The sequence below is a fragment of the Paramisgurnus dabryanus genome, chromosome 15 (genome assembly GCF_030506205.2).
Source record: "Paramisgurnus dabryanus chromosome 15, PD_genome_1.1, whole genome shotgun sequence".
NCBI classification, from domain to species: Eukaryota; Metazoa; Chordata; class Actinopteri; order Cypriniformes; family Cobitidae; genus Paramisgurnus; species Paramisgurnus dabryanus.
In genome coordinates, this window is record NC_133351.1 from 1,114,413 (window position 1) to 1,402,770 (window position 288,358).

Consider the following 288,358-nt stretch of genomic DNA (forward strand, 5'->3'; position numbering starts at 1 on the left):
GAATTAAATTTCAAAGCAATAACACAGACCATTAATCGCCATAACCGTCAAAGCCCTAAACAGGCAATTAATCGTCATAGTCGCAAAAATTTATTAGGCAATTAATCGTCAATCAAATTTCATAATCATGACAGCCCTACTGTCATCATTTACTCACTCTTATGTTGTAAGAAACCTGTATACATTTCTTTGTTCTGATGAACAAAAAGGAAGATATTTTGAGAAATGTTTGTAACAAAACAGTTTGTGGACCCCATTTACTTCCATAGAAGGAAAAAGAATCCCATGTAAGTAAATGAGATCCACAAACTGTTTTGTTTACAAACATTTCTCAAAATATCTTCCTTTTTGTTCATCAGAATAAAGAAATGTATACAAGTTTGTAACAACATGAGATTGAGTAAATGACAGAATTTTCATTTTTGGGTGAACTATCCCTTTAAATAAACACTTGGCATTTCCTTTATTTGATTTTAAATGGTCCTGCAAATGTCATTTTGGCTGGCCAAACATCTTATACACAAGTTTGTAATCATTTAAACCCACAGAAATCTATCATTCAGATATATCTATAATAGCACTGCTCTCTGGTTCACATAGTGATAAAGAAAAGCTGAATCTACGCATGTGGTTCAACACAAAATGAAGGAATGAGAGGAAAAAATGGACTCACTGTTTCACTCAGCTGCCGGGTGTCATGTGCTAATCTGCCTGCCCTACAGATCACATGCAATAGTGACCATTAGAATTCAGTTAACATGCAGATCAGCCTGTTTAACCAGTACAAAACAAACTAAATACGCAACACTACACACACACACACACACGCACAGACGGGGGAAACTTGAATGAAATAACACAAGTCTACGAGAGGAGGGCAGGACAAACCTAATAAATGTATGTACGAGTATACATGTGTTTCAATATCTCAACAATATCACTCATTCTCTCCACCTTTAAAGTTACATCGTGTAACTCTTAGAAGGATCTCTTGACAGAAATGCAATCTAATCTACATAACTATATATTATCAGTGGTGTATAAAGACCTTACATAATGAACTGTATTGTTTTTATTACCTTAAAGTATCTACATACACCTCGGGTCCCCTTACACAGAAGTCGCCATTTTGTACCACCATGTTTCTACCATAGCGCTAAACAGACGAACTGCTCTACAAACCGCATTTTCTCACTACTGTATTTTGTCTTAGACAACAACATGTTTGTCCTGCGACGGCTACCATAGCTTCTCTATGCGTTTTGGTGAACGGTGGACGGTTGGTTGCAATTCACAATCTCCCTGCTAGATGCCGCTAAAATCTACAAACTGCACCTTTAATGCCAAACAAGTGAATAGGAAAAAATACACTTATTTCTATTTGAAAGAAGATCCTTTCTATTTATTTACGCTGCTTTAGATAAAAATTAAATAAAAATTCATTACAGTTATGGTTTGACTGATATCTGCCCTTTTCTTTTCCTCCATTATTTTATATCAGGTCTACCAATACATACCACAATTAATATTAAAGTTATGAAAATGTTAATATGTTTCTATTGGTATAGTCTCAGAAGAATGTATGATAGGAGAAATTTAATAAAAATTAACAATCTGTTCTTCATCTGACATGTCAGGCACTTCAACCATCGATGTCAAAAGTAAACATTGGTCGATAGATAAATAAATATATATATATATATATAAATATAAGTTATGCTAAGAGACCAGTCATTGAAATCAATGACAATTATAAACACATCCATATTGGATTAACGTTACAGTAATGGACTGCTAATATGTCATAAAATAAAAAATGTATGGTCCTAAAACAGCTTTGATATTATTTATACACAAACATTTCAGGGTGAGATATGGCACGCTTTCATTACACCGACCGAATTGATTTATTTACAAGCAAAGATGCTTTAACGAATCAAACAAACACGTCGATTGAAAAACAAAATATAGATAAAAAACAAACGTGAGTGAAACACAAGACTGAGACTGAATGTAAATGAATCATAGATGTATACAATGTGTGTTATACATATAGCTAACTTTAGCTTTAACACGCTTCATCTGAGCTCGTGCACTTAAACTCTCACCTGCAGCTGCTTTCGACAAATCACACGTCAATAATCACACATCCGCATTTCATAAAAACAACAAAATGAAGAAATTAAGTGGAATAATAACGAATAGTTGAGAGCTCTTCCTCTGCCCTGCTGATGGTGCCACACTCAACCAATCCTATTGGCCGTTGTGTGTCATGTGACCTGCTGGCTCATCGTCGATCACGTGATGTGCTGACGTCAGCGCTGTGTAAACACGTTTCACTTCTGGCTGCTATGAGATGTGTTTGACTTCAGGGGGCGCTGCGGAGTCCGATCGGTTCATGACGTAAAGTAACGCGAGCACAGCTTCTAACTCGCAGCTTTCGCATCAATATCGCGGTACTTTGATGTCATAGACCAAACGGTGTACGCAGCGTATTTGTTTGTTTTGTCTGGTCTGTGTACTTATGATTTTGAAAGAATTTCGCTACATTTCATATAGACATACATAAATATATATAAAATGTATTTTCTTTAGATATCTCAATAAGGGCAAACTCCAGTCAGGGTACAATAAAAGCTAGATTTACCTGTAAAAACAATTGTGTTATTACACATAAAATGTGATTATGTGATTAAATCGTCCCTATACGGCAAAAATTAATATCTCTGGCCAAAAATATTTTTATGCTAAAAACATTTAGTAGAAAGTAAACTTTATTAAATATATTTTTGTAAAAATATTTAGTTTGAACCTTCATATATTAACATATATTCAGAATGTATTTTAGGGGCAACAAATATATTTCTAATTTTACAACCCATATGGAAAAAAAAATATTTTTCCTGGCCAAAGTATAAAAGTTTGTATAAAATGTAAATATAAGTATAAAATGTAAGTATGTATAAAATATACAATTATAAGTATATTTTTGCAGTTGTAAATATGTTTCATTTTAATATTTTCAAATATGTTATGTTTACCGGTTTGTAACATACAACGTTTTTCTTTTAATGTGCATTGAATAGAAATGCTTTAAAATATATTTACCGGTATTTAAAAAATATATTTTAATATATAAAATATGGCCAAAAAATATATTGTTAAAAATTAATTTTTGAAAACATATTAAAAAATATTTTGAAATGAGTGCATATATTTTACATATTATATGTAAAAATATATTTTTTGTTGTATGGATCTTGAGTATATCACAATTAATTTTTTTTTACTTAATATGACTGAAATATGACAAGGACGTGTTTTTATAAGAGTAAAATAAACACATTTCAGTGTTTAAATGTAACTGGTAGTTCTCATTATGTCCTCAAAGAGTTCTTTACAACATGACACAATGTGTAAAAGAATGGAAAATTTGTGGAAGGGAAGTTTGTGGTTTAAGGATTATTAAGGATTATTATTAACTAATAATTAATAATAATCCTCAATAAAACGAATAACCGTCAAACAGACATAGGCCTACAAAAATGGTAAATCACTTAAAAATAGTTTAATGTAATGCCACTTTAAAGCCAAATGTACAGCTGTTATAATGTTACAATGTTTATATAATAATCATACAAATAGTGAAAGGAATCCATCAGAAAACCTCAGAACATAATATCCATAACACATATAAAATGTCTTTTAACAGAGTCAGAAAACTCTTATTTACTGTATGTAAAGGTTATCACCTGTTAACCTGTTAGCAACTTTTTTGTTGCTGTAAAGGTTATTAGGAACACACACATTCGCACGCACGCACGCACGCACGCAAGCACACACACACACACACACACACACACACACACACACACACACACACACACACACACACACACACACACACACACATGATGTCATCGGTTATGTCATTAAAAGATGACAGTTTCATCATCTGAACAGGGTCCTGAGATCAGAACCACATTATCCAGCCCAATTTCACCAGTTACTGATCTCCCACGCTCAGCTTCAAAGATGATCTGAGAAAACAAAATAAAATGTCTAAAATCATTTCATTCAATATTTGTTGCCATGATTAATCCATCCACATGATTCTAATATATTTCAAAACGTTGCTATTATGTTACAAATACATCACCTTTAAAGTAACCGAGTCACTTTATTTTAATAGAAATGTTCTCCTGCAAACGCAGGATTGTTCTTACCGTCTCTGGTGCTGTTTCTGTCCATGTTATTGTGATATTCACTGACTGCCAATCCTGTTTGAGACTTTGCCTTCTCTCCCACATGGCATAAGCACTGCTGTCCGACAGCACCCGTAAGATGCCCATATGCTGCCCCAGAATACGGTAATCAAATTTAAGACAAAAACTGCTCTGACGCATGTAATCATCCAGAAGAAGCTTCATTCTGGCCTTCTCTTTCCTGTTGCCAACAAGGCCATAGAGAGCCATGTGGTAGTCCAATCCTAAAACAACAACACAAACAACATATTGATGGTGTTAAATAAAGTTTTCTTTGAGAGAAAGGTTACTATAGTACAATGCACACTAAAACAAACATTATAAGCCATTTATCCTGGGCGTGATCATAAAGATAAATTGTGGACTGATATGGATATTTCAATGGCAGACAGTAATAAACCATTGCCATTATACATGTTTTATTTTGTTGTTCACTTTGTTATTGTATATGTCATTATTAAGTGGATTGTTTCATTTGAATGAATGTTACATGATTGTTGGTCTTATTTATTTGTTTCCTGCCTAGGGACTCCAGATGAAAAGTAGTAGTTGTAACTATTTGTGACATATTTACATGGTGTATTTTATACAACAATGTTCATGAATATGCATGGTCAAACAACAAATATATTATTGTGGTCTTTTCTACCCAATGTCAAAGCGACATAATTAAATTCAAATGCGAGTTAATGTACCGTTTTCATTATACTTAATCATCCAATCCAAATCGTCCTCAATATCCTGAACCCATTCACAAGCCCCGTGATCAAAGTTACAGTCTGTCAGAAACCCTGCACAAACAAACATATTCATATAAACAAAACAGAATCAGCATCATCTTTTCCAAAGACAAAAGCAGGATAAACAGAAGTCTTCTTACTTTCCTTCAATGGAGCTGCTTGGATCTCCTTCGGCTCTTCTGGACTGAATTCAGGTCCAAACTCATCTGGAATGATAAAAGGAAACACACAGCACATTAAAAGCATTTTCAGTCTCTGTCAAAGCAAAGAAACAGGCAGACAGAGATGAGACAGAGTGAAAGTTTCAGGTATGTTGCAGGTTCTGTAGATCAGATCAGCCGTGCTGTGACACGACACTTGAGCGTTTAGTTTCTTTAAGTGTTTAGATAACTATAATAGCATAATGTTTGATAGTGAAGTATCTGCACATTTGGAGAAACAAGAAGGTTTTTAGATCGGCGTGTGGCCACTAGCCTGAAGTTTTATGTCTCTGATGTTGGTTTCTGAAGAGCAGATGTGTTCTCAGGCTAACTGAAGGAGGCGATGGGAGTTTCCAAAAGATTACCTGACTGATGAAAGACATTGGGTCTCGGACCGTCAAACAGCTGTTCTCCAGCACGCTAATAAAAGGCTTTAGGTCTTTCCTGCCTCATAATCTCAACACAACTGTGGAATTTTCTCCTCAGAGCTCATGTGTGTCTCGGGCTTGTCTACTCCTGCCTTATCTCTATCAATTTCAAACATGAAGGGAAGATGCTCTTTGTGTCTTGTTGAGAGATTTAGAGCATCAAAAACCGCCTAAAAAATGTTCCTTCTATACTGAGAAGAGCAGAATGGCATTCAGGTTTCGAATATTTCACAGTTTGTCATTTTTGTGTACTTTTATGTTTCAAGTTGATGTTCAGAATAACGTGTTTGTCCTGAAGATATTTGAGGGTGAGGATTGAAGGAGAAGAGTTTTTCTTCTACAGGTCACAGAGGTTCAGAAGATTCATCTTCTCTGACAGCTTGACTGATCTCTTGCCTTTCAGTATGAGATCAGCTTTTGTTAGCACGACCCCCACAATACAAAACACTGCTTTAAGTGAATATAAATAGAAGATATTGTCTTATGCTGAACGCATGTATGTTAAAGACAGCTTTCCTTTTGCATAAGATTTTATTCCTATTTTATATTATTGCCTCCCTACGCTGGGTTGTTTTCCTCACTTTTGTAAGTTGCATTACTGCTATATGGCTAAATGTTATGAGGAGTTATTTTATGAGCTTTTATTTCCCCCGACACTCCAGAATGTTTCCTGTAAGCACCATTAAAGCTTCTTTCCGCTCATGGAAAAGCTGAAATGTAGTGATGACATGGGTAAGAAATGAAGCCTCTTTGTCTGTACTACATGTACTATACATCTCCATACTGTACAGCTGTATATCTGATGCCATTGCAGTAGATTAAAGGGCAACTATTATGCAAAATCCACTTTTACAAGATATTATGTGTATTGGCAGTGTGTGAACAAAACCATCCTACGATGAAAAAAATCCACCCGCTCCTTGTTTTTTTAATCCCCATTAAACCAAAGCAGTCCCATTAGACATGCCGTTTTGATTCTCTTATCAATGTGAGGTCACATAGATAAAGCCCCGCCCACTTACAGTCCTGCATTATCCTAGTTTCCACCCTCAGCGAGTTGTACTCTAGATACTAACGTCTCAGACTGTATTGATCAGATCTATTTAAACTGAAAGCGCTCACTGTCTGTGTATAAAGAAAGTGAGGAGTTGTAGCTCATTTGCATTTAAAGGTACAGACATTAAAACAGCATATTTTTGCTACCACCCAAAAAGGGTCATTTTGGACATGCTATAATAAATCATCTGTGGGGTATTTTGAGCTGAAAGTTCACAGACACATTCTTGACACACCTGATACTTATATTACATCTTGTAAAAAGGCAATAATAAGAGCCCTTTAAGGTAGTGGGAATGTTGAGTTTTCCTTTGTTTTTGTTTTTCTTTGTCTTTGTAAAAGTACTTTTTAATATTTTTATTTATTGTGACCATTTATGTTATAGCCTACAGAAGCATTTGAATGAACTGGTATATAAAACAGGAAATTGTCTTTTGGTAGCACAGCTGTCTCTAGATCAGTTGACCTCAACCATTTAAAGCTTGCATTGTCCTCAACAATATCTGAAGCCCCACCTCACAGTTTATAACCAACAAAATATACAACTTGGCATAAATAGAAAGATGTGTTTTCATTATAAAACCCACTTAAAATATCTTGATCTTTTAGTTTATTTCATCTTGTTTTGTCTTATTTTAAATAATTTTAAGCCATCTTGAGGCCTCATTTTGTTGAGAAATGTTCATTTAGATTAGTTTAGTTCCAACCCTAATTAAACACACCTGAAAAATCTTCAGGATTACTTAGAATTGAAATGAAGGTGTGTTTGGTTAGGGTTGGAACTAAACTCTGCAGGACAGTGGCCCTCCAGGACCCAGGGTTCCCCACTCCTGATCTAGTTGATCTTCAGTCTACATCACACAACCATTCTTCAAATGAGGACTTCTAAAAGTTAAAAATAATAAAATAATATATCCCTTACACTGCAAAAAACAACTTTCTTTTTTTGTTTTGTTTTAAGTACAAATATCTAAAAAATCATAAATCAAGATGCATTTTCTTGATGAGCGAAAATGACCTAAGAAAGTAAGAAAAAATTTATTTTAAGTGCATTTGTGCTTAAAACAAGAAAAAAAACTGCTAATGTGGTAAGCAAAAAAAAAAACTAAATTTTAAAAACCTACACTGCAAAAAATAATTTTCAAGAAAAAAGTTCTTAGTATATTTGTCTTGTTTTCTGTAAAAGTATCTAAAAATTCTTAAATTAAGATGGTTTTTTTTGATGAGCGAAGCAACCCAAGAAAATAAGTCTAGTTTTTAGACCAAAAATATCAAATTTAAGTGATTTTGGGCATAAAACAAGAAAAAAATCTGCCAATGGGGTAAGCAAAAAAATCTTTACATTTTTTCTTAAACACTAAATTCAAGAAAAATTCAAGAAAAATGTGCTTACCCCATTGCTTGTTTTATGCACAAAATCACTTAAATTGTATATTTTTGGTCTAAAAACTAGACTTAAATTCTTAGGTCATTTTGCTCATCAAGAAAATGCATCTTGGTTTAAGAATTTGTAGATATTTGTGCTGAAAACAAGACAAAAATACTAAGTGAGAAACTAATTTTTTTCAGTGTATTCTCAAAAACGAGTCTAAATTAGCTGCTCGAGTTGCTCGGGTGATTTTCTAACTAATTTAAATGTTTATAATATTAAAGAGTTTTAATGTGTGTGTGTGTGTGTGTTGGCAGCTTAACAAAGCTGCTGTCGGTGGTAGGAAACTTGGCTAATATTTAAAAGATTGAAGGTTTGAGTCTCTGTTGCTTATAAAGCTCTTACTGTATCTGGCACTGTAATTGTTGCCTGCTGATGTATTTTAAAATGCATTTCTGCTTCAATAAGTTCAGCCAAAAAGTATTTTCCGGTGCATATAAACTATATTATACTCCGGTATGTCCAGCGTCAGCACATTCTTAAGGATCAGTAAATATGCACTTTAAATAGCAGCAGCCTTGTCGACAGTACTGTATGAAGAGGACGGATTATTTTTGGGTGAGAGTCACTCACAGAACACATCGCCTCTGGGGTTCAACTCCTCACCCTCCAGCTGGTTTTCAGTGTCGTCCTCTTCCTCCTCTTCCTCCTCCTCCTCAGGAATTCTTGGGGTTTCCTCTGGAGCACCGATGTACACCTCTCCTTCATAATCGAAGGGTTGCAGGTGAAGTCTCGGAGCTTCTGTTACCACAGATTCTGGGATGGTGTTGTCAGATTTGCCCCCCAGAATATGGGGCTTTGCATGCACATCAGGAATAGCTGTGAAACCATGATGAAATTTAAAGTAAGTTTATACCAGAAGATCAGAAGAAGCAAATCCTGAAGCATAACTGGATTGAAGAGCGAGTTTAGTCTAAAGCCATGAACAAATTTACACTCGAAAACTTACCAGCGTTGATATGATTCATGCAAATACAGCACTGCATTAAAGCCACATCGTGCATTATGTGGCTTCATGTACTGGCATTAAGGAAGCTGTTTCATGCGAGTCAAAGGTTATTGGGTCACATTAGCAATGCATTAAGATCAGAGAAATGATATAGATCTCTGTCAATAATGTCATTTATAAAGGTCAGCAGAGACAGCCATTAAACATTTAGCCTGCATTTCAGTCGCTCTCACCATTGAGAAACCCATCAGCACTGCCTTTATCATCAGCCCACGATCTGTGATAAAACGGCTTGACTATAAACACACAGAGGAATTCATTTTATTGCTCAGAGGTTGTAGTTCACTTCATTTGCTCTTGAAATAACTTCATGAGAAATGTTTTTAGTTCAGGTTAAATTTAGGCTTTGGGGCAATCTGAGTCCATTCTGACACAATGAGATCTCTTCAAAGGACACACTACTGGGGTCTTTTTACAAAATATATCTTAGCAGAAATCTCACTTCTGTCTAAGGGAAACAACTAAACAATATTTGATTCATTTGATTTCCAAAATGACATTATATTGATTTATAAAGAAGAGATCTCCAGTGATTCGACTGCGTTCACTTTGGCTGTCTTCATAAAGCAGATATTTACACAGGTGGAAATTCAATCTCAGGTTTTCCCAGAGTAACATCTGTGACATTCAGAAGCTCTTTAGAGGAAATGACTTTTGGATCTGCTGATCATTTCACATTCTTTCAGAGCTCTTTTTTAATAATGTCAGATGCAAACCACTTTATTACCACAACCAAGTCAGATCATATTCATGTACAACACAAACAGTACACCTGTCAAATGTTTAGACACACTTACTTATTTTATATTTGTACTATTCAAATAAAACTGAAGTTGTCACAAGACGTTTAGTGAAATGTGAAACAATTTTAGAAGATCTTAGATTTTTGCTTTCTCTAGATCACAGATCTCATACAGGCCCATGCTGTGATATGGCAAAAATTATATATTTTCAAATACAATTTTAAATAAATTGAAAATATATACATAATATTTTAACCAATAAATTGTTTGTATATTTTAAAAATAAACATGTTTTAAAGTATTTGATATTCACGTTGCATTAGAAGAAAAACTTTGTTTATGTTATAATCTGTAAACATAACAGGTTTAAAAAAGTTAAAATGAAATATATTTTCAACTGCAAAAATATACTTTATAAACTTTTATATTTTGGCCAGAAAAATATATTTTTTTGCTGTGTGGGTTGTAGAAATGTATTTGTTGCCCCTGAAATACATTTTGCAATATATGTTGATATATGAAGGTTAAAACTAAAAATGTAAAAAAAAATATATATTTAATTAAGCTTAACTTTCTACAAAATGTATTTAGCATATATTTAAAACATATTTTGCCCAGAGTAATGAATTTTTTGCCATATGGGACAGTATAAAGGATCACTACTGTATATAAACCAATAAGCCACAAATTTATGATCATGAGAAATATAAATTCAGTCAAGTATCCAAACATTTGCAGTAATGTCCTGCAGATTGAGTTTGAATCTCTCACCTGAGCAATCGAAGCCGCTGCCGCGGAAGCCCGGTCTGCATTTACATCTGTAAGATCCCTGAGTATTGATGCACTCAGCATGAGGACTACACTTGTGATTCTCTGTCAAACACTCATTCACATCTGACAATACAAAACAGAGATGTCATTTCAAAGCAGAAATGATTTTAAAGAATTTTATTGAAAAAGACTGGGAGTTAAACACCTTGTAAGAGCAAACTTGACCTGACCTATTATTGATTACATTCATCACTTTAAATAATGAATGCTTTATCATTCTACCTAAAGTAAGCTTTATTATCAGTCATATAAAAGCACTTTCTTACCAACACAGTCGTATTTTCCATTGACATATTTGAGGTCATGACCACCCTGACATTTGCAGTAATAGCTGCCAAACGTATTGGTGCACTGTCGGTTTAAAGGACATTGATGCTTCCCAGTCTCACATTCATCGATGTCTAAAGAGAAACACAAGAGATCCAACAAGAGATGTCATTATCACACCTCATGACTTTATTAAACAGTTTCAAGCTGAGTAAAACTAGAAAAACATGGTCTAAGATTAATTTCTATATTCTGGCTGCATCGTGCGGTGCTGTTAATGATGATGACGATGATGATTATTATTGTACTATAGAGACGGTTTGGGATGAGAGATTTTGTCATGTTCTTACCCACACACGTTTTTCCATCAGGACCCAGCTGAAGACCGGCAGATGGGCAGAGACATCGTATCTCACCCTGAACTTCTTCACAACCGTACTGACAGTGAGCCAGCGTGCATGTTCTCGAATCTAAAGGACACATAACAGTTTAGTGCTTTTAAAGACAGATACAATATATTCATCTTATAAAGATTCTCCCTCATCGCTCTGACATACACTTCAGTTTATTTCTTACACAAATCTGTTGTATGACCCATGTGCTCCTGTATAGCTCAGTAAGAACTTCATGAGATTTATTGACTGATATTTATAATATTTTACTTTAAATGGTTGTAGTATGAATAAGATCTTTTATCTCTACTAAACTGAGGACAGTAATGCAATGACATAAAGGTGAGACGACAGAGGAATCACTCACTGGTGCAGGAGCCGTCAGGCATCAACATGAAGCCGTTTAAACAGTAACACATGTAACTACCAAATGTGTTCATACAGCGATGCTCACAGGGCCGTGGCTTTACACCGCACTCATTCAGATCTGACAGAGAAGACGACAACATTCAGAAAACTAAAGTCAATGATCATGCAGAATAATATACTATTGACCTCATCTGATTTTGATATAAAGTCATATGTGTAAATATTTGAAAAAATCTGTTTGAAATAAAACACTTAGTAAGACTTCTTCAGTAATTTGAATAAATCATCTCAGGGTGAAACATGGAGATGCTGCTTAATAAAATGACAAGAGGAGATCTCTGCAAAATTCTGAAGATGATGAAATATCATTAAAACAAACATCATTTATTTTGTATGACAACACAAGTTCCATTTTTGTGCTATTTTACAGTTTGGTAAATTACTATTAATCTGAAATGTGGAAAAATACAGGTTAAGAATGAAGAGACCCTAAACTTTTGTTAGTTGTGCACTAAAAAAATAATGCTTGGTTACTTTCAACCAAGCTGTTGGGTTAAATTAATCCAGAAAATGTTTATCTTTGACCCAAGAATAGGTTGAAACAACCCAGCATAGGTTCAATTTAAATGCAGTGGGTTGGGTTTCTAACCTTTTGGTCAAATGCTTTTTTAGTGTGTAGCTTACTGTTAAATGAAAATGCATTTTCCAAAAGATGACTTTCTTACCTAGTATTTTTGATAAGCAAAATGACCTAGGAAAATAAGTCTAGTTTTTAGACAAAAAATATAAACTTTAAGTAAATTAGTGCTTAAAACAAGCAAAAAAATCTGCCATTGGAATAAGAAACATTTTCTTGAAATAAGTTTACTTTTTCATAAACACTTAATTCAATACATTTATTCTTATTCCATTGGCAGATTTTTTTTGCTTGTTTTAAGCACAAATGGTGACATTGGAGTAACATGTGAAACCTTCATGTTTTAAAGTTTAGTTTCATGTGCGCACGCGAAACTAAACTTTATTTAATTTTTGCTCCATGTCCCCTTAGGGGCTCTGTACTAAAAATGCACTTAAATTTGATATTTTTTGTTTAAAAACTAGACTTGTTTTCCTTGGTCATTTTGTTCATCAAAGAAAATACATCTTGATTTAAGAATTTTTAGATATTTTTACTGAAAATAAGACAAAAGTACTAAGTAAGAAAGTCATTTTTTGCAGTGTATTTCACTTCCAAAATTTTCAAATAATATCTGGCAGTATGTGCAGACCAATACAAAGATTATAAATATAAATCATGCTGATGTTCAGCCGTACAGACCTTGACTGCATGTTTTTCCAGTGTATCCAGGGAAACACTTGCATTTATTTGGACCGACACACTCGCCGTGTTTGCATGCCGGGTCACACTGGGCTGGTAAAACATTTAACAGTAGTGATATATTAGTAAAGGAAACCGTATAGAGTTGAGTTCAGAGACACACCACAAAAACTCTACATGTCTGGAAAACCAGAGCCGACATCCGTGTCTCCCAGACTTCCCCTGTACTTCTGTGTGGCTTTCAAGAAACATACAGAAAGAATCAAGATATCACATTTGTTTCTGGTGATGTTTATAGAATGATTAATAAATCTCAATAGAAACATAAGTCAGGAATTCTGTTAAAAAAGTTAAAAACTGAAATATATCAAGTATATCTCTTAGACATATAAAGAGGTTCTGTAGTTAACACAGACCTTGGTGTGCCTTATACAGCAGGCTATGTATGTTGGATGTGGATTTTAAAATAGCTGGTGGTCGTGTCATATTGACTACTTATATTGGCCTTTACAGAGTAATGAATCCGAAAAAAAAGTCTCATCATTTACCTTCACAATGACCTTTACTGTTTCTCTTCCATCCATAACAACACTCCAGCTTGCTGCCATAGCGACACACACCTGCCAGACTCCGAGATGGGATTTCTCTTCTTTGCCTTTGGGTAGAAATTTATAGGATGAGGTGAGATGTATTTATTTAGCATGTAGATATCAACTAGACTGTTTATAATATAGCATTCACTACACAATCCAATTCCCTTTCAAGGGAACTCCACGCTGCGTCAGAGAGCTACAGCGTGACGGCATCTGAAAAAAATCTAATTCGACGAATGGTTGGATGTGTCTTCATAGACGGAAGCCAGAGAGTTTAAAATGATGAAAAGAAATACCCACTTTCTCTGGCATGCCAAATTGAGTGTACAGGTATGCCGGAAGTATAGCAAAGGAGACGCAGCGTCTCGTTCCCTTCTCAGGAAACAAAGGTTACATACGTGAGACGTTTTTTAATTCAGTGGTGATTTGTGTAGATGTAACTGAGCAAGTGTAAAAATATAGCACACTATGGAATTAAGCTGATAATGTTTTTTCTTTAAGATTTGACAGTAGAATGGGTTTTAATCAGATGTTAACCTCTTTGATCTGGTTTCATTATTTAAAAAAAAAAATCATTTTAAACTTTATTGACCCTTCAGATGTGATTTAATGTAATCTCTGGTGTGAAACAATCGCTCACAATTGAAACAAAGACTTTCTCAATCAACATCTTTTCTCTAATGGTTTCAAATTGGCACCAGATGTTTATAATTCTGCATGCTTGTCATGTTGATACCTAAATCTGGACAGGGCACCAGAGAGACCGAGTCAGGGTGTGAACTGACAGAAATAAACTCTCCTTACAGAATCTTCAGCTTAAACAGGTGGCCAATGCTTATTAACACTTCGCCAAAAGTAGCTGCTAACTTTCCCATCACACGTCCAACTGTGTTAAAACGGTAACAAAAAACAACTGTTGAGATGTAAATACTGACCGTAACCTGTTCAGATATTAAAAATAAGACATTAAAACTGTGTGTTTTATACGCTTAGGGTTAAGGAACAGAATCAGTTTTTGTGAAGGACATTGCAATCTCTGTTGTAATATGTGTGCTATATATAAAAAGCCAAGGTGCAAATATTTCCTCCAGTAAAAACACTGCTATAGTCACAAATGTTTTGCACATTGCACAGTGTAGCAGTCATTATATGGAAATATTTGACTTCATTTGAATCATATAACAAATACAGTTTATTTGGTAATGCTCATTGCAGAACTACAGAAATAACCATTTGAGGAGCATTCATAGGATACAACATCTGATTGTTTCAGGTTTTTAATATTAAATATGTTTTTTAATCCTAAACTGCTATGCAATCAAAGACTTCTGCTTTTCAGATGCTTTTCCTAAAAAACACACCTCAACAAATGACATGACAGTAACAATATACAACCACAGTCATACTTATAATAAGACCACAATCGAAACACAATCACATGGCAATCACATCTTCACAAAAGATCTGAAGAACTGTCATCAGATTGTAAGTCTGCACTCATCAGATTTTTTAGTGCTATCATAACTCTGTGTCAAATGAAATAGAAATGAGAATTCATTGGAGCCGTGAAAGAGCAAACTGTTGGGTGTTATGACAGAAGACAGAAGTGTTCATAAGAACAGAGGCTCATTTTAGCATGAAAATAAAGACATACCTGAATTCTGTAGATCCCAGAGAAAAACATAACAGCAATGACAGAGCACTGATCCAGGTGAAATATTTCATGTTTGAGATCAAGCTTTCAGTCTCTAGACCTCTATTGGGTTATTTTATAATCTCTCCGGTCTGCTTTTCCTGTGCTTATGCATCCAGCAAAGAGTCCAAGCCAAACTTCTGCAGCACGTCTCTCTCTCTCTCTCTCTCTCTCTCTCTCTCTCTCTCTCTCTCTCTCTCTCTCTCTCTTTCTCTCTCTCTCTCGTCTCGTGTCTCTTCTCTCACAACTAAAATCCCACATGTGGTTGGTTGGTTGGTTGGTTGGGTTAAGTGAGTGAAGTTCTTCTGTGGGGGCTATCGTGGACCACATCTCACTGAAACTCAATCCATGATGTCTTGATTGATGCCTTCACGTCTCACTTCATTTCACTTCACACTGGGGGAGAAGAAAAACAGGGATTTTAACAATTGGCTTCTTTTCAATAGAGCGTGGATATGAATTGAATCCCTCACCACCACATGATGTTGCATTGAAATAGGAAGCTGAACACACATTTTGTGACAAACTCATTTCATGATTCATTTAAACTAATTATACCAATGTGTCATTTGACATGTAGAAATATATCTCTTAAAACTTAATTTAATAATGTCAAAAACAGTTTATTAAAGGTGCAGTGTGTAATTTTTAGAAGGACCTCTTGAAATGCAAAATGATATACAAAACTATATGATCAGGGGTGTATAAAGACCTTTTTATAATAAACCATAATGTGTTTATTACCTTAGAATGAAACGTTTTTTATCTACAGAGGGTCCCCTTACGTGGAAGTCGCCATTTTGTGCCGCCATTTTTCTACAGAAGCTCTTAACAGACAAACTTTTTTTACTAAGTTGTCTCCGTCAATGACATGTTTTTCCGTTGGCGGCTACCGTAGCTTCTCTATGCGTTTCAAAAGCGAGGGGTGAGCAGTGGGCTGAGCCGTTTGTTGCAATTCGCAACTTCACCACTGGATGCCGCTAAAATTTACACACTGCACCTTTAAAATAAAGACTTTTGGTCATTTGATCTATTGATTATGAAACTGATGTGTGACTCCGTTTGAAAGACAGTTTTCTTTTACCATACTCCATAAAATTTCATTTAATTCATTAAACATTACATCAAAATGATCGATTTGATGCTAAATACATTTCATTGTTCCTTGAAAGAGCCTGTTTTGTGTCTGATATGTTTATGGGTTATGCACAGTTGAAAGCAGTCATTCTTCACCTTTTTCACAACCTCAATGAGACATTCATTCATTCATTCATTCGTTCAGTTGACAGATGTTTTTATCTAAAGTGACCCAAACCTCTGTGACCTGACTGTCTTCTATAGGAACTCTATTCAGGGATTTAAAAGTCATTTGAAATTCATTTCTAAACAATGCCCAGCCCCAAAGAAACCCACCCTGTGATCAAATAGAGCTTGTTTCTACGATTTCATCTAACCAACTGTTATCAAATTCAAGTTAAAATCATTGTCATTGTGTGTTTTACATTCCAGCAGTCCTCATATTGTCCTCAGTTCTTCTCTTCAGGATCTCTGTTTGGACTTGTCATTAACAGCTGTGATGCTCTTTGTCATGAGAACCTCTCGTCCTCGTCTGCATCTTCAGATTAACATCTCATCAGGCCTCGCAGAATTATTAACATGATGAAAATAATCATGAGGATCTTACGAAGCCTATCAGATCAAATCTGTAAAGAGGTTGAATTTACACAGCGTGATGCTGCTAAAAATAAAACACAAACCAAAATGATGACGAACATCAAACTGTTGTGTTTACATTGTCAGCAGTTAAATCACATGAGCTCTATGTTCACTCGGGTAAAACAGACGTTACAACACAAGTTTTTACAAACATGACCTTAAAGCAGATGTTTGCAGAAGATTGTCGGTGCATGACTTCAATTCCATTCAGACTATTTATACCCTACAGTACTTGTTGGTTCCCTACTCTCGACAGTTTCTCTATTTGTCTTTCTACACAGAAGAAAGGAAATCATATGGATTTGGATAGACGCAGTAAAGTAATAATTTTCATTTTTCCAATTCTCCATACATTTCCATATTGTGAGGCGTATCTGGAGGGCAAAGGCGCATGTAGCTGCAGGTTCTGTGCTTTACTTGTAATGTTTTTCAGACAGGAGGTTTCTGAAGGCCTGAAGGCAAAGGCAGATCATCTGACAGGAGATCACCAAACAAGCTTGAATTTGTCCTACAGACTGAAATGTAATTAGCCTGCAGAAAGATGCAGGTACACACGAGAACAAAACATTTCATCTATTTTAGTAAACTTACGCTACAATCAAACTGTTAATGAAACAGAATCTCAATGCAAACTGTAAAAAAGTTTTATGCTTCATTTTCTTTGTGCATAATATAATTTGTGATCCATGAACCATCATGCATCTTAAAATCCTCACATCAGAAACACACTTATTTTTTAGTCTCTATAGCTGATTTTAATGAAGAATGATTCAGTGAAATGTATTAATTATGTATAAACTTATAGACAAACCAGATACTTTCTCCAACATGTAACATCTTAAGCCTGAGATTATGATCTTGTATTTTTATGTCAATTAAAATTCAATTACTAGCAAAAAATATATATATATTGTCAAATATAGAAAAAATGTTTACAAAAATGTTTTTGTATATTTTGCAATATATTTAAAAGCATTTATATCCACGTCACATTAAAAATACAACTTTGTATGTTACAAAACATAACAGGTTTGAAAAGTTTTAAATAAAATTTTGCAAAAATATACTTCAATATTTTATGCATACTTATACATTCTATACTTTATACATTTGATACAAACTTTTATACTTTGGCCAGGAATATATATATATATATATATATATATATATATATATATTTTGCCCTATGGGTTGTAAAATTAGAAATGTATTTGTTGCCCCTGAAATACATTCTGAAATAAATGTTAATATATGAAGGTTAAAACTAAATATATTTACAAATTTATAAATATATTTAATTAAGATTTACTTTCTACAAATGTTTTTAGCAACTATTTAAAACACATGTTTTGGCCAGAGAAATGTATTTGTTTGCTGTATGGGTTAATCTAAGTCTGTACATGTAATTCCTAAAATAAAATCAAGAGAAATGTGTAATGAAGAATGTGTAGATTTAAGGAGATCTGTTTGTAAAGAAACACCCTATTGTAAATGAACATGCCTGCACAAGTGTGTTTGTGAGAAAACTATTTCAAGTATGCACAACATTTCTCTTCAGTGTAATTCACTTTAATCCAGCAGGGGGCATCAGAAACAAAGTGTTTTTTATTATTGCACATTCTTGAATTTCTTCTAGCATTGTTCCTGTTTTCACTACATGACAAACACACTGTTATCTATTTGACCTCTGACCTTCATTACTGCAGGTTTATAAAACTTTACTTCCTGCTATTGCTGGTCCTTCCGCTCAGATAAAATACAAAGTATAGAAACTGTGTCCGGACAAGAGCACTGAAATTAAAAATATTTCCAACACTCTGATGTTCTTGCCATCAAGAGTGGAATTTTACCAGGGTTTGATCTACTGGAGATACGCTTGATTTCCAGCAGAGGTCTCTCTCTCTCTCTCTCTCTCTCTCTCTCTCTCTCTGGTGTGCTGTGTTTGCTATGAGGAAGTAACTGTGAGGGGGAGGACGTTGACTATCAGACCCTTATCAGAGTTCAAGAGAAACAGGGAAGGAGTCCGACAGAAATGAAAATGTTTATCCATTAACCATTGTGTGTTTTCAGGAAGCAGTAGTAGGTGCTTACGAAGAAAAAGGTTTAGTTGTCTTTTCTTCACATATATGTGACGTTTCAGACGAGCACCTTTAAATCCATGCTAATGAGTCTCTCGAGGATCATTATAATAATCATCTGAAAACAAATCAACCCACAGGAGAGCGAAGTCACAAAAGAGATCTCTTTAATATCTCAGTGGTTTCCTCAAGGGTAGAATTCACAAAGAATGGATTACGCCCACTGATAGCATTCATTAACATATGGCGGGTGGTTTTAGTATTTGATTTACTAAAGGACTTTAGCACCTGAGGTAACGCCCCAAAACACACTTACAACGAGTGCCAATGCAATATGCATGGCACAATTTTCCATCTTGATGGATGTTTTTTAAATGTGGCAAATTACTGCAATCTGTGATGCTTTACTGGGCCTGCACAGCATCACTCACGACATCTCCATTAAAGTGCTTGTAGACGCATGCAGTCACAATGCTATTTATAAGTTTGGTGAATTCAACAGTTTAGTGAAATGACTTATAAAATAAGATCAGTGCGTCGATCTCCAGATCTGCCAAGCTCTTACTGTATATGTGCATCATCTTTCTTGCTTCTCCATTACTGTAAGTCTGCTGAGCGATCAGATGTTCCTCATGTGTCTGTATGTCTTAAACACAAGCAATGTTCTGTCATTAAAATCTGATGACACATATCGAACGACTGACAGCAAAACAAACGTTTGTTCGTGCCAGACAGGATTCACAATGCTTCTCGCTGTCTTTGCCTATATAAGGAGCTGAGAGAGAAGAGAGGTAGAGAGTTATTTCGAAAGTTTGACACAACCACATCCTGCTGTATGTGGGGTGATGACAGAGATCTGAGGCGCTGTAGTTCCTCTGTCATACTGACCCAACGCTATTAAACAGAGATAACAGAGGGGGCGATGTAATAATGTATCATGTCAGGAGATTAAAGCTATGTAGCATTAGTATGCAATATAACTCCTTTCCCAGAGGAAATGCTTAATGCTTAGCGAGTTTCCTTTCTGCCACGAGAGGCTTAATGGAGATCTGAGTTGTTTCTGTAAAGTACAGTAGGAGCACATAGTGGAGAGCTAAAATTTGATGAGAAAACTTCTTGAAGTCGCTGTATCAGATTGAAGCTGTCTACTGAAGTGTAGAAAGTCACACGTACGTCATCCTGCTCACTTCACTAACACACAATAATCAGATGCAAACCTGACAGATTTCAGTCACAGTAAAACAACTGTTAGGTCAATTACATCAATCCTTTTATTGGTAAACAATCGTACTACACTGCTACAATTGCATGCACGTATCAGATTATTAATTATATTGCCATATACTGAAAAATCCAGCAAAGACCAGGATAAGCTAGCAGTATTAAAGTGGCAGTAGCTGGTCTAAGATAGTCCTCCCAGCCTGGCAAAGCTGGTAGGTCAGCTGGTCTTCCGGCCTGACGAGCAAAGTCCAGCTTTAAAAGTGACCAAAACACAGCTAGAGCAGCTTGCTACACCAGCAATACCAGCTAAAACCAAGCTTGGAGACCAGATAAAAGCAGCTTACGCTGGTTTTATAATCTGTATATCATATTGCTAAATGAAAGACTATTAGATTGACAAGTAGGGTTTATATGGATCTTGTCCCTGCTGAAAAAAAAAACAATAAAACCATTACAGAAAATTGTTTCTAATGGTTTCCATTAAAATACAAATAGGAACCATAAGCTTTTACCATTAAAACCACTACACTGTAGTGTATTTTGGGCCATATTCCAATAAAACCATTATAATTTTCTGTTATGGTTTTATTGTTTTTTTTTCAGTCCTTCAGCAGAAATCCTGCAGTTGTATCATAACTCAAGTTGAGTTTCTTGCAAAAGGCCTACAAAATACTGTGCGAACTGCTTGTGCGTAATTGCGCGAACGCGAGTAAGATGAGCGTTTGCGCAAGTTTCTTTTTCAGCCAACTTTAAAATACGTCTGACAGTTTTATCAGAACATTGCTGCAGGTTACGATATTTAACTGCCTTACAAGCGCCCTCACTACTGCGGTTCGTGATCTCAACGGTAACGCAAAATGACGCCCCTGTTCGTGAAATAACATGTATTACATATATTTGTGTGAGTATTTGCTTGTTGACCTCTTCAGGGCAGGCAGCATTGAGAACAGCGCATGCGCAGTTCCAGCTGTTCCTTGAGGATGCGTGCGCAGACGCGCGAACAGTTGGTACCGAGCCCCTCCCTGCGTTAGCTTGTTGCGTAACACCAATCATGGATTTTTAATGAGAAATGATTAATGAAAGACATATTTAACACATACTGACGATTTATAGACTAAAGCTATCAGATAAAGACATTTCATAACAAGACAAGGAAAATAAAATACACTAATGTTGATTTAAATTTCAAAGGATTTTAAATGAAGGCGCCTGAAGCTACCCAAAGACTCACAGATGATGAATCTCAGGATATATTACTGTAATACTTCTTACTTGAAACGTGTGTGCGCGCGCGCACCAATGACCTCAAGAGAACTGATCCAGCATCAGTGCGTTCCTTTGGGATTGTTAAAACTCAAGCTTTTATGGTTGGTGAGTGGTGTTATTGTCACATTACAGAGACGCTGAAACATTGTCTTGTATTTGAAACAGATTTAACTTACTAACTAAGTCTGATGCTATCTGAGCACTCAACAGTAAGAGAGATTGTGTGTTTTGGTGTGGGTTGTAGGCTAATAAAAGATTAAATAAGATCATCCTCACACCCTGCTGAAAAAAAGCATACCAGCAAGAAATATGTTGTGTTTTGGTGCTGGCATGCTGGTGACCACCAGCATCAAACCAGCAAAGACCAGCATAATACCCATGCTGGTTTGAAGCTGTTTTTTTCAGCAGGGCAAAAAAAAACATATCGCTCTGACAGATTAAAATCATAATGATAATCGGCTCTTAATCTATAACGCAGAATTCAAACAGTGTTTTACTGCTAATACAGGCCAATGTTGATGATGAAGATCTTTATTTGTTAAATGTTGGGTCACACAATGTAAGTTATAGATAAACACTGTGGTGTGGTGTTATACAATGGGTATATAGAGGCCTTTAATCTATAGGGGACCGAGTGAAAATAACTGAGGAAGAACTGACATCACATATTTTACACGAGATCCATTTCACATTCAATAAAACCTTTTTAAGGCTGACTTACTGGACACAAAAGAAGAGCAGCGTTCCCAGAGAAAGCTTTTGCTATTGGACTTAGGGAGTGTCTCGTCTAACCACAATCATTCAATGCACAACAAACCCGCCTTACCATTATCCTGACGCTTAGTATTCAGCAGAATTTTTCTCATGGTTTTAGATTGGGATGTTTACAGATCGATTAAGTGCATCTTTAAATACTTTCACACTAAATATACAGATCCGTGTAAGGTCTATTGTTTGATCATCTTGTATATTGAAGCTTATACCACTGGGTGTTAAATGCTTTATTCTGATTGGTTGAGAAATGTTTCACTGGTATGCATTATTTTTCATAAATGCACACATAATCTGTCAAATGTCTTAAAATAACCACCAGAGCAATGTCTGTGGTAAGTGTGGTATAAGCGGACCTCCGGCCCTTTTGAATTATTTGAAAATAATCGCATCGTGTCATGCCACACGCTGCAAAAAATGTCTTTCTTACTTAGTATTTTTGTCTTGTTTTCAGTAAAAAAACAAAATCCTAAATCATATGATGAGCAAAATGACCTAAGAAAATAAGTCTAGTTTTTAGACCAAAAAATATAAAATTTTAGTAAATTAGTGCTTAAAACAAGCAAAATCTGCCAATGGGGTTAGAAAAAATAAATAAATAAGTAAAATAACTTTTTCTTAAACACTTTTACCCCATTGGCAGATATTGCTGTTAAGCATGAATCCACTTAAATTGTATATTTTTGGTCTAAAAACTACTTATTTTCTTAGCACATTTTTGCTCATCAAGAAATTGCATCTTGATTTAAGAAATTTTAGATATTTGTAATAAAAACAAAACAAAAATACTAAGTAAGAACGTTTTCAGTGCATTACCACTGTGGGTGTGCGTTATTTTTAAATAATCCAACAGTCCGTTGTCAATCATTCCTTACTTATTCACCTTATTTTTCACGACAACAAGGGCGGCGCCATTTCGCTAATTTTGTCAAAGTTCTTCCGGCCGCATAGACGATGAGCAGCTGAGGCAGTGACTGAAGGCGACGTGTTAAGCTTAAAAAGCTCACTCGAGCGCCTTTATGTTTCTTTCTTACCAATTTTAAGCCAACTGAGGAACACCCTTATCCCAAGTAATGGTTCGACTACGATGTTCCGGTAACTTTAAACCACGCCTGGTGTTGAAAAGGTGGCCAGTTTCAGGTAAGCTATCTTAGCTAACTTTGTGCTCGTTCGCCTAAAGTTAGATTTGTGATGTCCGTTCTACAAATACACTTAAGATCAGTAACGTTAGTTTATAAAATGCAACTATTTGAATGGTTTTAATTGTCCACCTATATTTTTATATTTACGATAGTACAACAGTATATTATAGTACATTGCATTCTTACAGTAGCTCACGTGATTCCTACAAGTTACTGAGATTTCAGATGCTAGAATGTCAGTTCATTTCTCATTCAGATATGGACAATAACCTATTAAACAACGTATTATTTAACACTGAAGTTAAAGGTTGTGTGTATAATGTTTCTGTCTCTTTTTAATGCATCTCTCTCTTACACACTGTTCTGTTTAAGTATGGGTGCCATTTATATATTAATTCTCATGATGCAAGTTTATTTTAAATACTAACATAAAACTGTTTATGGTTATATTGTTTTCACAGATGCATTGATGTGTATTGATGCAGTGGACAACTGTGAGGATGATATACAATCAACATGTTCCTAAACTGTGATGCAGAAACACAATGGGAGGATCCATCCGTCTCTGAACACAACTACACTTTAAAATCACAACTCAACCTGAAGCAACCTACATCTGATATGGGAAAACAATGGTGCGGTTTCCCGGACAGGGCTTATCCTGGTCCCAGGCTAAAATGCATATTTGAGCTACAATAATTTAAAAACACCTTTTACTGACATACCTCAACATATATGAGTGCCATTGTTTTGTCACAAGATGCGCACCAGTCTTGTTTTTTGTAGGATTTGTTTGTAAAAACTAAAATGTCCTAATATAATTAAGGCCTAGTCCTGTAAACCCTGTCCGAGAAACTGCTTCAATTTGTTGAGCTGGCACAAATGTACATATCTCTACTGAGAAACAACCATCTTTGGTTCAGCTTTACACAGGGTTGATATTGCATCCATTACACAGTCGCTAAGCACATCACCAGTACATACACCAACAGCTTCCAGATAAACACTTGGGATCAGCTCCTGATGACTCCGATAAAGCTGTGTCTTAATTTATTGCAGGGTGGTCTTGCTTTACCTGTTGTAAAGTTACATTAAACCTTCATATGTGATCAGATGTCATGCAGTGATATTAAACATTTACAGTGTGATCAGATGTTGTGCATTTATATTAAACCTTTACAATGTGATCCGCTGTTACCTGTCATGCAGTTATATTAAACATTTACTATGTGATCAGATGTAACCTGCCATGCAGTTATATTAAACCTTTACAGTGGGATAAGATATTATCTGTAAGGAATTTCTTAAACCATATGTGAGCTTTGTAGATTCCACTTAAAAGGATTTTAGTCTCATGATTTGAAGGAATAAGTGTTGGCAAGTTTGCAAATGAATTCTATCATGGTACATTACCACATAAAAACGAAATAGTTATTGGACTGGCTAAGGTGCACATTTGCTATAAAAAAGACGAAATCACTGTGTAAATATTGGTAGACATACTTTTAATAATTTTCAATGCTGCTCCATCAACTCCTGACAGGACGAGGTAATTAAATATGCCAGGTTACTTGCCGCGGCCGACGAGACGATTGATGGGACATTATAAGACTATCCAATCGTCGTATGAAGTTTTAACCGTGCTCCTAATTTAAAACATTTACAGCAGTAGCGATATTTGTCATTTCACTAAAGTTATAGTGAACTACAAACAATCTTCTAACCACCAAACTAACCACCGAATGCACTGTGCCATATTAGCAGCGGAAGTCGGTTGACAAAATGCGGAAGAGCGAAGAATTAAAAAGGGGCGTGGCGGAATAAGGTGAATACCACGAGTCTGTTAAATGCTGTATTCTGATTGGCTGAGAAATGCTCCATGAGTATGCATTAATTTCTGATAACCGCACACCTAACTTGTCAACTGTCTTAAAAATAGGCACCAGAGAGCAATGTTTGTGGTAACTGTGGTATAAGAGGAATAATTGACTCCAGTCCTTTGAATTATTTGAAAATAATGCACCCGCATTGCACCTTGGGTGTGCATTATTTTCTTATAATTCAACAGCCCGTTGTCAATTACTCCTTACACATTTAACGTGAGTTTGTTTACTCATTTGGAAACCTTCGGTCAATGACTCTCATCTCCACCCAGGTCACTGAAATGTTTTCCCACCTTGAGTTCACTTTACTAAAGTTTGGCTACGCTGAAAGATACATCCTCCACATCAGGATGTTTCTATCTAACAATGGGAACATTTCACATAGATGAGAAACTATTGTGGGTTTGAGTTATTAGGAAGTAGTGCATGTTAAAGGTCAACACACAAGAAGGAGTTTGTTCAGATGCACTTGACTTCTACTTACCTGTGCCAATCAATCAAAAATAATCAAACTGTTTGGGATTTCTTTTTCTATGCAAACATCAGATTTAAATACAAATTAAGCATAATTATTCCTATTTATTGTATTTCTAAATGACCGCTCCATTGTGAACAGCAAAAAAGTGTGCAGTGATTATACAGCTTTTGTTTTACTTCCCACTTCAAGCCTCTAGTTCTGTAAATGGCAACAAAGGTGCATCAGATCTTCAACTAACAATCAGGAATCAACCTGCCTGCTTCTGTCGTGTTGAAGGACTTTGAAGTTTCAGCCTTTAATTTTTTTAAATGATGTTTGCAAATACAGGAAATAAGCAGCTGGAGGAGGAACAGAAACACACACACATTAAGAACAGAAGGAGGAAGTTACTGCACAAAACAGCTTCAAAGAATGTGATGCAGGAACTCTCAGCTGGTCAACAGACTTTAGATGTGGACACAGATAGGACAGATCAGGGTTATAGTTGTCACACACAATCTCATTAAAGTAATCAAGAGTCAAAATAATGCACAAATACAGAAACTGACTCTTAAAAACAGACCTGAAATACCTTGCAAACAATATGTACATAAAGGGGACATATCATGAAAATTTGACTTTTTAAGACTTATAGGGTCCCCAGTGCTTCTATCAATCTAGAAAATATGAAAAAGATCTGTTTTGGCAAACCATTCTCTGCAAGCATGTGAAAATATAGCTCATTAAAATGTGGCTCCCCTTGTGATGTCATAAGGGGATCTTATTATAGTGATACTGCCCCTTAATCTGCACTATCCAATCACTGCACTGCCATTTAGTGCAGAGAGAAAGAAATAGAAAATAATTGACAGCGCAATTGAGTTTTAATTTCAACAAACCACCATTATGGTGATCAGTGTTTGCATTATTAGCTCATTTGCATTTTAAAGTACACGAATGTTTGCATTTACCTAAAATTTACCGGCAATTTTAACATGTTATATAAATTATCTGTGTGGTGTTTTGAGAATAAACTTCACATATGTACTCTGGGGACACTAGAGATTTATTTTACATCTTCAAATAAGTCTCATAATTTGTCTTCTTTAAAGCTAAGAGCTGAAGGTTTGGCTGCTCCAGTTAACATTTAACAGGGATGAGCAAAGACAAACAGAGAGGATGGGACGTCAGGGATTTATTTAAACATAAAATAAACATAAATGTTTTATGTGGTGTCCTCATGGTGAGAGGGGTCTCAATAAAGCTGAGAGATTAATGAATGGGTTTGGGTGGCTGCATGCATCTCTCTTCTGATCCATCGGGTGAAAGAGACGGCGACTTTCTTTAGTGACTCAGCATCTTCTGAGTTCATGGAGAGCAAAAGGCACGAAGGCCCCGAAACCTAACCCCAATCCCACAATATTCATCCTTACAGGGCCACATAAGTTGTTAGGGCACACCCCTTCCTTTCTCAGCATGCAGCTGAAGGGCGGTGATAGACAGGATGGGGGTGGAGCCTATATAAGAGGAGGCGGTGCTTACATCTCAATACTTATAGGAGAAGATGGGCCTTTCTTTTTATATTTAATGCAATATTATTTTATTACGATAATACAAACAGAGTTTGGCCAATAGGTTGTATTTCTTATGATATTTGTTTAATAATCCTTGATTTTATTTAAAAGTTAATCATTAATCACAATTATTATTATAACTGATGATCCATCATCATCCATTCCACAACATGAATATTGTTGGTGTAAAAATAGTATTTTAGTGACAGTTTGAAATGAAAACACACAGAGAGCGAGTATCAGAGGTCTGCATGTTTCCTGTGAGCGATTGCATGACATGCACATGATCCTGCTAAAGCCGCAGAATAATCTACATCAGAGTTACTTCACAGCGACAGTTTTCCTTAGTGAAACAAAAACACCGCAATTATCTCTTCACAATACAAACATCTTTAATGTCACCCCTAAACTCTGTGGCTTAATGTCTGAGACTGAATTCAGGATCAATGTTCAGTTCTAGACATGTCAATGTGCCACGTTCAGCCGTGAAACCTTTTGTGATGTTTTATGAGTCCAATAAAAATCCAGGGAATTTGGGATTCATTAACTTCAGCTCATGGTAATGTAGACAAGGTGTTCAGCAGAGATCAAATACACGGTGAATATGTCTCGTCGTGTCAAACCACACAGTTTCCTGTGACACATTTACTTCAGTTAAAATAGCATTGTGAAGTGTTGTGAAGTTATGCGAGGACTTTCCTGTAAAACCTCTTGAGATGGTAAATGCAACGCTGCCAGAGAAGCCTAAACATTTATACCTGGAAAAGTCTTACACATTTGAAAAATGTTGAACACTAAAAACGTATGGCATAAAGATGCAACACTAGTTTTGAGATGGATGTTTATTACTGTGTGAAACCGAGGATGTGAACTACTTTACAAAAATTTAGTTCTGAAGAAGACTAACACCTGGAGCCTCATTTATAAAATGTTGCGTAGAAAACATCCTAAATCTCACAAAACTTTCTCATAAGTGCATGTGTGGGATTCATAAAACGATCGTGCGCACAGAAAAATCATGTAGACGTGACATCTATAAATCGCAAATTATCTTGAAATGGTTTCAAATCTCTGCATTTAAACCATAGACTGTAAAAAAAGATGGACATAGTGTCCGTGATGTCACCCATTGGTTTCTGAAGAGTGTTTTTGAAGCTTAAAGTAGAAGTTCACTCGCGGATATCCGAAAATGGGTAAAGTGGTGGGACATGGGTAAAGCTGAGGTGTCTGGTTGCTGAAACCACGCCCACCTAGCTCGATTCTAGTGATCACAGTGGCAGTTCACCTGTCACTCAAGCAGCCACACCCTTAATTATGCAGAACTTTAAAGCTTAATATAATTGAAACGGAGGAGTTACAAAAAAATTCACCCCCCTCACAGTTGTCATGAAGGGCAAACTTAGCTATACAGACCAAAAACTATTTTTGTGCCAGGCTGAAACATATTATTTTCTATTGTAAATTTTTAAAATGGAGGTCTATGGGAATTGACTGACTTTTGAAACCTCAAGTGGCAGTCGGTGAATTGCAGTTTAAGTCACTTTCGTATTGGCTTCATCAAAGAGATTTGAAGGTTGCCCCTCGATTTAATTGTCATTGACAAATAAAAGAGCGCCTGTCAATGTTTAAATCTTTTCAAATAGCAAAAATGTCTAAAAACCTGCAGCAATCGGACAAGCAAAAGTGCATACGTCTGCTCAGACCCTGATGTGGCGCTAAGCACTTTTCCACGTCAAAGGCAGTTTTTATAAATATGGACTTTGATGTGGATTTTTGCATATGCACACATTATAAATGAGGCCACTGGTTTCACAGACAAGGCAAGTCCAAGACAAGACTGTTTGAGTTGTCTTAACTAAAATATCTTGCACTGACAGATCCTTAAATATGCCAGTGTCATTGATTCGTCTCAAGACTCACACCAATAATGTCTTTTTCTAAGGCATGTTTATAAAAAATGCTCAAACATCTTAATATAAAGCTCCCGTTCGTGTGTTTTTGAAGCTTTGATTGTGTTTACAGTGCGCAATATAACATGTGTTCATGTTCATGTGTAAAAAAACGCTGTATTTTACACATAATTGACTTATCTGTATAGCATTGTTTTCACTTTCTTAAAAACATGCTGATGTCTTCCTTGTTCTATGAAGTCCCTCCTTCAAAAATACGTATCGAGTTTTGATTGTGTAGTTTGTTTAGCGTGTTGTGATTGAACAGCAGCTTGGCTTGCCGTTAGCTTAGCTGGTGACTGACGTATTCATGTGGGCGGAGTTTAGTCAACAAACTGTTCTAATGACATCATTAAAGCAGGAAGTAGAGGGCTGTAGTCCAAACCGGCCGTTCACTGTAGGCGTTGAAAGAGGAATTATGTTTAAGGAAATATATCACCTGGCATTGAACTTTGAGCTTTATCATTTTACAAGTATTATTTATGCATAACAGCAAAATTACACACTAACTAGGGTTTAAAAATGGGATCAGGAAGAACGTGACTTTAACTAAGACTGTATGTGCCATTTTTCCCGGACGCGTCCTGGCCAGGATTTTGGGTGTGTCTTCTGGAAGTCGTTTATTATTATTACAGAAAAGCGACCATTACATTTTAAGGTAAGAATTAAACTACGATTGTATGTCTTATGTTTTTAACTGAATAGCATATACGATCAACAAATACAACTTCCGGAATTATATTATATATATATAATGTATGGGTTGGTTTCTGGACAGGGTTTAGATGAAGCTAAGATGAGGCCTTAGTTATTTTCGGACATTTAAGTCGTTTTTATTAACATAACTTACTGGTGTGCATCTTGAGACAAAACAAAGGCATTGATATATTTAAAGTTATGTTAGTGCAAGATGTTTCAGTTATATGCACTTTAGGCTTCAACCCTGTCCAGGAATCTGCCCCTATATATGTTTTAAATAAGCTCTATATTTGTATGAAATAAAAAGTGTTGATCAGATGAAGTTTGTGTGCTTGTTGGCATGTAATTCACAGGTCTAGTGCTTCCTCTTGCACTGTTTCTACATACAGCACATGTTCTCTATTTACTTCATTTACCAAACTTTGGTTTGGTCTGCGATGTTAGTAAAGCTCTGGCCGTCACAAGAGGAAATAGATGAAATTAGTCGAGCATTTCCTGAAGGAAAGAGCAGCGTTTGCAGAGAAGCAAATGAAAACCATTTAAGGTTTCAGGTTTAAAACGGCATGTCCTCAACATACAGAAAACCACAAACACATTCCAACTTCAGAGCCTTGACAATCTTATAACGGGCAAGTTCAGACAGGTATTGACATGCAAGCATCTACGTTGGTCTTGACAAGCTTTTCTAGTTGACATTTAAACCACATGAATCCATTTGCCTGCTTTATCTGTGCTATAGAAACATCTGGTGTTTGGATAAAACGGATCATTCAAACTTTACATTTCTGGGATATTCCTCATGAAGAAGATTCGATCCACGGTGACCTTGTGAAATACTTTGGTACAAGAAGCTTTTGTCTGTGCTATCTAATAGGGAGAACAGCATTCTTTAGCTGACAAAAACAGTAACGCAAGCCCACGTTTTTTTGTTCACACCCTAATATGGTCAAAGGCTCCAGTTGCAGTGAGATAGTTATGTGCTTACATCAGACAGTGAGCTCCAGCATGAGGAATTCTGGGAAAAATATGTGTGACGTTTATCTGAACACAAGACCTTTCCATTAGACTCCAGTCCTTTACAAAAGATACACATACAAGGCCTAAATCACCTCTTATTTACTCTCTTATTATGAGAGACTTTGGGTTGATATTGGGTCGGTGGATAAGGTACTAAGTTTTGTGGAATAAATGCATTAACTCTTGTTGACATCTGAAAGCAATTACCAATTTTACCAAAATATTTTATAAATGAACCCAGAAGTGGGGTTTATCTGTAAGAAAACAGTGCATTTATAATATGGTTTTATTGAACTCTCAGGTATGAATGCATTCTGCAGTTTTTCTTTAAATCTTATGAAAGATGAGAATAAGTCTTGAGCAGCGGTCTACACATTCACAGCGATCTCAGCAAGCAACAGTCATCATTTCACCATCTAGGTTAACTATAGACCCGATATAGTCTGGTTATGAGTAACCCACTTCTAGCTAAAACAAACTTGAATTTGGTTACATGACATTTTTGCCTAAATAACGTGTGAGATGTCTGATGTTCTGCAAAGTCAATCATTTATTGATTGATTGATTTTATTTCATTTGTTTTGAGCTATGGTTAGAGATCCCTTTAATTTTCCCTGACTTTTTTTAGACGTCTGGGCAGTGTTTGGATGACTATTAGATGTCTTTTAAATGTAAAACTGCTTGCTGTGATGGATCTTAAGAGCTTATCTTATATCTGTTTCAAGAGCTGGACTCTTTAATTCATACGATTGGCGAACGCTTTCTCATTAATTGATTTTATTTGATTTTTAATGATGTCATCAATATTTGTTTACTTAAAGGGGACTTATCAAGAAAATCATGGATGTCTTTTTCCATGTTTAAGTGCTATAATTGGGTCCCCAGTGCTTTTATCAACCTAGAAAATGTGATAAAGATCAACCCAGTAACTTAGTTTTGGTAAACCATTCTCTGCAAGCATGCATAGCTCATTGAAATTTGGCACCTCTTGTGATGTCAGAAGGGGATCTTATTATAATAATACCGCCCCTTAATCTGCACTATCCAACCATGGCACTGTCATTTATTGCAGAGATCAGCTCATTTGCATTTTAAAGGGCACACAAACAAAAACAGCAAATATTTACATAAATTTTAACATGTTATAATAAATTATCTATATGGTATTTTGAGCTTAAAATTCACATTTGTCCTCTGGTACACCAAAGATTTATTTGACATCTAAAAAAGTCTTGTGAAATGTCCCCTTTAAAAGTAAAATAAAGAAATGACAGCACTTTTACAGGCATAGAAAACACATATGAAACAGACAAACAGGATCTTTAAAGGTTATTGTTTAATAATAGTAGGAGCTCAGTGTGTTATGAGCATGGTTATATCATGAGAAATAGCACTGCCGTAGATTGCTGATTATATTCTGATCTGAAAACAGACTTCATGACTGTTTAGCTCAAAACTCGATTGCATAACCAACAGCTTGACAAGACTGCTGTTGTGAAATGTCCTTAGATTTAGGTCAGTACCTCATAAGAAAACACAGTACGTGTGCAGGACTCACTTCAGCTCATTCACTCAGATGTTAAGGAACTCATTTGGGAAAAACCCCACACTTATTTTCTGGCATTTAAAGATTTTAAGATAGACGTTGATCAGACTCTGATACATGACTGTGTTTTGGGCTCAGATAACTGAAGGGAATGGACATTATACTGTACACGAAATGCTGTCAACACAACTTAAATATGATTCATTCATAACAAACATGTACTGATATCTCTCAAACCTGATACAATTTGTTTGCTGCTATAAAAGTCAGATGAATTCATGTTATGTTTTTGTTTGTGTGTTGTTGTGTTATGTTTTTTTACTACTTTTCCTGAACATATTACAGCAAGAATGAACAAATACTGTTGACATTTCCAGACTGCAATAAGTAAGGGATAATGTAGAGGCAGCCGGTAGTTATCGGGAAATAAGCCCCGACAGTGTGATCAGGACCCGACGCGAAGCGGAGGGTCTTGTATCACACTGAAGGGGCTTATTTCCCGATAACTACCGGCTGACTCTACATTATCCCGCTTATTACACGGCTACTTGTCACATAAGAAAAAAAACTGGACATGAATATGAATTTGAAACGTTTTATTGGCATATTTGTTTTAAATTAACATTTTTATCCTTCCGCGAAACTTTGCACAGATGCATAAAATGATCGTAATACCTTATTAAGATCCTCTGCTTCATACTTGTCTGTCTCCATTTTTTTCTCTTTTAGCCAGTCTTTGAGAAGTTTTAATGCCCATTCTGTATTTTTTTGTGTGTTGGCTTCGTAGCTGTCATGCTCTATTTTGTCAAGTTCAGTCTCAGTAAGCTCTCTGTGTCTTGTCGTGGTTGTCCAGTGTTTGTCACAAGATGGCGCCAAACAAACAGTAATCTTTATTGGCGCGGAGCGATCTTACTCGTAAAAGTAGTACCGGCTATGCGTTATTATTTTGGAGCGGTTATTATTCGAAAAGAACGAACCTGCAAATGTCTCAACTGACCAATCAGAATCAAGCATTCCAGAGAGCCGTGTAATAAACAAACTTAATATAGATATAAATCTTAAAGGATTGTTTGTTAAAACTTCAGTTTTTGTTTAACTTACAGTGTTCAAATCTTTCTGTAGAAATGACAGTATTACTGCAGCTGTTTGCCAGTAACTTACTGTAGTTTATATTGATGTTATTTACTGGCAACAGTTTGTGCAAAGTTAAATAAATATTAAACATTAACAAGTCTTTGTTTTTACAGAATAAAACTATAAAATAACAGCCTCATGGCAAAGCATTCTGCGAACCAAAATCTGAAGGAAAAAAATGAAAAAGGTTGATGAGGATTTCTGATTCCCACAAAGCCTCCATGTATAAAAGTTAATAATCGTGCAGTGGCAGCCGGTGACTTCACTTCTGAGGGGTGTGGATTGAAAATATGTGTTTGGTTCGTCGTGTGTGATTGTCATGTCAAAATAAGTGTTCGAAGTGTCATGTGAACCTACTTGCATCATGAGTCATGTCAAATATGTGTTCAGAGTGTCGTGTGTGTTTCTCATCATGTCAAAATATGTGTTTAGAGTGTCATGTGAAGCATGTGCATACGTGTCATGTCAAAATACGTGCCTGCTGCACATGTGTTGAAAGGGTTTATGATAAAAGAAACACTCGCATTCACAAAATACTCAAATGACACTCATTCTGAACTCTCAAACGCGAGTGTCTCTTTTATCATAAACCCAATCGTCTGCAGAAGGCTTGTATTTTGACATGACGCGTGATGCACATAAGTTTACATGATGCGCCGAACATATATTTTGACATGACGAGCAACACATATGACAGCCAACATAGCCTACATGTTGTGACGAGCTTCACATCATGTGCCTTCGAAAAAGAAGTCACGGGCTGCCCCTGTAATCATGTAGTGACTTATATCAAAAGAATAAACTTAAAATAGCAGTGATGTCACAGTGTTATTTGCATATTAATATCACTGATACAGCAATGCATTCAAACTAGAGCCTAAAATACTGATGCATTGTGCTGAACCCTGACCTTGTGTTTGATATCTTCACGTCCTGAATGATGCACTGATGTGAGTTTACTTATAAAGTCCTTATGAATTTATCATGTGGCTCAGGGCCGATTAAACTCAACAAGACAGTCATGGATGTTTCCAGATGTTTTAAGTTATTTTTGGCGCTCATAAAGTTGCTGTGAGATATTTCACATGATGAGTTTGTCCTTTATTATCTAATCTTTGTATTCCCATGAATATATTTTGGAAAATGCAATCAGAAGTGTAAACAAGCGTCTTCCCCAGAATCCCCGAAGCATTTGTGTCCAGATGTTGAGAGTGCATGTTTTTGTGAATAGATATTAGTGTACTTACATGCTTTTCATTTAACACCCCAGGGAGTTTCTTAACATCAGACTCATCCTGCAGCAGTGTTGGGGAAAGTTAGTTTTGAAAGTAATGCGTTACAATATTAAGTTACTCCCCAAAAAAGTAACCAATTGCGTTACTTAGTTACTTTTCATGGAAAGTAATGCTTACGTTACTTTTAAGTTACTTTTGCGTTACTTTTTCTTACTTATCTCTTTCAGGCCTTGCAAGTGTTTTTTATGATCCCAAAAATGTCAAGCTCTGGCCTGCCATCTCTGTTTCTGACTCAAACTATCCCCGCTAAGGCGCACAAAGTGCGTAATTCTACGTACTTTGTTCAGTTTAATTCAGTACATTGTTTTATTTTTAAATGTAATTAATTAAACTGAAAAGTAACTTGGATTACTTTTTTAAAAAAGTAACTCAAATATTAATGTGTACATTTATAAGGTAATGCGTTACTTTACTCGTTACTTCAGAAAAGTAATATTATTACGTAATGCGCGTTACTTGTAATGCGTTACCCCCAACACTGTCCTGCAGTACTAGTAAAGACTTTAATATACTTTGAATGAGTTTTCAGTATTACGAGTTTCTGACAACTGGCTGATCTTGGATCTGTTGAACACATACAAAGGATAATAAGACTTTTGAAAGTCAGCATATATGGTTGGTGATAGCTGCAGTTATTTTGGCAGACTGCGTCTCTGTTACTTCCTTTCTTAGTGCTCATTATAGAAACCTTAGTGTTTGGATCTCTGCGTGTGCCTGTTGATCTTCCTGTATTTCTTCTCAAAATGAATGCTGTGTCTATTTGAGCAAAGGCTGACTGCCCGTATCTGAGGCGGAAGTCACAGTCAAACCAATACCCTCAAAATGTAATGGGCACTTTAGGCCAAGATGTTTCAGTAGCATATTGAATGACACGTATGAGACATAATGGCTTTCTGAGAGACGTCTAAAGAGAGCGCTTGATGTTTGAAGAAATTGGTGATTTTGAAAATACAACAGTTTTTAGTTTATGGGACGACGTGAGGGATTAAATAAAGATAATTAAGATGATTTGTGGAAAATGTTCATTTTAAAATAAATATAAGCTTGTATAAAATGAATCAGTTATTCAGAGCTGAAAATGAGTTTAGAGGAGATCTGCATTATCTGTGATGCATCTGCCTGCGCTACAAGCTGTAGCCGTCACAACACTGACAGATGGTCTCTCGACACCCGTGGGCCAAAATGCTCACAATCACTGCTCAGTGTGCTCGACAACACACACACACACACACACACACACACACAACGGCACACAAACACACATGCACGCACACACACACACACACACACACACACACACACACACACACACACACACACACACACACACACACACACACACACACACACACACACACACACACACACACACACACACACACACGCATGCACACACCACACACATGCACACATCAAAAATGCATGCACACACCACACACACACACACACACGCAAACACAAACAACGACACTTGCACGCACACACACACACACACACATGCTCTGTTTTAAAACCTATTGATCTGCCCTGCTGTTCACTCCCTGAATAGGCAGTATTTTAACTAAAATGCAATTTCATAAAATAATCCACGACCTACAACTAACCCAATCTAAATCAACTATAATAATAAATACATTTGTACATTTATCTTCCATCCTTAATAAACGTCACAAGACACTGTGGCGACTCTGTGATGGAGAGAAGTGATGTGGACTTCAGTAAGAAAGGTTTTGATTCAGAATCTATAATGAAATGATGCTGTAGTCTAATCACTTTAAACAAACAAGCCCTCATATTCTCTAAACACAATGTGATTTGTTGAACCCAATCTGACTGTCTGTAAAGGAGAATAATAAGGACTGTTGTGTGCATGACACACACAAACATACACACACATACACAAACACTCCAACACACATTTCTTTCTGTTAGCGGTATTGCTATAGAGAATGTGCTGCTATGAAAGAGAAGATTCATTCTTTGCCAAGTTAAGACATGCGTGTCTGAATCTGTTTCACATTCCTTATAGGCAACCGCTGTTATTTATGACCATGATTTTTATTTCAATCTTGATAATCATCAATGGATATCAAATAGACTCTGGCTCTCACCTTACTGTAAAATAAGTGTACATCAAATGTTAATGTGAAGGTGGTGACAAACCGTCAAAGACATTTAAAATGACAAATTTCAAGAATACAAGTTTAGTTTATTCATTTATATAGCACATTTAAAACAACAGGTGTTAAAGCTAAAGTGCTGTACAATAGATAGATAAACAGTTAAGATCAAATAAAAGCTATCCATAACATACACAAAGTCATAATTATAAAAATAACAGCCTTAGCAAAACTTCTTGAGAGAGGATTTAAACAAAGAAAAGGAAAGAGCAGATCTGATAGAGAGAGGAAGACTATTACATAGATACAAAGGGTGTAATCTGACTTATAAATGTGAGATCAGACAAACTTGATGTGAGTAGCAGCAGGGGTCTGAGAATGTTCTCTGCTGTTTATTTTTAACACGTTTCCTCTCAGGTGTTGTTATTGTTCCCATCTGTGTGGGTAATTTAAACCTGCGCACGCACGCACGCACGCACGCACGCACGCACACACACACACACACTTACTCATAGTATTATCATTTTAAGCAGTAGTAGTGATGGTGTTTAATTAGATAAGCATCACTATTACTGTTGTTTGAACCTGAGTCACATCTAGAAACCAGAATGTCACAGAGACTTTAAACAACCAATGTCTAACACCTTAACAACACCCAGAACACCATAACAGCTGCATAGCAACACCCTAGAAACCACTCAGAACACCACAACAACTGCATAGCAACACCATAGAAACCACCCAGAACACCACAACAACTGCATAGCAAGACCCTCACAACAGCCTAGAACATCCTGGAAACAGGAACACCAAACCAACCACCCAACAATGCCTTGGCAATCAAAAGAACACCATAACAACTGCATAGCAACACCTTCACAACAACCTAGAACATACTGGAAACAGGAACACCAATTAACCCCCCAACAATGCCTTGGCAATCAACAGAACACCATAACAACTGCATAGCAACACCCTAACAACACCCAGAACACCACAACAACTGCATAGCAACACCCTAGCAAGAGGCCAGAACATCCTGGAAACAAGAACTACCAAACAATGCATTAGCAATCAACAGAACACCATAAGAACTGTAAAGCAACACCCAGAACACCATAACAACTGCATAACAACACCCTAGCAACAACCCAAACTGCCCTAGCAATGTATATCAATGGTCTATATAACACATAGCCCAGCAGGGTAACCAGGGTAGAAATGGACAAACACATTGTGACAGACAAAACCACAAAACCACTTGTTCTTCCGAATGTCTACTTGTTGTTGTAAACGGTGGGTAACCAAATTGAGTTATTTAATAAATAACCAACAACAAAAAAAAAACATTTGCTCATAATCAAACTCTCAATGTCCAGATAATCGAGCATTATTTATTCACATGCATTTTGTGTAACGGATGAGGTCATTTCATCATTACAATGAGTCAAGCTAACGTCAAGTGTGAAAACTGCTTATGTGTGTGTGTGTGTGTGTGTGTGTGCGTGTGTGTGTGTGTGTTTCACGAGGTCACTGTCATTGTAAGACCGGATCAGAACACACAGCAGCAGGGTGTTAACACACTGATTCAACACAACCAAACAATTGTTGGAAGTTGATGTTTGTAGGGGAAGCTGCTGTAGCTTTAAGACTTTTCTTTAAGCATCTTGTTTAAGAGCCTGATGGGTGTGTGAGTCAATTATTTTAATGGGATAAAGAGATTGACAGAGATCTGTGAACCGCACATCTCTTACACTACAGTCTCAAACTTTAACACAAACAATAACCAGAGGTGTCAAGTAACGAAGTACAAATACTTCGTTACCTTACTTAAGTAGCTATTTTGGGTATCTATACTTTACTGGAGTAATAATTTTTCAGACGACTTTTTACTTCTACTCCTTACATTTTCACGCAATTATCTGTACTTCCTACTCCTTACATTTTAAAAATCGCCTCGTTACTTATATTATTTCGGCTTGTTTGCTTTTTTTCATTCCGGCTTGATAAATTGCTATCTTGATAAATTGCATCATCCAGATAAATGCGATTGTGGTTGGATGAGAAGTATAAACATACACCATTCCGACACCCTATTGGTTTGTACGCAATCCCCGCCCCCCAGCTGACTGCAGATGATCAAAAGTTTGTTCGATGCTGCTGCACAGAGAAACATAAAAGAACCGCGAGAGCGATTAGAAAGCATGCGGAGCAGTTTGCTCTCGCGATGCTTTGATATCATCCGCCATCCGTTTGTACAGTAACAGAACGCGGCATTCTGTCTTCAAATGGAAAAGTACGAAATAAATCTCGCGCATCACTTTCAGGTCAGTTCACATTCACAAGCCTGTGTAAATATATAGCTGTCTGCTGACACCAACTCATCTGTGTGATTTAAATAGTGTAACAATACCAATTTATATCATATAACTTCAGTTGTTCAACTTAAATGACATTGTGCTGCGTTGCGTTTTGAAGCATGGCAAAGATATCTATGCTAAAGACATCTGTTGTTTTGTATATGCTTATAACTACCCTAAATTTTATTTGCATTAACAAAACCTACCTAGCTGAATGCTTGAGTGTTAAATCAATAAAACACATAACCATACATACCAACTTTTGCTTTTGTTAATAGACATCAGCTGTTTCCTTAAACCTGACTTTTTGAATTTACTTACAAGGAAGACATTTAGTAATTCTCCAAAATTGCTTGGATTTATACTGACTAAAGTAAAGTATACTAAAGTCCATTAGCTACACAAGTACAGATACAGGAATATAGGCTATAATATATAATTGCATATTTGTATAATTGTAGTTTGTGTTGCTGTCAAAATAAAATTTTAAATGAAAACAATAATAGCATATTTCTATTCTCACACATACTATAGTTGTGTGTGATTTTGTTGTTTTTTAACTAAAGAGGGCACCACTGTAGAAGTTTTGCCAGCAGCGGCCCTGCTCTGAAGTTTGACTTTTTGCACCATTACAATATTTATAGGCAACTAGTCATCATATCTTCCTCTCTGTAGAACACATGTTAATGCTCAGTAGTACACATATGTGGTTCTATAATGCAGTGGTTATCAAACCTTTTTTTTTCGCGCCTCCCTTGTGTACAGTGGATTCCTTCACGACCCCCCAAAGAAAATGTATGACATAAACATTCTAAAACTTACAATTTGAATTAAACAAAACATATTAAATTATACAATATATTGCTTTTGTTTAGTAGCCTTATTTTTTGAGGTTTAATTACACAGAATTTATAATAAAGTAATGTATTTCATAAAATATTATAAAACTGGGGCCCCTGGCACCATCTCGCGGCCCCCAGTTTGAGAACCACAGCTTTAATGTATTCGTTCGCATTGTATTGAAATGCGTTCATTATTTAATGGGCATGTACCGTATGTGGTTGAAACAGATAGTCTAGTGCAGGGGTAGGCAACATGGAGTGCCGATGTCCTGCAGTGTTTAGCTCCAGGTCTAAACAAGCAGACCTGAACAAACTAATAAAGGTCTATAAAGTTACCTGAAACTACAGGTAGCCAAGGTTTTATAAGGGTTGGAGCTAAAATCTGCAGGACATCGGCACTCCAGGACTGATGTTGCCTACCCCTGGCCCTAGTGCATCCCAAATTGTTTAACATTAACATTTTTAATATAACACTATAGTTATTATGGCCTTTAGAAACATGTTTTAGAGGAGATAGGGTAGTGCACAAAAGGCTTTTTCCGTAATGAAATTTTTTCCTTACATTACTTTTACTTTTATACTTTAAGTAGTTTTGAAACCAGTACTTTTTCACTTTTACTTGAGTAAAAAGCTTGAGTTGATACTTCAACTTCTACAAAAGTCTTTTTTAACCCTAGTATCTATACTTCTACTTGAGTAATGAATATGAATACTTTTGACACCACTGACAATAACACAATCACCGCTCACTGTAGTAGACACACACACACTGTTAAAGTATTTCTGTAGAAATTACAGTATTACTTTCAGCTGGTTGCCAGTGACTTACAGTAGATTTATATTAATGTTATTTACTGGCAACAGTTTGATTAACGTTAACTAAACATTAAATATTGACAAGTCTTTATCAAAAATAACAGCGTCATGCAAAGCATTCTGGGAACCAGAAATCCTCTTCAACATTTTTTCTTTATATTTTGGTTCCCAGAATGCTTTGCACGAGGCTGTTATTTTATAGTATCATTCTGTAGATAAAGACTTGTCAATATTTAATGTTTATTTAACGTTAATCAAACTATTGCCAGTATATAACATACATTTACATCTACAGCAACATTTGTTTACAGAGCAGGTTATAAAGTATGCCAAATTTTACGGTTTGTTTATGTAAGGAATAATTGACGATGGACCGTTGAATTATTTGAAAATAATGCACACCTATGCTGGTAATGTGGAACAATGGGAAGCAGAGTTACACCACGGGTGTGCATTATTTTTAATTATTAAACGGTTTGTTCCAGTCCTTGATTCTGATTGGTCAATAGCTGTGCTTTATTCATGATAAAACACGGCTATGACCACTTCACCCAACGGTTCTATATATCACTGCGCCCTTAGCAACCACACGTATCGGTTTGTTGTTTTTATTTGAGCTTTCATGCATATTACACATTGGAACACATTTTTGTTCACGCTCAGGGACTATTTTTTTCTAGCGAAAGGAATGATTTTATTGATTTAACTTCATGAAAATTACACTAATATTTTTTTAACTTTAGTATTGTGTGGTAACCGTTTTTATAAAAGCAATAAGGTAGTTGAGGCAAGTGCTGTATTGTGAATAAGTAACGGCTGAAGGGGTTGCAGGCACTGCCGTTCAGCCGTTACTTATTCACAATACAGCACAGCCTCTCGTACCTTAGTGCTTACTTATACCACTGGTCTGCTGAATGCTGTATTCTGATTGGCTGAGAAATGTTCCATGGGTATGCATTAATTTCTGATAACCGCACACCTAACTTGTAAAATGTCTTAAAAATAGGCACCAGAGCAATTTTTGTGGTAACCGTGGTATAAGAGGAATAATTGACTCCGGTCGTTTGAATTATTTGAAATTAATGCACACTCAGCTTCGCATCGTGCCGCATTGCACCTTGGGTGTGCATTATTTTCTTATAATTCAATGGCCCGTCGTCAATTATTCCTTACTTATACCACTGGCATGTTGAATGCTTTATAGTGATTTGTTGAGAAATTATTCACAGGTATGCATTATTTTACGCACACCTAGCCTGTCAAGTGTTTTAAAATAACCACCAGAGCAACCGTGGTATAAGAGGAATAATTGACTCCGGTCCTTTGAATTATTGGAAAATAATGCAGACCTGTGGTATAACACTACTCTGCGTTGTGCCGCATTACCACCTTGGGTGTGCATTATTTTCCAATAATTCAACAGCCCGTTGTCAATTATTCTTTACATAATTCAAAGGACCGGAGTCAATTATTCCGCTTATACCTGCTAAATGACTAAATGTATACCACCGTTATCACAGATATTGCTAAGACATTGATCTGGTGGTTATTTTAAGACATTTATCAGGTCAGGTGTGCTTTATCAAAAAATCATGCATATTCATGAAACATTTCTTAACCAATAAGAATAAAGCCCCGTGATATAAAACAAGGTTGGTAAAGGTCAGAAGAGTCATTGTTAGTTTTAGTTCAGCAGAAATATTTCTTGAGTTGGCAAAAACAAAACAATAACTCATCACAAAAACATCTCTTCAGACTAAAACATTTCTAATATACCATAGTACAGTGATTGTGGTCTGGATCATAATACTAATTCTGTGTTTGGGGATAAGGACACACAAATCACCCTATCAGAAAATAACAAAGGCTGTCACTGGTGCGTAGTGTATATTAATATCCAACACAGTCACCTAAATGGCACATAAGTGTACCCTTCATCGTCTGAACAATCATCTGCAAGAATTTGGGTGAATGTGTCTAAATGTACCCACAGCTTTTGACTTAAAAGGAACAAACTGTGTGAAATGTTTCCTTCCTTTTATTATTTGCATTTATGTCTATTTAACTTTGCTGCACACAACTCCATTACAAAAGACCTGCACATACTACTGGTTTCAAACAGACTGGATTCATTTCATTATATAGTTTTCATAAGCAAAGTAATAGCCTAACACGGATCATCATCATACTAAATAAAATTGATAAGTCGATAATAAATTTGCTCTTGTGTATTCAAATGTTTCTAAACTTCTTTGCTCAGTGAATATAAGCAGTATTTTATTGATGCCATTTAGATTGATGGATAAGTCAAGTTAAGCCGTGTCCTGCTGAATGGCTCAATCTCACAAAAACATTTCCAGATGACATTAAAAATATATAAAAATTTAACTGCATTTAAATTAATTGTCAAACATTGAGCCTATATTGAACGTTCAGATGGATGCCAGCAAAATGATTAATCTGGTAATAATTGGTCTTATAAATAAATCCATGAGACAGTTTGGCAGTTTCTCGGGCAGGGTTTAAGTTTAGTTTAAGACTAAAATGCTTGTTTGATCTGTCTTAACTGCAAACACCTTGACCTGACATATCTTAACCCTTATATATCAGTGCCATTGCTCTGCCTCAAGATGAACACCAGAAAGGTTTTTTGTAAGGTATGTTTGTAAAAACAGCTAGTTTTGGATTAATCTAAACCCTGTCCGGGAATCCGCCACAGTGTATTTTTAACTTTCTAAACAAGTTGTGTCTTTAAACAATGCCGAAACTTTGCACTTTGCTTCCCATTGCTTTGCTATTTTCCTCACTTAAGTTGCTTTTGAATACAAGAGTCACTAAATACCTAAATGCAAATTCAAACAAGGCACTTTAAGCAAATAGATTTTTGGTTAAGAAGTTTTTCGATGATTTCTTGTCTTGTATAACATCTTAAACATGTCAAATTTAAAAGCGTAATGCTGCAGTCAATATATGTTTAAAGAACAGCAGATCTTGCTTTTGTTCTTGTGGACTATTGACCACAAGGCAAGGCGTGTACAGCTCTCGATTCATCGGCTTCAGACCGGTTTTCTGGGTCAGCCGGAGAGGTGAAAACATGCAAAGATGTGCCACACCAATACTAGACCATTTATATTGACCACACCAAACTAAATTTGATTAGTTCCCTGTTGGGATGCATCAGTTTACAGGAGTTATTGTGCAGATGGATTTACATTTATGCCTATTTAACTCAGCTAGTTTAATACATGTCATTTAATGTAGCTGTAACTATTGAGGATTCCCACGGTCTTAGAAACCTTTATGAAATTATGATTGAAGACCTGGAAGTCTTTTTAAAATCTTTAGTAAATATTATGCATTAATATCATCCAGAGTCTACTCTTGTAGATTTGCATTGACATTAACATTCCAAAAAGAGACAAAAGATCCATCTGAATATCACAGATTTTTATTTGCATTACAAAACAAAAGTTGTGCATTCCAAGATGTCGACATACAAAATAAAAACTGCATGACTTTAAAGCATTTGAGCAAGTCAACCGAGGTCACAAAAGATGTTACAAAAGCGAGTCTCTGTTACTTGTCACTCAAACTCCGTGCCCCGCCCCCTCGCCACTCCGAAGCGAATTCAGAAGTGAAACTCAGCTTCATGCCTCCCTCCTCCTCCTCCTCCTCCGGATCAACGAACTTCATCAGAATTTCAGTGGTGTGGTTTACAAAAAGAGGAGAAACAAAGGGCTCTACGGTCGTCTGCATTTTTTTTGGTTGTCCAATCACAATGCAACTTAGGTCATATTTTTATCCGGAAAAAGTTAAACAGCAAAAAGAGGTGAAAAAGAAGGCAATGTGGAATGTACAGTGCATAGAGGAGTCGCGAGCGAGCTTCACGAGGAGCCCGCCTGTTTCTCCTGTTCGATGGCTGAAAGACAAAAAGAAAAACAAACGATTGGTCTGCAGCTCTTTCATCACATAACGGTCACGTATCAGACAAGTGCGAGATAGCTTACTTTCTTTCGATGGCAAAGGATTTTTCTCCTGGGTTTCGGTCTTCTTCAGCTTGGTCTTGTCAAAGCTGTGGACCTCTTCGAGATTGGGTTTGTCAGACATGATGGCAGTAGGTCTGAAATGAAATGACAGGAAGTTGATCGCCGTTAATGGTGACACACGCATTTGTGCAAACACAAAGAGACGTCTGCATGCCGAAACAGGCCCGTTACCACCCCCTGCCCATCCCATCCACCCTCAAAATATTCACAATCCGTTTGATTTGTATCTAAAAATCCAATGCAAAATATTACTTTTGGACCCCCAAATCTTCATTTTATTACTGTATAAACAAATTTATTTATAAAAGTATCTTTTCTTTAGTAAATTGATTTTCAGATGAAACATTTCATGCAATAAAAATGAAAATTCGTGCATTTTAATGTTTAGTGTCGAAGCAGTAATGTGCAATGAAGTGAAATGCTGATGGTGTTGCATCACAGTATCGCGGTATGAAACCACCGCCCTTTCCTGCCTATTCCTCCTTCTTATTTCACTTTAAATCCACCTAAATCTAAATATTTCTCTCATTTTACAAACATCTGGACGTATAATTTCCTCCCATGTATATGATATTTGCATTTCTCGATTACGAACTGTATAAACTGACCAATAGCTTCGTCCATTCCTGAACAAAGACAGCACGCATCTATTGTCTCTCATACACATCTATCGCAAGCAGCAACGTTTTACTTACAACAGATTTGATATTTTGCATATAAACTATAGCACTTATTCGCCGTGATTATAAACACATTCGTAACATTTTGTCACTAATTATGCATGAAACAGAAAAACGTTTATCAAAGCGCATTTAGCAAGAGGTCACACTTAAAATCTACAGATTCAGTAGAAATAACAGCAATGATGGTATATTGTGCATATTAAAGTAAAATATAAACGTTTTGCCTCACCAGAGTAGTCGTTCCGTGCAGTGATTTGAGTCTCGAGTCGCAGCAGTGTGAGAGACAAGCGCAGAAGCGCGCTATATATCCTGCGCGATATGCAAATCAGGCCGCTGACGTCACCGAACCGTTAGATGAACCGCTTCCTCATGGAATCCGATAAAAGCGATCAACTAGACGCATGTTAGACACATTTTAGTGAAGAAACATCGAGACATGCAGGCGTTTGGGAATTTAAAGGTGAAACATCTGTAAACACGCAGTGAAAGTCGCTGTGTCACATTAAAGTAAAGTGAACGCCCTGTGACTAAAAACGCTGTGCTGTGTAGGAGCGACACCTGCTGGACACTCACGTGAAGTGCACTCAAACTGATGACGACATCGTGACAATGAGCACACGCTACAATAACACAAAATACAATTAAACAAACACAACTGCACAGATAACACGCAGACCAAACTGTTTAAAACGCAGAATTCCGTCTTAACAACAGATTTATCACTATTATATTAAAATTGCATAACGTATGCATTGTCTTCTGTACAACAATGCATTCACTTAAGAAACACATTCACCTTCGGTTTCACAGACAGTCCTAGAGTAAAACACATGTCTGAGGTATGTTAACTTGCACTGACAGATCCTAAAATATGCCAGTGTCATTGATTTATCTCAAGATACACACCAGTAATGCATTTTTCTAAGGCATGCTTTTAAAAAATGCTTAAACCTCTTAATTTAACTAAGGCCTAGTTTAGCTCAGCCTGGTCTTCTAATGGCTTTGAGTAGATAAAGGAAATACTTTAATCCGGGCAGAAAGAAATATAAACCAAACTTTATTTTAGTCTGTTAAGAATACATTGACGAATACTTACTATAGTATAGATGACACATTGTGCTGGTAAACAACAGGAAGTGATAGAACACAGTTCCTGTTAGCTGCTAGGCTTAGTTTTGTGGACATAGATGTTACTCAAATCTCGCTTTCTCTCACCATAGCTACAGCAAATAAATACATTCATCTGGCCAAAACATGTTTTAAATATATGCTAAATACATTTTGTAGAAAGTAAAGCTTAATTAAAAATATTTTTGAAAATATGTCTAGTTTTAACCTTCATATTTCAAAATGTATTTCAGGGGCAACAAGTTCATTTTAATTTTACAACGGTTTCAACAACATAAACAAACGGCTTTCGTGGACCAAACGTAACTTCCATTAAACTCCCGCAAACAATCAATGACAACAGAGTCCTTTTAGAGTAGCTTAATAAACAACAAGTAGATTACCTTAGTTCAACTCATAGCTAAAGTGTATGAAAAACTACACCAGGGGTCCCCAAACTTGTTCCTGGAGGGCCAGTGTCCTGCAGAGTTTAGCTCCAACTTGTCTTAGCACATCTTCTTGGAAGTTTCTAGTAGGCCTACTTTAATTAGCTGCTTCATGTGTGTTTGATTAGGGTTGGAGCTAAACTCTGCAGAGAAACCGACCCTCCAGGATCGGGATTGGACATCCCTGGTATACATTATTTACACACTAATGTTAGCTCAATGTTAACTACAGATCAGCTGCCAAACCTCCCTTCACTTAGCTCTGATCCATGATCGCCGTCTCCCCCATGACAGGATTATCCATAGACGGGATTGGGTGAGTGCCCTGGGGCACCAGGCAATGGGGGGCACCAAGGGCTCCAGACTGCAACCAAACATTTTTTAACAAGTACTCAGGCATGTCGCACTAGAATTAGTTAAAGGGATTGTATAATTTTTTGGTTCATAACATCCTTTTTTAAGTTTCATCTATTGTCCATAATGACAGCAACTGCATAGAGTTAATTCTACTTAGTATTTTTCAGTAATGCAGTTATTTTAGGAAAATGTAATAACTGCATTGCAGACTGATTCAAAAGTTGGTCTGAAGCCCTGAATGACTAGAGTTTTAAAATATATAAGTTCTGTGCAAAAGTCTTAGGCCACCACCACCAGCCTTGTTGTTTTAGAAGTTTTAATGGCCATCCATATTTATTTTTCACTATTTTTTAAGATACAAACAGAAAATACAGGAAATATGTAAAAAAATTTCAGAAGTAAATGTCTTCTTCAAGCATCAGTCAGTATTTGGTGTGACCTATGTTGGCACAAACACTGTAAAACATTTTCTGTAATTATGCAGCTGGTTGCCAGTAATTTACTGTAAGATAAAGACTAAAAAATGTTTCATGTTCGAACAAACTGTTGCCAGTAAATAACATAAATGTAAAATCTACAGTAAGTTACTGGCAGCTAGCTGCCTGCCATTGCTCAAGTGAAAGTTTACCCTAAATACTTGACACTTCAGCTTATACTTTTATACTGTTTTTAATACTACTACACATTTCCTGTATTTTTTGGTTGTGTTCTAATAAAGAGACTGAAAATTAATTATATATGATCACTATGCATTTGCAAAAACAACAAATCTAATGGTAGCATGGTGGCCTAAGACTTTTGCACAGTCACTGCATATATATATATATATCCGGGCCTGCTCCTCTTCTTTAGGAAACCAAAACATTTGTTATTTTCCACGAGGTATTCGTTCCAGAGTTAAGTTTAGCCACTAGTCAGAGGATTAAAGAACACCTATTTCATTGCTAAAAATGCCAACAATGTTATTTTGTGTATTTGGTATAATACAATGTGTTTGTGTGGTATATTGTAAAAAAACACCTTGTTTTCCACATACCGTACATTTTTGTAGTTCCAGATATCCTGCCTACCTGAAACACACTGATTTTGTACAAACCTCATTGATCTGAAAAGCTCGGTGTCCCTGATTGGCCAGCTAATCTGTACGTTGTGATTGGCCTGAGTACCTCTGACATCAGCCAGTGTCGTTATCAATTCTGCCCCCTTATGACCCGCGTGATTCCATTAAAAAGAAAAAGAAAGTTAAGTTTTCCTTGCCAAAATATATTTAGTACATTTTGTAAAAACTGTAACAAGTATAAAATGTATAAGTACGTAATAAAAATTATAAGTATATTTTTGCAGCTGAGCAGTTTAAATTTAATTTTAACCTTTTTAAACCGAATATGTTTACAGGTTTATAACAAAGTTTTTCTGTTAATATAAATGCTTAAAAACATATATTTTTTTAATATATTTCAAAATATACAAAAAATATATTGGTGAAAAATAATATATATAAAAAGATATTTTTTTGCCATATGGGACTCTAGCTACATTGTTCTCATGTATGTGTTTTTGTATTTTATCTATTATGTTTGTAAAGCACTTTGAAAGGTGCTATTTAAAATAAAGTTTAGTATTATACCTGTGAAGACCAACTTCTCCTTTAAAATAGTAATGATTAACATAGCATGTCAAAAAATAACTTGAGTATATTTTATTTGATCCCAGTTAAAAAGGCTTTTAAGGCAAGTTCTGGTTTACTGAAATCTTAAGGTTTGTGTAAGAGTTACAGTAGATTTAAGGGAGGAGATACAAATATTTTATACAAACTTGTGTATGTTTGTGCATGTGTGTACACAGAGAAGCAGTTAAAAGAGATTTCAATTGCATTTCAAATAATTCATTTATTAAAAGTTTATTTTACATTCAATTATACAAGTAAAATATCTCTGCATTAGTGAATCAGTTTTAACTTCTCTACATGCCCTCGGGATAAAGTCCCCCCAGCTGTCCTGTAATCATTAAAGTATACACAACTCTTTTAGAAATCTACAGAATTCAGCATCTGTCTATTAATCATGGACTACCTACTGTTGTGTATCTGAATGACAAATTTTTTTTGCTAATGTTTAAACTCAGCTAAAACAAACATCAACATCATCATCAACAACCGCACAGAACAAGTAATATATATATATACACAGTTTTAAAGTGGACATATCATGAACATCTGATTTTTTCCATTGGGTCCCTAGTGCTTCTATCAACTTAGAAAATGTGAAAAAGATCAACCCAGTAACTAAGTTTTGGTAAACCATTCTGCAAGCATGTGAAAAAATAGGTAATTGAAATTGGCTCCCCTTGTGATGTCAGAAGGGGATCTTATTATAATAAAACCACCCATTAATCTGCACTATCCAACCATGGCACTGATATTTTTTGCAGAGAGAGAGAGAGAGAGAGAAAAAATTATTGACAGCACAATTGAGTTTTAATTTCAACAAACCACCATTATGGTGATAAGTGTTTGCATTACATCAGCTCATTTCACCAGAAGGGGATCTTATTATAATAATACCGCCCCTTAATCTGCACTATCCAACCATGGCACTGACATTTATTGCAGAGAGAGAGAGAGAACAAATTATTAACAGCACAATTGAGTTTTCATTTCAACAAACCACCATTATGGTGAACAGTGTTTGCATATCATCAGCTCATTTTCATTTTAAAAACATACCCAAAAACGACACATTTTTGCTCACACCTACAAAGTAACAATTTCAACATGTTATAATAAATGATCTATATAATATTTTGAGCCAAAATTTCACATACATACTCTGAGAGCACCATATATTTATTTTACATCTTAAAAAGTCATGTGACCTCTGTGTGTCTAATGGAAGAAGACATCAGCAAATTAATTATATTCACATTATATTCACCTTTGCAAACTTATTTGTAAAGCATACAGCATATTCTTATAGTTTGTTTTTCTACTTAGTGGTAAAATATCTGCTGTAGAGGTCGCTGTACATCGCCTGGTTATCCACGCGTATGGCATTCCGGAGGGAATGCCAAAACCAAGCCTCTGCAGAAGGCGAACGTGGCCACTCGAGGATGCTGTGTCCGCACAGTCGTCTGCGCAGCCGCAGGAAATGCGAGTACTGCAGGACAGGCTCCAACAGCAACAGCACGATCACATCCTCGTTATCCTCCAGGAGGCGCTGATGAGCCAGAAAGACAGCCATCTTGAAGGAACCGCTATTAACATAGTTCTCCGTCAGCACGAACACCGTCTTACGACTTTGCTGGATGCTCTGATTCAAATTGTCCATGATGGGAGAACCTGGAGTCCAGTCCCGCTCCTCCAGGCAAATGGGCAGGAAGCGTTCGCCGTGCTCCTCCAGCTGCACCCGCAGGTGGTTCAGGACCCAGTCGGACACGTGCGGATCTCTGGTGTCGTACGTAATGAACGCGTCATAGATGGAGTTTTCGGAGCTCAGATACTGATACCCAGACAATCTAGCTTTCAAATAGTAGAAGGTGTACGTAACATCCCAGTAAAACATGTGCATAGCAAGAGCTACAACCGTGGTGCAGATTATTACAACGACAGAGAAGAAATATGCCAGAAAAGCCACCTGGTCGTCGATGCACTCCTTGATGTCAAAGAGAACAACAGGCTGTCCTCTTCTGTCTTCGGGCACGGCGCAGGTCATGGACGTCATCAGTCTCGGTATATGCACCTTGGTGTCAAATATCCACAGAACCAATTCAAGTAAATCACAGGTGCAGTGGAAGGGATTACCGCTGAGCCAGAGCGTTTCCAGGTAGACCTCGCTGTCGGGTGGAAATGTGGATTGGTTGACGGTTATCAGGTTATTGTTACTGAGATCCAGCACTTTGAGATTCACCGCCCCTATTAGAAATCCATTGGGGAGCACGGATATCCTGTTTTTATGAAGATCAAGGAACTCTAACGAGGGCACGTCCTCTGAGATATTCCCGAATATGTATTCAATGTAATTGTAGCTTAAAACGAGTGTTTGGAGATGTTTAAATTGTCTGAAATTGGTCAAGTTAAAACATGTCAGACGATTACGGCTTATTCTCAGTTTTTGAATGCTCTCGGGAAGCTTTGGGACAACCGATTTTGGGAGTTTGGCAATAAAGTTGTATGATATGTCCAGATAGGTCAAATTGGTCAAGTTTTGGAAAAGCTGGGTGTACGTTTTGTCTCTCTCCCTCCATAAATTTCCGAGGTCATTGTGCTGGAATTGTAGCTCCTGAAGAGACCGACTGGACAAGGTTTTGGTGGTTAGCGTTTTAATGCTATTATAACTCAGGTTCAGAACCTTTAAAGAGGGCAAATATTCAAGGAAATTCAAATTATGCGTGACCCCTTGTACAGTGAAATAATGGGGGTTGTAACTCAGGTCAAGCACTTCGAGACTTTGTAACTCCGTGAAGGCGTAATTATATGCCAAGTCGATTTTGTTAAAGGACAAATCGAGATACTTGAGTCCGGGAAGCGAAGTGAATTCAGTTCCATTCGGGGCTGCGGCGAAACCATTACTGGAGAGATTGAGGCAAGAAATGTTCCCGTATCCCTTAAACAGTTCAGGAGAGATGAAGAAAAGGTTATTTCGACTTAGATCCAACACGCGACCAGCAGCGAAACACTCGGGTTTCACGAGTCTGGTTGCAACCTCGAAGATATGCTCCTTTTGACGTCTGTTGTATTCTGTCAAAGGGGGCACGGAAAAAGACGATATGAAATCTTTGTATGCTGCTTCTGTCTTGTGTTGCTTGTTCGTCGTCCCCGGGTGAAGTCTGTTTTCCGAAAGATAGAGCAGTTTCACATTTTGAAGCTTTAAAAATATGTTGGATTCTGCAGATACGATAAAATTGGTACCCACATCCAACACAGAAAGATTTTGTAGGCCAAACAAAGAACTGAAGGTTTTTTCTTCGATGCTTTTAAAAACCAAACCCTGAATGTGCAAAAGCTCAAGCGAGGTCAAGTTGGAGAAACTGCTCGATAGTTCAACAGTTTCGGGATAACTCTTCAGGGCATAATTAAAAGACAGATCCAGTTTTTTTAGTAGTGGTAAGTTACTCATAAAAATTGGATCGCTAATAGCACCTATCAAAAAGTTGAAGGAAAGGTAAAGTTTCTCAAGCTTTAAAAGGTTTTTAAACCAACTGGCATTGAGCGAATAAATCGAATTTCCTGCAAGATGCAGTAAACTGAGCTCTTCGAGGTTATCGAACGCTTGCGGATGGATTTCGATAGAGCCATTATCACAGGGAACACATGGATAGGGAGCATTATTACATCTAGGACAGTTTCCTTGGATTTTAAGACTGGACAAGTTGTTGAGGCCTTGGAAATCGTTCTCTCCGATGCGAGATATTCTGTTGGAAGCGAGCTCCAGTGTTCGTAAGCTAATGGGTAGTCCTGTGGGCACGTGAGTTAAATTATTATAAGACAAAGTGAGATGTTTCAGTCTGGTGAGGGCTGAGAAACTTCCGTTTTCAATCCTGTAATTCCTAAAACAAGGATTCCAGTAGTAGCAGTTCTTTGAAAGATAAAGACGTGTCAGTTTTTTTATGGGCAAGAACATCGTCGTGTTTAACAAAGTGATTTGGTTCTCTACCAGCCAGAGTTCTCGCAGGTTCTTGGGAAGAGTTCTAGGTATTTGATTTAGGCCGATGCCGTTCATCTCTAATATCTGCAGCTTGGTGAAATTTGAAAAAACCTCAAAGGCAACAGCGACCGGATGATTCATGTTCATCCAGTTGAGATTAAGATGGGTCAGGTTTACCAGGTCTCGCAAATCTCTTGCCGTTAAGTTTTTGATCTTGTTCTCAGACAGATTGAGGATTGTGGTGTTTTTTGTTAAAATGGGCATTTTTCTCAGCCGACGGCTGTTACAGTCGAACTCCACCGTCATCTCTGTTAGGTTTTCATGTATATCACAGGGTGACGTCTTCATAGTCCTCATGCTTATCTGACACAGAAGAAGCTTAATGTTTAATGCCAGAATGAGCCAACAGCTGAATTTAAAGCAGCACGACACAGAGTTCTGGAGAAACACAACAAACAGCATTTAGTTGTGTTTTTCACAATAAACGTTTTGAAATATTATTTATAAAATATATTTTCCACATAGCACACTGAGCTTTAACTTGGTTAAATGGTGTTGTGTGTAGCTGTGCTATAGAAATAAAATTGACTTTGACAGACATTGACATTAAAACCACATAATATAAAAAAATTATAAATAAGATAATAAAAATAAGGCATGTGGGAGAATAAGAGCCACACATTTCATAAATCAAACATTTTAATGAAAACAATAGCCTAATATAATATTCACAATAAAAAATACAGGAAATATTTTACTATATATTCACACAGCCTATATAAAGATCATTAAATTATTTTCTTACCATGATAGCAATGTCTATTTATAGTCCCCGTGCAAGCTGTGCAAAGCTCAAGCACAAAATAAGCCGCGTGCTTCAGCGTACACACGACAGCATTTGAGAAAAGGGAAGTTTGGCTGTAACTGGCAGACTTTTATCAGCGATGAAGCGATGCATGTGGGTGAAGAGATCGACACCTGCCAGTCCACATGCAGATGACTGTAAACTTTTCTGATTCTCTTTAATGACCACAACAACATTTGTTTAATAAAATGCATTATTCATTTTTTTCTTGTTATAGATCAATGGTTGGTGGCTCAGTGAAATGACCACAAAAGCAATTTTAGCACAAGAGGAAGTTCTGCATTCTGTTCCTCATTCACACAAACAAAGATGACAAATCACATGCAAGTCAAACACATTAATGACATGGAAGATTAGTTTTCTGTATTGTCATGGTTTGATTTAAGTATATACTGTGAACAGTAAGCACATTTTCTGCTTAGAAAACGAAGACTTGTCTAAAACACATTTTGTTTGTATCCCACAATTCTGTGCAGCTTTACTGAGCTTCCACTGATGAATAAATACAATACACCCATTAAGAAAACATAGCATCTCTATTTTGAGCTCTTATATGATTGGAATTGACATCCTTGAGTCAAATTTAAATGAAAATGTCAGCAAGGCTGCTATCTGATTGGTCCATTCTCTCTAAAACCCAACCCATCATCTACAATACCCTAAAAATACAATATATTTTTAAATATGGGCGTATACTGACTTTTATAACCAGTTGTATTCATTTTAAATCATCACGCAATTTCAGAAATGAATTAGTAAAAGTACAAACATCGCATGTAGTCTCATCTATTCAAAAAACAGCATGCATAAAACTTCATAAAATAATAGCGAAATGTTGTTTAAAAAGTTTAAAATAAAGTACATCATATCTCACCGACCAAAAGCATTCACACTATAACCACGTATGAAAGTTGAATCTTTTATTGGATGTATATTCTAATCTTGAATGCATCAACGTGTCAAGTCAATTTATTTACATAGCACAACTTCAACACATCCATTGTTGATCTAAACTGCTTTAAATTATAAGGTTACTTAAAAAGCAACAAAGATCAATAATTAAAAAAAGAAAGAGAAAAAAAGAATATACACAAAGAAAAAGTACCGTGCACAGCATCACTCAAATGCAGGGGTATAAAAAATAAGTCTTTAAATTTAAAAATACAGAGCAATGGCAAGGCCCTGATAGTTCCTGGCAGCAACAACAACAAAAGCTCTGTCACCATTCGATTTACAGAACAAGCGACATATAAAAGGAGCTAGTAACAAGACCTTAATGACCTAGAGGTTTGGCTAGATAAGATCACAGATATAATCAGGGGCTGACTTGTATGCAATGTCTTGTATTCAACAAGAAGGATCTTAAAATCAATACTGAATTTAATAGGGAGCCAATGCTATGAAGCAAGAACTTTTTTTGTTCCTGTCAGCAATCTGGCTGCTGGATTTTGAACCATCTGAAGCCGAGATAGAGTACTTTAGCAAGGCCGACATACAGACAATTACAATAGTCCAGCCTGGAAGAGATTCATGCATGGATCGACAATTTTTTTACATGGTGCTGTAAGTTATTGCTTAGTTACACCTGCTATAAAGTTAAATGTGCTATATTGTTTGTAGGGAAATGTTAAGATAAAGAAGAAGTTGAAATGCAGAAAGATCCAGAAACTTTCAAAAGTGTCACCATAGTAAAGCAGAATTCATCATAGAGATTCCTGGAAGAGTTTGTTGTATTGCTGACGATCTGAAGACATCACACTTCTGAGACTGAACCAAAAATATCTCTGCGCTTGTGGATTTCTTGGCCACTCGAGAACCGATTTCTTATACAACCTCTTCCTCAAGCGTAGGTACTTGGATTGACAGGGCATTTTCTCCAAGAAAATCAGGATGATCACATCGTTCTTCTCATCCATAAGTCGCTGGTGGGCCAAATAAAATGCGGTCCTAAAGTTGCCACTGTTCATGTAACGTCCGGTCAGGATAAACACGGTGCATTTGCTCAGCTGGATGCTTTGAGAAAGGTTCTCGATGAACGGATAGCCAGGTATCCAGTCTCGTTCCTCCAAACAGAGCTCCATGCGTGGATCGCCTCTGTCCTCCAGGTTAACACGAAGCTCCTGCATCACCCACTCGTTAACCGCCGGGTCTGTCGTGTCGTAGGACACGAAAGCATCGTACGTGTTGCTGGAGGAAAGCCGCTGGTATCCCTTGAGTTTGGCCAGACAGAAGTGGTAGATGTACCAAACATCCCAGAGGAAGAGATGACTGGAGATAGTGAGGGTGAGGATGCTAAGAATCACTGAGGTCAGTAAAATATAAAGGATGATAGACAGGGAATTGTGTTGGCAGGCTTGAAGGTTCAGGAAAATGACACTCTGACCTCGCTGGGCACTCGGTGACGCGCAGTTGACATCGCTGGCGAGACGTGGAATGTTGACGGACGTGCGGTTGATCCATCGGACAAACCACGTGGCATTGCAGGAGCAAACAAACCTGTTGTTGTTTAAGTAAAGGGTCTGCAGGTTGTCTATAACGTTTTCTGGAAAGCTCAATGAATTGATGAACTGAATGCGATTATAACTCAAGTCCAAGACCTTCAGGCTAAAGGCATCCTTTAGAAATTCTGAAGACAGCTGTACAATGTTATTCTTGCGCAATATAAGGGTTTCAATGGACTTCGTATAGTTCGACAAGCATGTAGAATCAGTGGTCAAGTGATTTTCACTAAGGTCTAAGAGCTTCAGGTTTTTGAGGTAAGCAAGCCCCTTCCATTCAAATGATTTTAATTTGTTTTTTGCAATATTCAACTCTGTCAGCGTATCTGGAAGGCCGTTAAAAACACCAGATGGAATGAAGTTCAGGTTGTTGTTAGAAATATCGAGTACCTTTAAGACTACAAGTTTCTTGAAGTAGCTGTGATACCGTGTGTCGCCATCTCTCCACAGCATATCCAGACGATTTCCTTTAAACTCCAGACGTTCCAGGTTAAAGCTTTCCATTTCTGTGTTTGTAGATGTGGATATTTGGTTATCGTTCATGATCAATTTGTTCAGGTTAAGCAGGTTCTTTGTAAAGTTTAGCATGTGAGTCAACCCCTCAGCCACAAAGTAATGACTGTTACGACTGATATCCAAAACCACGAGATTGCTAAGTTCCTGAAATGCTGAGGAGAACATCAAATCCAGACGATTGTCGGAGAAGTCCAGATATTGTAGTTTCTTTAACTGGACGAACTCTGAACCATTCAGACTTTGGCTCATTGCATTACCTGACAAATTCAAACAATTCAGTTCATCAAGATCTAGAAATCTAGAATGGAGATAAAATATGTTATTCCTACTGATATCCAAAGTTTTCCCAAAGGCACTGCATTCAGTATCAAATGGGCTTGGAATCCAGCGTTCCTTGTCTTTGTATTTGCAGCTGCGTGCATATTCGTCATAAAGAAAATAGTGAACGTCCTTCACATCTCCATTATGGTATTGAGCGCCTTGAGTCATTGGGGATCTACCTGCATACTGGTTTTCTCCAAGGCCGTTGGAAGTCTTGTATCCTCCTCCGTCTGAAGGCAAAGAGATTTTGTTATCAGATAAGTTGATGATTCTGAAGTTTTTAAGGTTCTTGAGGATGCCAAGTTGTGCTATTTTTATGAAATTTGTTCCAAGGTCAATGAGCTCCAAGTTTTTCAAAGAGGTCAAGGGTTGAATGTCTCGACGAGTGAGTTCCTGAAACACATATCCTCTGATTCTCAGAACTCGCAGAGATTTCAGGCAGTCGAACGACTGAGAAAGGTTAAGAGATGCAGGATAGATCTGTAGTGCAAAATTGAAGGAGAGGTCCAACTCCTCTAGATGAGGCAACAAAGTAGGAAAGGAGGTGTGCGTTATCTCTTTAGCCAAAAAATTGCTTGACAAGTCTAAAACACAGAGTTTTGTTAGGTTCTGAAACCACTCTAAACGTATGTTAGTTATAGAGTTACTGTGAAGACGAAGAGTTTTTAGGTTCTTCAAGGTCTTGAAGGAGTTTTCGTGTATTTGGAGAGGAGCGTTGTCTGGACATGGTACGCACGGGAAAGGAGCGTTATAACAACGAGGACAATTCCCACTTAAATCTAGTATCTCCAGCTCTGTCAGGTTGTGAAAATCCGTTTCTGTTATTATCTGAATATTGTTGTTGTACAAGTACAACTCTTTAAGGCTTGATGGCAGCTTGTGGGGCACTTGAGACAGATTGTTGGACTTCAGAGAAAGCAACATCATTTTGTCAAGCTGTAAAAAGACATCTTTTTCAATGTAATACGACTTGTTGCAAGGGTTCCGGAAGTAACAATTTTGGCCGAGGTAAAGTTGCTCGATATTGCCCAGTTCTGTAAGATTCGCTTTTACAATTGAAGAAATACTATTGACCTCCAGACTCAGAAGCACGAGATTGGGTGGGAGACCTTTAGGGATGGCAGACAGCTGGTTGCCGTCCAGGTAGAGTGACCTTAGATTCTTAAGGTTCCAGAAGGTCCCGTTGTCGATCGTCACGCTCTGGGTACAGACCCTGTCTTTGGGTCCCACCTTGATTGGCACGCAGTTGCAGCGCAGGTCGATCTCGGTGATGTTGAGCAGGTTGTGGAATGAGTCGTTCATGATGTGTGGTATGTGGTTGATGGTCAGGGTCAAATTGGTGGTATTTAAGGGGATTCCCGCTGGAATTTCGGTGAGGTCGCGGTCAGTGCAGTCCACGCTGACTTCGGTCCCGTTACTTTCCAAAGACACGTCGCACTTCAGGCTTTTGGGATACCACTGAACCGCGTTCAGATCCAGGGAGTGGATAAAGATCAGACCAGTGATCACCAACATCTTATTTGCCATCTGGAAGAGAAAATTAACATGGTATGAGTTAGTGTAAAAAAACATAAACAAGCTCTTAGCAAGATCTCCACACCTAAGAGATCTGAAAATACATAATTTAGTTTCACAATGACACACCTTTTGCAGCAGCTCTCTGGCATAGTGTCAATATATTTCCTCAGATCTTCATCAGTAATTTTATCCCATGCCTTCTGCAATCTCCTTATGATGGCCACCACTGTATCTACAAAGTCATCATCATGCGATCCATAGAATTGAGCCATCATAAGGGGATTTAGGTCAACTGGCCCCATGAAAGTCCAGACGCTATTGAGCAAAGTTGGGGCAAGTTGGAAACTAAACTGCGCTTGTGCATTCAAAGGAAAGTCTTTGGCTTGAATTGCAGGCATGGGATAATATTACTGATGAAGTCCTGGGGAAATATATTGACACTACGCTACAGAGATGTGCTGCTGTCACTGCTGCAAAAGTGGACATACCAAATATTAAAACTGGATAAAAATAGCACGACTCACATCATATGATACTTGTTGCACTCAGAACAATATGAAAATAAATCATGTTTTGGAGGCAAAAATGTCAATATGTTGAGATCAGTCAGGTGTTCTAATCATTTTGGCCACCACCGTAGATATATATGAAATATTTAAGCTACTTAGACATTTTTACTTATTAATAAAAGCTGAAAACATAACCAAAGTCTTCAAAATTCAAACCCAATCGACAATGGTAAAAGAAAGAAAAAAAAAACAGTACATAAACCAACACAAAAAGATCATATCCATGCAAAATTTGAATTTGGGGTATGTATTGCACGATGTTTTACACTTCTTGCTATTTATACACACTTCATGAGAATGGGTTGGGGCATCACAGCTTTCTGAAATGTGTCATATTACTATTCATAATGCAAGTACACACAGTGTTATCTTACGGAAATTTGCATTTCTTCATTTAGCTTTGGTTTTCTGATTCAGGTCAAATATAAAAAACTGTCAAGTCAGAGCAGAAGTTTAATGAGAATCTTGCCATGTAAGCTACTTTTATTTACCTACCAAAATAACAACACAACTTGTTGAATGGCACAAACATTTGAAATAAACTCATTTGTGTACTAAAGGGTTCAACATGAGTATATATCAAGTTTGTTGAATGTGTGAAACTAAATGTGTAAAGTATGTTTCTCACTATAATCTCAACTTAGGTCCAACTATTTCAACGTATTCATCTAGCTACCATATCTTAAATATAGCAACACATTCAGCACATAAACGTGTCATTCATCCCCTGCAAAAAGTAACATGTAAACATTTCCCCGACTTACAGTAGACGTGCATTATCATCACAGCATCTCAGTCATGACTATTGCATCTGATCATTTACTATAATGCATATTTACTTACCATCTTCATCAGAATCTCCCTTAAACTTCATGAGGTGTCTGCTCGGAAGTTTATGAAGAAATGCTGCATTTCCTCAAGACCTCATGTTCTCTGCAGCACAGGTGGCATTGTCCAATAATAGCAAAATCACAAACAAAAGTGAGAATGACAAAATTTAGATAACATAACTTCCTCTTTATCTTGAAAACAGTACATACCCGTCTACTAGTCCTCATTCTGAATCTTCAGTCTCGTGATTCTACAAAACTATCACCTAGTGATGATTTATTACATCTGTTATAACTTATTATTACACGGCTCTCTGGAATGCTTGATTCTGATTGGTCAGTTGAGACATTTGCAGGTTCGTTCTTTTCGAATAATAACCGCTCCAAAATAATAACGCATAGCCGGTACTACTTTTACGAGTAAGATCGCTCCGCGCCAATAAAGATTACTGTTTGTTTGGCGCCATCTTGTGACAAACACTGGACAACCACGACAAGACACAGAGAGCTTACTGAGACTGAACTTGACAAAATAGAGCATGACAGCTACGAAGCCAACACACAAAAAAATACAGAATGGGCATTAAAACTTCTCAAAGACTGGCTAAAAGAGAAAAAAATGGAGACAGACAAGTATGAAGCAGAGGATCTTAATAAGGTATTACGATCATTTTATGCATCTGTGCAAAGTTTCGCGGAAGGATAAAAAATGTTAATTTAAAACAAATATGCCAATAAAATGTTTCAAATTCATATTCATGTCCAGTTTTTTTCTTATGTGACAAGTAGCCGTGTAATAAGCGGGATAATGTAGAGTCAGCCGGTAGTTATCGGGAAATAAGCCCCTTCAGTGTGATACAAGACCCTCCGCTTCGCGTCGGGTCCTGATCACACTGTCGGGGCTTATTTCCCGATAACTACCGGCTGCCTCTACATTATCCCTTACTTATTTTTATGATGTGTAATGCAGGAATTATATTTCATAACAGCGACAACTTTCATTGAAATGTGACGATAAACACTTTCACCTGTAATCTCATGGGACTGGTGCTCATACTACAGATTATTAACCAAAACAAACTTTACTGAAGGTTTCGCTCTGATCTCTATTTAAATCCCAAAAGATTGAACGATACAATTATGAAGTCAACATCACATCACATTTTCACATTAGCTTCTTAAGCCCTAAGAAAAAGACATCTTTTCTCATATCCACACAGTTGTCTTGAATGATTTCTTTGAAACGTAACAGCAACTACATTATAATAACTTATTATAATAAAAGAAAGACAGCACAAGGTTACTGTATCCAAGTGGAGATATTTAATGAAGACAACTAAAATAATAAAACACATGAGGGTTATTACTGTATGTACCCATGAAAATGCATTAGCATAAATAAGATAAACTACCAATGGAGAAGAACCAGAGAAGTTTTAATCATCTCATACTGCTAAACGCAGAAACTGAATCAAATACATGGAAAAGAACAAATGATGATCTATCAGTGATGTCATCGATATATATATATATTTTCAATTATAAATTCTATGCATTGTCGAATTCTTTTACAGTACATATATTGTAGAATATTATTTTACATATTACACAAAATATACACAACCGTATATCATCACACCGGCCACATACCTTGATTTCCTTCATCATAACAAACATACAGTATATGTGTCATCATATGGCTTTGCTATGGCTAAATGAAGCTGTATGATGTCAATTCCTACCCACCATATAACAGCATTACTGCATGGCAATGTAATGCATCAAATGCACTTTAGCTTTGGTCACGAAAATAATCTCCCGGTAGGAACGTGAAGCTTTCCCGAATTATTTAAACAAAGATCTGTGAATCTCCAGCAGTTTAAAACTTTCTGCTTTAAAAAACAAACCAACATCAAAGTGTTGGGGTAAAAGCTCTGCACATGCAGTCTTGAGGAATATGACACAAAATGTGGCTGAAATGTGTTAAGCGTCAGGTGCAAATATTTCTGAAAGCGGTGATTAGGTCGTGTGCTATAGAGAGGTTTTTTCCTGTGGCAAAGATGTTTACTGTGCTTTGACTTTAGGTCAAAGTGAAATAAAAAAAGTGGATAATATTTACGTTCTGAATACACGATCCTGGTGTGCATAACATTTTTAATGATTTTCTTTTTTGGATGATGTTACTAACTTCTCCCGTCCAATTGCACGGCTCCATTCTGCTACACAACAGCCACCTTTCAGAATCCAGATTGGTAAATCCTGTGTTTCTGACACAGTATACATTATTCATCCATCAGATTACTGAAGTGAGTTATGAATGCTGTTTTATGTGAACTCCATGAATGACAGGAGATGATCAGCCCGTTCCAGGTTTGTTGATTTGGTTGATGTGAGATCATGACCGTCTGCTTGCTGTGGTATCCATAAAAAGTGTCAATGCTCCCTGAGCCAATAGTTTTCCTATTAAAACTTCATTTCTGCCTCCCTGAGGCAACCAGAGCGGGGTTCATTTGAGGCCAAGTGCAAATATAAACAGGGAAGAAATGGAGACCTCTGATCGCCTCTGGTTTGGCACATAGGAATCTGTGTGCTATGGATGAACATGAACACGTGGTGAGAAAAGACGAATCTTGGGTTTTGTCTTCATCTTCAGTGCACTACACTGGGGTGGGAAAGAGAGAAGGAGAATTTAGTCATTCATTGGCCGGTGTTATATCTTATAATTACTTGCTTTTAAAAAACCCTGCTGAGAAACAGCTTAACCTGGTCTATGATAACAGATACAAGTCATTAACAATGTTTCAGTCTAAAATGAATTATAAGCCAGCTGAAAAGGTTTACACCAAAGAATCTGGAGACTTGAGTTCGGTTCTGGCAATCCGCAAAATAGTCACATCTGATTTTAAATTGAAGTTTGTCATCTCTTTTTCACTCAGTAGCTTTAAAGAGGGGGACATAATACTTTTTTAAGATGTGTTAGCTCAAAATACCATATAGATAATTTATTATAACGTTAAAACTGCCAAAACCGTGGTTTGTTGAAATTGCAGTGCCATGGTCGGATAACGCAGATTAAAGGGCAGTATTATTATAGTAAGATCCCCTTCTGACATCACAAGGGGAGCCAAATTTTAATGACCTATTTTTTAAATACTTGCTGAGAATGGTTTACCAAAATAAATTACTGGGTTGATCTTTTTCACATTTTCTAGGTTTATAGAAGAACTGGGGACACAATTATAACACTTAAACATGGATAAAGTCAGATTTTCATGATATGTCCCCTTTAATGTCTCTTTGCATTCAAAAAATTAACTAATTGTAACAGTATATGTTAACTCTGTCCCGCCATTGACGAGTTATCTCGTCAATTCAGAGAAAACATTTCCCTGTCAATTACGTTTTCCTGATGAGTTTTTACGGTAATCTGTAATTCCGCTATTATCCACTAGATTACCCTAATTACAAAAAACTGAAGCAAAAAGAAATTGTATTAATTTTTAAACTCTGTGTATGTTTTGTTTATCATTCTGAATCTGATTTCGAACAAAATTCCTTAACAAAAATGCAACTATTTCAAGTTTTTTTAGAAACATACCAATATTTAAAAATTTTGAGAACAAATGAAGATAGGATTAAACGTTCCCCCCATTTGTTTGTTTGAATATTTATAAAAGAAAATTTTCCTTGAAGGCATTTTGTGTGGAACTTTTGTGAAAATCACGGGTAGGCAATTAAAAAAAAAAAGACTGGCAGGGAATAAGTTAAGAAAATAAATGAAGTTTATTTAAAAAATCTAATCACATTTATACATTTGGCAGTTGCTTTTTTCCAAAATGACTTGCAGTGCATTACAAGGCATACGTTTATATCAATATGTGTTACCAGGGTTAGTTTTGTTTGGTTAAAACAGCTTAATTATATGTCAATTCAACTTAAAATAAATAAGTTACAGTAGTGAGAATATATCTAAAATGTTCAATCAACTAACTTTAAATCATTTGAGTTGGGGCTACGTGAATGATTTAGGTTGTGTTAAAGCAGTGCTTCTTAAACTTTTCAGCATGCGCCCCCCTTTGTGTAGGGTGCATTCCCCCCAAAAAAAATTATGACATAAAACAATATCTAACTTAAAATTGGACGTATTAAATGATATAATGTAGCACTGTTGGTTATATTTTTCTAAGGTTGGATTACACAGACTTTATAATAGTCATGTATTTTATAAAATGTCAGAACATCATCTTGTGCCCCCCAGTTTGGGAACCACTGTAACATTGCTGAAGACTTTTAGTTCCCAGCACGCTTTGCATGGGACTGAGTAAAGTGCACATGAGTATAAGCTACTGGGTTGAGTAAGTGCTTCAGTCGATCAAAACTTTAAAAAACACAATAGTTTTTCTGAGTTTCAAGTAAACTAAAAATCCACCAGGTTAAAATGCATGATTTCTCAGATACCGGTATGTCTGTAAAATAATCAGTACTTATAAAACATTCTGATCAGAAAGGCTTCAATTTCTTGTACATCTGACTTTGCTAAATTATTGAACTATATAACTTTTTTCCTCAGTATTATTGTGGCATGAACCATTTCAGATAAACTTTACTGGTCACTTTACATGTCCTGAATAACTTTAACTAGACAAATTAATTTGACTATTCAACATCCCCCAGTCCTATTAAAGGCGGAGTCCACGATGTTTGAAAAACGCTTTGGAAAAGGAGACGGGCCGACTACCAAAACACACTTATAGCCAATCAGCAGTAAGGAGCGTGTCTACTAACCGACATCCTTGCCGGGTTGCGTATTTGTGGGGCGGGTCTATCAACAGAAGGTCCAGATTCTATTGGGGTAGGGGCGTGTTTGTTTAGGTGATTTCAAATATCAACACTGGCTTTTCAAACATCATGGACTCCGCCTTTAAGATATACTTATGTCATACTTTAAAGGCGTTCTAAGCGAATCTGCGAGACGTTAGTTTTTGTTGACGTTTGAACTGTTTTCAAACAGACGGAGCGTAGCTAACTCCTCCCCCTCCCTTCCGTGCTTTCATGAACGCGCTCAACCCCCACTCCCAAATCCTTTTTGTCATTTATTGGCTGGAATACTTTGTTTTGTTTTGTGGTGCTAGGTTTGGCCACTATGTTGATATTGCCGTTTGTGAAGCCTGGGCTGTCTACAGAGATCGCGTTTTTTTACAGTTTGATCAGCGGACAGGCAGCAAGCAGATAGTGAGGAGATGTTTCCAGTATGTAACAAAAAAATGTTTTATGGTCTAAAACGCGTCAATTCGCTTAGAGCGCCTTTAATGGCTTCATTAACCTTTAATGAAATGCAGATCTGTTATACCTGTAGTTTCTTTAATCTTGGACATCCGCTGGCCTGCGCTCGCGGTCGACTCCGCAGCAGCCGATCCGTGGTGCTTCCGTAAAAACGTGGCATCTGCACTCTGGTTTGGATATCCGACAGCTTTGGCAGAGGATTCAGGCTGCGTGTGGAGATTATCAGCCGTACAAAGAGGAGAATCCATTGGTGTCACCGAGTTACTGCTTCCCGTACAGCAGCCGCCATCAATGGATGAAGACTGGGAACTCTGTAGAGAATGAACACCTTCACTCTGGAGAGACGACATCCTTTTGGGCAGCGGATATTCATACATCCGTGGGACATCTTGCTCGGCCGGAGCCGCTGCTCTGTTTTGGTGCTGGGCTCGCTCCATTAAATGTTTCTCTTTAGCGGGGGAACACTTGTCTCTCGAGTCATTTAACTGTAACTTTGGTTTTTGGGAGACCCTGTCCAATGTGCCACCTTCAGCGGCCACTTCAGAGTAAATGTGCCCATCTGCCTTACTATTCATGGCCATGTGAGATCTTTGATTAGATTCTTGAAATGCAAAAGATCTCCTCTCGAGGTCAAAGGCACCCGATCGATGGGCATCTCTCACATTGAAGCCGTTGAGCCTCCTGACAATGTTTTCTCCGTGTGATTCAGTGACCTGACGTGCTTCGGATTCTGCTCCAGGTCTCACCTTGACATCACGCTCTTCGGGCTTCATTCCCATCGCCCTGTCCATGTGGAGTTTGTTGAAGTAGTCGGTCAAGGATTTGGTTTCCATGGTTTCTGGCTCCATCTCGAAGCGATCCGAGTGAAGAGCGCTCCGAGCTTGACTGGACTGAGGGTCGTCTTCTAGATTTCGTAGAGAGGCCCTGATGTCGCAGGGCCTCAACCGAAACTCGGTCTCCTCTTCGGCTACCGTTTGGTAACCGTCCACTGTCGCTACAAACATTTTCAAAGTGTTTTCACAGAGTTTGTGAGCTGCTGCCAGCTCCGAGCCCTCCGTCATTTCAGAGGAATTTGTCTCATTCCCAGAATCGGACGAGGACTCGGGGCTAAAAGACCGAGATATTTCTACACCTGTGTAGAGAGACAAACATTCAGTAAATAAGACATACACCTCACCACATATATACTTTAAAACAGTTTATTTGTACAAAAACTTTGAAGACGATGAGATGCAACAATAACATAAATAATGAAATAAATGAACAAAAGTTATTCACAAAAAAGCACAAAGTTCACATCTGGCACTTTGCATGAGTAGGTTACAAACAGGGTGTGATCAAACTTTATGTAAATGAAGATATAAAAATGTTCTTCCTCAGATATTGAAGGAGGTGCTTAACCTTAAAGGTACAATGTGTAGATTTTCGCGCCGCCTAGTGGTTAGGATGCAAATTGCAATGAACGGCTCAATCCACCGTTCACCCCTCCCCTAGAGAATCTACGGTAGCCACTAGGGGACAAACATGTCGTCGTCTGAGACAACGTAGTGAAGAAACGCGATCTATAGAGCAGTTTGTCCATTTAGGGCTACTGTAGAAACATGACGGTGCAAAATGGCGACTTCCAAGTAAGGGGACCCGCGATGTACGGAGATAAAAACATAAAGTGATAAGAACATAACGGTTCATTATGTAAGGTCTTCATACACCCCTGAAAATATAGTTATGTAGATTATATTGCATTACTGTCAAGAGATCTTCTTAAAATTTACACACTGCACCTTTAAGAAAATATTGACCTCATCAACCTCATGAGGCCAAAGCAAATATAACACGAGCTGCTGTTAGTTTTCAGTTTTTATTTAGTAAACATGGCTAAATAAATGTGATTTGTGGAAAATGTTGGACACAGGTAATTGTAATGTTTCTGATAATACAACTTTTTAGTACACTAATCATGAAAAGTGCCATTTACAAAGTTAATAAAACAAATGCACACACGCACACAACATAAAGATAAGAAACATGGGAACTGCACTGAACCGAATGAAACAACGAAAGGAGAAACAAAAGAACGTCTGGATGGTTGTACAATGTCATTGAATAAACGTTACAATAGTGTAAGAACCTGAATTATTGTCCGATTGCGGATGCGACTGCTCTTCAGAGGCCGCGAGAGCCTCGAGCGCCTGCAACGTGGAGACCACGGCATCATTGAACACTTGCTCCGTTCCTCCAGACACCGGCATCGGCACCGAATCGATCAGCGACACGGGGATGTCGTTTTTCATCCCGGCCGCTGATTTTCGTCCTCGAGGTCCCTGGTGGTCGTCTTCATCCGAGCTGTCCCTGAACCCCGGCGGAGGGGCGGCTATCGCCAAGTTCAGAGATTGAAAAAGGACGTCGTCGTCCTCGTTGTCTTCACCCTCCGGCGGTGGAGGGAGCGACGTTAGATCGATGATGTCATCGCTTGACTCCGACAGAGACAGGAAAGAGTGTGCCTTTTCCCCCATCATCATCATCACCATGTCGTCCTCGCAGCTGATGTCATCATCGTCTTCGGCGTCATCGGTGGTGTCCGCGTAGCAGATGTCGTGCAGAAGCGGCTCTTCGATGCCCTCTGTCGTACCGAAGATTTTGGCGTCGCCGTACACCATGCTGGCGCCGTACTGAAAGCCGTCGACCTCCATCGAAGCTTCCAGGGCCCTGTAGTCTTTCTGCTGCGCGTACAGATATCTGTGTTCCTCTAAAACCTCTGGGATGTCCTCCATCAGTCTCTGGTATCCCAGGTTCTGTGGGTTCACGCTGTCCAGCGGAGGATCGCCGAATATGAAGGACACCTTGGCGCTTCTGGGCGACTCTTGAGTTTTGCATTTTGGGACGGTGAAGTACGATTGAGAACAGCCGTGTCCTCCTCTGTTCAGTCGGTCTGATCTCTCGTCCCCATGCGTGTGATGCTGCGACTGATGGATTTCTGTCATGTCACATACTTGTTGGCCACACATGACATAATCTGGGTGTGGCTCATTGCATGCAGTGCAGTGGCTGTAGTTCCAGTCGATTGCCTGATAGTTGCGCTTGGCCCGCGAATCGTGTACTGAAACAAACCAAAGCTCAATGTTATTTATGTCAATACAAAAACACCAGGTACAATAAAACTGAAGCTGTTTGAATGTTTGGTCGAGTCCTCACATCTGAAATGATGATCAAGCAACTATTTTAAACCGATGTCTTGACAGGTGAAATGGTTGGTTTATGATGTTACCTGGAGTGTTACTGCTGTTGGCCATGTTAAAGATGGACCTGCGTGAATCTACCAGCAGTCTGTAGTATCCAGCAGTCAAACAGGCCAAATTCATGGCATCACTGGACTCCATTATCAGTGTGATGGGCTGTACAAACATCAATATTACACAGAAATGTAAAAAGAGTCAATAAAGCAATAAGAGGCTTTTACACTGATTGAATGATGTGAAAGAGGTTTTATAGAGCTTTTAACCCAACACGGTCAAATCACAATAACATATAACCTTGCTGATATTTAAAGGCAGCAGCAAAAAATAGAAATTTTGATTGAAATGTTGTTTAAAAATATAACGTGCAAAAAATATTTCAAACACAATCCGCTTGTAAAAGGAATATTTCACTTTCATAATAAAATCCAGACACCCCCATGCCATGCAAGATGTTTATGTCTTTCTTTGTTCGGTCCAGAAGAAATGTACTTTTTTTTTAAGGAAAATATTTTAGGATTTTTCTCCATATACTGGACTTTAGTGGACCTCAACAGTTTACAGTTTCAATGCAGCTTTATAGGGCTTTAAACGATCCCAACCGAGATATAAGGGTCTTATCTAGTGAAACCATTGTCATTTTACAGAAAAATAAATAAAAAATAAGTATTTTTAAACCAAATCCTCTTGTCTTGCACTAGCGCATCATAACGCAATCAAGTGGAAAAGTCACACTTTACATCTGTGCATCATTTTAAACAATAAAGTAACACAAAGAGATTTATTATTATCATTCCACATCAACAACATCAGAACGCTTTTCTTTCTCCACACTTGTAAACACTGGTGTGTTGTTTCACATACATCATGTGTGACCTTTCCATGTGATTACGTAATATGTTAGGTTGCGTTTTTTTTATGAAAGTGGAATTTTTAAGATAAATTTTAATAACTCATGGTGTGCATGATCAAAATCTCCAAACTTTATCAATTTCTAAAGATCAATTACTTTCTGTCCATGCTGGGATTTTGGATAAAGGTTAGGGTTGCAAATTTTCTGTATTTTAACACAAACAACGTTGTTGTGGGTCACCATTATATTTTAACACCTGTTGTCATGAGTTGTATAAATGAGTTATATTTATGGATTAAATGCAAACATGAATATTTGAACTCTGATCTCACTTTAACATCTAAGACGTGAAGCTCCACGCGTACGTTCTTCTCATCCTCCGTGTACATTTCGATTCTGTTGACATGGCTGAAGTCGGCCAGCAGGGCCACCAGGTTTGTTTTGGTGTTGATCACGTGACTGATGCCGTATCTGGGGCCGACCAGCAGCGTCACTTCAGTGTGTTTCTCTCCTTGCTGTGAATTCAAACACGCACACATTAAACTCTCTGGAAACACTGAGGATTATCAGAGTTATAAATAATCTGGTTTTGACCGACAGCTCTGCTTGCACTTACAACCAGTGTTGATTTAAAGACTCGTCCTCCATACAGTCTGAGGTCACTCAGGTATTTCAGGTAGTGGACCTTTGCCTGTAACGCCGTCAGCTGTAACACAACACAAAACACATCGGTATAAGAGAACAGAAAGTGTCAATCACACAAACAAACTTTCTTAATTCCTCTCTGTGACTGTGAGAAACACGTGTGAAGTGAAGTGAGATTATCCATCTCGATCATTCAATCCCAAAACACAAACAAACAACACACTGAACACAACAAAATCTTATCTAATATAACACTCAAGATGACTGTTGTTCGTTCAATAGTTCAGCAATAAATCTCTGCTATAATTCCCTAACTTTCACCGCTAAAAAGCTGAATTTCCATGACCTTATCTGGGATGCTGTGAGCCCGGATAATGTAGATGTGATCCTGGATCAACGTTTTTATCAAAGAACCCCCAAATTACCCTTAACTTAACCCTAACCATTTTTACCCATTAAATTATTGTGAAATAATAGTTTGAGAAGGTTTTTTTAATGCCCCTTACCCAACCCTAAATCGAACAATTTGTCAATTCCTTGCAAAAACAGCGTGAGGCGCAATTGAGAGTTTACATTTATTTCAGTTTTGGATGTGTTTATTGCAAAATTAGGACAAATAACAGACAGTATTGTTTGTGGCAGCACATCACATTAATTTTTAATTTGTGTAGTATTTTAAATTTAATAAAAACCAGGGGACCCCCTAATTTATAGTTCTGTGCTTTATTGGTTGTCCTTCAATGCTTTTACCCATGGGAGGTCCAGGACCAATTTGAACACTGTTATTATCATCATTACTTTATGTAAATAAATCAGGACAAATAACGGACAGTATTGTTTGTGGCAGCACATCACATGAATTTTTTATTTGTGTAGTATTTTAACCTTTGAACATTGTTTTCATCATCATTTTTATTTATATATTTTATAACATTTTATAAAGCATCCCTGACATGAGAAAAGAGTCCAAAAACACAGAGGTGCAGTATAAAAACAATATGTGTGGGTTGTGTTTGATTCAACTTGAAAGTGTTTCCAACGATTACATTTTTACCTTTTTCCCCGGCGGCACCAGATTCTGGTTGGTCTTCAGAATGTGTGCGAGAGCTTTTCTGATGTTTTTCTCCTTCATGCTGGACAAAACCGCTGGAGGGAGAAACTGAGCCAGACCCCACTCCTTTCTTTAGAGAGACACAGACAGACTGAATGTTAATCAATCTTCTCGAAACAAACCAACAAACCCTTTTCCTTTAGTGTTGAACAGAAAAATATTGTCTTTGAAGCAACATGAAGGTTTATGTTCATTGTTATTGTTCAGACCTGAAGGCAACAATAATGACTCACTCAATGTATTTCAAAGAGACTTTCTGTGTTTGTTTGGTGCTGAGCATGAGGATGTACATCTGAAGAGCGGCCAGTCGAAGCGCCGTATCGTATTTTAACTCTGAGCCGTAACGTTCCTGCACAACGTCTTTACAGCTCTACACAAACACACACACACACACACACACACACACACATTTCATTATTGCTAGTGTAATAATAATCATCACCTGTTGACAGATTAAGACATGGTAAATAAGATTTCAGGTAGGGCTGTGTGATATGACATTTGTGTCTTATGGCAGTAATGGAAATAATACAGATTAGTCAAACAACAAAAATGAATATCTGTGGACAGGATTACTATTTACTGTACATTATTTACACAAGAGCAATGAAAAAACATGGAAGTATGCAAAAATGCACACAAAAATATTATCATATTGCTTAGTCCCAATGCTTTATAAGATTGTGAAATATGATAGAGATGTTTTACGACTGAATGTCCTCTCGTCTTACCTGAACATAGAGATAATCAAAGGCAACAGCGTCTCTCCTGAGAAGATCCACCGGATCTTTGGGAAGAAAACTGATGCGAAAAAAGCATTTCATCTTATGTGACCCCGGCCGTTGTGTCACCTAAACACAAACAAACAATCCATCACAATTATAAACACCTGAACACACAAACACCAGTGAAGTCATCACAATCTCATGTCTATTTGTGTACTCCAATAAGAATACAGATGATTTTACAGAACACCTGTATGACATCTTGCACAAAAGGTTTTAAGGTTATATAGGTCTTGAGGTCCATTATTGGGTAGTGTGAAGAAACATTTAGCAATTCACAGGGGTTGTTGTGTTTTATAATGACTAGATAATACGTAAAATCATCATTTTCATATTATATCATCAGTAACATTACATAAATTCAATATAATGCTTTGAGTCTTTTTGACCAATTCATTAAAGGGAGGGTTTAATGCTATTTCATGCATTCTGACTTATTAACACAGTTTAAGAGTTGTAATCCTCATAGTAAACAAATGCAAAGTGTCAATAAAGCAGTTGAGCGTGTGACGGAGTATTTCTGGGCCAAACTCACGCCTCCTCTTTCCTAAAAGTTTTTTTTAACATGGTTACCTGTTACGTATCAGTGACATCTTATTCCTTTTATGGGCACTTCCCCTGGAAAACCACGCCCACACTCAATCAGAGTGAGAGCGGGGAAGCTCATTAGTATTGTTTCTTCGAGTAAAAGTTATAGACATCACTGCACGTGACAACTTTGTTTTATATCAAGAATCAACAATGGCACAGAAGAAGTGTGTTTTTGGATGTAAGGAGAAGAAAGTCTTGTTCAGCTTTCCAAGTAAGCCAGCATTATGGAAACAATGGATATAGTTTGTTTAGCAGCGGAGTTTTGTGTGTGTGTTCGTTTAACTCTGGATTTTGTTAAAGGAATAGTCCACTTTAAAGATGGGGTCCATTGACTTTTCATAGTAGGAAAAAAAATACAATAGTAAGTCAATGGGCCCCATCTTTGAAGTGGACTACTCCTTTAAAATGCGGCGGTCCCAAGCGGGTCATGAGTTGCGGGCGGTAAGTAAAATTGCATCAAATGTCTGAGTTTTGTTGAAAATCGGCATGTAAGTGCATATTATAAACGACATAAACATGTAGTGAATCATAAATTATCCAGAGATAGTGGCATAATGTTTTGTGTGTGTTGCTTGCTCATGACTCGCTCCTCTCGCTGGACACCTCCGGGATTTCGTGCTTTTCCAGAAACATTCGCTTAAGCTGATCTGTCTTTTATAAGACTCTTCAGAAATGTAAATGATGTAATACTTCTCTATACTGTAGGAACTCTATTGCTTGTGTGTAAGTAAACATACTTGGCTCTTTATGAATCAGATTTTTTTTAAATGCTTTTTCATTTGTAATTCACTTTGAATAAATCTACTAAATGAATAAATGTAAAGCACCACTCTCTCTCATCAGCAGTCTTTCCTTAAAAATAATGTTTTATATAAACTCTCAGAATATGATTAATAACAAACCTGTGTAAGCATCTCCTGTTCATGCAGAAGCATTAGTTTAGTGATTGAAGCCTCAGTCTTGTGTTCCAGCATCAATGAGAAATGTTCAATACTTTTAATAGAGAGTTTTTCCTGCAGCGTCAGAATAACATCCTTCAACGACAAAAACACATCTCTGTTATTTATGTAGCATTATGTGAAGCAGTTATAATGACATTAACATCAATCTATAAGAATAGCAATCTGCAGATTTCAAATTCCATGACCTTTCCATGACTGCCACTGACTAAAAAGCAGATATTCCATGACCTAGAATGTATGGAAAAACATCTTACATTTTCCTGGCATGTTTGCCTTAGTTAAAGCAACACTATGTAGTTTCCATGTAAAAATGACTTACAGCTCCCCCATGTGGTTGAAAAGCGCAACAGTGCCCTTGTACGTATCAGACACTCTTCTGCAGGCAGGGTGAGGGGCGGGGCTGTGTTTCCTACCCTCCACCACCACTTTCAGAGTGTGCTTGTAGCAGCTAGGAGGCTGCTCAGGTTGCAGCAACAGTACAATTTGTCCAGTTAAAAGTTGTTCTATCACTGAGATAATTTTAGAGACATTATTTAAAGGTAAAAAAAACTACATAGTGTTGCTTTAACAGGTACAGATCACTGCATTTGACTTAAGTGATTGCCAGTTGATGAGGAGTAAGAGACTAAAACATGTGCCATAGGATAACATATTTTTGTAGGCAAAGCCAGGAGACGAGTAAGCATTTTAGCACTTCCGGTTCCATCGTCCCCAAGTCAATGGGTTTTATTGAATGGGGCTTTGCTTAAAGGGTACATTTCATATATATATATTTTAAGTGTCCTCAGACAAAATATCATATAGATAATTTATTATAACATGTTAAAATTGACACTTTGATGGTGTGAGCAAAAATGTGCTGTTTTTGGGTGTGTCCTTTAAAATTCAATGAGCTGATAAAAATGCAAACACTGATCACCATAATGGTTGTTTGTTGAAATTGAAACTCAAATGTGATTAAAGGGCAGTATTATTATAATAAGACCCACTTCTGACATCACAAGGGGAGACAAATTTCAATTACCTATTTTTCACATGCTTGCAGAGAATGGTTAACCAAAACTAAGTTACTGGGTTGATCTTTTTCACATTTTCTAGGTTGATAGAAGCACCCAGGACCCAATTATAGCACTTAAACATGGAAAAAGTCCAAATTTTAATGATATGTGCCCTTTAATCCAGGATCTTTTAAAGTGCTAAAAATAGAGGTTATTTTTTGTGATGATTCAGAAGTTGATGGGAAAAATGAATGTGTGTTTTGGCAAGTAAACAAGCACTCTTAAAAATGAAGGTCGAACTGGAAAAATCATGCTGACATGTTAATTTTGCATGTTAAGTAACATTTTTTTTGACCCGTTCAAGAGTGATTAAGCCATAATAAAAGAATATAAAATTAAATCTTGTGTTTTTCTTAAGGGTAGGAAATGAGTTGACAACTTTGCTTCTTTTGTCTTTATCTTGTTTTGACTGGCCCCTAGCAAGCTAACACATTTTAATAATAAGGAACAGTGATGTTTGTAACCATTTGTACAGAAAAATTATATTTAAAAAAAGAAACTAAAATTCCATGATATTCCATGACTTGGATGAAAACAATATAAATTTCCCTGACTTTATATGTTCGGAATAGACCTTTCAAAATTCCATGATATTCCAAAAATTCCATGACCTGTGGGAACCCTGTATATTGTTTATATAGTAAATATTCTTCTGTTAGGTTACCTTGATAGATGTGTTGCAGTCAAACCTGAAGGATTTTGTTTGTCCGTTTTCCAGATACACCTTCAAGACGTTTGGCATGAAGAGTAGAGAATTATCTTTCACAGTTTCCTACAGATCAAAACATTCACAGTGAACTGTCTGTTTGACGTCCTATTTTAAATGATTTGCATTGGCTAATCCACATTTTAAATGCATGAATGAATGATCATGTCTATTAATTTAGACACTGTTCATCATGGGGTTGTGAAAACATGTAAAGGACATGATGTGTTATTTCTCACTCACAGGTACTTGTCCGTTAATAATGACCTCCTCGGCGAAACGGACTTTCACAGGATTCGACTTCAGCTTGGCTTTTTTAGCTGCACTGATGAAGGCAGATTTGGGCGACTGGAGCGACAACACGAGCACAAAAGAAGCAACATTCATCAGATATGAAACATTACTGCGTTCAGCCTCAAGACAACACAAAAACTAACAAAAACTATCTTTGTTATCTTTATCAGCACTGAATCTGAAGTGGAAATCTGTACAATGTATAGAAAATGTGGTACATGTATACTAGAATAAAATAACTTACGGGGTATGGCTGTACCACAGTCAGTATGATAGACTCTTTACAACTTCTGCAGAAAAAATACACAAAAACAAAATAATTTAAGTGAATTCTTCAGAAGAAATAAGGACAAAAATGCCACACATTAAAACTAAAAACCATGAATCTTTAATATTTAACACAACAATAATTTTTAGTGGACTGAATCTCAGACAGATGATGTAAAGTATGACACGATCACAGGTTAAATACCTGACAAGATCAATGACTCTTTCTCTTGGAGCTGTGCTGACCGCCTCATCATTTATCATCACGATTTCATCTCCAGGGATCAGTTTTCCTTCTGAAGGTCCTCCTGTCAAAATCACATACAAAACACATTTGTCTTAAAGAAAACATTCAGATTAAACAAACATCTGCTAAACTGTCAGTCATATGTAAAATGTGTTTAACCTTGATTCTTTTGAACTTTTACTACTTGCAATAAATGTTTTACATTTTTCATAGCAATGATGGCTGTTAAATGGCTGGTTAAAATGATGAATAATAGATTAAATCTACTTAACTATAGAGATATACTGAATATGTCGAGATATACATTAAACATGTCTCATATTTCATCTTCTTTAGGGCCGTTCACATTATAACGAGAACTAAAAAAATATAAAAATCGTTTTATATTAAAGAGAATAGCTGAGTTCACACCACAACCATAACGATAAAGACACAATGAACGATATTGTTGAGATTACTTTCTAAATGTATATTTTCTTTTCAACTAATGAACGATAAACCATTGACAGCCAATCAAATCTATTTGAACTTTAAGTGCATGTGGATTTGAAATGATAGTAACTGTGGAGAAGCTCAAATGCTGGGGTCTATAACATAACATTACCTCAGGTATCAGCGCTGATGCATTTGCTGGGAAATTCACTACTTAATGCTTTTTATTCTACTACATTAACTACGCCAAAAGGTAAGATATTAGATTACACAAACTACTAAATTCACTGTTTAGAGTTACATGAAACGCAGCGTGTTGAGGACATCTGATGGTTATACACGCTGTGCAAATGCAACAAGAACAGCATATTTATACATTAAATGTAAACAAATGCAATAGTTTTTATTGCAGGAAATATGCAGCATTAGTTAAGGGGTGGGCAATAAAATCGCATTCATAATCGTGGACAGATCACCTCCGATAATGTATGCGATTTTGCCGAGCCTTTCTGTGAAATACGGCTTTGTGTAGTAAATGCCGCTCCATTTGAAAGCAGATGATGGCGATTTACTTCTAATCACCAACCTGACTTTACTGATGAGATACTCATGAGAATTGCAGTCGATTTATCAACCACACCTAGTTATCATTATATTTAATGTTATCGTGCCCTTTAGATCACAAGTTTTTAAAGATCAGCAACATTTGAGTAAAGTGTCTAAACTTGTGTAATGTAATAAGTGCTAAAGGAACTTGAATTAGTAAATCTGATTTTTGTAACAATGCAGAAAAATCATCACAATACATGACACTATATATGCATATGTGGAGTGAAAGTGTAACTTTACACGAGTCGTGAGATACCTGGAGTAACCGATCGGACCACGACCGGCTTCTCGCTGCCCGCCACAAATCCAAAGCCGAGCACCGGGTCTCGTCTCATCTCTACCTTCCGTGGTGCAGGAGGAACAAACTTCTCAACATCAACACGTATATCATCCAAAGAGCTCGACTGTGACAGGTGACTGAGAGAAGAAACAAATCAAAAGAGAGAGAGAATATTAATGATCATGATAACTCTGTCAGCCTTTTACTTCTCTTATTACACCACTCGTTGAAATGCTTGATTCTGATTGGCCAGTCGTAACATTTTGACAGGTACAGTTCACTGTAAAAAATTATAATGTGCCTTAGTAAATTTAACTAAATAAAATGAGTAAATTCTACTTAAAAAAATTATTCTTGTTTTTTAACCGAAATTTAATAAAAATGACACAAAAATAATTTTGAGTATATATTACATTTAAAATAAAATATTTAAAATAATACTTAAATATTTAAGTAACTTAATTTTATCATGTAAATCCACTTAAATTTGTATGAAAGAAAATAAACTTAAAATAAAATATAAATTTATGTTGAAGCTACTTATTTTAGTAAATATAACTAACTAGGCAGTACACTTATAGTTCCCAGCATGCCTTTCATGAGACTGCATTTGGAGGGTAAAATTCGAAATTAAACGCTATTTTATGTGTTAAACTAAAAATAAAGACTTGTTAGTGTTTAATGTTCATTTATCTTTGAGATTTAGAAGAGTTTCTGTTTCTTCTTTGAGTTTTGAGGTTACCAACATTCAGAAGACATGGTGTTTGTGTATAGTACATAAGTCAATTCTACTTATTGTTTTTTGTTACTTTAAATCAGCTTTTCTAAGTAAATTTTACTTAATTTCTCAAGAGTGAAATTTACTTGAAAAACCTGAATGCAAAAACGTGCAAAAGAAAATTAAGTTAATTTTACTTCTTATTTTTTCAGTGTTAAATATTACACAAAATTAAATATATTTTTTTTATATTTACAAATGATTCAAGCAAATAGTGTTTTCTTTACATTTGAATGTCTTGTCTTATCCTAAAACCAAAAGTAAACGTGTTTTCCTCATGGAAGGTCTGTATTCATAAAAAATGAGCAAATAAAATATTTCAAATCAATATTTAATGTTCCTTACCTTACTTATGAGATAAATAGCTGTGTAATAAGCGGGATAATGTACAAGCAGCTCATTGATACTGCAAAATAATTCCCTTCAGTGAGATAATTTATCCTATACATTATCTCTTACTTAATGCATATATCTGATCTTATTGTGTGGACAAATCGTGTGTGCATGTTACTGCATTACAAAAAGTAGGTGTTTCAAATAGCTTGCTGACCTCTCTGCAGTCTCTGCACCTTTAAATGATCAGTATATCCAGGTATCATTTGTAAATATTGTCAGATGTCATTAATTGGATTGTTACACATCTAAAGTGCAAGTTATAGTCGTGCGTAAGGTCTATGTCATAGGTTATCCATAGGTTGTTCGTAGCCTGACGCACACCTTGCCAAAATTTTAACAGTGCATCCGTTCTATGTGGACCGCAAGCACTGTGATTGGTCCACTAGAACCCCTCCCATCAGGTAAAAAAAACTGCGTTGCATTTCTACATAGGTATTTCCGTTTGCGACTGTGAGAACAAAGATGGGCCAAGTTGAGGAGTGATTTAACTCAAACTGCAACAAAAGTCCCTGGCTATTTACTGTGGTTACATGCGTGGATACTGCCTCCTAGCGGTCTGCATGTGTAATTGCACGTCAACGTGGATGACAATGCAGAAGTATATGTGAAACCCAAAGCGTTAAGGCTACGCCACAGGACCCTGCACAACTAAAGTGAGCCCTTAAGACAGAAGGTTTATTGAGCCCAAAGCGCCATCTCCACATGAACATCAGCTCTTACACTTCCAGTGAACTATAATTTAAGAAAAAGAAGAACAAAGCCTTTGTAATACAAAAGGCTCAGAAGACAATGAATGTTCTGGAAGAAACTGCAGCACAATTTGATGACCCAGTTATACACACAGTAATCTATCAATCCATCCACATCCATCTGTCTGCTACAGCTGAGTCACATTACACAACACAAAACATCTGCAGGAGAAGAAGAATTGAAGTTTGATTTGAACATTGATACACAGTACAATAAAGATGTAATGTTTCTGTTGAAACAATAGCATCATTCACACAGCACTTTGATCCCAGACAATATCTGTAAAATTGTCATAGAGGCTTCGGTGTGAACACAAAAAGGCCTGCAAATGTTCTGGGATCGCTTCTGTAAAGAGGACCTAGTAACATTGCCGTAACATTTACAGAAAGCATTGTAGGTGAACAAAGACAGAAATGGGGCGTGTGTGTCATCGCAACAAAAAACTATCATTCAGCTCTTTAAAAAGTGGGTTTTAAATGCACATTAACATTCATGATAAGAAATCATACAAACTGGAGTGAAGCAGAGATCAGGGGGCTCATCACTATTAACGCTGAAGCTGAGATGATTCACCAGCATGACCGAACAGCACATCACGCACTCCTTATGTTCTTGTCATAAGCAAAAATGCACACACATAGTTTGCTATGGAGAATATCAAACTTCAGACGCTGTGGAAAAAATCTACCAAGTGCAGGACTTTAAATACGTCACGTCTTTACGGGATCTTTACGGTTGGGGTGCGTGGGGCACAAACTAACGCGGGGTTAATTGTAACATGGACTGTTAACATTGTTTCACATGGTTCAGAGATCTGTTTTTCTGGTATTGTTTTCATGCTGCCAAAAGACGGTCTCTGGACAGTCTCTTTAACTTTATGGGCCCTATCTTGCACCCAGCGCAATTGACTTTGTCAGTGACGCATGTATCATTCGTATTTTGCGCCGGCGCACAGCGGGGTTTTTCCCTCCACAGATGCACGTCAGCAAACTAGGGAATGAACTTGCGCTCCCTGGGCGGTTCAGCGCAAAAAGGAGGCGTGTTGCGGCGCAAACCATCTCTTATGCTATTTTGCAGTTTCAAAAAACAATTGCGCTACTAACCAAAAAAAACTAGTCTAAAGTCAGTGGCGCGTTGCGCGTGGTTCATTATGCTATTTTAAGGGCGCATGCTTGACCATAATGTATAGCGTGCACAACGCGCATACACTTTGCTTATCTAATCTACACAGATGCAACAGTTATTTTTGCAAATCATAAATTGTTACACTTAAAAATATTAATACACGAGATAAGGGGAATCATAGTGGTGAGCATTGTGGTGATAGTTTTTATTTATTCTCATGCAAATAACGATTAAAATATTTTCATAACTTTGTTGTGTGGCTGTATTACGTTTATTTTATGTAAATAATAGTTAAAATGTTTTCATAAGAAACCTTAATGTATATGAACTTGATTTGTAAGAGTACTTTGGGGTTGGACCTTGCTTGCGTTTCTTGGGTCCGATTTCAAAGCCCCCAAACCCTTTCAGCGGTGGAGGTGGACGCAGCGATGTCCTCTGCTGGCGTCAAGTCCTGAGGCAGATCCACCTCCCGTTACACGGCGTGCCCGATTTATGCTGGCAAGCGTGGGATTCCCCCGTACAAGGACGTCGGTCTCCTCGGCTGTGAACCGCTCCTGGCGTGCGCCTGGTAAATCCGTCATAATAATAGCAACCCGCCATGGAACTTGCGCCCTTGCGTTTAAAGGGAATGTTGGCTAGCGTTCTGATTGGTTTATTTGACGTTACGCCCAAACCACACCTATGAATAATGAACCTACTTCAGACCAACCCCTTATTGATTTGCGCCCGGCGCAAGAGTTATTTCTCACGCCGGGAAAATAGCAACAGCGCCCAAGATCCGCCCACAAACTCACTTGCGCGTTGCGCTTCGCACTTGCGTTTCAGATCGTTAAAATAGAGCCCTATTTATTATGACTCAACTTGTATACTTAAATGTCCAGAATTCTTTGTATAAATTCAATATTTGGCGTGATAGCTACATCTGGTGGACATTTTTTTTAAATCCCCTTACTGATAAAAATGCTGCTGTGTCAAATACTTATTTTCCCAATGAACCAAAAATCAAACTATCCCGGACAAATCCCGGATGCATTTTCCAAAATATCTGTGTGAAAAGTGCTTGTGCGTGCTAGAACCGATCAAACACTTTCTGAACGTGAACACTTTCTTGAAATTTAAGCTAAAACACATTCGTTTCCCATCGCTTTTAATGTATTAGATGAATATAATCTTCTGTACTGCGTTTTGTTGCTTGTTTTTAGATGTTGTGATATTTGTATTACTGTAAATCACTTTGGTTATCTTTCAACTGTTTTAAATTATACTTTAGAAATAAATTTGACGTTTGTTGCCTCCACTGAAATGTTAAACCATAAGAAAAAACTGATTTTACAACATTTATATTTTCACACGCCACTTTGACTTTTTTATTGATATGTCCAGCAAAAACATTCAGTATCATCTTTATTTCAGATGGTACAAGCTCCTTTAAATCATGTCAGAATGAAACACATGAATGTCCTGAGTGGTACAGCATTGCGTCAGCAGCGCAAAAGGTCAGGGGACACACACACCAAGGGACACACATGCTGATAAAAATTGTATACCTTGTAATGCACTGTAAGTCACTTTGGATAAAAGTATCTGCCAAATGCATAAATTAAATGATGTCCTGCAGTGTCACATTTACCTGCTGCAAACTTCTGATATTAACAATAATTATATGAAGGAAACCTGAAGCATACTGGCAAAGAATGCTGACTGTACAACTTCATGTGTTCACAAAACAGCAATAAAACTAGCAAAATAAATAAATACTAAGCCGGCTTATGAAACTGCACACAAACTACATTTGTAAAATAAGCAAACATTTTGCATTTTGTTGCATCGATGCAAACCGTTTCCTGTCTTTAAATCATTACATTTAGCGAAATAAATTCGAAATAATAAGTATTACATTTCTCATTATGTTTGATTTACTTGATCAAAATCCTGTGAACACAATGCATGTTAGAACCAAAGCTTTACTTTGAACCAAACCCAGATTCTCAGATCTACTGATAAACATTTAGATGAATCACATTCTGTCTGTGCCTTTTGTCTTAATGTGGCGCTCACAGTTTGTTCCTGACGGTAACACTATTTTATTAAGATCTTAATATTATTAAGTTTGAACTTTATACAGAAACGACCAGTAAATGGTCTTGAAATCAAATCATCTTACATTTCAGTAATCTAATGTGCAGTAGACGCTGAGATATTTCCTTACATCTGTGAAGCTCACACTGTTAGATAATTAAAGCCGTGAGCTGAAGGAGGCGGAGCTTCACGCCATCATCCTCGACACATGTTCCTGTTCACAGCAATGAACTACAATTAATCTTTCAAACGCTCCAGCTCTCGTGTGCTGCAGACTCCACAAAACACTGACGGTGACTACATTTAACAGCACGAGTCTTAGTTCAAGAAGAGGTTTTCAGTATAGTCAATATATAAATATATCTTCAATGCTTCATAACTTCATTGGCTGCTTTAGATTAAAACATTTGACAAATGCAGAAATGTTAATTGCAATCATGCAGAAATGGACACATTTTGCAGGTTAATGCTGGATAATCACATGAGAGAGATAAAAATATGAATAGGATTTGTAAGAGCCATTTGTCTTGTTAAGGTGTCCACTAGGTGTCACTGTTCTATATTCAGTGAATATAGGTAGGAACCTTCCTTCTGGTGACAGGTGTTGCTGGAGGAAGGTGAACACACAGTTTTTTGACCGTATCACAAGGCCATGCTGTTTCAACAATGCAACTCATTGAATAAAATGAATACTCTGAGCATTCAAATGGTGAGTGGACATTGATTTAATGACATTTAACTTAAGCCAAGTGAGCGCGTACAAATACACCGTCCAGCAACCCTCAGCTGCTTTAAGTATAGACTTAGCTGCGTACATTTAGTCAAAAAACTTTGTTTTGCCTATGCTATTTGGAGTAATCATAAGTGGATTTACATCTGAAATGCTGCAACCATGATATGAGGACAACGCAAATCTGTGGAGTATACATGCAGATCTTTTCTACTGGGATAAGGACCATCATCAGCACAAGGAAATACATCGGAGCTGTTTTACAAACACCGGCAGAGATCCTTTTGTTCCATAATGGCGCCCAACGTGAAAAGGTATGTCTAGTAGCGCTACTTATTGTTGAATGGCCATTTAACTATGTGTGCACACATTATGGGACAAAAATCCAATGCATTGGTTATCAAAGAAAATAATTAACTTTACGAACTATCGTTGTTAATTGTTTACATCGTGTTTTGAACATTCTGTGGATTATGGAGACAGCTGAAGCTGTGCATAGCCAAATGGAAGCGCTTCAATTGAACGATAGTGTTTGTATTGATGTTGATGTTCAAATGGACAAACAAAAACGTGTTGTAAAGTTAACTCCTAAAGCATTTGCTGAAAAGGTTGAAAGCTTGCAGTCTAATAGAAAATCTGTACTAGCTAAAGCTGCAAATTTAAGAAAAAAGGTACAAGGCCTGATGCAACAAAGACATATAAAGGGGGTGCAAAGTGTTTTTGATGACTTCTTAAATTTGTGTGATGAAGCAAGATGTATTCATGATTCTTTGTTGGGTATGTTACCTGAAAGTGAGAAAGAAAAACATGACATATGGTTTAAAGCCAAAATGATTGTAAACAATGATTTTATTTCTGAGGTCAAAATGTGGGTATCATGCAATGAAAATGATGAAATTACTATGAATGAGGTAATGAATGATAAGGTTGATGGTGTTAATCCAGAAGATAGTATTTCAAATGTTGGGAGTAAACATTCAAGTAAAGCAAGTACTTGCAAGAGTGTTTCTTCTGCCAGAGTCATAGCTGAGGCAAATAAGGCTGCACTGCTTGCTCGTATGGCAACATTAAAGGAAAGGCATGCCTTGGAGGAGCAAGAGCAGATGATTAAGAGGAAAAAGGAGCAACTGGAGCTAAAAGCTATGCTAGCAGAGTCCACTGCCAAACTTGCAGTTTTACAGGCTTCTGACAATCGCAGTGTTTCACAAGTCTCTCGTATTGTGAATTCTCAACTGGAAAAGGAGCAAGGAAAGGCATCCACAACTATCTTAAATCCAATGGCAGAAGAGTTTGAACTTAATGTCCATGGCAAAACTGCATATCAAGCATTAGCAGTGAATCCGCCTTTGGCATCTTCTGAGTCATATCAGGAAATTCGGCAGCAGCCTTGGCAGGAATGTACAAACTCAGGAAGGCAGAATTCCCAACAAATATTTGTACATACATCAGTTCAACCTCATGGAGCTTTTGCATCTGATTGGAGTTCCCAGCATATACCAAGACATACATCAGTGCAACCTCATGGACCTCTTACATCGGATCGAAATTCTCAATACACATTAGGACACACATCAGTTCAACCTCATGGACCTCTTACATCGGATAGGATTTCTCGGCCAAACATTGAAAGTCAATATGGTGACATTGTCACTATAATGCAAAAGCAGAATGAAATAACAGCAGCTCTTGTTCAACAGCAATGTTCTGCATCTTTACCATCAAGAGATATTCCTTTATTTGATGGAGATCCACTTCAGTATGTTTCATTTATCCGGATGTTTGAAAAGGGAGTTGAGGAAAAGGCAAGCAGTAGTGATTGCTTATACTACTTGGAACAGTTCACTAGGGGGCAGCCAAGGGAGCTTGTACGTAGTTGTCTACACTTGAACCCTGACTTTGGCTACACTAAGGCAAAACAGCTATTACAGGAACATTTTGGGAATAAGTACAAGATCGCCACTGCTTACTTGGAAAGAGCCTTGTCTTGGCCCATAATAAAGGGTGAGGATGTCAATGCTTTACAGTCTTATGCTCTATTTTTACGTGGCTGCTGTAATGTCGCTGAGGAATTGCAGTATCTTCAGGAGTTGGATATGCCAAGCAATATGAGAGCTCTTATATCTAAATTGCCTTACAAGCTCAGAGAGCGGTGGAGAACTGTTGCACATAACATTCTGGAAACTACTGATTGTAGAGCTTCATTCAAAGATCTTGTAGGATTTATTGAAAGACAAGTAAGCATCTTGATGGATCCCTTGTTTGGTGATATCAGGGACTTACCAGTTAGCACAAGACCTGTCAATCGACCAAAACTGCGTCTAGAAGGCAAAGCTAAAGGAAACATCTTTGCCACTAATGTTGCACCTGTGAAGTCTCTAGAAGCCTCTAATATAAGAACAGAATTGCCAACAAACAATCCCAAGGTGATTTCATTATGTTTGTACTGTGCTAAACATCATGTGTTGGAGAATTGTATGCAATTTAAGAGTAAGAAGCATAGGGAAAGAATGGACTTTCTAAAGGAGAAAAAGCTTTGCTTTGGTTGCTTTAGTCCTGGGCACATGAGTCGTAACTGTGGCAAGCGGTTGACTTGTAAGATATGTAATCAGCCCCATCCCACTGTGCTTCACATTGACATAAATACAGCCAATGCAGACATCATCTCCAAGGAATCAGACGCATGTAAGTTCTTAGGAACTACTGAAACATGTGGCCATACAGGGGCCGGAAAAGATCGCTGTCTACTTTCTATCTTACCAGTTCAAGTTAAAAGCAGTAAGGGAGATCAGATAATACAGACGTATGCATTTCTAGATCCTGGCAGTTCAGCAACCTTTTGCACTGAAAGCCTTATGCAGCGACTTAATCTTCCTGGAAGAAAAACTCAGTTTTTACTACAAACTATGGGACAGGAAAAGGTTGTACCAGCCTACGTACTCTCAAGTTTAGAAGTCTCTGCTATTGATGGTAACATCTTCTATCAGCTTCCACAAACGCTTACACAGAAACAAATGCCGGTAAGTTCTGACAACATTGTGTCTAAGGAAGAGTTGTCAAAGTGGCCTTACCTGGCAAAGGTTAAAGTTCCTCGCATAATGGCCAACGTTGACTTGTTGATTGGAAACAACACACCCAAGATGTTGGAGCCTTGGGAAGTCATAAACAGCCATGGAGATGGCCCTTATGCCATAAGAACGGCTTTGGGTTGGGTCATTAATGGTCCTTTGCATGCAGGCAACTTTGAGGATGAAGACTGTTCTGCAGTGGTCAACAGGATTTCTGTGTGTAGGTTGGAGGAGATGTTGTCTCAACAATATAACCATGATTTCAATGAGCAAGTTACAGAAGAGCAAGGATTATCAAGAGAGGATATTAGATTCTTGGAGATTGCAGAGAGTTCTGCCAAGCTTAGGGATAATCATTACACCTTGAAGTTGCCGTTTAAATGGGAAAATGTGCATCTTCCTAACAACTTTTCTGTGGCAAAACAACGTATACTTGGGTTGAAGAGGAGATTCCAGAGAGATGAGCAATTTTATCAGGAGTATGTAACATTTGTCAATGAGATGCTCAACAAAGGATATGCAGAGCAAGTTCCCACTCAACAGCTGAAAGGTGAAAATGGCAAGGTGTGGTACATTCCTCACCACGGTGTACGTCATCCCAGGAAGAAGAACCTGCGGGTGGTTTTTGATTGTGGTGTAACATTTAAAGGAACATCCTTGAATCAAATTCTTTTGCAAGGTCCCAATTTTACAAGTACATTGCTTGGAGTCCTACTGAGGTTTAGGCAAGACGTGGTTGCAGTCATGGGTGACATACAAGCAATGTTTCATCAGGTTAAGGTGGCAGAAGAAGATCGTGACTTTCTTCGCTTCTTGTGGTGGCAAAATGGAGACTTTGCAAGAGAAGTGTCAGTGTTTCGTATGACTGTCCATCTTTTTGGTGCTGTCTCTTCTCCAAGTTGTGCTTCTTTTGCTTTGAGAAAAACAGCAGATGATCATCAGTCTGAGTTTCGAGAGGAGGTTGTTCAAACTCTCAAAGAAAACTTCTATGTGGATGATTGCCTTAAGAGTGTGGCATCTGAAGAAGCAGCAACTTGTTTAGTTAAAGATCTTTCTACTCTTTGTCAGCGAGGAGGTTTCACTTTGACGAAATGGAGTAGCAACAAGCGCACTGTTCTTCAAACTCTTCCCGAGGAGTCCCGAGCCAAAGAGTGGAAGAAGCTGGATCTGGACAGAGACAGCCTGCCTGTTGAAAGAGCTCTTGGTTTGCTGTGGTGTGCAGAAACTGACTCATTTAAATTCAAAATGGAGGTTCAGGAAAGGTCCTACACAAGACGTGGGATGTTGTCAGTTTCAAGTTCAGTATACGACCCACTTGGATTTTTGGCACCAGTAGTGTTACCTGCTAAGATTATGTTACAGGAGCTATGCAGGAGGAAGTTTGGTTGGGATGATACTGTGCCCCGTGACATTCTGCATGATTGGATGAGGTGGTTAAAGGAACTGAATGCACTCTCTGAATTCAAAGTTGAGAGATGCATAAAGCCAATGAGCTTTGGATCCTACATGTATGCTCAGCTTCATAACTTCTCTGATGCAAGTGAACAAGGATATGGCGCAGTGACTTATCTTAGAATAAAGAATAACAACGGTGACATCCATGTTGCCTTTCTTTTGGGAAAAGCTAGGGTAACACCTCTAAAGGCCATCACTGTTCCCCGTTTAGAGCTAACTGCTGCTGTGCTTGCTGTCCGTGTAGACCTGATGTTAAAGAAGGAGCTGAGGCTCCAGCTGCAAGAATCTGTTTTCTGGACAGACAGCACATCTGTGCTCAAGTATGTCATGAATGAAGACAAGCATTTTCATACTTTTGTTGCAAACAGAGTCTCCATCATCAGGGAGGTCACAAAGACATCACAATGGCGATATGTTGGCACAAAGGAGAATCCAGCTGACGATGCATCCAGGGGAAGGAGGGCTGGAGATTCCATTAATGACAACAGATGGATAGAAGGCCCCAAGTTCCTGTATAAACCAGAAGAGGATTGGCCCGAAAACATTGTGCATACCTCTGTAGCGGTTGATGACATCGAGGTCAAGAAAGAAGCCTTTGTGAATGTGGTAAATACCCAAGATGCCCTGGAGGGTACAAATCTGCTGATAGCTTACTTTTCAGATTGGAGGAGACTTCGAGTGGCAGTTGCCTGGTTCCTAAGGTTGAAAGGAATATTATTGACAAGGACTCTCATGAGGAGGGAGTCTGATGCCATTGATGTCAATAAGCAGAATGCCTTGGCACAAGAAAAACGGATGGCTAAAAGTACAACAGGAGGACAAATCTTGTCGGCAGAGGATCTTTTGGAAGCAGAGTTGGCTATAATCTGTTACTGCCAACAGCAAAGATTTCCTGAGGAGATTGCTGCTTTGTCTTCTGGAAAGAATACAGTAAGCAAACACAGTTCCATCTATAAGCTGGACCCATGGTTGGATAATGGGTTTCTGAGAGTTGGAGGGAGGTTGACACGAGGCTCATTGCCAGAAGACACAAAGTATCCACTACTTCTTGCTAAAGATCAGCATGTGGCTACCCTGATATTGAAAGATTTACATCACCGGCTTGGCCATAGTGGGCGTAACCATATGTTGTCTACATTAAGGAGGAAATATTGGATTACAGGTGCTACCACAGCCGTAAGAAAGATCATAGCAGACTGCTGCTTCTGTAAAAAATATAATGCAAGACTGATGGGGCAGAAAATGGCAGACTTGCCTAAGGAGAGGATCCTGCCAGACCAGCCGCCATTCACTAATACAGGTGTTGACTATTTCGGTCCAATAGAGGTGAAGAGAGGACGAGGCAAAGTAAAACGTTATGGTGTCATCTTTACCTGCCTAGCCAGCAGAGCAGTTCACCTTAAAATGGCCAATTCCCTTGACACAGATGCTTGTATTAATGCTCTGCGCCGATTTATCAGTAGAAGAGGGCAGGTGGAACGTCTTCTGTCAGATAATGGCACCAATTTCATAGGGGCTGAGAGAGAGCTTAAGGAGGCACTTTCATCACTGAATCAATTTAAGATTCAAGGAGCTTTATGTCAGAAGGGCATAAAATGGAGTTTCAATCCTCCAGCTGGATCCCATTATGGTGGAGTTTGGGAGCGAGTCATCAGGATGCTGAAAAAAATCCTCACTGCAGTTCTTCAACAGCAGACGCTTGATGATGATAGTTTACATACCGTCTTGTGTGAAACTGAAGCCATCTTGAATGATAGACCAATCACCAAGTTGTCTGATGATCCAATGGATCTTGAAGCTCCGACTCCCAATCATATATTGTTGCTAAAAGGAAAACCTTCCTTATCTCCTGGATTATTCGATGTGCATGATTTGTACATAAGAAGAAGGTGGAAACAGGTTCAATACATTTCAGACCTATTTTGGAAGAGATGGGTGAGAGAATACCTACCTTTGCTGCAAGAGAGGCAGAAATGGAACCAAACTAGGAATAACCTCAAGCCTGGGGACATTGTGGTCATTATGGATCCAACGGCACCTAGGGGCTCCTGGCCTCTTGGAAGAGTTTTAGAAACATTTCCTGATAAGAAAGGCCTGGTGCGCTCTGTGCGTTTACAAACTAAGACCAGTGTTATTGATAGGCCAATAGCAAAGCTTTGTTTCTTGCATGAATCTATGGGCTAAGAGATTGTTTCAATCATTATGCATGTTTATTGTGCTCACAGTTTGTATTTGTTTGATGGCTCTTTTGTATGCATTGAAAATTGGTATGTGTCCCAATTAGGGGCCGGTATGTAAGAGCCATTTGTCTTGTTAAGGTGTCCACTAGGTGTCACTGTTCTATATTCAGTGAATATAGGTAGGAACCTTCCTTCTGGTGACAGGTGTTGCTGGAGGAAGGTGAACACACAGTTTTTTGACCGTATCACAAGGCCATGCTGTTTCAACAATGCAACTCATTGAATAAAATGAATACTCTGAGCATTCAAATGGTGAGTGGACATTGATTTAATGACATTTAACTTAAGCCAAGTGAGCGCGTACAAATACACCGTCCAGCAACCCTCAGCTGCTTTAAGTATAGACTTAGCTGCGTACAGGATTAATGCCATGACTCAGAGGTTAACGCGGCAAGACCCAGATAAACATATGGGATTCAGGAAATGCGTTGTCCTGTATTCACCCATGAGCACCTGCTAAAGCTGGCCTGATCCCAAACTCTTCATAAACACAAGAGTTATAAACCCACAGATCTTTACAGTGAAAACTAAATAATACAATCTAAAAAAGTTACTTGGTTATTTTCAACCCAATACTATGGGTCAGAAATGGACAAACCCAGCCGTTGGGTTAAATTTTTATGTTTGACCCAACAATGGGTTAAAATTACAAGCATAGGTTAAATTACAACCCAGTGGGCTGGGGTTGTCCCTTTTTGACATACAATGCTGGATTGAAAATAACCCAACATTGTGTTTGGATGAAAACCAAGAAGAAATCTATAATGGAAGTAGTAAATGGAAAATTAGCTTTAACTGAAATGAAAATATTTCATAGTAATCCCTTTTAATCCATTATGATCCTAGAAAACAATTTGTCCAAAATCTCACTGCAGAATGAGTCAAGAACATAACAGCAGAATGAACTGAATCACAATACATTAACATTATTTATTTTGTTAACGCCATGCCTAATATTTGCAATAGGGCTGGGACAATACAAAAAATATTTTTTGTCTGATATTGATTCTGAATCGCATACGTGATATAATGCACAGCTCTTTCATCAGGGTTCCCACACCGTAGTTAACTTCAAATTCAAGGACCTTTCAAGGACTTTCCAGGTCCAATACCCTCAAATTCAAGGACTAATGTGTGGACACATTTCACTTGAGAGCAAGGTTACATTGTGTTACCTTTAAAGATACATTGTTACAGTTCTCTTTTGAGGGAACTCGTGTTGCGTCACTGCGGTGACACTTTGGAGACGCCTCCAGGGGTAAGTGCGCCTGAATGTGTAGATCAAATTCAACCAATAGTGATGCCTAACGACAAAGACAGGGTGACACGGGAGCCAGGAAGGATGACGCAGCGTCTCGTTCCCTTCTCAGGGAACAACAGTTACATACGTAACCCGAGACGTTTTCATGTGTCACACACTATGCAAAAAAGAATTTTGGTATGAATCAACATTCGCATACAGAAGATATAAGCATTTAAAGCGAACAGTTTAGCACGTGTGCTTAAAAGGATAGAAATGTTATGATATTATCCTACACTACACAGGGAATAATATGGAATTTTTTTCAGAAAACTTCTTGCATAAAATAGATTCAAGCACTTTCAATGACCTGTATCTGTGTATGTATATTTTCAAAAACTTCACAGGGCCTTGAATTATTTCTCCCAGATTCACAAACTTTCAATGATTTAAAGGACCCGTGGGAACCCTGTATCATGTATTATGGCTCTTTGATCAGTAGGAAGTCCTTATCAATCTAAAATCACTATGAGTTTGAGATGTTTATAACATGCATTTGAAAAAGCAACACTTGTCAAATATAAACATTATAAATATTCTTTATTATAATGAAAAGGTTTGAAGAACAGTGATTTAAATATGCTTAGGCATTTCATGGAGCTTTGAAAAGCGTAGCAAGCAGAATCGCATGATTAATCATCCCAGCCCTACACAATATACATGCAAATATCACACAAAGAAATGTATTTTGAGCTATTTCATCAATACTTTATTGTTTTCTCTGAATAGGTTACATGCTGCTGTTTTTTTGTTTCAGTATCTTAAAAGGCAGCATGATTATCATACATTAAAATGCTGCCCATGTAGGCGTCTCACTACGCTTTGGACCTAAATCAATATTAACATAATCTACAGCCATTACATGAGCATTTTCACACCAATTTATACAGAAACAATAAGGTTTTAAAATGGCCTACTTACAAAATTATGGAGCTAGAAGAGTCTCAATAAAGATAAATGCACACACTACATTCACATATGCACACACAGGATTCATAAATACACATGCAGGATACACAAATGCACACAAAATTCACAAATGCACACACAAAATTTAAGAAGCACAGAAGATTCACAAATGCACACAAAATTCAGAAATGCACACAAAATTTATAAATACACAACCAATTCAGAAATGCAAACAACATTTACAAATGCACTCAAGATTCACAAATGCACATGACAAGATTCAGAAATGTATTTCTGATGCACACACAAATATATCTTGATTTACAAACTGTTTTTGGTCTGTGAACTTTACTGCATTTGTGTGTGAATTTTGAGACTCCCCTGACTTAGCTCGACACACAAATGCCTTTTTTTAAACAGGGAATGATCTGCAACCAATCAGATATCTCCCTTGTTTTAGTTAATCACAACAACGCACCCCACGTGGGGGATTGTTTACTTATAAGAAGAAGAAGTTTACACAGCGTGATATGCACGTGGTGCGGGCGCGAGCTAACGTTAGCGCGGTGGAGTTCTGTCTGTCAGTTGGTTGGTTGAGACCTCAACATGGCTTCTGGCAACCAAGGGGAGCGGTATGTAGAACTTAAAGTGTTTAGCTAGTTATCTCCTTGGTTGCAGATCATTCCCAGTTTAAAATGCAGTAAAGTTCACAGACCAAAACAGTTTGTAAATCAAGATATATTTGTGTGTGCATCAGAAAAACATTTCTGAATCTTGTGTGCATTTGTAAATGTTGTTTGCATTTCTGAATTGGTTGTGTATTTATGAATTTTGTGTGCATTTCTGAATTTTGTGTACATTTGTGAATCTTCTGTGCTTCTTAAATTTTGTGTGTGCATTTGTAAATTTTGTGTGTGCATTTGTGAATTTTATGCGCATTTGTGTATCCTGTGTGTGTATTTATGAATCCTGTGTGTGCATATGTGAATGTAGTGTGTGGATTTATCTTTATTGAGACTCTTCTAGCTCCATACAAAATATGCTCCAAAATACACAACTGCACTCATTTTTCTTTACACATACACTACAACTTTTTTTTACATGCAATCATTAAAGGTGACAGAGAATGAAAAAAAATAATAATTTACCTTGTCTTAGCTGAATAACGGTTGTCTACCCGCATTCATGAACAACAAAAATTTTGTTGTGTCACATCACAAAACAAGGATAAATATCACATTCAATCATTCCTATGTCACCTTTAAAATCTAGTTGTGTGTCCAGGTATTTAACCCAACTACACCACAGTGTTTCTCAAACTTTTTGGCATGGATCCCACCCTCCAAACATCTGCTATAAATCATTCCATCAAAAGACACCAGCAGGTAGCCAATAACTGGACAAAATGCCAAAAACACCACCCACATAAAGCGTGTCACCTTTAAAAACAAATCTGCTGATTTCTGTAAATTAGATAATCATTTAATTCTTATATTTTAAAGGGGTTTTCAAACCAAGTCTTTGGACAAAGAACGTCATTGCAACTACATAAAAAAAGATCTCTAAATAAAATGAAGACAAAAATATTGACACTTTCTGGTTAGTGTCACTTGTTGAATTTTGTGACCTACACCTGTGTGAAACCTGAAACAAACTTCATCCATCTACCAACATTAAAACTGATATTAGCTGTTTTAAAGTCACAGATAGCTCAGAAAAGTGAATTTATTTTAGCTCAGATAAAATTGACTTTGATAGTTTATATTGAAGCATGCAGCCGTACATAAACAAAGCATGTGTTAATGCTATTCATTTTCCTTAGGCTATAAAACACCAAACAACACACAATACAGATTAAACAATCAATAAAAACAACCTGACGCATCTCTCCTTGGTGCAAATCTCCAATTACAAATCTGCAAGGAAATCTCATGTGCAATATGTGAATTCAATCATATATTTATTATACACCTTCGCATATAGTCACCATTATATTTCCCCTGGGTTTCATATCTGTATATTTCTAAATAAATTCCTTAAGTTTGTCTAAACTGTTGTGTTCTGAAACAGTGATACAGTAAGAGATGATTCATTGACAAATCTCTTTACAAAGCCATCTGTAACTAAACAGTTTGATTCAGACATGTGACAGACACTGAAACTGCGTCTCCATCTGGCCACCTTATGAAACACACATGCAAGCAAACACACGACACCGCCATACCTGCACATCTGATAATAACGATACAAGACTCACGTTATAATCAAGAAAACATCAGCATAAGAAGAAATGATAACACACCGGATGAGCAGGAGCGATGCTGAAGACGCATCTCAATTGAGAAACCAGACCGATTCAACGTGAAGCAGAATGTGTTCTCCTATTCTTACACAAGTTGCCAGATCTTGGATGAAATCCCACCCTCCAGTCCAGCTCATGCGTGATAAGTCTCATCCTCTCTTCATAGGGTGGATAATTACAAAACAGACACACAGGCCTTTTTCACTCCCTACCATCAGTTTACAGCCACACGAGAGCAGCAACAGATAAATGAGCAGACATTTTATTCTGTAAAGAGATCAGATTGAGTCTGATGTGTCTCAGTGTTCTTTCATTTGAACAAACAGAGAATCAAACTGAAGTGTTTATAGGTGCATTAACTCTTATGTAGCATGCATATCAAAGCATTTATGCCGGTGTATGTTGTTCACTTGTTTCCAATGGAACCCTGACCCTTTAAAAAAAAAGCAGCGGGCGATTTTTCTGCACTGAAAGCCGGCGTTCAACGTTTTATACACACACAGCAGGAAAATATTCAACTTTGGGTGAAAAGCTCAGCTTGTCTATGCCTCTTTTCACACGGCTGTCCAATCACAGTGGAGGAGGGGTGGGATAAACATCACAACAACCAACCGGAGCATTGGTAAACAACTGATAACAAAGCAGAAGTATCACAGCAACCAAAGCACTCAGCTGAAGAAAGCTGGCAGTCGGCATCCGTTTGGCGTTTTCGGCTGCGTTTAAAAGCTTTGTTTGCACAACACCTATGCTAATAAAGCTGGTTTTCAATCATAACAGGAACTTCATCATTTTTATGCTGAATAAACGGTTTTGTGTATATATAGGGTTGCAAAATTCCAGAAATTCTTAAGTCTGGAAACTTTCCATGGGAATTTTATGGGAATATATGGGAAATAACAAGAATATTTTGGAATTAACCAAAAATTATGGGAATTAACGGGAATACATGGGAATTAACAAGAATATTTGGGAATTAACGGAAATATATGGGAATTAACGGGAATATATAGGAATTAAAGGAAAAATAAGGGAATTAACCGGAATACATGGGAATTAACAAGAATATTTGGGAAATAACGGAAATATATGGGAATTAACGGGAATATATAGGAATTAGGGCTGTGCCGGTTTCAGAATTGGTGATGACGGTTATGACGTGAGTCAAATGTGACGGTTCGTCACATAACCGTCTGAAGGGGGGGGGGGGTTTGCTTGTTTAAATGCTTGTGGATTGACGCGAAAGTGTCATTTTACCATAAAATCATGAATGTGATGCCAAGTGTGTTTTAAACAATAATGACTTTGAGAAATTTAACAGAAAACAATTAAATATAAAAAAAACACACTGTTGCCAGAAGAATGCGCTGTCACTCTTTGCCCAGCATAAATGAAATCCTCTATCATTATCTTAATAGTCTTCAGAGAAACAGATTTGTGCCATGGGCTTTTAATGTCTATAATTGTGTATATCTGTCATTACACGGACCAGAACCGCACGAAAACAATGTGGATTAAAAAGCGTCTTGAAGAGGTTTTGCTCATAAATGCATGTAAAATAAAGTAATGTGAACTTGAGATTGTTATACTGTTATTAAACTGCGCCATATGCGCTGCAAACGCAGCCGGTGTAAAAGCACAATGGCCACGCGCGGCAAACGTTCTCCGCATACGCGCTGCTCAGTGCTCATGCTTGCGATGTGAAACCAGCATTTGAATAAACTAGACACTGATTAGCTACTTGTTCTACGTTTATTTACAATTAACAGCAAGCTAAGACAACTAGCAGTGAATGTGCTTTCAGGAGAGTTAGTAGATTAACATGGGAGGATTTGAACTTGAAAAGCGGGGCGGAGCCTTTCCACAGTTAAAACATATTATGGTCATTCATGTTTATTTGATTCTATAAATTAAATAGAAGGAAGAGATGAGTTGAAAGGTGAGACTTTGTTTAATATGTTTAATCTCAAAAGTAACCAAAAAGTGCCCTGGTCTCTCCTGTATGTCAGCGCGTTGCAGTGTCTGCTCCGCTCTGTATTTTTCATTGCGTGACGTGATAACATGGTGGGGCGCGTAACACAGACTGTTGACAATTGTTTTTAAATAGTATTTAAACATTCTTTAAGATATATATTTTTAATATTTTAAAAACACGGTTTTGTCGGTTATAGAGATCTAATGACGGTGTTCAACTATAACCGTCGGTCTCACGGTTATATAATAACCGTCACACCCCTAATAGGAATTAAAGGAAAAATAAGGGAATTAACGGGAATATATGGGAAATAACAATAATATTTGGGAATTAACCAAAAAATATGGGAATTAACGGGAATACATGGGAATTAACAAGCATATTTGGGAATTAACGGAAATATATGGGAATTAACGGGAATATATAGAAATTAAAGAAAAAATATGGGAATTAACGGGAATATATGGGAATTAACAAGAATATTTGTGAATTAACGGGAATATATAGGAATTCACAGAAATTATTGGGAATAAACTGAATTTTTAAAATCCCGTAAATTCCAGTTAAATTTCCACTTTTAAATATTTCCAAAATTTCCCAGATTAAGTTCCCATGGAAAGGTTCCGGAAACTTTTCACCTCTTTGCAATCCTATGTACACGTGACTATTTATTTGGTCTATTAAAATGTTATAAATAAAATAATGTGTTTTTGCTGTAACTGGTCCATAATAATATGCAGTCACAAAGAGACCATCACTCCAGTTTTGCCTTTATTCATCATATCTTCTTTTCTTTTTTTTAAAGTTATGTTTTTGGGGCTTTTTTGTGCCTTGATTAAGACAGGATAGTGTAGAATAATAAAAAAAGAAAGGGTTTGGTAAAAGAATAGGGGAGTGGGATTGGCAAAGGACCTCAGGAGATGGGAATCGAACTCAGGTCAGCATGAGCACACTGGAACTTTATGTCAGCGAATTAACCAGCGCCGACTTTAATCATCATTTCTGGATGTATTAAGACTGTTTCAGTCCATTGTCTGTTGAATTGTAACAAAAGCAAAGTTTGGGAGTGATAATAAATTCACCCAACACACAGCAAATGTATAAGACTAAGAGCATGCCAAGACACATGAAAGATAAAAAAAAGATTACAATACTTTAACATTGTGTTGTTAAATATGACCTGGTTTTCTTTGCAGTTTCAAAATTTGAAAACACGCTTTTTACTATTTTTACCATTTTGTCCTGTTTCAACTTTCTGCAAAGACATGCTAAAAATGTTATATAGTTTAGAACAGGGTTCCCACACCTTAGTTAACTTAAAATTCATATATAGGATTTCAAAATTCCAGAAATTCTTAAGGCTGGAAAATTTCCATGGGAATTTTACGGGAATATATGGGAAATAACAAGAATATTTTGGAAATATTTAAAAGTGGAAATTTTCTCATTCCCTTCTCAGGGAACAACAGTTACATACGTAACCCGAGACGTTTTCATGTGTCAAACACAACCATGCAAAAAAAGTATTTTGGTATGAATCAACATTCACATACATAAGATATAAGCATTTAAAGCGAACAGTTTAGCACGTTTGCTTAAAAAGTCTAGAATTTTATGATATTATCCTACAATACACAGGGAATAATATGGATTTTTTTTCCAGAAAACTTCTTTTAATGACCTGTATCTATGTATGTATATTTCCAAGGGCCTTGAATTCCCCCTCCCCCAGATTCACAAATTTTCAAGGATTTCAAGGACCTGTGGGAACCCTGTTAGAAATTTGGCAGAATTGTTGACAAAATTAAGCAAAATAATATTTTTACATAAAAATACATACCTTTAAGTAATACAAAAAAGGAAAATAATCTTGGAGTTGTCTTTAAATTTTTTCTGTGACTGTATGTAGAAAAATGTGATGTGATAACTTGATGCTGTAATATGCGATATGCAATATGATAATGCTTTAAGTTTGTAAAGTCTATTTCAATTGTATGATATTACAATTATATTATATTACAAATTATTATTATATATATATATATTTAAATAAAACGAATAATATAAAAAATTATATAACCAACATGCATGTTTCATATTATACTGTATCTCTGCAATCAGAATTAACCTTAAACTTTGACTATACATAACTATCTGAAGTATTTCAATTATTCAGTTATTGCAAACCATTGCTTTGATCTGATATTTACAATCATTTGTATATATGGCCGCACTTGTGTGAATCTTGTATAGTCTGTAGTTAAACTCCACAGGAGTCGGCATCAAACTCACAACAGTTGGATAGAAATTAAGAGCTTGCTGCCCTCTACAGTGTAATAAAAATAACTCACCATCAAAGTGAGAAATATGATATCAGTATATACAGTCACTGTTACGCTCCATGAAAGTTTGCTGAGGTCTTTTTAATGGGACTTAATGGGCTACTGCTTAAGAATGTCACATTTTATCAGTGTGCGTTAGCTGCTTTGCCAACCTGTGACATTGATTGTATTAGCTGAATAATAATGTTTAAGTCATAAGTGTGCAAAAAATAAAATAAAAATAGGATCTATACAGTCATTTAACACATCTTTCTATTGAATTGTGTTCGCTGGTCACACAACAACAAATACAGTGATGTCCAAGATGACTCATGAATCTTCCTCTCTAAAAATGTCTCCTTTAAATGATAGAGATCCAATGCAACATCAGTAGAGGAAAGAAAACACAGCATCTTTATTTGCATGTCATAACAGACAGCTGTTGCAGGTTTCAGCATTTCAATGTGCATGCACACTTTCAGTATGGCAAAACGCTTCGATCAAGTCTAAAAAAGATCAAAGCTGCTCCCCACCGTGACCGTCAAAATCAACCGCATATCTTTCCTGCTTCTCTCACTCAACGCATACGTTATGAGCGCGTTCAGTTTGAGGTTGAGCTGCGCGCAGTGCGGAGACCATCAGTATTCCAAACACACGGATGGAGGGAATGTGAAGGCGAGGTTACGCTGGGAATCGATGACAGCTTTGCCCAAATTTGCAACAGGAGAAGGTGTGAGGTGCTTACCCGATGTAACAGTCACGTCCCTCTCTAGACGACGCCATTTCCCAGCCATTGGAGGGTCCTTGGGTGGACGTCCAGCTCCCTTGGGTTGGTGTTGGACAGCTGGAGGCTTTGGTCCTGTGGCTACACGTGAAACACAGAAGACGATGGTCAAGCATTACATAATGTATGTAAGAGACAGTACAGAGAAGACGAATTCAAAGTCATTACAATGTTTCTTTCGACTTTTTCTGGCTTTGAATTATATAAGATGATGTGTGATGTATAATTAAGACGATAATGTCTTTAATCTTCTCAGTAAAATACAGCTTTTGACCATGAATATGCAAAGGGACTGTGGTGCTTTTTAAACATTGTTCTGTTTTATTGTCCTAGTGGATAATAGAAGAAATATGGAATGCCGTAAAAACTCGTCATTGGCAAGAATGCGTTTTTTGTTAATTGTAACTTGTCAATGGCGAGGAAGGAGTTAAGAGCTCATTTACTGTATTCAGAGATAAAATAACAGCACACATGTGATGTAGGAGGTTTTCCTCTGAATAAATGCTGTGAACAGAAGTTTTATTTGATTATTTCTGTTACAGATCCCTGCAAGAATTAAGATGGTCGCGCTGCATTCTTCTGTAAGAGCCATCAAATTTATCTGCAAATGTTCAATGATTCTTTCAAAGGTCTGCTCGTCCCAACAAAGTTGTGTCAAAAAAAGCTTTACGTGTCTTTCTCAAAACTATACAGAATATAAGACTCTGCACTCTCAGAAATAAAGGTACAAAAGTTGTCACTGGGACAGTACCTTTTCAAAAAAGGTATAGCTTTGTACCCAAAGAGTATATATTAGTACTTCAAAGGTACATATTGGCAGTTCAAAGTAGGGATGCTTAACGATTAATCGCGATTAATCGATAGCAGAATAAAAGTTTTTGTTTACATCATATATGTGTGTGAACTGTGTATAATAATTATGTATATATAAATATGCACACAAGCATGTATAATTATAAGAAAAAAATATATTTATATATTAGGTATTTATATTTATATATAATATAAATGATAAATAAATATACAAATGTATATACACATGTTAACATTTCTTAAATATATACATGCATGCGTGTGCATTTATTTATACAAAATTATTATATACAGTTCACATATATGATGTAAACAAAAACTTTTATTCTGCTATCGATTAATCGCGATTAATCGTTAAGCATCCCTAGTTCAAAGATACATATTTGTACCTAAATGGTACATATTAGGGCCTTTTTTAAAAGGTACTGCCCCAGTGACAGCTTTGTACCTTTATTTTTGACAGTGTGTGTATTTGTGAATTAACCAAAGTACAGGAAAAAATACAAAATCCACTTAATTACAAATATCAATGATATAATCAAATGAGATCCTCAGAAAATAGCCACCTCAGTTTGTTTGTGCAAGCAACTTATTACAACGTAAAGTTACGTGTTAGGGAAAAGCGCTCTGGAAAACAACCTGTGGTTCCTATTCAAGGTTGTTTGCTTTATGAGTCAGATTAGACGCATTTAATTTCTGCATTTGTAAAATTAGAAATGGTTTCCTAAACATGGTTTTAAAGATATCATTTTATGTTAACCACTTAACACTATAAAACATAACACGCAAGTAAAAGTCACAGGTCACAGATATTTATTGCATAAATTGACATAAGAACAAAAAACAATATAAAAGTATTTCAAACAACTCACGTTACAAACTACGAGAACTGAAGCCATACGATCACTTTATATCAAGAACTCCACTAACGCAATGCACATAATCGGGTCTCATTCAATCAGAAACATGACGCAATCGGTCACGACAGCCAATAGCGCTTCACATTTCAAGCTGACGTAATGATGCAATAGGTCTCAAGACTGACAAGAGCCAATGCTATTTCACAATCAAAAATGACGGATCACTTCTTCTGGTTTTTGAACGAGTGTATACACCAGAACTGGGATTTTTAGCTGATAGCGATCGCTTTTGCATAGCTTGGAATATTCTTACTTTTTTATTAAAGTTTTGTATATACAAATTAATGGGAATGTTATTTACTCAAAATGCCCAAAAAAGTGTAATGGGGAATATAAATACAGTTGATCCTGGAGGTTTCAACTGAAAATTATATAACTGTTAAGGGTAAAATAAAATGTGTAATCTTACTGACTTCTTTGGAAAAATAAACAAAAATGGCATAATAATTTGGAACGCAGTGTACTGTTGAAAAAATTGGATTACTTTCGTCACAGCTGATGAAGTCAAAAGTAATAATGCGCTACTTATATGTTCAAAGTGAAATTATACTGAAGTTGTTTTACATTTTTACACAGCAATAATATATCTCTGACTGAAAAATTAGCTTTTCAAATTAAGTTTTTCTGAAAAATGGTAGTTTTGACCCTGCTCTCCCGTACTTTATGTTTTGGGTTCAGATTTATTAATAAACACAAGCATTGGCGCTACAGTAATGCATTTATAATAAAAGACCACAGATCAGCAATTTTCAGTAAAAGCAAAAATATGAAGCGTTTTTTTTCTAAAGCACTTAAATGAATTATTCAGTCAAACCGGTTTATTATTTAAGCTGTAAAGATGTCTAAATCATCCTTGGAGTGGGACGAAATCTTTATGTGAAGGTAATTCCTGTGAATTTATCTTATGGTTCTGTCTGGTATCCTTGTGAAAATTGTAAGAAATGTAAAAGTTTTACCTTCATTTAAAACTATTTCAATGCAGGACACACAAATAAAGGCAGTTATAGTTCTTCATGTTAAAATTAATGTCTGGCCTGTGGATTTTCATTTTTGTGTCTAAAGAGAGGCCACATATATTCCTATACCACATCTTGTATTAAAGTATTAAATTCATAAAATCATATATTTTATATAATTTTACGTGATCTACTCTACAGTACTGTCTATGGCATTTCAACTTTTTTTTGCTTTAACAAAAAAATGAGTTATATTACATAACCCACTATATTAGAGAAAGCAGCAATTTACATTGATTTTACCATAGTGAAGAAAAACACAGCAAATTGGTCCTTAAATCATTTCGTTTTTCTAAAAAAAACTGATCCCACAACAAGGTGAGCATTGAACTCGAAGAGTTTTAATGTCAATGAGGACACACATCTACATTATAAACAAATACACAACATGCTCAGCATATCAATAAGCAATTTCTCTGTCAAAACACAACACTATACTCACATCTTTAGATGAAGGGTCTTCTGAACTAAACAAAGAATTATCAAAGCACTTTTCCATCATCATTTTCTCTTAAAGTCTCTTTATCATCTTAGTTTAAAGATTGTTAAAGCCTCTTTTCCTCAGATCTATGGGATCATGATGAGTAACTGTACCGCACACAGAAACACAAGCCACTCCACAAACTATCAATAAATGATGCTCACACAGCCACATAGCAAAGAAGGATAGCACACTAGTGAGGGAGCGTGAGCTGCACAATTCATGAAGTGCACTAAGCAGAAGAAGTGTTCAAATATCATGGATTATTTATGATTAAAGCTGGCGTCCATTACAGCATTCCTGAATATTCATGTGTTTAAAAATAGCCAACTCACTGGAGTGTGATTCCATATAAAAATGCAGCATTCAAGTCAATTCAACCTACTTTAAAAAATGGACTTGTGATAAGTTAACATTACCAAGAAAAACAAGTTGAAAACCTTAATTTGATTTTATATAATTTTTTTACTTTGCTAGGCATGGGCCAGTAAGAGGTATGATAACCTTAAGCAAAAAATACCACGATTTCACAGTGTTGCAGTATTGCCATTGCAACACTAAAATGTGATATTTTCAAATGTCTGCGTATACAAAAATCTCAACTGGACACAATACATTTATTTTTAAGCAACATACAACATGTATGCCAGGCAAAAATAAGGCCTTAAATTAAAATATTGTTTCATAAATTATAAAAAAAATAAAATTAAAATGTATTAATATTAATAATATTAAATGTAAACATCAAAGTAAACACAGCTTATACCTCGAAAACGCTATCACAGAACATTTTTGTGGCTTTGAAACCTCGGTATACCTTGAAACCGGTAACCAGCCCATGCCTACGTGCACTCACGCACACACATACATATACACAGACATTTTTTGTACATGTATGTGTATATATGTAAATGTATGCGTGTGTGTTTATATGTGTGTGGGTGTCTATGTATTGCGTGTCTGTGTGAACAGATGTGTGTGTAATTAATCGGGTTTTTTTTTTTCAATTTCCATTTTTGCACATTTCGATTGCAAAAACAAGAATATGTAGGTAATTTAATTAGTGTGCCTTCAGTTTCTGTCATTTCATTATAAATCCAGCGCATCATAGACAGCTGCCATTCTCTCGCACATGCACATGTTCTCGCATCTGTCCAAAGTCCTAAGTATTATGCGTTTCAAGCAAGCTAAGGCAAACTATCCCTCTTGTTTAAAATATAATCAGCTGCACTCTCACATCTGTCTAAAGTCAGACCACTAGGTAGTAGTCCTTTCTATGTTTGTAAAGTTGTATGCATTTCAAGAAGCAAAACTACAGAAAAAAAAACAATCATTAATTCTCTGGGCAGCAAGTAAAATGTTTAAAATCTCTCCCTACTGTCTATTCTCAAAAGTCATGAGTGTTTCCTGGTCAACAGTGAAGTGTTTCCTCTTGATAAAAAGCCCATTATATAAACAATACATTTTTAATACGCTGAACTACATCTCGCTGTAATTACTTCATCTTTTTTTGTTTGCTCAGTAGAGAGACATTCCAGCACATCACCTGATAGTCTGTGTTCACAGCATGAATAATTCAGATCAAGCGCTGCTGTGAGCTCAGACTAAAAGAAGAAACTCATCCTCTTCTCTCCGCTCAGGTTTACAACAGTTAGAAACACCCAGGGCATGGGTTCCAGTCCCAAACTCACAAGTTCAGATGTATATATTTGTTTCACTAAAATAGACATATTCACATGGTTATTTATATACACTGCATATTTATCATTCTTTAGTTCAACTTGCAGTAAAAATATCTACATTGATATACAATGGGCAGTTGAATGCTGATTAGTTGACAAACAATCTATTGAGTTAAATTATCTTTCTCAAAATGCATAAGCTACCTGCAAAATTGTTTCAGATACAAAACATATCACTTTCATATCACTCTGTCAAAATAACAAAAAATAAAATGGAAAAGTTTTGGAATTCACATTGAGGCTTGAGATGCGCAAGAAATTTCCCTTTGCGGGTAAGAATTTGAATGACCAAAACCTCACAAATGTCTTGAAATAAAACATCTAAACAATGTCTTGTGGTATGGTAACTATGCTTTAAGAGGAATATTTGTAGGGCTGCAACGAACGATTATTTTCAAAATAGATTAATTAGGCGATTATCTTTCGATTAATCGACTAATCGGATAAAAACATAATTACTCAAATAGATTTTTGTACTTATTATAGCTAAAGAAGGCCCTAAATTAGGTTATTAACATTTAGAAGTTCACTTTTAAAAGTATAAAAGCCACACACTTCTACAGAGTTTTACTAATATAATCTTTTTGATTTAGATATTTTAAGCCTTAAATAAAAAAGTTTGTGCAGCGTTTAAATAGAAAAACATCTTTAAATGTAAAAAAATAAACAAACAAAATGAATTGAGTCTTCAGGGACGTGCTGGTGAGGAAATTTAGCCACAAATGAATAAACTAATTTTGATCTTCAGCTTTAGACACTGATGAGTATTAACACATTATTTGTAATTAACAAAATAAATACGCTATTATGATATGAAAGTTATATACATGTGTAGTTACAGTAATAAAAACCTTGATTTCCTGCTTAGTTTAAAACAGATGATTAGTTTGTGGTTCATTACTATTTTAAGGAAAACCCAACAACAACTATTTAAACAAATACAAACTCACTTATATTAAAGAAAATTAAACCTTTATTAACCAGTGTTCGTTTGCGCTTTTGCTTAGGTCATTGTCCTGTCAGGGTTGCCAGATCTGCGTAACAAACCCAGCCCAATAGCCATTAAAAATTTGTCCAAAAGCATCCCAATGATTATTCACAGCCCAAATACCAACAACTAATGAACCAAATCCTCCATCTCTCACCCAATTCAGGACTCTGCCAGAAAACTCAGGACCTGACAACGCTGCTTTACTTTTAAGCAAGCTGGTTGCACATTGAGAAGAAGCAGCGTCTGATAAATGTGCAGCTCACGTTGTATGAACAAAAAGCGCCCTGACTTTAAGTATAATGCGCACAGCTCATTGAGCATCACAGACCAACTAATCGATGAGTTGACAGTGAATTTCCCATCATCAATGGCCCATCGTAAATTGAGGAGCTTCGATGCAAAAGCCTCTAAATGCCACCGCCACGTATTATACATTAATCAAATACTTGCGCTTTAATTCCAGCTTCAGGTCATTCAGAAATACTAGTTTGTTGATAGAATCCATTAAGAGTCAAATAAAAAAGCTAATATATAATATACCCATAACCCATAAAATAATATAATATCATAACCCACAGGTTGATGCGGGTGAAAAAATTGTCACTTTATTGTGGGGTGGGTCATTAAAAAAACAAAACATGTATGTTGCATGCAATTCCCAATATATGTTTTCCTTTAGGTTCTTTGATAAGGTGAAATTGCTTCGGCATACATAGGAACTTAAATTTATTCAACTTACATTTTTCACCTAAAATGAAACTAACGCACAAGTTCAAAAAACATAATCTTTTTAAGTGTTACCAATTGAAGTAATTTTTTAAGTTGATCTAACTTTTGACCTTTTACAGTGTATTCCTTACATCTACTTTTACTGCAATATAAGATTTTGGCCAAAACATGTCAGAAAATCCCCAGAAAACAAGCAAGTGAGATGATGTAACAGCTGGACAGATGAAATCACAGCTCCATATGAAACAGATGAATAAAATCCTCAAGGGTCCAGGGTGATAAACACATGGAAATGATTGTGTGATGGAAATGAGTTTGTCTTGCTGCTGTAAACGGACTGTTGACAGGTAATTCAGTCGGGTCTTAACAACTCTCAGAAGACTCGCGGTCATCTCTGCCATCTGATGTATTTAACTCGGCTGCTAATGACAGTAAAGCCCCTGAGGATCTCTCGACTCATCTGATGCGTGTGGATTAAAAGAGCTTAAAATATAAATAATAATCTACCTTAACATTTTACTCTTTTAAATGTAAAAAACATCGACCTTCTCTTCATGTAAACACAGTAAAAGACAGAACGGAGGTTTCTCTGGATGATAATGACAAGGAAGTAACGCAGACCATCATTAAAGCGCCGGAGGAAAACACAGCTCAGCTGCAAACCCTGAACGATTCCTCCTGTGAACATCATCAACCCAGATAACCCAGCTGAGGAACACCAGCGCTCCACAGCTTCCAGTTAATGACAGGACACTGGACCAGTCCTACTAGATAACACACCACTCATCATGACATGCCAGAGAAACTAATGGTCCATAATCACACACGCTGTGTAATCTTCGGAAAACTGCAAGAAAAAAAAATTAACTGCTGTTTTATTGATTAAGCTTATAAATTGGGTAATTTAGATCCAAATGAGTTTGGAGTGGACATAATATCACTAGGGCTGGGACGATTCATCATAATTCTTTGAGGATGCACCATATATCGTGGTTGGGGTGGGAGGTATCCCTATTGTGTTCACGTTATACACTCACCTAAAGGATTATTAGGAACACCATACTAATACTGTGTTAGACCCCCTTTCGCCATCAGAACTGCCTAAATTCTATGTGGCATTGATTCAAAAAGGTGCTGAAAGCATTCTTTAGAAATGTTGGCTCATATTGATAGGATAGCATCTTGTAGTTGATGGAGATTTGTGGGATGCACATCCAGGGCACGATGCTCCCGTTCCACCACATCCCAAAGATGCTCTATTGGGTTGAGATCTGGTGACTGTGGGGGCCATTTTAGTACAGTGAACTCATTGTCATGTTCAAGAAATAAATTTGAAATTATTCAATTTTTGTGACATGGTGCATTTTCTTGCTGGAAGTAGTCATCAGAGGATGGGTACAATGTGGTCATAAAGGGTTGAACATGGTCAGAAACAATGCTCAGGTAGGCCGTGGCATTTAAACGATGCCCAATTGGCACTAAGGCGCCTAAGGTGTGCCAAGAAATCATCCCCCACACCATTACACCACCACCACCAGCCTGCACAGTGGTAACAAGGCATGATGGATCCATGTACTCATTCTGTTTACGCCAAATTCTGACTCTACCATCTGAATGTCTCAACAGAAATTGAGACTCATCAGACCAGACAACATTTTTCCAGTCTTCAACTGTCCAATTTTGGTGAGCTCGTGCAAATTGTGGCCTCTTTTTCCTATTTGTAGTGGAGATGAGTGGTACCCGGTGGAGTCGTCTGCTGTTGTAGCCCATCCGCCTCAAGGTTGTGCGTGTTGTGGCTTCACAAATGCTTTGCTGCATACCTCGGTTGTAACGAGTGGTTATTTCAGTCAAAGTTGCTCTTCTATCAGCTTGAATCAGTCGACCCATTCTCCTCTGATCTCTAGCATCAACAAGGCATTTTTGCCCACAGGACTGCCGCATACTGGATATTTTTCCCTTTTCACACCATTCTTTGTAAACCCTAGAAATGGTTGTGCGTGAAAATCCCAGTAACTGAGCAGATTGTGAAATACTCAGACCGGCCTGTCTGGCCTTTTAGGTGAATGTATGCTGTATCAATATTGCAGAGAGTTGCGATAACTTTTTACGTGTCTAAAACAAGCGTGCCGCACAAGCCCTGAAAAGTGAAGCCAAAACGTCTCGATTGCCCCCCAGTGACTGGTCCCAGTATAGGTCATAAACCCCACCTCCCCTGTGTTATTACATGGGTCTTGAGACCAACTAAACAATTTAATTACACTTCAATTATCTTTTTTCCGAACCTGGTTTCTGTCATTCAAGTGTTTGTTTTTAAAAATAAGTTTGTTTTAGTTAGTTAGTTAATGCTATAAAAACGGTGGTGTGACATCGTGATTGACAGCTGTGATATGTGCATTCTGTAAGTGCGAGGGCAGGGCCTTGATTTCGTGGCTTTACTTCCTTCTCACTAGTGCACAGGACTGGTCCCGAAATCGCTACTGCGCAGACTCAAGACTAGGGTGGCCATTCGTGCCAGTTCCGCCGGACACGTCCCAAACATGTTTTCGGGTTCGTTCTCTGGAAGTCGCATTGCTCGACCGCATACGTCATTGAGGTTCTCACATTTCAGTTAAAAATACATTAGAAAATTAATATTTATTTATTTTAAGACATACAATCATTGTAGTTTCATTCTTACCTTGAAATGTGATGGTTGCTTTTCTGGAATTAAACCCGAAATATTAAACCTTGATGATGTATGTGGTCGACTAACGCGACTTCCGGGGAACAAACCCGAAAACATGTTCGGGACGTGTCCGGCGGAACTGGCACGAATGGCCACCCTACTCAAGACCCAAGATGTCACACTGATTTTGATCATTTTTAAATCATTATTTGAAAAATATTTGAAATCAGATTTTTCATAACTCAAAGTTGAAGAAGAAAGAGATTCTCAAAGAGCAAAGATATTGGCTATCGGTCAGCACATCATTATTCCTCACACGCACTACTCTCGGCCGGTACATCCTGTACTTCTCATGTGAACAATGAAGAAAAATAAATCCTCTGAATATGTCACGAGGAATTACAACAAGCAAAACACCATACATCTCTTTATTACAGAAGGTCCTTAAATCAAATCTAGTCCAACAGTATTTTAAAACCTGCACATTCAGCATTATTTCTAAGATTGTTTATACAAGTAAATCTCTCAGATGTTACCCAAGAATCAAAACAGAACACACTGCTACTGCTGTTACAGAAAAAAAAAAACATGCATGCAAACAGAATAATGTAATTCACAATGGTATTTGTCCTGAAAACATATCAAACCTATGGGTGTGATGATGACTGTAATTGTCAGAGAGCATAAAAAGATAATGCAATGCTTTTGCCATCAGCTATTGAGTATTTGTTTGGTTGTGCACATCTCTGCCCCCTTCTGCCCTCAACATTAACTACAAGCAGCACTTTTAAAAGATCTCCTCCAAGGCTTTGGAAATAATCCTGCATCTCTTCTTGAGCCCAGACTTTGAGAAGTTGAAGATTCTTGCCTGTCCACTTCTAAACTTCTTATCTTAAATTCACCCTCATGTTGTGCTGACCTGGCGTGTTTATCTTCAAGAGAAAAACATTTTAAAGAACAGCCACTGCTGTCACTACCATCAAGTTAGGTGGGTGTGGTTTGAGCATCAAGACACTTCAGCTTCACCCACCTCCCACCCCGTTTTCGGATATCTGTGAGTGATGTGCAGTGACGCAATGCCAAGATGGTGATGGCAGGCTCTGCCTACTATTGACTTCAGAAAAAGCTCTTCACAAGCTTATTTTTTACAGTCTATGAGTCTGATTGATGGGCTGAATATGAACAATGTTTGCCTATAGACGTGCAGCATTGAGATTCTTTAAAATATTTTAAGAAGTGCATTTTTGGCCAAAAACAGCTTGACACAAGTCCTGTTCTTAGTTAAGGCTGTTTCTGCTTCATCATGTGTACTTTAATCTAGACGGCGTTCTCAGCAGAAAGCTTTCTCTTCAATAGCTAAGACACGGAGAGAGACATGAATTAAACATCACGCTTTCATAACTCACCAAGTGCTTCTTTAAATACACAGTCTTAGAAACAAGACAGAGCATTCAACTTATCTTCTGAAACTCCACTCATCTGAACAGCCCTCTTATCTACTAGATGTTTCATTTCTACCCCACAATATCATTTCTGCCATCATTTGCTCAAGTACTTCCAAACTATCGGTTTGTTCCATTTAACAGAAAATAGGAAATTTTTAACAATTTCCACACAGTGCCAAGCTCATAACAGACAACACCATGAATAATAAGCGGACCCATCGGTCACCTGCGCTGAGAATTCAGGTTTTCCAATCACTTCTATGCCCGCAGGTGTATAAAATCAATCACCACAGCATGCAGACAGCTTTTACAAACATTGTGAAAGAATGGGTCGTTCTCAGGAGCTCTGTGAATTCAAGCGTGGTACAGTGATAGGTTGCCACCTGTGCAATAAGTCCATTTGTGAAATTTCTTCACTACTGAATATTCCTCAGTCAACTGTTAGTAATTTTAAAACAAAATGGAAGCAACTGGGAACAACAGCAAGTCAGCCACAAAGTGGTAGGCCACGTAAAATCACAGAGCGGGGTCAGTGCATGCTAAGGTGCGCACAAGTCGGCAACTTTCTGCAAAGTCGATAACTACAGACCTTTAAACTTTGTGTGGCCTGTAGATTAGCTCAAGAAGAGTGTTTAGAAAGTTTCATGGAATGGGTTTCCATGGCCGAGCAGCTGCATCTAAACCTTACATTACAAGTTGAATGCAAAGCCTCGGATGCAGTGGTGTCGCCACTGGACTCTAGAGCAGTGGTTTTCAATCTTGTCCTAGGGGACCCACAGCTCTGCATATTTTGTATGTCTCCCTTAAGTTACACACCCAGTTCTGTTCATGGATCTCTCCCTTAATGAGCTGATGATCTGAATCAGGTGTGTTAGATAAGGGAGACATGCAAAACGTGCAGGACAGTGGGTCCCCTAGGACAAGATTGAAAACCACTGGTCTAGAGCAATGCAGACGTGTTATCCAGAGCGACGAATCTCTATCTGGGAATCCGATGGATGAGTCTGGGTTTGGCGGTTGCCAAGAGAATGGTACTTGCCGGACTGAATTGTGCCAAGTGTAAAGTTTGGTGGAGGGGGAATTATGGTGTGGGTTTTTTTTAAGGGATTGGGCTTGGCCCCTTAAGGGCTCGTTATAGCTGTGCGTAGGTTAGGGCTGTAAAGATTTATCGTTCAAATGCGCGTTTTCTCAATGAATGAATTTGAATGAATTACGGTGAAATGCCGCCACATCCAAAAGCCAGCGGGCGCACTCGTGCAGAAACGCCACTTGTGCCACAGAAGTAGCGTTACAAATCCTATTCCAGGAAATTCTACAGGAATATTTATATCGCCGTTCTTCAGATTGCTTCAGGTATTTTCATGATAATAAAGAATATTTTGAATGATTTTTATTTAACGAGTGTTGCTTTTTTAAATGCACGTTATAAACGACTCAGACTCATAATGATTTTAGATTGATAAGGACTTCATACCAACCAGATGCCGTAGTACACACACAAGCTGCGCATGAAACACAGAATCGTGATGCAGTGATGCAGATTCGATTTTAGACAGGCCTCTTTAATGGGACACGCGATATATCGTGGGACACGCTAGCCCTAGCGTAGGTCCTACGGCGTAGGTTATGTGTTGGTTTTCATTTATACTTTTGCGTCATCGTCCGCGTCAATGTGCAAACACACGCGGAGACCGCTGGTTGGCAGTATCCACGCGTGTCACCACAGTAGCAGCGTGAATGTCAATGAAGAAGCAGCTAACCCATGCAAGTTAACCCACAAACGAAGAAGAAACAGCAACTTGTGTATGATTTGAGAAGACCAGCAATGATGGAAGTAAATAAACAGCGACTTTTGTTGCAGTTTGAGTTAAATCACTCCTCAACTTGGCCCATCTTTGTTTTCACCGTCGCAAACAGAAATAGCTATGACACAGTTTTTTTAACCTGACGGGAGGGGTTCTGGTGGACCAATCACAGCGCTGGCGGTTTTGCATTTTGCAAGGTGCTATGGATAACCTACAGCTTACAGCTTACGCACGACTATAAATCGGGCTTTAGTTCAAGTGAAAGGAACTCTTAATGCTTCATTATACCAATATATTTTGGACAATTTCATGCTCCCAACTTTGTGGAAAGAGTTTGGGAATGGTCCACAACTGTGCACAAAGCAAGGTCAATAAAGACATGGATGAGCGAGTTTGGTGTGGAGGAACTTGACTGACCTGTACAGAGTCCTGACCTAAACCCAATAAAACATCTTTGGGATGAATAAGAGCGGAGAGTACGAGTGAGGCCTTCTCGTCTAACATCAGTTTTACAAGTGTTTACAAATTTCCTTTAGAAGAATGGTCGAAAATTCCCATAAACTCACTCCTAAACCTTGTAGAAAGTCTTCCAAGAGAGATGAAGCAGTTATAGCTGCAAAGGGTGCAGGGCCGACTCCATATTAAACCCAATGGATTAAGAATGGGATGTCATTCAGGTTCATGTGCATAAAGGCAGGTGTCCCAAAACTTTTGGCAATATAGTGTACATACACATACAGGTTGGCTGTATGGAGGTTGTAATAATTCACAATGGCCTGCTGTAGACATGAAAATTGTAATTTGTATAATCACTGGTTGAAATAAACAGACCATCTATTTTTTCTGTATGAAACTGCAGCTCAGTTATATGCACATGTGAAAGCTGAATGCGCACCTGCTGGTGCTGCTTCTGATGTGTTTACAAGCTGCGTATGTGTGTGATGTGATTGAAACAGCCTGTCAAAAAAAAGCCTCTGAAAGCCATGAACCAAGTAAACTCTGCTGTCCAGACACAATAAAACAAGCTCTTAAATGATTTACAGTTAATACAATCAATTATAAAATTTGATTATTTTGTGAGGAAAAACAGATATTAAACACTACAACAGCGAGCGATGATGTCCCTCTTTTATCAAGCCAGTGAGATCTAGGGGCCAATCCTTTAGGAGGATTAGCTGGGATAAAATCAAGAAAAATCAAGCAAGCCAAATAGGTTATGGAGGTTAGACTGTCATAGGATGAAATGAGCTTAACCCCCCCTGACAAAACGCAATGCACTTGATTCTATTTGATGCCACAGTATGGACGAATGCATCTGTCTTCTGTAGAAATGAAAAATGCACTACACATCTTCAAATGAAGCCTGCGCCATACAACTTATTCGCAACTGAAACTCAATATTTGTGAGTGTTTGGAATCTTCAGAGGTAATATTCGACTATATAGCATCTCTCTCAATAAAGCTGAATGTGGACCAATGCATCGCCCACCAAAGCGATTAATCAACAGATACTCGGCCATTTTGAGATTATCGACATCAGCCAATTGCTGTGTCCACCAAGCGGATTAACAGAAGTGTTAATTTGAGCCATTTCCAAAATGTCAGCTTAAACAACAGATGAAAAACACTTTCTATTTTCAAATATGAAAGTGAATCTTGTGTAATTAAAGAATAAATAAATATAAAAGTATAATTATAGTGTCCTTTTAATCATTGCTATTAACATATATCTCTGTATAACTACAAAAATAAAAACTATTATCCACATGCTGTTAGGGTGGCAACATTCTGGGAATTATCAAGGCTGGAAACTGTCCATGTGAATTATAGGAATTAACAGCTAGGAACTAATAGGAATAAACTGGGAATTTGAAATAATTGCAAAGTTGCCTATAACACGGAACTTAAATATAGTCATAAAAAATATTGTTTAAAACAACAAAATGTAATCTAATTTTAGCTGAATTTCTACCCTGAACATTCTTCAATCGCATGCACACAGCACACTGCTTACTAATGAGCAATTGAGGCCACGCCCCCTGCATCTACTTTACATTCTTCAATAAAATGCACAGATCATTTCTTGATTCCTACACACAAAATAATGTCAAAATATCCATCTTTGCATGTTTTCACCAAATGTATATATACATTTGTTTAAAACGTCCTTGTGCTGTGTGTTTGTGTGTGTGTAAGCCAGTGTGAAACAACATTATACCATTTTAATGACAAAAAAGTGTCTTAAAATGATTTTTAAAGGATTTTGGATCAAATAAATCCATGCTTAAGAAGCATAAGTATCAGGATCCTTTAAAATTTGAATTACCTTGCATGCATGTCTGCTTATGACCAAACCCTTTGTTTATTTATGTTTGTAAATGATACAGTTTATACAAATTTTCAAATAATTTACATAAATTCCTGTTAAGTTTCCAAATGGGAATATTTCCACATTTCCCCAGAATAAGCTCCCATGGAAAGTTTCTGGAAATTTGCAGTCTCTAGTATTCATTCAAATAGCCATAATGCCACTGTAATGTGAAACATTATTTACACAACAACAACCCATTTAATGTAGTAAGCAAGTTTAACTAATGTCATATCACAAACCATTAAACATATGATTACAGTCAGTATATCATCTGGGACTGTAAAAATCTGACCATTCAAAGAATGCACACGCGGCCCATTAAGAGAGGACTGTACTTCAAAGTTAACATGATGTTCTCTATAGAAATAATGAAATGCCAACATTTATATTTATTTGTTTAGTAAATGCAAGCGACTTACAAATCAGGGAGGATTTAATATTTCTGTTTTAGCCAAGCACAAGCATATATGTGTATATAAAAATCATAAAGTAAGGAAAGTAACAGGTATCAGATCACATTGCAGCTGCCAGCTTTCCATCCACTAGATCTCAATGAATGAATGCAAGCGAAAAGTGCGTGAATGAGAAAAGAGACATGACGATTCCACGGTTCATGTGACATCTTGCATTGATGCAATCTGACATCACGCTTCCCTGTGCAACATGTATGACCACCACCGACATGAAACTGACATGAAGCTACGGTATGATGTGCTTGTCTATAGTGTTTCTCTGTGACATTAATCCCTGTAGAGAACGTGTGGATTCATTTAATGACTGCGGTTGCTGATGCACATCACACTCACCCCGCCAGTTTGGGCATCCGGACAAAGCTAAACACATCCATGACGCGGATCCGCTTCCGAACCCGAACTCACTTCGATTCCATCCTGTACGAAAGTCAGGTGATAAATCGGTATAAAGCGATCGACAGCACGGGTTTCCTCAAGTCAGTGCGATTGATAACCGAATTCGCGCATGGCGGAGTCTTCAACGCGCGCCCCGCAGATCCGCCGCAGCGCCGTTTGCGTGAAACGCGATCCGTTATGCCCGGTCTACATCCTTCAACACGTCTGACGCCCTCGGCCAACTTTACTTAATCCCCATCGCGATGGAAACAGCCTCAGCATCTCAGGGTCGGTGAGCAGCGGACGGGAGAGATTCAATGGATGACAGATGGAGTCCGGGAGGAGCAAATCACAGCTGATAGATGCTCCATCTAATATAACATGTCCACAAGAGTCTCGCACCCGTGCAGGTCAGCGCAGCGTCACCCCCGCGATCTCCGTCAGCGGAACACACCGGCCGAACGATTTTAGCGGAGAATCCAGCAGCGCGTGGGTGCGCGCGGTGGAGGCGGAGATAAAGAGTGGGAGGAGTAACGTGAGGAGTTTTTTTTTGTATTAAGCATCTACAAAATTACAAATGCACACATGTGCCAGCGGATGCAAAAAAGACCAAAAAATACATCGAGGCAACGGTAGTAGGCCTATATTAGTTTACACATTTAGGTGGTAATTAGAGAGAGTTAAAAGTATGTTAAGTGTTCTGTTTAGAAATGTCTATATTTGTTCAAAATGTATCTGTGTAGACAAATGACATTTATTAAAGGAACACTCCACTTTTTTGAAAATAGGATCATTTTCCAACTCCCCTAAACATTCGATTTTTACAGTTTTGGAAATCATTCAGCTGATCTCTGGGTCTGGCAGTACCACTTTTAGCATAGCTTAGCACAATCCATTGGATCTGATTAAACCATTAGCATTAATCTAAAAAATAACCAAAGAGTTTTGATATTTTTCCTATTTAAACTTGACACTTCTGTAGTTACATCGTGTACTAAAACCGACGGAAAATTTAAAGTTATGATTTTCTAGCAGGGCCGGCGTCAAGGGGGGGCATTCGCGGGCAGTGGTTGTTGTGCCCCCCTACAAAGTTTTTTACTAATTTAATTTATTTCAAGAATAATTAAAATAAATTAAACATTGAATGTTTCATGACTTGTAATGTAATCAAATGAGGAAAATATAGTTGATATATGTTTTCTTTAATTAAAATAGACCAGTTTCTCTGATTGGATGTATTGCCTCGTCTCACCCGTCTTACGTCTTTAGCACATTTGTGACTTGATACTAGCAACGTGTTTTTCGCGGCATTTTATGGATCGTGTAAAATATGGATATTAGAACATTTAGAACGAATCAGCACCGCCTGCTTCATCTGACTTCATGCAAACACAGACTGGCTCAAACTCAGAGATAAGGGTCGATGTGGAATTCACAAATCTACAGGACACTGTTTTAAGGAAGTTTAATGTTCGTACACGCCCTCTTCAGCTATTTTAAAGATGAGTTAGCGTTGTTTTAATTACGTAAGCTTAAATGTGAAGTTATGAAACCCATTCATTTCAATGGCGCGAGGGCGGTTTGTTGTTGCGTCGAGCAAAGCGTGAGCGCAGCGGAGCTCAGCTTGCGCTCACACCGCGGTCGAAGTTCAATAGTTTTGCGCATAGTTTGTGGTCTTTGCACTTTATACGGGAAATGAGCTGACAGTCTGTACCAGTTGTATGAGTGTGTGCTTGCACTGTATTTGTTGTTTTAATGTCTTGTTTTTGCAAGTTATTGTTGCTATTGCGTGCTCCCCCATTGGAAGCCAAGTGCCCCCCTGTTAGTTATGGTCTGGTGCCGGGTCTGTTTTCTAGGCAGATATGGCTATGAACTATACTTTCATTATGGTGTAATAATCAAGGACTTAGCTGCCGTAACATGGCTTCAGGAGTTGAAATGATATTACACACTGCCCGACATTAGTCCACTGCTATTGAAAGATACTAAGGAGACTATTTTCGGCTGCTGTGTAATATCATTGCACCTCCTGCAGCCATGTTACAGCAGCAAAGTCCTTGATTATTACGCCAGTTTGAGAGTATAGTTCATAGACATTTCGGCCTAGAAAATCACAACTTTTAATTTTCTGTCTGTCTAAGTACACGATGTAACTACAGAAGAGTCAAGTTTTAAATAGGAAAAATATCGAAACTCTTTGGTTATTTTTGAGTGCAATGCTAATGGTCTTATCAGATTCAATGGATTATGCTAAGCTGTGCTAAAAGTGGTACTACTGACAGACCTGGAGATCGGCTGAATGGATTCCAAAATTGTAAAAAATTTGCTAAAAAGTTGGCATATTTTCAAAAAAGTGGAGTGTTCCTTTAAATTAAAGGTGTTTCATTACACATTAGATATATTTCTACTGTACTGCATGCATTACTAGCATAGATGTAAACTTAATGTTAGGCTGAAAATTTAAACTATTTCTCACATCTGATTTACTGTCTGTTAATGAAGCAAAAGATCTCATGTTATCTGTAGTCACTTTAATAGAAGTTGGCAAGGGAACTCCAAATAGCAGAACTAAATATAAAGGTTTTTGCTAAATTTATTTATTTACTTTATTTTAACAAACAATTAAGCCTACTTAAACAAAGTTACAGATAGTCGAACAGAGATTATTTAGTTTTTTAAAGGGGACCGAAAATCTGACTCCATGTTTAAATGCTTTAATTAAGTCCCCAGTGCTTCTATCAACGTAGAAAATGTGAAAAGATCAACCCAGTAACTAAGTTTTGATAATTGTGTTGTGAAAAAATAGGTAATTGAAATTGGCTCCCCTGGTGATGTCAGAAGGGGATCTTATTATAATAATAATCTGCACTATCCAACCATGGCACTGCCATTTAGAGCAGAGATCAACTCATTTGCATTTTAAAGGACACACCCAAAAACGCCCCCTGTAAAAACACGAATGCAATAAAATGTTATTCGATGAGGACATAAACAGTTGTTTACTATGATACTTTGACAAATGTTTTGTGTAGTTCATTTCAGCCAAACAGACGTGAACATGAACTCTTTAAACTCTGACTGGGGTGGTCAGTCAGAAGTTATGGGGGTCCAGTGCCGTAATATGTGTGATTTAAAACAGAACAATCACATGATGCATTTAATGCCTTTAAGTCCTGTAATTCTGCCTTTCTTTTTCAAAACAGTATGTTTTATTAGCAGTTTGTCTTTGTTTCACTAATGTCATACTAATATGAGTTAAATGAATAATTAGATCTCCTGTCAGTGAGCTGGGTTGTGTGAAGTTTAGTATAATCCTGAACCTTTACCAGATGCTTATTTGTGGTATTTCATGAGTTGGCATTAACATGTAATCGATAGGGAATGAGATAAAGCATATCCGAGGGGAGGGCTCTGAATTTTAGCCTGAACCCAGAGTCCTCCCCCCTCTTTAATTGGGATAGTTGAAACTAGATGAAAGTGAGATGTTGGGATGGAGGAGGGATGCTGCAAAAAACTGTCACGAGATAGAGATGAGGGACAGCTATTTATAGGCACCTCTTTGTGCTGATTGGTTGGATCACATGACCATGCTCCTCCCGAATAAACTTTATTAAAAATTGGCCTTATTTCCATCGCCTAGATTACATGAAGAATATGAAATGTATCTCTCTTTGCTGAAGTAATGAGTGTTAGTGTGTTGCGACCCTGACAGAATATCAAACAGTCTCATCAATAATCGAATGTGAATCTGAGTGCTGCGGATTGAATCCGAAATCGGGACAGAGGACATTGAAGAAACATTATATAATAGCTGCTCTGTCACAAAGCAACAGTTGAATATTATAAGATCTAGCATAGGTTTATTCAAAATGCCTCAGCTTGAGTTGAAGTATAATTGTCATTTCTACTATTGGTTTGTATTTTACTACACAAAAGTTGCCTGTGGTTGGATAGAAACTGGCAGTGAATTTGGCTTCTTTAGCTTCAAGTGTTTTTTAGTAAACAAATAGTTTTGAATTTACATTCTGAAAGATGAAGCTATGATGATACAATACCAGTAAACTGACCTGTGACCTGTGCACATTATCTACTATGTAAGATAAGGGATGTGATGGAAACTGAAGAGTTTACAGTATTACAGTATGTTATTGTGTTATATTTGATCAGTTATATCAAATAAAGATTTTTCTTCGGTTGATTGTCAATTCTGATTCAGTCTTTGCAGTTTCTAATCACATTACTGAGTATTTTAACAATTTCACCCTAAAAATGTCTGGGTTATTTTTGACCCATAATGGGTAAATATTGGACAGAACACGTTCTGGGTTAAACATTTCCCAATGATGGGTTGTTGTTATGCAACCGTGGGGTTTAATAGCAGTTGGGTTAAAATAACCCAGCATTGGATCAATTTTTAACACAGCACGTGTTCTGTCCAATATTTACCATTATGTGTCAAAAATAACCAGGCCACTTTTAGAGTGTTATTTAAAGAAACGTGTCAAATAAAAGTCTATTATTATCATGATTTTTTATTAATATAATCTGGAAACTTCTTTGCAGCGCGTTTCAATATTAGTTATCAGTCAGGTAAGTGTAGATTACATACAGTAAATGTGCTCTGACCGTTAATGTATTTTTAATGCACTTTAACAGTGCTTATATTTATAATGTGTGTTATTGATGTGTTAAGGATACAATGATTCTGTGCATCAGGATAGAAATCCAAGACTGTAACACACATGCAGACATGATGCTGTGCAGATATCAGTGGGGTGGCTTCACTTTTTTCCGGTGGTCTTGTGATTTTTCCAGAGTTTCTCATAAATATAAGATGCAGTAATGTTTGCTGGCAACAAGTCATTTTTTGTTTTAATCTAATTTTGAATAATCCTAGTTATGAAAAGCTGAGAATATTTAGGTCATAATAAGCCTAAAGCATTTCAGACAATGGTTACAAACACACACAGACATACACACAGTGTTATAGTGTTGTGTGTTTAGAGCTCAGTTTATACTGAAATGTGTGCCAGTCAGACATCACACACAAACAAACGGCTGGGAATATTAAGGTCAAGAAAATCAGACACCGGCTGCTCTCCTGAACTCTCATTTACATTCATCTACCTTTGTAAACTTCATAAATCCATCCCAGCTTACATTCTGCATAAACGTAACAGAGTCTCTGTAATGTTTCAAAAGATATTATAAAGCGAGAGGACATGACAAATCTTTCCCAGATCTAGGTTACTGTCAAATTTGACAGGCGTTTTACAATAGCTATTTATACTACAGGGCTGTTGAATGCTTTCTTCTGATTGGTTGAGAAATGTTCCTGGGGTTTGCATTATTTTTTGAAGAATGCACACCTGACCTGTCAAATGTCTTAAAATAACCACCAAAGTAATGTCTGTGCTAACCGTGGTATAAGCCGAATAATTGACTCTATGCACACCCGTGGTGTAACGGCACTCCGCAACTTGGGTGTGCATTATTTTTTAATAATTCAACAGCCCGCTGTCAATTATTCCTTATCATGAAGATGTCAAAATTAGGGCTGGGTGGCATATCAAGTTTTGGTAATATATCAATTTTTTTTCCCAGCGGGATACAACATGAGACAATATTATCAATATCGGTATGATCTGATCTTCCTTCTTTGCAACAGAAGCTCTTCCAAAAATGTGCACTAAAGCTCAGACTTAAGCTTTCCAACCAGCTCACATGCTGTGCATTTTCAATATACAGTGATAAAATCATCTTCAAATGTTATTTTCATCATATGCTGTTATAATAAAAATGATTGGGACATCTTTCACGAGGCTTTGGCTTTGTTTGCAGGCTTTGGCATGTAGTCCATAAAATACTGAGATATTTATGACACATTACTTAGATGTAAATATTGGTCAATATCGCCCAGCCCTAAACTGTCTTAAAAATTGGCTTTTTTTCTTTATGCTGAAGATTCTTTATCATTTATTCCCTTTTGATTTTGGACTGAATCGTGACTAAATGAGTCACATGTTTGACAAATTTCCAGAAAGTTTAAGACTACAAACATGCAGTCTATCTTTTAGCGGGGCTGCTTGATTATGGACAAAATCATAATTACCATTATTTTGTTAAAAATTATATTTATGATTATTTAACACTATTACTTGATGACTATGAAAGCATCATTTATTTTAACTTTTTTTTAACTAATTGTTGCAATAGGCTACACGTGTGAAAGCAGTGGTGCCTTCAGAAGTGCCTTACAAACACATCGGTCCAGCAGCATGCAATTTATATTTTAATCGCACAGTAATTGTTTTGCCCCGATTATCTTGTTTTTGAAATTGTTACTTGCACAGCCCTAATAGCAGTCAGTAAGTGTGTAAATCTGACAGTAAAATTGTGTCACTGACATTAAAATGATTTCTCATTCTTGAAGCACATCATCAATCAATCAGGTTTCCATTTATACATAACAGGTCAGATGAGATTCTGTGTTGCTAAATGTGTTGTCATTTTTGGTTCCCTAAGGAGGAACCTTTTAGTCAAAGGTCCTAAATAAAGAACAATTTCTTTATCATTTTATAGGGATGTTAAAGGATCTTTCCGGATGAGATTTTTAAGAGTGTCTCATGTTAATCAACTTAATGATTTAGGTGGCAAAGTAAGCGTGGAGTGAATATCAGTAAAATGAGGTCATGAAGTTAAAGTGATGTCATTCTTTTGTCAGCTTTAGTTTTTGTTTATTTTGGCACAACTTTATTTGTCACTTGATACGAGTTTAGCTCAAACAGATGTCAACATGATCAGATTCTCTCATCCTTAAAAACCACACAGAGAACGATACAAGGTAAAAGAAACTACATTAGTCTTTTTCATTGGAGACTTTGTCTATAGGTTCCTGACAGCTGAAGAACCTCAGAAAGATCTGTGAGAATCTTTAGGGTTTTTAAAGTGGATGTGACATCAGGTTCCTGAAGCATAAGGAGATGAGAACCGCTGGTCTACCAAACACATGCTCTTCAGTTACACATACAAGTGCATGCTGAAGTCTGACCTCTACAATCCATTACAGCATAATAAAAGTCTTGAATCAGATGAAAATAAATTCACATGGAAGTCACCGTGTTATATAAAGATTGAAGAATGTTAACAAACTTACTGTATGACCGTAAAAACATCAAGTTCTTCGCTCGGCTCCATATCTTCAGCGGTCCGCTGTTTGTTTTGCTGTCCCTTCGACATGGCTTCACTAAATCCCTTCTAGTGTCCGGTCCCTTGTGTCTCTGTGTCGTATGTTTCAGATGCGCATCTTGCACAGACAGAAGCAGTCAGATAAAATTTCAGCATGTGAGCTTGCCTGAATAACCCAACCAACTAACTGTTTGCACAGAGTCCGTCCCAGCCTGGGTGTGGGGGTAGTGCCTGAAGCGAGAGAGAGAGAGAGAGAGAGAGAGAGATAGAGAGAGAGACACATCGTCTCTTCTGCTTCGGTAATGAAACTCCATCACATTACGGGCCAGCGCATCAGTAAGCCACAGGGATCAATGCGGCAGCTGGCCTGTGATTGGCCGCGGCTGTGACTGCTGCAGGAGGACATGAAGTGCCAGCAGTAGAGACGCCGTTCAGAACAGCAGCAGGTCAATATCAGCACTGTACCCGAGTGAAAACACTCACTGTGTTTTTATAAACGTGTCTTATTAAAGGTGAAGTATGGCATATCTACACCACTAGCGACACCAGAGAGAATTGCAAATATAATGATCGGTTCAATTCCTCCAGCTGTCATTGGTCAGATTTTCACCACAAACTCACACCACACTGAAAAAAGTATTAATTCAATTTACTCATTTTTTTTTAAGGTAAGTTGTTGCAATAAATTTAATTAAGCTACATTTAAACAACAACAAACAAAAAAATTAGGAATACAACACACAACAAAAAACTTTTGTTTAAATGTAGCTTAAATAAATTGATTGCAACCACTTACCTTAAAAATTGAGTAAATTGAATGAATAATTTTTTGTCAGTGCAGTATTATTTGTCTGACGTCAATTTGTTAAACAAACACATTACAATTGTTTAGAGGTGACATAGAAATGACACAATTCACTTTAAAGGGAGTTCACCAAAAAATGAAATTTCTGTCATCATTTACTCACCTCAAATTGTTCCAAACCTGTAAACCCTTTTTTTATCTGTGTTCCCATGCGTCATGGAATTTCTGGAATATAATGGAATTTTAAAAGGTCTTTTCCAGACATTGAAAGTCAGGGAATTTTATATATTTTTTGTTGTGGAATATCAGGAGATTTTTTTGTTGATTTAAATTTTAGTTTCCATTTATAAAATCATGTGATCCGCTTGTTAACTTGTAATAATAATAATAAACTTTATTTTATATAGCGCCTTTAAAGTTGCATCTCAAAGTGCTTTACAGAATCATAAAATACATTATAGAGTACACATACATCAAATTTAAGAACATATAAAAGAAGATGCATACAAAAGGAATAAAATCACTTATAAGCTAACCTAAAAAAATAAGTTTTAAGTGAGGATTTTAAAGTATTTAGAGAGTCGGCCTGTTGAATCTCAATGGGAAGAGTATTCCAGAGCCTGGGAGCAAACGAAGAAAATGCCCGGTCACTCATAGAACATAAGCGTGTTGAAGGAACCATTAAAAAGCCAAAGACAGAGGATCGAATATTGCGTCTTGGGGCATATGCAGTTAAAAGTTCAGACAAATAATGTGGCGCTAAACTTGTGATGAGGTCCAACACTCCACTGACTATAATTTGTTTATTTATTTCACGCATTTAAGCTACATTTTTATAAACTCGCTGTATACACTACATTATCCAGGCTCACAGCATCCCAGAAATGGAAAATCTGCTTTTTAGTTAGTAAAAGTCAGGGAATTTTACATTTGACTTAGACTGGGAACCCTGAAAATGTTAATAACCGAACAGATCTGGGGCACCATTCACTTTTGTAGTATTATTTTTTTCTTATTATGGAAGTCAATGGTGCCTCAGATCTGCTTTGTTACATTCTTCAATATTAATACAGGTTTGCAACTACTTGAGGTTGAGTAAATGACAAATAAATTATGAAACATTTACATTTTTTTGGTTAACTATCCTTTTAACTATAAGCCATCAGTGATTACTGTGATTTTAGCATGCGTACAAGATGATCTTATAGCCTATTTATACCACAGAGATATTAATTGTTTTTTTTGTTTTTTTTTGATTGGTTGAGAATTATTTGATAAATGCACACCTGACTTGTCAAATGTCTTATAATAACCACCAGAGCAATGTCTGTTCTAACCGTGGTATAAGAGGAATAATTGACCTCCGTCCTTTAAATTATTAGAAAATAATGCACACTCTGCTTCGCGTCGTGTCGCATTACGACCTTGGGTGTGCATACATTTTGAATAATTCTTAATGATAACATTTTTTTTAACATAAAACACCAGCAAAAATAAAACAATAATATGCTGATGTTGAAGAAGTGATTTTAAAAGAAGCAAGCGCTGTCCTCTTGTTTTTGGATCAGGCCAAAATGTGTGCACATGGCCCTTCTCAGATTTATTCATTTAAGAGTAATTTGCTTTTCAGGTAATGGAACAAAATGCCTCAAGTAGACCATTACAAAGTATGGAGGTGGTATAATGATGTTACGGTAATATAATCATATCATTCCTTCCAGACTAATCAGATATCCTATAGATGGTAAATTGTAAATTGACTCCATGTATTTAGTGCTGTTAATCTGAAGTGAGAGCACTTTACTCCATCACATTAACACATCCACAGCAGAAGAGCTTCATCACGACTGACAGGTGCAGGTATCTCATCTACACTCTTAAATATAAAGCTTCTTCTTTCTCAAGCTGTGTGAAAAAAATCTTACATATATTTAACCCATTATATGTTTATGTTTGTTGACTTGACTTGAAGATAGTTTATTAATAGCCTGTATTTGGACTGATTGCTCTTTTGCAGTCTGCTGGATGTGTTTATTTTGTAAAGAGGCCATGAGTGTTGTATGTGCCATTATATAATCTAATTCACTCCTTTTATTCTGCATGATTATTCATATGTATTTGATGCATGAAATCTGCATAATGTGACCTTATGGTGAGTCCACAGTATATTAACCAGGATCTGATCAGTTCTTGTATAGTGGAAAGATCTGCTACTCTAATACATGATAAATACTTTCATATGTGAAGACACAATAAGTACATATGGTTAAAATCATAAAATTGAGCAGACACAGACTGTTGAAGTGATTCATCCGCAGGGCTGCAGTGTTACAGATCAGCATTATTCTGTGTTTTTTCATGCGTGAAGCTGTTGAAGTCTTCCATTAGTTATGAAGTTTAATGTGTACAGTACAGAGGCATTCTGGGAAAACTGAGAGAACGAGATTACATAACACAGCTGCTCACCGCCTTTCTCAAGCTCTTCAGCAAAGAGATGTCTAGAGAAATTATTTGCTATGAAATATTCAGAAATATGTTTGCTGAAGTTGTTTGATACGATGGCATTAGTTTGGGGCAAATCTGTGTTTAATTTGACAGAACATATTAAAGGTTTATGTATAAAATTAAATCTATAAAACATTACCAGGCTTTTTACACAGTCTGTGTTTTAGTTTGTAACATTTTAATGCTTTTTACTTACAGTATTACAGAAACATAAAATCATTGTTTAGGTCTGTGTAAATGCATTGATAGTTTTTGCTTTTTCAGGTGTTGTTTTGTCTTTTTTTGTCCTATAAATGTGACAACTTATCCGTATAGGAGGGTGTTGTGGTTCAGGGTCGAAACACCCCGTGAAAGTTGGACTCCACCTGATGACATCTTCTCCTGGCTGAAAGCTACAGTCAGTGACTGAGATAGATAGCATCAGTATAGATGTACCCAATAATAGAATATAAATAACTTGAAGATTTCCCGCCTTTAAATAAATATTTAATATTTAACATGAAGATATTCAATTATGACAGAAACCCAGAGCAACTAAACACAGTATGACCAAGAGTAGCCTGCTTTTCCATCAAACACACGCACACACGCGCACACACACACAAACACTGAGGATCAATGCATGGAATATTCAGAGATTGTGTGTTATAGTCAGCGAGCTTCACAGGTCTGTACATCTGTCAATACTTCACATTTGTGTTTGTCTCTGTATTACTGTATGTTTATAACTCCAACATTCTCATTACTGCCCCACCAAAAGAAATTACAAAAATGACAAGAAACATGTTTTTGTTTTGAAACTATTAGAAGAGGTGCAAAACTCTCAGACCGCAATGATACTCAAGCATTGATGGATAATAGATGGATAATATGTGTTTGCCAAGCTGTTCAGAGTGTTATTAGCACACAAATCTCTGCTTGTTTTGGTGTTCTGGTTGCTACTGTAGGACATTGGTTTCCAGGGTGTTTTGGGTGGTCGCTAGGGAATTGTGTGTTTCAGGTGGTCGCTATGGCATCAGTTCCTAGTGTTCTGGGTGGTTGCTATAGCATTAGTTTCTAGGGTGTTTAGGGTGGTCGCTAGGGAATTGTGTGTTTCAGGTGGTCGCTATGGCATCAGTTCCTAGTGTTCTGGGTGGTTGCTATAGCATTAGTTTCTAGGGTGTTTAGGGTGGTCGCTAGGGAATTGTGTGTTTCAGGTGGTTGCTATGGCATCAGTTCCTAGTGTTCTGGGTGGTTGCTATAGCATTAGTTTCTAGGGTGTTTAGGGTGGTCGCTAGGGAATTGTGTGTTTCAGGTGGTCGCTATGGCATCAGTTCCTAGTGTTCTGGGTGGTTGCTATAGCATTAGTTTCTATGGTGTTTAGGGTGGTCGCTAGGGAATTGTGTGTTTCAGGTGGTTGCTATGGCATCAGTTCCTAGTGTTCTGGGTGGTTGCTATAGCATTAGTTTTTAGGGTGGTTGCTAGGGAATTGTGTGTTTCAGGTGGTCGCTATGGCATCAGTTCCTAGTGTTCTGGGTGGTTGCTATAGCATTAGTTTCTAGGGTGTTTAGGGTGGTCGCTAGGGAATTGTGTGTTTCAGGTGGTCGCTATGGCATCAGTTCCTAGTGTTCTGGGTGGTTGCTATAGCATTAGTTTCTAGGGTGTTTAGGGTGGTCGCTAGGGAATTGTGTGTTTCAGGTGGTTGCTATGGCATCAGTTCCTAGTGTTCTGGGTGGTTGCTATAGCATTAGTTTCTAGGGTGTTTAGGGTGGTCGCTAGGGAATTGTGTGTTTCAGGTGGTCGCTATGGCATCAGTTTCTAGTGTTCTGGGTGGTTGCTATAGCATTAGTTTCTAGGGTGTTTAGGGTGGTCGCTAGGGAATTGTGTGTTTCAGGTGGTTGCTATGGCATCAGTTCCTAGTGTTCTGGGTGGTTGCTATAGCATTAGTTTCTAGGGTGTTTAGGGTGGTCGCTAGGGAATTGTGTGTTTCAGGTGGTCGCTATGGCATCAGTTCCTAGTGTTCTGGGTGATTGCTATAACATTAGTTTCTAGGGTGTTTAGGGTGGTCGCTAGGGAATTGTGTGTTTCAGGTGGTTGCTATGGCATCAGTTCCTAGTGTTCTGGGTGGTTGCTATAGCATTAGTTTCTAGGGTGTTTAGGGTGGTCGCTAGGGAATTGTGTGTTTCAGGTGGTTGCTATGGCATCAGTTTCTAGTGTTCTGGGTGGTTGCTATAGCATTAGTTTCTAGGGTGTTTAGGGTGGTCGCTAGGGAATTGTGTGTTTCAGGTGGTTGCTATGGCATCAGTTCCTAGTGTTCTGGGTGGTTGCTATAGCATTAGTTTCTAGGGTGTTTAGGGTGGTCGCTAGGGAATTGTGTGTTTCAGGTGGTCGCTATGGCATCAGTTTCTAGTGTTCTGGGTGATTGCTATAACATTAGTTTTTAGGATGCTTAGGGTGGTTGCTAGGGCACTGGTTTCCAGTGTTTTTAGGGTGCTCACTAAGGCATTGGTTTCTAGGGTGTTTAGGGTGGTTGCTAGGGTACTGGTCTCTATTGTTTAGGGAGGTTATAGGGTATTTGTTTCTATAGATTTACAAACATTCTGTGGCAGTAACTGTAATAATCACATGAAATTTTTGTACAAACTAGAAGCTCTAGAGCAGACGGTCTGATCCACACACAGATCTAATCTCACAATCACTAAATCAGTATGAGATTACATGAAGAGACAGAAAAATTGTGTCAACATCTCTTCCTAAATGCCTGAACAGCCTACCTGCAGCAGACTGACTTCAAAAATTTAAAAACTATTCTGGTTTACCACAGATAACAGCTGCTTCACATGGTTATCACACCACATTATTATTTTGAGTTTGTAGAAACTAATGAATAAATAAAATCTATTTGGTTCATAATTTTTCAAAAACATCCACACAGTATACTGTAGTTTCAGTATACAGGTTGCATCACCCACAAACCACTGGTTAGCCATCCCAACCACAGTTAACATTTACCTAAGATTTTCCAATGACACAACATCTGATGCGAAACAGATGATGAAGCAGTAAAAGTGAAATATTATGACATCACATTCATGTTGCAGTGATCAGCTGTTATTATAATCTGACAGACATGAACGCTTCTCCTTACAAAGAAACAACAGGAACAACAGCTGTCCTCATCACTTGTTGCTATGGTTTCAAATCCGTCAGTCACCATCACGTTACTGTGGTAAATCTGTGGCGACCTCTGAGCGACGCAGCTGTTTCCTACCAGATGTGCGGCGCTTTAGATTTACACGAGCACTTCACAAGCTCCTGTGCTTAACTTCTCTGGCTGTAGTGAGAAATGAGAGGATCCTATTACTGATATTGATTATTTCTCTAATGTCCACACATTTCTCTCATTGGCCGCCAGCAGCAGCAGCACACAGAGAGTATTGGGTTCAGAGGATCCAGCAATTATGTGAAATGTGGGAGAGAAAATCAATATGCTCACAGAACGCTTTTAGCGTCATGAAATGCAAAGATCACGTGTGTGCGAATGTAAAATCTCTTCCTGCACTTCGGAAATCACAGGACACTGCAGCCCAAACACACATTAGAAATTAACTAGATTGATGTCAGTGTTTTTTTTTTTATCATAAATCCTTTTTCTAATACAGCATAAATGCTTAAAGTTAAAAGTAAACTATAAAACTTTTCTTGTTAACAGACAGTGATGACCTACATTTTGATTGGCTGGGATTTTTTAAATGCACTCTCAGAAATAATGGTACAAAAGCTGTCACTGGGACACAGTACCCTTTAAAAGCTCCTAAAATCTAACATTTATTTACAGAACTGCATGCATTTGGTACTAACATGTACCTTTAAGGTACTGGTTTGGTACATAGGTGCAGGGGAGTCATGCACCAATATTTTTTAAGGGTGCACAGCTCACAGAAATTTGTGCATAAGCAGACATTGAAAGAAACATTAAAGAGGTTTCAAAGTCTATTTCTTGGCACTCCATTTCCAACAGTCTGAGCCCTCCTGCCTTCATGTGAAAACCACCAAAATAAATGTGTTGTTGACTAACTTTTATGTTTAATATCAATTAATAAAGTATATAAACAATAAAAAAAGACATAAACAGCAGTCATGTGTTGATTTTAATGCTCAGTGCTGCAAAAGCAATAATGCTACAATCTACACTTTGTTTTTTTTTTCAATTTTTATTTTAATTACAAATATTAAAAACTTTAAAAATATGTTTTATTATGTGTATTTATTATATGTTTTATTTAAAATATGTTTTATATATGTACGCATTTTTCACTAAATTTAACCTTATGCTGATGACGTCTGCAGCTCCTGCTGCCTGAATAAACCAACATACAGTATGTAATACGATCAAAACCCTGTGAAAATCTCTGAAAAGTGATTAGGATGCAACACAGAACTGATAATATTGTGCATATTAAACAGATAAAAGGACAAATAACGCTTCTTTGATTTTGAGGTTGGATGCAACATTTTCTTCTGAGTGCTTACAAATAAAACTGCAGTTTTTAATTCTGCTGAGTCAAGCCTGATGGCTAATTTGTATGAATTCGTATGCAGTTAATCATGCAAAAACTTATGATTATCATAAAAAAAATAATGAAACCTCACTCCTAACTCTGTCCCTACAACGTCACAGAGGTCAAGGCAAATCATACTGTAAATAAATGTATGAATGTGGTTGTATGAATACTGTATATGAATTAGTCACCTAATTAAAAAAATACATACGAATTGCCATGAGTGTCCAAACAAAGGCCAGACAAGGCAAAATTTTAACTGTCAATAAAAATGTATTAGATGTCCAACCAAAGCCCAAAGATACATAAAGTTAGATTTCAGTTCATGCTGCTGTTGCACCATGCAATAACATTTTGAGAAATAAGTCTTTATTTAACAAAACAAGGTACAATTCTTCACAATATGAACCTGTAGCTCAACTGATAGAGCAATGCATTAGCAGCATAAAGGTTTGCATGTTCGATTTCCAGGAACACACATACTGGTAAAAAATGTTTATCTTCATAGCACTGTAAATGCTTAAATTAATAAAACAAATGAATAACTCCTTTAAATTCTCCCTATATTTCTCACCCTGATTGAGTTTGATGGGTTTTGTCAGTACTGTATGTGTGGTTAAAATGCAGTTTTAGATTTGCACATTTACTGGCGTCTCTCCTGTCACAGCGGTGAGTTTGTGTGGGTGCGAATCACAGCCCTCACATCTCACACCTTAAACCTGCCAAAGAAATCAAAGCCTGATGCATCTTCTGTAAGCCTGTTATCAGTGAAACACACTGAAGTTACTGTCAATTTCATCATTTCCTCAAAACTTAATCATGTTATTGTTGAAATGAGAGAGAAATTATTTACCCCAAAAAACAAAGATTTACTTAAACTTTTGTAAGTCTGCTCTCATTCCCACAAATGCAAATGCTCTTTATTAGTGGCTGTTCATAGTGTCCTCACAAGCTTTAAATAAAGACCACAAAAAATAATGTAGATCAATAATTACATCATACATTTCATCATTCACTATTCAGCCTTTTCTTTCTGGACCACACAGAAACCATGCCACGTCAATCTGCATCTCATATGGGCTCCACAGAAAAACAACAGCATACAGGTTAGAAACAATATAAAAATTAGACCATCAGTTTTCTGACCTATTTATGGGTGGTTCTTCAACTACAGGCACTTTTGGCCTTGTGAACCTGAGGGGAAAAAAAGTGTTCAAATCAAAATGGTCAAAGTCTAACAGTTAAATATAACTAGTCTAGTTTAATGATCCATAAGAGAATGCACTAACATCATAAGACAAATTGGTGTTTTTTGACATATTTTCCAATCCGCACTGAACAAATGTCATTTCCATCACATGTAAATATTTGATTTTTATTTAATAATATTATGATATAAATAATTTCTTAACAGTGTAAGACCACTTTCACGCATAGTTTTGCTAGTTAATACCTATATTGCAATTACCATAGATTTGTGGATTAAGTAAATTAATTGTCATGAGGCCCAAACACAAAGCTTGCATCCAACACAACCTGAAATATAATATTGGATTGGTTAGATACATTTCAGAAAAATAATTACTTGTGTTATTACATTAATTGGACCATTATCCCATAAACTATGCAGAAGTTTTTATTTAGTGATTAGAATTTTGTAAATATTTTTAAAAAGGTATGATGTGGTGGAAATGACTGGGTGTTGTGGAATCTAAAAAATTGATGAAAAGGCATTTAAAAAAATATATATATTTGAATAAATACATTAGCTTTGTACATTTTAATAAATAATATATATATGTAGACACACAATCCATGAATTGCACCTTTTAAGCTTAAATGTAATTTCCACCTCACCTTTGTCATTTCCACCCAAGAAGGTAATGTGTTGGAAATGACGGTGGTGGAAATGACAATCCAGCAGTATTTTGTAAAAAAAATCCAAGCTAGTACTACAGATTAGCTATGAATTAAAAGCTAGCATTGCATTCGTGCAAAATTCATCTATTTATGTTAAAAAATCTATTAATTTACAAACTCAATTGATGTAACGCCATGTTTGGAAATGACATACAATAAAAATATTTTCATTTCAAGCAATATTTACCTTGAATTTTCTTCTTCAAGTTGGTGAAGAAATTCAAAATCTCCTCCATGTCAGACATGTGCTGTGATGTCATAGTTCATCTCCATAGAAACAACCCAAACAATCTTTCAAAAAAACTGTTTTAAAGGGACATTACAGCGTTGTGGTGGAAATGACGGCAATACTGTGGGACAACTATATTTTGAATATAAAATCACATTAAAAGTTGTCTGACCTTAAATACCCCAATTATGTTTTAATTATTTTACTGATACTTTATTCAGTCATATTAAAAAAAAAATAGATAAATCATTTTTTTACACTTATTTTTCATTATTGAAGATCAGAAGTCTGGGTGTGGGACAAGCACAAAACAGCAATATTTGCATCTATAATGATGTTTAAAAAGGTGAAAAAATCTTCATAGACTACTTGTAAAAAGTTCCTAAAGTACTTACATTGTAAAGTTAACTATGAAAGTGTAAATTTTTCAAAATGTAATGTTTTTTATAAAATATGATCAAAGGACATAAAAGTGCCCATAGTCTAAGAATTGCCCTTATATAATATGGTAAAACTAGCACAGGAAACTGACAACCAAACCTTTTTAGCCTGCATGTTAAAGCAGAAGTAATTGCATACTGACATGAGGATCTGCTGTGGTTTACATCACATTATGTTTGCTTAAATGAATTTGAAACTACAGTAGGTGGCAGTTTATATTTGGTGATCTGGTATATTAGGATATTTCCTTGTAAAATAAATATTGAGTAAAACAGCTTTGGATGAAGTTTTTTCCAATCCTGAGTCATTATAATGATTTCACAGAGCAACGAAATCTTGAATTTTAGCTTGACCTTATGGAAAATAAAATGCTGAAATGAAAAATACTGTCTAACAGCGCCTCTCTGTGGTTAATAACAAAACTGCACCACTGCAATTCTGTCGTCCTTATCAAAGACCAAACCACACACAGCACATCACAGTATATACTCACTGTAGATAAACCTACATTTACTAAAGTCTGAGTTTATTTTCTTTAACCCTTATATTATATTCCAGGTCAATTTGACTTAATTCTTCAAATGTTGTGACTTTTTCTCCTTTGTGGCCATGAGCATGCAAAGTTAGTATACACTGATTTGTTCAGAAGTGTACGCAAATAATTTTCTAAAGATTTTGGTGTTCACATTTTTTTGTTCCAGAGCAACTGTACAGTCCCAAATTAAATATCTGTTTTTAGTGTTTGTTGCTATATTGGTGTTTTACAATCCTGAAATGGGGTAAAAATGCTCTTTTCAGTACTGAAAAAGACTTTTACAGACACAGATGGTAAAAGTGAGCTATCATTTCTATTTTCAATGTATATGAAATTCTAAAGTTATCATTTTTCCAGACAGTTTATCACTTTTCTCATTTGTGGCCATGAACATGCATGCAAAGTTAGGATATAGATGTGTTTTGAAGTGCGTTTTTTTTTAACACAAGTAATGTTTTTTTTTTTTTACAATTTTTATTTTCACGGCTCAATTTGACCCATGTTTTTTTTGTTGCAAGGCAACTGGATAAACACAAATTAACACACTTCCTCAAACACAGTAAAGTAAAAGTGAACTATCATTTCTATTTTCAGGTATGTGAAACACAATGTAAAGCAGATTAATTCAGACCCACAGAAAATGATTGTATAGGTAAAGCTAGTTGTGCCCCACAAAAACAAGCACCATTTGTTTAAAAAGCAAGAAGTCAGAAAGCACATGCTTGAAGTGTGCACATTATGTAAACAGTGATTTCTTAAATTTGTACAATTAGCCTCAAGTTCAAAAGATAAGCCTGTTAAGGAAAGAAAAGCTTCATTTAAATTTACAGCAAAATTACATTGTTTATTTAGAATGTTTTAAACATATGTATGTTACAAAAAAAGAAAAAGAAACCATGTTGAATAAAAATGTAAAATCAACATTTGTTAAAACAAACATGTTAAAAATTGTGGTTAAATGCATTTCTAAAAATCATAATTTTTAATATTATGTGTTTGTAATGTGTGACAAATAGGCTACTGATACAAAAATTTCACTTTCAAGTTCATTTTATTTTTTAAATGAAGTCCTTAATGTTTTCTGTCAGTCACAGATATTAATGTTTATTGACAATCTACTGCTACACAACGGCAGACAAATTTTAACTTTAAGTAGCAGTTATTATGCAATCGATCCGTCATTTGAGCAAGACTTTAGATGATGTTCAGATGATAAATGAACTGAAAATATGAGTGTGTTTGATGACAGCCTCGATTTCTTCATCTCTATGTCACATTTTAATAATGTCAGCCTAATGTTATTGTGCTAACATAAGTATTTATTTAAGATGAGACCCATATGTCTGACTCCATACAGTAGATCTACATCTGTCTGAGAATGAGGATTGTATAGTGTTCAAACTTCTTTTACAAACTTTCTTGAGCTTTCATGCTTTGTCTTTTTCAAGATTTGTCTCAATGAATATTCAGTCTTCTGATTTAGTTTTGATTGTAAGATTTGAATCATATTTCTTGTACATTTCTTTATCTTGATTTTTGCAGACCTTGTGAATTGCTCTTGGTTACACCCTCATATGTTTACATTCAAAGAGCTCATTGGAGATCTTTATCCTGTGCCAAAATTAGATAATAACCCTTCATCAGGAAGCTTTGGGGTATCATGTAAACTGTGGAAGAATATGTTACAGATGTAAGTAAAAGTGTCTCTTTGGTGAGGTTTAACAAACTTTACTATGACCAGGAGGTATTTAATCATTACTTTCAATTCCCAAAGTCACGTCCATCCAGGGTGATATCTTATCTGAGTCTTTGTGGAGGAAAATTATGATGACGGCCACATTAACAGTCACAGAGTGATTTCAAATTCAAACCCAAAACAACAACAAAAAAACTGCTTTCATTTGCGAAATATATGAACATGTCAATCATTCAATATACCAGATAGAGGCCTACCAAAATACCAAATATGCCGTCATGATCGAAAGCAAACATTTGGGTGTGTAATTGAAGAACATGTTCAAACCTATTGTGCTGAGTAAAGATCATTTTAATATGACAAGAATGACATGTTTCCAGATTATTGATTGATGGGTTGGGCAAAATTATGAAATTCAGAACTGGCACCCTGTCAGTTTAGAAATTGCAATATGAATTGAATTGGCCACGAACAAAATGAAAGGAAAATGTATTTATTTATGCCATTTAAACAAAACAATCACAACTGCAAGGGAAGTTTTACATCAAAACAGATTATGTAACTCTCTTTTAGGTCATTTTTCTTCTACGCTGTTTATTATGTAGAGGTAAATAGCATTGGTTATAAGAGTAGTTCATCTGTTTAAAAGGTTTTTAAAGAGTTGGGACGTCAAAATAATTTAGGTTACTCTGGACGATTACGCCTGAACATTCTGTATAGGAACCTCCTTAAAAGTAAGCTTGACTCCCTCTGAAGTTCAATGGGTTTGCTAACACCCAGAGTTACGTGTGTTATTGTGTTGAGACACACATTTCAGTTGCTGCGGGGCGGAGGATGGAGATGCGCAGCGCCGCGCACAGAGGGCAGGCGCGTTCACAGATGTAGCGGAGAGAAACTTCACAGACACGCGCAGTTTGGCACAACTAATGGAAACCTTTACAGACGAGATGGATGAGAAAACACAACTTGTTTCATTTCCGTTTGTAATAAATGTCGCTCGGATGTAGTTGCGACCGTCGCGTTTCTTCTCATGGGTTTGTTGTGCGCACCGGGCTTCGCGTTATAGCGCAGTGATGTCCGCACAAGGACTGTTGAACAGCGTCTTCTCGTGCTCGCCATCGGCCTCGAAAACACTCGCAAAGAAGAAGTTGCGTCAAACGCACAGTCTGGATTCAGCGCTGATGCGAAGCTGCGGCGCGCCTGGAGATCACCAGAGGTCCTGCTGGAGCACCAGCTCGACAGGTGGATTTCAAACCTCATCCGAAAGCCCGAAACCAACCCCGCGCGTCTCATCGTCCAGTTTATCCACGTCTTCAGACGCGTCGTCCTCCACCAATATCCACAATGACTGCAAAAGCAGCAAGCGCAACGCGTCAAAGGACGCGTCGCTCAACATCTCCGGATCCAGCAGCATCTTTTCACCCAGAAAGTGGCTTCAGAGAAAACTGCCACAGTCGGAAATTTCTTCCCACAGTAATAAAAGTGAGGTAAGGCTACAAAAATGCGACGGGTTTAAACTGGAACTGCTGTTGTTGACATGTGTGCAGTCTGTGTGTTGTGATCTATGGACGTGTTGAAGTTGAAGATTTTTTACAAACGTTATGTCATCATTCCAATTATCTGGAAAGTTAACAATTTAAGGGATTCTGAAACGTTCAAAACTTTAAAGTTTTTATTCACTGGAAGTGTCATGTTTAAGTCAGTGTTTATGTTTAATATCCAATCCAAATACAGAACTTACCCCAGAGGTATAATAACTGAAGATATTAAACAAACAGTTAGGTTTAGGTACTGATCCTGATTTCTATGAATATCCTCAAGCCATTGTACCTGACATTCAATAGCAAATGACAATAATTCAACGTGCAGCCTTAGGGACAAAGATGCAATGCTTTAAATATTGCCAAATATAACCGTGGAAATCACCCAAACCCAGTATCATGTCCAGTTGATCTCTGTTGACAAAATCGTAAGCTGAAGTAAATGAATGTGGTTGCTTGTAAACATGACTTTTTAAGGAGAAGAAGAGTGCAGTGACTTCTGAACGTTTCATAGCGCAGGCCAACAGGGCTGCAACACATCCTCATCCCATGGCGTCAATATTTGACGCCACTTGACCATGCGTCAATATGTTACGCGGAGGGTATACCCTTCGCGTCATTTTTTGACGAACTGGGGACTTCAATACTATTAGGTACGCGAAATTAAACAGTTGTCGCCTGACATTGGGGTTAGGGATAGGTTTGGGTAGGGATGTCATTATGTAAATCTAACCCTAAACCGACGCGAAAATGGTAAGAAAATGGCTTGCAAATTTAAAGGTGCCAAAGAATGCATTGTAATAATCTGTTAAATTGTTATCTACATGGAAGATTTGTGGCTTTATTAAGTGCAAAAATGATCCAGAGTCAGTTTTACATGTCCATTTATAACCCTAAGGCCTATTATTATCTTATTTGAAAGGTTCGTGAATAATAATGTTGAGCTCTGCTCTGATTGGCTGTTTCTCAGAGCAGCTCCTTCAGTAGCTCTGTGTGTATGTAAACAGATCTTATGTTTGAGTTTGTATCAGATTTTGAGGAATAATCAATTGTTTGGAGATTGTTAATGAATGTTTCTGAGTGGTAACTTTGTGTTTTTTTCAGTATAGACCTGCAAAACATAACTGTAACGTCACTAGTAGAACTTCAGCCTAAACGCTAGCATATAGCATTAACTAGCATATAGCATTAACTAGCATATAGTGCTAACTCAGCAGTCACAACTTTGTTTTTAGCATTGTTATGACATTTTAATTAATTTAATGTTGAGGCGTAAATCTCGACTGTAACGTCACAGTTGGTGTTATGTTGAGATCGGTCTGTTTTCCAGCGGTCTTTTGCATTCACGAGGTTTACATAAGGAGGAGGAAACAATCGTGCTTGAGGCTCATGATATGTCATTACCATGTACACAACTCTTATTATTCATCTATGCCTTAGTAAATACAGTTTTACATTTTAATGCACCTTTAATAAACTATACCCTTTAAATATCTGTTTTTGTGTGGGTTAAGTTGGTCTACAGTACCTGGAGAGATTCATTCATTAGCATTTCTTTTCATCTCAATAGCAGCTTTTGAAACCTCAGCTAGTCTGCTTTAACTTAGTGGCATCAGATCTCGCTTTATTCAAGCCTGTGTCCCAAATGATTGACTTAAAACCTGACCTTTAAACTTAAAAAATTAGAGATGTGCAATTATTGTTGTTGGAGCTTTTAAGAGATACTGTAGGTCAAAACTGAATGGTAAATTGTGAGGTTTTGTTTATTTGTAAAGTGCATATTCATATGTTCAATGGAGCTCTGCAGTCTTCAGGTTTAAGTGAAGAACAGGAATCTGATTTAATGTTTTAATCCCTGTGAGCAACACAGAGACGACCGAAGTGAGGAAAACTCTTTAGGATGCTGAGATATTTGAGAGGAACTCATCCTCCTCTGGCAACACATTCAAGTCCATATGAGAGTAATAATATATATCTCTGTGATGTGTATAGAAGAGAAGGGGAAAGTTTTGTGATGGTGACAGATTATTGTTTCACTCATGACAGGAAATACCAAGCTGTTGTAGATGTTTCATGTGTGTTTATTTATTTGATATATGGTGACATCCCCCCATATAATAATAAAACAAAACCATACATGTCATTTTAAGAAACAAATGTCATGCTTTTAACCTTGAGAAACACCAAATGTGTTTATTTGTGCTCCTCTTGAAAGGGGCGGTCTGTTGGTTTGAGTCACCTGACCTCTCTGGAATCTGTAGTTTATGTTGCTGATCTTTGGTGTCAACAAACCAAACTGATATAAAGTCACCTGAAGGTATTTAATATACTACTCTACCCTTTAAATATTGTCAGTATATCTGTCTGTCTTAAGGAGTAATGCTGTTACTTCTGTTTGGTCAGTGAATCATTCAGACAGCACTAATGTGATGGGATTCAGACTGGATTTCCATCGTCTTTTACCTTTGTTTTACTGTCTGTAGCGTTGTTGTTAAAGAAAGCAGAATTCTTGGCATCATTTATAGTAGATGCGTAAGTCATTACTATAGTAACCAATGTAGATCTACCAGATATAGATGGCACAGTCTGAACAAACAGATCATGATCACGTTGTATGAACATTGTGTACTGAAGATGTTGTTCAGGCCTTTATGACTACACGTGGCATCTTTCCATTATCATTATTTTAGGAGCTTCTTATGCTTTTAATGTTTTACCAGGCGTGACGGGTCATTAACTCACACAAAAATATGTGCATGTACTGTATTTGTGTTGGGTTTAACTGTAGTTTTTTGTATTATAAAGAGAAGTCTTATATGTTTGGATTGCCCGAGCCGATCCTTTTTATGCTGTTCAAGTTAAAAACTTAACAGTGTTTAGATCTTGAAGAAAAGTGCTTTAAAGTTTCATTAAGCTTTTATTGGGTTGCTTTTTAAACAAGTGAAGTACATAAACATTGTCTGAGCATTTATATACATGTATGTGTGGTTACAGCAGTTTCAAAACATTCAAAATATGAGGACAATTAAAGTCTCAATATACAGATGACACAAAACAGATAGTTCGGTCTGAATTCTGATTGGATGAGCCAATGTCAGATGTGTAGCTCCAAAGTGACTTACAGAGCAAGTATGCAGTATGTTACGTTTTTATTACTATATGAATGTGTTTGCTGGGAATCGGACCCAACCGACCCATGACCTTTATCCTGCAAACACTTTGAGCTATATGAACACACATTCATTCTGATTTGTCAGGTGCAATTAAAGCAAATATTTTTTGTTTTATCTTATTTGTAAATTAAAATTTAATCTGTAAGCTACATAAAGTCATGTGTTTATCTGGGCACTTTTGCATAAAAACCCTTAAGTTAAGAAAAACCTATAAGGTTAAGGGTATCATTGTTTGCAAAACCCCCTAAAGTTTACATAGCCTTACAAAAATTAACCATGGTTTTACTACAGTTAAAACCAAAAAACAATACCAGTATCGGAAATGCGGCCAACACCACAAAAAATTCTGGCATCGGAATCGTGAGTATTTGAACCCATGTACCGATCCGATACCATTTTCAGAATAAACCTAGCAATGCCCGTTATAGGTAATGCTAAAGCTACCGCTGCAAAGTGAAACTCATTTCTTCTTTGCTGCTCTTAATGCAAACACCAGGAAGTTACCACACGCGTTACGCAACACTGTTTAATTAGAGCGGTGAAGAAATGAAAGCACGCAGCCTTATGTCCGCTGTTTGTTAGTATTTCAGACAAATAAAACATCGACATGTCTCATATGCCATGCTGCATTTTTGATGGGTTGCACAAGTATTAATAACTATAAAACAAGTGACTTATTATAGCATTTGAAGATGCTTCACCCCGAAAAACACGAAGGTTACACTCAAGTCTCTTATTTCACTACATTGTGGCTACACTAAGGGTTTTTATGGAGCTTTATTTTGCTTTTACATAAAAAAAACCTGAAATGCCTTTTGTTTAACAAAATAGTTTCTGGACTTTTAAGTTTTAATGCAATTATTTAGTTTCTTATTTGTTGCACTGTTTTATACAGTTCTATACTACAACTAAAATACCCTTTCCGTTTACATTGTTAGGTTTGTGGCTCTTTTTCACTTAGGAAAAATAAATATTACTGTCAAATATCTTTCAGATATTAAAACGCTCTAGTTCACTTTATGTATTTGTTCATGTTTTATACAGGAATATGTCTGAAGCACACCATAAAACAGTTATATCCATTCATACAGGGCTAGTAGTACGTACAGCTGTATATTATCAGAAATTAAAATGGTCACTAGTGACAATCAAATTATTGATATCAAGAATTAACATTTTAACTAGTAACAATTGAATTCTTGATATAAACAATTAACATTGTTACTAGTGTAAATGTAATTCTTGATATCAAGAATTAAAATTTTGACTAGTGAAAATTGAATTGTTGATATCAAGAACGCAACGAATAAAAGTAAAAACGGCTAGCCATACCATTGGTTTAATTTGATATTCACATTCAGACGCGCCCAAGCCTGGATGCATTCCCATAGTGTCACTACGGTGACGCAGCGCAAGTTTCCTCGAAAGGGAACCATGGTTACTGTAATAAAACCATTGTTTTGCTAAGAGTAATCAATACACCAAGAGACATGTTTACTACAGTTTTACCACAAAGAACACGGTTAAGGCTGTCAATAAGTATTTACTCTTAAATGCTTAAGTTTTGTTATGCATCGCTAGAAAGTCTTAAAATATATAGGAAGATGTCCTTCAACTAGTCAGTCAATGCAAAGTGTTTCAAGTTAAAATCACTTTGAGTTGTATGCATGCGATACTTTTTCGTGTATTGTAGATGACGTCTTCAAAGTACACAAATCCATCATCTGTTGAGTTGTTTACTCTGTGAGATTTTGTAACTTTAGCAAGCGCTTCTTCATTGGTGTGTTTTGACAGAGACTATTGTAAAATGCTGAGTACTTAGGTGAGCGTGGTGGTTAAAAAGTTGCAATGCTTTTAAAGAAATCCCTACCCTTAGGAATTTTGTTCCCCCTCAGGGAATCCCTCACTTAAGGATTTCATGCAACCTGGTCCTGGTCTTTTTCATTGTGCCAATCTTCTACACTTACCTGTAGTGAAATGACTTTAATGCAGCTTTTCTCATGGCTCATTAGTTTAATAACTCTAACTGAGTAATGGTATGAAGAAGGTTGTTTTCCTGTAGTTGACTCTGTTAAAAGGAGCCGTATGAGAGCTTAGTAAAGTCCTTGACTGAAGTGACATCTGGTTTACATGAAGTTTGCTTCAGCTTCTCTTTCTCACAGCAGAGCGCCATGACCTGATTTTTGGCAACGCTAACCGTGCAAATAGTTTTTCCCACTGGAGACTGTCAGCAGAGTACAACAGCACTTTAAGATCTTCAGCGAGATCTCTCATGTTTTCTACGTTATCTGAGCAGTTTAGCACTAATAAAAGAAAAATAATCCCTGTGAAACCTTTAGGTTTACTTTCCTATCACACATTCCTGCTCTTAATGTGCACCATTCATCAGTGCATGGGACAACCAAACTATTTGATGTTTTATGAGAATGTCTTTCGGGCTGATGTCATCGTTTCCTCTCTCAAACGGTTGGACTCCTAAACGTCACGCACATTTTACACCAGATAGTCATAAAGTCCCACCCAGCTTTCTCATTAAAAATCCAGTTTCACTCAAAAATGCGTCACAATCAGTAAGAGAAAATCCAGGCATTGATTCGAGATAATAAAGCGCTGATAGAGGAAAATCTCTCATTGTTGGTTTGCAGTGACTTGTTTATAAGATCTGACTCACCTCAGGGTGATTTCATTGTTTTTGGTTTAACATATCAACACATGCCGGTGAGTTACTCAATGTTTTAGGTGAGATGGTTTGTTAGATAAATCTGTTTGCCTAAAGCAGGAAAAGTTGCGACATGAATCTCCGACCCTCCGAGTTGTGTGTGTGTGATTTTCTTTCTTTTCATCAGATCAAACATAAAGCATAAGTTATGAACCGTATATCAATTTCATCTTGTATACTGTACTGTACGTGATCACAGGTGAGGGATTAGAGACGGAGATCACAGGATGAGATGAGCGGGAATGTTAATGAATAACTTTCCTGATGTGTCATCATACATAGAGCTTTGATTGTATACAGTGCGCTGTGTAACACATACGGAGGAATGACAGCTCTCCTCTCCAGCAGTGCGGAGACGTTCAGGACCCCAGATGAGCTGTTGAAGTTTTGTTTGCTTTCAGATTTGCTGGCCTGTTATTTTTTTGCCCTCGAGCGTTTGGAGTAAATCTTTCCATGTGTGCCAAAGACATTCTGGACTCTCGGCTTTCATTGTAGTCTCTGTGCTGGAATTCTGAATTCATTTAGTCGACTTCAAATATATCAGATGTCCACAGTAGGCTTTGATCATGACATGACATCTGTTTGATGATGTTTTGGTGAATGAAGATACCTATGACAATTGGTTGGAGAAATTATGCATTCAAACCACAATACTAAAGGATACGGACATTGGTTGATGTCTGAATGCAACACTGATATAATCCAGGGGACAAAAAATAAGAACGTTCTTAAGATAAATTATAAGAAGTTCCTAAGTGCAATTCTTGAACATTTCTTAAGAAGTATTTACTTAAGAACATCTTCAATATTTGTCTTAAGAATAAAAGACAAGCTTTGAAAAAAAAAAAAATCTCCCCTGCTCATGAGGTTATATTGTTCATGAATCTTTTTACCACCTTGCAATCATTAATGCGATATATACTACATAAATGAGTGATGTGTTAAGACTATAAGATGTTATTCGCTGTTGTAACAGAGGCCAGCTATGGAGGCAGTGCGCCGGGTGAGTCCTTAACTCTTTCCCCGCCAGCATTTTTCATGATTGAAACAAAACTTTAATGCCTCCCAGAAAATGCTCTTCTTTAAATATATAAACATACAATATATTAAATAAACGAACAGACGCTCTGCTTTCAGACAAAAAAAAAACAAAATTTTGAGCAAAAAGCTGAGATAATTGCATTTTTGTAAAGGACTTTTGTAAGAGATCAGATTCAGAGCGATGAACAAAACATACACAGACATACAGCTGTTTGCCCTAGGGCGATACTTCCGGGTTTTATAAGTTGTGGTACCTGGTGGATACTAGCGGTATTGCGGATTGACGAGATAACTCTTCAATGGCGGGGAAAGAGTTAATCTCCCAATCGGTCCATCGTGCATGCTGGTGCTTTTACTCTACGTGCCGCGGCTTTGTTTCCCACGTACATGCGTCTTTCGGAGCACTCAACTCACATGATGGACCGATTGCCGGTTTGATTCCCGCTCAGGGCGTCTTTCTGCTGTTAGTAATTTCACAATGAATATATAATGGAGAAAGTCAAATGTTAGCTAATATTATCACTAATGTGTGTTTTGTGACATTAGTAAGCCATTAAACTTTATTATTATACGAGTATGAAATTCCTCGTTAAACTAATCTTTGTGAAGTAAACATTTTAAATTGCCATTTCTGACTACACAATACATGTCACATTTAAAATCAAATTAACTTAAAACATGTGACATTTTGAGATTAAAGACTATTTTGAGGTTATCTTAACTTTAAGATGTTTTTAAGACAAAAATTTAAATTCTTCTAAAGTTTTTTCTTAATAACAACATAAGCTTTTTTGAGAATACAAAATATTCTTAACTTTTTTCTTAAAGGTACAGTAAGTAGGATTTACCCCATCTAGTGGTGAAATTGTATTTTGCAATCAAAGAATAGGGCACTGTAGGGCCTCGCCTTTCCAAATGCGTGTTGCAACTACGGTAGCCGTTATGTAATTGCTGATCTCCTTGTCTGTTTCAGCTGGTTCATGTGTTCTGAATGAAAACGCGTTGTGGAAACGTGTTGGTAGGCAAGTGCTTTTTGTCCCTCTCTGCTATTATAGTTTATCAATATGGCGAAATGACATGAAAGCCTCCTTGGACTTACCAGTTCAATGTAAGTGAAGAGAAGAAATTCTAAGCTTACAAAGAAAAGTCAGATCACTGACAGAGGTCATTTGACACCAACAAGGACATATGTAAGGGATAATGTAGAGGCAGCCGGTAGTTATCGGGAAATAAGCCCCGACAGTGTGATCAGGACCCGACGCGAAGCTTATTACACGGCTACTTGTCACATAAGAAAAAAAACTGGACATGAATATGAATTTGAAACATTTTATTGGCATATTTGTTTTAAATTAACATTTTTATCCTTCCGCGAAACTTTGCACAGATGCATAAAATGATCGTAATACCTTATTAAGATCCTCTGCTTCATACTTGTCTGTCTCCATTTTTTTCTCTTTTAGCCAGTCTTTGAGAAGTTTTAATGCCCATTCTGTATTTTTTTGTGTGTTGGCTTCGTAGCTGTCATGCTCTATTTTGTCAAGTTCAGTCTCAGTAAGCTCTCTGTGTCTTGTCGTGGTTGTCCAGTGTTTGTCACAAGATGGCGCCAAACAAACAGTTATCTTTATTGGCGCGGAGCGATCTTACTCGTAAAAGTAGTACCGGCTATGCGTTATTATTTTGGAGCGGTTATTATTCGAAAAGAACGAACCTGCAAATGTCTCAACTGACCAATCAGAATCAAGCATTCCAGAGAGCCGTGTAATAAATATGAATAAAGACATGATTAATAAAACACTTAAAAAATACTTACAGTCCCTTTAAGCTTGAATTTAAGAAAAAAAAAATGCAGTTAAAAAGAATTTTCCGCCCCCAGCTCTGTTTCTTTATCAATGATATAAAGCTGCTCAATGAAATAGTTTGAAGACAGATATCATTGTTGAAAATGACACAGAAGTAAAGTATCAATGTGATTTTAGCTCATATGAGGGGTTAGTAATGTGAACAAACACCCTAAATAGTAAACTTTGGTTGTAATTTGACTTTCTCTGACAGAGCAGAATTTCATATTGATGTGAAGGTGTTCCTTCTGGAAATGTCCTTATAATCACTCTGAGCATCTGCATAGCAGCACATATGAAGTAATCTGGTGCAGACATTTTCCTCAGCTAAGCATCATTGTTTACAGGATTAACAGTGCTGTACAGGCAACAACGACAGAACATTTCCCACACAGTTTGCATCTGAAGGGCAGTTGGTGAAAGAGTTAAGAGAAATTCATGAGAATTATAGCGGCTTCTACACCTTTGTCCTTCGTGCTTCCTTCTGTGATACTGGGAAAAGGGTGTGTGCTGTTTGATTCAGTTATTAGGATGTTGAAACCAGCCAGAATGCGGTACTTCCCATTTCATTGTGCAACTCAAGTGTTTGACACCGGGCACAAGATGAAGTGATATTTAAAACTCTTACATCATCAAGTGAAGTTGTTCTTGAACTCGTTGTACTTATGCATCTTGTGTGTGTGTTCTTTGGTTGAAGATCGTCTAAACCGTGCACAGGGTTAGTCAAAATACAAAAGTGAAGAATTGGTTACATTTCTATTTATACATTGGCATTTAAATCAAATTCATGAATGTGAATGAGAGGAAACAACAACACAACAATCAGACAAACACAGAGATCCATCTTCCGACTAATCTGATTTATGTTATTTGGTGACTTTACACAGGATGCGATAAAATCAGAGGGGGGGGGGGGGGGCTTTATATTTTTATGTATGAAAATAAATAATGAACCACAGGCTTATATTGATTATTCAGGGTGTTAAGCTATTTTCTGTACCTGTTGCAATAAAAAATGTATAGAAATGTAACCAGTCATACTCGCTCTGGTCCTTCATGACAGTCGGACGCTCTAACAAGGAGACTAAAGGCCATGAGCATAAACGTTTGTCGCACTATTTGGGTTTGGGGAATGAGGTTTACTTTTACAGTACACCTAACTAGCTGGCCTTCTTTACAGAAACTTAATAAAACAATTACAGAACCTGAACTGTACATGCCAGAATGCCTTTCTTCTTTTTTCTTTTAGCCAAACATAGCAAAACACTCATTTATAATCAGAATATTTAAAAGAAAAAAAAATGCAATGCACAACGTACTCTCAATATAACAATAAATAGGCTATATACTTTATGCCTACTTATGACAAGATGTTAGACTAAGAAAATAGTCTGTTTGATGATAAACTTTTAACTTTTTTTGCTTTCCTGTGCATCCTGGGAGTTCCCTTGATTTGGTTAATTTCATTCTGTTTAATGTTGTTTTCATCTTTAGTCCATACACCGAAAAATTATTTGTGTTCCTGGGCCAAAAAAACAGTCATAAGTAACACAGGTATATTTGTAGCAATAGCCAACAATACATTTTATGGGTCATGATTATCGATTTTTTTATGCCAAAAATCATTAGGATATTAAGTGCAATGTTCCATGAAGATATTTTGTGAATGAATGTCCTATCGTAAATATATCATTTTTTAATTATTATTAATATGTGTTGCTAAGGACTTAATATTTAGATTTTTTGCACCCTTACATTCCAGATTTTCAAACAGTTATATCTCGGCCAAATATTGTTCTATCCTTACTAACTAGAAAGTTTATTTATTCAGCTTTCAGATGATGTATACATCTTAATTTAAAAAAGTTGACCCTTATGACTAGACCACTGTTTTGTGGTCCAGGTTGTGTGCCATGTAACACACACTCACTGTGAAGTGTGTAGGGTACAGTCAACTCTATGTAGGGTCCCTGTAAATCAGATGAATATGTGAAACCATCTGCTTTCCATTTCACAGCTGTTCAGTACAGTAAGATTTCAGGAGGAAAACCAGAAAACATTCACAAGTCTTGAAAGCAGATGATTGATATTAGAGAAAGATATTAGAGAGTTACTGATCAAAGATGCCATGAAATAAAAAACAAAAAAAATAACTAAACACATGAGAAGACTACAGCAGATGTCTCCATTTAAAGCTCATTGCTGTTTAAAAGGCTGTTTACACAAGATGTGTTTTCGTCGATCGGATCACAAGTGGATGACTGTAAAGACAGGTGTAAATGGTGTTCAAAACGCCTTTCGTCTATTTTCTACCACATTCAGAGGTAGTAGAAAACCCATTCGATTGGATTGCTTTTGTAGTACTGTATAAACACACATGTGGTTGAATGTGTTCAAACAGCCACACAAACTGCCTTCTCTCGCCTATTTATCAAATATGAGGTACTGAGCACAATGTTTTACGTCTTTTCTGACTCCTAGCGTGAACACATGGTGTACAGCGCTATCTTTAGGCTTTCATTGATAAACTAAAGCGACCTATCTCCGCGTCTTTCATTACTTTCATTTTGGGAGTGTGTGGTGCAATCTTATGTCGAGAAAGCTCTTACTTATTCATGTACAAAACTCTGTGCAACATGTTTACTTACAACACAAGCAGGACAGAAGCGGTTGAAAGTGGACAAAAGAGACGGATTTAAATACCAGGTGTAAACAGAAAGTGTCTCTCTCGTCTACTTGTGATCCGATCAATGAAAACATATCGTAATACCAAGTGTAAACAGCCCCTATGAGAAGCATGTGGTTATTTGTATTTTTGTGATTCCCATGGGAATTAACTCCCACGATGTAATAACCGAAGCGTGGAGTGAATCAGTGCTGTTTGTTTTTGTTTTTCTTTGTCTACAGAAATAAAGAATTGCTCAAGAAACACTTTAAACTCTTACAGTAGATTTAATCAGTAAGAGAGAAGCTAAACTCATCCAAACACAACCAGCCGAACGTCTATTTAATATATTATTATATCAAGATCCAGCCCATTCTCATGAAGTGCGTATAAATAGACTGCTGTGTGAAGAGTCGTGCAAGACATAGCCAAATTCCCATTTTGTGTGCATATGATACGCCAGTCCTTCCCATTCATTTAATACGCCGCATTATGTATTGATATTTCTTTTTTACTGTTTTAGTTTTAGCATTGTCGCTTGGGTTTGAGACTAGAACAACTTTTTGTTACATAAAAGACACGCAAACCCCGATTCTAACCCTAACTCCAAGCGACCATGGTTTAAAAATTGACAAAACATGAAGAAACCTATATATTAAATATCATCCTGAAGCAAATCCCAAATCTAACCCCAACCCAAGAGACAATGGCTTAAAAAATTCCAGTGTACCGTGCGAGGGACCCTACATTATTTGACAGAAAACTTCATTAATATACAACAACTCAAAAAATAAAAGCTAAACATTTCACATATCTTTGGAAAGCTGGAATTCTTCTGATTCGAATAATGTAAACCGTTTTGAGATACAATTAACACAGCAGGTACAATTTGTGTCCTTTTTAGGCATTTTTTTAGCCTTTTTTTGGGAATTTTAAGGGGTTAAAAAACAGAAAAAAAAGAAAAAACAATACAATACGACATAAAAAGATGCGGCATATTAAGGGAAGGACTGACATATTATATGCATGCAAAATTGGAATTTGATGTATGTATTGCATGACTTTTTTAAACTGTATGCTATTTATACGCACTTTATGAGAATGGATTGCAAGATTGCAGTTACATACAACTTTTTGTTTGGATAGACACTGAAATTTACAATAGGAATATATTAACTCTTTATATGCAAACTACAGGGGCGTAAATGTCTACAAATCCTCTGAGTGCTAATGTTGACTGCATTCAATGTGATGACAATAAATATGTTTATACACGTATTTATTTATTATTAATTCCCAGAGGATTTGCAAACATTTCTTGCTCTCAGAAGTTACAAAATAAAATAGTTGTATAGCTGTGTATCAGAGACTGTTTTTATGTGATATTGCACCTAACCTACCCCAGTCCCTAACCTCAATGTCACCTCTTAGCAGTCTTTAATCTATGAAAAACTACCATTTAGTATGTTTTTTTAGCTTTTCAGTTTATGGGGACACTTCCTGTGTCCCCGTAAACCATGGTTATAGCATAGTTAACATGCCACATGTCATTATACACTATTCATGTCCCCGTAAACCACATATACCAACCCACACACACATGATGTTTATTTCATGATTCTCAAGCATCTCTTGATAAACAGCTGTTGAAATGAATCTGTTGTTCACCTCTTTATGTTAATGACTCGAGCTGTAATTTATGATAATTGATGCAACTACAGATCACCAAACTCAAGCATCGCACTTCAAATCTTTTCATTTAAAATTCAAACACGTTTACATCACAAGCTTCTTCAGTTCATTGAGTGTAAAGATTGTTCCTCAACCCTGTTTAGACGTCTCGCTGTTCGTGAAGTCTGGCCAGCTCAAAACTACACCGTAAACTCAAAAAGAAAACAGGAACTTGTGTGTAGAGATACAGTAAATATTTTTAGCATCATGCATGAACCTCAGGGGAACACAAACATGCAAACACACTGTGCATTTAATAGATGTTATTTTGCATCCGGCTGATGTGTTTTGTAGATGTCAGTGTTATGTAAGCAGATGCGTTGTGGTATATGGATGGACTGAGTGTTGATCTGCTCCAGATGTGATAGAAATGTTTGATCGATGATCTTATGGTGCGTTTGGATTTTTTATTCGAGTTGCCGGGTTGAAGTGAGATTGATTTGAGCAGAACGGAATTAAAGGAGATCCTAATGGAGAGAATAAGTGGATGTTTCTCAGTTCTGCAGGACCGAAAGACAAAACACTGGAAACAGAGACATTAATTTACCATGAAAGGAGCTCAGATGTTTCTTTTTATTTCAAATACATTTAAGAACCAGACATGTCAATTCTGTCATTATTTACTCCTGTAAAGCGATCCGAACCTGACGGCCGTGATCACTGTGAATTTTCGTTTCATGAAAAAATTGTCTTATCGTGCGTTCAAACCAGACGCGAATAAATCGCTCTATTCCCGCGTATTTGGACGCTTGAATATTTTGAGTAAATTTGCTTCATTAGCGCGTGAAATTCAGACGTGACTCTGCTCAACTTGACGGCTTTAGGTAGCTTGTAGTCTCAGTAAGTATATTTATATAGCTTTAGTTTCTTAAATATACAGAAAATGTTTCATAAAACAAGACATGAGGGTGAGAAACAAATGACGGAGAATTCCGAATGAACTCTGAATCTGTAATGATGGAAAAGTCCTGTCAGTCGCTTAAGAGCTATTCCAGTGTGATGGATCATGTGACATTTCTAAAAGCTGCACTTATAACTATGGAAAATAATTAAAACAAATGTTTGAAACTTATACAGAGACCTCACACTGCTGTTTAAGCCACCAAATATAGACATCTGAGATATAAGCATAGTTAAAAACATTTGTTTCATGGTAAGGTTGACGTTTGTATGGGATTGCTCTTGACTCGATTGATGAAATGAGCACTAAAGTCTATTGTAGAACTGGAGAGTTTCCACACTAACGCCGGATCAAAGGAGAGATAATCTGGTCAAGGCAGATTTATGGGTTGGTTAGTCAAAGGTCATGAGTATAAACCAGCACAGTCTGTTTCCTTCTTTATTTCTTTACTGTGTCTGTATATCACCAGACTTTAGTTCAAACACCTGAATGATTTCTTTGAGGCCTAAAGGAAAATTACAGACAGGTGTGTTGAGGTGGGGTTAAAACCCTTGAGATATAAATATGACCCGTTTATATGTAATCTATATTTATATATACAGAGCAACCCATTCTCATTAAATGCGAATAAATAGCACGCAGTGGAAAAAGTCGTGCAATATAAATTATTTTTTTCTGTTTTTTAAACCATTGTCACTTGGGTTTGTGGTTACATTTGAGATTTGCTTTAGGATGTCATTTAATATATAGGTTTCTCCATGTTTTGTCTATTTTTAAACCATGGTCGATTGGAGTTGGGGTGAGAATTGGGGTTTGGGTTAGGATGTCATTTTATGTAACAAAAACTTGCTCTTACCCCCCAAAAAAAGAGAAAACCAATACATAAAACGACACGAAAATATGCGCCGTAGTAAACGAACCGGAAGGACTGGGGTATCTTATGCACGCAAAATTGGGATTTGGCATATGCTTTGCACCACTTTTCACACTGCGTGCTATTTATACGCATTTCATGGGTTAATAAGGGAGATGTAAATGTTTAAACAGAATGATGGCTGATATTATTATTTTGTCTACTGGGAAATATGTAAATATCATCTGTAGCTCCTTAAGGGCCGTGCTAAATATTATAGATATTATGTTTGTGATGACAGGCACTTAAAGGTCATTCAGTGTATTACAGCTCTCATTGGGCCTGAGGGAAAAGACACCCAGTCATAAATATTTTGTCACAGCCCCTGTGAATTTTAGCAACGGCTCTGCCACATACACATAACATCTGTGAAGCACGTGCCAAAAGATCTTTTATCATACAGCTTTAAAGAAACTCAGTGCAGTCTTGCTAAAGATTTTTATTTGGTCAGTAACGAAATTTTTGTCAAAATTACCTAACGCTCGCATCGAGTCCAGTGTTTAATTTCAAAAGCATAAAATCTGTCAGTCTGACACAGCTGGTGAAATTTACTTCAGTATTCATTCCAAGAAATCCCTAAAAGGAGAAGAAGCATGGAAACATCAGTGCCTGCCGGAGTCTGGGTCTGATTTCACAATTCACAGGGGGAGGAATGAGGAGGCACGATCTTTACTACTGCCAAAATCTCTTTGAAAGATGCCAAAAATTCTTCAGTTCTTGTCACTGCATGTTCCCTAAAATCTAAGGCTGTATGAATACAATATTAATGTCTCGTATAATATACACTTCTTCAGATCTGTTGTGTTCCTAGACAGCAGAAAAGTTATTGACGTTTAGACAGATCTACCATAAGTCTGATGTATTTCAACACTGATATTTGTATGCTACTGTATAAGATAATATATTTATGATGATGTATTCTTTAAAGTCTAGTTTGTAATGTTGTGATACGTTGGTTAGGTTCATGACTAATACATTTTTAAATATTGAAGAATTTGTTGAAATGTCTGTAGAGAATGTGAACGAGGACAAACACTTCTGGGTTGAAGGTGATCACTGTTTCTCAAGATTACATCAGTCAGTCTTCCTCTCTCTCTCTCTCTCTCTCTCTCTCTCTCTCTCTCTCTCTCTCTCTCTCTCTCTCTCTCTCTCTCTCTCTCTCTCTCTCTCTCTCTCTCTCTCTCTCTCTCTCTCTCTCTCATAGGGAGATTTGACCTGGAAGAGAACATCTGGACCTAATTTCTATCTGCAGTCAGTCCCAATTCAGAGTCTGTCTGAACTGGAGAGAGTTCGACTACAGGAAGTTGCTTTGGTCCGACTGTTAAAAGACTTTGATTTGGGATGCCAGATCACCATTCCTAAAGGTACAAACATACGCACACACTTCAAATAAATCAAAATGAAATAAATGTTAATCTATGGATGTCTCATCTTACAAACGTTCCAGTAAATTGAGCTTTCTTCTGATTGTAATTTCTGTTATGATTTTATAAATGTGACCTGGACATGTTCAACACAAGTGGCAGACATCACTTCTTAATGCATCACTTTAATGCATCACTTTGGTGCATCACTTTAATGCATCATTTTAGTGCATCACTTTAAGCATCAATTTAATGCATGACTTTAATGCATGACTTTAATGCATCACTTTAGTGCATCACTTTAATGCATAATTCTAATGCATCACTTTAGTGCATCACTTTAGTGCATCACTTCAATGCCTCACTTTAATGCATCACTTTAATGCATCACTTTAGTGCATCACTTTAATGCATAATTCTAATGCATCACTTTAGTGCATCACTTTAGTGCATCACTTTAGTGTATCATTTTAATGCATCACTTTAGTGCATCACTTTAATGCATAATTCTAATGCATCACTTTAGTGCATCACTTTAGTGCATCACTTCAATGCCTCACTTTAATGCATAATTCTAATGCATCACTTTAGTGCATCACTTTAGTTCATCACTTTAGTGTATCATTTTAATGCATCACTTTAGTGCATCACTTTAATGCATAATTCTAATGCATCACTTTAGTGCATCACTTTAGTGCATCACTTCAATGCCTCACTTTAATGCATCCCTTTAGTGCATCACTTTAGTGCATCACTTTAATGCATAATTCTAATGCATCACTTTAGTGCATCACTTTAGTGCATCACTTCAATGCCTCACTTAAATGCATCACTTTAATGCATCACTTTAATGCATCACTTGCATAATATTAAGGCATAATTTTAATGCATCACTTTAGAACATAACTTCAGTGCATAACTTTAATGCATCATTTTTATGCATCACTTAAATGCATCACTTTAATGCATCATTTTAAGGCATCACTTTAATGTATCACTTTAATGCATCATTTAATGCATCACTTTAGTGCATCACTTTAATGCATCATTTTAATACATCACTTTAGTGCATCACTTTAATGCATCATTTTAATGCATCACTTTAATGCATCACTTTAATGCATCACTTTAATGCATCATTTTAAGGCATACTTTTAATGCATCACATTAGTGCATCACTTCAGTGCATAACTTTAATGCATCATTTTAATGCATCACTTTAATGCATAATTTTAATGCATCACTTAAATGCATCACTTTAATGCATCATTTTAAGGCATCACTTTAATGCATCACTTTAATGCATCATTTAATGCATCACTTTAGTGCATCACTTTAATGCATCACTTTAATGTGTACCCAGTAAGCAGTAAAAACATGTTTTGGGCTTAGAAGAGAAACAATAAAATCCCCAAGTGATCACTTTGATGCATAACAGAGCATATAAAATACTATGAGTCCATGAAACAATAAAGTAAATTTAATTAAATGAGAAGTCATTATAAAAGACACTAAATATCTCTTCATTTAGTTTTATGAATGGTTTTGAACTTTGTTTATTTGTACCGCACACAACATCATCAATGTGGCAATAGTAAAACTAATAAATACAGAATATTGCATATTTCCTATGGATTGTGTTGCTAAGCTGCACAAGGTTAAAGACAAGTGGAGACAAAGTAAAATGGTGCGAACATTGAAGAGAGCCATTACAGCGTACGACTGGCATGCAGTGAAGGTGAAGCTTCAGACAGCTCAATGCAGAGATGAGAGTCATGTAAAAGATCCTGTCATCCTAAAACTGTTGATGTGTGTCTACTGAAATACCTCTACACATCTCAAGCACGAACTCAACTATAGAAGATGTTTCAGGTTACATTTCAGTCAAGCAAAAGAAAACATCAAATTCTCACTGTTTAAATTGATGCGTTCATACCAAGTAAAAAATATGAAGGTAGTGTCCGTGAAGTCACCCATAGGTTTGCTAAGAGCTTTTTTGAAGCTTAAAGTAGGTGGTGCCTGTCATTACCATCTTAACAGCTCATCACCGCGAATCACTCACAGATAACTGAAAATGGGTAAAGAGGCGGGACGTGACTGTTTGCTGAAACCACGCCCTCCTAGCCTTAATTATGCAGAACTTTAAGACTTAATATAATTTAAACGGATGAGTTACAAAAACACTTTTTGTACCAGCCTGTAAACATCTTTTATTTGCCGTGTAAAGTTGGGCATTTTTACATGGGGGTCTATGGGAATTGACTCCCTTTTGGAGCCAGCCTCTTGTGGCCCTTTGATGAATGTCCCTGAAGGAAGGGAACGGAAACGTCATGTCCCAATTCGTCGGTCACGAGGTGTCGTACTCTCATAAAAGGCAGAATTATAATATTGAACTATAAAATACAGTATGTGCTTATTCCATATTACTAAAGAGGAAAATTTGAGGAGCTTAGATGCAAAAGCCGCTAAACGCTAACTCTTTCAAAAATTAGATCATGATATTAACCAAATATTTATGCTTAATCCCAGCCTCAGGCCATTCAAAAATACTACTTTGTTGGCAGAATCTGCTAAACGGCATAATGATTTTCAGTGAAATCCTCTTAACTTTTTCCCCGCCAGCATTTTTTATGATTTTCAAAAAAAATTTAATGCCTTCCAGAAAATGCTCCTTTTTAAATATATAAACATACAATATATGAAATAAAAGAACAGACCCTTTGCTTTCAAACAAAAAAATCTGTTTCATTCTACCTTCATGTGTTCTGTTTTTATCATCTCTCAAATATGTGTAGGTTTCATTAAAAACACCAAATTTTGAGCAAAAAGCTGAGATAATTCCATTTTTGTGAAGGACTTTTGATAGAGATCAGATGCAGAGCTATCTTTAAAACATACACAGATATACAGCTGTTTGCCCTAGGGCAATACTTCCCGGTTTTATAAGTTGCGGAAGAGCGCCACTTGCTGGATAATAGCGGTATTGCAGATTGACGAGAAAACTCGTCAATGGCGTGGAAAGAGTTAAGTGCACAGATGATAAATTGGACTAACATCGATACTGTATGTGTTAGTCACATGGATCACAGCGCCCCATAGTGTATGCTTCAGTTTCTTCATTTTTACATTTTGACTAGTATCATCTTTATGCTTTTGCAACTGTTTATGGTCTACTCCAAAGAAGTGAATTTAGAAGTGAAAGTTTTTTGCCAAAAAGCTTGCATCCACTTAGAGGGTTTTGCAGAGAAAAACACTAAATTTGCATTTGTGAAAATAAGGCATTTCAATGACTGACTAATGCCCTTTACATTGCCTTTAAAGTGAAACGACTGAACCTAAACATAAGCCACATAAGAGACTCAATTAAAGGGTTTTGCATCTGAGCTCCTCGTATATTTTTATTGTTTTGTATATTTTGCTTTTCCTGCGTAGTTTATAGTTTTTGTGCTCTTCATGTCTAGATTGCCACAAGCGTAAGAAATCACTCCGGAAAAAACTGGATTCCTTATCAAAGGAAAAGAAAGACAAAGGTATTTATTTCATTTTATTCTTTGATATTTCAGATAAACACAAACAATGCAGACATCACAGAAACAGATTTTGTGTTATATTAAGTTCAGGCTGATTTCCTTAAATGAAACTCAACATTTCTCTGGTCTTTGTAATTCTAAATCCTCACCACTATAGAAAAACTTATATAAAAACATATTTTTTCTACTTCAATGTCATTTCTTTCATTACAAACTATTTCTCTTCATGACAACTAAAGTAAAACATGATGTGAGTTTGAGCTTTGGTATGTCGTGCTTTAATGGTTCATGAAGCTGATGATGATGTTATTCCAGCGTGTTCCACAGAGCATCACGTGTGTCTCTATAGAAACCAGGAATCTGAACATTTATAATGATCTTCTTCCTTAATATCACACTTATATATGATTAGTGACGGCAGTATCTACATAAAGAGTTCCTACGCGTTTGGAAAAATATGGAATTTCATTTAAGTTTTTTCCAAGTCTTGATTAGTATGGTAAAAAAAATTGAGTACTAAGAAAAATATGAATTTCCAGACTATTGGCTTATTCAGTTTCCTAAAATAAAAAGATATATCAAGACTTTCTAGTAATACATGTATTTTATGAGGTTTGGAGCATGTTTTGAGTGCTGCCGTAAGATACAGTAGATAGATCAAATCTGCTTCAGGAATGTTTACTGTGATTGAATGTTACGCAGTTAGGCAGCAGTAAACATGACAGTCAGGAGCCCCCAACTGTTTAACTAAACACATTGAACATTGTCAAATTTGCATTGGAGTGTAAAGCGAACGATCAGCCACAAAAGGTTAATGTAAGTTTTATGATGGCTTGCTTGACAATCCTGAATTTAAAGACCTGGCTGGCTAAGGTTTCCAAAATGGAAACGAAAGCTACAGTAAATGCAAATTTTGTCTAAAATATTTTGACATTTCCAACAGGATTGAGGTGGCAATTGTAAGCTATATGAAAGGTGAAAAACCAGAGTCTTCTTTTACAACATCCTCTTTTACACCAAGATTAACAACAGTCAAGGCCCAGACCAACCTGACACCATGACCTGTGTCAAGCAATGAAGCCACCAGCGCAACAAATAAACAATAAGAAACTTAGCTAATCAGTCTAGCATTAAAATGGCTGGCAAACATTACAGCGCCTCAAGCTTCACTAAATCAACAGAGGTGGGTAGAGTACCCAAAATCTGTACTCAAGTAAAAGTACAAGTACTTATACAAAAATGTACTCCAGTAAAAGTAAAAGGATCAAATCTATTTATTTACTCGAGATGAAAAAACTACTCAAGTAGTTAGTTACTCGTTACTTCTGATCTGATAAAGAAGTAGCGCAAAAGCACTGAATTTCAGACTACTTGGAGGGTTTTCACAAACCTCTCCTTAAAAGTCTCATTGTTCTGCTTATATACAAGTAAAGCAGCCTATCTCAGTCCTGCAATGGGTACATTAACATCACATAACGTGTCATTTGAGAAAAAATCACATGTTTCTCTGACGGTTAACTCTGTATTTATTTTCATGTTCACAACACAAACTTGTCAGCGTCTGCCTTTAAACATGCAAACAGTAAACAAAAAAGAATGTGTGTGTCTGTTTGTTATCATGTTTTTATATGAATAGGTTATTTTCATTGCCATTAAAGTGCAATTACTGAACATAAACAGGAGCTTAATAAAAATGATCATTTTAGAATTTCATATGGAACTTATCTGTTTGTGCAAATCAACTCTACATTTATTATAATATATAATACATGTTTCTTTAAAATCAAACTTTATTCTTTTATTTTTATTCATTCATTCTTTAGGAAGGATTTAAATAAAATACAATCCCGTTTTATTTGAATGTATTTTCTACACATTAGTGAGGTGTCCGGATTTGTGTATAAATGCAAGACGTCCTTACATTATGTTGTTCAGTTTGTTTAGTTGTGGGGTAATGATATGTAAATGTGCAGATGAATGTGCTGTTCGTATGGTTTAACTTACACTAGGTTTTGTCATCGCTTGCACAAGAGTGCATATGGCAAAAGAACTCGGACAGTGTGTCACATAATAGTGTTCAAATAGACTTTACTGACACTTACCACTTCAGGTTGGATCTTGAATTCCTGTACGCTGAGATGTCAGCTTGTTTATTGAACAAAGCATGCATCACATTATGAAACTATTCTTTTTGACCTCTTGGAGTGAAAATAGACCGGACTTGAAGCCACGCATGATCTGTTGACAATTTGCACAAACTTTTAAATTTTACTTGTTTTTTTTAAGTAAAACTTAACTATCCTACTAAAATCAAATAAAATTTACTTAATAATGCATGATAAAACATATGTTAAATAATTAAGTAAATGTTACTTCATTATTTATTTTTTTGAAGTTAGATTTATTTTAATCGTTTAGGTAAAGTCTATTAGTTTTTTTTTTTAATTGAAGCATTGCTGTCCTAAAAATATTAAATACATTTTATTTACTGTTTGTTATTTTCTTTAACATATTTCTATGGACCTAGTTATTTTTAGTGTTATAAATGGCATTATAACACAAAATTCATGACTGACTACAAGTCAGTCATTGAATAAACTTGATTCTGAACAGAAATGCACACAAACTGCATTTTTTACATGCATTGTCAGCATTGTGGAGAGAAATACAATATAACGTTCTGAACAGGGTTCATGTAAAGAAACACTGATCACCTCAACGGTGACTTCACAAAATTATTATTTACAACAAAACAACATCAATAATGTAAGAGCTTAAACCTTTATGACATTTTACTAACAAATATTTAAGTAGTTAAAGTTCTTATCAGTTCTTATTCTGTGAAAAAGCTTAAAAAATAAATATTTTCAGGGGCAAAGGATTGTGGGTATTCTTTACAACATGTGCAAATAAAATACTTGAATCTGCTAAAGTTTTTGATTAAAATTTACTTAATTATTTTAGGACTATGTGCAGTGACTATAAAACAGTTAAATAATACAAGAAAATATCTAATACGACTTACTATTCCCACACAGTTAATTTTTTTACATGAATTAATTGTGTATTTATCATCATTTTACTTAGAAAAATCTAGTTCTCAATAAATGTTAATATTATTATGTAGAAATTATGAGAGATAATCTAATAAATATTACTACACCAAAAAGTTCGATTTTTCAGTGTAAATCAAACATGCAGATGATTAAGGGAAAATGCAATCATAGATTATATTGTGCTTTGGTGTTTAGTGATTGTTTAGGTGCGTATTTATATAACGCAATTCTGTTATTATAATTATATATAATTATATATATTAAAACCTTTATAAAATTCAGTTTTCTAGTGTGTTTTGGGCATTATTTCAATACAATGTATATTGGTTCCCACTTGCTATCCAATTAAATTTTGGTTTGACAAAAGAAAAAAAAATAATGGTTTTAAATTTGTCTATATGTGTAAACAGTTTGATTTTTAAAACCACTGCTTTTTTCAGTTGTTAAATATGATCTGAAAAATCCTTGGGGATGTCTGTATGTTTGAGTCTGGAAAAGTATGGAATTTTGAAATGAAAAAATGTGTAGGAACCTGTAAATATTTCACCATGGTTTGACAGTCTTATATTGGTTTAAACCATAAAACATGTTGTTTAATATCAGCTTTAAAATTAACTCCCTGATTTTTAACATGACCTCAATGTGTATAGCTTTATAAGAAAATATATGGTGCTGTCAACCAGGATGGACCTCCCTCCCCCCTCTCTCTCTCTCTCTCTCTCTCTCTCCCCCCCCCCTCTCTCTCTCTCTGTCTCTCGCTCTCTCTCTCTCTCTCTCTCTCTCTCTCTCTCTCTCTCTCTCTCTCTCCTGTCTGATCCGATGAGTTAGTCTCCCTCCTATGTAGTAATGTGTGCAGGAATGCAGACTCTCCCGCTGCGCTCCGACCGCCGCAAGAAATAACAAAAACAATCCCAGACGTTCCACAGTTACTCCATTTACTCATGTTACAGTACAGACCACAGGCTGCCCACAGCTCCCAGTATGATGAACAACTCTGGTCTACATGACCTTTAATGGACTGTTTACATTTGATTTTGTCTAATAAATAAAGAATAAAATGGATAGTGTGGGAAAAGAATAATTAAACTCAAACTTATAAAGTATGATGATATTAAATATATACAGTTTTTTATTATGCATATATTTGCTCAGGAAAGGCATTTCACTAAATCAACACTGGGAAAAATAAAGTTTAGTTGATATTTTGTGTATGTAAGTAATGCACGTAATGAATGCAGGTCATTTCTTCAAGATAGCACATCCTAAAATAAATGCAATTTAACTTGACTCTTTCTCTGTGTCTCTTTCTCAGACGTGGATCCTCAGGCATTTGGGGTGCCGCTATCGCAGGTGATCTTTAATGACCGACGTTTAAAACAGCTTCACGATGGTCAGAGGGGTCCTTCAGGTCGACCGTCTTCACTGTGGCATCTGGCAGGCTGGAGGTCCAATAACAAGGAGCTTTCCAGCAGTAACTCCTCCCTCAGCTCCGCCTCCGAGACGCTCAATGACAACAGCTCACCCGGGACTCCAGAGACGGCCCTGCGCTCACAGAGACGGGTACGGTATCATATGATACCAATATGATGTCATCTAACACCAGACAGTGTGTTGTCTGAAAGGTGTCACTCTGTAGAGATTTTGATTTGTCATTAATAATGCGGTAAATGTAATATTTATATGTTTGACGTGTATTAATCTTAGACAGTACAGTACAGGACACATCCCAAACAAATGACACAAACAGCTGTAATAAAATGTGTTTTACTGTGGTTAGGGTGGTATGTCTGTGGACTGCATCACTGATCTGGATGACGGTCATACGTGTCTTCTGGAGGCTCTTCAGCTGTCCATGCCCGTAGAGTCACCCAGTGAGAAGAAGACGAGTGATAAGAAACTGAGTTTAAATCCCATCTGTAGACAGGTGCCACGTGTACTGGACAGCTGCTGTCAACATCTGGAGAAATACGGTCAGTAAAGATTTCATTCAGCCCAGTCTGAGTCAAAACTGTGGTTTTCTGTAAAGCTGATTTAAAACAATAGGTTTTTTTAAAGTCCTCATACAAGTTTAACTGATGTGACTTTGCTGCTTTCCAGGTCTGCAGACGGTCGGCATTTTCCGTGTTGGAAGCTCTAAGAAAAGAGTAAGACAGGTAAAGATAAAAATTTTCACATTAATACAAAGTATTTAATTCAAAGCCACACAATTCAGGCTTTTTTATCAGCATGTGTGTGTGCCCGTCAATCAAAGTCAACAATGTATTTGTGGTAAGCTGCTTTTATACAATGAAAAAAGTGAAATAGAAATCAAATTTAAAAATTAAAGGATTTTCCACATCAGCTAATTTCTAGTAGTCTCTACAGTATGCTTTATAAAATCCTCTTCAACTAGCTAACACACAAACAAATGAATGAAAGACACAAACAACTTATATATCTTACCCAAACTTGAGAAATAAATAATTAATGAATACAAATAAACAGCAATTATGATTTCTGCAAAGCCCATGTAAACTTACTTCGTGTACACAAACGTTGTCACGTTATAAATCAGAAATAACATGACTTACAGTAAAGTAAAACTTTGTTTGGGTCTATGTTGATAACTGCATTACAGATAAAATATTCTCGATATATAAATTCCTGTTATATAAATAAACATCAAATAAAAAAATACCATGTAGGCCATGACAAATCATCATTCCCAGACTGTGTAAAAATATAGTTTTAAATATATGTAATGCAAATTTATTTGTGAAATAAATATTTTTCCAATATTTCTTGTAAATTTAAAAAATATATTGTTAAAATATAAATAGATTTTAAAGCTTTCAAAAAAAAATTTTTTACTTTAATACATTTTGCTTAAATATTTAATTTCAAGGAAATACATTCATGTGTCCTATTTGAAGAAAAACTTTATTTCTATAGCACCTGCAAATCTAATAGATTTGAACAAAATGTGTTATAATAAAATGTCTTTAAGGAGAGAACACAGCATATCAAAAATATAAAAACATTTATTATGTAACATTTGTAACACATTTGCTTTTATTACCCTAAATATATTGCTATTGTAAGATTAGAAATTTATTATATATACATTTTGAAATATATGTTGAAATATGAAGGTTAAAACTAAATATATTTTTTAAATCCAAAAACATATTTAATTGAACTTTACTTGTATGTATTTAGCATATATTTTAAGCATATTTTTTGGCCAGAAAATGGGACACTTTATCCTTAATAAATACATCTAACCAAATGCATAATTTATTTTGACCCTATTAACTTAATACCTGTCAGCCATTTTTTTTAAAGTTGCTTTGCCAGCATTTTTTGTGATTTTCACAAAAGTTTCACAAAATGCCTTCCAGGAAAATTTTCGTCTAAAAATATATAAACATACAAATATATCAAAGGTATCAAACCCAAACAAACAATAAACAAACAAACAAATTGGGGAAAAAACCGTTTCATTCTATCTTTATTTTTTTCTCTGCTTATAAACTCTTAAATATGGGTATTTTTGTTTAAAAATAATTTTTTTTAGCAAAAAGCTGAAATAATTGCATTTTTGTGAAATTTTTTTGTTAAAGATCAGATTCAGAATGATTATCAAAACATACACAGAGTTTAAAATTAGTAAATAACGTTTTGGCTTAGTTTTTTTATAAATTGGGTAAGTGCTCCATCTAGTGGATAATTGCGTATTGCAGATTAACATAAAAATTCATCAGGAACATGTTTTCTTATGCAAATGTTTTCTCTTAATTGACGAGATAACTCGGGGAAAGAGTTTACAGTGAGAAATCATCATTTTGTTTTGACACTTGTGATGTTTCAGTTACGTGAGGAGTTTGATGAAGGTGCAGATGTTCTTCTGGATCAACAGCACAGCGTTCATGATGTCGCAGCTCTTCTGAAGGAGTTTCTGCGAGATCTTCCTGATCCTCTTCTCACCAGAGAGCTTTACTCTTCATTCATTAGCTGTGCATGTGAGGAACTTCATTGTCTTTCATTATTAATAAATACATGAACACATTTATAAACCTGCTGTCTGTCTGTAGCTCTGAACAGGACGGAGCGTCACGCTGCCATGCAGTTACTCATCTGTCTGCTTCCCGCCTGTAACAGCGACACGCTGCAGTGTTTACTTCACTTTCTGTCCAAAGTGACCGATCACGCCGAAGACTCCCGGGACAGTGACGGACATGAGGTGAGAATTTGAGACGACTGATCAAATTCCCTCGATATATTCGCAGGGATTTACGTGTCGATATGAAACGAAGCAACACTGTGAATATCAGGATGACTTGAATTCACTTTTATTTGCTCATTATGTTTGTTAAACAGCATGTCATTCGATTAGTTTCACAATTTTTCCCCTTCTCACGACTCTCTTGAGTCTGTGAGCTTTACGACAGATGTTTCAACAGCGCTGTGTTAGAGATGGAAAGTTCTGTAAACATTCAAATGATTGTATTTCTGTCGTCAGTGACACACAGACGGCTGAACAACAGATGTGAGCTCATATAAGAGTTATTCAGGGCTCACAAACCTTCAAATCCAAACCAGCAACAACATTTGTTTGTGTTTTTGAAACCTACGATGAGATTGATGTTGATTTAAGATATAACCAGTATGAACATTTTCATGTGTGACAAACAAAACAACTTGCTTTTCTTTCGTGTATCTAAAGTTAAACAAAAAAAATGTAAGTTTTGTCCATTCTTGTCTTCAGTTCAGTGATTCAGTCAATAATGACTTTGATGTAACACTTCAGAGCTGGAATGCAGCGCTCGACCACTTTCATCTTCATGTTGTTTTTTTAGCTTTGTGCACGAGAACTGAAAGTAAATATAAGTATATCTATTTTCAGTTGAACTGTTTCTTTAAAGCTCACATAACACATGGGACCCTATTTTAATGATCTAAGCGCATTGTCTAAAGCGCACGACTTTTGCTAATTTAACGACGGGAAAATGGTTTGTGCACCGAACGCACGGTCGAAAAGGGTTGTTCATATTCTTTTAATAAGTAATGGGGGTGTCATGGGCGCAACATGCAATAAACCAATTATTGGTCTCATCTCTCATCCCCTTTAAAAGCCAGTTGTGCTGGCGCTATGTCTAATCCCTATTTAGATGACAGACTTTGTAAACTGAAAAACTAAGCGGAGGAAGAAAACCACTAGTTTAAGAATAATGTTTAAAAAATTGTTGTTTTCATTTTTATTGAAATTTTAATTTTTTGGATTAAAAATCAGTCATAGAAGTACAAATAGCAGGCTTTTAATTGTTGTAAATGTATGGCTATCCAATATTATAAAAAAATTTACAAGTATGTTAGAAAAGGTTTGTACTCTAAAAATACTTTATTTGTAACAAACAGGAGATAAAGAATTTACAAATCTGCGGAGAGCCGAAGCGTTTCAGACCTTGGACAGTGCCATGAGATTTTTAAAAAGCATTACTTAAAAATGTTTCTCATCTCACCATATCCACAGGTACAGAGTCATCATATACAATAAATCTGTACGGTAGCATTTAAAAACATTTAAAAACAGATGCATTTGTTTAAAGCAAAGCATTTATTTAGTCGGTCCTCATTTATGTACAAGAGACTCAATAATAATCTTTTACATTCAATCCTTTAATCTTTTATATTTTAAAGCGTTTTTGTGCTGCTGCGCATTCATGTATGTGATGAGCAAACCTGCATTGTCGTCCCGTTTATAGGTGCATATTATTAATGCGCTCTATAAATAACAAAAAACATATTGCGCCATTGACTTTAGAAACTAGCAAAAGACACTTGCGTTGCGCCGGGTGTATGATAGAGGCCATGCTGTTTCTCCTTTAGTACCTTTAAAGTAGTACTGCAGCCTTCAAATCTCTGCAGTTTTATCAGATTTATTGTTTTGATCGTTTCCGGAAAAACACGACCCTTTGGAGGCGTACCGCGGGAGGAGCGAGTTACGTGCAAGCAACACACAAAACATTATCCCACTATCTCTGGATAACTGATGATTCACTACATGTTCATGTTGTTTACATGATATGCACTTATGCACTGATTGCCATCAAAACACAGACATTTGATGCAGTTTTACTTCCGCCTGCCACTCCCCATTTCTATGAAATCCATCCAAAAACAAAGACACTCGCACAACCCCGCTGCTATCCTAGATAAACAAACTATATCTATAAGGTTGGGTATATTGGGAAGCTAAACAAGCTTAAATTTCCCTCACAAACAACAACAATACTTCGGTGACGTTGATTTTGTGTCAGCTTTTGGTTGGTTTATTTGGTTAAGGTGCCCATAGGGGACTTCCACTTTACCCGGGGGGCTTTGTTATGCAACAGATTCAGAAGTCTAAAAAAACTTTCCGAAACTTGTAGGATGATGATGAATGTGTTTGGCTCAGAAATACTCCGTCACACGTCCAACTGCTTTTGTGAACCTTTGCCAATGTTTAGCATGGGAATCCAACTCTTTAACTGAGTTATGCATGAAATATCTTTAGACCTTCAAGTCCTTCAATCTCATTGTGTCTGTTCCTAACGTGTCTATATCAGGTCATCGGCAACAAGATGACATCACTCAACCTGGCCACCATATTTGGTCCGAATCTCCTTCACAAGCAGAAGATGTCAGAGAAAGAGTTCAGTCTGCAGAGTTGTGCTCGTGTAGAGGAGAGCACCGCCATCATCACCGTCGTGCAACACATGATCGACTCGCATCAAACCTTGTTCATGGTACGACACACATCACCGTTATGTAACGCACAAACAATGTCAACTCAAGCCAGGCAATAAATAAATAACTCCACTTCTTTATGACAGCTTGATGTTTATTTGCTTCACAGTTTGATATTTGGAACATTTTCCAGTCCTCGGGCATGTCCAAATATTGGACTGTGATGTGTTTTAGTCCACTGGCGTTTGAATGATGAATAACAAATAGGCTCAGTGGAATATAAACATGCTGTGCTGTTTGTTTTTACAGGGATTTCATCTTTTTAAGAGGTCATGTCATATGTTTTTATTATGAGGTTTACTTCTAATGTTAATGTAAAGTCATACTTAAAATATCAGGGAACACCCATGATCCATGTAACCTCAGTAAAATGTCATTTTTACTACATTTTCAGTACAGTAAATTACAAAAATGTTTGATTTGACCACAGTGCATATAAAGTTTTTTTTGGCACCTCATGAATTCACGTTATGATGAATATGTGTGTCTTTAAAGACCTGACAAAATGAACTGTACTGTTTTTATTACCTTAGATTGAGCCTTTTAAGCCACGGGTCCCCTTGTTTCTACAGTAGCCCTAAACGGACAAACCGCTCTACAGTTTGCACACTCAAGTGCACACTATGTTGTCTCAAACAGTGACATGTTAGTCCTGTGATGGCTACCGTAGCTTCTCTATGTGCTGCGAAAGGGAGGGGCCCAATACCTAACATCACCACTAAAATCTACACATGATGCTTTAAGAGCCCTGATAGTGAATTGTCAAATGCATGGGCTGTTATTAAGAAACATTAACACTTTACAATGTTTTTTATTAATGTTCAGAGAGCAAGTTTTATAAACGTAAATATTTTCACTGTAAGGAAAAGAGATAAGGTGAAAAAACGTTTTAAAAATTACTTTAATTCGTAACTATATTTAAACATTTTCAAATACATTTTTCAGTTAATGTAATTTGATCCAACTTTTATTTTTATAGCACATGTTAGTTCATTGTGCATGGTCAAATTTTAAGTTTGAAAATATATAAAATGTAAAAATGCCATTAACATTAACTAAGATAAATAACTACTATAGAAGTATTGTTCACTGTTAGTTTATCTACAGATGCATTTAGTTTAGTAGTTTATTTCTAAAGCACTATTTCAACAACAGGGTGCTGTACAAAGATACATAATACATCAATAAATAATAAAAAGATAAGAAAACACATGATTTACAAAAAATAACTATTGGTATAATATTATATAATGCAACCTTACATAAAAGTGTTACCTTAGAAACATTATGGATCAGTATATGAGCACATTTCTCATTGATTTCATTAATGTCTCTGCCTGTGTAGCTCAGTGGTATAACATTGTGTTAGCAGTGCAGAAGTCATGGGTTTGATCCCAGAGAAGACTCATACTCATGTATAAATGTATAGCTTGTAATGCACTTGAAAGTATCTGCCAGATTCATAAATGTAGATTTCTCTGTCTGTAGATCTCTGCTGAGCTGCAGAGTGAAGTTTTATCAAGTTTGTCGGACACAGACGGTGATGTTGTAAATTATCTGCTGAGAAGAAAAACACCACAGAGTGAGTAAGTGATTCAGTCAAAAACACTGCGTAAATCACAAAAACACACAAGATTTGATTTTCTCTGCCTTTAAATATATTCATAAATGACTGTATGTAAAGTATGGGGATCTGTGCATTGTAAGTCAAGCGTCTGATAGGCAAACATACTAACATCTATAATCAAATCAATGATATGTTCAAAATGATGTATTTGTGTATTTATTCTTTAGCTGAAGTCATAGACTCAACTTAAGTATTATTGATTTTTAACCTTATGAAAGATAAAACTGCACCGGTTTATTTACAGTGTTTTCAGTCAAATTCACACTGAAAACAAAATGCAGCATTTTTGTCAAACAAATATTTGTATGTTATATGCTATTTATATCTTTTTGCTTTAAATACATTGTTTTAAAGGGATAGTTCACCCAAAAAACTAAATTTTGTCATAACTTTTTTATCCTCATGTTGATCTTAACCTATATGGGCCCTATTTTAACGATCTGAAACGCAAGTGCGAAGCGCAACGCGCAAGTGAGTTTGTGGGCGGATCTGTGGGCGCTGTTGCTATTTTCCCGGTGTGAGAAATAACTCTTGCGCCGGGCGCAAATCATTAAGGGGTTGGTCTGAAGTAGGTTCATTATTCATAGGTGTGGTTTGGGCGTAACGTCAAATAAACCAATCAGAACGCTATCCAACATTCCCTTTAAACGCAAGGGCGCAAGTTCCATGGCGGGTTGCTATTATTATGACGGATTTACCAGGCGTACGCTAGGAGCGGTTCACAGCCGAGGAGACCCCCGTTCTTGTAAGAGCAGTCAAAAACAGAGAAGTTATTTTGTATGGGGATGGGAGAAACCCGCCCCAAATCAGCGTAGGTTAAACAGGCGTGAGAGGAAATAGCCACAATTGTCTCATCAGCTGGCATATCGTTGCGGCAAGCGTTACAATGATGTCAGGAGACGGGGGAATCCCAAGCTTGCCAGCATAAATCGGGCACGCCGTGTAACGGGAGGTGGATCTGCCTCAGGACCTGACGCCAGCAGAGGACATCGCTGCGTCCACCCTCACTGCTGAAAGGGTTTGGGGGCTTTGAAATCGGACCCAAGAAACGCAAGCAGTCCAACCCCAAAGTACTCTTACAAATCAAGTTCATATACATTAAGGTTTCTTATGAAAACATTTGAATTATTATTTACATAAAATAAACGTAATACAGCCACACAACAAAGTTATGAAAATATTTTAATCGTTATTTGCATGAGAATTTTTTAACGCAGCCACACAATAAATAAAAACTATCACCACAATGCTCACCACTATGATTCCCCTATCTCGTGTATTAATATTTTTTAGTGTAACAATTTATGATTTGCAAAAATAACTGTTGCATCTGTGTAGATTAGATGCAAAGTGTATGCACGTTGTGCACCCTATACATTATGGTCAAGCATGCGCCCTTAAAATAGCATAATGAACAACGCGCAACGCGCCACTGACTTTAAACTTTTTTTTTCTGGTCAGAGGCGCAATTGTTTTTTGAAACTGCAAAATAGCATCAGGGATGGTTTGCGCCGGAACACGCCTCTTTTTTTGCGCTGAACCGCCCAGGGAGCGCAAGTTCATTCCCTAGTTTGCCGACGTGCTTCTGTGGAGGGAAAAACCCGCTGTGCGCCGGTGCAAAATACAAATGATACATGCGTCACTGACAAAGTCAATTGCGCTGGGTGCAAGATAGGGCCCAATGAGTTTTTTATTTTAATGAATACAAAAGAAGATATTTTGATAAATGTTTTTAAACACTCAGTTGACGGTACCCATTGACTTCCATAGTAGGAAAAAAAATATTATGGAAGTATTGTGATAAATGATGAAGAAGGTGTTTTGATAAATGATGGTAGGCACACAGTTGACGTTACCCATTCAATTCCATAATATTTGTTTTTCCTATGGAAGTCAATGGGTATAATCAGTTGTGTGCTTATCATCATTTATAAAAAAAATATCTTCTTTTGTGTTTATCAAAATAAATAAATTCATACAGGTTTATAACAACATGAAAATCAGCAAATGAGGACAGATTTTTCATTTTTGGGTGAACTATCCCTTTAACAAAATGTATTTGAAGCAAACAGATATAAATAGAGCTCTTTTTAAATCTTATTGTGTTTTGAGTATTTGTAGCATATTTGCTGATGTTTTGGTCATTTGTTGGTGTTTTTTGCATTAGTTTTATCTGTGTCAGCGCTTTAATCTCTGTTGGTCACTGTTGAATACTTAATGTTGGCTCTTTCACTACATTACTCCCCCAGCCATTCCAGATCCTCCAGTGGAGAGATCTCTCCTTACGAAAACAACTCTCCTACTCGTTCAGAGTGGATGTGCTCATCCATCCAAAGCCATTCAAACCTCCCAATCCACCTAGATGTTCTGGCTGGAAACATCACAGAGAATTCCTGCATCCCACCTTCACAGGACGGAAACGGTGGGTTTATTTACCATTAAAGAGAAATCACATGACCATCAACACTCGGTTACAAAACTTACCACGCTGTCTTACCATTAGCATTCTTATAATACAGCATCCTATTACATTAACTCTTTCCCCGCCAGCATAAAAAAATGCCAGACAGAAAATATTCTTCTTTAAATATATAAACCATAGACTATAAAAAAATATGGACGTAGTGTCCGTGGTTTGCGAAGATCGTTTTTGAAGCTTAAACTAGGCGTTGCCTGCCGTCGCCATCTTGGCCACGCGTCACCGCAAATCCCTCGTGAATAACCAAAAGCTGGTAAAGAGGTGGGACATAGGTGAAGCTGAGGTGGCTGGTTGCTGAAACCACACCCATCTAGCTTTATTCTAGTGACAGCAGTGGCAGTTCACCTGTCAGTCAAGTGGCCACGCCCTTAATTATGTAGAACTTTAAGGCTTCATATAATTTAAATGGATGAGTTAGAAAAAATGTCACCCCCCTCACAGTTCTTGTGGGAGGTGCAAGTGCTATGCGGTTGTCTGTTTGCAGGATGGCTGATGTTGATTGTGCATTTATCGAGAGAGTTACCGGTTTGTATTTGGTCACCTTACTATAGGGGGAAAATAAACAGCGCGGGTCGATAAACGTTACGTGATTCAAAAGTGAAATGTGTATTACAACTTACCAGGTTGCCCAATGTCCTCACTGACACTCTTCCAAGCGAGGTCCTTTTTATTCCTGCCTCTATAGAAATAAGAACTTGTGTCGTATAGCTCCGGTTGACTGCTCACGGACAATATCAAGCGTTCCTTCATGTTGAATGAGTGACTCCGGGCGGGGCTGCCACCACAGCATCAAGCAGGCTCCTGATTGGTTAACGCGGCGCAAAATTCTGCCAAAGTTCAAATTTTTTAACTCGGGCATCGGCCTCCAATTCGCGGCAAACACAAAATGCACAAAAAGCACCATTCGCGTGTATCGCGCATACCGTGCCAGCTATTCAATTCGTGGACTAGACGCGTGAATTAGGCAGAATCCCTTGCGCTTCACGCCTCTACCGCGTCTGGTGTAAACGCAGCATAAGGAGGCAGCAATTCAAGGCAGGAAGGCATTAAGGCACGTCCGAGTCCAATGTTTGACTCCTAAAATATCTTCATCATCTTGTCAAACAATACTATGCATGTGTGTGCACGAGGAATGTGATTGGTCGAGCCTGGTCGAGTTGAAAAAATAAAATATCGGCCAATAAAGCATCTGAACACAAAATGTGTTTAACTAAAGTTTTATTTTCACTTTTGATTGCATTTCAACTCGGGCGTCAGCCTCCAATTCGCGGCAAACACAAAATGCACAGAAAGTACCATTCACATGTATCGCGCATACCGTGCCAGTATTAGTGGACCTTCCTACGTAGGCATTAAATTATGTATGGGTCATAATAAATTTGATTCTTCTTTAGGGGAAATGCTTCATGAGAACGCCGGTGTCTGGATAAGACGAAGTGCTGCTCTTCTGTCAGGAGTCCATGACAGATTACTCACAGGTAATAAAGGCACATCACATTATTTAGCGGGGAACAAAGGCTGAAATTATTAAGAGCATGTTTATATTTATTGCTAGCTAGCAAACAAAATAAACATTAATGAAAAGTAAACTACAGCTTCAATGTCACCTGCACTGACATCAAACTTTATTCATTTGTTTTTGTCTTTCAGGCTCTGATGGAAATCTGTATAAACGTGTCTCATCTGTAACAGACTGTGATGACTACAGCAACACAAAGCAGTCGTGCGCAGACGTCAGACCGTATAATAATCAGACACCTCGCTGTCCAATCACATCCAGCTGCCGGACAACACTCAACCAATCGGACGAAGCGATTTCTCCTCCAGTTAGCCCTGTGTTCATAGCCAAACAAGATCGACTTCCTGTTACCTCCCAGTGTACAACTGTACAGCCCCACCGTGTCACTTCCTGTCAGGAGGCGGAGTCAGATGTCACCGTGGCAACCAAAAGCTTCCCCGCAGATGAACGTACAGCCTGGCCATCAGACCGGTGGTTAATATGGCAGCTGTTATCATCAGACAGTGTGGATACTTTACCAGAGACAGTGGTATAAGAAATACAAACCTTCAGAAGATTTGAAGGACTTATGTGCGTTCACTTCAGTCTGTGAGGATGAATTGGCGACGACCCACAGGAATAAACTGATTTTAGCAGTCACACAACAGAAACTTCATTAGTCTGACTTATTAAACATTTAATGATTCAAACCTTTATTTTATTTTAGTGCCTTTATCATAACACAAGAGTTTTCTTTCACTGCGGTGAACAGATCTTCTTCCTCCTCCTCTTCTGTCAGTTTCTTGAAAAGATCCCCACTTTCATACCTGTCCTGCTTAATTTACAGTTAAGACATATTATTTATTTTTTATATTGAGCATAAACCAAATAAACCATCAAGTGTAAACAGAAGTTATTGTAATATATTTTATTCTTTATGTGCCATGAATTAAATCTTTGAATGTATGGGTAAATGCATTTCATATCTGACTTACAGTGAAGTGACAAAATTCTAGTAAATGCACCGTGGTTTATAAAATAATTTAATAAATACATCAAATATACATAATATATACATGCAATGCTCCATACCAGAAAATCATTTAAACCTAAATCTTCATTTTAAAATATGGTTTTATTTTGTCATTTAAAATCAGATTAGCACTCTTCTGGCAGAAATCAAGTTCTGTTTTAAATTAAATAATTCAGGTTTAATCCATTGCAACATCACAATTATTTATTTATTCATGTTATTTATTAAATTAGCCACTTTAGTATTTTACCACTGTTTGTAATGTCTATTATCTTTGCGTTTGCCCAGAATTATATATTCAGAATGTAAGCTAATACTTTAATAATTTAGAGGAAATGGTTGATTTATATTCATCTTTAATCAGTTACTGCTGCTCTTCATCACCTGTCCATCCAAAACAACAAGAACTTTACATACAAACAAAACTGCATCCAATCTACTGCACTGAACTGATTTTGTTTTATGTTTTTGGGCCATTTTTGTCTTTTTTATTAGATAGATTATATGATAGGACAGGGACAGGGGTACCGGATCAGCAAAGGACCTCGAGTTGGAATTGGACCTCGGGTTGTTGAAAGTGCTTCTGCATCATATGTATGAGCACTACCATCAGCTCCAACAATGAACAGATTTTTTTTTTACAAACCATAAGATAAATATGTCTCGTAACAAATAAGGTACTCATATATATGAGATATACAGTATGAAATAAACAGTAAATGTAATGCATTAATGTTTTGATAATAAATTCTATTTTTCTTCAGTGATTTTAGACATTTACATTCATGCATTTGGCCGATGCTTTTATCCAAACCCACTTACAAGGTACACATTACATATTTTTTATCAACATATTTGCTCCTTGGGTTTAAACCCGTGACCTTTTGCGCTGCTAACACAATGCTCTACTAAAGGAGCACTCGACCTTTGAAGGTGTACAGCACAGAGAAATATTACGCTTATTATTATGTTCATAATTTTTGTTTGTTTTGTACATACTGTATCATGTAAAAATCTTGTAACCATGTGGTACTGTGTAACTTGTGCAGAAAAAAACCAGCAGTTTACTTTTAAATGATTCAGTCACATTACATGCGAGTTTTTCTTTTGATGTTATGCCATATTATTTTGACTACATGTCATAACCTTTAAAACCATTTTTGTTTGTTTGTTGCATATTACAAAGTCATGTGATTGTGTATTATCTTTTTTGCCCATCATCACAGAAGTATCTCAAATGTTTTGAAACAGAATAAATGGGAGCAGAGAATCAGAATGTCTTTCATTTGTTGTACTGTATGACATCATGAAGTTTTCTTTATTACAATCAGATAAGATAGCAGTCAGTTTGTGTGACATGCACATCAAAGGTTTAGCTTTATTGCATTATTTGTGCTCTTTTTCATAAACATCATCGTCTGAAGATATTTTTATTGGTTTCTCATGAAGCAAACAATTCTTCACATACAGATCCAGTGAGGTTAAAGGTTAAAGATGATAATATGTTTGCTTATTGCAGCTCATATAACATTTACTACATTTTGATTTCATCATAATACACGCAGATCAGAACTTCTTCTTGTGTGTTATGTAACACTTTATTCTTTTAATGATGTGTGTTGGTGCTAAGTCAATAACACATGATGATCCATTTTATACCAGCATAATGTGAGATGATTGTACTGAGCTCCAGTTCATTGAAATCTATATTGTATTTTATTTCAGATCACAAATCATAGGTATGGAAGGATGTGTCTATTTAAATCAAACATGAATGTGTCACTATGATGTGCATTATGTTGGTAAATGTTCACATTTCTGAAATAATGTCTACACTTCTGGTGTGAATATTTAACACATCATTCTCTGAAGGCCTCACACACGTCTGAATTACAGACATTTAAATGATTGAAGGTTTTTATACTTAACCACAACAAGGACTATATCAGTTAGTTCACAATTATTATGATCTAAATCTGTAAGTGAAAATGCTTTACTGGTTTTATTTAATATTGTGAAATGTTATAACTGATTTAGGTGGCATGCAGATACTTCTCAACATTAACCACCAGAGGGCGAGAGAGAATAATGTCCAAACTCATCATCATCATATTACTAAAACAGTCAAAATTCTGAAACACAAAACTGTGGTTTGTTTTGAAAAGCAGCTCATCTACATTCACAGTTATAGTGTTATAATCTAAACAACTATGGGAAAATATTGTGGTTCAGAAAATATGAACTACAGCATAATGTGGGATTCCCATGATCATAGAAAACCTGGAAATACCAAATTATCAGAAAGTTGTCCAAACCTCCAAAACTCTGTGGAACATTTCATTGGTCAAAAAGTGTGGAAATTCTCATACTGGAATTTTTATTTAATCTTTTCATTTGTAACATTCAGATATAGTTCATCAAAAATGTGTCTTTTTTGATATTTTTGATGTTTCATTGTTGTTTTGGGGCTTGACGTTATAATTTACTCCATGCAGGGTAAAGTCCAGCTTCATGTCACAGAAAAATATAAACTGCATGTGGTTTTGAAATGACATGAGGCTCATCAATAATGACAGCATTTTATTTCTGGGTGAACTGTTTTTAAGGAAAACCACACTGTAAAGACATCTGGCATCTGGTTGTTGTCACAACACGCTGTAATCTTGCTGAAACAAGCGAGTTTTCCTCCAGAGCCAAATCTGTGGCACAGCTGGGAATGTTGCTTTACATTTCACTGCCAGTTACACAGTAATGTGTAGTTTTAAACGCACGCACGCACGCACACACACACACACACACACACACACACACACACACACACACACACACACACACACACACACACACACACACACACACACACACACACACACACACACATTCTGGTTTCCATGTTTTGTGGGGACATTCCATAGACGTAATGCATTTTATACCATACAAACTGTATATTCTATTCCCCTTACCTGCCCCATTCCCTAACCCCAACCATCACACAAAACTTTCTTGTACCTTAGATTTTCAATAAACATCATTCTGTTTGATGTATAAGCTTGTTTCCTCATGGGGACATCAAAATGTCCCCACAAGGTCACAAAAACACTGGTATTCCTATCTTTGTGGGGACAATTGGTCCCCCCAACGTGATAATTACCAGGTACACACACACACACACACACACACACACACACACACACACACACACACACACACACACACACACACACACACACACGCACACACCCGAGTGAAAGTGGTAACAATGAATTTCTCATTTTTTGGAATCATTTGGATTGTGAATTTTCATTTCTGAGTGTTGTGTTATTGAGGCGAATTGTTGCATTGACACTGGTGTTGGACAGGGCCGGGTCTACAGGGGGGCTGGGGGGGCATTGCCCCCCCAGATTTTCCTTGTGCGCCCCCAAAAATGTCCAGCCAACCTTAAAATAACGGAGTCTCTTTACACAAAAAACGGCTTCTTTAGGCAAGCGCTAGCGTTCACAGCTCCTGCCCACTAACGTCTAATTAGCTTATTCAAACCTTAGAGATCTTTTCAGCAGTATTTAAGTCACAGGAAAAGTACTACTGTTCTTTATGACGGTAACTAAAAAAAACGCATCTTTAAAATATATATCAAAAACAATGCAATTTAGTATTACATAAACGTAATAACCCAACACATATTAAATTAAAACTTTTTTATAGTAAAACATGCCCAAAATAGCCCCTTATCCTTTCTTAGACTCACCTCATTATTTATTCATGCAAATACAACAGCCAATGGCAAGTCTCCAGCAGCATTTAATGTGTTTGTTTTAGACGTAGTTCTGTTTATTAAAATTAGAATATGCAGTTTGGTTGTGGCATACTATAGATATAAATGATATAAGATGGTTATACAGTAAATATACAGTATTGTAACAGCTGAGCATCGCGTGCAGTGCAGTTTTAAAATCAAATTTTAGCGGTTTTCTCATCGTCATTCGTCAGCTCATTCAGCTCGCGTTTGAGAAAAACTTCACACGCAAAAATCTACAGACTTTTAAGTTCAGGAGGAGCTTTCACTCCGCAAGGTCATCGTAAGGTAAAACGTTGTATTTTATAATGTTGCGTTGTATTATAATATCTAATTTGCTGTGTTATAAACAAAGCAGTGTGATTTATCTTTGATCTCGTCGCAAATCACACTTACAGTATTTTAGGGCTTGTGCTTTTGTCTGGTGCTGTTATAGGCAAACAGGATAACCTTTGACGAATTTGTCATGCATGTCAAATTGCTTACATGATGCAACAATATATTATTTAAAGCGTTGTGCTTTGTTGTGATATTTGAGGTTGCTGCAGCAGCAATGATAGGGTTAGGAATTAATGACAATACAGCTTATCACATATATCACATTGAAAATACATTATTTTACATGAAGAAAATGTTTGAGAAGTGGAAATAAAGTTCCTAACAAGTGTTTATTTAGAATAAAGGCATATGTTGGGTAGGGTAGGTATAAGAATGGCTTTAATTTATCTATAAGTAAAATAATAGATTAAATGCAGTGTAAACAACATTAATAAAATATAGCTATATGTACAGCTTTATATTTATATCACCTGCTTGCCTGATTTCATTAACTGTGACTAAATGTGTCAAACTAGTGTAATCATTATAACATTATAAATCATTAATCTAATTGCATCTACTTTTAAAATGTGAACGTGCAAAATGACATATAAATTGCCTTTTATTATAAGACATGCAAAGTAATATTGGATTGAAACATCCATAATTTTAGTGTATGAATCATTTTAGTCGAGAAATGGCTGCCCACCCAAAAATCCTGACTGCCCCCCCAGTCCAGCAAGCCTAGTACCGGGCCTGGTGTTGGAGAGCACTGAAACTTTTCATTCTGGAGTTTCAACTTCCACACACGACACTGGGGTGTTGAGAACATTGTGTTGTTGAGGTGGATTGTGGGATTGATGTGAAATAGATATAAGACTTTCTGTCCAGGTGAACTAAAGAGAATAAAGCACATCCTCATATGATGCACATTCAAACATGAATAATCTGAATAGATAATTTATTTTATTCTTGTATTATTTGTACACTAGAGGTTGCATGATTTTTTCAAACTCGGTTTAAATCTTATTTTAGTTTGTGTCTTCTCACAAACAAGCATTATTCTAGCATGAGAGGATGGCCATGAAAATCACAATGCCAGATGTTTTGAGCTTGAATGCAGTAATTGGTTGCTTGAAAGCTGCAAACAACTTTTTTATTTCTGTGTGGTTTTGTTGTTTATTTCCTTTTTTTTCTATTTCAAGTGAAGCGCTGTGGACTCTTGAGCTCTTTGTGACTGTACAGAGGAAATAAAGTCAAATGCATGCACATGTTTGTATTTATTCTTTTTATTTTAAATATTACATTAAATACAGTCTTTAATGTACACAAAACTCTTTTGTTTAGCTTTTTAGCATAACCTAATGCTTTTTGGCCTTTACTCTATCATTCAAAAAAGATTTATATGAATCCTTTTTTTACACAATAAACTCACACATCTCTGCTACAAATAACCACTGTTTGTTTGTGAGATCTACCGTTATCATACAATAGCAAAGAAATTGACAGGAGTGCAAACGTTACAACTTACCCCATAGGGTTTGTTGTAACACCTGCTAGAAAATTTAGTTTAAACACAAATAATTCAATCAAATTCTGTCTATATACTAAAGGTGAATATTGATTATATATCTGCCTATAATAGATAGTTATTCACACATTCATCCATCCATCATCCTTCATCTAAACATCCTTATGTTATACAGCAATAGATTTTTCATAAAAATCCTAATAGTGAGTTATGTCCTCTCATAATGTATTAACAGTTATTATTTTGATGAACAGTATTTATATTGTTTTAGTATCATTGTATACCTGAGACTGTGTGACAACTAACCCCGCTGTGTAAAAATGTTTTCAATCAGCTATCAGTTAGGAGTTGCTGACATGTTTTAAAAATGCTGTTACTGTATGTTTTAGGCAACAAGACAGTGATTAAAATAATATAAGGTTGGATTTGGTGACTTACACACCCAACCCAAAAAAACATAAGATGAAGAAATTTACTTCCATGCCTCCAAAACACTCTTTGTTCAATATCTTAACCAAAACACATCAAAACTTTTCACAAATCATAGGAGATCTTCTGACAGTATGAGAAAAATACCAAAACCACCGATTGCTCAGCCCTGTAGAAATATGTAAAGTAGCTGTGTTACAATTAACCCTGCGTTAGTTTATGCCCCGCTCATCTCTATAATTCGACTTCATTTAAATGTTTTTATAAACATGATACAATATTAGCCCTATAGTGTTTTTTATGTGTTAGGCCAGTAAATCATCTGCTTTTGCAGGTTTCCCATTCAGTCCGTCTCATATTAATAATTTTGGGTGTTGTCGAGCTTGCATATTTCACTCTCATATACTATGACAATTATGAATACTTCTATTATTAGAAACACTGCTGTATAATATAGAGAACGAATGAAATACAATGTAATAAATACAAGAAACACACATTTTAATTTGTCTGGGATGATGATCAGTAATATCTGTACTTGCTGTAATGTATTCATCTGATTAAAACACATGTATCACTTAAACTGAGTAAGATTGAGATCTGTAGAGATGTGAAGATCATCAAACCAACACAGCATAAACAAAAATCAAAAAGCATAAAAATCTGACAAATCTCTAAGAGTATGTTGTGCGCTAATAATGAATTCATATAGATTGCTTATGATTCTTATAATTTTTTCGCTCCCTCAGGCCATCTGCAGAGCTTCTGGAAATGAGTTGACATGAAGATGAATGATAATTATAAAGGGTGAGTCTGTATCATGATCCATTGGTTTAGAAAGCAGGGGAATTCCTCTGACCACCTCAATGACTGGGACTGCTGTTTGTAGTGTCTATTTTTTACTTCAACCACTGTTATACAGCACAGTCTATCTTTATTTCTTGTAAACCATGAATATATGGGCGTATAGCAGATGTCTTTATTAATTCTGTTTATTCATACTTTCCAGCCCAACAAGAAAGACCCCAAACCTGTGAAACACAACACATGAACCTTTGAGGCCGACGTCTGTTCATTGAAAAGCCTTTGAATCCTCAGCAGTGTCTATTGTGATCTGTAAGACATTAAGGGTTAAGTGTGATGAAGATTACTGGGCTTTCTTTTCCTGTGCTAACCTGCTGTGCAGATGTTCTCCAGAGGTATGTACAGTATTATAAACACACCCAGATAATAAGAAAGAGAGACAGAAAGACTACTGCATGTTTACTTCAACAATCACCTCTCTCAGGTACTGCCTGCCTTACATCTAATGAGAAATGGATGGACACAGCAGTATGGAGAAGCAGGTAAGAGACAAGATGAGGATGATAGAAATGTTAGAAGTCATTTATTTCTCTTCATTAAAAGTCAATTATTCCTCTCAGATTACTAAAGCAGTTCTTGTTTGGTTGTTTTGATGCCTCTACAAGACCATAGTATTTGTGCTAAAACTGCCTAAAACATGTATGATTTGTGAAAGTTGGGGATATACAAAAAATGTACATACATTCTATAAAGACAACCCGATGTTAAATAATCCAGCTGTCATGCATTTGCTCTGATAATTTATATAAAAAAAAATCTGTGCTGAATTTTCACAACTTGTACATTTTAAATCAATATTTAGATACAATAATAGTATACTGTATATAAAAAAGCTTATTATATATGTAGAGCTTGCCCATCAACATTAGAGCGCCCCCTTTGGCTGAATAATGTAAGGATACCAAACTCATGGAAAGTCGTGTTATAGACATGCAAAATTCTATTAATTTATTTGTGTCTACGGCACGAAATTAATTTTTTTTCGTGCCTTGAGCATGAATGTCTTTTTCGTGAAACTCGCACGAATTTCTACAAATAGTTTCTCATGTCTGTGGCATGACTTTCGTTTCATTTTATGTATTGTTTTCTCATAGTTTTTTCCGATTTTCTTAACATTGTTGTTTGCGGTTGGGGTTAGAATCACTTTCTGTTACATTTTAAGACATCCTAGCCCAAACCCCAACTCAAACTACAACTCCAGACGAGAATAGTTTTAAAAGCCGAAGAAAAACATGTCGAAACCAATAAATAAAAGTAGATCCTAACCCAAACTCCAAATCTAACAACAACCCCAAATGACAATGATTAAAAAATATGGAAAAAAGAGAAAACAATACATAAAATGACACGAAAAAGAAAGTTGTGCCACTGACACGAGAAATTATTTATAGAAATTTTATTACAAAAAAGACATTTGTGCTCAAGGCACGAAAAAAGCTGAATTTCTTGCCATGGACACAAACAAATTTATAAAATGTTGTGTCAATAATTTAACTACTTTCTGTGAGATCAAGTTGCACAAAAGTGTTCTGTATGTGTCTAAATATTTAAATGTAAAATTTAGTTGCATATTAAACTTATTTAGCACCAGCTGCCATTAAAATACAGTCATTTTAATTTACTGTACATTTTATTGGTGTAAAAAAGGATATTTCCCACGATGCAACATTAAAATACAGTAAAATACTGTATATACAGTTCATATTACAGTAAAATAATGTGTAACTTGCAGAAATCACTAACAGTTTGTATTTCTTGACTATCTGAATATCTCATTAAGGGTTGTGACTGGTTCAGTTTTATTCTCTTCATAGACGAATCATCATAACTGTATTGATCAGTATTTTTATAATTTGCTTTAGAAAAATGAATGTCTTGAGGAATCATTAATTAAAGTGAATGTGCTGTGGGTCTGTGGAGGTTGAGACTGTGTGGATGTTGTGTATGTGGTTTGAATGCGAGAAATAAGAATGAGTTTTGCGGTCAGTGGTCACAAATCCCTTAAAGCTGTACAGTCGACTGTTAATTCATATGACATTGCCAGCTAATTATAAAGCTGTCAGAAGAACACAAGTCAACTGCATGCACAGAACAAAATACTCATTAAAGGTCCCGTTTTTTTTTTTTTTTAAAGCATTTATTGTGTATGGTGCAAAATATAACATGTGTTCATGTTTTGTGTTTGAAAAAAGACAGTATTTTTCACAATTTACTTTTCTCTACCACTGTCATAATAACGGGCTGATGTCTTCCTTCTTCTATGAAGTCCTTCCTTCAGAAATTCGTAATAAGTTCTGATTTTGTAGCCGGTCCAGTGTGTTGTGATTGGACAACAGTTTAGCGCACGTTGTCCAGAAAGGTCACGCCAGATTGAGAAAACCGGCCATTCTCTATAGTGCTTTAAAAGAGAATTATATAAATGAATATCGCTTGGCATTGAACTTTGAGCTTTATAGTTTTTAGCTATTATTTATGCTCTAACAGCAACAACAAATATATCTGACATTAACACAACTGTATAGTGCTTGTAATATATTCTTGGTGTCTATTATTGATGCTTTATCAACAAAATCTTTCCCATAATGCATCGCAACAAATTTGATAAAAAAATCCAATTGAGATCATGGACAATGCAAAATAGTTTAACTGTAAATCACTTATCATGGACAAAAAATTACTTAACTCTATATTTATTTATTGACTTTTTTATCTAACAACTATTACCCAACAGTGTTCATGAGTAGTAGAGCATTGCATTGTTGTGCAAAATGTTGTGGGTTAGATCCCAGGAAACACACATAATGATCAAATAGCTTTTATACCACGGGTCTGTTGAATGCTGTATTCTGATTGGCTGAGAAATGTTCTGTGGGTATGCATTAATTTCTGATAACTACACACCTAACTTGTCAAATGTCTTAAAAATAGGCAGCAGAGCAATGTTTGTGGTAACCATGACATAAGAGGAATAATTGACTCCGGTCCTTTGAATTATTTGAAAATAATGCACACCTGCCGTGTAACTTTGCACCTTGGGTGTGCATTATTTTTTATAGTTCAATGGCCCGTCGTCAATTATCCCTTACTTAATGCACTGTAAGTTGCTTTGGATAAAAGCGTCTGCCAAATGCATAAATGTAAATGTGAATAAAGCAGAAATCACATATTGAAATCAGTATTAATTGGAGTCGCTGTGTGCTTTGTGTGAGTAGCACCGTTTTTGTGACACGGAGTTGCTGCATGCAGCTGCGATTCAATGATTTACTGTATGAGGTTTTGCTACAAATCAGCCAACAAGACAACTTGTCACCCTTATAAGACAACTTTATAAGCCTCTGATCGTAGAGAGTAAAACTGATAAAGAGTCATCTATCTGGAGGTCTCTGCTCGGTTAACTGCTCTGGACTCTTCACAGATGAATCATTATTAGCAGGACTCTTTGTTTTCGGGAGGTTATGGCCAACAGCACATTTAATCTATTAGTGGGTGTTCACTGCATGATGTCCCCCCGCTGCCAGTGTTTCATGCTTATCTGAGCATATGGATTACTAGGAGGGGCACAACTGATGGGAGGCAGAACAACACAACACAACACAACACAACACAACACAACACTCTACTGTACACGCATGTAAGGTTATTGTGTTTTGTTCTTCATATGCTTCTGTCTGAACATCTTTGTTTGGTTTCTGGTTTGTGGACACACAGCATATCCCAGTAATGTAAGTAATACTAATCTCTCTCTCTCTCTCTCTCTCTCTCTCTCTCTCTCTCTCTCTCTCTGTGGGTGTGTTTGTCTCATTCTGGCTTCATTCATGACCTACTTATTGTATTTGTTGTGGTCAGTACAATGACATTGTGCATGAGCGGATGAGATCATTTCATTTCCCAACAGAGATCTGATGGGATAAACTGATTATATCTGTTAATGTCTGTTTAGAGATTTTTTATTAACAGGGATTTATGCTACAAATTGGATTTTGGAAAACAGATTCAAATGGCTGAAAAACTCATATATACAGTGGCAAGAAAAAGGATGTGAACCTTTAGTTTTCTGAATAAGTTTGTCACAAAATGTGATCTAACTTTCATCTAAGTCAAGGGTATTGACAAATGGGGCGGTTTCCCGGACAGGGATTAAACTAGTACTAGACTACATGTAAGAGCTGTCCAAACTGAAAACAACTTGCACTGACATATCTTAAAATACATCAGTACTCTTTGTTTTGCCTCAAATGGCACACAAGTAATGTTTTAGTAAGGCGCCCTTCACTGTAAAAAAATTCCATAGAAATTGCAGCTGGGTTGCCGGTAATTTACCGTAGATTTACATTTATGTTATTTACTGGCAAGAGTTTGTTCAAAGTTAAATGAACATTAAACATTTACAAGTCTTTGTCTTTACAGACTAAAACTAAAAAAACAGCATCAAGCAAAACATTCTGGGAAACAAAATCTGAAGCAAAAAACAGAAAAAGGTTGATGATGAATTCTGGTTCCCAGAATGCTTTGCATGAGGCTGTAATTGTATAGTTTTATTCTGTAAAGATAAAGACTTGTTAATATTTACAATTTATTTAACTTTGAACAAACTCTTGCCAGTAAATAACATAAATGTAAATCTACGGTAAATAACTGGCAACCCAGCTGCAATAACATTGTAATTTTTACGGAATTTTTTTCTAGTGTTGTTAAAACGATTTACATTTCCTAATTAAACTAAGGCCTAGTCCTGGTTTAAGTTAATTCCTTTCCAGTGTCTAAAAATAATTTAACAAAAAATTTTGATCTTTCATGTCTTTATTGAACAAACTCTTTCAACATTCAAAATGGTAGTGGAAAAAGTAAGTGAACCCTTAGAATGAATAACTAATAACTAGTCTTTGAAATAACTTTGTAACCTTTTCCAGCTTAGGTAAAGCAACAATTGTTTGATGGTGGCTCCTTTTGAAAGCTCTTTTTGGTGAGGCATGGCTCACATAAGTGTGTTGTACCTGTGCAGAGCCAGAAGATTGAGTTTTTTTATCAGTCAAAGTAGCTGTAGTCCACACCTCCAAACATATCTTATGTGTGCCACTAGCACTATGAGGTTTTTCTTAGTTTTTCTCAATAAAAAGATCAGAATTTTTTTTGTGTAATTATTTTAAGACAAATTATGTTTGTCAATACCCTTGACTTAAAGATCAGATCACATTTTATGATACATTTATTTAGAAAACCATGAAATTCCAAAAGGTTGACATACTTTTTCACTGTATTCTATGTGTCTGTAGTGAATATAGATTTTATAATTGTCAATCGCAAAGCACTAATTCAGAGATTCATTGATTTAAAGTTGTGAGATCTCTGTATGAGGTTGTTGATGTGAACACACTTTCATTCTGCTGTTTCTCATCTCATGTATGATATAAACCAGGGGCGTTGCTAGACATAAAGCTCTACTGGGGCACAGGCCCCGTTATTTTTTGCTGACTTTTTTTGAAAGCCTGCTGTGTGCAAGAAGTGTGCAACACTTCTATACAATGTCCTCTGCTTTACCCACTATTATGCAGTGCAACAGTTACTGCGAAAGATACATACATACAAGTATAATCTTCATCATACCTAACATTATTAACATGTTTGAAGGCATAAAGGGCATAAAATGTTTGGAAATAATGAGAGCAGAGAAATATTTACCACATTATGCAATGATAGCAAAGATTAATAACTTATTTTTACAGGAATATTTTTACAAGAGTATTTGCTAAATAATCTCAGTCATAGTTACTGCTTTATGTAGTGTCCTAGAGTTAAAGGAATAGTCTACTCATTTTCAATATTAAAATATGTTATTACCTTAACTAAGAAGAGTTGATACATCCCTCTATCATCTTAGTGCGTGCACGTAAGCGCTGGAGCGCGCTGCGACACTCCGATAGCATTTAGCTTAGCCCCATTCATTCAATGGTACCACTCAGAGATAAAGTTAGAAGTGACCAAACACATCAACGTTTTTCCTATTTAAGATGAGTAGCTATACGAGCAAGTTTGGTGGTACAAAATAAAACGTAGCGCTTTCCTAAGCGGATTTAAAAGAGGAACTATATTGTATGGCGTAATAGCACTTTTGGGAGTACTTCAACTCGCCTGAAAAATCCGCTCCCCTTCTCCCTCTCATAATGGGAGAGGAAGAGTGTTACTGCGCCGAGTCGAAGTACTCCCATAAGTGCTATTATGCCATACAGTATAGTTCCTCTTTTAAATCCGCTTTGAAAAGCGCTACGTTTTATTTTGTACCACCAAACTTGCTCGTATAACTACTCGTCTTAAATAGGAAAAACGTTGATGTGTTTGGTCACTTCTAACTTTATCTCTAAATGGCAGCATTGAATGAATGGGGCTAAGCTAAATGCTATCGAAGTGTCGCAGCGCGCCCCAGCGCTTACGTGCACGCACTAAGATGATAGAGGGATGTATCAACTCTTCTTAGTTAAGGTAATAACATATTTTAAAATAGAAAATGAGTAGACTATTCCTTTAAATATTAGTGAACTAAATATTATTTTCATATCTGAAAATACAGAACAGTATAACACATGTGTTGATTTTCTCAGCAACAATGCAATATAGACTTGACAAGAGGTGTTCCTGAGATATCCTCTAATGTTTGAGACCTGACAGGGTGAGGATGTAGTTTGTCTTACCTCCCTTAAACTCATCATCTCTCATTTCTGCTTCCCTTTCCCTGCTTGCACAAAACATTTCTGATGTCCATCTACAGAAACCAATAATGATCGCAGTGCCTGCCCAAGACTCTTAGGGGCCCTAAGCAGAATATGTTTGGGGGCCCCCCTCTCACCAATTTTTTTATAAAATTATAAAGAAATGACAAACATTTATAAAAAGAACAAAGTTGAACATTACGTAAGGGCTAAAATTAGCATTAGGTACAGTAATCAAATCAAACGAATGATAACACTGTCTTTATTGTATAAATTAAATATTATTATTTTTTTAGAGCTACAGAAGTGATTTTCTCTTTGTCTTAGATTGTTTGATTAACATTAATGACACAGACTTGAGTAGGTTAAGTAAGGGATAATGTAGAGGCAGCCGGTAGTTATCGGGAAATAAGCCCCGACAGTGTGATCAGGACCCGATGCGAAGCGGAGGGTCTTGTATCACACTGAAGGGGCTTATTTCCCGATAACTACCGGCTGACTCTACATTATCCCGCTTATTACACGGCTACTTGTCACATAAGAAAAAAAACTGGACATGAATATGAATTTGAAACATTTTATTGGCATATTTGTTTTAAATTAACATTTTTATCCTTCCGCGAAACTTTGCACAGATGCATAAAATGATCGTAATACCTTATTAAGATCCTCTGCTTCATACTTGTCTGTCTCCATTTTTTTCTCTTTTAGCCAGTCTTTGAGAAGTTTTAATGCCCATTCTGTATTTTTTGTGTGTTGGCTTCGTAGCTGTCATGCTCTACTTTGTCAAGTTCAGTCTCAGTAAGCTCTCTGTGTCTTGTCGTGGTTGTCCAGTGTTTGTCACAAGATGGCGCCAAACAAACAGTAATCTTTATTGGCGCGGAGCGATCTTACTCGTAAAAGTAGTACCGGCTATGCGTTATTATTTTGGAGCGGTTATTATTCGAAAAGAACGAACCTGCAAATGTCTCAACTGACCAATCAGAATCAAGCATTCCAGAGAGCCATGTAATAATTGAGGTTACTGTCCCTTTAAAGGAGCATTTCACCCGTAAACATTAATCTTTATTGAAAGTGTGTCATATGTGTAGTCGAAATGTAACATACATTTAGAATTTGGTGCCTATTTGACCGAGAAAAGGGGTGTTTGTAGTCTCACTCCCTCAACAAAGATATTGCACTTCCTTCTTTCAATGATACAAAATGATGATTTTTACATCATTGAAAGAAGGAAGTGCAACACTGAAGTCTGTATTTCTCCTGTCTCAGTGACAACTGAGAAAATGATGCATGATCATTCAAAAACATGACTGGGGTTCTAACTATACAAAGCTTTATGCAAATGGGTGAAGTGTCCCTTTAAAGATAAGCACAAACCTGGTTTCTGCCTAATCTATACATAAACATAAAAAGACATAAACAAATGTTTTTATTACAAAAAAAATATTGTGGAAATCATTATGTTTGTATGTGCCCTGTTAAGAACAGAAAGATGTCATGTTCGCTTGCTATCTGAAACGCGTCTCCATGCACGTGAGGTGTCTATATTGCATGACTCAAACGCTAACACTGCAGACACACAGCAGTTGTCTGCAAATCAGATTTTTTTGTCTTTAATTATTCATTCGTATTCATTCATTCATTAATTCATTCATCTATATTACTTGTTCAAGTTATTTAATTGTAAAAATAAAACGATTGGGTGCCCCCTGGTGGCCACGGGGCCCCAAGCAGCCGCTTAGTTCGCTTATGCCTCGGTCCGGCCCTGAATGATCGAGTTAAAATAAGATTAAGTAATTATTTAGAAACTGAATTTAGTCTCACCATGTTTAAATAAACTCACTCGCGTGACGTCACCTTTTGAATGTGGTTGTGCGCGAATTAACCTTTGTAAGGAATACATTAGTTAACTGCTCAAATTTAAACTTGAGATTTACACCGGGGCACAAAAGATTTACACTGGGGCATGTGCCCCAGTAAAAGGGGTCTAGGGACGCCCCTGATATAAGCATCTAATCTATTTATACATGATCAAACTCTTTCAGTTATAAACACATTTGTTTTTCCATATAAGATCATGTTCAAAGATAGCAAATTTATGTCAGACAGTGTAATATCTGAGACTCTGGAATGATCGTCTTGGAAGTGAAATTCAGTAAATGAGTTTAACATGCTGTCATTCAAAAGAGCGTATCGAGATTCTGAACCTGTCGACAACCACTGAATCTAAGGGACGTTAAAACAATATCATCCTTATTCACTTTCATTTGCAAGTAATGGTGGATTTTACAATAACTTTTATAATCAAGAAGGACAGGACATTCATATAAGCAGATAATGTAGATTTTTTTCAATAAAGTTTGCTGAATGTTTATGACAGTTCAAATGTCAGATTAAAGTTATATTCAGTCTGAAGTGAAGATTAATGTTGATTAAATACTGTATTTCTTTGCTAAAGTTTTAGCTGGTTGCTTGGGTTTGGTTCATCAGGTTCATGGAGGTAGTTGCTAAGCTGTTGCTAAGTAGCTGTTTTGATACTTATACTGTAGATAGTCTAGGTTTGGGGTTTATGTGATCATCTCATACAGGAAAATATTTGCCTTTCTTTCTCAAAGCCTTTATTGTATCAGCCCAGTACCGTAAATAAACTCAACTTCATTTCCAATTGTTGGACTCTGTTCCCAAACTGCCGGAAAAATCCAGATTTTCAGATTGGAACCGCTGGTTTTGGACCATGAATGTAACCTGAAGATTAAAAGACACTGGCAGAAACCCATAATCCATCTCTGTGTCAGACCGTCAGATCATTGTTGAGTCTTGTGAGTTGTTAAAATCGTCTGTCACACGTCCAGTTGCCTTGTGTCGATACCACAATTAAAAACCAGTTGCTTTGACTTCAGTCTTCCCCAGAGGCGGCAAGAGATCAGCCAGGGAATTTTCCAAGAGTCTCGAGTTTTTCACAAGTGCCAAGATGTGTGACAGATGCCAGCAGAGCTCTATGGCAACAGAGGACTTAAGCATGCAGTGCCATTAAAGGGACAGTACACCTTTAAACAAACGTGTCCTTGTGCACCCTCACGTCTTTCGTCCCGTATTGTTTTCTTTCTTCTACAAAAGATGCTGATTGTTTTCATGCGTGATGATTTACAACATTAAATGATTTAGTAAGACTACTTGTCTTGTTGGTCTGCTGTACATGGCATGAGATTTTGTTAATGCATTCTGGGAACACGTTTCTCATTGCTATTGAAGTTGACAACTCACCATGGCATCCTCTTAGGTATCTTTTCATGGCCTGTTTTAAAGTGAATGCCGTCTCACATGATTACCATGCAAATGAGTGCTGGGAATAAGAGAGCATTATTCTGCTGCGATGTCAAATCCTCTCGATGTTGTTTCTATACCTTTGTTGTAATTAGTAAACGTCTATGACCGCAGTCAACCTCTCCTGGATGTCTTTCTTTAAGTGCCAGCCTCACTGGACGAGGATAATGTTTACCTCAAATGTATCCAAGGACTGAGCTAATGATTCCAGACATAGAAAGAAAACAAAAGACCCCGATCTTGAGACGGGGCTGACTGTTGAAATAATTTGGATAAGATCTCCTTTCCTTACAAGGTCGATTTGCCAATAGCACAAAAAAGGAAAATCTTACATTTTACATCTGGTGCTTAGTGAAAGGTGCTAGAAGGACCAATGCACTACATCTTAAATTATAAATGCTGGACATTATACTGGTAAGAAGTTTATCTATTAATGAACAGATAAAAATGTAGTTTATAAATTAGCATTATATTATTGCACTTGAAAATGTGCTCATCTGTGCTAAACTTGTCTTGTTGGTCTTATTTTATTTTTTGCTGTGGTTGCTAAGTGGTTGCTAGGTTGTTTACTGAGTCTTAAGAGCATAGGCAACCTCAGGTCTACGATTCTGGTTTCTAGAATAAAATAGTTAGCATAATTAGAAATATTAATATTAATGTTGCTCATATCCCTGAGGTTACGCATAAACTAGAAATTAAAAGTTGCAGACTTTCTGTTTGGTTTCTGTGTCTCCCATTACTCAGCAGATGTTCAGCTAGATGTTTAGTTGATCACATCACAAGTTAGTTTCACTTTTTGTGTCCTTCACTGTGTTTTTTGGGACAGAATAATGCCCAAGTGAGAAAAATGCAGAATGTGGGCAAAGATCCCGATCCGGAGCTTGGCTCATGTGTGTAACAGAGATTATCAGACTTCATCTTGTGGGTATCAATCGCATTCCAGCTAAAGGGCTGCTGTAGCGATTCATTTGATAAACGCTAATAACTAACCTGGGAAAGTATGAAGATACAGTGAGTTGTTACTGCTGAACGCGTCTGGAAACTCACATTCCTGCATTCTTCAGGTTTACCACAGACATTGACTTTACACCACCAAATGTATTTCCAAGACACATTCACACACCAACTACACTAAAACCGTCTTTATACAAAGCAGAACTAACATTTGTTTAGAGATCCCCCGGAGAACATCCACATCCAGAGATATTCGAAAGCATATCAAATTGTAAAATTGTACAGCGTGTTAAATCTTAAATGGGGTGTTTTTTAAACTATGGGTTTTTTTTTGGCCCTTTTAGACTTTTTAGATACAACAGTTACATTGCATTTGAAAACCCAACTAAAGTCATTTTATTTTGTGCTTTACTGTTTTCTACATAACGTAAAAAAAGATTCTGTGAAAATATACCCTTGATATCTTTAATATCGACTGAGTAAGATTATGTCAGAGACTGAAATCATTGAGTGAAATCAAACTTTAATGCTCCAAATCTGATCATTTGATTATGAGACTTTAGTCTGGATTTCACAGTGTGCAACAGTGGATATATCACTTTTTTATCACAATGTCACTTTTACCAAGTCATAATGGTGTCATTTTTCAAACTTTAGTTAGTGTGTAATGTTGCTGTAATAGCATTAATAATACCTGGAAAGTTATAAAGCTCAAAGTTCAAGGCCAAGCGATAAATAAAATACAGCGTTTTTGTACACACAAAAGATAAATACATGTTATATTGGCCTCGTAAACACAATCAAGGCTTCAAAACAAAGGAAAAATGGGACATTTAAAGGCTGTGTGCTCAATCTCAAGAATATTGATATTTATAATCACCTAAACAAACCCGCCCCTACCCTAATAGAATCTGGACCCTCTTTTGATTGACCCGCCCCACACATACGCAACCCAGACAACGATGTTGTTTAGTAGACATGCCCCTTACTGCTGATTGGCTTTTCCAAAGTGCTTGTAAAAAATCATGCATCCCGCCTTTAAGTTATGTAGGCTATTTAGAGGCAAAAAATATGAAGATATTTTTTATGTCAAACTTTTTTTCATAATTAGCCTTTATGTATTCTAAAAAGACAAAATGACAGGATAATAAAAAAATAACATGTCTGTGTAAAGTCAGATATTAAATATGTTCTCAGTTTGTGACACCACAGAAAAAAATGTGTTATTAACCACCCAGACAAATTTGAATTATGAAATAAAATACATTCTTGGAAAAACAGACAGGATTCTCTTCTCTCAAACATTGGGGGCGTGTCCAGTGTCTGTGCCGAAACCACGCCCACTTGAGGGAAAAGTGCCATATTTCTTAACTTTCAAACACCGCAACAACCTGAATGCTCGCAATAGTGTTAGAGGCGGGGCCATGCTCGGTGGCTTCAGTGTGTCATTGAGTTGCTGTTTTAGCTCCGCCCCAAATAATCCTGAACATAAATGTGGAAAAACTGTTTAACGGTGTAACTCCACAATTCAGTACTACATAGTTCACAGACTTTGTTTCAGCAATACATTTATAATGTGTTTAGAAACAATTCTCTGAAATGAATGTACACTTTTTTTCAGTATGTAAGGAATAATTGATGACGGGCCATTGAATTATAAGAAAAAAATGCACACCCAAGGTGCAATGCGGCACGACGCAAAGCGGAGTGTGCAATATTTTTTTTAAATAATTCAAAGGACCGGAGTCAATTATTCCTCTTATACCACGGTTACCACATTGCTCTTGTGCCTATTTTTAAGAAATTTGACAAGTTAGGTGTGTGGTTATCAGAAATTAATGCATACCCACGGAACATTTCTCAGCCAATCAGAATACAGCATTCAACAGACCCATGGTATAATAATTAATATTGAATGGCTCATATAAACTTACTGTTTATTCTTCTTTAGCAAGAACTAGTGTTGTAGTCAAGACCACCTAAACTGAGACCAAGTCATGACCAAGACCAAGACAGGCCGAGATCGAGACAAGACCAAGACTTTGAAGGGTCGAGATTGAGACAAGACCAAGACAGGCCGAGACCATGTTTTTAATTATTTGTATTGTAACAACTTTTATAAATGTAACTGACTATGTTTTCGCTGCCTCTTAGCCAGGACTCCCTTGAAAAAGAGGTTTTTAACCTCAACAGGACTTTCCTGGTTAAATAAAGGTTAAATAAAAAATTAAAAAGTCAAGACCAAGATGTGATAAAATGTGAAATATGCATATGATTAGGCACTTCTCGTGTGTGTGTGTGTGTGTGTGTGTGTGTGTGTGTGTGTGTGTGTGTGTGTGTGTGTGTGTGTGTGTGTGTACGTCATGAGAGAAGTTAATAAAATAAAAAATAATAACTGTAAAAATCAGTAAATTATAATAATTATTTAATAATTAATAATAAAAAATAATTTTGTGATATGCCATCAGTTGTGGTCTTGACCGGTCTTGAAATAAAATTCAGAGTCCTTTTCGTCTGAGACAACACCAAGATCTTTAAAAAGTGGTCTCAAGAATGAGAACAAGAATCTCGAGACCAAGACCGATCTGGAGAACTACAGCAAGTACTATAACTAGTACTATTAAACTACATGCTATGGTGAAAACGACCAAAACTGAACTGGCCAGATGTAATCATTTGTTTGTTAAAAAATAATTGTCTATCATAAATATCAATATTCCTCTTTATAGCTGTTATGCAGTAATCAATATTATTGTGCCTTTATCATAAGGATGTTACTGTTACTGTGGTCTTGGCTGTCAGATAATACAGTACAGTACAGCTTCAGTACACTGAATCTGTTGTTAGATGGAGAAACCCAAAATGATCCGTCAACTTAATTCTCAACACACTTCTCACAGTCAAGAAGATCCACAGATGTGTTTTCATTCATTGTGTTTAAGTCAGTCAATGTGATTATGAGAGGAATTGTGTGTAGCGCTCGATCACCACATCTGTTATTTTCACCCTGATAAGAGATTAAACTCTCGACATTAACTGACAACCATGAGATGAAGTTAAAGTCGTTTCAGCTCAGCTATAATAATGTGTTGTGCAGTATAATGTACGACTCTGGCCTACATCACAAACACTCAAACACACGTGCAAGAGCAAACATATGCAAGCATTCAACGCCATTATAAACTCAGTTTACGCTATTGTGTGTGTCATTGTATAATCTGAATAAGATGATGAGTAAATAAGGACATCCTCGGCCAGAGCTTTCATATGGCTTGAAAACATTTCATGCTTGTTTATTTGGGGACTTACTTGACAGATGTGGTCTTTGTGATCTGTTGTTGTAAAAGGAATCCTTTTGTGCTTCACAGAGCGTATGGGAATGACATGAAGAAACATGATTTTTTATTTTAGCACAAAGTATCCTTTTAATTTGTACATTCAAATAAGAGTGTTTGATGTGTTGAGTGTCACACACACACAGATCTGTACGGCCCACCCCTGATTTCTCATTGGTTTAGTTGTCGGTCAGCAGCCCACAGCAGTTGGTACGAGTTTTCTATTGACAGTACAGAAAGAGTGAATCATGTGCTGCGTCCCATTGGCTGAGAGAGCGAGAAGAGGGGCAGAAACAGAAAAACTGAGAGAAATAAAGCAGCTGTACTTCTCTAGCAGAGCTCTTTGACAAGCCGAGCGCTTGAGGATCGACTGTAACTCAATCTGATACTGTAACTGTTCGCTTCTGCTGCTGCATTCAACATGTTGCAGGTAAGAAGAAAGATTCTGCATGGCCTCACCTGTTTCATGTATTTGACTTTTTTTGTGCAACTTTAAGCGTACAGATGCACAGTAGTGGCTCCTCTTCTGTTTTGCTGTTTGATGGGATATAAAGTGGGAGTGAATTTACAGATTCAGCATTTCTGAGGTCTGTGAAAGTAATAAGTGAGAAAGAGCCAGAATATCAATCTGTCATCAGTTCCATGAGTCAATCTTCCATAGCTGTTGCCAGCTGGTGGTAAGAAAACTTCTTAGTGGCCATGTGAACACAGCGCCTCTGATGTTTGGGGTAAAGTTGATTTTAGGACATTACGGTTTCTCTAATAACTACCACTAGATGTCACTGGTAAAATAGCATTCCTGTTCTCCAACATCACTCCACGGCACACCTTTATATAAGCATGCATTCAGATGAGTGATTCTGGGCAGTTTTGAGCATGCATATTATACAGTAAATGAAAATGTTCAAAATGCAAGTGCATGCTGTAGAAAATGTACACCAAAATTAAATTATAAATGGATTAATGTCACAACAAAACATAAAAGTTGCATATGTCATATGAAATTTTGCTTGCCTGCTTCACTTGTTTGAACATGTTGTAATTTCATTTAGTGAGACAGTTTTAAGTTTTAAGTGTGGTGTTAGTATCCAAACAGCTGCAGTAAGCTAAAAATCCATCTAAAGCAGAAACACAGCTTTTTTTACATCTGAGTAAAATATTAGAAATCTCTTTCTGGTGAGGTCAACATCTGTAGTGCAAAAAGCGCCTGTTTTCATTTATCTCCAAAGAAACCTTCTGTTGTGTTGATCATCTCCAGAGATGCCCAGCCTGTGTTTCTGGAATGAGAGCAGCGCTGTGTAAATGTAGGGCAGGACGAAAGCGAGAGAATCTGCCAATAATCACTGGGATGTCTGTTCAGAGATCAGAAAGATCAGATCTAGTTTAATCTCTCGTTAGTATCCTGAGATTATCGTCACTCTGAATGGTTTTGTATGGAGGCTGGAGAAAAGCACAGGCGTCTTTTTACAACATTATCAGAAGATTTAGGTTAGGTGAGGTCATTTCAGTGTTTTGTGCCAGCCAAGCAGAGTTTTTTTTAATGCAGAGCACACATCATAACTTTATGTGGAGTCATTGATGTGTTGTTTATCAGAGATAAATCAGGCACAAATACTTCATGGCAATGGAATGATGTTACTTTTTATTTGAAATATGCGAAACATTCACTCGGTTAAAAATGACATGTTCAATTATTTACAGAGCATTGTAGAGAGTTGTACTGCACTGAATTATGCTGATTTAAATAAAAAAATGTTGTACATTTACAGAACAATACTTGCAGATGTGTTGCCAGACAGTCATGCACTGTTCATTGCTAAACGGCTGTGCCACGTCATTTTAGAGATCAGATGTGAATCTACAATTATGTGTTACAGTCATCTCTGTCTTGCAGAAATGACCATTTTACAGTAAATACAACTGAATTATTTAAAGGGATAGTTCACCCAAACATGAAAATTATAAACCTGTATGAATGAACACAAAAGAAGACATTTTGATTAATGATGGTAAGCACACATCTGATTGTACCCATTGACTTCCATAGTAGGAAAACAAATACGATGGAAATCAATGGGTACCGTCAACTTACCAAAATGCCATCCGCAGCACGTGCAATGAAGCCAAATCTAAAAATACAGGATTAACCTCTTTAATCTAAATTTAACCTCTAAGTCTATTCGTGGCAGGGTTTGTTTAAAGAGTTACAGTGAAAATAAAGCGCTTGATCGTCTTGCGTTAGTGAAGTTTGTATGAATGTCAGATGAGATCTGATGTAAATATTTATTCTCACTGCTACACTTCCCATCTGTTTTGCTGGGCTTTGTCCCGTGTGTTTAATTCCCCGGTGAAAAGCCCAGATAACAGCAGCATTGTACCACACTGAAGAAGAGAGAGAGAGAGAGAGAGAGAGAGAGAGAGCGAGAGAGAGAGATGACATACAGTATACAGTGTCTCTCGCTCACACTCTCTCTCTCTCTCGCTCTCTGAGGTGGAGTTTGAGTTTCCAGGAATTATCGGGCAGTTTTTCCTGTTGTGCTCAGTTTTCCTCACAGTCTCTGTGTGTGTCTGTGATGGTTTTGGATTATTTGGGACTGCGTCATCTGGATTTCTTGTCCTGACACAATTGGCCGGTAAAATGGCTCTGAAGTGCGAAGCCATGCGGGATCCATCGGTGGGTGAATCTGAACTTGATACATGAATCTGATTCTGTCTATCATGTGTGCATCTAACTTTTGAGTGTTTGCTTATTTCTCTCTGGGGCTTTTGCTTTATTTTATTTCTTCTTTATTCATTTCTTTGGGGCTTGTTTTCTGCCAAATGTTGATTCTGGAAGATGATCTGGAGTGTATTTTATTTTTTAGGTTACATACTGTGCTGGGATTTTGCCAGATTTAATTTCACTGGAATTAAAATATTTGTAATGAATTTAAAAGATTATGATAAACTGATAGAATTGACCTATATGCCTTTAGAATAAAAGTCCAGCATTATTTTTTCACTAAACTGTTAAAAATCTGTGTAGAAATGACAGCAATTTGCCAGTAACTTACCATACAGTAGATTAAAATTGAGGTTATTTACCGGCAACAGATAAATTAATACTAAACATTAACAAGACTTTATCTTTACAGGGAAAAACTACTGAATAAAATAACAGCATCATGCAAAAGCGTTTCTGGGAACCAAAAACAGAAAAATATTGATGACGACTTCTGGTTCCCAGAATGCCTTGCATGAGGCGCTTATTTTTTATAGTTTTATTCTGTAAAGACAAAGACTTATTAATATTTAATGTTATTTTTTCTTTATAAAAACTGTTGCTAATAAATGCGATTTACTGTATATATATATATATATAAAATATTGATGACGATTTCTGGTTCCCAGAATGCCTTGCACGAGGCTGTTATTTTTTTATAGTTTTATTCTGAAAAAATAAGTGCGATTAAAATGCGTAAAAAATGTTTAACGGGTTATTTTTGTGTAATTAATTAATCTTAATTAACGCGTCAAAGTCCCGGACCTAATATATATATACTGTGTATATATATATATATATATATATATATATATATATATATATATATATATATATATATATATATATTTACAGTAAGTTACTGGTAAACTGCTGCATAACTACAGCAATTGTTTTACTGTGTATAATATATTTTTGGCACTGTTGGATAAACTTACAAAGGCGTTTACAGTGTATATCAAGTTTCAACAGACATACAGGTTCAGAGCAGCTCCAGTGTACATGTGTTCATGTTTTAAGCCCTGGGGAACTGACATCATACATCCACTTACATTACAAAAAACTAGTTTCCAAAACTAGGTCAGAATAGTGAGGTTTGTGATAAAATCTCTTGTATATTTTGTTTGTGGATTGGATGCCATTAACATTATTTGTAACCAGGATATCCTTTGGTTTGATACTCTGTTATTATGCAGTCACATTTATAAATGTATCATTGTATTGTTGGAGATGGCTATTTGCCATTTGTACACGTTTTAGGGTGGTTTCCCGGACAGTGATTAGCTTAAGCCAGGACTAGGCCGTTGTTTAATTAGGAAATATAACTAGTTTTAACAATCATGCCTTACTAAAAACGTTACTTGTTGTGTGCATTTTGATGTATATTAAGATATGTCAGTGCAAGTTGTTTTCAGTTTGGACAGCTCTTACATTTATTTTAGTCTAGGACTAGTCTAATCCCTGTCTGGGAAACCGCCCAAATAAGTATAAATATATTAATTTGAAAGAATTTCCCTTTTGTTTCTTGATGTATTTGAGGTAGCAGTAGCTCAGTGGATGTGTCAGCAATGATTATTGTATCTTCATACAGACTGCGGTGAAGTAATGAACTTCAACATCTTTCACACGTAATGAGTGAATGAAGTGAGTTCACCCAATTAATGCTGATGGACAGAGTCTGTCTGATCACATCTGTGCTGTTGGACCTGTCACAAACAAAGCCTCAGTGTACTCGCAGGAGTTATGGCCGAAGCCTTCTGCTTGAATGAGACGCTCTGTCTAACTAACACTAACTGTAATACGATTCATCTATAAAATGTTTTAATACACATAAACAGTCAAAATGTGCAACACCAAATGTAATGTTACGCCTAATTAGATAATCATGATGGAAAATTCATATAGTTTTTGTGAACTCCTACAATGTTTGTCAGAGCTTCACTTGAATCATGTTCAGATTGATCTGCTGTTTAACTTTAGCAGTATTTCAAACAGCACAATGTCAGGTGCATACAGTGCTTACTGGTGTAAACTCTTACAAATAATATCCATTTAAAACCTTTGAATTTCAACCCTTGAACCCTTTGTGCTTCATAAAATAGCTGGGGTGCAGTTACACAAAATAAAGGTGCAGTGCCATTATGGGACCATTTAGCAAAAAAGTTGTTCTTCGTTGGCATTGTGAAGCACATTGATTTTTAAGACTTTTTAAGGCCACTACACACATCTTCCTAATCTTGGTGTATACTTCAGGTCTAGACATTCATCTTAAACCCTTTAACTGCCCCTGATTTTTAAAGTATGTGTGTTTGGGGGGGGTCTCTTTTAAAAAAGACAAGTTTAAATTAAAATAGTTATAGCAGTTTAAATGTATTAAAAAAATAAAAATAATGCAATAAAGTTTGTATTTTATATTTAAAGGAGCATTGCGTAGGTTCTGAAATTTCTAACCGTTACTGACACCAGTGGCCATTATAGAAACTGCAGCCAGTCTCATGCTCGTTCTCGGTGGGCACACTCGTACGAGCACGACCACAACAACCAGAGTTGCCGTAGCAACCACAGACAGCTCATTGAGATTCACCAGCATGTTTACAGATGTAAGAAAAGTTACAGTACTGTAAGGTTATTGTTTGACAGACCATATTTTAGTAAAATGTTGCAGTGCTACTTTATATTTTCAACTGAATTCTACTTCTAAAAGTTTTGTAACACGACACTGTAAAACATACTCCCGACACTCACAATCTTAATGCACTCGTGCTCTGAATAAAGATAATTCATATAAGACAGTAACTTTTGAAACAGTCCTGTGCTACATGCTATCGTTAGCATTACACCACAAAAACAATAAAATAATATATTACAGATGCCCTGTAACTATGTCTTACCTTTGCAGTAAAAAGAAAGCCAGCTCGGGGTCTGTTTTCATACCCAGCGCTGACCGGCGCTCCCTCCAAGAATCAAATGCCGCTCTATTTTGGCCGCACTAGATAAGGATTTATTTTTTTAACTCACAAGGAGTTTCCGTGAGTGTCTGGATTGTGCTGGAAGTTGGTCGCTTCTTTCCGTCTAAAGAGTCCATTTAAAACATGCTAGTGATTGTTGCTGTTTACTAATGATTGCCGTACGCTTATGGAACGCCCAAGTAGACGAGCACGTGCATGACGTCACATTTTGAATTTTCTCGCCAATTCGGACCCGACTCCTCCACAGACAATAGAGCTTACAGGCTGATAGAGACAACCGTGGAGGACAGTCAAGGTGTCATTCTTTCTATTACATTATGGTTAGCTCATAAATATACAATTGAAAACTTTATCTTAAAGATTTTTTAATTAATAAGCTACATAATGCCCCTTTAAAATGATAAAAAAATAAAGCCATATGTCTTAACTAGTTCGGAACCAAATGTCAAGTTAAAATCACAAAAAACTTTTAGTGATTTTACCAACAAAGGCCAAAGGGGTCAGCGTTTAGCTGCATATTTTGTCACAAATTAATAAATTACTGTCACTGCATGATTTTTAATGCAAAAAGGTTTTGAAATATGAAAACTATATTCCAATGCTTTCCAATAATATGGAGGTTGTCAAGTTTTTTTAAGATTCATAGATTCATTTAAAGAAAATTTGAATTATGAATTTATACGAAATTCATATGTATTCCTACATTTAACAAAATGACTGTCACTATACAATTTCAATCATCAGATAGCATTGAAATCTAAAAACTGCATTTTTAGAGCTTTTCAATAATATATAGTTTGTCAAGATTATTTCAGGTTTATAGGATTTGTAATAATAAATATGTAATAACACCTTGGGCCCACCTGTTGGCCGTGACATTTTAGGAAACTATTCTTACCAAGTTATTCTTTTTGCAACATCATTGTGATGAAATATAAAATTTACATTCATAGAACTTTCAAACGATATATAGTTTGTCAAGATTAATGCAGGTTAACTTATTTGTTTTTAAAATGTATTGTCCCACCTCTTGGACAGTAACAGTTAAAGACCACAGATTCCACACTACCAAATTTTTGGTCTTCTATAATGAAGGATCCTTCTAATTTATCACTTTGTTCTGACTTTTCATTGGTTTGTAGACGGCTAAACAGCTTCCCTGGATATCGCTGACATCGCCATTGTTTGACTAAAGATGGACACACTAGAGTCTGAGCTGACCTGCCCAATCTGTCTGGAGCTTTTTGAAGACCCTCTACTGCTGCCCTGCGCCCACAGTCTGTGCTTCAACTGCGCCCACCGCATCCTGGTGTCCCACTGCACATCACTGGACGAGTCTTCCAAACCGTTCTCCGCTTTCCAGTGTCCCACCTGCCGCTATGTCATCACCCTCGACCAGCAAGGCCTAGACGGACTAAAGCGCAACGTCACTCTGCAGAACATAATAGACCGCTTCCAGAAGGCCTCCCTGAGTGGACCCAACTCCCCGAACGAAACCCGCCGCTGCACCCCATCGCGCAACCACCGTGACCAGTTCCCGTCTAGCCTGGATGAGGGCACAGCCATGAGTTCCTCATGTGAGCCAGTCCAATGCCAGTTCTGCGAGCAGGACCCGCCGCAGGACGCCGTGAAGACTTGCGTCACCTGCGAGGTGTCGTACTGCCAGGAATGTTTAAGGGCGACGCACCCCAACAAGAAGCCCTTCACGGGGCACCGGCTGACGGAGCCTCTGCCGGACTCACGCCTCAGAGGTCTGGCCTGTCCGGAGCACAGCGAGGAAAAGGTCAATATGTACTGCATCACCGACGAACAGCTCATTTGTTCACTGTGCAAACTGGTGGGACATCACCGCGAGCATCAGGTGTCGGCATTAGGAGAGAGATATGACAAGCTGAAGGTAAGAGATGTTGGTAGAGTTTACCAAGCTGAAAGCGTTTACCAAGTTGCTGCTTTGCTTGATAACATAAATTTGTTTTAAAGTTAAATATTAATGTCTTTTATTGTTTTGCTGCTGATTTATAAAAGAAATACGCAACTTGAGGTTGTATGTTAGTTCGATTTTACCTCAGTTACCTCAGTCTAAACCACCAAGTGAGACTTGTGTATCCAACCTCAAAATCAAATAAGCGTCCATTAATCTGTTATTTGACTTTTAATCTGTTAATATGCACAATATTATACATTCTGTGCTGCATCCTTGTCACTTTTCGTAGATTTTCCGATAGTGTTTTGATCATGTTACATTACTTTTATTCTGGCGGCAGCTGGCGCTGCAGTCAGCGCAGTCGCAGACGTCATCAGCGTCTGGGCGCGCTCACAAGCTCTCTGCTGTTGCTGGCTTGCTGCTGCATTTGGCTATCTGAGGAATTAAAACGTGTTAGAAACGCTCACAACATTTCCAAACCCCAGTGCGGTAATGTGCAGTTAACCTTCTCTGTGTAGAAAATGTATGGTTTTAAATGTGACCGTCTCAACGTTATATTAGCAGAGATTCATCTTCTTGGCACAACGCCAAAGTTCGCCAAAGTTCACGCGGGCGCGGAATCTCACATGCTCACATGAGGTAAAATTTAATGCAAAAATCCGTTCCTCTAATAATTTTATCTAAACATATTTTTTAAAATCATTATTGAACATTAAAATCAATCACGTGGCTATAGCTTATGTCATTTTCGTTGTTTATATACTTTATGGATTTAAAATTACATTAATTTTATATGATAATGTAGTTGTTGTGCAAAATGCATTAATGACACAATTAAACAAGCCATTAAGACTTAAATAAAACATGCCGTTTCAGATGTGAATATGATGCAAACGTGTCATTATTCCGATTGAATAGTATTTGATATTAAAGTTAGTCATCACTTTTATTTTGGAGCTTTTTGGCATGAAAGCAGGGGTTTTCAGATTGTTAGAAATGTAAGTGCCATGGAAAAGACTGAAAGCTCTATATATTTCGTTTGATGTCTGTGTATGCACAAATTTCTGTGAGCTGTTGACACTGTGCCCCCTTAAAAAAAATTGGTGCATGACGCCCCTGGTCATTTCTATTGATTTTGGTCTGAATGTCTGTATGCAGCACTGTGACTTTAACCTCACAAGCAAAGTCACTGAGATATGATAACATTAACATCTCACAAACAAATAAACAAACACACAAATACACAAATACACATGCTCATCTGTTCCTCACTGTTGACCTCTTGCTATAGGCTACAGAATGATTCATGTATTCAGTGATGCATACAGATATTGTGCTGTTGGTGAACTATAAAGATGCTCTACAGCCAGTCAGGGAATCCAGAAAGTATTTTTCTTGCCATTTTGCCAATAATAATTGATGTTAAGATTGACTTCCTGATTTACTGCAGACCCATTTTAGGTTCATAAGGCTGTCAAAAGATTAATCGCATACAAAATAAAAGTTTGTGTTTGCATAATCTATTTGTGTGTCTGTGTTTTGTTTGTAATCATTATTTACATATAAATACACACATACATGTATGCATTTAACTTTTGACAGCCCTAGTTTAATGTCTTGCACAGCACATGATAATCTGCTTTACAGATCAATATTTAACATTCATTTATTTCTGTTCTTTCGGTATGTCAGGTGTAAATACTTTACAGTGTGTCTTTACTAAACTACTGCTATGATAGAGTTAGACAGATATTTTATATCCAGAATAGCTGAATTGCAGCCTATTCAAATAATACATCATAGTGTTATTAATCACTGGAGTCTAAGATAATGGTAAGATTTACCCATCTGATTATTTTCTTCATGTCAGGACCTGGTCGTTTTCTCTTCTCGATATGCATTTGCTAAGTTGTATCATAATTAAAACCAAAACTGTAGAATAATTTTGTGAAGTATTCTTCTTGACCTTAACATCTGTAAAAGCTAACATTGTCGTGACAGACAGAGAATTTTATAATCAACTAGAAAAGTAAACGAAAAGTAAACGTAAACTTTGAGTGTTGGCTTGATAAAGCATTGCCTGAATGTTAGTCTGAAGATTATACAAGCCTCATGTAGATTGAATACTTTATCACTTTGAAGACAGATATGAAGTATGAAGAAAATATTTATGGTTGCTAAGGTTTGGAAAATGGTTTCTATGCAGTTGCTAATGTTTGCTGGTTGTAAAAAAGACTGCAGAGGAGTTGCTGATATTTTGCTGTGTGGTTACTAAGTTGCTTGGATGTTACAGAGATTGAAGTGGTTGCTAGGGTGTGCTGGCTGGTTGCTAAGTGGTCAGGCTGTTGCTAAGCAATAGATAGATGGTTTTGGGAAGTCATCATAATATAAATGAATTTTACAGACATTAAAACACTTGGAAGCAATGGATTTGTAAAATTCAAACTTTATTATTTAAAAGTGTAACATTTAAACAGTAGATAATGAGTGGAAAATGACCGAGAAGGAATGAAATAGGAAGCCAGGCGGTTTCCTCTCACTGGATCTGTGTGTTGGGTTCTACACCTTTGGCTTGAAACAAACCTTTTCCTTCCTGAGATAATCATGATCGCTGTTAAGGATTGGAGTGATGGAAGTGCGGACCGTCGGTCAGCCTTTCTGGGCGACGTGCACTCTGACACCGCAGTAATAATTTTCCAGCTATCGTATTTCACTCTGCCTTGTCAGATGGTTGTACTTAGAAAAGGGTAGTTAGAATATCCACTGCAGCAATATCCTGAGCTTTGACAGAGCAATAAACATTTACTCTGGAATTCACTTACAATGATTGCACATGAAACTTTAGCCATTTCTAAGATGTTAACAGTAACACAAATGTTGTGAAATGCCAAACATCTGCACCTCTCGTTGGGCTCTGTGGACGATCTCACTTTAGTATTTTCCAGAGAACTTAATCTATGCTAACAATAGAGGACCTCTTGTACTTCCCCCACTTCTCTACGGCTTTTTACACCTGAACATTGAAAGCCTAAATGATTTAGTGAAGAGGCTTTGGATAAAAGCATCTATTTCAGTGCAGATGGAGGCACTCAGAAATGCCACATTTAAAGCCAGACCAAAAAAGAAACCATGAAAGCCAGTAGTCTCTAGTTTATTTCACAGAACAATAATGTTATACTTGCCATTGATAATCAATTACAGTTTATTTGAGGTGGAGGAGTTATTTTATTAGACAAAAATACTGTACGTTCAGTGCAGGATGATGTCATCAATGTTTTTGATCTGTTTTTTATACACTCTCAGAAATAAATTTCTGTCACTGGGGCTGTACCCTTTCAAAAAGTACAGCTTTGCACCTAAGGATTTCATTTTAGTACCTCAGAAGTACATTCTGGGACCAAAGAGAGCTTATTAGTACCTCAAAAATACATATTAGTATCTCAAAGGTACATATTGGTACTAAATGTTTACGTATCTGTACCTAATGGTCCATACAATTACCTCTTTAAAGGGTGCTGCCCCCCTTACAGCTAGGGTACATATTTTGACTTTTTTCTAACAACGTAGATCCTTAAGGTACGGTAATCTACCCAAAATTGTATTCTGTTTTGTAGGCCTGTAAAGGTATCAAACGGAAACTTAGGGTACAGCCCCATTGACAGAAAAGGTACAGTTTTGTACCTTTATTTCTGAGAGTGTAGGTTTGTTTGTGAGCTTTGAAAATTATGTAAAGATGTTTTATATGTAGCAAAAAGCAAAACATTTTGGGTCAAACGTTTATGGAATATTATGTGAAGATCACATTTCATGGAGAAATTTAGCAAATTCCCTAACGTGAATACACTCACCTTATGGATTATTAGGAACCCCATACTAATATTGCGTTTGACACCCTTTCGCCTTCAGAACTGCCTTTATTCTACGTGGCATTGATTCAATAAGGTGCTGAAAGCATTCTTTAGAAATGTTGACTCATATTGATAGGATAGCATCTTGTAGTTAATGGAGATTTGTGGGATGCACATCCAGGGCACGAAGCTCCCGTTCCCCCACATCCCAAAGATGCTCTATTGGGTTGAGATCTGGTGACTGTGGGGACCATTTTATTACAGTGAACTCATTGTCAGTTCAAGAAACCAATTTGAAATGATTCCAGCTTGGTGACATGGTGCATTATCCTGCTGGAAGTAGCAATCAGAGGATGGGAACATGGTGGTCATAAAGGGAAAGACATGGTCAGAAACAATGCTCAGGTAGGCCATGGCATTTAAACAATGCCCAATTGGCACAAAGGGGCCTAAGGTGGGTCCTAACCCAAATGGAAAATGAACAAAAAAGTGTACTTCATTTTGGAAAACATAAATGATTATGAATGTGGTTAATGTAAATAAATACTTTTTTATATTAAACAATAATGAGTATGTCATTCGATATAACAGGTCAAATTCAGCATTAGCTAAGGTTTGTTTTAAAATAATCTTTGCAGAGCAATAAAGAATCATTATCAATTAAAGGGAGACATCAATGATTTATGCCTTTAAAGTTGTCCAAATAAAGCCCTTTCCACTGCATCCTCACAAAAATAAGTTTTGAGATACACTCCTATAAAAAATATGAAAAAAAAAATTCCTCCACACCATTACACCACCACCAGCAGCCTGCACAGTGGTAACAAGGCATGATGGATCCATGTTCTCATTCTGTTTACGCCAAATTCTGACTCTATCATCTGAATGTCTCAACAGAAATCGAGAATCAGACCAGGCAACATTTTTCCAGTCTTCAACTGTCCAATTTTGATGAGTTTGTGCAAATTGTTGCCTCTTTTTGCTATTTGTAGTGGTGATGAGTGGTACCCGGTGGGGTCTTCTGCTGTTGTAGCCCATCCGCCTCAAGGTTGTGCGTGTTGTGGCTTCACAAATGCTTTGCTGCATACCTCGGTTGTAACGAGTGGTTATTTCAGTCAAAGTTGCTCTTCTATCAGCTTGAATCAGTCGGCCCATTCTCCTCTGACCTCTAGCATCAACAAGGCATTTTTGCCACAGGACTGCCGCATACTGGATGTTTTTCCCTTTTCACACCATTCTTTGTAAACTCTAGAAATGATTGTGCGTGAAAATCCCAGTAACTGAGCAGACTGTGAAATACTCAGACCCGTCTGGCACCAACAACCATGCCACGCTCAAAGTTGCTTAAATAACCTTTCTTTTCCATTCTGACATTCAGTTTGGAGTTCAGGAGATTGTTTTGAAGCAACTGCCATGTGATTGGTTGATTAGAAAATTGCATTAAAGGGATAGTTCACCCAAAAATGAAAATTCTGTCATCATTTAGTCGCCCTCATGTTGTTTTAAACCTATATACATTTCTTTGATCTGAAGAACACAAAGGAAGATATTTCAAGAAATGTTTGTAAACAAAGCATTTGTGGACCCCATTTACTTTTATAGTTTTCTTTTTTCCTACTATGGATGTGAATGGGGTCCACGAACAGTTTGGTTACAAACATTTCTCAAAATATCTTCCTTCGTGTTCATCAGAACAAAGAAATGTATGAGGGTTTGTAACAACATTAGAGTGAGCAGTTGATGACAGAATTTTCATTTTTCAGTGAACTATCCCTTGAGAAATTGAACAGGTGTTCCTAATAATACTTTAGTTGAGTGTATCTCAAAACTTCTTTTTGTGAGGATGCAGTGAAAAGGGCTTTATTTGGACCACTTTAAAGGCATAAAATAAATCATTGATGTCTGCCTTTAATTGATAATGATTCTTTATTGCTCTGCAAAGATTATTTTAAAACAAACCTTGGCTAATGCTGAATTTGACCTGTTATATCTAATGACATACTCATCATTGTTTAATATAAAAAAGTATTTATTTACATTAACCACATTCATAATCATTTATGTTTTCCAAAATGAAGTACACTTTTTTGTTCATTTTCCATTTGGGTTAGAACCCACAGACAAACACAGACAGTGTAATCTGAAAAATTAATCTGTCATAAACCACAGATCTAACCTGATTTTCATCTCTCATCATCTATTTATAGCATCTGCACACATGCTGCCAGCTCACTTTTGTCTCTTAACGACCCATGAACTCACTTCACTAATTCTCATACTTAACACAAATTTACAGTATTTTAACATTAATACAGGCAGATTATAAATATCAGGCAGATTCATTAATTGACAGATGATTTAAATGAACGGTCCTGACCGATGATTATGCCTTTTTGTTGTTAACAATAATATGCCAACAGCCTCATCAAAGTACAATGCACATTTTCTGTTTTCAGAAACTTTCATTATAAAAGATATGGACTTAAAAACATAAAGAGCTATGATGTTAAAGAAGAAATATGTATGATTCAGGGCATTTCTAGGTCACTAATCAAATATAAGCACATTTGTGACAGACATGTTGCGTAACTCCATCATACAAAAGATTTCCATTGAAGCACAAAACATGCTTTGTGCAACATTCTCAGATCATCGGGTTTTGTTCAGCTACAGTCATTTAGTTTAAAGAGAGGCGAACAAAATGCTAAGACATTCTTAAATCCATGTAAATATTTCCCTCACATCATTACGCTAAAAACAATTTTTAATGAAACACCTCGTTTCTAAATGCGAAAACAGAAGTGGGACATGAGCTGCAGATGGACTTGATCTGCTTTTATAATTCCAAAATCTGTGTCAGATTGTTTATCCCCCTCCCCTCCCCTCACGGGCGCTCAGGGCTGTGATGTGATGTCACATGATGTTTGATTAAAGCATCAGTCTGTGAAGTGTTCACTGAACAGAAGAGCAGAAGTCATCGGCCTCTTCAAACATCATTATGGATGTAGGATGTTTTTTCTCTTGACTCTGGTTGTGTAGCTAACTCTTCTGCAGGTGTTGTGTGCTCTGTTATGTGTTGTTTTGCTGATGTTGCTGCTTTGCTGTTATTTTTTTCAGCAAATGTTGGATTCCAACCTCAGCAATTTGATCAAGAGGAACAATGAGTTAGAAAACCTGATGGGGAAGTTGATACAGACATGTCAACATGTGGAGGTAAAGTCACAGACTGCTGATTCTATACTGTATATATATACTGTTCATACAGTGTTTGTAAATTATTAAGGTTGTTATTTATTTTATAAATAATTAAGGTTGTTTATATTATGCAATTGTATTGCTTAAGTTCTTATATACACTTATATACTATTAATTTATTTTTATATAATATGAATTTATCACTTATATAATATGAATTTATTTTATATAATATAAATTTATTTTTTATAATATTAATTTGTCACTAATATAAAATTAATTTATTTTTATATATGTATCACTTATATACTATGAATTTATTTTTAAATAATATGAATTCATCACTAATATAATATTAATTTATTTTTTTATAATATGAATTTATCACTTATATAATATTAATAATTTTTTTTATAATATGAATTATTAAAAATGTATATTATAAAATGTATTTTTATATAATATAAATTTATTTTTATATAATATGAATTTATCACTTATATATTGTTCATTTATTTTTATATATGTATCACTTATATACTATGAATTTATTTTTATATAATATGAATTTATCACTCAAATAATATTAATTAATTTTTATATAATATGAATTTATCACTTATATAATATAATTTTTTTATAATATTAATTTATCACTTATATAATATTAATTTATTTTTATATATGTATCACTTATATACTATGAATTTATTTTTATATAATATGAATTTATCACTCATATAATATAAATTTATTTTTATATAATATGAATTTATCACTTATATAATATGAATAATTTTTTTTCTGATGATTACAAAAGAAAATATTTTGATAAATGATGGTAAGCAGACAGGTGATAGTTACGATTGACTTCCATAGTAGGTAAATAAATATTACGGAAATAAATGGGTACTGTCAACTGTGTGCTTACCATCATTTATCAAAATATCTTCTTTTGTATTCATCACAAAAAAAATTATACTGAACAACATGAGGATGAGAAATGATGGCAGAATTTTCATTTTTTGTGTGCACTATCCCTTTAAGATAATTGATACAAATAGAGACAATATTACTTGATGGAGCATCATTTATTCCAGTCATTATTAATAAATATTAAACATTTTATTACTGTATGTTGATACTGCTGCTGTTTTATTAAAATGATGTGTAGTTTATGTCTTGTGAAACACATCTGCCTGCATACGGATCAGACGTCTGTATGTTATTTGACTGTATCACTTTAGTCATTGCTGAAGCTCTTCCTCTTGTTTATCCACAATTGTGCTTAGCATTTCAGTCATTTGTTAATTGATTTATTAGTTTTATTTGATTGTATTTTAGCACAACGCAGCTCATCAGGAGAGTAAACTAGCAGAGGAATGTGATCTTCTGATAAACATCGTCCAGCAGAGAAGACAAATTATTGGCACAAAGATACGGGAAGGAAAGGTACTATAATAAATATTATTTATCTAAAATAATCTTCAAATAAACACTTTATTATGACGGCCTAACTGAGCACATACGATATAATTCAAATCCACATCCAGTTCTTTCGTCAGTGAAATATTCTAAATATAAGATATGGTGTTGTTGATATGTAACTAGTATATTTTTTTGTCACAGTGAAAATGCTTTTTAAGGCAGCGAGGGTCTCGTGGTTTTTCCACAGTGTTGTTAATGCTGGTAATGTTGAGTTAATCTACAGTAGGAACGAAACAAAGACTTTAAGACTATTGCTCAGAGGAAACACAGTTTCCTTCCTGACCACATATCAATGTCAAAGGCCACTTTTACACCACTGAAACATTTAGAAACACTTGAATTTATGTTTCTCATGATCTTAAACCTTTTGATGCATGCATATAAATATAAACAACGTTAAAGTATGTGTTTCTTTACAAAATTTTCAATGTAAAGTTTAAATTGAAAATAAAAAAGTTTTTGTAACCAGATGAGTATAGAACCTGATTGTTAATAGCTCATAAAAATCTCAAAATGTTGTTGACAGATATTATGATGTGATTTGGGAGTAGATTTTCTTCAGCTGTTATTGAATCACCATTGCTAGTTTTAATAACTTGTGTTTGTTTGCAGGTGGTGCGGTTAAGAAAACTCGCACAGCAGATCACCAACTGTAAACAGTTCATAGAAAGATCATCATCTCTCATAACTCAAGCTGATCAGGCTCTGAAAGAAACCGATCACGCCCGCTTCCTACAGACGGCCAAGAGCATCGCTGAGAGGTCATTTGGTTGTAGGCACTATTGCATGTGAAATTGCTGTTATTTTTTTCTGATATATGAAGACTTATATGCTTTCCTTACAAGCTAGTCTTTGTTTTAAATGTGATTGTAGAGTCTCCATGGCAACCGCATCCTCACAGGTCCTGATCCCAGAGATAAACCTGAATGACACGTTTGATGCGTTCGTGCTGGACTTTGCCAGAGAGAAGAAGATGCTGGAGGGTCTGGATTACCTCACAGGTTAGTTCGCAGATATCACATCACTAACACTCATGGTCTGCAGTCTTGGTTGTAGTAGTTAATTATGTATATCTATTTCACACCATGAAGGATGAAAAAAGGGTTAAAGATCAAGCACAGAAGTGATATGATGTCTCGTACGGGTAAAAAAAACCAAAATGTTGCTCTCCACAAAAAGTCAACACAATTAACCAAGATGATTTAAGAAAATAAAAGGCAGCACATTAACAGTTAAACTGAGAAAATGTTGCTGCTACAGCCAAATAATTTTAAAATGAAAAAAATATTTAAGTATAACTTTCATTCGCCATTATTCTGAGCAAAATTATCTATGGAGTAGATTAAATTTAAGTGGAGCAGTCTCCAGACGGGTCAGATTCCTTCAGGACATGGTGTCAATTATTATTAGCATGGTTCATTTCTATATGACAGAGCATTGAAAAGATTTTGACGGCTGACTTGAGAGAATCACATTGTGTTCAGACGGTGGTTTCTTCCGTTACTCACAGTTACTGTGGCTACAAGCTTGAAGTCATTTTTTATATTTCATGGGGAAAACGCTTAAAACATGTGTTTTTCCTCTTACACTCCTACCTCGACTTTGCGTTGCTATGTGCTGAGAAGTGTCAGACAAAAATTCATAATGTTACTCAAGAGAACTTTAATTGTGTTCGGCGGGACCACAAACGCTGTGTGAATGCCAAATGAATATGTGCTATTTGCATGCAGATGGGAGGCCTATGAGTCGCCCTCATTGCTTAAACTACAGAGTTACATTACTGCCTGCCTAAAATGTTTGTGAAATATTTGTTTTGTCCCAGCTCCAAATGCCCCGACCATCCGCGAGGAGCTCTGCACAGCATCTCATGACACCATCACCGTCCACTGGACCTCAGAGGATGAATTCAGCATTGTTTCCTATGAGCTTCAGTACACCATCTGCACCGGACACACCAACCTCGTCAGTAAGTTCAATGAGAGAGAGAGAGAGAGAGAGAGAGAGAGAGAGTCCTGCCCAAATGAGTCATCTGTAAACTTCAGCCCAACCATTTCTGATCCATGAGAACATCGTACGGCTCTAACATCATGAAAGGAAAAGCGATAAATCGAATCAGTTCATGCTATGATTAGATTTTAAATCGAGCACTTTATTAAAGAACTGAGGGGTGATGCTATTCTAACAAAAATATTAACGTTTTCTCAGCAGAATTCATTTTAATGTGTCGTCCAATTCATGTATTAGACAGATTGTATTGTAAAGCAGGTTTGGGTGTTTGATACAGAAGAGAGGAACGCTGAAGACAGAAAGACTTACTGATTGAATAAGGTCACCACATTTTTAAAGCAATACTGCAGTTCACTCGGAAATGAAAATTCTGTGAAGTCTGAAATGTAAATGATTATATACTAAAAGTCTAATTATTTATCCTGTTTAGGGATAGGGTTATAACACATAGGGTTATGTGACCCTGGATCACAAAAACAGGCACACAGGTCATTAAAAAAAAGGATTTATATATCAACTATATTTGGCCTTGATACAACTATTTGAAAATCTGCAATCTAAGGGCGCAAAAAAGTATTAAGTATTGAGAAAACCTTAGCAACACATAAGATAAATAATTTTTTTATATTTACGGAAATTTATAAAATATTTTAATGGAACAATAACTATACTTATTAGGACTGCATAATGATTAGTCGCAATTAATCGTTTGCAGAATAAAAGTTTACATCATATGTGTGTTTATTGTGTTTAATATTTATGTGTATATATAAATACACACACATGCATAAATAATTTTGAGAAAAAATATGTATATAATAACTATGCATATTTCTATCAAAATTATATATAAATATAAAAATGTATATACACATGTAAGTATTTCTTAAATACATAGATGCACGTGTACATAATGATACAATACATACACATATGATGTAAACAAAAACTTTTAGTTGCGATTAATTGTTATGCAGGCCTACTTAATATCCCTATGATTTAAAAAAATGATAATTTGGATCCATACAATTCATTGTTGGCTATTGCTATAAATATACCCGTGCTATTTATGAGTGGTTTTGTGTGCCAGGATCACATATGAGATTTGGAGCCCTTATGACCTCAGTGACGTTGGCTGGAGGGAAATTTCTAAATATATTACTATTTGTATATATTTTTTGTGTCACTTTTGATGTTGGACAGCTGTGGTCACCGTAAACTGGCTATGTTTGAAATAGACCCTTTTACTGTTTGTACACAATGATGACGTGGCAGCGTATGCGCGCGCATTTTGGCAACGGAAGTATGGCAAGAATCAGCAGCGAAGCAACAAAGACAGAGAAAGTTATTTTAAAAATTTTACTTTATTTCCTTTTCTAAACTGCTACCAGATTTGTGTACTATAGTGAAGTGGATAGAAGACGTTAGCAGATGACCAAAAATAAAGTTGCCAGATACATATATACGTTTATTAGTATATAATATTAGTGCAACCAAACGCAACAACCAAACATTTGGATGCTGGGAAACCGTTTTAATAAACTTTCTGAGTTGCTAACACATTAGAACCAATGGGGAATAACACCACTTCTGTTGCCAAGATGTGCACGCAGGCTATTTGATCCCGTGAAATGGTCTATATGCATTAGCTGTAAAAAGATTCTTTAGAATCATGAATCATAATGAAATGATTCTCAGATTGTTTTTAAATTTGCAAAATGTTTGTTTGTGGTTATGCAGGTCTTTGTAACTCCATGGACAGCTGGATGATCGTACCCAACATCAAACAAAACCATTACACGGTTCACGGCCTGCAGAGCGGGACAAGGTACATCTTCATCGTGAAGGCCATGAATCAGGCCGGGAGTCGCAGCAGCCCACCTGGCAAACTGAAGACAAACAGTGAGTTTACGTCTAGTTTCCGTATCGAGTCCTTTTAGATCACTTGTGCTAAATAACCTGTAACCTACGGAAGAAAATGGATTTATAAGCGCATGAATCTGTTTGTGAATGCAGGTCAGCCGTTTAAACTCGACCCAAAGTCTGCACACAGGAAGTTAAAGGTGTCACATGACAGTTTGACTGTGGAACGGGACGAGGCTTCATCTATGAAAAGCCATGCACAGGACCGCTTCGGCAGCTCTGGGAACTATGGAGTCACTGGAAACGTGTACATTGATAGTGGACGTCACTACTGGGAAGTTCTGATTGGAGGAAGCACATGGTAAAATTTGCATGATGTGTTTTTCTGCTTTGTTTAATAGCACAGATGACTGAAACTTCATTGCATAGCATCACTGAATTAATATTCGGTGACATATTTTTAGTGAAAAATTATATAAATCTTTAAGGATATAAAAACATGTTTTTTCTAAAAAACTTTTTTTTTTTTATTAAATAACTTAAAGGGCACTTGTTATGGCCTTTTTACAAGATATAATATAAGTCTCAGGTGTGCCCAGAATGAGATAATTTATTATAGCATGTCCACAATTTCTCTTTTTTTGGGTGGGAGCAAGTTCAAGTAGATCTGATCAATACAGTTTGAGACAATATATGTCACTATTGAGATATTGTGGACAGCGTACTGCTCACTGAGTGCGGAAACTGGTAATAGAGACAGAGCGTCGATATGCAAATTTGAAAACCACGCCCACCGGGGGGGGAAAACAATCCAACCGTCTCCATTGACTTTGTATTGCGAGAGGCTGCCTCCTTGTCATTTCTGGCTTATAACAAAAAACAGAATAATGCCTAAAAGCTGCTGTGTGACAATATGTACAGCTAACAAGCCAAAGAACCCAGAAATAAGTTTTTATAAGCTGTCGAGCCGTAAAACCCAGCTTTTAAGGAGAATAAAGTGGATCGCCGACTACGTTTCCCCCTATTGGACGCAGTTCTACTAATAGTATTACTATGAAAAGTTGCCTGTTTTCACTTTTGTTTCTTTAAACGCTCGTTTTATGAGGTCGACAGCTTAAAAAAAACTTATTTCTGGGTTTTTTGGCTTTTTAGCTGTACACCTTGTCACACAGCAGCTTTTATGTATTATTCTGTTTTTAATTTTAATCTGTAAATAAGTTTTTATAAGCTGTCGACCCCAAAAACGAGCGTTTAAAGACACAAAAATGGAAACAGGCAACTTTTCATAGTAATACTATTAGTAGAACTGCGTCCACTAGGGGGAAACGTAGTCGGCGATCCACTTTATTCTCCTTAAAGACAGGGTTTTACGGCTTGACAGCTTATAAAAACTTATTTCTGGGTTCTTTGGCTTGTTAGCTGTACATATTGTCACACAGCAGTTTTTAGGCATTATTCTGTTTTTTGTTATAAGCCAGAAATGACAAGGAGGCAGCCTCTCGCAATACAAAGTCAATGGAGACGGTTGGATTGTTTTCCCCCCCGGTGGGCGTGGTTTTCAGGTTATGACGCGCGGCGCTCTGTCTCTATGCAGGACTGTAAGTGGGTGGGGCTTTATCAGTGTGACATCACATTGATAAGAGAATCAAAACGGCATGTCTAATGGTTTTAATAAAGATTAAAAAAGAAGCAGCAGGTGGATTTTTTTATTATAGGGTGGTTGTGTTCACACAATGCCAACTTGTAAAAGTGTATTTTGCATAATAGGTACCCTTTAAAGCTGAAAACGTGAAACATGGTGTCCATTGTTAGGCTGTAAACAACATATTCATGTTCATGTATGTTTATATCACATGAAAATGCACACGTCATGTTTCTTATTATATTTTTTAATTCTTTAAGGTTTGCCGTTGGAATTGCGTATAAGTCAGCTCCTAAACACGGATGGGTGGGCAAAGACTCTGCGTCATGGGTGCTCTGTCGCTGTAACACCTCATGGGCTGTGAGACATAATGGGAAAGAGTATCCGGTCGAGCCGTCTCCTCATATGCGGCGTCTAGGCGTTCTGCTGGACTACGACACCGGATCTTTAGCTTTCTACGACGCCGCTGGAACGCAACACCTGTACACCTTCGACGTAGCTTTCTCACAACCCATCTGCCCCGTGTTTAGCGTGTGGAACAAGTGCTTGACCGTCCTCACGGGTCTGCCTATACCTGACCATTTAGAGGTCAGTGACCCCCAAGATTGACTTGATAGGCCGGAATCAACATCGGTCTCGGGAGATCCGATCACATGTGGTAAATACAGGTGTAAACAGGGTCAACTGCTAATTCATCCTAAAATGTCACAGACAACAGTGAAGGACCGCCCACTCACCTGTCAATCAATCACTGAAGTGCAAATATAAAAGAAAATTTGCTGTTTTTCTAGAAATCCATTTAAACATTTTTGTTTTGCAAAGAAATTTGTAGATAGTTGCGCACTCTTTTAAAACTGCCTGACACATATCATGGCACACACTTGTGTGTAGTCCACTTTAGGCTTCACTTAATAACACTGACCTTTTTAGTCACATTTAGTGACGATCTTTTATATGATTCATACTTTATCAACATGCATTGACACAGTGATGAATTGACTGATGTATGAAACCAGAGACTCAAACCAGAAATCTGAGGTTCAACAGGAGACACCCATTATTGAAATGGTTATTACATGTGTGATGGGATCTCCCAAACCGATCTTAATAGCAGATGTAAAACCTTGAGAGGCTTACAAAACTAGACCAAAATCTCATATTTTGGCTGAATGAGTCCACGATACCAGTCCTGATATCAATAAATAAGAATATAATGTGCTTCACCTACATTCCATGATTGAGCACCTTAAATAATACTTACTGTTGATGTCTGAACAGAATTATTTATGAATCTTTTAACCCCTTTTTTTTTCTTATGTCACGCACCTTGGGTCACTTTATGTACGTGTTCAATAGGGTTTTGATTATAACCTGATATATACAGATTAACAACGAAATCTTGACCTTTAGTTACAGTGTTAAGTTTAGTTGCATTGAATAGGGACACTTTCATCTGTGCTCACATGATTTAATTGAGTGTTTTCTCATTATTAGTATGAAACAATCTGCTCTGGTAATGGTCCTCATCTATCCTGTCTTCCTGAAATATTGGCTATGTTCAGAATGGATTACTAACTTTCTGCTTACGGAATAATGTGTAGTATGAACTGTTCACTACTTGTAGTACGCTATTTTTTATTTTTAAATGGTATGTGAAACAATGCACTATTGCACAAAACATTTAAAAGTAGTACATCAGCGAGTGGTGCACAGTTATCATCTCAGAAATAGAAATCCTTTGTTTTGTTTTTTGCATTTTTAAAAGTTTTCATATAAATGTCTTGTCTTTGGCAGTCTAAGGGAACGGATATTAAAAATGAATGCAGTTCATGTTACTTCCAGTTTATTTTTGTTACACTGGAAATGCAGGGTTGAGCACAATCATGGATACAGAACTGCAATGCCATCATATTCTGTACTGCACCTTAGGTCATCTGGATATTCTATGCATAGATTTGCGTACTGTGCACAGTGTAACTATATACTGCTGTAGTATAGTATAGATGTACAGTGTGATAATAATGGTGTGCTATTCTGAACACAGCCATATATTGTACTTGCACTTTTTATATCTGACCCTTGACCTTGTAACACTGCAAGACAACTGTGACATACTATTTAACCTTTTACTATTTAAAGGTTTATGGTTCCCCTTTAAATTGCTGTGATTGTCATGTGACATTAAATAAAAATGCCAAAGTTTGATTATAATATAAATTTTCCATCTTCATCCCTGTGTCCTCAGGATTTGTCATTTTCACAGATTTGTGTTGAATAGACCAACCAAAAGCACAAAAAGTTTGAGCAAAACCTGCTTTTAGTCATAAAAGTAATCTGAATAAAGATTTAATCTCTTATTAGAAACGTTTTATTACAGTTGCAGATTAAGTGGCACCTTTTACTGCACTTTATTCAGTTCTTAGGTTTTATTTTCCTGATTAGAACTTGTTTTTTTGTAATTGTTTCAATATTGTATAGTGTTATATTTTGTAATCCAATTTTTTTCTGAAGTAGAAAATATTGTAAATAATGTCCTGGCATGGAATAATAAAATGGTTTGTCCCATTATAAATGTGAATGCCTGTATATTAATTGTGAATATTCTTAAACACAGCATATTAAAAGGGATAGTTCACCTAAAATTTTAAATTTTGTCATCATTTACTCACTCTCATGTGGATACAAACATGTATAATTTACTTTTTTCTGATGAACACCAAGGAAGATTTTTTGAGAAATGTTTGTTACCAAACCGTTCGTGGACCCCATTCAGTTCCATAGTAGGAAAAAAATAATACTATGGAAGTAAATGGGGTCCACGAACGGTTTGGTTACAAACATTTCTCAAAATATCTTCCTTGGTTTTCATTAGAATAATGAAATTTATACATGTTTGTTTTCACATGAGGGTGAGTAAATGATGACAGAATTTTCAATTTTGGGTAAACTATCCCTTTTAATATGTCTAAAAATTATAGCTTTATATTGCATACAATGTTCCTTTAAAGAGGCAAATACATTATTTATGTTATGGAATTGGATAAAAGCATTTTGTTTTTTTATAGTTTGAAGTATTTTAATCGGACATTTTTGCAAGCTGCACAGCTTTGTGAAACAAGGCCACCCCCTAGTGGTGATGTCACATAATAATACATCTAGCATCTGTTAGTCCAGTGGTTTTCAAACTGGGGGCCGCGAGATGGTGCCAGGGGGGCCCCAGTTTTATGACATTTTATGAAATACATTAATTTATCATGAATTCTGTGTAAATAAACCTAAAAAAATAAGGTTACTAACCAAAAGCACTACTTTTTTGTATAATTTAATGTTGTTTTTTATTAAAATGTTGAGTTTTAGAACAGTTTTTTGTCACAAATTTTCTTTGGGAGGCCGCAAAGGACTGCACCGTACACAAGGGGGGCACACGCTGAAAAAGTTTGGGAACCACTGTGCAATTCCATGAAATGTCTCAAGATCTTATATTAACTAATATAAAATAGTTTCTACGTATAATTTTATTTACAAATCTAAAAAAATCTTAAAATAGTCCAACATACATGAGATAAAGCTTTTTAAAAAACATCAGTGCACCCCATAAATGCCTCTGCTGATGAATGATCTATAATCTTGACGAAGAATGTATACTTTAAATATAAGATTTCAAATATATAATCAAATATAAGTTTACATTTTTGGGAACACTGTACTTCCCATCTGCGTCTTTAGTTATACAGCGTAACGTCATTGGTTGTCTTCGTCTCGACTCCGCCCAACCCGGAAGCAGCGTCCGTTTTGATGACGTCGAATGTTGTTGGCCATGATGGCGTCGTCCACAGATCAGTGTATCTCAGAGTTCACTGACAGGGAAACCCGGGAGAAATTGTCTCACTGGGACCTCCGGACCGAGCCCATGGCGCCGTTAACCGACAAACAGACCGACTCGATCCTCGAGATCCGCGCAGCCGCAGAAGAGTCTCCGGTTCCGCCTGAGGTGAGTGAAGAGAGCTGTAGCCTCCGAGCTAACAGCAGATTTACACTCACGTCATCTATATAAACACACTTATAATGTATAATAATGGTTAACTTTATAGTGAACTGCGCGATAATTCTCTTCAAACTTCATTTGCGTACATTAATAACGTCATATAATCCATCATATCTCCCAGTGTGTGAATGTATTGCTATGCCACGTATGACATCAGCTGCTATGTAAATGAGCAAGTTTGACAGAACAACAACAACTTTCTGTTAACAAACTCTTTAAAAAAGAAATACGAGCTTTTATAACTTTTAGACTCTTTACAGATGTTGTAGCTGATAGGTACACAGCATGTCTTTGTGAAACCTTTTGTGAGACTTTAAGTAATGGCAACTTTTCAAAATGTTATGAAGTTATATTTACATATATTCTTGTGAAATAAGTCTGTTTCTATTTGTGTTGTTCATATTACGTTTAATTAACCTTTTAACATGTATTTAATAACGTTTTTTACAGTTAAAATTGTGAATGTCAGCTTAAGTTCACAAAATTTTACCTGACAGGTGTTTTACCAGAGAAACTAGTATAATTTGTACAGTATATTATTACATAATTATTTTAAGAGACACATTTTATTACTTATTGAGTTTACTTCAATATTTAATTTTACAGGTAAATTTTTATCTATTACAAAAAACCTGTATATCATAAAGGAAAGGTCTAAAAATTTTGTATTCATATTTCAAACATTTTAGCAGTAGTAATAAAACTGCAGTGACAGTAATTTATTAATTTGTGACAAGAGTATGTAGCAAATCGTTGACACCTAGTGGTTGTTGTTGGTAAACCACTAAAAGTGTAACCCAAACCTAATTCTTTGTGATAATTTAATGTATACAGTATATACTTTATTGCATTATTTTTTTATTTATTACAATAAATGTAAACTGCTGTAGCAATTTTTTATTGAATATTTTCACCTCCAGAAACTTCCGTGAAAATTTTAAATTGTGTTCTTTAAAACAAGACCAAGATTAGGCTTCTAGACAAAAATTGCATGTGCTTTCTCGGAATAAAATTAATAATAATTTGTTTTTATATTTTATATCTAATGCATTGACATGATGGATTTTTAAATGTGCTAAAGGGTATGGATATATCTGAGGGCCACTTGTATTGAAGTCACTATGCTGGAATTTCATTCACAAACTCTGTTAAACTATCAATCCATTGCAACAAACCTCCTTCCTTTCGTCTTATGACTTGAGATTTATGATATTAATGGTGTAAATAATTTTCTTAGCTGCCCATCGAGGACATCTGCAGTCTGACGTCTCGCTCCTTGCGCTCAGCTTTTACTGCGACTCTTCCAGCATCCACAGAGGAGATTCTTCTGCATGGGTTTCAGATGCTGGACCTGGAGAATGAGAGGATAGAGACGGCTCAACAGGTGCCACAGCACACATAGTTGTGTTCAGTTGTATGTGATGAATGACATGTGACTTATAACTAAATGATCTGTCTGGCAGTTTTTCTCCTGGTTTTCGAAGCTTCAGGCTCAGATGGATCAAGATGAAGCTGCTAAGTACAGGTGTGTGTCTGTGATGATTGACAGGTTTCATCTATGCACATTGCACAGAATACCCAGATGACAATAATATATTGATGTTTGCTCTGTACGATGCTGTTATTTTGTATGTGAAACACACACTGTGAAAGCATCACAAATGTGCTCCTCATGTTCTCTGCACTAAGTCTTCTAAAGCCTTAATGATCGAGCGGTTATAAATCTAATAGTTTGAATTGTGTTCTGTCTAACAGGAAGACTCGAGATGTGTTGAATAGCTACCAGCAGCAGTGTGATGCTATTTTGACGGATGTAAACGTTGCTCTTGAACATCTGGACTCTCTTCAGAAGCAGTATCTCTTTGTGTCCACTAAAACAGGAACCCTACACGAGGCTTGTGAACAGCTGCTGAAGGAGCAGGTAGATTATATTACATATCTCATGACATGTTTCACATCACATTTACCTAATGAAGCTTATTTATCACTACAAGATATGAAGAGCTTAATTGGTCTTTGGTTTTTAAAAATCTAAAGACATGTCATGCATAAAATTGCAGCAGATTGTATCATCATGATACAGATAATGAAGCAGATGTTTGTCAACATTTTATTTATATTTATAGTTTTTGAACTCTTAATAACATTATTAAATCTAATTAAATTCTGTCTCTTTCATTCTCATCTGTCTCTCTTATCTCGGTCTTTCTGCTGTTTACAGTCAGAGCTGGTGGAGTTGGCAAAGAGCATCCAAGAAAAACTTTCCTATTTTAATGAACTGGAAAATATAAATACGGTAAAGTTTTGCTTCTCTTTTACATTTGTTTGTCAGCTGTGAATTGTCAGATCTTAATGTTTTTTTTTTCTCTTTGCAGAAACTAAACTCCACGACCTTATCTGTGAACAGCGAGGGATTCATTCCAATGCTTTCCAAGTTAGACGAATGTGTTGAATATGTTTCATCACATGTAAGTAAAATGTGTCACATAATTTCAATCTCTGCCCTCCTAAAACACACACACATATATATATAAATATATTTTTATTATATTGTTTCAGTCAATTTAAAGCTCATCAGATGTCCTCACAATTCTCATTGTCATTTTCAGCCCAGTTTTAAAGACTATCCGGTTTACCTGACTAAATTTAAGCAGTGCCTGTCTAAAGCTATGCACCTAATAAAGATCCACACGGTCAACACCCTACAGAATCTCACCAGTCAGCTGACAAAAAGGGTGCGTTTCACATAAATGATTATTACATTGCATGCTTTGTATATTGTGTTTTGTTTATGTATTAAATATCACCCAAGCAGGATCCGATGGGTGCTCCAAACATAGACAACGCCTTCACGCTTTACTACGTGAAGTTCAGAGCCGCGGCACCTAAAGTTAAAGTAGGTGATAACATAAAGTTCACACACACACAAATCTTTCATTATTTGCACCTCGCTCATGATTTGATGATTTTTTTCTACACAATATCACTCCATAGATGACTCTTTTTAATTCCTTTGATTCATTTGTTTCTGAATCTTTTCTTTCAGAGATTAATCGAGCAGGTTGAGGAGCGTTCTGGAAGAATTCCTGAGTGAGTTACGTAGAATCTTCTTCATATCATCAGACTGCTTTCTTTCATTGATAATAACATTAGACGTGTTTTAGGTACCAGCAGCTGTTGGATGAGATTCATCAGTGTTATCTGGACCAGCGAGAAGTTCTGCTCAGTCCCAGTATAAACTCCACCATCACAGACCTGACCACTCAGAACAACAAAGACCACTGCGCATTGGTGAGCAGCACATTGTTCTCGGCTCTCTTTGCCACCGAACCGGTTGAACGTCGCTAAGCCCCGAAGTTAAACGTGTTGTTGTTGTGGCCTCATTTAGTTTGGTTCTGCTTTAGGTTACAGTCAAGAGATGTGACACATTCCTGGAGCTCATATGATGCCAAGAGCAAGAATACATTTACATTTATGCATTTGCTTTAATCCAAAGTAACTTACAATGCAGTAAGGGTATTGTTACCTAAAACATAACATCATTTTGAAACATGTAAGCAACTCATAGTAACTGATAGCTGGGATTGAACACATTTTTACACAGCGGGGTTAGTTGTCACACAGTGTTACGATGAAGCCTCAGGTATATAATGATAATGAAATGAAAGCAATGTAAATACTATTCATCAAAATATAACTGTTAATACAATATCAGGGGAAATAACTCACTATTATCTTTTTTTGTCTTAATTGTGCAGCCCTTTCAAAAAATCTATTTCTATGCATTGCTGCATAATACAAGGGTGGTTATATGAAGGATGATGGATGGATGAATGTGTGGATATCTATCTATTATAGGCAGATATATAAACAATATCCATCTTTAGTATATAAACAGAATTTGATTGAATTATTTATTAATGTTTAAACTAAATTTTCTAGCAGGTGTTACAACAAACCCTCTGTTTGTTACACACTGCAAAAAATGACTTTCTTACTTAATATTTTTATCTTGTTTTCAGTATAAATATCAAAAATTCTTAAATCGATGCATTTTCTTTATGAGCAAAATGACCTAAGAAAATAAAGTATTGTTTTAAGACACAAACTATACAATTTAAGTGAATTTGTGCTTCAACACAAAAACAAGCACATTTATTTGCCAATGGGGTGAGAAAAGTTTGCTTAATTTAAGTATTTTAGAAAACAAAAAGATTTTTTTCTCACCCCATTGGTGGATATTTGTGCTTGTTTTAAGTTTAAATTTTTCTTAAATTGTAGGGCTGTAACGATTAATCGTGTGTCCCATTAAAATGCCTGTCTGAAATCGATTCTGAATCGCAAGGCTGCAAGTCTTTGTTTCATGCGCAGCTTGTCTGTGTACTACGGCATTTGGTCAATAGGAAGTCCTTATCAATCTAAAATCATTATGAGTCAGAGTCTGCTGTTGCATCTGTGTAGATTAGATAAGCAAAGTGTGTGCGCGTTGTGCACGCTATACATTGTGGTCAAGCATGCGCCCTTAAAATAGCATAATGAACAACGCGCAACGCGCCACTGACTTTAGACTAGTTTTTTTTCTGTCAGTGGCGCAATTGTTTTTTGAAACTGCAAAATAGCATCAGGGATGGTTTGCGCCGCAACACGCATCCTTTTTTGCGCTGAACCGCCCAGGGAGCGCAAGTTCATTCCCTAGTTTGCCGACATGCGTCTGTGGAGGGAAAAACCCGCTGTGCGCCGGGGCAAAATACGAATGATACATGCGTCACTGACAAAGTAAATTGCGCTGGATGCAAGATAGGGCCCTAAGTGTTCATTTGTAGCAGAGATGTGTGTGTTGATTGTGTAAAAAAAAATTCATCAACTTACTTTTTTTAATGATAGAGCCATAGACGAAAATCATTCCTTTGTGCCCCGCTCTCCCCTACGTTTAGCAGTATGTGTGTTCCCTGAAATCAAACCTGTGACCTTTTGGGATGCTAATGAAAGGCTATACCAGTGAAACTATGTCTTTGAACAACACTTCTATGCATGTTACTTGGGATGACATTACATGTCTTATCTTCTCACTTCTTTAGTGAGAATTAAAACCCATATAAAATCCAAATGAGTTTCATAATGTTGAGTTCCTTTTTTCAGTGTCTGCAGGGGACAGATTAAAATACTGACACACATATCCTCCACCAGAAATGAGTTTATAGCTGAGATGTGCGCTGAATTTCTGTTGTCAGCAAGACCGTGAATATACAATTCATGTTTCTGTGGCCTTTAATGTTGCAGTAAACACACAGCAAGACCAGATTCATGGACATGTACCTCTCACAAACCAGTTCATTTGATTAAAGGGGACATTCCATTCCATGTTTAAGTGCTATAATTGGGTCCACAGTGCTTCTATCGACCTAGAAAATGTTAAAAAGATCAACCCAGTAACTTAGTTTTGGTAAGCCATTATCGGCAAGCATGTGAAAAATAAGTCATGGAAATTTGTCTCCCCTTGTGATGTCAGAAGGGGATCTTATTATAATAATACCGCCCCTTAATCTGAACTATCCAATCCCAGCACTGATTTAGTGCAGAGATCAGCTCATTTGCATGTTAAAGGACACACCCAAAAATGGCACATTTTGCTCACACCTACAAAGGGTCAATTTTAACATGTTATAATAAATTATCTGTGGGGTATTTTGAGCTAAAACTTCACATATGTACTCTGGGGACACCAAAGATTTATTTAACAACCTAAAAAAGTATTGTGAAATGTCCTCTTTAAATCCTGTTTGAATCAGTCTGAATGTATTACTCAGCTGAAGTCATTTCACACGTTTAGCTAACCAGTAAACTTCTAACAGGTTCGCAGTGGATGTGCCTTCATGGTTCATGTGTGTCAAGATGAGCATCAGCTTTACAACGAGTTCTTCTCCAAACCCACATCCAAACTGGAGTCAGTACTATTCAAATTCAATCTATTTGTGGTGTTATAATAAACGTTTATAAATGTTATGGTTATATTGTGAATTAATGATATTCATTTATTTCAGTGAACTTCTGGAGAAACTCGGTTTGTCCCTATATGATGTTTTAAGACCTTTGATCATCCACGTGGTTCATCTGGAGACGTTGTCTGAACTCTGCAGTATCCTGAAGAACGAGATGCTGGAGGATCATGTTCAGAACAACGGTACTAAATTCCTTTTAATACAAAAAATCATTTATCCCTTAAAAATAAACACACATTCAAGACGGTTTAGGAAAATCTGTACTGTGATATTTTCGGTAAGGAGCTGTGGTACTACTTTTGGGCCTTGACTCTTTACTGTAGTTATTCAAATCTATGCAACATTTTAATATTTACTCATTCACTTTCATCTGCATCAGACAGATATTAATCATGGCTTGTGATTGGTTGGTGTGTTTTAGTGGTCCAACTCGCAGCGTTTGATGCAGTATTGAAACAGATGCTGGAGGACGTTCAGGAGCGCCTGGTCTACAGGACGCACATCTACATACAGACAGACATCACCGGATACAACCCTGCACCGGGAGATCTGGCTTACCCTGACAAACTGGAGATGATGGAGGTGGGCGGAGTCAGAGATGATCATTTGACTGAATGTTTAAGGAGAGATGATTTAAAAAAAACAATTATGTACTGATTAGAGAATTAAAAATTGAAACTACATAGGCATGAAATACGTTTAAACAAGACTCTTATTATCTGTGATCGTATACAGTGTGCCTTTAATAATGGAGGTCCAGAGGATTGTGTAAAGACTTTTTTATGTAATACATGATTGTTGAGTTTGTACGCTGAAGGTGATGACCGCAGATGTTTGTTTTGTTGTAGAAAATCGCTCAGAGCCTTAAAGAGGAACAGATGAAGTTAATATCCAACAGCTCTTTTTCTGATGTTCAGCTGGAGGACTCGGAAAATAAAAAGCTGCTCAGCTCTGGTGTGTATAGATATATGTGTGTGTGTGTGTGTGTGTGTGTGTATGAGACACTATAGAGCAGGGCTAGTCAACTGGCGGCCCGCAGGCCAAATGCGGCCCTACAATTATCTTTATCTGGCCCGCCGGTCATCCTTGTCTGATTTATAATCAGCGTGGCAGCTGATAAACCAGAAGGAGAGTTGGAAAGGGGCTTCGTGGTGTGCCAACCATCTGCGGGTGTGTAATTATCAGATCCAATTTGAACTTTTTAATGTTTAAAAAAATAAACTTGTGCGACTACAACAGCGCATGTGACACGCTGACAGGAAGTGATGTATTTCAGTGTGTTCCAATCAAAACACTGTGCAAGGTAAAAATTATTAATCATTTTTTTGTATATCAGTAACACTTAAATCCTTTAAAACGATTGATTACTGATAAGTAAATGATTAAGTATAAATATATTAGTAGATTAAAGGCTCAAGCGATGAAATTAGCTTCTCTCTCCTATGTTGATGCGGATTTACGATTAAACTGAAATTTCATTACGACTGCCACTAGGGGGCGAACTCTGACAGTCGAGTCCGAATGTGTTGTACAATGGAAAGGCGGTTTAGGCTATACATCTTTAAAATATTAGAAAAGAAAACATAAAATGCATTCATAGTCATTAGGAGAAGACTGGCTATATGTTGTGAATACTTGAAATGAATAATTTATAAAATTATTTCGGAACTATGCTAAACAAAATACATGTGTTGATTATTGACACTTGCACTTTTGTGCAATGTTCATAGTTGAACTATTAACATTTAGCTCTTGCAATATTATCTGCAATTGTTTATTAAAATATGAAAAAAGAAAGTGTGAGTTTTCAGTAATTAAAAGGCAAAATACTGGATTCAAGATGTGTGCTTAATTGCAAGTTTTAATATATGACCTATAAAAAAAGTAACAAAAACAACACAAGTTATAACATATATAATAATATATAACAGGTAAAAGTAAAACATATGTACAAGGTAAAAACTAGGTGTAAAGTTTGGCCCACAATATATTTACATTTTTTTAAATCTGGCCCTTGAAGACGAGTAGTTGTTGCTGTAGAGAGTTGTTGAGTCTCATTGTGTGTTTGTTGTGTGTAGATCCTCGATTACAGAGCACAGTTTCACCAGCAGACCTGCATGGGATGTGGTATCCAACTGTGAGAAGAACTCTAGTGTGTCTGTCCAAACTCTACCGATGTATAGATGTAAGTATATCACCATCATCACTGTTAATAAATGACAAACAGCTAAGCATTATCTATCTAACTAGAATTTCCCAGTAACACTAGATTAATATTTAACATCCATCAAATATATTCAGTACTTAAAGGTTTAGCGGAAGATTTTCCCGAATAAAAAATGTGCAACACTGTACCTGTTCCTGAGAAGGAGTGCCTATTAAACATATGCACGAGCCTAGTTCTTCTCTTTGTTTATAAGTTGCTGCCTTGCCGGCATGGCTCATATATTGAGATGTTTACCGTGTCTGCACGGTTCGTGACTTGTACTAGGGCTAGCATCGCTTATCATTGCTTACGTCAATTTTTATTAGCAGTGATTTTAAATGGATTTCTTCAAATAGCATGACAAACTTTACCTGTCGAGAAGAAACTTCGTGACTGAGGTATCAGTGGAAAGCACAACCTGTTTGAAATATTCTCCCAAAAACACTCTGGTCTTGTTTCTTTCTCTTCTTGTTATACAATTTGTAAACACTTTTTCCCTTGCGACCCTCAGACATTTTGAAAAAACACGGTGAGAACGTGAGCTTCAATGACCACCATACATATACACCTGAAAGTGCGCATGTGCAGGAAGCGAACCTAGGGACGAGCACATACGACGGCCTTACATAAACATATCATCCGAATGATTGACAACTGGGATGACCAATAATCTTGATGATCCACCCGGAAAAAGAAAATCTTCCGCTATATCTTTCACAAGAACCAAGTTTAATATTAAATATGCTGTTTAGTTGAGTTAGTCAACACTTTCACTATATGGAAGTGAGTGGCCAAGATATTGTACTGAACATTGTATTGATTTGTCATTTTATAAATAAGAGAAACCAGTGATAGATGAATACATGAGGGTGAAGTTTGTCTTTCTGATGTGTGTCCTGTAGAGGGCGGTGTTTCAGGGTTTATCACAAGAAGCTCTGTCAGCCTGCATCCAATCCCTCATCAAAGCTTCAGATGTCATCCAGAAGAACAAGGTAAAGTCAAGTTTACATTACATACACATCACATATAGAGTAAAAACTAGATAGAGAAACAAATGAAAGCATAATTATGAAATCAAGAGATGAAAAACCCTCTTTGTGCATCTGACATGATTTCTTGTAAATGACCTTTTTTATCAATGTCTTATGTTTATGGTCAGTAATTTCACTTTAATGGCAATAAGAAGGCTGTAAGTCAGTAACTAAAATGCCTGTAATATCGTGAACTTTCACATCTGTTAATGAATTCAACATTATTCAAATGAATAAATGAATGAATTTGTTTCTTCTGATGTTGTACACACTGACGTACAGTTTAAACCATGGGTGTAAAACTTGTTATAGGTAGAGGTCCAGATGGTAAATAACATCATCATGTGAGGGCCGGATAACTTGTTCAAAGCTAAGTGTGCTGATAATTGTGTTAATATTAACTAAACAAGCTAAAAATTAATTTGCAAGACTATTTCACAAGTCCTCCTTTACATCTGTAAAAACACACTGGTCTTGGGTTGAAAAGCCCTCATGTTTATATCTCATTCTCTCTGTATTGCCAAAAAATGGCAAAATCATTCATAAATCATGAACTTTTCTTTGAAATATATTTGCATTTAGCAAAGAAAATGCTAGATTTGTAAAGTATTACAGTTTAAAGTCATAAAACACAGGCATTATGCTTTTAAATCGTGCTTCCTTACATTTCTTTGACCACCATCACCAGTCCTGACTAACCACTGCCACGTGGAGCCATGCCCATGTAAAGGACCAGTTTGGGAGGACCGCGTGATGTCCGTCTAAGCTCCCCCTTTGAAACGGTCTCCTATTTAAACTAGACACACGTGACTGTATTGTGTATTTAATATTTACTAATAAATCATCATGTGGGCCAGATTGGACACCCTTGGTTTAAACCCTAGCATTAACATTCAATTACATTTATTTATAACATATATGTTTAGGCATAAGTACAGATTGTGTTCTCTTTTGGTACCTTGTGTCCAATGGTAACTGTGTTTTATGATATTTTCCAAACATTTGATCAAAATTTAGTTTTAAACACAATCTAAAAGTTTTAGTGTGAGGTCAGATCAGGATATTGCCTACAGATGTCATTATAATCTCTGCATCATCTTTAGAAGAAGATAATCTGTTGAAAAATGTTAAACAGGCGTTTGTGTTCCTCCACAGACTCACATTGACGGGCAGCTCTTTCTTATCAAACATCTGCTTATCATGCGAGAACAGATTGCGCCTTTCCACGCTGACTTCGCCATCAAAGAGATTTCTCTGGATTTAAAGAAGACCCGAGGTGCGTGAGATCGACACTTTACTGTTTAACTGCTGTGTGGGTGATCATTTTTGAAGCATAAAAATATGATCAAGCAAATACATAAGATATTTATTGAAAATCGCCTCTGAAGCAGAAGTGTGACGTTAATATGTTTCCATTACATGATTTAAATTGCACATATTGAAATAGCGAATTGAAAGTGCAGTCAAAATTTCACACATATCACAAAAAAGTTATGCTTTCGAGTCGCTCTTGCTGTATTTTGATGTCATCTGTATGTTTGGTGGCGTAGGAAATCGAACACACTTGTTGGCATGGTTTTTGGAATAACTTTTTTTTGGAGTAACATTTTTGTTGCATAACATCAGGTCATTTCGCAATAGTTTTTTGTAGAAATGTATAAAATCTAATGTATAATAATATCACTGATGTAACACCAGAGGGCAGAATAACATTTTCTTTTTTGCTTTATTCCCAGATGCTGCTTTTAAGATTTTCAACCCCAGGACTGTGCCCAATTTCTTCCGGCTCAACAGCCATAACGCCATCCTTGAGTTTTTACTAGAGGTCATTTGAGCTTTATTTATTTATTCGATAGAGTTTATCTTCTCTTCAAAGATTCTCACACTTGATTCATAATAAATGATTCATTAGTCAGTTAATGATTCATTATGTGCTAATGCTCTCACCTCAGGGAACGCCAGAGATAAAAGAGCATTACATCGATTCAAAGAAGGATGTAGATCGACACCTGAAGTCCGGCTGCGAGCAGTTCATCCAGCAGCAGACGCACATGTTTGTTGGCAACCTGGAAGAGTTTCTTACCAAGGTGAAACAGCATTATGAGTTAAACACGTTTACTTTGAAGCTGGTGAGGATAGATTTGCTTCTGTTTGCTCAGCTCGGTAGCTCTGTGTCAAGGATTCAAAGCTATTTGACATCAGAAACATGCAAGCTGTCAGAGATTGCATTAATGTATACAATTAAATAATTGAAATGGTTTTGATATATTTATTTTATTTGACAGACATCTTTAAATCTAATGTCATGGATAGGTTTAGGGAATAGAACTATCCTTAGTCTGATATAAAATCAATGGAAGTCAGTATAATGACCTCACTAATAAAGTGAAATGTGTGTGTATGTGACAAGTAAACCCTGTCAGTTATCAAATACGCAAACTACACACACTAATTAAAAAAATGCTTGTTAATGTGTAAGCTACATATGATTTGTGAGATTATCACAATTACAGAATTAAATTGATTGACAGGTCATTACGTTATGCAAATAAGAGTGTAATATGTTTTCTGTAGCATTATTATTAGGACTGTCAATCCATTCTAATATTTAATCTAGAATAATCGCATGATTGTCATGAGTTAACTTATGATTAATCGCAACTTAATTGCACATTTTTATCTTTAACACAGTTTTTACCACGGTACTCTAATCAACATGGGCATGAACAAATATGGATGCTTTTTGCAAATGTATGTTTATTATTATTAGTGAGAGAGTCATCAAACTGTAAACTAATAGATTTGGCCCACACACAGTCAAAAACAATATCTATATATGTTCAAAATTTTTCTTTCTTTTATTGTTTGATTGACATTGAGACAGACAGCTTTAAGATCTACTGTAACGCAAGGATCTAATATAATATTACACATCAGATCCCCAACAGTTAATCAAACATTAACAGACATAACAGATTATATCTGCGTGAAAACAGATATTTTTAAAACGGTATTTCTTTGTGTATATATTAGGGTTGCGTGCCTGTGTGCATGCTTCAGATGTGTCAGTCAGCACAAAGAAGATCGTTTTCAAGTCTTGTCGCTCTTAATAACTCTTTAAACATCATTCAGGTCGCGAATTTTATTTCTCTTAATAATTACTTTTAACATCAAGCAAGTCCTGCACTTTATTTTCTAATTCCTGCATGTTTTAAAACCAAAATCTGAGTCGCGCAAGTGGATGGACACGCATCTTTTGTATTAGTTAAGCATTTAGGACAGAACCCTCAGAAAACATACAAATAAGGATCATTTTAGATGTGTGTTTTGTTTATATGTTTAGTTTTATTTATTTATATAGCACAATTTAACAAAACTCGTGTTTCCCAAAGTGCTTCACAATCACAATCACAAAAAAAAACCAAGACAATAACAATGATGTAAACACTCACATCACATAAAACACAAATCAACATTAACCCATTTAAAAACGCTTCCCATTTGTATTTAAAAGCTGTAGCGTTTGATGACTATTAACTGTCTAAGGCTGCGTCTCAATTTATCCAAGAACGTGCTAGTCCAGGGGTCAAACAGAAATGGTGCGATGCCTTAATCGCACGTTAATGAAATTATTGTTGTTAAAATGAATTTACGTTAACGCGTTAATTTTGACAGCCGTAATTATTATTTAAATATCTTGTATAAAAATCTCTCTGGTTTAAGGTGGATGCTCTGAAGACGATGGCCGTTCAAGGTGGACCAACATACAATCTCTCCCAGCAGCCGTGGGCTCAGCCTGGTGAGTCCTAAACTAAATCTTTCATCAACTATTAATGATGTTATAATGAACTGGAATGAGCTGTTTAATTGTATTAAAACAGAGATTGACTGCTTCAGATGTACAGTAGTCATGTGTTCAGATAATATGCTCGCTCAGTTTTATTTTGTGAAGCAGCAAATTCATTTCCACCTCATGTAGTTTTAATATTTCTTCACTTATTAATAGCTGTTTTTTCTTTTAGCCAAAATTAATGACATTGTGATGGCAACGTATCGGATATTGAAGAACAAGCTGCCCATTACGTTACAAAGTATGTCTTTATATCTGGCCAATAAAGACACAGAGTTTATCCTCTTTAAACCGGTCAGGGTGAGTAATCAAATCTTTTTGTTTAATTTCTGTTCTTTTGTAATCATCATTTCGATTCGATCTCATCTATTCCATCATGTTTCAGAACAACATCCAGCAGGTGTTTCAGCGACTGCATGCGTTACTGCAGGAGGAGTACAGCGGTGAAGACCTGCAGATCATCGCATGCCCGTCAATGGAACAGGTGCACACCAGTATTGACTCTTTGTAGTTATAATATACACTCCTTTGGTACCTTTTGCTTTTTTGGTTTTGCTGACACAACTTATTGGAGCAAATTCATATAGTTCAAGACTGAACAGAAGGTCAAAAATCTAGTTCTTGGCATGTGAGCTGAGATAATAGCAATTTATATATACACTAGGGGTGTAAATCAGACAATTTTGCGTATTGGATCAGATACAGTATCAATCATGTCCGCCAGCGATGAAATATTTGCAGATACATCAAACTTGCAAATTTCTTTGATGCAATTGTGATTTGATTTGATTCTATTCATTCATCAGTACTGCCCTACAAAGACTAAGTGCAGTAACTACGCAAACACAGAAATTGAGAAAAATGCCCTTAAAGTTTTTTACACCAGCCAGCCAAACATGTTACAGCAATTTTGGCACACACGTTTCTCTGAAATGGGACAAAATTGAACTAGGAGACTTTGTCACCAGACACAACAGAAAACAAAAAAGCAAATTTTAACCATAACTTAATTTTAACCAAATTCGTAGTTACTGCGCATTGGCTTTGTAGGGCAGAATACTTGAATATTACGTGCCCATGTTAAGCAGTTACATTTTTAACTCGTTTCCCGCCAGCCTTTAAAAAAAAGTTTCCCGCCTGCATTGTTTGTGATTTTCACAAAAGTTTCACAAAATGCCTTCAGGAAAAAGTTCTTCTATAAATATATAAACATACAAATGAAAGAACAGACCCTCTGCTTTCAAACAAACAAACAAAACCAAAAAAAAAAAAAAAACGTTTCATCCTATCTTCATTTCTTCTCTTTTTATCAGCTCTCAAATATGGGTAGGTTTCTTCAAAAATACCAAGTTTTGAGCAAAAAGCTGAAATAATTGCATTTTTGTAAAGGAATTTGGTTGGAGTTCAGATCGATTATCAAAACATACACAGAATTTTAAATGTTTTTATAAATTGAGTTGATAAATTGTATAAATCCAGTGGATAATAGTGGAATTACATATTACAGTAAAAACTCATCAGGAAAGCATTATTGGCAGGGAAATGTTTTCTCTCAATTGACGAGATAATTCATCAATGGTGGGGAAAGAGTTAATAACTCATGAATGCAACCAAAGTATATAACATGAACGTTTAATTAAACTCTATAAAAAAGGCACAATCTCGGTCCCAATTAGGACATTTACAACAACGAACAAAAGAAAAAATACACTTTTTTTATAAGAAAAAAAAATAATAATGATAAGGAAAAAATGTCACATAAAATCAAGGTTATAAGGGCAACAGTCAAAGTCTTTAGTGTTTCAGCTTCTGCTGAAAAAGGTTTTCTGCCAATCTGTTTCTCCAATCTATATTCCAAACACAAAATAATTCCCAACCCTTGATGTCTGATGAACATCTTCTGCCACTTTCGCTGTGTTTTTGTGATATCACCGCTTTGTTTCCGCATTGCATGCACTTGCTGACACTAGCACATCGAAATAAATAAAAATGTGCGCTTTGGTGAAAATGCGTAGATGGACATATCAAAATAAAGGTACCTCATATGTGTGGTGGGTTTTGTCTGAGCTGAACACCGTCCCTCTGCGTTTTTCCCACGCTGGGCGCCGAAAGTAAAAAAAATTTCAGCTTTGGGTAAAACGCCCAGCTCGTCAATGTCACTTTTCACTCTGCCGTCTAATCACAGTGGATGAGGGGCGGGGCAAATATTACAACAACCAACCGGTGCATCGTTTAACGACTGATAAACAAAGCAGACGTATCATAGCAACCAAAGGGTTTAGCTGAAAAAAAAACGCTTGCAAGTTCCCACAGTCACGTTTAACTGCTTTGTACACCCTCTTACTGTTATGCATGCCTAAAATGCTGTGTTGACCAATCAGGATCCATCATTTGATTATTAAAATCCTATCTTCTTCCATGCAGATAAATTTGCTGTTGTCTGTGAAGTAGCCCTGGACTGTGAATGGACGGTAAAGTTCTTGTCGTCAGATCACCACGAGGGAGACGAGCTCTCTCATACTTAACTTTCCAGAAGGTTCTGGAGACAAACAAGTCCTTGATTTTGTCACCAAAGACCGTTCAAGGCCGAACTGTTTGAACATGGCTGATGGGTATTTGGGATTGCTACTGAATGAACTTGTACAGATTTAAATTCAATAAGGGCATGAGAGATCTCAGCTGATGATGCAGATTCAAATCCAGCACATTCTGATGTTTGTCTGTACATTCACTATTATGAGTCGAATCGACAGAAACAGACATTATCTGCTGGGTGGGGCTGTGTATTCACACTTTAACCCCATACAAACAGGCTTGTTAAGAATAGATCATTAAAGGTAAAGGAAAGATGGGCAGGATATATTTATTATTGTTTAAAGGAATAAATCAAAAGGTCATTATTTATTCTCGGTGTCGTTTTAAACCTGACAAGACTACATCTTGTATCTTAACTTAACTACATCCCAAATCATCTGAGGTCGTATTATAGCTTTGTGTGTGACTTAAAGCCACGATTTACTAATAATCTTCCTAAGTAGAAAAATACACATTTGCATCTGGGTTTGTTTAAAAATAAGGTCATTGCTACAGGCTTAACATTATTTCAGCAGAGGAAGATTATTAGTGTATAAAGAGACCAACCATTTATCATCAGCTCCTCACATGAAACCTCAGAAGACTGCTGCGTTACTGATACTTGTGTTTATTTGGTCTTTTTGGATCCTAACATGTGGTGATGATGAACAGTTTTTGTATGAATTAGACTTCTGTTACTTCAGTGGAAAACAATAATAGCATGCATGGGTTTAGAACGACATGAGTATCAATAAATAATGACAGGCAAACTTTTCATTTCATTTCTCATGTATGCACTACAAACATCAGGCAAATGAGTTCCTTCACTTTCCTCTTGATTATGGTACTTTCAGTTGAATATTGGGAGTCTTTGGCTTTCTCAGGAGAACATCTTCATCAAACTCAGAAGATGATTGGTGAAGATGTTCTCATTGTATTGGGGTGTTTGATCTAAATAACAAGTATGTTTCATATATAATTTACCTACTGTTTGGAATGAATGACCCTTTTCTATTTTGTATTAGAGTGAATGTGGTAACTTTATGTAAATATTTTGCTCACCTGAACTAAAGTAAAAAGCTAAAGTTTTATTACATTTTGTCTGATGTGTTACATTGTTGTTGTAAAGTGTTTCTAACACACACAGACACACACGTTGACTTATGTGGTTTATGGGGATATTCTATATATTTAATGCTTTTCATACACTCAAAAAAAAAATGAGTTAAGACAACTTCTTCTGAAATTAAGTTCAAACAACAAACTATATTGAGTTGGATGTACCCTAAATTGTGTTAAAACGAGTTGAATACTAACAGAAATTAGGTTGTTCTAACTTGTTTTTCTACATTACTTGAAATTTCAATAAATTGTGGTCACTAATTTACACAAAACTTCTAAACAATATTCTTACCTTTTTATTTAACAACACTTTGCAGAAGACAACTAGTCTTAGCATTTTTGGCAAAATGGGATAAGGTTAAATTAAATTAAGGTGAAGCTTGAATTTGAAAAGTTATCAAGCTAAAAATGCATTAAGTTACTACAACTTAATGTTTTAATCAAACAAACACATATAATTAAGTTAAAGTTAAACACAATATTAAGTTAACCTAATTATCAACATTATTATTTCCGGTAAACTCAATTACATTTTTTACAACTTTATTTGTTTTTAAATAGATCAATTATTTAGCATTTTAACTTAACTACTACTCAATTAAGTAGTGGCAACATTATTTTTTTGTGTACTTATAGCTAATAAATGCTACCCAGTCTCATGTAGATGCTTATAAATAGCACGAAGTGTGAAAACGGTGCAATACATACGTGAAATTCCAATTTGGCATGCATATGATACGCCAGTCCTTCCCATTCACTTAAACGGCACATCTTTTTTGTTGTTTTATTTATTGGTTTCTCAATTTTCTCTTGGGTTTAGGGTTAGACTCCAGATTTGCTTAAGGAGGTTATTTAATATACAGGTTTCTCAATGTTTTTGTCTATATTTAAGTCATGGTCGCTTGAAGTTGGGGTAAGAATTGGGGTTTGGGTTAGGATGTCATTTTTATATAACCCTAAACCCAAGTGAAAATGGTAAAAAATAACAAAAAAAAATTGAGAAACCAATAAATAAAACAACAACAAAAGATGCGTCGTTTAAGTGAATGAGAAGGACTGGCATATCATATGCATGTATTGCACGATTTTCACACTTTGTGCTATTTTTACGCAACTCCGTGAGACTGGGTTGAGTACATTTCACTTTTATGCATCTGGGAGACACTTACATCCAAACAACTTACAGTGCATTACAAGGTACACAATTTTTATTAGTTTGCATCTTCAAATCCATGACCTTTTGCACTATTAACACAATGTTGTACCACTGAGCTATACAACATTGCACAACTATAAACTATCAGCTTCACTAAAAATCTTTTTTTTTTTTTATTAAAATGTCATTTGGTTTATGAGGAGACATGAATTATCCTTGTGAATGATGTCCTCATAAACCACATATTCAAACTTCTCAAGCTTTAATGTCAAAAACTGAAAGCAGTTTATAGTTGTGATCAAATTAAAATCTTTGAAACAGCCTTGATTCATATGAGCTCTTTGTTGTTTGAATGCTGCCTACAGAGCCGATAGAAATCATCTTTTCTTTTCTCCATCTCATTATGGGATGGCATTTCTCGACTTCCACAAGAGCTCAGCGTTCTGACCTTTAACCTTAAGATAAAAGCAGCAACAAAATAACTTACAGATGCTTCTCATTCTGACATTCATTTCAATCAAATAACTGCGGTTCATTTATTTAACTGATCATTTTTTAAACTGAGAAAACTAAATACAAAAATTCTTTCATTTCTTTTCTTTCATCACGGTCTCATGCATTCGTTGTGTGTAATAGTTTTCCGATGCTCACATGAATCTAAAATTTCACCAACACTGATAATGTCATCCTAATGTTTACTTACTGAATTATTATCGATCTTTTTGCATCTATTTTCGTGCTTTTTTCTTTCTTCAGAATATAATACCAAAGCTTCCTTGTCTGCTTATTCATCTCTATGAATATGACTATCAATCTCTGTCTCTTTATGTTCTGCTCTGAATATTTTTGTTTTCAACAATATTTTACTTTAAAGAGGTCATATCATGCGCTTATTGTATTTTCTTCCCTGAGGTCAATTTGTAATCGTATTGCTTTTGGACCATAGCAGTCATCATTTAGTTTTTCTATGGGATGTTTTTTGCTACTGACTTGGGGATTGGCCCTTGTTTAAGCTTTGGTGATGTGCTGCTCAAACAATATAGGTGATTGTGATCAGATGAACAGTTCACAGATCAGTTAACTCTTTCCATTCCAGCCTTTTTTTAAAAAGTTGCCCACCAGCATTTTTTGTGATTTTCAGAAAAGTTTTACAAAATGCCTTCCATTAATGCCTTCTATAAATATATAAACATAAAAATATATGGTAACACTTTACAGTAAGGTTCATTAGTAAACATTAGTTAATGTATTGAGCAATGCATTTGTTACAGTATTTATTAATCTTTGTTAATGTTAATTAATAGAAATAAAGCTTTTAATTGTTTGTTCATGTTAGTTCACAGTGCATTAACTAATGTTAACAAGATTTTAATAAAGTATTAGTATTTGTTGAAATTAACATTAAAAAATGCTGTATAAGTGCAGTTCATCATTAGGTTATGGTAACTAATGTAGCTAACTAATGAACCTTATTGTAAAGTGTTACCAAATATATGACCCGTGGGTTCTCCAGGGTTAATCCTATCATCATTTGTTCTCTTTTTATAACATTTTAAATATGAGTTTTTCTTAAAAAAATACAAAATTTTGAGGAACATGCTAAAATAATTCAATAATAATAATAAAAGGAATTTTGTTAAAAATCAGATTCAAAATGATTAACAAAACATACACAGAGTTTAAAATGAGTTAAATTAGTTTTTGCTTTAGTTTTTTATAAGTTGGGTAAGAGAGCCATCTAGTGCATAATAGCGGAATTACAGAGAACCATAAAAACTCAAGGAAGCGTCATTGGCAGGGAAATGTTTTCTCTTAAGCCCGGGATACACTGCATGATTTTAGGCTGTCCCAGATGAAAGATTGCCATGGTGAAACAATCGGGCTCTTCATCGATGGTCTCATATCGTACAGTAAGAGAGGTTCAAAGGTGGCCGTTTTCCCGGTCTTGCTTCCAAATACAGCCTATGATAGTTTTCTGACAGTGTAAAAAATTCAGCATGATCAACGCACAGCGTGTTTTTTGCTACGACCTGTGTACTGTTATTTGTTTACTACTAGCGCATGCTTATGACCTTGCGCTAATGTGTAACACAACTGTCGAAGCCTCCGTGTCATCATCGTACAGTATACATGCTTGTCTGACCCAAGTTTAAACGATACATTTCGCACAGTATGATAAAATAATAAGACAAGAAAATCCTACAGTGTATTCAGAGATAAATTGTCAATTGCAAGGAAAGAGTTAAAGAGTTTAAAATGATCAGGGATGTTAATAAACATCAGCCAATCATTTCTAAAGGTCTTTAGACATTCAGACTTCACTGAAAGAGGTTTGGAGTTTTGAAAGTTACCCTGTGTCTGTAAACATAACCTTACAGTAAATCACAGAAGATCAAGGATATTTGGATCCCCACTTTGATGTTTGACACCTTTGTTTACTACTTTTCAAGTCCGAATATTTCTTTTATGAAATGCAAATGCTGTTTATAAATGATTATTCCCAAGAGATCTCTCTCACACACACACCCCTCACACACACTAGCGTCTGTTCTTTGTTATGTGATGGTTTATGAGCGATTGAATCTGTTTTTACACTGACACTCCCTCACCTTCAGTGGGTCACTGATGTTGGCCAGCTGTTCATGCGTCACCTGGGTTTTACTCTGCAGCTGTCGGCTCTTGCATGCGGTTGCAGCTTTAGTGACACGTCTGAACCCGAGGGCTCTGTGATCTGTGAGGACATCTTTGGTTGAAAGCCAGCATGTATTTTTATGTATCCAGCACTATAAACTGAATGTTGAATGACCGCATGGGATTTGTGGGTGTTTTTATGGATGTGTTTGGGTCACTCTGAATAAATTTGTGACAGCTGTTTATTAGCTGATTTATTTAGTATTAAAACTGACTGATCTAAACAAAGTCATCTGCTTTAAACATCCAGAAAGGTTCAGATCACGGCCGTATCAGGATAAAACATAATCAAACTGAATATCAATCATAAAGATTTGTTACAATATAAAAAGCAAACAGGCGTAAAGTAGTTTTTTGCTAAACGTTTAAATTATTTTTGTCCTAAAGCTCCCTGTAACAAAGTCTCTTTTAATGTTCCCAGATGCAAACCAAACAAGAGGGAGTAAACAATTATAAAATCTTCACATTTAAATGTTTGGGTTAATAATTACTTCAAGTGATATATGATTTTCTAGTTTTCGTCTAGGCTTCGGGGTAAAATGTAAAAGATAAAATATCCAGTTTTTTAGGAAGTTTCCTGCCCTTGAATGTACAGACCTTGAGTTTGGAGTGAAGCCATAATGATCTGAACGGTAACGCTGATGAGGATCCGGTGATGTGAAGAAGCCGATGAACTTCATCAAGGCCAGAATCATGGATTAGATGAACACAAATGTTTTCAACTTCAGCAGTGCAACAGAAACTTCATGAGAAATATCATAAATCACATGTACAACAGCAATATTTCACTACCAGAGACTCAACATTAATGTATAGTAGTTCACAGTACAGTATTGTGCTTTACAACTATATTTACTATACATTCTGTAGAAGGTACAATATTACTGCAACAATTTTTAATGTTTATTTAACTTTGAACAAACTAAAATAACAGCCTCATGCAAACATTCTGGGAACCAAAATTTTGAAGGAAAAAACTTTTTGGGAGGGATTTCTGGTTCCCAGAATGCATGAGGCTGTTATTTTAGTTTTATTCTAAAGATAAAGACTTGTTAATGTTTAATGTTCATTTAACTTCAAACAAACTGTTGTAAATAACATCAATTTAAATTTACAGTAAGTTACAAATGTACTAAATTAACTACATGCCTTTGATGTCACAGTTTACAATGTATTAAAACTAGCATGAATTGCACAGAGCCAACAATATGCAAGTCATTAACATTAGATCAAATGTTCAGATCAATCTTACTGTAGACACATAAGCCATGTTTATCATTACTGCAGATGAACTCACATTTAATGTGGTTTATGTTTTCTTTCACCTTGCATGTTTCATGTTAATAATGAGAATTGACAGATTAATATTCAGTAAATACAGCAGTGTTATTAGATGCACAATATTTAAAAGCAAAACTAAAAACCTGCTTATTATTTAACTACAACATCCTAAGACCTGGATGTCCACACATTTTTTGTTTGCACCATAATAGTTTATTTCTGTGTAACTGAAACCTGTTGTACACAAACATGGCCAATTACACTGCTTCATGTTCAAAGAAAAATATTTGGTTATTTATTGGTTCTTCCTAACCCCAAAATAGCTGGAAGAAATTTGAAAAAAAAAAAGACAAACCAAAGCTTGGGTCTTAGGAGGTTAAGGTTGGTAGCATTTTTTCGTTTTTTTGCTGTTGGCTACGCTGTCAGACCTGCACACTGCAAAAAAAAAAAAATAAGTCTAGTTCGTAGACCAAAAATATCAAATTTAAGTGATTTTGTGCATAAAACAAGCAAACAAATCTGCCAACAGGTTAAGAATTTTTCTTGAATTAAGTGTTTAAGAAAAATTATCCATTTTTTTTTCTTACCCCATTGGCAGATTTTTTTGCTTGTTTTATGCACAAAATCACTTACTTTTTATATTTTTGGTCTAAAAACTAGACTTATTTCCTTCATTTTTTGCAGTGCAGTTTGAGAAACACTGATGTTCAGATCAGGCTTTGGTCATGAAATCATGATCATCATGATCCTCTTTTGATAAAAATGTCTTGTAAACACAGCGGCTATTCTTTGTTCTCTCTTAAATTTCCCAGTTTATGATGTTTAAGACTCTGCTACCTGGTGCTATAAGTTAGCGTTTCAATTAATGAAACCATTTGAAAAAGCTTTTTCATGTCTAAATCTAATATTCAATTTTGATTATAATTATATCATATTCAACTTTTGATTATAAGGATATAATTATAATCTTCAACCTAACTCTACTTAATATTTCATCTTTTATCAATCACTGCATGATTTTTTTGTTTTGTGAAATGAACTCCAACGCAGGCACAGTGTGAGATTTTTAAAATAACATAATAACGTTCTGGCCTTCAATAGACTTTGTACACGACATCACTGAATGTATTATCATGAGATAGTGTTGTTTCAACCCACGACTGAGCAACAACCCAGCAGTTCCAGTACTGACCCAGCGCTAGGTAAAATATCCTGTATTCTCTTGAAATTTACTTTCCATAAAATGTTTATGCTCGCTTTATGACAGCCAATCTGTTCATTCACTTTTGAACTTGTGGAGGACACAGACACAAAAAAGCACAAACGTCTGCATTTACAGGTTACTCAGTGTAGAAAGCAGAAGAAGCCGTGTGTTTTAAATGTGTTTCTGCTGGTTATGTGATGAGTGATGCTGTAGTCAGTTCATCTGCACATCTGTCTGTCTGCCTGGTGAGCTTCATCTATTCCTGCTCTGTCTGAGTTATGGTGGTTGCCATGGCGATGACCCTGTCATCAAGTCCCATCACCTGAATAAACTCCAGTGATTCAGTAGCTGCGCTGCTGGGAAGCTTCAGACAAAAGACAACATATGGAGCTGTTACTATTCCTGTACTCAAAGAACAGCCATTAGAACGTGTTTATGTATCACATTCTGCCAATTACAGCCTGCTTCACATCCACACAATCTATGTCTACAGGATTAAAGTGAAGAGAAAGAGAGAGAGAGAGAGAGAGAGAGAGAGAGAGAGAGAGAGAGAGAGAGAGAGAGAGAGAGAGAGAGAGAGAGAGAGAGAGAGAGGGAGGGATGGATGGATGGATAGATGTATTGATGGATGGATAGAAAGATGGATTGATGAATGGATTGATGGATTGATAGATTGATGGATGGATGGGTTGATAGATGTATTGATGGATGGATAGATGAATGGATGGATAGATAGATGTATTGATGGATGAATAGAAAGATGGATGGATAGATGGATTGATGAATGGATTGATGGATTGATAGATTGATGGATGGATGGATGGATGGATGGGTTGATAGATGTATTGATGGATGGAGAGATTAATGAATGGATAGATAGATGTATTGATGGATGGATAGAAAGATGGATGGATAGATGGATTGATGAATGGATTGATGGATTGATAGATTGATGGATGGATGGATGGGTTGATAGATGTATTGATGGATTGATAGATTAATGAATGGATAGATAGATGTATTGATGGATGGATAGAAAGATGGATGGATAGATGGATTGATAGATTGATGGATGGATGGATGGATGGGTTGATAGATGTATTGATGGATGGATAGATGGATGGATGGATAGATGGATAGATAGATTGATGAATGGATTGATGGATTGATAGATTGATGAATGGATTGATGGATTGATAGATTGATGGATGGATGGATGGGTTGATAGATGTATTGATGGATGGATAGATTAATGAATGGATAGATAGATGTATTGATGGATGGATAGAAAGATGGATGGATAGATGGATTGATGAATGGATTGATGGATTGATGGATTGATAGATTGATGGATGGATGGATGGGTTGATAGATGTATTGATGGATGGATATATTAATGAATGGATAGATAGATGTATTGATGGATGGATAGAAAGATGGATGGATAGATGGATTGATAGATTGATGGATGGATAGAAAGATGGATGGATAGATGGATTGATAGATTGATGGATGGATAGAAAGATGGATGGATAGATGGATTGATAGATTGATGGATGGATGGATGGATGGATGGATGGATGGATGGATGGGTTGATAGATGTATTGATGGATGGATAGATGGATGGATGGATAGATGGATAGATAGATTGATGAATGGATTGATGGATTGATATATTGATGGATTGATGGATTGATAGATTGATGGATGGATGGATTGATAGATGTATTGATGGATGGATAGATTGATGGATTGATGTATGGATAGATAGATGGATGGATAAATAGATGGATGAATGGCTGGATGGATTGATAGATTGATGGATGGATGGATGGATGGATTGATAAATGGATGGATGGATAGATAGATGGATTGATGTATGGATAGATGTATGGATAAATGGATGGATGGATAGATAGATAGATGGATTGATTGATGAATGGATTGATAGATTGATGGATGGATGGATTGATAGATGTATTGATGGAAGTGTAATGGAAATTGATATCTTTACATCTTTAATAAAATATATGTTATGGATTGTAATAGAAATGTATTCTTTATGCATTTATTGTTTTTGTATTTGTATTCTTTATGCTTAATGTCTGACATGATATTTTTATTTGCTAAAACAGGAAACAGGATGTCTGTGGGCCAGATCTAGAGCTAGATCAGTTTTTAATATAGGTGTGGTGATGTGCTCAGCAAAACTAATGTTTGATCTGCTTAGATACAGCAGACAAGTAAAATAATTTTTAAGCACCCAGAAGGGCCTAGGAACAACAGCTAATAAGGAGTTGTTTTGATAGAATAGCATAGAGGGGTGGTACAAACTTAATATCAGTATATAATGGGAGGAGTTTAGTTTTTCTTCACTTCTTCGCATATCGTTTCACTGTCGGTATGCGTTGAGTCCTTGTACAAGTAAATAAATCATCTCTGATGGACAGATCCTGGTATTGGTATTATTTTTCCACGACAATTTGGTGACGAGGATGGGATCCCAATAACCCGAGGAAAAGATCAACGGTTTGATCAACTCACCATAGATAGGAGAGGTGACCTAAACCCTCAGCTGAAGGGACGTGGGCGTTGACTCTGATCCGAAGGTGACGGGATCCAGACGAACCAGTGGAGATAATACGGTAAATAAATAAAAAACAAGTAAATAAATCATCTCTGATGGACAGATCCTGGTATTGGTATTATTTTTCCACGACAGATGGATAGATGGATGGATGGATAGATAGATTAATTGATGGATAGATAGATGTATTGATAGATGGATGGATGGATAGATGGATTGATGTATGCATAGATAGATGGATAGATGGATAGATAGATAGATAGATAGATAGATAGATAGATAGATAGATAGATAGATAGATAGATAGATAGATAGATGGATTGATGAATGGATTGATGAATGAATTGATGGATTGATGTATGGATAGATAGATGTATTGATGGATGGGTGGATAGATAGATGTATTGATGGATGGGTGGATAGATAGATAGATTGATGGATGGGTGGATAGATAGATAGATTGATAGATGGATCAATGGATTGATGTATGGATAGATAGATGTATTGATGGATGGGTGGATAGATAGGTGTATTGATGGATGGGTGGATAGATAGATAGATTGATAGATGGATCAATGGATTGATGTATGGATAGATAGATGTATTGATGGATGGGTGGATAGATAGGTGTATTGATGGATGGGTGGATAGATAGATAGATTGATAGATGGATCAATGGATTGATGTATGGATAGATAGATGTATTGATGGATGGGTGGATAGATAGGTGTATTGATGGATGGGTGGATAGATAGATAGATTGATAGATGGATCAATGGATTGATGTATGGAAAGATAGATGTATTGATGGATGGGTGGATAGATAGATAGATAGATTGATAGATGGATCAATGGATTGATGTATGGATAGATAGATGTATTGATGGATGGGTGGATAGATAGATGTATTGATGGATGGATGGATAGATAGATAGATTGATAGATGGATCAGTGGATTGATGTATGGATAGATAGATGTATTGATGGATGGATAGATAGATAGATTGATGGATGGGTGGATCGATGGATTGATGTATGGATAGATAGATGGATGGATAGATGAATGGATGGATGGATAGATAGATGGATGGATAGATGAATGGATGGATGGATGGATTGATGAATGGATAGATGGATGTATTGATCGATGTATTGATGTTTGGATAGATGGATGTATTGATGGATGGATAGATAGATAGATGGATTGATGTATGGATTGATCAATGGATTGATGTATGGATAGATAGATGTATTGATGGATTGATGTATGGAAAGATGGATTGATGAATGAATTGATAGATTGATGGATGGATGGATAGGTGGATTGATGGATATATTGATGGATAGATCGATGGATTGATGTATAGAGAGATGGATTGATGTGTGTATAGATGTATGAATGGATTGATGGATGGATTGATGGACAGATAGATGGATGGATCAATGGATTGAAGGATTGATGATTTATGGATGTATGGATGAATAAATTGAAAGATTGATTGATTGATTCATCCATTGATGGATGGGTTGATGGATGAAAGAGCAGTCACCATTTGACAAATCAATCAATCAATCAATCAATCAATCAATCAATCAATCAATCAATCAATCAATTTATCTATTACACAATGTATGTTTGTTTTTTTGCACTGAGTGAATTTTGGATGAGTTCCAGTGAATATTTTCATGGAAACATCTGGATACCTCAGTAGAAAACACACACGCACGCACGCATGCACGCAAGCACGCACACACACAAACACACACGCAAATAGTAGTACTGGAAACTCACTGTCATGACCTGCAGGTGTTAATACGACGTATTGAATCAGTGAGTGTGCCAAAATTCATGATTAACAGTGCGGTCGAATCTGCTTGTAAAGACAATCACACTGTATATAAATACACCTCACTTACACCTCAAGATCCAGAGAGCTTAAGGTAAGAAGACAAACTTTTATTCTTCATATGTTATTCACATGAAAACTTGTCATTTAATCAACTTAAAGTGTTTGGATTGTCTGAGCATTGTGTTTACAAAGTGAACAAAATCTGCAAATAGCTTATAATAACATTTTGATTCAGCAACAGTTTTACTGGAAAACATGACAATGATACATTAAAATTAATAAAACTTTAGTTGTTTTGCTTTCTTTGTTTTTGCATTAAAGATAATAACCTGATCTATTGTTCGCAGGAGCAGGAGGAGGTTGGACACATGGAGGGATTTGAATGTTTTCTTCTGTTCTTGTCTTTTGGATTTATTTGTGCTCAGACACAAGATCCAGGCCGGTCGACCTCTGGATCTCCAGCAGCTGAAACATCTCTGGACGACACCAAAAACATCTCATCAAAATCATGGAACACCTCATCGATAAATAAACCTCCAGGTGATGTGAGGTCACTTCCTGTCTGCTCAGGGCCCGTACGAATCAAAGATGCCTTCAAATACATCAACAGCGTGGTCTCGTGTTTCGTGTTTCTTTTTGGAATTGTCGGCAATGTGACTCTCCTGAGAATTATCAAGGAACACAAATGCATGAGAAGTGGACCCAATATTCTCATTGCCAGTCTGGCACTGGGTGACATCTTTCATATCATCATTGGTTTACCCATCAATGTTTATAAGGTAAGTTTGCTGCTGATGTTTCTCCTCATATAAAGAGAGATGATGTAGTAAACACTATGATATTAGCATCTTGTGTTTTGTAGCTGTTGGCGGTGGATTGGCCGTTCGGTGTGGTGCTGTGTAAACTCCTGCCGTTTATTCAGAAAATCTCGGTTGGAATAACAGTTTTGAGTTTGTGTGCGCTCAGTATAGACAGGTGAGAAGAACTCGACAGGATTGTGCATTTGTGATGAATTGAGCAATGAAAGAGTGTGGATATCATAAGAAGTGTTGAAACATGTGTTAACATTTTCATTCAGTTGAAATGTTTTATAAAGATAATAATGACACATTTTCTATGTAAGGTTTTAGCAATTCCATTTTATAGTATTTTATTAATGTTTTGTAACATGAAACATACATTTTGTCTTTCATCAGAACATCACAAACTATTTCTCCTTTATTCTGCAGTATTATATTACAAGAATAAGTCATGAAAAAAAAGGTCTCAGATGCTGGAGTATATCAAAAGTGAACAGTGGTATTGTATGTGGTGTGATATGTGCGTAATGTTTTATATTCTGAAGGTACCGTGTTGTTGCATCAAGGAGCAAAATCAAAGATCGTGAATTTCCCAAGTGGACAGTTTTCAAGTTATCTTTAATCTGGACGATATCAACATTACTGGCTGTTCCTGAGGCCGTTGCCTTTGATTTGATCACTATGAATTACAAAGGACAACATCTGCGTATTTGTCTTCTCCATCCTCTACAATCCTCACAGTTTATGCAGGTAATGCATGTGAAAAAAAAACACACAAACTATCAGATCAGATCCGAATGACAAATGTTAAAGATAGCTAATGCTGATCTATGCCTTGTTTGTCCATCTCTTTTTATAGTTTTATAAAGCAGCTAAGGACTGGTGGCTGTTTGGGTTTTATTTCATCCTGCCGTTGTTTTGCACGGCTCTCTTTTATTCACTGATGGTTCGGAGGATATTAAGAGAAGGATTGAAGCAGGACAAACACAGAAAGCAGGTACATCAAAAATGAACGGGATGCACATTAAAGTTTGGCATTACTTATGAATATATTCAACAGAATGTCACAGAATTTACCATGAGGTGAAACTGTTTAAACTCCAAATACTTTTATTACAGCCATCAGCTCCATTTGTTTGTGCTCATATCATGAAATATTTCAGGGCAGTGGCAAGGCTACGTAAGGGCAAGGGTGGCACTGCCCACTCAGATTGATGGCTGGTCCACCCAGTTAAAAGAGACACAAAATATGTTTGTGGGAAAGCAAAAGAAATCATGCATAAATAGGGCTGGGTATCGATTCAGATGTTCCAGATTGATTCGATTTCGATTCACAAGCTATCAAATCGATTCGATTCCGATTCTCGATTAAATTTTCGATTCCGGTTCTCAGGTAGGTTTTTATACTCGATTCTCGATTCAACTCAATGAATATAGATTTAATACACATACTATATTAATAAAAAAGAACAGTGAACAGCAGTTTACAAGTGGGTAATTAATAAAAAGAAATTAAAAGCCACAACACGTCTTGCTTGCGAAATCTAAAATGCTTCCATTCCTCCGGTCAATGTTTGCGGAAATAAATATGAAAAAAAAAATCGATTCTGCTCTTTGAGAATCTATTTTTAATCGACCACGTTTAAAAAAACGATTAATCGAAAAATCGATTTTTTTGCCCAGCCCTATGCATAAATGATAATAATCTGTTATTATAATAGCTCGAATACAACTAATTTAGAAATTATATCTAATAATTTGATCCATGACTCAAAAAAGTTATGCAATCTGTTTAACCACTACTATATTGTAAAATGATGTAATTTGAGAGTAGGCATTGAAGTCCAGTTTAAAACTAGACTTTCCCTCCCAACCAAATATAACGAATACTGAACCCTTAAAAAATGTCACTATAAAGGGAATGACACAAATCACAAGTTTAAAAGAAGATTTATTATCAGTGACTTTAAGTCATATTTAGGCTATAATCCTCATAGACATTAACTCATCTGTTGTACATGACAGAGACATGAGGTGGCCAGAAGTGTCTTCTGTCTGGTTCTGGTGTTTGCCGTCTGCTGGTTTCCTCTTCATCTCAGCAGAATCTTAAAGTTAACCATCTATGATGAACTCGACCCCAACCGATGCAACTTACTGAGGTGAGACATTTTTTAAACATAGACGTGTGATTGTGGTCATTGTGATGATATTGTGTATCTCTTTGTTATTTCAGTACTTTTCTCATCCTGGACTATATTGGTCTTAACACAGCCTCTGTGAATTCATGCATTAACCCCATGGCATTATATTTGGTCAGCAGACGATTCAAAAACTACTTTCAAGTAAGATGTGTTTTCTGTATTTTCTTCTGTAATATTTAATTTCTATATAAATGAAGTGTATAATAAATTTCTTCCTATTGTATTAAAGAGTAACTAAACCCCAAACCAACTTTTTTTAGTTAATGGTCTGTAAGAATGATGCTTTATTAGTGCTGTTCATTGATTTTAGTAAGTTTTTTGACATTTGGATATAAAGTGTTTCAATACTACAATATATGGTGTAAAAACGTCTGAGTGCTGCCCTCTTCAGGTTGAACGGTGGCTACTGCAGTTGAATTATCCTATTGGATGTTGGGTCCAAGAAATGACTCGTGACGTAAGCAGGTTCAAGCTCACCACGCCCTTGTTACGATCTCACCACACACTTAGTTCGTCCCCTCTATCTCCATTGGGATCTGCCCACTTTTCTTGCATTTTTCAAATATTGCAGTGGGTGGAGTCAGGCTCTGACCAGGGGTTTAGTTACGCTTTAAATAGGATTTAAAATGACTTTTCTGTTGTGGGCAAACTATTCATTTATTTATAGTATTATTAAATATTATATTCTGAAATCAGATGACATTGAACAGTCTGTCTGTTTTACAAGTAAATAAAATCCAATCCCGCTCATTGCCAGAACATGAAGCATAGAAAGCAAATTCATTTGCATTTTTATTGCTATCAGCTGTAAACGTGACAGTGAAAGCGATTAAACATGAATCAGATGGTTAAATTAGTTCAGGCAGGTTTTCCTCACACACTTTGTTTACAGATGAATTATAAATGACTGTTATGAATCTCAGGATATTGGATGTGGCAGCAGGTGATCTGTGGTTTCTTTTCACTTTATTTTGTATGACAGAGTAAAAAGTTTGAGTTTGACTTTACATAAAAGTGACCTTGTGTACAACATTTCCATAAATCAGGTCTAATTTCTCATGTTAATCTGCTCAGACACATCATTTGCATACGGTTAGTGAAAGCATGTTATTCTGGAGACGTTTGGCTGCGTCTCATGTTAATAGCGTTTCTGTTTTTATTCAAATCCAGCGAATGAAATTCCCACTTAACCTCTGCTCTCTGTTTTCTCGGACAGACGTCTCTCTGCTGTCGGTCTTCATCCAGTCGTGATCTCGTTCGTGAGGAGAAACAGAGTTTCGTGAGGTCAAAGGTTACAGATCCTCCATCTGACACCATTACTTCTGTCAAACAAGAGTCGGCCTCTGATGAAGTACATAACTCTCTTCTTACAAACTGTTTCTGTCTTAGGTCGTAAGAGTAATTTTGGAAGTTTCTTGGTTTTTGTAAATACTGGATATGTGAAAAACATTTGCCTTTGTTTATGTGAAATAAAGACTGTATATACAGCTTACACTGTTAAAAAAGATCCTATTTTATGACAAATACTCTAAATTTAATTTAAAATTATAATTAAACTCTGTAAAGTTACAAACATTATTTGTCAATTAATAGCTCGACTGTAATTTTAAGTAGCCTACTGTGTCATTAATGACAAAATACAGAAAATCTATGTTTTTATACAGGGAAATACTATATATTATTTATACAGTATATTTTCTTAAATTACATACAAATTCATCTAAATTTAAAAATCAATGTGTAATTAAACGTGTAGTTCATTATATTAAAAGTACATGACCATACTAACAATTTTAAATGAAAATACACAAAAGTGTAAAATAATATTTGTTTGATAATTACTTTATTGTAAAATGTGTAAAGGATCACTTAAGCCTGAATATGTAATAATGATTGGTGAAACCGTCATCTAGTTAAGATATTTTCTAGGTTAATGATATTTATGATCACTTAACCCAACCAAACGTAATCATCATCAGAAAGGTGCAAAACCCAGTAAACACGTGAGATCATGAAATGATCACAGTGACATCACACAAGTGTCAGTAATATGCAAACTCATTGTGAATTCAAAATGTTAAAGGGACAGTATGTAGGATTGTGGCCAAAACTGGTATTGCAATCACAAACCTTGTGGCTAAAACTGGTACTGCAATCACACAACTAGTGGCCAATAAGCAAAATGACAACATAAACATCAGTTGAGGGCTGCAACGTCACTTTTTAAATGACAATATCCTTGCCAGGCCACCGATGTCAGTGATATAAATATTTGAAATGAAAATTAATTCTTAATGTCTAGTGACATATCAGGGTCATTTTATGATAAATTGATATAAATTTCTTACATACTGTTCCTTTAAGTTTATGGTATGAATGCACAATAAGTGTGCCTTATACACCATATAAAATGTCAAGAAATGGCATTGAGAAGCCTATAAATAAAGGTTTAAGGAAGCTTTGTGTTGTCCAAGCATCGTGGCCTATAGTGGCTTTTTTAACAGTGTACTTTACAAAAAGATTTGGCAACAGTCAGGATCATTATTTATTTTAGTGTGTTGTTGTCTTCACTTTCCTCAAAGAAGTGCAACATCTGCAACAAAATATTGGCCAAATATTGCACCAACATGAGTCTACAGTAACTGAGAGATGCATTTGCATCAAAATAGTTGTTAGCCCTACAGTATATGTACTTACCTTGTACATATATGGGAAATATGTTGTACTTACAGACAAATGCGTGGTAAATACTTTTGAGTATCTACATGGTAATTAAATGGTACTTACCAGTGGTACATACTTGGTAGTTATTATGTAATTGGGTAATACCAGATGCATACTTATGGTGTAGGTATACTGTAACTAACAAGAAACACTACTTACAAATGTATGTACAATATAGTATTTAGTACTTACAGTGTGAGTTAATGACAGGTACTTATAGTGTACATATGTAAGGGATAATGTAGAGGCAGCCGGTAGTTATCGGGAAATAAGCCCCGACAGTGTGATCCGGACCCGACGCGAAGCGGAGGGTCTTGTATCACACTGAAGGGGCTTATTTCCCGATAACTACCGGCTGACTCTACATTATCCCGCTTATTACACGGCTACTTGTCACATAAGAAAAAAACTGGACATGAATATGAATTTGAAACATTTTATTGGCATATTTGTTTTAAATTAACATTTTTATCCTTCCGCGAAACTTTGCACAGATGCATAAAATGATCGTAATACCTTATTAAGATCCTCTGCTTCATACTTGTCTGTCTCCATTTTTTTCTCTTTTAGCCTGTCTTTGAGAAGTTTCAATCCCCATTCTGTATTTTTTTGTGTGTTGGCTTCGTAGCTGTCAAGTTCAGTCTCAGTAAGCTGTCTGTGTCTTGTCGTGGTTGTCCAGTGTTTGTCACAAGATGGTGCCAAACAAACAGTAATCTTTATTGGCGCGGAGCGATCTACTCGTAAAAGTAGTACCGGCTATGCGTTATTATTTTGGAGCGGTTATTATTCGAAAAGAACGAACCTGCAAATGTCTCAACTGACCAATCAGAATCAAGCATTCCAGAGAGCCGTGTAATAAATGATAATAACAAAGTGTATAGTAGCCAGTGTACATTAATGAAAGCACATACCTGTATAGTGTGTGTGTATACTAAACTAACGAGAAGCATTACTGTACTTACAAATTCTGTATACATGGTAAGTGTGTATTACTTACAGGTCAGTGTACGTTAATGACAGCACATATAGTGTACATATATGATAACTAATAACAAACATTACTGATGTGCCATTTTTGTATTCTGTATCTTTTTCTTTTATTGTACCATTTAAACCTAAGCATTAAATACCATACACATTTACTACTGGGTAAATTCTCTAGTATACGTTCATAGAAACTGCATGGAAACAGGACTGTAAAATAAAGTGTTGCATTTTACAATGTTATAACATAGGACCTACCATATATAAAGCAAAGTATGCATATGCCACTGTGAATTATATTAACTAGTCAAACAATAAAATTAGATGCATTGTTAGATTTAAAGGGTCCAATAAAGGACAAAGATGCTGAGTACAAAATGGCAAAATGGAAATGTTTGTTATTAGTTATCATATACATACACTATAAGTACCTCTTATTAATTACACTAGCCTGTATGCATTACACACTTACAATGTACATATAATTTGTAAGCACAGTAGTGTTTGTTATTAATTATCCTATATGTACCCTATAAGTACCTGTCATTAACCCACACTTGCCTGTAAGTACTAAATACTATATTGTACATTATATGTACGTACAGTAGTACTTGTTGGTATACCTACACTATAAATTTGTATCTGGTATTACCCAGTACTTACCTAGAGTTACATAATAACTACCTAGTATGTACAGTAATGATACCCTTTAATTATCATGTAGATAGGTACAAGACACGAGGTAAGTACATGTACTGTAAAATAAAGTGCTACCAAATCGTCAATAGACAAAACTCAAACGTAAAAAAACAAAAAAAACAATAAGCCTTTGTATTTTCTTAGCCTTTATCCATGACTCTATCATAACAGAGCCCGTTTATTGGTGTCAAGTCTCACCTGTGGTGTATAGATGAGCTCTTGAGTGTTTTTCAGCGTACTCATCTCTTCTCCAGACGCAGTCTTTGACTTACAAGCAGGCTTATTATTGTGTAGAAGACACTGCGGCTGATTTTGGCAACTGTGCACATGATTTACTCCCCGAGGGTCTATAGAGTCAATCGGCCATTACAGCGAATGCTGTGTTTCTCCACATACACGAGGCGGCTCAGGTGATGAATCATTGAGTGAATGATGCAGGTGTTTGCCGCAGGTTCCATGAATAAAACTGTGCTTATATCTATATTTGTCCCCACACACAGCATCAGTCACCAGTGAATATACTGTAATGATATAAGCACGGGTACGAATCTGAATAATCTGATCAACCGCTGTATGCCAAAAGTGTGCTCACCCTGAAGACGCCCGGATGAAGCTCACCCACCTTTAATATCTGCCTCATCCATCACTCAGCTGCAGAAATGTGTTAAATTGGTGGATTTTGCTTCAGACAGCCGCGTGATTGATTGATGACTGGCCTATTTATAATGTATTTGTACATGTGTTGTGCATTGGGACACTTTAGGTTTAAGCAGAAGGAGAGCCGATGTGCATGACAGAATGAGGTCGTGTAGGATAAGGCTGCAGTAGTGAACACACCTGATAGGCCTGTCAAAAGCACAAGACAAGCTGAGATAGGAATATTTCCATCCGCTGCCTCCCGGTGACCCACATGTAGCTCAAATATTCGCATCATTTGGCCAAATACTGTCAGCTAAATCTGTCTCTCTTCTTCCTGGATGTGAACAAGAGGATGAATGCACATCCATATCTAGGCTATATACACGCACTTATAATATTCCATTACAATCTGCTTTTGTGACTAAATAAATGTAATGTCATGCTATGTAATATAGAAAATACTACTGATATAGTGTTGTTTGTCACCATATACAATGTAGTACAGGCAAATTTTTGTTTAAATATTATGTTTGTTTTGGTCAGCGATACATCACATGCATCTATAAACTTTTCACATCATTGAAGTAAAAATATAATTATGAAACCCCACCCCTAACCCTAAATCGTATGAATGTGGTTGTACGAATTCCCAAGAGGAAAAACAAATGCATGCATCAACATTTCCTACTGTGTTTCATGTTTTTTTCATGTCTCGTTATTTTCAGTCTGTGTAGGAATTTTTAATTCTCTGTATCTGTTCATATTCAACACAAACCCAGCGAGCATGACATGCGAAACTGAAGTCGGTCAGTGTGGAGTTAGTGAAGGGTTAAGTTCTTGCTCAAGGGCACAACAGCAGCGGGTCAGATAATTTCACCAGGTGGGAATTGATGCTGAATCTTTCTGTTAATGGCTCTGAGTTCCTGCCAGTGAGGCACTTACCACAATGTTGAGAACATGATGTCACATTGCCATTGGAGGACAGTTTCTTACCGTGGCTTGTGGCCAGGAGCGGCACAGAAAGATGCAAATCGAATTTAAATCAAATCAATAAATGTTTCAGGAAAGATCCTGCTGGACACCCTGAGATTCTGAGAGTGAAAGGAGTTTAGGATTAGAAATGATTATAAAGATGAGTCTTGTGTCTCAGTTTTAGTTTGACTCATTTCTCTGTTGACAGAATTGTATTCAAAACACTGTTTTAGCCTTCAAGGCAGCTCGTCTCATGCCATGAACAATCTGATATTACACTTAAAAGCGTGAGCGTCGTCTTGTCATCTGCTTCAGTCTCTTTCCCAAACTAAAAGAGCCCTTTAAACAGCCGAACAATTATCAGTCTGTCCATTATCAAAATAAAGACATAACACTTTACCTTTTCAATAAGATATCAAAAGAATAAATAAGTTTATGGTAAATAAACTTTCCAAGTACTACAAACCAGCATTTGATCCCACACATAATGTAAATGTCTCCATAGTCATTTTATATGGTTCTCTTACTTTATTTACTTGTGATGTTTATAATGAATGTTTATTGATAAAATATCTGTTGTGATTTAATACTTCAAATCATCCACAAGGCAGATAGAGATCAAGATAGACATTTACCTTTGTTGATGGTTGGATTAATTTTGTCAATGGATTTACCAGGTGTTATTATACCAAACACAGACAGTAGAAATGCACTGTTTCACATTATTCTCATGACGTTAATTAAAACCTTAAGATGAATGGAGACTCATATCAGCGTTAAAAGACAATACACCACCAACATAAGATTAAACAACTTGAAAAAAGTAATGTAGAATGAAATAAACTAGATACACTCTAAGTTGAATTTACTTAAAAATTTGAGTAAAGTTTTCGCCCTTAAAATATAAGTAATGTGAACAATAACAAGAATACATTTAACTTAAAAATTCTAGTTCAGTAAACTTAATCTTAAATTGATTAAACTTCTTTTTGCCGTTTTATTTTACATTCATCATTAGGGAACAAACATTTTCTGCTCAAAGCCTTCTAGATAATGTATTTTTTAATCATGGATATAATGTGCGGTGCATGATGTGCTATCTTTTCAAGTTGATTTAACTTGAGGAATAATATTTTTTTTAATCATTTGTAATATAAATTGCTCTGTCCAACATCTCCACTTAGTTAACGGAATTCAAAGATTTTCTACTTTTAATTTATTCATATTAATTTTAGTGTTATAAATTGAGTTATAACACAAAATCATGACTATAATTCAAACCAGACATGGGGACTTGTGACTTGGGGACTTGGACTCGAGTCGACTCGAGTCGCTATTTTTGTGACTTGTTGCTTGACTTGACAAAAAATAAAATACTTGAGACTTGACTCGGACTTGAAAGTTAAAGACTCGGGACTTGACTTGACTTGAGACGCGATGACTTGAATGATTTGAGTGTTAATCACATCATGTTTTCAGTTTGAATATAAAATATATAAACTATTTAAAAAAATAAAGTCGACCCAGCTGGAGCGCAGGCTGAGAATGGCGTTTTCATGACTGAATCACGACACTATCATCAGTCATGCCCTCTCGTACCTTACGCACACCACGCCCACTTAGAACAGATATCAACATGTCAGCCGGAGGGGTAGCGGGGTCATCGCTTTCAGCTTCAACACGATGGCAAAAGACGAACAGTGCGTTGCAAGACATGCAACATTAAAATCATGGGCAGCCAGACGACAACCTCCAATTTCGTCCGTCATTTGAAGGTTAGTTGGTAGATAGCTAATGTAAAAATAGCTCAAGTAGCCATTAACCCTCATCATACTGTGTTGGGGACAAATGTGGGCAAAATAATTTTTTTTTTTTTATTATACTTCCCTTGTTCTGAGCGGTACGAGACTTGGCTACTGTGTCTAAGTTTGCCACCTGAACACACACAGAGAAAAATGACTGGATTCTACAATGTTCGGGCCGGTTCACATATCACGTCTTTTGCGCGCTCAAGTTCGTTATTTCAAATGTAGGCACGCGAAGGGAAGAGATTACAATTTTGTTTGATTCCATGATGTATTTTACTGAATAAGTATTTCTTTATATCTTTTTATTCTATATATCTTTATTAAGATCAGATTCTGCAGGTAAAATTACAATAATAAGGTGACTTGACTTGGACTTGACTTGACCTACTACAGGACTTGACTTGACTTGACTTGACTTGCCCAAGAAAAAAAATACTTGGGACTTACTTGAGACTTGAAGGTTCAGACTTGAGACTTACTTGAGACTTGCACATGTGTGACTTGGTCCCATCTCTGATTCAAACTATAAGTCATTTAAAAAACTCGATTCTCCACTGAAACACATACAAAATCTGTGTTTTTGACATGAATTGTACTGTGAAGATACTACAATAAAATGTGCTGAACAGGGTTCATGTAGTAAACACTGATCATCTGAACAGTGACTTCACAAAATTATCATTTACAACAAAACAACATTAAAGGGGACATTTTTATAGACTTTTTAAAATCTAAAATAAATCTTTGGTGTCCCCAGAGTGCATATGTGAAGTTTTAGCTCAAAATATCATACAGATAATTTATAAATTGACAATTTGTACGTGTAAGCAAAAATGTGATGTTTGGGTGTGTGCTTTAAAATGCAAATGAGCTGATCTCTGCACTAAATGGCGGTGCCGTGGTTGGATAGTGCAGATTAAGGGGCAGTATTATTATAATAAGATCCCCTTCTGACATCACAAGGAGAGACAAATTTCAATGAGCTATTTTTTCACATGCTTGCAGAGAATGGTTTACCAAAACTAAGTTACTGGGTTGATCTTTTTCCAATTTTTTTATATTGATAGAAGCACTGGGGGCAATTATAGCACTTAAACATGGAAAAAGACAAATTTTCATTTTATGTCTGCTTTAATAATATAAGAGCTTAAACCTCTATATGGCATTTTAATAACAAATATTTAAGTAGTTCAAGTATTCTGTGAAAAAGCTTAAATAATCTAAATATTCAGACACAAAGGATTATGGGTATTCCTCACAACATGTACTGATAATTTTAAGTTCATTTCACTTGAATGTTTTAGTTTAATGAAGTCTTAAAAGTTAAATGAACTTAAATTTTTTAAGTATATGTCCAAAACTCAAAATATTAAGTGATGTTTAGTTTAAGTAAAGAAAATATCTGGGTTAACAGTGTAGAATGAAATTAATATAATATAAAAGAATAATAAAAACTAAGAACAAAAGTAAATTAATAAATATAGTAAACTTTTACTTTGTAAGAATTAGTAAGTAAATATATATATATAATTGAATGAATGATAAATGAAATAAAACACAGTCACAGAAACTATTTTTATTAAATGAAATCATAGCTCTACACGAGCACCCAGATGTGCTTTGTCACTGTGGTTTATTGGGTTAATTAAAGAGCGTAAAGTTAATTAAACTGCAGGACAGGAGCACAGTGAACTCTCCATACTCAAACAGTCACTAAATGGACGTTTTATACATTCTGACAAGAATCATTTACCAGATTATATCCTACAGTATGTAGTTATTTCCACAAATGAGGTAAGGAAAAAACAACTCAAGTTATCAAAATCAGATCGAAATTAATTAGAAATGTTCTGTAAAAAGATTTGCTACAAATTAGATAAAATATTAATTGATGTGAATCTGCCCAGCGGGGTTTTAGTTTTCATTCTGGCTCAAAACGGCATCCATATGGCAATTACGTACAGCAGAAGTGTTGGTCTGATGCCCGCTGGTCTGCCCGTGACAAATGGCTGCTCGTATCTGATGTGTGTGGAGTGAAAGATAATGAGATTGTTGTAAAATCTTAAGTACAGAAGAGGCTTTAGGGTTTGGGCTTCACAGCTTTTGTTTCTCAATTGTTGTTTGGATTTTAAAAAGCCGTGATTTTTCTTCATATATTTTGTCAGTAGATCAAAAGCTGATTTTTTATGGTCCTTTATTTTGCAGCTGAGATGCAAAGATTGCTTTTTTAAGTTTACCGGTTTAGATGCTTTATTGGTTAATGGATGGCTGTAAGATTTTGACTTCATTGGGTCTTTAAGGTAGATTTTGTAATTAAATAAATTGCTATAACATAATGATCACAATTTGAGAGGCTTCCAAACACATCATAAACATGCTTGACTGATCTACAGCATAATGTTATTAAGTTGGCGGTAACTTAAAAGTGATTAAAATGGCCGTGGTTTCAGCAGGATTCCCAATGTTTTAGGTTAATGTGTGCAGACGGCAGCTCTTGCTGTAGGGCATGTAAGACTCAAGATAAACCTTGAAACAGCAGGACAAATCACACCCGCATGCTAAGATGGCAACGGTCAGTGAACCATGAGATTAAAAAGCATTAAACCTGAGTACCACATCATAGCTTTCATAAATTAGCAAACCAAAAAATAGTGCAAGAAAGAGCTGACACTACCACAGTGAGAGTATTATACTGTTACACAGTACAACTTTAATTCAATCAAATGCATTTATAAAAAAATGCATTGATTAAGAGCTGTGACGCGATGTGTAGCTGAAACCATAACAATGTAAAAAAAAAAAAAAACATTTAAAAAACAAACTCTGTCAGTTATGAAATTCAGCCAATGCTATGTTAAGATTTTTATTGTAATATCAATTCATTTTAATAATAGACTTACACCTATGAATAAACCTGATCTCCTATCTCATTAATAATTTTTGCATTGATCCTTTAATCTTCATTGCTTTATTTAAATTTTGATCTATAGGAAATTTTTTAATAGTCATATGCCATATTCATATACCATAGTAATAATTTGGTACAGTACATGGCAAAAAAGTGAAACTAAACACTTTGGTAACCATGGATGTAGTTTGCGTTTAAGTGGCTCATGGCAACTTTTGGCAACTCATTCAGTTTTTAAATTTAGCCAATGCTATGTTAAAAATTTTAGATATGCAGTTCATTGTAATATTAATAATGTTGGACTTCAAGCACATTTTACTTTGGTCTGATGAATGTTTTTTTGGGCTGCTATATAATTTTACATTTATCTGATTTAAATATGCAAAACTGAGGGAAAACCTGTTGAGAAGCACTGATATAGAGGTTTAATGAGGATCTTTAACTATCCTGACACATGCACGCGCATGCACACGCACACACACCACAATAATCTGCTGAAGGAGAAAGTGGTTGGAAGGTGAATGAATGCTTATTTTTTATTGACCTCTTCATTTTTTATGTCACATGTTGTTAATGTGTCACAGGGGAGCTATGGCTTGAAGAAGAAAGCTTCTGAAAGTGTTTCAATCACAAGCTGTAAACTATTGAGCTCTTAGCACACAATGGATGTTTGGAGATACAGCAGGTCAATAAATGGAGAACTCTTCATCATTATACAAACTTATTTGCCAATTTACGTAATTTGAGCCGTATAGTTGAGTAATACAGCTGGACAAAACAGATGCATTTGTCATCTTTTTACGATTACCTTATGGTGTACGTGTATTATTAGGCCTAATCTCATTTCATTCCATTCATCTGTGCTTTAATCCGCTTTATTTTCATCAAATTGTGAACATAAGCATAACACATGATACTTAGTGATTCATACCATAACATAACATTTTTTAGAGTGTATAGAAAATGCTTTACCAACGAACAATGTAATTTCCGTTTTAGTGACATTTTTTGTATTCTGGACAGAAATTGCTATGAAAAGTAACCTATAAGCTTCATTTGTCAAATAATTTCTTCTTTCCAAGTATACAGGCAATATTTGGAGGAGAGAGAGAGAGAGAGAGAGAGAGAGAGAGAGAGAGAGAGAGAGAGAGAGACTGGCTCTGGTTTTGAGTCTATGGCAGCAGTATCTCACTGTTGGGATATCGATCATGTTGCCCAGCTCATGTGAAAGTTTGAGATTACTCTGAGCTTATTTTTCCCATCACATATGGTGTAAAGATTACATTCTGTTTGTGTGCAATACATCTGTGGCTGCAGTAACACTAAATGAATGTAAAGTAGTAATACATCAACATTTCATAGACAGACTCTGTAAGAGTATACGCTGTCAAATATTTTAGCATGTAAACTAAAATGTGCTTAATCTGAAAAATTTTCCTTATAAGAAGTCTATGTTTTAGTAATGAAATGTTAGGAGACAAACATGTCACCATAGATTTGTTGGTATATAACTATTAGGCATATTTATTCATATTATCATAATCAAACCCAGCAATGCCTCATCATTGGTTAGTAGGTTTCTGCATATTAGAGTTCAGTAATTGTATCTTTCTGAGTTCATATAGATTCAGGTGTTTGGTTATCATCACAAAATAAACCCCTTTTAAGCTATTTAGAAGCACAACATGCTGATGGCAAACTTCCAGCATTAAAGCAGGTCACAGCATACGGCACACAAAAGCAATACAATTCTGCTTTATTTTTGATCTATTGGAAACATTACTTTTTCCCCCATACAGGTTTCCCAGCACAAACAAATTGCACCTCTGTGAGTTCAGCTGCGAATCTTTGGCCTCCATACGGCAGTTTTGATGAATGCCAAGGTGAAGGAAAGGACGGGGGAACGGCGAGAAAAACAGTTTTCCTCTAGCTGTGTTGAGGAGGAATGGGAGTCTGTGGTTTGCCCATTAGCAAAGGAGTTCTGGTTTGCCGTGTGATTGACAGAGCCAGCGGGTCATTGTGCCGCACAGAGTCTCATTTGTTCCCCAGACCTGAAGGGTTCTCCGGGTACGACCGGCTCCCTCGAGCGACACAAAGAAGAAAGAAGCCCTGTATCTCCACACGCCCGCGCTGCACCTATAACATTTTCTCTTTTCTACTCTGCAGGGAACCTTTTCATTTTGAAAACGCTTCTTCTGCTACCGAGCCCAAGAAACCAAGAAACTTCAATGCTGTGAGACAGGATTTCCCTTTAAAGCTTATAAAAGAGCTTCTGTTGTACGCTGGACATTCCTGGCTGGATGTTTGCCCTCCGTGGTCCCTGTTCAAAGAAGATCTGTGATGATAAAATGACTTTACTTTCATGCATTCATGTATAGGAGCCACAGACTGCTGGTTTTTTTCACATTGGTGTTCAGTAAATAACTTGAAATAAACATGAAACTGCGATACTTTCATAATCAGGTGCATTTCTGAGTTTACAGTTTTTCCCAGCCACTGTGTTGCATTTTTAGAATCATTCACAAAATAATGCGTGCATTTCTCGTAGCAATTTGTACAAACTGCACACCATCAGGTCCATCATGGATGTCCTGCAAAAGCATGCAACTTGTTCAAAATCCTTAGTTCATCTCTCAAAAGTAATTTTTTACATCAGTGAACATGTCCATCCCATCAAAATGTCAAGTCTGTGTGTCATTGTTCATATACAAGCCAGAAAAAATGGTTAACCTTGTTATCAATATAACACATTGTGATTTTGAAAAGAAAATCATATACATTACAAATAAAAAATTACAAAATTAGAAAGGTTGACTGTACACTGTAAGAAATTTATCAATTCAGTTCACATTTACAAAAGATAAAAAACTATGAAAAGAATGCTTACAGAAACAAGTTATGACACAAAGGTCAACAATTTTGCATGACATGACTTGAACTAAATCCTAAATGTTCTGAGTTGTAAGATTATTCAACACAAACAAGTACAATGGATTTTGATGAAAATGACATAAGAAATTATAAATCTATCAAACAGCAGACTATTGTACATAATCATCTGCATTACTGGATCAAAGCATGTGCAATTTGTCCAAAACAATGACCAATTACTAGCTTGGGTGCCAGCTGAATTTAGCCCCGCCCACAACATTGTAAGTTGGGAAAATTTGGTCTGGAGTCGCTCCATTGTTGCGCGCTACTATGCTCTAACAAAAACTGTCGGACCAATAAAATTTTGGCTTTATACGATGATGGACAGATGATGAACAGTAACGTAATCAACCATGTGACCAAAGAGCACTTGTGTTGAATCCGTTTACAACAAAGATAACTACCTGGAGAATTGAGATATGAGCCATTGAAACTGTTCTAGAAGATATCGACAGCACATTGATTTTAAAAGAGGAAGAGAGAAACGCCATCAATAGATTTGTTGATCGGAAAGATGTTTTTGCGGTCCCTTCTCTGGGATTCGGCAAAAGTTTAATTAAACTCAGAGGGTTGCTAAGAAAATGGGACACAATGAAAATGGGCAACTCGCCGTGCACGACAACATGGATATAACTAGTGGTTGTTGCCAGCTCCTTTTCAGAAGCCAGTGGATGAAGTTCATTTAACTTACAAATGATAAGAGACAGTCTGACTGTATGACTTAGTAAATAACTCACAATGTTGTGATATGAATAAAATGTTGTAAACATAGTAGGTGTCAATGTACGTTCACTAGTATAATCATTGTAGCGAAATAATTAGCAGTTCGGTCATGGCTGCAAAAGACGCCATTTCTACATATGTTGCACACTCGGTTGCTCTGATTGGTTGTAGGTCTATCCAATTGAGTGCAAAGGCATTTTTTCGTCATGGTTTGGTTTTAACACGCCCTATAATCACAGCCCAATGACTCAAATTCTGACTAGAATTGAGTATGACAACGTCAGGCTAACCATTTACCATTGATGTTGTGCAAAACTCACTTGATGATGTGCAGGTTAAACAAAGTGTTTTGAAAAAATAGGAAGGAAAAAAATGAATATTAACTAACACTGTAAGACTTCAGGCTTTGTCTGGATTCTTGATGTGAAACAAATGATGTTTTTTCTGCACTGGTCTTTGTGCTTCTTCAACTCTGTGCTGTGCAGAATCTGAACCAGATGAATGTGAGCTCTGACACAAATGACAAGCAGCCCATGGTGGCACAGAGAGAAGACAAAAGCCAAAGCATCACTGGAGCTCCAAGACTGAAAATCGCAAAACCAGAGCTACGCTTGTTTTCATCCCATCTCTGCTTCTCAACTCTTTGACTTCAATATTTAAACTCACCAATCTTGTTATTTATTAAAGGGGTACGGTCAGAAATTCAGTCATAGGCTTTTACAGAACACAGATCAAATCAGACACATTTGATCTTAATGTCAGATCAAGACAGCACGGCTGGTTATGTAAAAGACTCTAAATGAAAGTATTTAGTATTTTTTCTAGAATGGGTAGTGGATGTCAAACCATTTGTGTAATGGATTCATCTTAATGGCATGCAGGCAGGAGGCTCTGCGTTTGCAGTCACTGTCAGGTAAGAAAACCATACAGTCGCACAGTCTCTCATTTTCAGTAATGAGCGTGACAGTGGTCTCTTCTCTATCTTCTAAAACCTCTCCTGATATATTTGAGTCACTTCAGGTGCTCAGCGAGGGCTCTTTATATGTCCACGTGCAGGAGCTGGAAACATCAGGAGGTCCTACATGTCTCACGCTTGTCACCTTCCTTTAACTGTGTCTGGCAAGAGTGGGTGCTGGATTAATATTATATAGCCTACGGAAAAACTGTCGTATCTGCTACAGAGGCGCGCTTATCACTGCTGGCCAATGAAAGGAGGACAGATTTGCTCCTCTCTAAACAAACCGACAACATGTAGCCTTGTTTTCTGTATTAAGTGTTTTTATATAAGAGAAAACATGGTGACAATGGCAGACAATGCATATGTAAGGAATAATGTACTTAGAATGTCATGTTCTTGCTTGATCTCAATCCTGGGGTGCTTCTCAAAATGCATCCTCGTTTCCTTGCTCCTTTGTCCTTCATCCTATGACCCGGAAACCAATCGAGCTTCACCATCTTGTAGGACAAATCACAGGAAGAAAAATGCATGACTACATAATTGTGAACGTTCTAAATGGGGGCGGGGCTTGAGGCGTGATGATTGACAGTAGATGATAATGTTCTTTGATTGACAGCTGCACAGGATGAGCTAACTTTAGCTTGCTTTGCTCATGTTCATAATAACAACAACATGACAATAACTTTTTACGTTGTATGTTTACTGTAGTTACACAAAACAAGCAACAACTACACTGTAAAACCTAAAAGCTAACTCAACTCAAACCATTTAAGTAAACAGGTTGCATTAATTTTAAAACACATACATTTGAGTACTGTGAACTTAAACAAATTGAGTCATATGCAGTTATGCACTTATATTTAAGTTCACACTACTTAATATAAGTGTATAATTGCACATGACTCAAGTTCACAGTACTTAAATTTATGTGTTTTAAAACTTAAATGGTCTAATGCAACCGGTTTACTTAAATGGTTTGAGTTAAGATAACTGTTAGGTTTTACAGTGTAAGCCAAATGATGTTTTAGATATTTTGACCATTTTACATTAGTCTACCTGATTCCATGGGGTAAACTGGGCTGAAAACAATACTCGAAGTCTTCCTGATGAAAGTGCTTGCTGCATATTAACATTTTCGAGTAATCCGTTTGTCAGCTGAGGGTTGCGTTGATGGAAACAATAAAAACTCCCGGTGGCCTGAATTTGTTGTCCTTACATCCACATACTGCACAGATTCTAGTCATCTTTTATTGAGGGTTTTGGTGATTTCCCCTTCGGAGATGGTAAAAGCCGAGTTACTGTTTGGTTGGGTTCATCTGCCGGCTAACTTCAAGTTGACTTTAGTTGATTTGAGAGCAGGTTGAGCGGTAAAAGAAGTAATTATGCTTGTTCAACTTCATGCGGCATCGCAAGAATAGACAGCCGGATGACGTCGAAGTACCGCGAGAGCGATTCGCAAAATAATACGGAGGAGTTTGCTTTTAAATCGCTCTAGCGGAACCTTGACGTCATCCGGCTGTCGGTTCTTGCGGGCGCCGCATGAAGTCAAACAAACCTGAAGGCTGCATCGGTCAGTGGGTGGAGCTGATGACTCAGTTTCGCGCAGTGCATTCTGGTTAATTAAGTCCATCAAAGACCGTTACGAAAATTCGTGCTAATTTATTTATTTTCTCATGTAAAATGCAAAATGGACATAAATTACTCATGATAACAGGCTAAAATGTCTAGGGTTCAATTCTGCTTTAAACATGCATAAATGTTGGTATTAATCAATTAAATTATTGTAAATGTAGACTCGTTTCAGATATTTAATATTGTATAGACCACCGATGACAAGTGCAGAATACTGAGAGAAATAAACTAATACAGATATCAAATAGGAATGAATTCTTGTTCTGAGACAGTAATTAATAATACGTATTGTTTTAGCGTAATTTTTGTGCCATTATGTGAAAATCTCTTCCATATCACAAACGACGACTTTGTCATGCATGACACACAATTTCTATGTTTAAATAATGTTGAATTGAGTGAATACTGTGTAATTTGACACAATGTTACTATTCCATAATAAAGGTCTAGTTGTTTGTACTGTGAAATTATACATTAATCATATGAAAAATATGTGCGTAGACCATAAACATCGCAATAAGAGTATGTCTTAAAATATCAGAACAGAACTACTCATAAAGCTAAAGTGATTTGAGAAAACAATACTGTCTGAGCATAATGGTAAAATGTCTGAAAATTTGCTGAAGGCAGTGAGAGTTTATTCACTTCTGACATGGACATTCAGAGACACTACATGCCAAAGTCAATTTGAGTTCCCGTTGTGTTGCTCGTATTCTCCCACTGAGGCTTCACTGAGTGAAACATGAACTGAAACACTGAAAAACACCAGAATTTCTCCTCATTAGTGTTAAAATAGGTGCATAAGACTTCAGCGCTGTATTCTTTGCTTCACACATCATTAAATTTAAATCACTCACGCTGCATTTGGAAGTTTCCTTCCTGCCTGTTTGCGGAAAAACAATAAATAATGAATAATAAATAAATAAATGAAGACACAGACTAGACAGCCTTCAAATTACTGAAGTGGATAAGACCTTTTTATGTTTGAAATATAATGTTTTATTTAGATGAGGCTTTTTTTCAGTTAGCACCAGACTCAATAGTGAGAGAGGAGGGAGGGAGAGAGTGAACTAGTGAAAATGTGAAAATATTTTATTGATTTATATATTGAACACGATTAATAAATGTATTTGTGTTCAGTATATTAATCTCTTGTGTTGATGGCATCAGCAACCATGCTAGTGTGGACTGCACTTGTGCAAAACCTGATGATCATCCATGATATTTAAAAAAGTTAAGACCTTCTCTACAAGTATGAAAAAAGAGTCATAAAGGGTTAAACAAGGTTTTACTACAGTAAAAAAACACTATCTTAAAATACTGGGCTATTTTTAACCCAGGTTTGTGTCAAAAAGAGACGAGCCCAGCCCATTAGATTGTCATTTATCCTATGCTGGGTGGTTTCAACGCAGAATGCTGGGTTCATTTTCATTCAACCTAATGGCTGAGCTCGTTACTGTTTAGAGAGCATGGTTACTATACAATCTAAAAATGGCTGGATAATTTTTGACCCATAATGGGTAAATACACTGCTGGGTTAAAACAGACCCAATGCAGGGTTGTTGTAACCCAACTGCTGGGTTTTTATAACCCATGGTTGCATAACAATAACCCAACATTGGGTCATTTTTAACCCGGCATGTGTTCTGTCCAATATTTACCAATTATAGGTCAAAAATAACCAAGCCATTTTTAGAGTGTAATTAAACCATGGGTACCACAAAAATAACCATATAAACAATTCTGCTGAGTTGTTTTTAACCCAACGCTGGGTAAATATTGGACAGAACACATGTTGGGTAGGTTGTTTAAATGCAATGCTGGGTTGTTTCAATGCAATGCTGTTGTTTATTGTTTTTGTTTATTTATTAAAGTTTATTTCATAACCCAACATGTGTTCTGTCCAACATTTACCCAGCATTGGGTTAAAAATAACCCAGCAGTAACCATGGTTCATTTTTGTAAGGAACGCATTTGCCTTGCATATCAGTGACCTAGTATTTTTCTTCTTCTTTTTTAAATCTTTATCCTACTTAATTCCTACTTAATTCTTGTATATATAAACAGTGTATCATGTTTTCTGATGAAATGAAAAAACCCTACCGATGAAGAGATTCTCTTTTTTACAGATGAAATTACAGAAGAAAACTTGACATCATAAAACATCAACAACATTAAGAGCAGATAAGAAGATATTTGATCAATGTTTCCTGAAATAACAAGTTTAATCTTTCTAATCCACACTATTAATATTTTACTAGGTTAATTTATGGATTAGGTAAATGATAACAAGCTTAAGAAGATGAGTTATTAATGCCTACGCAGAAGATTTCATAAATTAGGTTGGCGACTCAGACAATACCCCAGGGTATAAGTTTTAACTTTAAATACAGTACTAGTTAACTTCACTGTGTGTCATTCTCATGTTATTTCGAAATATGTTATAGGTCAATTTGTGTCATTTCTGCACCACTATAGAGGTCAAAAACAATGCACATACTATATAGACCGTTTCAGCAGTAACAACATAAACAAGCGGCTGTCGCGGTCCGCACGTAACTTCCGGTAAACTCCGCTAAGAATAAATAACAACAGAGTTCTTTAAACATAGTTTATTTATATAACAAGCAAAAAAACAACACATAGATTACCTAGGAAACCAAAACATGTGTTATTTTCGACGAGGCATTCGTTCAAGATATCAGTTTAGTAACTAGTCAGACCATTAAAAAAATGAAACCGGAAGTAAGGTTCGGATCCAGACGTGTATCACGTGCGTCCGATGAAACCGTCTATAGATGGAAAAATCTATATAGTGTTATTCTGAACTACACAGATGCAGCTTTGGTAAGGTAGGTTTATTTGTAAAGGAAAACATAATAAAACATAAATGTCTACCATTTGTACCATAAATGTAGCCAACAATGAGTTGATTTTTTATTGTAAATATCTCATTGTACCTCAGTTTAGGCCTTAAGGGCACTTCTGATGTCCTGATATCAGCCCATAAAGAAACACAAGACCCTACACGAGACCCATGATACGAGCCGCCCACCAGCGGCACGGCATAATGACCCTGCACACCTTCCGACAGCCCTGATAATTGTACGGCCACGGCCAATAGCCACCGAGTGGCTCACAGACTCTCTCACAATGAGTATAACTGCGATGACATTCAGCACAGCAGATGCCACGGTGATCCAACATGGGGTCAAAGGTCATCGTCTCTTCAGCCTCCTGATTACGCTGTAGTGAAGAGAAGGTTAAAGGTCATTAAACATCACACAGCATGAAGCTGCCAATGAAGTAAGAGGTTTGCACACAATAGAAAGTCTTTTCAGAGTTATTACAGAACTGATAAAAAAGTCAAATTGGCTAATGGTGAATTAAAAGTAAAATAAAATTTGAGCAATGCTAATAGTTAATTTTATAATGTCAACAATAGGATAGCAACTACACTTTAAAAAAAAAATCCTGTATTACTTTTAACTCTGTATTGGCTCAAAAAAAAGGACAAACCTTGCTGTTAAACTCAGAAAATGTTTATATTTGACCCAACAATGCATCATAGCTTAAATTACAACACAACAGGTTAAGTTCGTCCCTTTTTGACCCAAACGCTGGGTTGAAAATTACCCAACATTTATTTGAGTATATTTAATGAACAGTGTTGGGGGAAGTTACTTTTAAAAGTAATGCGTTACAATATTAAGTTACTCCCCAAAAAAGTAACTAATTGCGTTACTTAGTTACTTTTCATGGAAAGTAATGCTTACGTTACTTTTAAGTTACTTTTGCGTTATGTTTTCTTACTTGGCTGAGGCTTGATCTCTTTCAGTGCATAACTCTACGTTAATATGTTCAGTTTAATTCAGTACATTATTTTATTTTTAAATCAAATTAATTAAACTGAAAAGTAACTTGCATTACTTTAAAAAAAAGTAACTTAAAAATTAATGTGTACATTTATAAGGTAATGCGTTACTTTACTCGTTACTTCAGAAAAGTAATATTATTACGTAATGCACGTTACTTGTAATGCGTTACCCCCAACACTGTTAATGAACTCTTATAACATTAATAATGATGATGTTTCTCACATGATATGGGTTTTCAGGGTTAAAATCAGATCCTCTCCCTTGTTGACTTTCACTGGATGTTGTGTTTCGACCTCTCGACTGTCTTGGGTTTACTCTACCTTCATTCTGTCGTTTCGGCCGGCTCACGCTTCTTCTCTTCCGTAATGCTTCAAGAACAACAAAAATGTTAAATGAAGACATGCAGCTTTATTCAGTCTTTTACCATACACAAAACATCCTCTGGTTACTGTTTTACCATGCAATGATACTGCCGTTTATCAATTTAAAGGGGACATTTCACAAGACTTTTATAAGATGTCAAATAAATCTTTGGTGTACCAGAGTATGCATTTAATGTTTTAGCTCAAAATATCATATAGATAATTTATTATAGCATGTTTTAGGTGTGTGCTTTAAAATGCAAATGAGCTGATCTCTGCACTAAATGGCAGTGCCGTGGTTGGATAGTGCAGATTAAGGGGCGGTATTATTATAATTAGATCCCCTTCTGACATCACAAGGCGAGACAAATTTCAATGAGCTATTTTTTCCACATGCTTGCAGAGAATGGTTTATCAAAAACAAAAAGTTACTGGGTTGATCTTTTACATTTTTTTAGGTTGATAGAAGCACTGGGGACACAATGATAGCATTAAAACATTAAATATGTCCCCTTTAATAAAAACGTTATTGGTGTATGAATATTTATCTTTCTAAGATGATAAATGAGATCATAAAACTGATCATTATTCATACAAAATTAAAGATTAAATGTGATGTGCATAATTTGACTCATACACTGGTGAAACCAAACAGAACTTCCAATTTTATAAACCCACCATTGAACGCTTTGATGATGTTTTTTGTGATGTGGTATCTTATCTCTTCAAGTGATGTAGGTTTACATGTAATGTACATGTGAAATACCTCGTGTGTTGGTAGGGTGTTGCCAGTAAACCGGTAGGTCTCCACAGAATCTGAGTATTTCAGAGCTGAGAAAACTGTTGTCCTTCAGAGGTTCATCAGATGCCATCCAAACCAATGAATCCACATCAGATTTGATTGATATAACCTCCGCCTCCTGATATTTAAACAATTAGTTACTGTCGAACACAATTAAAAGTTTATGGCAAAGCTTGTTTGGAGGCTCAAAAAAGATAAAAGCATCGCATTTCTCATCCGAGGGAGAGTAAATAACGACAGAATTTTCCTTTAAGTATATTTTAGTGTTTTTACATATTGGTGTCACTCGAGTTACGTCAACAAAATATTGCACCCATCACAGATAAAATGAATTTGTCAGTTCAAAGATTGCGGAGGCTCACAGCATCCTCACCTCAGAAAGTTTACTTCTGATCTGGGATCTGATGTAACACTTTTCTCCTCCAGGAAACCTCATTGCGGTTATGCCCTTTAAAAAAGAGTTGATAGGTAATTGCATTTAAAGTGGCCGTGAAATGAGATGAATAAGTTTATGATGGTTCTACTCACAGATTTAAAGTCATGAGCTTCCCGAATGTTTCCTTCTCCAGCGTCTGTCATGAATCGCTCTGGATTACTCTCAGAGTTCAACTCTAAAGAATCTTCGATCATCTTTATGTTAATGTTTCTGCTGTAGTCTGCAGTGATCACCTGATCAAATGTAATACAATAACACCGATAAATACAGTGTTTACATGCAGATCTGTTGTTTTATGCTTGTGGATGAGTAAACTGACTCATGAGAGTCTCTGTGTTTAAGGTTTTGATTGAATCTCGACTCTTGCCGCTGCACTTGTATAAACAAAGGTTTTTCACAGCGATGCTATAGTAGAACCATTTTTGGTTCCTCAAAGAACCTTTCAGTCAAACCTTCTTAAAATAACCATTTCTTTTATACCTTTTAATAATCTTAAGAACCTAAAAAGGTTCTTCAGATGTCTTTATAGAACCATTCAGCTGATAATGGTTCTTCTATGGCATCATGAAGCACCTTCATTTTTAATTGAGTATAATGTGCAAAATTAAGTTCCAGAAGAAAAATCTTTTGGATCCATATAAAATGCATTGCACATCATATCATATATTGGTGCAGTAGTTTCTGTGCAGCAGAGGTTTTTGCTGCATGTTAATATGTTTGCACAGTCTTCCAGTATAAACACTGGGTGTCTACAGAGGGCTCTTTGTTTTTCTCCTTTAACCTGGAGGATTTTTTCACGGAAATACCAGCCGTGTCTGAAATCAATGGCGACTTATAACCGCGCATGCAAAGACTGATGCTTTTAATTATTCTTGACACATCATTGAAATAGTTTCGCTGCATGTGAGCTTTAACTATTGACATGACTGCATCAGGTTTAGTGTGTGTTCAGCACTATTGGATTTTGTGAGCGATAAAATATTGGATTAGTTAATGTTTGCGAACGCTTTCTAATTAACATTTAGATCAAAGTTAATATGTTTATATGAAGGAAAGTGTCTACCAGTTTCTCATCATGTTAATCTGCTTTTTGATAGGTCCTGCTGTGAATGAATTTCAAAAAGTGCTAATATCCAATATTATCCATTTTATAATAACTATAAATGTGCCACTATAAACATAATAATGATATTCATCTGATCAGGTCACTCCAGAGGATTTTTTGTAAAAAATGCATCCTTTGATTATTAGTGAAGCAAACATTTGTTCATGACTGCAAACACACTGAAACAAACTACTGTACCACACACCAGCAATTTGTTGCATAAGATGAACAAATGATAGCTATTTTTGCGAATGTAATAGACTGCAAAACATATCATTCTGCTGAACAGATGGACTCATTTTGAACCAAAATAGTTGAGACAAGTGTGTTGGTCTAAAAGATACTACATACTTCTTTATCATTCATTTGCCAAAGGTAAAATCCTCCAATTCCTCCAAGCAGCAGCAGTAAAGCTCCTGCAACGAAGGCAGCGATCACCGTTCTCCTGAGACGACTCGATTCGTTGGGTTTCATCATCAAACCTCCATACACCTGATTCATTACAATATAAAAACACATTCATTCAATGTAAAACAGTTTCATTTTTACTCACAGTACTGTATGTTGAAAGAAATGCACCAGGATCTACCTCAGCAGGATATTTTTCTGATGTTGCCTCCATGGTGGAGTCTGGTCGTCTGAAAGCAAAGCTTTGAGACTTTCTGTAGCTTCTGTAAAAAAATGTTGCGTGTACGTGACAGGGGAAAAATCAGGGGGTAAAGAAGCTCCCGGAGAAACTAAACTCTGAGGGGTCAAGACTGGAATCCGTCTGTAGGAACTGTGTTTGGCTTCAGAAATCACACACACCAGACGACTCATTTAACACACACACATATATATTTTAAGTGAATTAGGGGAAAGGGTTTTATGTTTACTCAGCCATCTTAATGTATCTGTCATTAATCTTTGGAAAGTTTTAGAAATGACCATTGATTAAACAAATTCTTTTTTTTTTTCAGTTTATCTATTTGCTTCACAATAGATAAACTGGTTTCGGCTGAATGGTGAGGAACCTTTAACATCTAAAGAACATTTCTGTTTCACAAAAAGGTTCTTTGGATTATTAAAAGGTATGAAAGGAATGGGTCTTTAAAGCACTTTTGACTGAATAATGTTTCTGTTTGTAAAGCGGTTCTTAAGATCCTAATCCTCCAGGTTCTCCACGTTATTTGATTATCCGGCATTTTCTGCACATTTAGGTTCTTCTGCACACTTGAGATTCATCTTCTTACACTGAGGTCAACTAAAAGACTCACTTTTACAAAACACACAAACGTTCATTGATGCTCAAGAAGGCAGCATAATACACTCTCAGAAATAAAGGTATAAAACTTGTCACTGGGACGCTCCCTTTAAAAAAGGTTCTAATATGTACCATTTTGGTACAGATATGTACCTTTGAGATATCAATGTGTACTTTTTGAAAAGGTACCGCCCCAGTGACAACTTACCTTCTTGTACCTTTTTTCTGAGAATGAACAGTAATGAGATCTGAATGGACTGATCAGTGTTACGATTTCATTTGTTTCCATGTTTTCTCTTATATCGCTCATGTTATGCATGTCATTCTGTTAAATCCTGATCCTGTAAGGCCCTGTCCCAAATGGTGCACTTCATGTGGACTTTCAGTCTCATGGCCTTAAATTGTGCGCGCTCGCTTAGCCTACAAGTCCATAAGGTGTCCCATCGGTCATTTTTACTCTTCAAAGTGTGCTCATCAGCGCCCCCTTTGCCCCCTTGATGCGGTCTTTGGCGGCTTCGCATACTTTACCAACCCAGAAGTATTCTCGAAAGAGCAGTCAGACCAAACAGGCCCTGTCCCAAATGGCGCACTTCATGTGGACTTTCGGTCTCATGGCCTTAAATTGCGCGTGCTCACTTAGTCTACGAGTCCGTAGGGTGTCCCATTGGTCATTTTTACTCAAAGTGTGCTCATCAGCGCCCCCTTTGCCCCCTTGATGTGATCTTCGGTGAAGCCCGCACTGCAGTAGGCTTTGCGCATTTTACCAACCCAGAAGTCTTCGCGAAAGAGTAATCAGACCAATCAGATGATGGAAGGGACGAGTTCACATTGACGGGCAACTTCTCTTCGTCTTCGAGTGTGTCCCAAATTAGGACGCCGGTGTACCCACGTGGACTCGCATCAAGGGTACCTAGGGTCTGCATGATGTCATCAAAGTGTGGACTCTGAGGAGGACCACAAGCCTGGAGTGTTCCATTTGGGACAGGGCTCTTTAAAATGACATCACATGTGAGGGGGTGTGACCTTGCCAACTTACTAATTTTGGCTTTTCAAAATGATTGCTATTTCAACTAGGACATTTTATGAAATAAATAAAAGCTAAGAATGAAATAAGAAAGTAAAAAATGGTTTTCACTACAGTAGACATAAAAAATATGCAATGTTTTTGTTACCACTCCAACACTTAATTTTTATAAGAAAAAAACAAACTTGGGTCTCAGGAGGTTAAATATCTTAAGGGCAAAACTGCATCAGACTGATGCATCATACATCCCAAGAGATGTAAACATTTAAAGTGCATTTAGTGCATGCTGGGAAACATTTATAACAGTACTGAAGTATTCATTATTCACTATCCACTGTATGTACACAATACATTACATATAAGCACAATTTACATTTGTCTACAATACTTTCAAACGTGAAACCACAAAGGATCAAAATAAACCAATGTAGTGTCGCGTCTCAAACTTTTGATGGGTTTCTCAAAGATGCAAAGCACTGTATTTACTGTAATCGGCTTTATTTCCCTCAGGGTTTTTTTTTAAGAAACAAGTTGTTTGATCTTAGTAAATATTGTTCTGAATTATAAAACATTGTAGCTTTAGAATAAAAAAACATTTAATGTGTTGTGCAGTTGTTTACAGACAAAGTGAATTACAAACACAAACACATTATAATAATACAAAACATGCATTGAAAAAAAAACATTGTTTAAAATATATACAGTATATACAAAACATCAAAACAATACAGTTGAAGCAAAAAATATATACATCAACCTAAACATCATGTTATTGAGGTATCAGTCGTCTGTAAATCTTTCAGGACTGTTTGTTGTGATGGGCTCTGTATGTGTAAATACTGGGATGTCTTCTTGTCTCCTCTGTGACTGTGGTGAACAAACATGAATGTAATCATATTGAGTCTGTTGATCCTCTGTAAGGCTCTGCAAGGCTGCGCTCCTGAATGTCTGAGTCTCACAGCTGTTTCTGTTCATTGTGACCTGCGAGGACGGTCGTGTCCTTGAGAAGGTCGAGAGATGTCTGGGATTAATGCCTCCACCGCTTCTGCTTACAGATGGACTCCAGCATCGATCCGAATGGCCGAGGATTCTGCACTCGCTGGTACAGGCCCACAGACCTGTGACAAAAACATTTCTGTCAATACAACTACTATTACAAGATTGAGTTTACTGTACAGACAGACAGACTTAAACATTATACTGATCCGGTAGTGTCAGTGTGACGTCACAGGAAGGACAGATTTAATTTACGTATAACTGAAGATGAATCCACAATGATCTTGAAGTTAACCAACAATCAACATCTCATTACTGTGAGCATTTATTTGAACAGAGAGACCGAAACATGCAATTGTCATTTTGCAAAGATACCGTACAGTAGTGTGAGGTAGTATATCATTTTTAAAACCTTGTTTAGTTTGCACTTGTCTTCTTAAATACAGTGGAAAATACAGCAGGACAGAAATATCAACCACATTACATCCAAATGTCAACCTTTCTTAAAAAGTAAAGTAAAAGTTTTTAATCATGCTGATATGTCCGATGTAAATATTTGGTGGTTGAAGTACTCATACAAAATCTCTGTCAAAGTTTTTAAAGTAAGTTTAAATAAAAATAATAGTTTAACTTCATAATTTTCAAGTCCATTTTGTTCCTCATAAAGGCTCATACAAAAATTTAACTAAAATAAATATAATTTCTTCTTTATGCATTTGCTGCTTCTGGTTTGTGCATTTTAATTTACAAAAATCCTATATGTTGTCTCCAAAAAACTGTCCTTTTTACTGTCACATGTAAATAAACACATGTTTATTTCCCTTATCTAAACAGAAAACATGAGTATAGGCTGATATCATCAAGGATTTAGAAAAACATGAACAGATGGTTTAATATATTGGTAATAAATAGTTTATCTAATGTATTTTATCTACAAGTTTTGATGACAAATGTCACATCCATAAATCTGGAATTGCTTGTTTGTTTGTTTTTTGGATCTGTGATGTTTTTGTCTGAACACACTGAAATAGTAGGAAACACTAGTAGCAAGCACTTTAAAATTTTTACTGTAGTTATGCAGCTGTTTCCCAGTAATTTACTGTAGATTTAAATTTATGTTATTTAATGGTAACAGTTTGTTCAAAGTTAAATGAACATTAAACATAAAAAATCTTTGTCTTTGATGAATAAAACTTTAAAATAACAGCCTCATGCAACCTTTCTGGGAACAAAAATTTGGAAAAAGTTTGATGAGGATTTTTGGTTCCCAGAATGCTTTGTATAAGGCTTTTATTTTAAAGTTCTAGTTTTATAGTTATTTTAGTTTTATCCTGTAAAGATAAAGACTTGTTCATGTTAAATGTTCATTTAACTTTAAACACTGTTGCCAGTAAATAACATAAATTTAAATCTAAAGCAATCTAAATCTATAGCAAACAGCTGCCAGTATACAGTAATTTCTACCGTAATTTTTAACAGTAAGGGATATACAATTTTTTCATTAAAAAAATTATACTAACTATTCTATTATTATTCTGATCACTGTTTGTATCATAATCTTCGAATATTTCTAGTTTAAAAAATAAACAGAAACTGAGACCAAGGAGTGGTTTCCCGGACAGGGATTATTTAAAATCAGGACTAGGCCTTAGTTTAATTAGTTTAATTACATGTGTGCATTTTGAGGCAAAACAAAGAGCACTAATGCACAATTTGTTTTCAGTTTGGACAGCTCTTACATTTATTTAAGTCTAGGACTATCCCTGTCCGGGAAAGTGGGTCAGTCTGTCAAGTTTTTTCTACCTTTATATGAAGTGTAGTCTTTCTTGACTCCTTCACTGATGTCAGAATCACTGTCGTTCACATCGCTGTCTCCTTTCCCACTGTCCTTGCCACTTATCAGTGGATCTCTTACTGCGATGGTCATCATGGAGTTACCTTTCCATACCGTGATCGGTCGTGCCGCCTCTTTACCATAACCAGGCAAAGTAGAATATCCCTGCAAAGACACGACAACATTGATATTATAGTTAGACATGGTGAATAATGGATTAAAACGGATAAATATAATATCCACAATGACTATAATACTCCATAACACAGACAGAAGGGACATTCACAAAAACTCATTCTTACACCCTGTCTGAGATATTGACTGTTTGGTGTGTTTATTTCAGTGTCGTCAACTATGAACATTGTCTTTTTAGAAGAAGAGTTTTATTAAAGATATTTTCTCATTTATGTTATTTCAGGAGTTTGCACTAACATGTAATCAGATGTGATAACTAATTCATATTTGGCGTCCTGTCCGAGGGGAGGGCTCAGAGCTCAGAATTTGGTCTGAACCCAGAGTAGGCTAATCTGGAAAGCAGCCAATAATGAGGCGAGGGGCGGGAGGAGGGAAACTGTCACATGATGATGGTGAGGGACAGCTATATATACAAACCTTTTCTCGCTCTGATTGGTTGGATTACATGATCATGCACATCCCTAACTTTGTTAAATATTGCAGCAGGTAAAATGATACCTTGCAGATGCAACATTTCAATGTGTTTTTAAAGTGTATAACATCCTGATATGAAATCAAATGATGGCCTATGCCCCAAATATCCACTGACCCTAGAACTGCTACTGCTTTGATTAAACCCCAAATCATCTACAGTGATACAGTGAATAGAGTGAAATATGGTTTGTGTATGACAGACAGACAGCTTGCATGCAGACAGTTTCAATCAGATGTACTCAGTCTAGCTGTTTCTGAACCTAAAAACACGTCAAGTGTGAAAGGCAACTCACAGACACGCGCACGCACGCACGCACACATACAGTGTCACCCCTTACGTCTATTTCCCCCGCCACACTCCTGTATTTGTTGTTGAAGGTCTGTGGGCTTTCAGCAGTTGCTTGCACGCTGTCGTGGAGTTTTTCAGGAGTGTTTATGACAGACGTGGAGTGAAACTCGTGCGCGTCAAACACATTGGCTGTGTGGTTGGAGATCATGGACACAGCGTTATTATCCGTCGCGTAAGGAACATCTTGGAGCTCAGCGCTTCTCTTCTGTCCGTTTCTGCGACTTCTGCACAACAAGTACGACAAAACAAGCAGAAACAGCAAAGAAGAACCCGTCAGGGCCAGAATTAAAACCAGTGTCCAGTGCCCGGGCTCTTCCTCCTCTCTTTCATCGTAGAAATTGCCATTTGAAGGCGCAGACTCTGTTAAAGTAAAATGAATAGTGGCTGTTGAAGTTAGTGACGGGTGCCCGTTATCATTCACGGTCACCAGCACTCTCCATATGTCTTGCGCGTCGTGCGCAATTTTGCGGTTTATATATATCTCCCCCGTATTCGGGTCGATTGCAAAGCCGAAATCGCCTCCATCGTAAAGCTTGTAGGTGAGCTCGGCGTTTAAACCCGCATCCACGTCTTTTGCCTTTATTCGGGTCACAATATACCCGGGCGGCGCGTCTCTGGGCAGCTGGATTTCGGCAGAGCCATTGATTAAGGGTGGCTGAGTTATACTGGGGGCGTTGTCATTCTGATCAACTATATTGATAACGAGAACAGCATTGGTATGAAGCTGCGGCCATCCTCTGTCGCTGGCCTGGACGCGCAAATCCAACCTCTTTGTGACCTCGTAATTGAAACTCTGAAGGGCGTAAACGTTACCCGCTTGATTCATAATAGCAAACCTGGAGACGCTGTTTGTGTCAGAGTCAAAAAGTTCATAGGTTATTTCCCCATTAAGTCCCGAATCTTGATCGCTGGCCACAACTGTCGTGATGTAGGTGCCAGGTAATTGGTTTTCCTCTATAAAGCCCTCATATATCTTTGCGCTGAACACTGGGGCATTGTCATTGACGTCTGTTAGCTTTATTATAAAACTGGTGACCGTGCGTAACGGCGGTGCACCGAAGTCCTCTGCCACCACGGTCAAATTATATTCTGGGAGCTTTTCTCTGTCGAGCGCAGCCATTGTGACTATTGTGTAACTGCCTTCATAGGCCCTTTTGAGTCTAAAGTTGCCGTGTCCGCCGTTGAGAGTGCAGCTCACCTGTCCATTCGCACCAGAGTCCTTGTCTTTGATGCTAATCAAAGCAACCAGAATGTCCGGACCTGTAGCTTCACTAACGTGCGCAACTCCATCTGTTAAAGGTGTGATAGGGGTGATGCTTATTTCAGGGGGGTTGTCGTTCACATCTCTTACGTTTACAGTAATTTTACACATCGAGGGGACCGGATTGTGACCCAAATCGGTGGCCTGCACATCGATTTCGTACGTAGTCTCGTCTTCGTAATCGACAGGACTCTGCAGAGTCAGCTGTCCGGTTTTGTAATCCATCTTGAATAGTTGTCTTATCTTTGTTGTGACTTGCTTGCCCAGTTCGTACACAACCTCTCCGTTGAGACCCTCATCCGGATCTATGGCATTTAAGTCCAACACGACTGATTCGACGGGCGCATCCTCTGGCAAATCAACGGAGTAATGGCTCTGGTCAAACACAGGACTGTTGTCATTGGCGTCTTTGACTTTGACAGTAACATTGGTAGAGCCGCTTTTCGGAGGATGTCCTCCGTCCGTCGCCACGAGCTTCAGTGCGTAAAACGCGCGACTTTCTCGGTCAAGCTCCTTCATGAGCACAAGCTCCGCATATTTAACCCCATCCACCCTCGTAATGACATCTATGCTAAAGTGAGTGTTATCGGTGATTTGGTAGGACTGGATAGAGTTTGAGCCCACGTCCGCGTCCTCGGCTGCGTCCAAAGGGATGCGCGTCCCCACCGCCGCGCTCTCGGAGATCTCGATGGTGCACTCGGCGCGCGGAAACTCTGGTGAGTTGTCGTTAACGTCCATCACTTCCACCTCGACGTGGAAAAGCTCGAATTGCTCGGCGGACACAAAAGCGACATCGAACGTGATTACGCACCGCGGATTCCGCTTGCAAACGCGCTCCCGGTCGATGCGCTCCTCGACCGTAAGCCTCCCGTCGCTTTCTCTAAAGCGGATGAAGGATCCGGTGGATGGACTCATCAGTTTAAACCTTATGCCCGGGAACGTGCGGGTTTTGTCCGGGGTCCAGGTGACATTGCTGGCCAGTGTTCCTATGACCGTCGGCGGACGCACCTCCTCATATATTTTATATCTCACCGTTCGTTCTTCGGACACAACGTCGGACACAACCAAAAGACAAATGAGTGTCATACCAGCTATCCACACGAACAAAAGTCTTTGCTCCATAGTCGGTAGTATTTCGCGTTTTATGTTGCGATAGAGAGAACAAAGCGCTGCGCGCGTCTGTCCTGGCTGAAGACTCGGTTCCAGTCGTGCTGTTCATCAGGTTCTCTAAACTGTAGCGCAAGTCACTTGTGTGCCGCTTCTTCTTCTCTTACCCCTCCCGTGACAGACACCGAATGATGCCATTTCCCATTCACATGAACCAGAACACATTACACATGAATGTGTGACGATGGCGAGGACAGCTGACATGGCATTGTTATTTTCTCTCTTTAAACGCCCAATGCATTTTTCCCCTTTTTTATGTTCAGCATTTGTTTGGACAGCAAAAACATTAAATTTAAAGTGAGACATTTTAGTTTGTCCTCTCTTGTCACTCTCTTCCTCAACTGTGAAATACAAAAACATATTGAATTGAAATATATTTCACATCAAATTACCGCATCATCTATGTAATAAAATGATGCAGTTGATTATTAAGTCTTGTAAAACGATTTTGCGTAATCTCTGTGAGATCAGTCTTGAGATAATCACTAAATGTTATTTGAAAATGAAACAAACAGTATTTAAAACCTTTTAAGCTTGTTCATAGAGGAGAGTTGAACCACATTGTAGCATAATTAATTATGTTTAGATGAGCTATTAATATTCATTTAGTCCTGCAGTGTAATGCCTCCACATACAGTACAGATATGTTAATCATTAATAAATAAAGTTTTTCTTTGTGTGGATGTGGACATGGACAGTAAGAAATTGGTGAAAAGAAATGGCAACCTGTCACAGCATCTAAACCACTTAAATTCATCATGCTACAGGAAAATACATCTCCATGATATTAATGCATAGCATCTGAGATGACCCGTATGATGCCTTATACTGTTAAGATTTCAAAAAGCCACCAGAGATCAAATAAAAAAAAAACTAACAATTCCCACATAGACTCACAGATCAATAAAGCAACTGGGTCATGTCTAGAGATGAGTTATTGTATAACCCTAAACCGGTTACAGTAAAGGTCTTCTGTAAACTCTGTGTGATGGAGACAGAGGTCATTTGTTTGAGATTCTGAATCCTATAGATGAATGATACGAAGGGTTAGCTATCAATCCATCCATAATCATAGATCCCTCTCTGTAAAGCATAGCTGTAAATTAACTATAATATATTCATCCTCATGTACCCGATGGGCAAGATTTAGATTTAGATTAGAGAGAAACTCATTTAGCCATCTGTTAAATTGCAAGCAGATCCTTACAATGCTTCCAAATATTTCATGAATTTCGAGTTTATCATACATACCTATCAACCAGCAGTGAAATTTATTCCAAACATTGCAGATTGTATTTCACAGAAAGCTCAACGTTTCTTTGAAAGTTCACGGCAATCTTTTGTGCCTTCAAATGAATCCTCGCAGCTGAAAAGAGCTTTTTGTGGGGAAAAACATGCTGTGCAACTGTTTGAGGGAAGATAGAGATTCCAAATTTATAGTCCGCTCACAGACATAATTCCAGTTTTAATAGGATTCTAAATGCATTTGGTTTCAGGGGATATCCTTTTGCATTTTCAAGTTTGCTAATCACATTCGTCTTTGACACGCTGGAAGAAATGGCACAGAAGTCGACACATAAACCCAGGAATGGGCTTCATAACGGTTTGAAAACGAATCGAATTATACGATACCAATGCCCTCAGCTGACTGATTAGAAGTCTCGAATGAGATCATTTTAAGATTCCTTCTGGACAACATCTCACAGGGAGCCTGAGTCTTTTATCAAGTGCATTAAGATTTGTGAGGAATCCCATGGGAATCGTGTGTGCCAATCTCTAATGGCAGAGTATTGAAACATTATCCATAATTCATAATGTTTCTCTGTAAATCCTATACTGTGTAATGAAATGAATCTCTCTCTCTCTTACACGTCCTTGTACAATCTCTGATTGTTTACTTTAAACCTTAATCATTCAATCCTATACAGAATTTCATTTCTGATTATTTTAGTGCAGGCACCCTTACCTCTGGTTTCCAAGGTATCAAATCCAGTGGGGCCAAAGCCTGCACTCTTTTGGTACAAACACATTACTAAAGAAGTAAATGACCCAGAATTAAATAAAAATCTTAATTACTTGTCTTTGATAAAGTGCCATCCTACTGAATCATTTCCAGTAATAACGGCTGTTGTTTGGCACAACACAAAGATGAGCTTTATAATACAACAGAAACAACAATATGTAAAGACACTTATGTTTAATGCAAAAAATAATAAAAATGAAATAATTCTCCTGCTAAGTCATTAAGTACTTTTACTGCAGTACTGTGGGTCGTTTATGGTTAAGCAACTCCATATAGAATTATTTCATCAATATAAAATCAATAAAACGAACAAGTAAATATTTATACTGATAAAATATGATGATTATTAACTAGATTGTGGATTTGAGTTTACTGCACCTCCAATATTGAAGCTCAGCAGGAGCACTTTAAGATTTATTGGAATCTCTGCAGAACATCTGCAGACGTCTATCAAAAAAACATTTCCTCTCAGCTTTCTCCAATCCCAGGTGGCCGCTGGTCTCAGGTGTAAGGGCTGGGCAAGCCTTCCTCTCATAAGCTGGGCTAGAAGTTTCTGCTTATTAAAAGACAGATCAAAGCGAATCAATCCTCTGTTGTGTGTGCAGAAAAAAATCTCAGTGTCTGAAAGTTTCAAAGGCTGCTGCACAGGTTTATTCCTGCGAGGACCGGCACGGTGATTTACTGGAGACAATAAAGACAGTAAATATTTCACTTAGACCTCTGATCCCCGCAGTCACAGAGCTCAAGGTGTCCAGAGGTCAGGATAGATGATGGAGGTTATTCTCCTGTCACTGTGGATTCTGACACAGCTTAATCGTGACTGGATCTGTCACATGCAGACATACCGTACACACTGACCTCTATAAGAAAGAGCTAAACAAGAAGTGTTTTTCTTTAAACTCTGTTAAAAGAGACCTCTTGTCTGTTAATGTCAATTTTGTTTGCATATGTAATTTTCTATTCATCCTCGTTCAACACTGCATGCTTCACATGACACTAGACCAGGGGTTGGAGAGCCACTGTCCTGCAAAGTTAAGCTCCAAACCTAATCACATACACCTGCAAAACCTAATCAAAGGCTGCATGATTATAGACATTATATAAGTAGACGCCTCATGACATGCTGGAACCAAAGCCAGTGTTGCCGCCATATTTGTTGGGTCTCTTTTCTCTACGCTAGCACCAGAGTCATTCGGAGAGCGAGCAACTATGCTCATATTTTGTGCAGTTTACTGTTGCAATAACCGGTGCAGTATTGATACCAGATCGCATGGGATTACCTTTCACAAGAAAGACTGCACAATAATTTTAGTTACTTTACCATTTATGATATTATGTAATGTAACTTATGTGTAAAAATCCGGTAAAAATTCACGGAGTTATGATTATTGTAGTTGGGGATACACCTTCCTCAAAAGAAATAAATGCAGGGGGGCGGATTGAGGACCCATTCAAGATGGCGGCCCCTAGTGATGGGGACGAGACCGCCTATACCGAGTCCGAGTCAAGAACGAGTCTTTGAATGGTAGAGACCGAGTCGAGACCGAGTCCGTTGGTTTTCAAATGCAGTCGAGTCCAAGTCAAGACAAAGTCTTTGAGAAAGCAAGACTGAGTCGAGACCGAGTCCTTTAGGAGTGGAGACCAAGACCATAAAAACAATGTTTCAAATAATGCCTGTCAACATTGCATTTTATTATTATTGTTATGTGGGGTTGAACCTAAACTGCAGGACAGTAGCCCTCCAGGACTCCCCACCCCTGCCATAGACTCAATTTGGATTTTGGTGCTATATTGGATATACTGTTGGTGTTGTATGCCCACCAAGCAATACTCATCATTTCACCATAGGTTAACTATAGACCCGATATTGTCTGGCCATGAGTAACCCATTTCTATCCAAAATAAAGTTGAATTTGGTTACATGTGGTATTGTGAGATGTCTGATACCCCATCATGTAGGCAAAGTCAACAGTGGTTACAAGCTGTTTGGATTCATTTATGTATTTCTGAGATATGGTTAGACATCTATAAATTTTTCACTGACAGCCCATATTTAGCATAAACATCTGGTCTGTGTTAGGACGGCAAGTAGACGTCTTTTAAACGCAACATTGCTTGTTGGGTGGTTTATGGTTTAGTTTATGTGTGTTTTTCACATTTGTTTTGTAAAGCTTCATAGTGAACTCGGTGAAGAAATAGATTTTTTTTGTAATGCATAAAACCTTTCAAGACAGATGCTATTAAATGATAAAATATGAATCTCTTTAAACAATGCATTCCTGGTGAAGGACTAAACTCTCCACAGTGGTTAGTTTGGGTTATGGCTCTGAACTTTTTACTGAAACATGTCTTAAACCATCTATGCAGAAAATAAAGACAAATAAGAAAAAAAATAGAAAGTGTTTGTGTGTGACTGATCAGTGTAAAGTAGTCTTCAATAGTCACTATGTATCTTACAACTGCGATGTCCACCAACAGATGGAGAAAAAAAACCCTCCAAAAACAACTAAGTCCTGATCTTATTTTTTATAATGAAGGGTTATGTAGATCAGATTGAATGATAACACATAAACCTTCTCCTCTAGATCTGCTCTTCCCAAAACCTTTGAATTGTGGGAAACCATTCTTGCAGTTCACTTCTGTTTCAGAGATTTTCTCTGTATCTCACTAACACACCGCAGTGCACTTACACCATTAAACATTTCACAGTGTTCATTCACGGCTCCTCACGGATCTGAGGAGAAACTCAAAAGAGGATATGGAAATCAGATCCAGACGCGGTGTTATCCGTCAGATTCCCCAACATATTGGAAACTACGGGGCTCGTTTCAAACGGCTGACATCAGTCATAAAGCATGAAGCCAAATCTGGGTAAGCGGAATGAGACTGAATGATTAAATATGGATTAATAATCAGAAAGCAGTCAGAGACAAGATGAA

The 288,358-nt window shown here is 36.5% G+C and overlaps 11 protein-coding genes and 1 long non-coding RNA gene across 20 annotated transcripts in view; 5 read left to right on the forward strand and 7 right to left on the reverse strand.

Annotated features, from left to right (window-relative positions):
• Positions 1 to 2,259, reverse strand: part of rab9a (RAB9A, member RAS oncogene family) — a 5,938-nt gene extending 3,679 nt beyond the window's left edge. Inside the window, exons 1-2 of one of the 2 annotated variants that reach the window (XM_065252460.1) lie at positions 2,109 to 2,259; positions 674 to 716 (exon numbers count right to left, since the gene is read on the reverse strand). The gene's annotated coding sequence lies outside the window, so the exon portion shown is untranslated. The remainder of the gene's footprint in view (positions 1 to 673; positions 717 to 2,108) is intronic. The other variant, XM_065252461.1, reaches the window with a different exon arrangement.
• Positions 2,260 to 3,548: 1,289 nt separating this feature from the next.
• On the reverse strand, positions 3,549 to 15,509 carry egfl6 (EGF-like-domain, multiple 6). Of its 3 annotated transcripts, none has more exons than XM_065252400.1 (13): positions 15,295 to 15,509; positions 13,596 to 13,702; positions 13,048 to 13,140; positions 11,728 to 11,847; positions 11,319 to 11,438; positions 10,968 to 11,102; positions 10,642 to 10,764; positions 9,301 to 9,363; positions 8,725 to 8,937; positions 5,146 to 5,211; positions 4,961 to 5,056; positions 4,227 to 4,489; positions 3,549 to 4,040 (listed from the first exon to the last, which is right to left on the reverse strand). In XM_065252400.1, exons 1-13 carry the CDS (start codon positions 15,363 to 15,365, stop codon positions 3,933 to 3,935), a joined length of 1,578 nt encoding a protein of 525 aa, XP_065108472.1. In that variant the 5' UTR covers positions 15,366 to 15,509; the 3' UTR covers positions 3,549 to 3,932. The 3 variants fall into 3 exon arrangements, with proteins under 3 accessions (XP_065108472.1, XP_065108471.1, XP_065108473.1); XM_065252399.1 differs by having other exon boundaries at positions 8,692 to 8,937; positions 15,295 to 15,508; XM_065252401.1 differs by lacking the exon at positions 9,301 to 9,363 and having other exon boundaries at positions 8,692 to 8,937; positions 15,295 to 15,508.
• Positions 15,510 to 23,280: 7,771 nt separating this feature from the next.
• LOC135733110 (uncharacterized) lies at positions 23,281 to 24,675 on the forward strand. The gene is made up of 2 exons (XR_010526894.2): positions 23,281 to 23,525; positions 23,989 to 24,675. It is a non-coding gene; the product is annotated as an uncharacterized lncRNA (long non-coding RNA).
• A 20,320-nt stretch (positions 24,676 to 44,995) lies between these two features.
• On the reverse strand, positions 44,996 to 54,323 carry LOC135733628 (toll-like receptor 8). The gene is made up of 4 exons (XM_073812012.1): positions 54,306 to 54,323; positions 50,847 to 53,938; positions 45,227 to 45,339; positions 44,996 to 45,138 (listed from the first exon to the last, which is right to left on the reverse strand). Exons 1-4 carry the CDS (start codon positions 54,306 to 54,308, stop codon positions 45,104 to 45,106), a joined length of 3,243 nt encoding a protein of 1,080 aa, XP_073668113.1. The 5' UTR covers positions 54,309 to 54,323; the 3' UTR covers positions 44,996 to 45,103.
• Positions 54,324 to 55,312: 989 nt separating this feature from the next.
• Positions 55,313 to 60,683, reverse strand: tlr7 (toll-like receptor 7). The gene is made up of 2 exons (XM_065252396.2): positions 60,631 to 60,683; positions 55,313 to 59,227 (listed from the first exon to the last, which is right to left on the reverse strand). The coding sequence occupies exons 1-2, from the start codon at positions 60,637 to 60,639 to the stop codon at positions 56,069 to 56,071; spliced, it is 3,168 nt and encodes a 1,055-aa protein (XP_065108468.1). The 5' UTR covers positions 60,640 to 60,683; the 3' UTR covers positions 55,313 to 56,068.
• A 995-nt stretch (positions 60,684 to 61,678) lies between these two features.
• frmpd4 (FERM and PDZ domain containing 4) lies at positions 61,679 to 123,378 on the reverse strand. 3 transcript variants are annotated; one of them, XM_065252393.2, is made up of 17 exons: positions 123,162 to 123,378; positions 100,141 to 100,260; positions 77,950 to 78,110; positions 76,611 to 76,713; positions 76,383 to 76,428; positions 76,088 to 76,192; positions 75,803 to 75,910; positions 74,021 to 74,152; positions 72,474 to 72,593; positions 71,976 to 72,112; positions 71,686 to 71,812; positions 70,603 to 70,692; positions 70,319 to 70,501; positions 69,166 to 69,292; positions 68,029 to 68,997; positions 65,968 to 67,032; positions 61,679 to 63,279 (listed from the first exon to the last, which is right to left on the reverse strand). In XM_065252393.2, exons 1-17 carry the CDS (start codon positions 123,242 to 123,244, stop codon positions 63,275 to 63,277), a joined length of 3,681 nt encoding a protein of 1,226 aa, XP_065108465.1. In that variant the 5' UTR covers positions 123,245 to 123,378; the 3' UTR covers positions 61,679 to 63,274. The 3 variants fall into 3 exon arrangements, with proteins under 3 accessions (XP_065108465.1, XP_065108466.1, XP_065108467.1); XM_065252394.2 differs by lacking the exon at positions 123,162 to 123,378 and adding an exon at positions 115,964 to 116,741; XM_065252395.2 differs by lacking the exons at positions 100,141 to 100,260; positions 123,162 to 123,378 and adding an exon at positions 95,103 to 95,217 and having other exon boundaries at positions 61,680 to 63,279.
• Positions 123,379 to 136,371: 12,993 nt separating this feature from the next.
• On the forward strand, positions 136,372 to 175,021 carry LOC135733622 (rho GTPase-activating protein 6). 2 transcript variants are annotated; one of them, XM_065252392.2, is made up of 13 exons: positions 136,376 to 137,352; positions 153,595 to 153,754; positions 157,216 to 157,284; positions 161,653 to 161,900; positions 162,118 to 162,310; positions 162,438 to 162,493; positions 164,191 to 164,341; positions 164,414 to 164,562; positions 166,928 to 167,107; positions 168,597 to 168,694; positions 170,985 to 171,157; positions 172,609 to 172,692; positions 172,865 to 175,021. In XM_065252392.2, the coding sequence occupies exons 1-13, from the start codon at positions 136,939 to 136,941 to the stop codon at positions 173,266 to 173,268; spliced, it is 2,379 nt and encodes a 792-aa protein (XP_065108464.1). In that variant the 5' UTR covers positions 136,376 to 136,938; the 3' UTR covers positions 173,269 to 175,021. The 2 variants fall into 2 exon arrangements, 1 of the variants encoding a protein (XP_065108464.1); XR_010526986.2 differs by lacking the exon at positions 172,865 to 175,021 and having other exon boundaries at positions 136,372 to 137,352; positions 168,597 to 168,690.
• A 6,039-nt stretch (positions 175,022 to 181,060) lies between these two features.
• Positions 181,061 to 219,266, forward strand: mid1 (midline 1). 3 transcript variants are annotated; one of them, XM_065252389.1, is made up of 10 exons: positions 181,061 to 181,162; positions 201,870 to 202,624; positions 209,617 to 209,712; positions 211,039 to 211,146; positions 211,795 to 211,943; positions 212,056 to 212,183; positions 213,005 to 213,148; positions 214,930 to 215,091; positions 215,206 to 215,413; positions 216,955 to 219,266. In XM_065252389.1, the coding sequence occupies exons 2-10, from the start codon at positions 201,923 to 201,925 to the stop codon at positions 217,301 to 217,303; spliced, it is 2,046 nt and encodes a 681-aa protein (XP_065108461.1). In that variant the 5' UTR covers positions 181,061 to 181,162; positions 201,870 to 201,922; the 3' UTR covers positions 217,304 to 219,266. The 3 variants fall into 3 exon arrangements, with proteins under 3 accessions (XP_065108461.1, XP_065108463.1, XP_065108462.1); XM_065252391.2 differs by lacking the exon at positions 181,061 to 181,162 and adding an exon at positions 195,268 to 195,427; XM_065252390.1 differs by lacking the exon at positions 181,061 to 181,162 and adding an exon at positions 197,553 to 197,671.
• Positions 219,267 to 220,469: 1,203 nt separating this feature from the next.
• Positions 220,470 to 237,495, forward strand: cog3 (component of oligomeric golgi complex 3). Its single transcript, XM_065252388.2, has 23 exons — positions 220,470 to 220,685; positions 221,977 to 222,123; positions 222,203 to 222,264; positions 222,495 to 222,660; positions 222,961 to 223,035; positions 223,115 to 223,207; positions 223,349 to 223,474; positions 223,555 to 223,635; positions 223,786 to 223,829; positions 223,904 to 224,030; positions 226,592 to 226,683; positions 226,781 to 226,920; positions 227,160 to 227,320; positions 227,587 to 227,692; positions 228,817 to 228,923; positions 229,847 to 229,936; positions 231,131 to 231,251; positions 231,712 to 231,800; positions 231,928 to 232,062; positions 233,699 to 233,774; positions 233,998 to 234,125; positions 234,211 to 234,309; positions 236,250 to 237,495. The coding sequence occupies exons 1-23, from the start codon at positions 220,500 to 220,502 to the stop codon at positions 236,274 to 236,276; spliced, it is 2,478 nt and encodes an 825-aa protein (XP_065108460.1). The 5' UTR covers positions 220,470 to 220,499; the 3' UTR covers positions 236,277 to 237,495.
• A 10,768-nt stretch (positions 237,496 to 248,263) lies between these two features.
• Positions 248,264 to 252,900, forward strand: ednrbb (endothelin receptor type Bb). The gene is made up of 8 exons (XM_065251420.2): positions 248,264 to 248,382; positions 248,639 to 249,070; positions 249,154 to 249,266; positions 249,637 to 249,841; positions 249,951 to 250,088; positions 251,117 to 251,250; positions 251,325 to 251,433; positions 252,509 to 252,900. Exons 2-8 carry the CDS (start codon positions 248,660 to 248,662, stop codon positions 252,686 to 252,688), a joined length of 1,290 nt encoding a protein of 429 aa, XP_065107492.1. The 5' UTR covers positions 248,264 to 248,382; positions 248,639 to 248,659; the 3' UTR covers positions 252,689 to 252,900.
• Positions 252,901 to 270,936: 18,036 nt separating this feature from the next.
• cnmd (chondromodulin) lies at positions 270,937 to 275,527 on the reverse strand. The gene is made up of 7 exons (XM_065251419.2): positions 275,443 to 275,527; positions 275,205 to 275,345; positions 273,841 to 273,981; positions 273,686 to 273,760; positions 273,277 to 273,430; positions 272,371 to 272,516; positions 270,937 to 271,516 (listed from the first exon to the last, which is right to left on the reverse strand). The coding sequence occupies exons 1-7, from the start codon at positions 275,473 to 275,475 to the stop codon at positions 271,295 to 271,297; spliced, it is 912 nt and encodes a 303-aa protein (XP_065107491.1). The 5' UTR covers positions 275,476 to 275,527; the 3' UTR covers positions 270,937 to 271,294.
• A 2,054-nt stretch (positions 275,528 to 277,581) lies between these two features.
• Positions 277,582 to 283,576, reverse strand: LOC135733107 (protocadherin-8). The gene is made up of 3 exons (XM_065251418.1): positions 280,958 to 283,576; positions 279,920 to 280,115; positions 277,582 to 278,238 (listed from the first exon to the last, which is right to left on the reverse strand). Exons 1-3 carry the CDS (start codon positions 283,349 to 283,351, stop codon positions 277,901 to 277,903), a joined length of 2,928 nt encoding a protein of 975 aa, XP_065107490.1. The 5' UTR covers positions 283,352 to 283,576; the 3' UTR covers positions 277,582 to 277,900.
• Between the last annotated feature and the right edge of the window lie 4,782 nt (positions 283,577 to 288,358).

What these genes read in the sequence shown, in the direction of transcription:
- cog3 (XM_065252388.2), top strand. Translation starts at nt 220,500, where the DNA reads ATGTTGTTGGCCATGATGGCGTCGTCCACAGATCAGTGTATCTCAGAG. An exon ending in AGTCTCCGGTTCCGCCTGAG is followed by an intron (nt 220,686 to 221,976) that starts GTGAGTGAAGAG and finishes TAATTTTCTTAG; the next exon opens with CTGCCCATCGAGGACATCTG. An exon ending in GGATCATGTTCAGAACAACG is followed by an intron (nt 226,921 to 227,159) that starts GTACTAAATTCC and finishes GGTGTGTTTTAG; the next exon opens with TGGTCCAACTCGCAGCGTTT.
- LOC135733628 (XM_073812012.1), bottom strand. An exon ending in AGCAGATATTTTACCACTAA is followed by an intron (nt 45,340 to 50,846) that starts GTAGAAAAACAA and finishes ATTTCATTTCAG; the next exon opens with ACCTACTGCCATCATGTCTG. An exon ending in TCCTTTGCCATCGAAAGAAA is followed by an intron (nt 45,139 to 45,226) that starts GTAAGCTATCTC and finishes TTTGTCTTTCAG; the next exon opens with CCATCGAACAGGAGAAACAG.
- ednrbb (XM_065251420.2), top strand. Translation starts at nt 248,660, where the DNA reads ATGGAGGGATTTGAATGTTTTCTTCTGTTCTTGTCTTTTGGATTTATT. An exon ending in TACCCATCAATGTTTATAAG is followed by an intron (nt 249,071 to 249,153) that starts GTAAGTTTGCTG and finishes TGTGTTTTGTAG; the next exon opens with CTGTTGGCGGTGGATTGGCC. An exon ending in AACCGATGCAACTTACTGAG is followed by an intron (nt 251,251 to 251,324) that starts GTGAGACATTTT and finishes TTGTTATTTCAG; the next exon opens with TACTTTTCTCATCCTGGACT.
- frmpd4 (XM_065252393.2), bottom strand. Translation starts at nt 123,244, where the DNA reads ATGTCGAAGGGACAGCAAAACAAACAGCGGACCGCTGAAGATATGGAG. An exon ending in GGACGTGACTGTTACATCGG is followed by an intron (nt 78,111 to 100,140) that starts GTAAGCACCTCA and finishes TTCTTCTCTCAG; the next exon opens with TCACCTGTCACAGTCGAGCT. An exon ending in CTGTGGTACAGCCATACCCC is followed by an intron (nt 76,193 to 76,382) that starts GTAAGTTATTTT and finishes TTGTCGCTCCAG; the next exon opens with TCGCCCAAATCTGCCTTCAT.
- egfl6 (XM_065252399.1), bottom strand. Translation starts at nt 15,365, where the DNA reads ATGAAATATTTCACCTGGATCAGTGCTCTGTCATTGCTGTTATGTTTT. An exon ending in TGATGGAAAAACGTGTGTGG is followed by an intron (nt 11,103 to 11,318) that starts GTAAGAACATGA and finishes GTTTCTCTTTAG; the next exon opens with ACATCGATGAATGTGAGACT. An exon ending in AGCAGCTCCATTGAAGGAAA is followed by an intron (nt 5,057 to 5,145) that starts GTAAGAAGACTT and finishes TTGTTTGTGCAG; the next exon opens with GGTTTCTGACAGACTGTAAC.
- LOC135733107 (XM_065251418.1), bottom strand. Translation starts at nt 283,351, where the DNA reads ATGGAGCAAAGACTTTTGTTCGTGTGGATAGCTGGTATGACACTCATT. An exon ending in GTGTGGCGGGGGAAATAGAC is followed by an intron (nt 280,116 to 280,957) that starts GTAAGGGGTGAC and finishes GTGTCTTTGCAG; the next exon opens with GGATATTCTACTTTGCCTGG. An exon ending in AGACTACACTTCATATAAAG is followed by an intron (nt 278,239 to 279,919) that starts GTAGAAAAAACT and finishes TTTTTGTCACAG; the next exon opens with GTCTGTGGGCCTGTACCAGC.
- mid1 (XM_065252389.1), top strand. Translation starts at nt 201,923, where the DNA reads ATGGACACACTAGAGTCTGAGCTGACCTGCCCAATCTGTCTGGAGCTT. An exon ending in GCCAAGAGCATCGCTGAGAG is followed by an intron (nt 211,944 to 212,055) that starts GTCATTTGGTTG and finishes ATGTGATTGTAG; the next exon opens with AGTCTCCATGGCAACCGCAT. An exon ending in TGGCAAACTGAAGACAAACA is followed by an intron (nt 215,092 to 215,205) that starts GTGAGTTTACGT and finishes TTGTGAATGCAG; the next exon opens with GTCAGCCGTTTAAACTCGAC.
- cnmd (XM_065251419.2), bottom strand. Translation starts at nt 275,475, where the DNA reads ATGGAGGCAACATCAGAAAAATATCCTGCTGAG. An exon ending in AAGCTCATGACTTTAAATCT is followed by an intron (nt 273,761 to 273,840) that starts GTGAGTAGAACC and finishes TCTTTTTTAAAG; the next exon opens with GGCATAACCGCAATGAGGTT. An exon ending in ACCCTGAAAACCCATATCAT is followed by an intron (nt 271,517 to 272,370) that starts GTGAGAAACATC and finishes TCTTCACTACAG; the next exon opens with CGTAATCAGGAGGCTGAAGA.
- LOC135733622 (XM_065252392.2), top strand. Translation starts at nt 136,939, where the DNA reads ATGTCCGCACAAGGACTGTTGAACAGCGTCTTCTCGTGCTCGCCATCG. An exon ending in TCAACATCTGGAGAAATACG is followed by an intron (nt 162,311 to 162,437) that starts GTCAGTAAAGAT and finishes GCTGCTTTCCAG; the next exon opens with GTCTGCAGACGGTCGGCATT. An exon ending in CCATGACAGATTACTCACAG is followed by an intron (nt 172,693 to 172,864) that starts GTAATAAAGGCA and finishes TTTGTCTTTCAG; the next exon opens with GCTCTGATGGAAATCTGTAT.